At 44.4% G+C, this 276,471-nt stretch overlaps 3 protein-coding genes and 1 long non-coding RNA gene across 8 annotated transcripts in view; 2 read left to right on the top strand and 2 right to left on the bottom strand.

The window, feature by feature from the left end:
• Positions 1–11,614, bottom strand: part of C1H12orf75 (chromosome 1 C12orf75 homolog) — a 68,487-nt gene extending 56,873 nt beyond the window's left edge. For 2 of the 4 annotated variants that reach the window (XM_040408120.1, XM_040408138.1), the window contains exon 1: positions 11,486–11,614. In XM_040408120.1, coding sequence (XP_040264054.1) covers positions 11,486–11,516 — 31 coding nt within the window. In that variant the 5' untranslated portion in view covers positions 11,517–11,614. The other 2 variants (XM_040408115.1, XM_040408129.1) reach the window with 1 other exon arrangement.
• A 21,318-nt stretch (positions 11,615–32,932) lies between these two features.
• Positions 32,933–141,664, top strand: APPL2 (adaptor protein, phosphotyrosine interacting with PH domain and leucine zipper 2). Of its 2 annotated transcripts, none has more exons than XM_040408095.1 (21): positions 32,933–33,060; positions 67,436–67,534; positions 69,127–69,186; positions 69,441–69,512; positions 96,591–96,678; positions 100,549–100,590; positions 100,690–100,748; positions 102,135–102,281; positions 102,368–102,450; positions 102,872–103,030; positions 106,237–106,425; positions 109,180–109,222; positions 110,259–110,315; positions 110,407–110,495; positions 110,605–110,760; positions 110,843–110,898; positions 110,999–111,173; positions 112,149–112,185; positions 114,623–114,763; positions 131,884–131,931; positions 140,769–141,664. In XM_040408095.1, exons 1-21 carry the CDS (start codon positions 33,034–33,036, stop codon positions 140,901–140,903), a joined length of 1,962 nt encoding a protein of 653 aa, XP_040264029.1. In that variant the 5' UTR covers positions 32,933–33,033; the 3' UTR covers positions 140,904–141,664. The 2 variants fall into 2 exon arrangements, with proteins under 2 accessions (XP_040264029.1, XP_040264020.1); XM_040408086.1 differs by lacking the exon at positions 32,933–33,060 and adding an exon at positions 47,351–47,588.
• A 2,930-nt stretch (positions 141,665–144,594) lies between these two features.
• On the top strand, positions 144,595–158,466 carry LOC120979382. Its single transcript, XR_005774277.1, has 3 exons — positions 144,595–145,060; positions 156,586–156,589; positions 158,454–158,466. It is a non-coding gene; the product is annotated as an uncharacterized LOC120979382 (long non-coding RNA).
• Positions 151,360–270,609, bottom strand: WASHC4 (WASH complex subunit 4). The gene is given in 36 exon segments (XM_040408075.1): positions 151,360–151,967; positions 159,945–160,044; positions 160,214–160,410; positions 163,017–163,113; positions 164,259–164,406; positions 164,546–164,632; positions 167,405–167,471; positions 167,687–167,795; positions 167,918–168,052; positions 172,371–172,475; positions 181,850–181,924; positions 183,365–183,519; positions 186,188–186,356; positions 187,149–187,265; positions 189,512–189,617; positions 189,740–189,819; positions 189,914–190,060; positions 203,694–203,801; positions 235,321–235,446; positions 236,251–236,377; positions 238,034–238,194; positions 239,493–239,516; positions 239,519–239,622; positions 239,703–239,789; positions 239,792–239,824; positions 240,214–240,335; positions 242,419–242,445; positions 242,447–242,520; positions 244,526–244,568; positions 244,833–244,915; positions 248,103–248,170; positions 253,648–253,693; positions 254,783–254,848; positions 263,813–263,866; positions 267,329–267,468; positions 270,497–270,609. Coding segments are annotated over 36 exon segments (3,516 nt in total). The 5' UTR covers positions 270,564–270,609; the 3' UTR covers positions 151,360–151,905.
• Positions 270,610–276,471: the final 5,862 nt, after the last annotated feature.

The following is a 276,471-nucleotide window of genomic DNA, read 5'->3' as shown; positions in this document are numbered from 1 at the left end:
TGTCCTGAGGAAGAAAGGTTTTTAACAAGGTTGAGTCCAGTTCTACACCTAGAAATCTTATTCTTCTGGATGGAATAAGAGTGGCTTTCTTTATGTTTATGATCCAACCAAGACTTCTTAGAATTTCTGAAAATCTTTAAGTTGCAGATAGATTTTCTACTTCTGTTCTGCCCAGAATTAGGAAATTGTCGAGGTATGGGATAATTGTTATACCCTCCCGGCGAAGATAGGCCATCATCTCTACCATGATTTTTGTAAAAATTCTGGGTGCCGAGGAGATGCCGAAAGGAAGGGCGACATATTGAAAGTGGTGGATCAAACCGTCCATCCCTTTTAGTGCAAACCGTAAGTACTTCTGAGAGAGATGATGAATAGGGATATGGTAATATGCGTCTTTGAGGTCGATCGACGACAAACTCCCCTTTCTGGATCAGAGGAATTGTGGATGGGATGGTTTCCTGAACTTCCTGTATAGAATGGATATGTTTAAAGGCTTTAAGTTTATTATGGTTCGAAGGGACTGGTCTGGTTTCTTTACTAGAAAGAGGTTGGAATAGAATCCTCTCTCTTCTAGTACTGGGACCTTTTGAATTACGCCTAGATCTAGAAGGTTTTGGACGCCCTGCCATATTTTTGGAAGTTCTGTTCTGGGCAGAGATACAGAATCTTCTTGGGGGGACTGATGTGAATTCTATCTTGTAGCCCTGGGAGATTACGTTTAGAACCCAGGGATTTGAGGTGATTTGTTCTCATGAAGATAAAAAAAAACTATCAGTCTGCTCCCTACTCTGGCGTCATTGTTGCTTATTCTGTCTGTTTTGGGGATTGAGGATGAAGCCTCTCTCTCTTCCCCCTTTAGGGTAGCTCCATCTGCCGGTTTTTCCTTTACCCCTGTAAGATCTTAGCTGGTGTTGAAACTGACGAAAGGGCTTCTTTTTAGTTTCCCTGTCTTCCGGAAACCCTTTCTTTTTATCTAGAGTAGAATTTTATCTAGAGTAGGACCGAAAACAAATTCCCCTGAAAATGGGATAGAGCAGAGTTTGGCTTTGGATGCTTTGTCCCCTGTCCAGGCTTTCATCCATAGTGCCCACCGGGCTGCATTAGAGAGAGCAGCGTCTTTGGCTGAAAAACGGATGGATTCCGCAGAAGCATCTGCTAAGAATGCTGTGGCGGATCGAAGGAATGGGATAGAATACCTGATCTCTTCTCTGGAAGTTTTGTTTTTTAGGTGTTCGTCGAGTTCACCTAGCCATATATACATAGCCCTGGCTACGGATGTTGCTGCAATATTTGTCTTAACTCCGAACATTGCTGACTCCCAGGATCTTTTCAGGAGCCCGTCCGCTTTTCTATCCATTGGATCACCCAACTGAGAGGAGTCCTCGAAAGGTAGAACGGTTTTCTTTACCACCTTGGCTACCTGTATGTCAACCTTAGGGGTCTCATTATATAATTTACATTCCGCTGGGTCAAAGCAGAGTCTATTCCTAAACTCTTTGGGGACCCCTAGCCTCTTCTCTGGATCCGACCACTCCTCCATGATCATTTCCCGTATGTTTTAGTTAATGGGAAAGACAATGGAAGTTTCTGATCTAAGACCCCCAAACATTTAGTCTTGGACAGTACGGGGCTTAGGGGTGTCCTCAATTCCCATTGTGGACCTGACAGCTCTTAGTAATTCCTCCATTTCATCTGAGGAGAAAAAATATTTTTTTATCTTCCTCCATAATTTCCCCTTCTGACATAGGATCCTCATTAGGTATTTGTCTAGATGTGACGGAGGCTTCTTCTACATCCTCGGGATCAGAGGAAGAGATAACGGATAGTTTGCGTTTCTTGGGAGGGTTGGGTTTACTGACGGGAGATGACATAGTGGCCAAAGAGGATTTGATCTCATCCACAATGAAGGTTTTCATTTCTGAAAGAATATCTGGTTGCTCTTCTTTCCAGATTTCTGCCGTGCAGGATCTGCACAGCCCTTTCCTGTAATTTTCGGGGGAGCCTTTTGGAGCACGCACTGCATTTTAAGAGTTTTACTTTAGTTTTAGACTCTTTGCTGCCCTGGAAGTGAGGAAGCAACCAGATATACCGCAATTAGCACCCAAATTTTAAAAATGAAAAATTTGAAATACAACCCCCCCGGAGGGGACTCACGGTACTGATGGCCGAAGGATCAGAGCCTTCCTGGCGGGGAGTAGGTGCTTCAGACATCGCGGTGCTTGCAGGCGAGGGCTGACTGAAACCGCGATTCTTTTGAATCTTACCCCGGCGTCTGACATCATCCAGCTGCGCCCCGGGCTGTCGGCGTGTGCTTGCGCTGCACAAGTCCTCTTGAAAGGTATGTGCGCCGCACGGCCCGCCTCCTAATGCGCCGCACCTACTCCCCCAGCCGGTCACATGCGGCAGTAAAGGAGGACGCCAAGCGCAGCGAGCGAGACACCTCGTGAAGCCGGCACCCCTTCCCAGAAGAAGGAAGGAGGTCCGAAGGTAAGGAAGGACCGCAGGCCTCAGCATAAGCCGAGACGAGGGTCCTTGTTGCTCCATGCTGTCCAGCCTTAGCCCATGCCGCGGGAGGACAGCAGGAGATTCCTGTAAAAGAATAAGGTTACTACCCCCCTGGTAGGAGGGCACTCTTCATATGTTGGCCCCTGTAGGGGCAGGAAAGCACTGAGGAGGTGGAGGGGTGGGGGGAATTTAAACTCTCTATGTGTTCCTGCCCCTACAGAGGTCAAGGGTCAATCTCATTGTGGGCCGTCATGGTGGATGAAATGGAAAAATGTTTTTATTTTTTAGACATCATTTAAAGGGGTTCTGCAGTTTGTTTAAACTGATGATCTATCTTCTGCATCTGATCGGCGGGGGTCTGACACCTGGGATCCCCGCCGATCAGATGTTTGAGAAGGCAGCGGCGATCCAGGAGCGCCGTGGCCTTCTCACTGTTTACCGCCGGCCCAGTGACGTCACGACTAGCATCAATGGCCTGGGCGTGGCTAAGCTCCATTCAAGTGAACAGAGCTTAGCCCCGCCCAGGCCAGTTGATACTAGTCGTGACGTCAGTGGGCCGGCGGTAAACAGTGAGAAGGCCACGGCGCTCCTGGATCACCGCTGCCTTCTCAAACAGCTGATCGGCGGGGGTCCTGGGTGTCGGACCCTCGCCGGTCAGAGGATAGATAATCAGTTTAAACAAACTGCAGAACCCCTTTAACAAAACGTAGACACTGTTTAAAAATAATATTGGTTTCCAAGTTAAAAAATTTAGGGGCCAAATAATTTTTGTGTTTATTAAAATAAATATCAACATTGACTGACCTAAAACCATTTGGCGCTCTGAATACCAATTAGGCTTTGTTCACATCACCGTTCAGCCTTTCCGTTCTCCTGTTCCGTTTAGGAGTAGGAGAATGGAAAGGACGGATTCGGCATATAACTGAGCCGAACAGAGCCCAAGGACCCCATAGACTATAATGGGGTCCGTTTTGTTTCCGCTCAGAGGAAGATTTTTGAAACGGAGACAAAAGTCCTGCATGCACTACTTTTGTCTCCGGTCCAAAATCATCTTCTGAGCGGAAACCTAACGGACCCCATTATAGTCTATGGGGTCCGTAGGATCCGTTCGGCTCAGTTATGTGCAGAATCCATCCTTTCCGTTCTTCTGCTCCTAAATGGAGCAGGAGAACGGAAAGGCTAAACAGTGATGTGAACGAAGCCTTAATAAGATGAGGTTTTCACTTGCTGCATTGAGACTTCAGGTCGACCCATAATACAGAATCATATAGCACATCATATTGTGCCCCACATGGTTGCCAGTTTTGAATCACGGACGGATCCCTTTAAAAAAGTGAAGTTAGCAGACAAGAATAAAAATATTTCTCTGCACACCGCTACATCTTTTGCCACTATGCATGCCCCCTGGAAGGCTTTACACCATATTCTGAGTACGGGACACAGGCATGAACGAGGACAGGACTAAAGCTAAGAAAAAAATCTATTACAAATGCACACTGGACTATTGTAAAACGGAAGCTGTACAGCCTCGAGCAGGACACAATTAACCCCTCAATCTGCAGAGTAATGCATCGTGAATTCAAATAGGGCTGACCAGCAGGAAAAGCAATTTCTCTCCAGTGTTGAAGGAAGCGGACACCAATGTCTCAGCCTGCACGCTAGTAAGACTTGTGTGCGATACAATTTATTCCACTCCATAATTACTCCAGAGAGAAAAAAACATCCAGATGAAGTTTTATTCCCTCCACCAGACTGGGTTTTACAAAACTTCAAAAAGAGAACCTGTTAGGCTCCTTTCACATCCCCGTTTCTCCTTTCCGTTCTCCGGCTCCGTTGAGGAGCAGGAGAACGGAAAGGACGGATTCTGCAGATAACTGAGACCTAACTGAGCGTAACAGAGCCTAAAGACCCCATAGACTATAATGGGGTCCGTTCGGTGTCCTGCTCAAAAATCATGTTCTGAGCGGACATCGAACGGACCCCATTATAGTCTATGGGGTCTTTAGGCTCCGTTACGCTCAGTTAGATCTCAGTTATCTGCAGAATCCGTCCTTTCCGTTCTCCTGATCCTCAACGGAGCCGGAGAACGGAAAGGAGAAACGGGGATGTGAAAGGAGCCTTAGGTAGAACGACTTGTAGGATTAGCTCTGCTGAATGTAACCTTTCACTTAGAGATCTGTTACTTCATTCTGGAGAAAAAGTACTTTTAATCCACATGCAAATCAGAAGATAAAAAGATAGGGGATAACTATTAGATCTGTGGGAGTCCTACCGCTGGGACCCCCACTGATCACAAGAACAGGTACACTGTAGCCCTTGGGTACCCCCTGCTATTTCTAGAACTCCCACAGAGATTGAGCGACAGTTTGCATGTCATTAATTTCTGGGTGCTTCAAGGTGTACAGGGTACCCGTTCTCGTGATCGGTGGTGGTCATCAGTGGTAGGTCTCCCACTGATCTAGTAGTTATGCCTTATCTTGTGAATAGGAGATAACAACTGGAATACCCCCCTACCAAGGGTGGGCCCAAGTCACTTTTCTATCCATGCTACTCCTACTTCCTCTCCTTCTTGACAGGGCCAGACAAGAAGACTATGAAGCAGTCTGTCCCTGCCAAGCAGTGGAAAGGGCTGCACAGAGTCACTAGGGCCCTCCCTCACTACATTTAAAGGGAACCTGTCCCCGGGATTTTGGGTATAGAGGTGAGGACATGGGTTGCTAGATGGCCGCTAGCACATCCGCAATATCCAGTCCCCATAGCTCTGTGTGCTTTTATTGTGTAAAAAAAAACAAAAAACGATTTGATACATATGCAAATTAACATAAAAGAGTCATATCTTACTTGTGTGACCAGAGAAGAGTCATATTTTCAAGCTCTAATTCATCTCAGGTTAATTTGCATATGTATCAAATCAGGTTTTTTACACAATAAAAGCACACAGAGCTATGGGGACTGGGTATTGCGGATGTGCTAGCGGCCATCTACAAACCCATGTCCTCAGCTTTATACACAAAATCCCGGTGACAGGTTCCCTTTAAGGGGGTTCTCCGCTTTTGCCATATTGATGATCTACCTTCAGGTTTTATTATCGAGACCCAGACTTCTACCCATTTTCATAAGCATTAACAATATTTAATTTTAATAATTCATCCAAGGCCTCCTGCACACGACCATTTCCCCCCCCCCCCCCCCCGTTTACGGGCTGTTTTTTGCGTTCCGTATACGGAACCATTCATTTCAATGGTTCAGCAAAAAAACAAACAAAAACGGAATGTACTCCGTATGCATTCCGTTTTTCTGTTCTATTGAAAGATAGAACATGTCCTATTATTGCCTGCAAATCACGTTCCGTGGCTCCATTCAAGTCAATGGGTCCGCAACAAAAACGGAACACATACGGAATGTACTCCGTATGTCTTCCGTATCCATTCTTGCGGAACCATCTATTAAAAAAGGTTATGCCCAGCCCAATTTTTTCTATGTAATTACTGTAAATGCCATACGGAAAAACGGAATAACGGATCCGTGAAAAACGGACCGCAAAACACTGAAAAAGCCATACGGTCGTGTGCAGGAGCCCTAAGCCTTTTTTAAAACCATCTACTATTCCTGCCATTATCACCTCCTGAGGTAGACTGTTCCATAGATTTACAGTACTAATGTGGATGAAGCCTTAAAGGGGTTGTCCTACGAATTGTTTTTTGCAGTTTTCAAACCAGCACCTGGATCTGAAAACTCTTGTAATTGCATGCAATTAAAAATGTAGCTATTCAATAAAATGTATCTGTGTAGCGCCACCTGCTGTTTGTTATTTTTCCTATTTCTTTGTCCGGCTCACTGAGATCGCCGCACATGCTCCTTTTAATCCTTTAATTGCCTCCTGAGCTGTGATAGGCAGAGCTGAGACACGCCTCCTGAGCTGCAGCAGAAAAGACACACCTCCTGAGCTGTGATAGGCAGAGCTGAGACACGCCCCCTTAGCTGCAGCAGAAAGGACACTCCCTTTGAGCTTTCAGCTTGATATAAATCTAGCAGAGCAATGAATGAGGAGATCTCTGGATCCATGTGAGGTACAGGGCTGGTTCTAGCTTTGTTAGAAAGAGATTGTAGTGTAATATCTGTCATTTTTTTTAATTAGTCATGGGGCAACCCCTTTAACGCCTCTGGAAACTAAACTTTTTCTTCTCCAGTCGGAAGCAGGGCTCCCTTGTATTTTACGGGGATTTTACATGGAACAGTTTTTGTTTGTACGGCCCATTTATATAGGTTAATCATGTCCCCCCCTTAAAGGGGTTATCCCACTTTGCGTTTTTATACTTACCTGCTGCCACCGCGCGTTCACTTCCTGGATTCTGGCTGGGGGCGGGCTTCATCTTGATTGAAATCTTCTCCCGGCCGGGCCGCGCGCTGGACTGAACGCGCACGCTGCCGCGCATGCGCAATGTGACTTATTTCTGGCCAGTATAGTACAGAGCCGGCGTGCGCGTTCGCAGCTCTGTACTATTCTGGCCGGGAAGAAGTCACCGTCGCGCATGCGCGGCAGCGTGCGCGTTCAGGACAGCGAGTGGCCCGGCCGGGAGAAAAGAAGAAGTCTTCTGGGCAAGCGCGACCATCGGGATTTTGCGGAAGAGCGGTGGTCGTAACCAGGGGAGACCGAGTCACAACAATAAGGTAAGTGGGGATGAATTTTCTCCTAATCGGTGGGAATTTGTTAATAAAGTATATTTACAAAAATGATCACTGTCAAATCATTAACAGATTTAACAGTGATCATTATGATGGGATAACCCCTTTAAGCTGGATTTACACAGGCGGATTGTCGGGAAAGAAGCGTTACTTCCCAACAGTTGGCCCCTCGTTCAGTGAAGGACTGATACATTTACATAGCTATAGCGATCCCTTGTCCTCATACGGATTCATGGTTTCTGAGCAGCAGATCGCTGTTTAGACCACACAATCTGCTGCCCAGAAACCATGATCGATGGTGTCTGCACAAGCAATAGGATCACCCGATGAAAGAACGTTTCCCTTGATCATCGGGTGATCGGCGACACATTTACATGGACAGATTGTCGGGACCGACTGTTCGCAGGAACGGTCGTTCACGATAATCTGCCCGATTCTCAGGCTGTGTAAGTGCACCTAAAGACATCTCTTCTCAAGACTAAATGTACCGGTAATTCTTTTAATCGTTCCTCATAAGTATGCATTCATACACTGCAGATTTTGTGGCAGACATTTCTGCAACTGAAAATCAGTTGCATTCATTTGAATGGGGTGGGAAATGTATTTCTGCAAGCCCCATTTAGGTGAATGGAAGCGATTTTCCGTTGTGGAAAACTCTGCAACAAAATCCACAGCGTGTGAGTGCACCCTAGCTAATACCATCCATGCCCCTTATCAGTTAAGGTGCTGTTCTTGGAAAAGGAGGGATGCAAAATGTGAACCTACCCTATATGTAGCATGAGGACCTGCACAGAATTACACAAATTTATGTCTGCGTAGTGTCTGTATTACTTGCATAATCTAACAGACTAAGGCTACTTTCACACTGGCGTTTTGGCTTTCAGTTTGTCAGATCCGTTCAGGGCTCTCACAAGCGGTCCAAAACGGTTCTGCCCTAATGCATTCTGAATGGAAAAGGATCCGCAGAGAATGCATCAGTTTGCCTCTGATCAGTCTCCATTCCGCTCTGGTGGCGGACACCAAAACGCTGAACAAAACGGATCCGTTCTGACACACAATGTAAGTCAATGGGGACACAATCTGGCACCATTGACTTTCAGTGGAGTCCATGAGGGATCCATCTTGGCTATGTTACAGATAATACAACCGGATACGTTCATGACAGATGCATGTGGTTGTATTATTGTAACAGATCCACTTTTGCAGATCCATGACGGATCCACCCAAAACACGAGTGTGAAAGTAGCCTAACAATTTGCAGGAAAATTGCACACTATTATAGTTTTTGACTTCAATACCCCCGATAACAGGTCGCACCAATGGTCGCACCAACAGGTCCTAATGGTTTTTCTTTGCCCAATCCCCTGCAAAATAGCACAATTTTTAAAAAATGCTGGCCATTGACTTTTTATAGAAGGTTTGTAATCGGTCCCATTTAAGGGCTATGGGCACCTTTCCTGATCGTAAAGTGATTTATCAACAAATCAAACTTTAATCTGGCCATAAATCAGCCTAGATCAGGGATGACCAACCTGCGACCCTCCGGCTGTTGCAAAACTACAACTCCCAGAATGCTTGGACAGCCTACAACAGTGCATGGTGGGAGTTGTAGTTTTATAACAGCTGGAGGGCCGCAGGTTGGGCATCACTGGACTAGATAATAGTTCAGGAAAGGAGAGAGGGGAGCTGGAGACAGAGGCGCCAAACAAGCCCCGACGGATTTCACTGTAGATTTCTGCAGCTTGCTATGGTCTGTGATACACAGAAGCTGCAGAAGCCAAATAAAGTAAAATTTGGAAAGAAACTCTGTTACAAATATGACTTGCAGCCAGAAATACATGCATTTAGGGTAACTGTCCTGGTATGAACCCTCAATACTCGGGTGCTGGTTATTGCTGAAGTGAAAAGGACATTTCTCATGTGTCAATCCATCTATTAGCTAGCATTGATCTCCCTACTGTTGTGTGAATTTCAATTAGGAGTACACATAGGGAAGAGAGCTTTTACACCATGCCAAGAGTCCAATCCTAACATGGTCTAAAGGTATACTCACATGTTCAGGATCTGCCCTAGGCAAACCAAAGATGTGAATTTCAAAGCGTCAGCGGCAGGAATCCAATCATTACTGGCTCAAATGTGCCTGAAGATTGTAATGCAACAGGGTTTTCCAGATTTTTAAAAGCCGTCTTGTGGTCATTCAATGAAAGTTATTTCTGCTGCATGTGAATAGGGTAGGACGTACCCCACTAAGGCTACTTTCACACTGGCGTTTTGGCTTTCCATTTCTGAGATCCAAGCGGTCCAAAACGGATCAGTTTTGCCCCAATGCATTCTGAATGGATAAGGATCCGCTCTGAATGCATCAGTTTGCCTCCGATCAGTCTCTATTCCGCTCTTGCAGCGTTTTGCTGTCCACTTGACAAAACTGAGCCAAACGGATCAGTCCTGGCACACAATGTAAGTCAATGGGGACTGATCAGTTTTCTCTGACTTGCCTAACTTGTCAGCGAAAATTTAACCCCCCCCCCATGCCAATTTCTTAACCTAATGCCTTTGCCACAACGAAAGCGCTCATTGCCCATGGCCCTTCCGCTGCCCCCTCTTGCCCCTACCTGGTGCTGCCTGAGGCGATCGCCTCACCTAGCCTCATTGGTGTTGCACCCCTGTAACTTGTAATGGATGAGTAAAGAGTAGATTTATCAAATCCTGAACATGTGAACAAAGCACTATATCCAAATACTGCTTGGAAACTAGTTTCGTAAACTCTGCAATCAGGTTACGTAGTTCTGATACAGACCCAGCTACATTTCTTCAAATCGGGATCAATAAGGCATTAGGGTCCATTCACACGTCCGCAATTTCGTTCCACTCATTTTTGGACCCATTCATTTCTATGGGGCAGCACGATGTGCTGCCCGGATCCGGAATTGCGGATCCTCACTTCCGGGTCCGCAATTCCGATCCCGAAAAAAATAGAACATGTCCCATTCTTGTCCGCAATTGCGGACAAGAATAGGCATTTTCTATTAAGTGCCGGCGATGTGCGGTCCGCAAAATGTCACCGATGTCCATGTTTTGCGGATCCACGGATCCGCAAAACACACACGGACGTGTGAATGGACCCTTAGACAGAATATATGGAAAGGTAGTAGAAAAGCAGACTTGATTCTGGTCCTGTGAGATATAACATTATCTTGCCGTTCAGCATTCTATATAACGCACACACGTATCCAGCACTTACACGGATGTATGATGTAAATGAGCAGTAATCAGCGTGTGAGTACCGTGTCTATCCTCATTTGCCATCTTTAAACACGGCCATAAAAGCACTTTGGCTGCACTTTATGGCACATGCCCTGAAGAGGATCACTTATGTGTTCTCTATGAAGAGGTCTGCTTGACGTAATACAAAAGCCCTAGCGCTGATGCAGATATACATACAGATTTTCTGGTGTCCTTAATACAGGTCCTTACAAGCCTCCTGATGATGGCCAAGTACGCTCTTCTTTATTCTACTTTTGGATGATCTCCACTGGTGACCGATGACATCACAAAAATATGAGAAAACCGCATTCCCTCCAAGGACATGGATAGGATACGACTATAACAGGTCTGACTTCAGCATCCCCATCAATCACTACCACATAATAGCTCTCCGGCAAGAAGAGTGTCGCTCCGGATAACCCTCCATACCGCCATCGTGCCCCATCCTAACCCCTTTCCTGCCCAATCCTACATACTGACTTCCAACTCTATCCAATACAGCACAGAAATAATTATACTAGCTGGTTCAGACTGTCCTATGAATCCTGCAAAGGTATTTTCAAGATTTCATGCAAACTCCAGATACAAAGATACAGAGAACAGATGTGCAGTGAACTGGGAATATACAGCATGCCCATCAGGACAACCCATGGTGACATGGCGGCGATCAGTGGGGTCCCACTGGCAGCTTCAGTTTCGGTGGGGAGATCAGATAAGGGAAGCACCACATGGCATCCATCTACTTAGTAAACACCGCCTGCCACCCATTAACCGCTATATATCCTAACAGGTCAAATAAAATGGTAGTCCAATGAGATCAATAGCATCAAATGGTAAATAAAGTCTTCTACAATAGCCAGCATTATAGCCAAATGTCCCATATGCAAAACCTACCTTGCTTGGTACGTTTGTGCAGAATAACGCCCAGTGTGTACAATGGTGGTTTCCTCTCCACCTGGTATTATATGCTCCATACATAAGAGGGCAGACACTATGGCACAGCAGGCAGCATTACTCCCAATGGTCTTACCTCCCGCAGACGACGAGTTGCTGCAGCCCATGCCGGCGGGTACACGGTCAGGCTGCTGTCACGGGGAGAGCCGGGCGCTGGAGGCTTTTACTACAGGGGCGGGCACTGCCGGAGCGGACGAGCAGCGAGTGACGGGAGAGACAGGGAGCAGGACTCTACTGCAGCCCACGTGACTGGCATAACCCCGCCGTCCAATCACAGCCCGGGACTTCAACCTTACTACATTCTAATTGGCCCAGCCCCAAAGGGCGGGAGTCAAAAAGGGAGCAATTCTGCCTCCATGCTTGAAGTGCTCTGCCTGGAAAGTTGGTAGTGTGGTGACAGAGAGACAGTGCGGCTCGTGCTGCGGGAGGAGAAGTCTTTGGCGGTTACAATACATACCGCATGCCCCTCTCCATCCATAGGTAATTAGGATGCGCTGGCCCCGCCCCCCGCTACTCCTCCTGGGTGTGAGCTGAGTAGAGCGCCAGTGTCCCAGGCTGCACGGGCTCTTCATCCCCACACCGCACTCTCCTTATTACTTTACACCTGCCACCTATACACCTCTATTATGTATTTTTTTTTATTTTTGTCTCCCCCCTCCCCATTTTTCCGGGACCTGGAGGATGCAGCAGATCTTTATTGCAGGGATAAGAGAAGGTCGTGAGAAACAGTGGCTGCTCTCTCCCAGTATTGAAGGGGCATTTTTTTATTTTATTTTTGTAGTCCTGCTTTGTAGAATCTTATTAATGTAGAGCATCCAGACAAACCCACCTCTAGAAGAGAGCTGCTGCATTCCACCCATCTGGGCACAGCATCCTTCCAGGCTCGAGGAAAGCTGCATGTATGTGATCGGAGAGTTCACCGTCCATGGCGAGCCTATTTTAACACTGAAGTTATGTGATTGATAGAGCCTGTATGTAACCGGGTAGTCAAAGGTGGCGTTTACTCACCGATCATGCAGCGTTCACACCACGTTGTCCACAAACGCTGCCCGGGCCCTATTGTAGAGCTGCCTTTTCTTCTCTGCACAAAGATAGGACACGTTCTATAACGTGCGGATAGCACCAGGGCCGGACTGGGATACCGGGAAAATTCCTTGGCAGGTGTAGGCGTGTAGCTGACTGCCGCACTGATCACAGAGAGCAGGTCGGGGCAGCACAGGACCGCACAGTGTGCTGTATGACGTGACGTCACACGTCATCAGCGCTGCTGCGTGAGTGGCACATCTGACGTACCTTTAGTTCAGGCAGGAGCAGCTGCAGAGCACAGATGCCATTCTGTTCAATGCTCACTGGCACTGCCTGCCATCCACGATTCCACGCTGCAGCCCCAGGCCGCCCAGTGCTTGAAGAGCCAGTAGAATCAGCACTCAGCCCACTAGGCACAAGGTTAGCACAGATCCCACTGCCCCAGGTACTTACAGGATGACTATATATCTGAGTATAAATTATATATGGACTTAGTTGGAATAACCTAGGCATCATCTGGATATCTCCCTTCTGTTACAAACTCTCTCATCTCTTGGCATCACTGACCTGGCCCTCTCCTGGATCACATCATACCTCACAGACTGGAGGTTTAGCATCTCCCACTCCCGCACCACCTCCTCGTCTCATTCCCTCTCTGTTGGTGTCCCGCAAGTCTCTGTCCTAGGACCCCTGCTCTTCTCTATCTACACTTTTGGCCTGGGACATCACATAGAGTCCCATGGCTTTCAGTATCACTTTTAAGCTGACGACACACAAATCTACCTCTCTGGTCCAGACATCACCACCTTACTATCAAGAATCCCACAATGTCTATCTTCTATATCATCCTTCTTCGCCTTTCACTTTCTAAAACTTAACATGGATAAAACAGAATTCATCATCTTTCCCCCATCTTGCTCAACCCCCCCCAACAGACCTATCTATCGCGATCAATGGCGGCACACTCTCCCCGGTCAACCAATTCCGCTGCCTTGGAGTGACCTTGGATTCTGCCCTCTCCTTCCGACCACACATCCAAGCCCTTTCCACCACCTGCTGCCTCCAACTCAAAAACATCTCCCGCATCTGCGCTTACCTTAAAGAGGACCTTTCACCTGAAAATGCAAGTTAAACTAGATATAGCCTTACTTGCCGGCCCCCGGTGGTGCTTATTCAGTTGTTCATTTTGCACTCGGTGCCCCCCGCAATATTTCCCGCCTTCTATGCTAATGAGCCATTCGGCTCAACTGGGCGGGCCTGCAAAAGTTCTCCCGGGCGTGTCTTTCTTCTCCCTGGCACGGAGCGCATCCAATCAGCGCGCTCCGCTCTTAGCCAGGGAGAAGAAGCTCCAGTTCTCGCGAGATTCGCGAGAACTGGAGCGATTTCATCCATCCTGAGCCGCCGCCTCCAACACTGCTCCAATGCTCGCTGCGGGAATCCAATATGGCGCCGGCTCAGGATGGATGAAATCGCTCCAGTTCTCGCGAGAACTGGAGCTTCTTCTCCCTGGCTAAGAGCGGAGCGCGCTGATTGGATGCGCTCCGTGCCAGGGAGAAGAAAGACACGCCCGGGAGAACTTTTGCAGGCCCGCCCAGTTGAGCCGAATGGCTCATTAGCATAGAAGGCGGGAAATATTGCGGGGGGGCACAGAGTGCAAAATGAACAACTGAATAAGCACCACCGGGGGCCGGCAAGTAAGGCGTGTCTTTCTTCTCCCTGGCACGGAGCGCATCCAATCAGCGCGCTCCGCTCTTAGCCAGGGAGAAGAAGCTCCAGTTCTCGCGAGAACTGGAGCGATTTCATCCATCCTGAGCTGGCGCCATATTGGATTCCCGTAGCGAGCATTGGAGCAGTGTTGGAGGCGGCGGCTCAGGATGGATGAAATCGCTCCAGTTCTCGCAAATCTCACGAGAACTGGAGCTTCTTCTCCCTGGCTAAGAGCGGAGCGCGCCAGGGAGAAGAAAGATACGCCCGGGAGAACTTCTCAGGCCCGCCCACTTGAGCCGAATGGATCATTAGCATAGAAGGCGGGAAATATTGCGGGCCACAACGGCCCGTGTGCACTCCGCATCACGAATGCGGACCCATTCACTTGAATGGGTCCGCAATCACGGAGATGCAGAACAGAGGCACTGATCGGAACCTCTTGGAAGCACTACGGAGTACTTCCGTGGTGTTTCTGTCCGTGCCTCCGCACCCCAAAAAAATAGAACTTGTTCTATTTTTTTTCGGTGCGGACGGATCACGGACCCTTTTTAAGTGGAATGGGTCTTGATCCGTCCCGGCCGCCGCATGGATGTTGCCCATGCATTGGGGACTGCAAATGCACGGAACGGATGCACAACGTTTGTGTGCAAGAGGCCTAAAAAAGTGGTGCAATTTGTAGCAATTTCAATGCAATCTGATGCAACTAGGGTTTCCAAACTTTTTTCTGACTTGCTGAACAAGGGGGTGGGATGGAAGATACTTCATATGAAAGGGGACAGGACTTAAGGAGTCCTGTACATTCACACAATTTCATTTAATAGATAATGGTGTAAGTTACACATTTCTAAATTACTTTGATTTAAAAATCTGCCTTCATCCACCTGAAAAAAAAAGCTGTGAAGTACTGGCCACTAGGGGTCTCACTTCCACCTAAATTCCAGTCCACTGCCTGTTAGGGCAGATCTGTCCCTGGTAACAGAGACAGAGACATTAGGGAAGCCCAAAAAAGACCTGTTCCTTCATAGTTACGACTGTACAAAGAAGCACAGCCATTATGCAAACTTTTTTGAAAACTCAGATAGGCTTTATGTATACAAAATTGTACCACAACTCTGGCATAAAATTCTATCTCAAAGTCAACCAATAGAGTCTATCCCTGCACCGTTTTTATCATTAAGCCCCTATGATAAATCTGGTGCAGGTCTAGATAGCCTGTCTAAGTGTACTTTATCTGCAGCATAGTTGCCACCTGTCCCTGATTTTCAGAGATATTCCCAGCAAATTTGGACTGTCCCAAGCCAGAAATGTGCGGGACTAACAATAACTCCACCTGTAAATGGGCGTCTCTGGATGGAGTCAGGGCATTTCCAGGGGCAGGGTTTTGGATGCCCCAATTTTACCAACCTAAACGTTGGTAAGTATGCTGCAGGCTTAGTAAATTTGCACCTGGGAGTTTAGTGTGCTTGCTACATTGATGTTTGACCATTTGTAGCCACCACTCACATGTCACACAGATGAGTGAAAAACGGAATATAGAGTTGCTAGATGACCATACATTTTTCATATTATTATGGATCTTTTTGTGACTTATTCACAGAAATGCAAACGGTCATGTTATTTTAAGGCTCCATTCACACATCCGTAATTCCATTCCGCATTTTGCGGAACGGAATTGTGGACCCATACATTTCTATGGGGCCGCACGACGTGCAGCCCTGATCCGGAATTGCGGACCCGCACTTCCGGGTCCGCAATTCCGATCCTGAAAAAAATAGAACATGTCCTATTCTTGTCCGCAATAGCGGACAAGAATAGGCATATTCTCTTAGTGCCGGCAATGTGCGGTCCGCAAAATACGGAACGCACATTGCCGCTGTCCGTGTTTTGTGGATCCACAAATCACACACGGATGTGTGAATGGACCCTTAACATGAGTTGTCTTGATACACTGGCGATGATTGTTACAGTTTATAGTAGTCGTCAGTATACTAAAAGAAAATCCTATGATAAATAGTGAGCCCTATAGTTATTTGTCTTATTCAGACTTTGAGGTTCAGAGGTACATTCTCCCTTCTTTCTAACATGAAAATCCTTCTCACAACGTTAGGCATTGACTAAAAACGGAACAAAATTGTAAATGATTCCCTGCTTTCAACAAAAAGAAATACTTCCCTCTCATCCCGCAAGGTTGTAAGGGGTCAGACATCACAGACAGGATCTTTTTGGCCCTGAGTAGTATGAATGACTCCCCATTCTAGACCGATGGAAGGAAGCAGACAGACACAGATCTAAGGCTACATTCACATGAACGTATTTTGTTTCCGTGTCCGTTCCATTCTTTTGGCGGATTTGATGAGGACCCATTCATTTCAACGGGTCTGCAAAAAATGCGGACAGCACACCGTGTGCTGTCTGCATCCGTATGTCCTATTCTCTGTTTTGCGGACCAGAATAGGCATTGTTACAATGAATCTGCAAAAAAAAAAAAACAGATGCAACACAGATGTCACACGGACGTCATCAGTATTTTTTACGGATCCGCATTTTGCGGACCTTAAAATACATACGGTCGTGTGAATATAGCCTTAAAAGGACAGTGGCTTTTACTGATCACACTTGAGGCAACAAGCTTGGCAGTTACAGAGCTCTCACAAGAGACAACTGGCTTAGTTGTTACCATCGCATGTTGGCCAACTAAAATATGATTACAACAGTTTCTCAGTGAGATCACATGCTTAGGGCTCATGCACACAAACTTGTGCCGCCCATGCCGCATATTGCAGTCACCAATTCATTGGCACCGTCCGTGTGGCCGGCGTGGATGGATGCAGACCCATTCAACTTGAATGGGGCCGTGATCCATGTGCACCGCAAAAAAATAGAGCATTTTTTATTTTTTTTGGCAATGCGGAGTAACGGACCAAAATGCTATGGAAGAGCTCTGTAGTGCTTCCATAGCCTTCCGTTGCGTGCCTCCACTCCGTATCTTCCGGATTAATTCAAGTGATATAGAGTGCATACAGTCGGTGCCTGTATATTGCGTACCCGCTGTGTGCAACAGCTTATTTTCCCATCAGGCATCACACCCACATTTTGGGTGATGACCATCTATGGGTCATATACTAACACCAGTGTTTTACATGCCAGTGCCTCTTAGTAAATTTGTTGCATCTTCTGCTGTTCATGCGCAAAAACTGAAATGTACCCCAACCCGCTGCTGGAGCAGTTTTCAGCTATAATGTGAATTGGTACAGGGCAAATCAGTGGTGTGTATAGAATAGAGAGGGCCCCATAGCAAAGATCAAAACTAAACCTCCATTATGGTGTTGGTTTCTTTGACACCTAAGACAGAGTGGTTTATATTTGTTTCCCTTAGGCCTATTGCACACGGCCGTTTTTTTTTCCCGTTTACCGTATACGGAACCATTCATTTCAATGGGTCCGCAAAAAAAACGGAATGTACTCCGTATGCATTCCGTTTCCGTATTTCCGTTTTTCCGTTCCGTTTTAACATAGAACATGTCCTATTATTACCCGCAAATCACAGTCCGTGGCTCCATTCAAGTCAATGGGTCCGCAAAAAAACGGAACACATACGGAAATGCATCCGTATGTCTTCCGTTTCCGTTCCGTTTTTTGCTGAACCATCTATTGAAAATGTTATGCCCAGCCCAATTTTATCTATGTAATTACTGTATACTGTATATGCCATACGGAAAAACGGAACGGAAAAAAGGAACAGAAACGGAAACACAACGGAAACAAAAAACGGAACAACGGATCCGTGAAAAACGGATCGCAAAACACTGAAAAAGCCATACGGTCGTGTGCAATAGGCCTTACATACCCTTTCCATGACCCTTGAGCTAACTCTCTGACTCTGTTAACAGTCCTGCACAGGTCCTGGCCATCGGGTAGCAAAGTTGATGGGATCAATCAAGTCTGGACCATAGGGCAACGTAGCAGCTGCCTCTTTGCTCTTGGGTCAAACGGTATGCTTCAACTGTTGTAGCTAATCTGTTGTTGCTGTATCTGCCAAATGTCTGATGAGCAAAGGGTTTGAAGAGTAAAAAGCAGCCATTTAACATAAGAATTCGTAGAACAATAGCCACATTGTCTCTTGGAGCATTTAAAATGTCTCAATATTCAACTCTGAGATATAGCATGAAAGGGTGTTATTGTGATTTCTGTGTTCCAAGGCACTGACCTTGATGGAGAAGTTACTTGTAAATTCTTGCAATTTTTTTAAATTTAGAATGGAACATTGAAAACTCACAAGGTAAAATATCTGCTACACTTAGGTGTGCAAATAATCTCTCCTCCAGAAGAAAAAAACTGTCTCTTCAATGCCAACTAGTTTTTCCAGGGAACATTGTCAGATTCTCTATGCCACTCTGTGCCACAGCAATAAACAGTAATCACTAAGAGCTCCATCAAAAGCCTTACCCAGCCAAGCAGCGCCCTTCTATGGAATGATCAAGGATAAATTCCCAAATGGGTCAGATATTGACTTACAGGATAATGGTAATTCACACCATGCAGCAATTCTGCCTCAAAGAGTCCTTGACCATAGCAGCACCAACCTGTTTTCACGCCAAACAGGTAGCAAGCCTTCATCCACACACAAGGCTTCCAGATCTCAACACAGAGACATGGCTTCTGAGCCCAGCTGCATATTTAAGGACAGCAAGGTGCTGCCAAAACCCGGACCGGCATTTAAAATTAGGTCCGGTATTTGACCTCACCTGGCTGTAAATTAGCCCAGCAGCACATGCTGGGAGGAAAATACCTGTTTTCCCAGACCAAAACTCTCACTGTGTCACAATACCTTTTCCCAGGAAGCATTGCCTGTAAGAAGGAGATGGCACACAGGTCATTTTGAAGAGAAAGCAGAGCTTGCACGAGTGTCGCTACCTCTTCATACAGCTGATCAGCAAGGGTGCTGGGAGTTGGACTCAGGCATGGGATTCAACCGGTTCCCACCAGTTCTACAGATCTGGTTGTTAAAATTACAGCCGTATCGGAGAACCGTGTTACCGTCCCTATCCGGTGTTCTGGCAGCAGCGGCAGAGCAGCAAGAGATGAGCTCTTCCATTGTGGAAGCGCTCATCTCCCTAAATTCATCAGTATCGCCGTCCTCAGGACAGTAATACAGATTAATGCTGCAGAAAGGGCAAGGGAGAGACGTCTCCCTTCCCTGTTCCCTATACCCTTGTCCCTGCAGCCTATCAGAGGCCGGCACAGGAGGCGAGATTACGTCATCATGGCGCCTGAGCTGGGCAGTGTACAGCGGGACACAGGCCGGAAAAGGCCGGCATTGCATCGCTGTCAGTGTGGAGGTATTAGTGTTTTTTTTTCTGTGGCACAGTGGAGCACTATAGCGGGAAAGGAGCACTGTGGGGGCACTGTCTAGGGGAATTCTATACATAATGGGGGACACTATGGGGGCATCTTAATCTTAAATTGGCACATTATGGTGGGCACTACAGGGGAGGGCAGAACTTAGAAGCACTATGGGGCATCTACTGGGGGCACTAAAAAGGGGCATTTATATTGGCACACTGAGGGCATCTACTGAGGGCACTAAGAGCATTTATTCTGGTAAATTATGGGGGCATCTACTGGGGGCACTAAGAAGGAGCATTTATACTGGTGCATTATGGGGGACACTGGGGGAATCTTATACTGGCACATTATGGGGGCACTATGGAGTTGGGGGGATGAACACTATGGGGGAATGTTATACAGGCACATTATGGGAGCACTATTGGGAAGGGGAAGAAGCACTAAGGAGGCATCTAGTTGGGGCACTATATAGGGGCATTTTATACTGGCACATTATGGGGGACACTATGGGGAAGGGGAGAAGAGCACTATGTGGGTATTTACTGGGGGCATTATATTGGGGTATTTAATACTTGCACACATTATGGGGGCACTATGGGGACATTAGCTTAACTGGGGGCACTAAGAGGGGGAATTTGTTCATACTAGTACACAGAAGGGTGGCATTTTTGTACTAGTGCACATTATTAGGGGGCATTTTTTGTACCGGCACACATTATAAGGGACATTCTTTGTACTCCTGCTCATTTTAAGTGTGCGCCCCCACAGTAATAGTGCTCCCCAAAGTCCCACCAATAGTAATAATTATCTGCCAGAGTGCACTTGGTAGTAATAATGTCCCCACTGTGCCCCAGAAGTAATAATGTTCCCATAGTACCCATAACATAATGGTAATCATGTTCCCCATAGTCCCCCAGTAGTAATTGGGGGACATAATGTTTACACTATTAGTGTCAGGGGCACCATTTGCTGGGTGCAGTTATTTTAGAGCAGTGTGTTCCAATAATTATTGAAGGGCACTATCTGTGGTACTAGTATTATGAGAGGGTTTATCTGTTTCTGCTGGATAGTATTGGGGAGCACAGCAGGCACAGTATTGGGGGCACTATCTGTGTGGTACTAGTATTTTCAGGTGTACAGTTTCTGTAGTATAGCATTGGTGAGCACAGTGGGCACAGTATTGGAAAAGTAGGAACCTAAGATGTCTTTATTTTTTTTTCAAACTGCAGAGATGAGAGATGGGTGAAAATCATCATGGCAGTCTAGTCTGAAAGGAGAAGATGAGGAAAGAGAAGGTCTACAGGAAAAGTCACTGGATGTAAGAGGTATGAGGCGCTGTATTCTCCTGTATGTATGATGACACTGAATATAATGTGTATGCAAATATATCTTTAGTGCTAGGTAAAAAATGTGTATAAAATGTATGTGGAGTAGGTATATATACTGTAGCCTGTGTGTAATAAGTGTAGTCTGTGTAATTTATATACTGTATAGTGTATCGTATATGTGATGTATTTATGTGAGTGTTTTGTATACATGATATATGTGAGTGTAGTGGCTATATAGTCTATCTATGCATACCTCCCAATCGTCCCAGATCTGGCATAACTGCTGTGTGGGGGGCACAATGGAGACTAGGCAGGATTTCGACATGTACAGATAGACATTGGGTGGAGTTAGAGGTGTGGCCTAGTATTTAAAATAATTTGTCACAGCGCGCTTTGCGCACCACTGATAGTTTAGCTCCTTAGTCTTTTTAAAAGTTGGGCGGTATGTGTGTGTGTAGTGTATATATGGTGTTTTTATTTATGTGTGCCATGTATATAGTATATTTGTGTGTATGTATGTTGCATATATACGATATATGTATATGTAAATATGTTGTGATGCCGCATGTCCACCGTTGAGTAAGGAACCTGTTGTTAAAAATCTGAACCCCACCCCTTAATGTATTCCTGCTGAACTGATAATGATGACCTACCCTGAGGGCAGGTCATCAATATTGTACCACTGCACAATCCCTTTAATTGCTGTATTGTAGCGCTTCATGTAACCGGCACCATGTTCACCGATAGTCTGTAGCCGTTCTCCAAACATATTATAAATGTACAAGAGATATCAAGTTAATTTGAAGTTGATCAAATGGCTAACATTTTCTGGGTCCACATGTAGTTGTTAAACCATGGAGGTGACATGTGTGCATTGAAAAGCATTCAATTCAGCAAAGAGAACCGTAAGTAACAAATTTTTAAAGTTTTCTAGAAACACTGAAGATGGTCTGGAGATGACCGGTGGTGGAGACTTCCATGTAGGAAGTGATCCTAGATATCATAAAACAATACAGTTTGATAGGATCTTTTTTAACAATATCAAATATTGCATCCAATATTGCATTGCGCCTGAGATCACACTCTGATCAAAGTTCATGATCTTTGTTAACTTACATTATTTTGAAATAATTGAGGTTGGAGTACAAATGCCACTTTGCTGGAAACTTCAAAAAACACAAATGTTGTTAGAATTTCAGCTCTCCATGTAAGGAAGTATGTCTGGGCATAGTGCACAGTCTGAGTTCTGTGCATGTTTTATCTTGACTGATGATTTATGGTGATACTGAAATGAATAATGATGATATTTTTAGGAAATTGTTAGATCTGCAGTCCGTGCCTGCTACTGTCCCCTGTGAGTACGAACGCTGTGCCACTCACTATGCCATCCGGCATCATCGTCGACAGCATCCTCTCCGTGTTGCTGCCTCCATGCTCGTGCCTAATGCTCCCTTAGGGCGCACACTCTCATCTCCAGCCTCTTAAAGGGAACCTGTCACCGGGATTTTGTGTATAGAGCTGAGGACATGGGTTGCTAGATGGCCGCTAGCACATCCGCAATACCCAGTCCCCATAGCTCTGTGTGCTTTTATTGTGTAAAAAAAAAACGATTTGATACATATGCAAATTAACCTGAGATGAGTCAGAGCTTGAAAATATGACTCTTCTCTGGTCACACAAGTAAGATATGACTCTTTTATGTTAATTTGCATATGTATCAAATCGTTTTTTTTACACAATAAAAGCACACAGAGCTATGGGGACTGGGTATTGCGGATGTGCTAGCGGCGATCTAGCAACCCATGTCCTCAGCTCTATGCACAAAATCCCGGTGACAGGTTCCCTTTAAAGGGAGTCTTTCAGCACATTTTCACAAATAGTACCATCAGTGCCCAACAATATATGTTACCAGCATTGCAAACATACCTGTATGTCACTTGTGATATTTGTATATGTGCAGAAAACAAACTGTACCTGTGATTTTCCTGCATTTCTGGTATGTTTTTTATATCCTGAGCTCCCGGTGTGCTTGTACCAGAGTCACCACCCCTAGTGGGTCAGTTGTCAACTACACCAGGACTGTCCCAGGAGTAAGCGGTATAGAGGTTAAAGTGTGAATACCACGGTTAGTAATTGCTGGTTAGTTGGTACATTGGTCCCACATTCACTGATCCCTAACAGAAATAATTAGAAATTGTTATTCAGTAATCCACCACGCTTTTGTCAGAGACAATATTAGAACTCATTTGCTAGAAAAAGTAAATGGACCCTTTCGAATCACATGGATTTCTGGATTGATTAGTAAGAATATGTGTTCTGATTGTTATAGACAATTATAGTCAAACAGTTGTACCTTTCATGTCTTGTATTGAACAACATGAGTACATGTAAAAAAAATAAAAGTAAGTGAACCTTTGGGTTAATCTCCAAGAGCTAATAGCCAAAATATGTTTTTAATAAAAGAGTTCTCTAGGAATTAGGAAAATAAAAATACTTATATATTACTTTATTATAAATATATCCCCAAATACCTTTAATTAGTTATAATGGCTCGTTTTGTCAGGGAAGCAATCATCAGGAAAAATAAAATGGCCGCCGTCCTATTAGTGCACACAAAACCTGTCCTAATGACACAAGTTACTTCACAACATTGAGGTAAAGAGCTGCCTCATCCTCCTCTCCTACTTGTTAGGAATTATGATCCTGAATACAGCTGATAAGATCTTCAGCTGAATCTCTGTAGGAATGGAGTTCATGAGGAGACATGAAGTACAGAGGACAGACAGGACAGACTGTGGTAATGGAGACTGCATACAAGAGCTGTTGCTCATTACCCACATCCCCACCTCCTCCCTGTACTTCATATCTCCTCATAAACTCCATTCCTACAGAGATTCAGCTAAAGATCTTATCACCTGTATTCAGGATCATAATTCCTGACAAGTAGTAGGAGGAGGAGGATGAGGCAGCTCTTTGGCTCAGTGTTGTGAAGTACTTTGCATTCCTGTATGATTAGGACAGGTTCTGTGTGGACTAATAGGACGGCGGCCATTTTATTTCTCCTAATGATTGCTCCCCAGACAAAACAAGCCATTATAACTAATGAAAGATATTTGGAAATATATGTATATTAAAGTAATATTTAAGTATTTTTATTTTCTTAATTCCCGGAGAACCCCTTTAAGGAAGTGACATTAGAAGTGTGGGTTTTACATGTGCTTTCCCCATTAAATAAAGGCAAACAAAGCCTGGTTACTGGCAAATCTGTTGTCAAGAGTAACTGGTTGGCATGAACCATGCCTCAATGCAAACAACTTTCAGATGACTTCAGTAGAAATTCATGAAGCTGGAAAAAGCTACAAAAGCATTGCTAAAGACTTTGGTGTATATTAATATATAGTTCAACATCTATAGTTATCTACGAACCAAGAAAATTCATCACTGTTGCTACTCTCCCTAAGGCCCCTTTCACACGGGCGAGTATTCCGCGCGGATGCGATGCGTGAGTTGAACGCATTGCACCCGCACTGAATACCGACCCATTCACTTCTATGGGGCTGTTCACATGAGCGGTGATTTTCACGCATCACTTGTGCGTTGCGTGAAAATCGCAGCATGCTCTATATTCTGCGTTTTTCACGCAACGCAGGCCCCATAGAAGTGAATGGGGTTGCGTGAAAATCGCAAGCATCCGCAAGCAAGTGCGGATGCGGTGCGATTTTCACGCACGGTTGCTAGGAGACGATCGGGATAGAGACCCGATCATTATTATTTCACCTTATAACATGGTTATAAGGGAAAATAATAGCATTCTGAATAAGAATGAATAGTAAAATAGCGCTGGAGGGGTTAAAAAAAAATAATAATTATTTAACTCACCTTAGTCCACTTGCTCGCGCAGCCCGGCATCTCCTTCTGTCTCCTTTGCTGAACAGGACCTGTGGTGACGTCACTCCGGTCATCACATGATCCATCACATGATCTTTTACCATCACATGATCATGTGATGGATCATGTGATGACCGGAGTGACGTCACCACAGGTCCTGTTCAGCAAAGGAGACAGAAGGAGATGCCGGGCTGCGCGAGCAAGTGGACTAAGGTGAGTTAAATAATTATATATTTTTTTTTTTAACCCCTCCAGCGCTATTGTACTATGCATTCTGTATTCAGAATGTATTATTTCTCCTTATAACATGGTTATAAGGGGAAATAATAGAAATCTACACAACCCCGATCCCAAGCCCGAACTTCTGTGAAGAAGTTCGGTTTTGGGTACCAAACACGCGCGATTTTTCTCACGCGAGTGCAAAACGCATTACAATCTTTTGCACTCGCGCGGAAAAATCTTAACGCACCCGCACCTTTTCCCGCAACGCCCGTCTGAAAGAGGCCTAAGAGTGGGCATCTGTTAAGATTACCACAAGTGCACAACTGCCAACTGTGAAGTAGGTGAGAAATAAATCCAGGGTAACAGCAAAAGACCTAACAACTGCAAATGTGTCCACTATCAGAAGAACAATGGGCAAGAATGGTGTTCATGTCTTCCTTTTCAAGTTTGCCTGAGACCACTTGGATATGCCACAGTGCTTCTGCTAAAATGTTCAATGGACAGTAAAACAAAAATTTCACTATGTTTAGAGGAAAAACACTGCACACTAACACCTCAACCTAAGGGCTCTTGCACACGACCGTATGTCTTTTTCAGTGTTTTACGGATCCGTTTTCCCGTATGCCATATACATTATACAGTAATTACATAGAAAAAATTGGGCTGGGCATAATATTTTCAATAGATGGTTCCGCAAAAACTGAACGGGTTCGAAAGACATACGGATGCATTTCCGTATGTGTTCCCCTTTTTTTGCGGACCCATTGACTTAAATGGAGCCAAGCACCGTGATTTGCGGATAAGAATAGGACCTGTTCTATCTTTTCACGGTGCGGAAATACTGAAACGGAATGCACACTGAGACACTTCAGTTTTTTTTTGCTGAACCATTGAAATGAATGGTTCAGTATATGTACCGCATACTGAACTCAAAAAACTGCCAGTATACTGAACGCAAAATACTGTTGTGTGCATGAGCCCTAACTGTGAAGCATGGTGGAGGGGGCATCTTGTTTTTGGGCTGCTTTGCTGCCTCAGGGCCGGGACCCCATGTGATCATTGGGGAAATAATTAGTTCTAAGGTGTATCAAAACATTATACAGGAGAATGTAACAGCATATCAGTCTATGACTTCAAGCTGATAAGAAGTTGGGTTATGCAACAACGCGAAATAAAAAAGTCCCAGCAGACACAAGTAAATATACCAAATACTGGTTAAAAAGGAAAGAGATTTTTGTTTTGGAATGGACAACTCAGACTCCTAACCTTAAAGAGTTTCTCCAGGAATAAAAAAAAAAAAATATGAAAATACTTAAATTTTATTTTATAATAAATATATTCACAAATAGCTTTCATTATTTAGAATGGCTTGTTTTGTCTAGGGAGCAATCATTAGGAGAAATAAGATGGCCGCCATCCTATCAGTACACACAAAACCTGTCCTAATCACACAGGATGACAAGTTACTTCACCACAATGAGCCATAGTGCTGCCTCATCCTCCTCATCCTGCTCTGCTCGTCAGGAATCATGATCCTGAATACAGGTGAATCTCTGTGGGCATGGAGATGATGTGGAGACATGAGAGGAGGGTGAGGTGTCGATAATGAGCAGAAGCACTTGTATGCAGTCTCCATTACCACAGACTGTCCTGTCCATCCTCTCTGTACTTCAGGTCTCCTCATGAACTAAATTCCCCAGAGATTCAGCTAAAGTTCTTATCACTGTATTCAGGATCATACTTCCTGACAAACAGAGAGGAGGAGGAGAAGGAGGCAGCTCTTTACCTCAGTTTTGTAAAGTACTTGTCCTCATGTGTAATCAGGACAGGTTTTGTGTGTACTAATAGGACAGCGGCCATTTTGTTTCCCCTGATGATTGCTCCCTAGACAAAACGAGCTATTATAAATAATGAAAGGTATTTGAGAATGTTTATAATAAAGTAATATTTAAGTATTTTCATTTTCTTAATTCCCGAAGGACCCCTTTAACTGTATTGAGATGCTATAGCATGACCTGAAGAGAGCTGTGCACACAAGGCATCCCAGAAACATTGATGAAATAAAACACAATTTGTAGCGAGGAATGGCCAAACATTTTTCCTCAATGTTGTTCAAATCTTTCTTGCAGCTACAGGAAATATTCTGTGAAGGGGATTGTTGCTAAAGAGGGATCTACAGGTTATTACATTCAAAGGTTTACTACTTTTTCTCCCTGCACTATGAATGTTTACTCAATATGCTCATTAAAAGATATAAACAGTATTTGTGTGTTGTTCATATAGTTAGGCCTCTTTCACACGACCGTTTTTCCCCCCCGTTTACGGGCCTTTTTTTGCGTTCCGTATACGGAACCATTGATTTCAATGGTTCCGCAAAAAAAAAAACGGAATGTACTCCGTATGCATTCCGTTTCCGTATTTCCGTTCCGTTAAAAGATAGAACATGTCCTATTATTGCCCGCAAATCACGTTCCGTGGCTCCATTCAAGTCAATGGGTCCGCAAAAAAAACGGAACACATACGGAAATGCATCTGTATATCTTCCGTATCCGTTCCGTTTTTTGCGGAACCATCTATTGAAAATGTTATGCCTAGCCCAATTTTTTCTATGAAATTACTGTATACTGTATATGCCGAACGGAAAAACGGAACGGAAACACAACGGAAACAAAAAACGGAACAATGGATCCGTTTAAAACGGACCGCAAAACACTGAAAAAGCCATACAGTCGTGTGAAAGAGGCCTTAGATTGTGACTCAGATAACATTTCTGTTCAATCATGTGTAAGGGATCGCTCTCTCCCAGGGGGTCGCAATCATAGACTTCTCCTCTGACAACGGGGTTCAAGTCCAAATGGTTTATTTTGACACTTTAGCACCAGCACAAACATAAATCCAAACCAAAATAAACACCTGCCCGTCTAGGAACTAGCTAATACAGAGGTCTTCTCCCTGACTCACCTCTAAAGCGCAGTTTACCCACAGGGTCTCAGCAACCCTTAGCAGATCACCTCACCAAACATAAGTCCAGGGGAGAGATCCAGATTCACTAAGCAGCTCCTGGCTGTGACCACACAAGCCTCCCAGGGTTCCCTCTCTGTAGGCTCTCTTCCTCTCCCCAGACTCATACACAGAGGGTTGATTTATCCCAGCTGGCCAGGAAGCCTGTAATGGACCAGGGGTGTGGACTGGAAGACTCCCACTACCAACCTGTCATCCAGTCCAAAGAAATCCAGCCCATACAACTTTAACCACCTCCGGACCGCCTAACGCAGGATCGCGTTCCGGAGGTGGCAGCCCTGCGCACAGTCACGCATATACGCGTCATCTCGCGAGACGCGAGACTTCCTGTGAACGCGCGCACACAGGCGCGCGCGCTCACAGGAACGGAAGGTAAGAGAGTTGATCTCCAGCCTGCCAGCGGCGATCGTTCGCTGGCAGGCTGGAGATGTGTTTTTTTTAACCCCTAACAGGTATATTAGACGCTGTTTTGATAACAGCGTCTAATATACCTGCTACCTGGTCCTCTGGTGGTCCCCTTTGTTTGGATCGACCACCAGAGGACACAGGTAGCTCAGTAAAGTAGCACCAAGCACCACTACACTACACTACACCCCCCCCCCCCCCGTCACTTATTAACCCCTTATTAGCCCCTGATCACCCCTAATCACCCCTGATCACCCCATATAGACTCCCTGATCACCCCCCTGTCATTGATTACCCCCCTGTCATTGATCAACCCCCTGTAAAGCTCCATTCAGACGTCCGCATGATTTTTACGGATCCACTGATAGATGGATCGGATCCGCAAAACGCATCCGGACGTCTGAATGAAGCCTTACAGGGGCGTGATCAATGACTGTGGTGATCACCCCATATAGACTCCCTGATCACCCCCCTGTCATTGATTACCCCCCTGTCATTGATTACCCCCCTGTAAAGCTCCATTCAGACGTCCGCATGATTTTTACGGATCCACTGATAGATGGATCGGATCCGCAAAACGCATCCGGACGTCTGAATGAAGCCTTACAGGGGCATGATCAATGACTGTGGTGATCACCCAATATAGACTCCCTGATCACCCCCCTGTAAAGCTCCATTCAGATGTCCGCATGATTTTTACGGATGCACTGATACATGGATCGGATCCGCAAAACGCATCCGGTCGTCTGAATGAAGCCTTACAGGGGCATGATCAATGACTGTGGTGATCACCCCCCTGTCATTGATTACCCCCCTGTAAAGCTCCATTCAGATGTCCGCATGATTTTTACGGATGCACTGATAGATGGATCGGATCCGCAAAACGCATCCGGACGTCTGAATGAAGCCTTACAGGGGCATGATCAATGACTGTGGTGATCACCCCATATAGACTCCCTGATCACCCCCCTGTCATTGATTACCCCCCTGTCATTGATTACCCCCCTGTAAAGCTCCATTCAGACGTCCGCATGATTTTTACGGATGCACTGATAGATGGATCGGATCCGCAAAACGCATCCGGACGTCTGAATGAAGCCTTACAGGGGCGTGATCAATGACTGTGGTGATCACCCCATATAGACTCCCTGATCACCCCCCTGTCATTGATTACCCCCCTGTAAAGCTCCATTCAGACGTCCGCATGATTTTTACGGATGCACTGATAGATGGATCGGATCCGCAAAACGCATCCGGACGTCTGAATGAAGCCTTACAGGGGCGTGATCAATGACTGTGGTGATCACCCCATATAGACTCCCTGATCACCCCCCTGTCATTGATTACACCCCTGTCATTGATTACCCCCCTGTAAAGCTCCATTCAGACGTCCGCATGATTTTTACGGATGCACTGATAGATGGATCGGATCCGCAAAACGCATCCGGACGTCTGAATGAAGCCTTACAGGGGCATGATCAATGACTGTGGTGATCACCCCATATAGACTCCCTGATCACCCCCCTGTCATTGATTACCCCCCTGTCATTGATTACCCCCCTGTAAAGCTCCATTCAGATGTCCGCATGATTTTTACGGATGCACTGATAGATGGATCGGATCCGCAAAACGCATCCGGACGTCTGAATGAAGCCTTACACGGGCGTGATCAATGACTGTGGTTATCACCCCATATAGACTCCCTGATCACCCCCCTGTCATTGATCACCCCCCTGTCGATGATCAACCCCCCTGTCATTGATCAACCCCCCTGTCATTGATCAACCCCCCTGTCATTGATCACCCCCCCTGTCATTGATCACCCCTCTGTAAGGCTCCATTCAGATATTTTTTTGGCCCAAGTTAGCGTAATTTTTTTTTTTTTTTCTTACAAAGTCTCATATTCCACTAACTTGTGTCAAAAAATAAAATCTCACATGAACTCACCATACCCCTCACGGAATCCAAATGCGTAAAATTTTTTAGACATTTATATTCCAGACTTCTTCTCACGCTTTAGGGCCCCTAGAATGCCAGGGCAGTATAAATACCCCACATGTGACCCCATTTCGAAAAGAAGACACCCCCAGGTATTCCGTGAGGGGCATATTGAGTCCATGAAAGATTGAAATTTTTGTCCCAAGTTAGCGGAACGGGAGACTTTGTGAGAAAAAAATAAAAAATATCAATTTCCGCTAACTTGTGCCAAAAAAAAAAAATTTCTATGAACTCGCCATGCCCCTCATTGAATACCTTGGGGTGTCTTCTTTCCAAAATGGGGTCACATGTGGGGTATTTATACTGCCCTGGCATTCTAGGGGCCCCAAAGCGTGAGAAGAAGTCTGGTATCCAAATGTCTAAAAATGCCCTCCTAAAAGGAATTTGGGCACCTTTGCGCATCTAGGCTGCAAAAAAGTGTCACACATCTGGTATCGCCGTACTCAGGAGAAGTTGGGGAATGTGTTTTGGGGTGTCATTTTACATATACCCATGCTGGGTGAGATAAATATCTTGGTCAAATGCCAACTTTGTATAAAAAAATGGGAAAAGTTGTCTTTTGCCAAGATATTTCTCTCACCCAGCATGGGTATATGTAAAATGACACCCCAAAACACATTCCCCAACGTCTCCTGAATACGGCGATACCACATGTGTGACACTTTTTTGCAGCCTAGGTGGGCAAAGGGGCCCATATTCCAAAGAGCACCTTTAGGATTTCACAGGTCATTTACCTACTTACCACACATTAGGGCCCCTGGAAAATGCCAGGGCAGTATAACTACCCCACAAGTGACCCCATTTTGGAAAGAAGACACCCCAAGGTATTCCGTGAGGGGCATGGCGAGTTCCTAGAATTTTTTATTTTTTGTCACAAGTTAGTGGAAAATGATGATTTTTTTTTTGATTTTTTTTTTCATACAAAGTCTCATATTCCACTTGTGACAAAAAATAAAAAGTTCCATGAACTCACTATGCCCATCAGCGAATACCTTGGGGTCTCTTCTTTCCAAAATGGGGTCACTTGTGGGGTAGTTATACTGCCCTGGCATTCTAGGGGCCCAAATGTGTGGTAAGGAGTTTGAAATCAAATTCTGTAAAAAATGACCTGTGAAATCCGAAAGGTGCTCTTTTGTATATGGGCCCCTTTGCCCACCTAGGCTGCAAAAAAGTGTCACACATCTGGTATCTCCGTAATCGGGAGAAGTTGGGGAATGTGTTTTGGGGTGTCATTTTACATATACCCATGCTGGGTGAGAGAAATATCTTGGCAAAAGACAACTTTTCCCATTTTTCTATACAAAGTTGGCATTTGACCAAGATATTTATCTCACCCAGCATGGGTATATGTAAAAAGACACCCCAAAACACATTCCTCAACTTCTCCTGAGTACGGAGATACCAGATGTGTGACACTTTTTTGCAGCCTAGGTGGGCAAAGGGGCCCACATTCCAAAGAGCACCTTTCGGATTTCACAGGTCATTTACCTACTTACCACACATTTGGGCCCCTAGAATGCCAGGGCAGTATAACTACCCCACAAGTGACCCCATTTTGGAAAGAAGAGACCCCAAGGTATTCGCTGATGGGCATAGTGAGTTCATAGAACTTTTTATTTTTTGTCACAAGTTAGTGGAATATGAGACTTTGTAAGAAAAAAAAAAATAAAAAAAAAAATCATTTTCCGCTAACTTGTGACAAAAAATAAAAAGTTCTATGAACTCACTATGCCCATCAGCGAATACCTTAGGGTGTGTACTTTCAGAAATGGGGTCATTTGTGGGGTGTTTGTACTGTCTGGGCATTGTAGAACCTCAGGAAACATGACAGGTGCTCAGAAAGTCAGAGCGGCTTCAAAAAGCGGAAATTCACATTTTTGTACCATAGTTTGTAAACGCTATAACTTTTACCCAAACCATTTTTTTTTTACCCAAACATTTTTTTTTTATCAAAGACATGTAGAACAATAAATTTAGAGCAAAATTTCTATATGGATCTCGTTTTTTTTGCAAAATTTTACAACTGAAAGTGAAAAATGTCATTTTTTTGCAAAAAAATCTTTAAATTTCGATTAATAACAAAAAAAGTAAAAATGTCAGCAGCAATGAAATACCACCAAATGAAAGCTCTATTAGTGAGAAGAAAAGGAGGTAAAATTCATTTGGGTGGTAAGTTGCATGACCGAGCAATAAACGGTGAAAGTAGTGTAGGTCAGAAGTGTAAAAAGTGGCCTGGTCTTTCAGGGTGTTTAAGCACTGGGGGCTGAGGTGGTTAAATAAAAAACAGCTCCAGCAACTATGCCTTGCTGAAGCCATACCATTTCTGGATTTCAGTTCTCACCCAGCTAAACTGAAAAAACGGGTGAGATACACATTCCCACCATACCTCTACTATGCACTTTACTGTACACATTACCACACATGTCACAAAAAGCAGTAAGGCTGAGTCTTGAACAATTGATAAATTAGCTATTGAAGTTGTTGTCCAACCAACATGGAAAATTTATTACAGACAGGGAGGTGTGTAAAAAAGTGAAAAAATAAAAATAACAAACCACCAGTCCAAATTCCATCACCGCAGCACTAGTTCCTGCCTTCTTTGGTTCCCTATGATTGGAAGTGATGATGTTCTATTCCCATCTATACTAACACTGCAGCAAGAAAAGCATGTGACCACTGTGCTATGCTGGAACGGCTGAACTTTCAAAAGGTGAGTGATTTTTATAAATTTTTCTTAAATTTTGTGTATACCCTCCTGTCTGTAATTTATTTTTCATCTTGGTTGGACAATCCCATTAAACAGCAAGAAGCCCACATACTGTTCTTACACAAAAGCCTACTACTGTCTTCTTCATCCCTGCTATGGCGCCCCCTGGTGTTCTTTTGATTCCGTTATATAACCTCTAACTCAGGAGTTGAATGCTGTTGAGAAAAATACATTTCTAGGGTGCTGATTCTTATCAGAGAACATAGTTTTTATAGCTCACCTGCTCTGTGGTCCCAGATGCACAGAAGATGTGTGGAAAACATAACTGATAAACTTGGAAGGCAACGAAAAAACTCCAGCATACCATAAAAGACCATAGAGACTTTATTGTGTGTCTTTAGGTAAGGCTACATGCACGCAAACGTTACAAATGGCTTTGTGACTTTTTAGCACCAATTAAAGTCTATGGGGCTATTCAAATAGCCGTTTTTTTAATAGCCAGTGAATATCCTATTTTTGGTCATTTTCACATCTTTAACGGCCGCTTAGACAGGAGTGCACTCATCCTATGGCTGTTAAACATGGGTACGCTAGTTCAATATAGCCTTTTATGGGTCAAAAAAAAAATCACTTACCTCATTCAAAACGCCCATTAAAAATGGAAATACAGCCAGAAAATAAATGCATAAATGGTTGAAAAATGGCCATGAAAAAGTGACAGTGTGTCCGTTTTTAACGTATCTAAGGGTACATTCACATGACCGTAGTGCTTTTCGGATCTGCAAATTGTGGATTCACAAAACACAGATACCGGCCAGTGTGCGTTCCACAATTTGCGAACAGCACATGGCTGCCACTATCATAGAAAATGCCTATTCTTGTCCGCAATTGCGGACAAGAATAGGACATACTCCATGTTTTTTGCGGGGCCGCGGAACGGAGGTACGGATGTGGACAGCACATGGTGTGCTGTCCGCTTCTTTTGTGGCCCCATTGAAATGACTGGATCCGTACCCGTTCCGCAAAATTGCAGAACGGATGCAGACTTATTCATACGGGACAACTCCTTTAACCGCCTCACGTCCGCCCATAGGATATAAACGTCCTATGGGTGGACGTCTATTTCTGACAGCACGTTTTAAAACGTCCTGTCAGAAATAGCAGCTGCACGCTAATCGTGCAGCTGCTGATCGGGTTGCCCGCTGTCAGTGACAGCAGGGCAACCCAGAGATAAGGCAGGGACAGTGCCCAGGTGTCCCTGCCTTCACGATCGCTGCAGACACAGCGCTCACCGAGCGCTGTGTCTGCAGAGCAGGAAGCGCTGTGCGCTTCCTGTTCCGGCCCGGCGGTCATGTGACCGCCGGGACCGGAGAGTGCAGGGGCTGTGTGAGGTCTCTCAGAGACCTCGATCAGCCCTGCTGTGAGGCTGTACAGCGCAGGATTGCTGCTGTACAGCCTCTATAGGGGTGCATTTCCACTGTAACTGGGGCTACTATGTCAGCCCCAGTTACAGGAGAAATCAACAGTGAAAAAAAAAAAAAAAAGTGAAGTAAATGTCCCCCAGAGGTCTTGTATGACCTTATGGGGGACGAAAAGTGTAAAATAAAATAAAAATAAAATAAAGTGTTGAAAAAATAAAATAAAAAAAAAGGTTCACATGTAAAAAAAAAAAAAATCCCAAGTAAGGAATAAAAAAAAAAATAGAAAAAATAAAATAAAATAGACATATTTAGTATTGCCGCGTCCGTAAAAACCAGCTCTATAAAAATATCACATGACCTAACCCCTCGGGTGAACACCGTAAAAAATAAATAAAAAAAACTGTGTCAAAACAAGCAATTTTTGTCACCTTGCATCACAAAAGGTGCAACACCAAGTGATCAAAAACGCGTATGTCCCACAAAATAGTACCAATAAAACCGTCACCTCATCCCGCAAAAAATGAGCCCCTACATAAGAAAATCTCTCAAAAAATAAAAAAACTATAGCTCTCAGAACATGGACACATTAAAACATAATTTTTTGGTTTCAAAAATGCTATTATTGTGTAAAACTTTAATAAATGAGAAAAAGTATACATATTAGGTATCGCCACGTCCGTAACAATCTGCTCTATAAAAATGTCACTTGACTGAACCCCTCAGGTGAACGCTGTAAAAATAAATAAATAGAAACTGTGCTAAAACAACCAATTTTTTGGTCACCTTGCCCCATAAAGTGTTATAATGAATGATCAAAAAATCATATGTACCCAAAAATAGTACTAATAAAACTGGCACCTTATCCCCTAGTTTCCAAAATGGGGTCACTTCTTGGGAGTTTCTACTGTAAGGGTGCATCAGGGGGCTTCAAATGGGACATGGCATCTAAAAACCATGTGGAGTTCCTTTCCTTCTGCGCCCTGCCGTGTGCCCATACAGCAGTTTACGACCACATGTGGGGTGTTTCTGTAAACCGCAGAATCTGGGTAATAAATATTGAGTTTTGTTTGGCTGTTAACCATCGATGTGTTAAAGAAAAAAATTGATTAAAATGGAAAATCTGCCAAAAAAGTGAAATTTAAAAATTTGATCTCCATTTTCCTTTAATTCTTGTGGAACGCCTAAAGGGTTAACAAAGTTTGTAAAATCGGTTTTGAATACCTTGAGGGGTGTAGTTTCTACAATGGGGTCATTTATGGGGGTATCCACTATGTAGGCCCCACAAAGTGACTTCAGACCTGAACTGGTCCTTATAAAGTGGGTTTTGGCAATTTTCTTACAAATTTGAAGAATTGCTTCTAAACTTCTAAGCCTTCTAACGTCCTAAAAAAATAAAATGACATTTCCAAAATGATGCCAACATAAAGTAGACATATGGGAAATGTTAAATAATAACTATTTTATGAGGTATCACTTTCTGTTTTGAAAGCAGAGAAATTGAAATTTAGAAAATTGCGAATTTTTCAAATTTTTGGGTAAATTTGGGATTTTTTCATAAATAAAGGTGAAATATTTTGACTCAAATTTATGACTATCATGAAGTACAATGTGTCACGAGAAAACAATCTCTGAATGACTTGGATAAATAAAGGTGTTCCAAAGTTATTACCACATGAAGTGAGATATGTCAGTTTTGCAAAATTTGGCCTGGTCAGGAAGGGGGCAAAGGGCCCAGATGGGAAGTGGTTAATTTGTTTTGTCACCATTATAGGACATTATGGTTGTAGGGAAGACACATTCAGGGCGGGCAAATAGGCAGGAAGGAAAAAATGATGTACTGAATGTTTATAAAATTAGACTGGAGACTAGAACTGGATGGCAAGAGGTTTGCAGGAGATGGAGACCCAGCTAACGTGTCCAACAAATCAATACAGAAAAGCCCGCTACGGTTTGGTGTATAGTGAGGGCTACCCAGTGTGTCCAGGTGGCTGTCAGCCTTATGTATGTGGGTACATAATGGCTTTCTTATGCATGCATCAGTAGGGCTCCAGTAAGACACACTCTGCAACTGGAAAGAGACACTATTTCCAGAAGGGTCAGATAGGTACTACCAAGCAAGCTACCACTAGGAGCGGCCTAATGGCATGTCGGGTGCCACTACAATAACTCACTGGCTGTACTTCAGTTCAGCAAAAAGTCACGGAAAAGTAGGTCCAGACATCTGCTGTCATGAATACAGTGCACTTTCAAAGGCACACAGCTCAGGAAGCTCATCTGTTGGGCTTAGGGTACGACTCCATGATGTAGCCAAGCCTTGCCCACTCACAGCAGCCACATAATTTTGCGGTAAAAACATACAACCATTGGCTGCCGTGGGTCAACATGGCTTGGCCACATGCAGCTAGCCACACAGTGGGGTCATACCGTTAGTGTATTGAAGCTTAAAGGAAACCTGTCACCGGGATTTTGTGTATAGAGCTGAGGACATGGGTTGCTAAATGGCCGCTAGCACATCCGCAATACCCAGTCCCCAGAGGTCTGTGTGCTTTTATTGTGTAAAAAAACCGATTTGATACATATGCAAATTAACCTGAGATGAGTCCTGTACATGAGATAAGTCAGGGACAGGACTCATCTCAGGTTAATTTGCATATGTATCAAATCGGTTTTTATACACAATAAAAGCACACAGAGCTATGGGGACTGGGTATTGAGGATGTGCTAGCGGCCATCTAGCAACCCATGTCCTCAGCTCTAGACACAAAATCCCGGTGACAGGTTCCCTTTAAAGTGTAAGGCCTCTTTCACACGGGCGTTGCGGGAAAAGGTGCGGGTGCGTTACTGGAACACCCGCGATTTTTCTGCACGAGTGCGAAACATTGTAATGCGTTTTGCACTTGCGTGAGAAAAATCACGCATGTTTGGTACCCAAACCCAAACTTCTTCACAGAAGTTCGGGCTTGGGATCGGTGTTCTGTAGATTGTATTATTTTTCCTTATAACATGGTTATAAGGGAAAATAATAGCATTCTGAATACAGAATGCATAGTAAAACAGCGCTGGAGGGGTTAAAAATAAATAATAATAATAATTTAACTCACCTTAGTCCACTTGATCACGTACCCGGCATCTCCTTCTGGCTTCATCTGATCTCTGTGCAGCAACAGGACCTTTGGTGACGTCATTCCGGTCATCACATAATCCATCACCATGGTAAAAGATCATGTGACGTACCATGTGATGACCGGAGTGACGTCATCAAAGGTCCTTTACCCAGGTCCTAAAGAAAGAATACAGAAGGAGATGCCGGCTGCGCTATCAAGTGGACTAAGGTGAGTTAAAAAAAATATATATTTTTTTTTTAACCCCTCCAGCGATGTTTTACTATGCATTCTGTATTCAGAATGCTATTATTTTCCCTTATAACCATGTTATAAGGGAAAATAATAATGATCGGGTCTCCATCCCGATCGTCTCCTAGCAACCGTGCGTGAAAATCGCACCACATCCGCACTTGCTTGCAGATGCTTGCGATTTTCACGCAACCCCATTCACTTCTATGGGGCCTGCGTTGCGTGAAAAATGCAGAATATAGAGCTTGCTTGCGATTTTCACGCAACCCCATTCAATTCTATGGGGCCTGCGTTGCGTGAAAAACGCAGAATATAGAGCATGCTTGCGATTTTCACGCAACCCCATTCACTTCTATGGGGCCTGCGTTGCGTGAAAAACGCAGAATATAGAGCATGCTGCGATTTTCACGCAACGCACAAGTGATGGATGAAAATCACTGCTCATGTGAACAGCCCCATAGAACTAAATGGGTCTGTATTCAGTGCGGGTGCAATGCGTTCACCTCCCGCATTGCACCCGAGCGGAGTACTCGCCCGTGTGAACTCAGCCTAAGGCCCCTTTCACACGAGCGAGTTTTCCACGCGGATGCGTTGCGGGAGGTGAACGCATTGCATCCGCACGGAATCCTGACCCATTCATTTCTATGGGGCTGTTCACATGAGCGGTGATTTTCACACATCACTTGTGCGTTGCGTGAAAATCGCAGCATGCTCCCTTTTTGTGCGTTTTTCACGTAACGCAAGCCCCATAGAAATGAATGGGGTTGCGTGAAAATCGCAAGCATCCGCAAGCAAGTGCGGATGCGGTGCGATTTTCACGCATGGTTGCTAGGAGACGATCGGGATGGAGACCCGATCATTATTATTTTCCCTTATAACATGGTTATAAGGGAAAATATCAGCATTCTAAATACAGAATGCATAGTAAAACAGCGCTGGAGGGGTTAAAAAAAAAAAAAAAATCATTTAACTCACCTTAATCCACTTGATCGCGTAGCCCGGTTTCACTTCTGTCCCCTTTACTGAATAGGACCTGTGGTGAGCATTAATTATAGGTCAAGGACCTTTGATGACGTCACTCCGGTCATCACATGATCTTTTACCATGGTGAATAACCGCGATCAATTGGACTAAGGTGAGTTAAATGATTTTTTTAGTTTTTTTTAACCCCTCCAGCGCTATTGTACTATGCATTCTGTATTCAGAATGCTATTATTTTCCCTTATAACCATGTTATAAGGGGAAATATACAATCTACAGAACACCGATCCCAAGCCCAAACTTCTGTGAAGAAGTTCGGGTTTGGGTACCAAACATGTGCGATTTTTCTCACGCGAGTGCAAAACGCATTACAATGTTTTGCACTCGCACGGAAAAATCGCGGCTGTTCCCGCAACGCACCCGCACATTTTCCCGCAACGCCCGTGTGAAAGGGGCCTAACTGTCATATTTTATTTTATTTGCTAGTTTATTAGAGCTAGGTTACTTTCACACTTGCGTTGTTGGATTCCGGCAGGCAGTTCTGTCGCCGGAACTGCCTGCCTGATCCGGCATTCTGTATGCAAACCCAAATGCATTGCAATACCGGATCCGTCTCTCTGGTGTAATCCGAAAAAACGGATCCGGTATTTTTTTTTACATTTTTAAAGGTCTGCACAAACCGGAAGACCGGATCCGTTTTTCCGAAACACTCGGGCCGAATCCGGCATTAATGCATTTCAATGGGAAAAAAATGCCGGATCCGGCATTCCGGCAAGTGTTCCGGATTTTTGGCCGGAGAGAAAAATGCAGCATGCTGCGGTATTTTCTCCGGCCAAAAAACGTAAGAGGGACTGAACTGATGCATCCTGATACATACTGAATGGAATGCTCTCTATTCAGAATGCATTAAGATAAAACTGATCAGTTTTTTTCCGGTATTGAGCCCCTAGGACTGAACTCAATACCGGAAAACTTTGACGCAAGTGTGAAAGTACCCTTAGTCTGTTAATGATTGCCGAAAGATCTGTAATTACCTTATAATAACAGCTTTCATTAATGTCCCCTGTCCCTTTCCACTGCTCCCTTAAAAGACCGTTGCTAGGGCTTGTCTGTCTCCGGCTAAGAAGATGGAGGGGCTGTCCCGCATTAACTAGTCTGTATGTTGCGGATCCGCAAAACACGGACAACGGCAATGTGCATTCTGCATTTTGCGGACCGCACTTCGCCGGCACTCTCATAGAAAATGCCTTTTCAATTGCGGACAAGAATAGGACATGTTCTATTTTTTTGCGGAACGGAAGTGCGGATCCGCAAATGCGGACAGCACATTCCGGCCCCATTTAAAATTAATGGGTCCTCACCTGTTCCTCAAAATTGCGGAACGGATGCGGACCCATTTTGTGGACATGTGAATGGACCCTTAGGCTTCAGAGTAAGGAGGCGTGTCTCTCAGTAATCCAATCTGATTGGCTGGCAAAGAGCTGCTGGCTACAGCAAGTGTGTATGGGAAGTGAGGGAAAGCAGTTTTGGCCTCAGAGAACTGACAGAGGAGCCATCTTGAGAAGGTCCTCATATTGTAAATGTTTAGACAGCCGTAACTAAGGGAAAAACTCAAGGAAAACATTGTTATGTGAAGAAACTAAAGATTGCTTTTTTTATGCATAATGCTGCTGCAGCAGTAACATATGGTAAAATAGATTTTTTAAATGAAAACATGACGGTTACACTTTAAACAGCTGCTCATCGGCACATCCTGTGATGTGAAAAAAACGATGAAAAAAATGATTAGTGCACAGCTGTGGTCACGTTTCAAAATGTCCATGCAGAGATATGTGCTGACCACCTGGGCATATATACAGTCAAAGGGTGGTCTTCCAGCAGTTAATGTGTTTGTATGAATGCTTGTGATACTGCCACTGATTACTCGGCGGCACATTTACATGGCCAGATTATCGGGAACGAGAGTTTGCAGGAATGGTCATTCCCGATAATCTGGCCAATTATTGGTAAGTGTAAATTCAACATTTAGGTATAATGGAAAGATTTGTACTAGGGATAAGCAAATAATTTTGTTCATCTGAGTGAATTTACACTTGTGAGGGAGTGACTGCTGTAGACGCTCCCTCTGACAGCAGATTAGCATGGCAGCACATTTTCCGTGGCCTTGATAATGTTGCGCATGCACCACTTCTGCGAGTACCAGCAGATACGTGGATCATATGCTTACAAATCTGCATCAATAACTTTGCATGCGCCACTGAATGAATTTAAGTGGCGTGCGCACAATAGTTGATTCGATTTTGTAAGCATATACTCTGTGCACATACCTCTGACTTTTTTACAGGGACAATATGTGTGGCGCGCAACACAGCAGGTTTTTTCATACAAGGCCATGCCTCTAACTCCGCCCAGATCATAATTACTGCCCCCCTCCCCCTGTCACAACTGCAGCAGTTGGGGTTCAGTTAGGCGAGTGTAAGTTCCTTTTATTTTTTTTACAGCCTGTGGGGCCCCTGGGACAATTTTTTTTCTTGCGCTTTAATATCCATTTAAATATTTGCACATAAATCAACAGATTACAGATATTTTAGTAAGGAGCAATTTAGTATATTTATTAATGCACATTTATGCATTAGTTCTCCAGGTCAAAAAGAGGGATATTTAAGGATCAAAGAGGGGCAGAGGGAATTTGGTCAAAAAGAGGGACTGCCCCCCCAAAAGAGGGACACTTGGGAGCCATGTGTGAATGCTCTAATACTTGCTATAACAGCGCATGCACAAGATTATCAAGGCCATGTGACATATGTGGCCATGTTAATTTGCTGGCATAGTGGGGAATCGTCTGTAGATGGGCAGTCCCTTACGGATAAATTATTTGATTCGCTATCCCCAATTTGTATCTGCTCTGTGTTTTTAAAATGCGCCTGGTTTTGGCTCACTATGGCCGAATGCACACGGCCGTGTTCCGCGGCCGAGAGCGGTCAGTGGTATGCCGGGCTGGATTCCTGTTCAGTGCAGGAGCGCACGGCGTCATTGGTTGCTATGACGCCGTGCGCTTCATGCCGCCTCTACACTACAGTAATACACCGTGTTCCGCGGCCGAGAGCGGTCAGTGGTATGCCGGGCTGGATTCCTGTTCAGTGCAGGAGCGCACGGCGTCATTGGTTGCTATGACGTCGTGCGCTTCATGCCGCCTCTACACTACAGTAATACACCGTGTTCCGCGGCCGAGAGCGGTCAGTGGTATGCCGGGCTGGATTCCTGTTCAGAGCAGGAGCGCACGGCGTCATTGGTTGCTATGACGCCATGCGCTTCATGTCGCCGCTGCACTACAGTAATACACTATACGAGTGTATTACTGTAGTGTAGAGGCGGCATAAAGCGCACGGCGTCATAGCAACCAATGACGCCGTGCGCTCCTGCACTGAACAGGAATCCAGCCCGGCATACCACTGACCGCTCTCGGCCGCGGAACACGGCCGTGTGCATTCGGCCTATCACTGATGGAAATCACTGATCAGACACTGACGGTGAAAGCGGCCTAAATGCTGATAATGAGTTCATATCAGTATATTAGGCTATAAACATATATTACTGATAAGGCCTTATTCATACGACTGTGTGCTGTTTACATTTTATTTGTCTTGACTTCGATGGGTCCATGGTTCGCATTTTGCAGAACGGACATATGGATGCTGAAAGCACATGGATGATCCATGTACTTTGTGCATCCGTATGTCATGGATGATCCATGTACTTTGTGCATCCGTATGTCATGGGTGATCCATGTACTTTGTGCATCCGTATGTCATGGATGATCCATGTACTTTGTGCATCCGTATGTCATGGATGATCCATGTACTTTGTGCATCCGTATGTCATGGATGATCCATGTACTTTGTGCATCCGTATGTCATGGATGATCCATGTACTTTGTGCATCCGTATGTCATGGATGATCCATGTACTTTGTGCATCCGTATGTCATGGATGATCCATGTACTTTGTGCATCCGTATGTCATGGATGATCCATGTACTTTGTGCATCCGTAGTTCATGGATGATCCATGTACTTTGTGCATCCGTATGTCATGGATGATCCATGTACTTTGTGCATCCGTATGTCATGGATGATCCATGTATTTTGTGCATCCGTATGTCATGGATGATCCATGTACTTTGTGCATCCGTATGTCATGGATGATCCATGTATTTTGTGCATCCGTATGTCATGGATGATCCATGTACTTTGTGCATCCGTATGTCATGGATGATCCATGTACTTTGTGCATCCGTATGTCATGGATGATCCATGTACTTTGTGCATCCGTATGTCATGGATGATCCATGTACTTTGTGCATCCGTATGTCATGGATGATCCATGTACTTTGTGCATCCGTATGTCATGGATGATCCATGTACTTTGTGCATCCATATGCCCATTCCACAAAAGGATAGAACATGTCCTATACTTGTCCGCAACATGCAGACCACGTGGGACATGGTGGGGGACATTTAACAATAATGGCGTAATGTACGACAATTTTTTTTCTAACATTACAAATCAAAAGTGCTGATTTCTTTGACCTCATATATCAGGCGCACACCACTTGTAAAATGTGACTTTTTAAAAAAATATAAACTTGATTATTTGCCTATTTCTCTCAATTTGAGACATTTTAATGCCAATAGCACTAAAATGAGACTTTTTTTTTTTTAAACTGAAATGTGCCATTTCTGCCACCCCTGCAAGACCACGCTCGCGACTTTTGAAGAGAGCGTGGCCTGGCAGGATGCTTGCAGCGTTTAGGTGTCCGTCTGATGAAACTAAGCCAAACGGATCCTTTCTGACCCACAATGTAAGTCAATGGAGGACGGATCCGTTTTCTATGACACAATCTGGCACAATAGAAAACGGATCCGTCCTCCATTGACTTTCAATGGTGTTCAAGACGGAACCATTTTGGCTATGTTAACCCCTTAGAGACTTAGGTCAGTTCAGACCTGCGGTTTGCGGCAATCGGGTCCCCATGCGGCTGTAGGGGGGACCCGATGGCATGAAAGGCAGCGCGATGTCTAAGGAAGGCTATTTTAGACATCGCGCTGGATCTCACAGGCCGGAAGCTGTATAAGTAATACACACAGTATTAGGCCTTATGCACACGACCGTTGTTGTGTTCCGTGTCCGTTGTTGCGTTTTCTGTGATTTTCTGCGGACCCATTGACTTTCAATGGGTCCGTTGAAAACTCGGCTAATGCACCGTTTGTCATCCGCGTCCGTGATCCGTGGTTCCAGTCCGTCAAAAAAATATAACCTGTCCTATTTTTTTCACGGAAAACGGTTCGCGGACCCATTCAAGTCAATGGGACCGTGAATAAAACGCGGAGGCACACAAGATTGTCATCCGCGTCCGCTTTTTTCCTATCATTTGCATGGAAAACTTGACTTTTTTAACTCTTCATGTCTGGTGATCCTCCAAAAATAAAGGAAGACACACGGAAACAAAAACAGAAACGGATCACGGAACAACGGAACCCCATTTTGCGGAACGGAACACAACAACGGTCGTGTGCATGAGGCCTTACTCATACAGCCAATGCATTCCATTACAGAAGTTTTGGAATGCATTGTAAAGGATTAGACCCCCAAAAGTTCAAGTCCCAAAGTGGGACAAAAAATAAAATGAAAAAAAAAGTTGAAAAAAGAAAGTTTTCCCCCCAAAAAATGTAAAGTTTCAAGGGAAAATAAACAAAAACGTCATTTTCCCCAAGTAAAGTTAAAAAAAATTGGTAAAAAATAGGGGGAAAAAAAAGTATACATATTAGGTATCGCCGCGTCCGTATCGACCGGCTCTATAAACATATCACATGACCTAAACTGTCAGATGAACACCGTAAAAAATAAAACTGTGCTAAGTAAACAATTTTTTTGTCACCTTACATCACAAAAAGTACAACAGCAAGCGATCAAAAAGGCGTTTGCCCACCAAAATAGTACCAATCTAACCGTCACCTCATCCCGCAAAAAATGAGCCCCTACCTGAGACAATCGCCCAAAAAAAAAAAATAATATGGAGACACTAAAACATCATTTTTTTTGTTTTAAAAAAGCTGTTATTGTGTAAAACTTACATAAATAAAAAAAAAGTATACATATTTGGTATCGCCGCGTTCGTATCGACCGGCTCTATAAAAATATCACATGACCTAACCCCTCAGATGAACACCGTAAAAAATTTAAAATAAAAACTGTGCTAAATAAACCATTTTTTGTCACCTTACATCACAAAAAGTGTAATAGCAAGCGATCAAAAAGTCATATGCACCCCAAAATAGTGCCAATCAAACCGTCATCTCATCCCGCAAAAAATGAGACCCTACCCAAGATAATCGCCCAAAAACTGAAAAAACTATGGCTCTCAGAATATGGAGAAACTAAAACATTATTTTTTTTGCTTTAAAAAAGAAATCATTGTGTAAAACTTACATAAATAAAGAAAAGTATACATATTATGTATTGCTGCATCCGTGACAACCTGGTCTATAAAAATATCACATGATCTAACCTGTCAGATGAATGTTGTAAATAACAAAAAATAAAAACGGTGCCAAAACAGCTATTTCTTGTTATCTTGCCTCACAAAAAGTGTAATGTAGAGCAACCAAAAATCATATGTACCCTAAACTAGTACCAACAATACTGCCACCCTATCCCGTAGTTTCTAAAATGGGGCCACTTTTTTGGAGTTTCTACTCTAGGGGTGGATCAGGGAAGCTTCAAATGGGACATGGTGTAAAAAAAAAACAGTCCAGCAGAATCTGCCTTCCAAAAACCATATGGCATTCCTTTCCTTCTGCGGCCTGCCGTGTGCCCGTACAGATGTTTACGACGACATATGGGGTGTTTCTGTAAACTACAGAATCAGGGCCATAAATATTGAGTTTTGTTTGGCTGTTAACCCTTGCTTTGTTACTGGGAAAAATGGATTAAAATGGAAAATTTGCAAAAAAATAGAAATTCTGAAATTTCATCTCCATTTGCCAATAACTCTTGTTAACGACGTTTGTAAAATCAGTTTTGAATACCTTGAGGGGAGTAGTTTCTTAGATGGGGTCACTTTTATGGAGTTTCTACTCTAGGGGTGCATCAGGGGGGTTTCAAATGGGACATGGTTTAAAAAAAAACAGTCCAGCAAAATCTGCCTTCCAAAAACCGTATGGCATTCCTTTCCTTCTGCGCCCTGCCATGTGCCAGTACAGTAGTTTACGACCACATATGGGGTGTTTCTGTAAACTACAGAATCAGGGCCATAAATATTGAGTTTGGTTTGGCTGTTAACCCTTGCTTTGTAACTGGAAAAAAATATTAAAATGGAAAATCTGCCAAAAAAGTGAAATTTTGAAATTGTATCTCTATTTTCCATTTATTCTTGTGGAACACCTAAAGGGTTAACAAAGTTTGTACAATCAGTTTTGAATACCTTGAGGGGTGTAGTTTCTAGAATGGGGTCATTTTTGGGTAGTTTCTATTATGTAAGCCTCGCAAAGTGACTTCAGACCTGAACTGGTCCCTAAAAATTGGGTTTTTAAAAATTTCTGAAAGATTTTAAACTTCTAAGCCTTGTAACATCCCCAAAAAATTAAATATAATTCCCAAAATGATCCAAACATGAAGTAGACATATGGGGAATGTAAAGTAATAACTATTTTTGGAGGTATTACTATGTATTATAGAAGTAGAGAAATTGAAACTTGCAAATTTGCAATTTTCTACAAATTTTGGGTAAATTTGGTATTGTTTTATAAATAAAAATGATTTTTTTTTACTTCATTTTACCAGTGTCATGAAGTACAATATGTGACGAAAAAACAGTCTCAGAATGGCCTGGATAAGTCAAAGCGTTTTAATGTCAGATTTGCAAAAAATGGCCAAGTCCGTAAGGTGAAATAGGCCCGAGTCCTTAAGGGGTTAAAGATAATACAAAATGGATCCGTGTCTAGATCTCCCAGGACACCCCCCCTAGACTGCGATCTCATATAGTACAACTGGCCCTGCAGTGCCGGTGCTGCTGCGCGATCCACGTGCAGTAAACGCCAATTCTCTCTGCATGTTAGGCACCTCTGTATCTATGCCCGTATATGATCCTGATGACAAAGTCTCTACAGATAGTTTAGAAACGCGTCGAGCAAGGAGGGCCAGTTGTTCTATATGAGATCGCAGTCTATCAGAGGGGGGGTCCTGGGCGATCTAGATACCATAGATTAGCCCATTTGTGGGCAGGGACCCCACACTAATCTGGATGGGGTTAAGGTGCTGGGGTTATACAATACCAGAATCCCAGTCACATCTGGGGTGGTACTACTGTTCTGTGGACCACTGACTGACACTATTGAAATATAGGTCTGCAGCACAAGTGGGGAATGACTGTCAGATTCACCCCAAGTAGCCTTTTTTACTAAGGGGATCGATCATTTTTTTGTTTGATAAAGTTTTGTTATTTTCTACTGAAACAATGTAGCAACACGTGCGCATTAACCCTCTGTGCCCCTGTCTGGACGGTGTGGAGCAGGCTGCAGGCCCATTCTTACCAGACAGCAGATCTGCCGCCTACTAGCGGCCATAGCTACACTCGTCAGTTCAGTACGTGTCGCTGAGCTCCAGAAGGAAGGGCTGTTATTGAACCCAGCTGAATAATTCCGTACCAGCCGTGAGGAGGACAATATGCCGGCAGTGGATAAGCTGCTGTTGGAGGAGGCATTGCTAGACAGCCCCCAGGTAAGAGCGCCTTCCTTCCTGAGGTGGCAGGAGGCCAGTGCACCCGGATATCGGGGCGCTTGTAGCAGGGCATACCTGCGCAGGAGGGCGGGGTCACGTGACCGCCGTGCTTGTGGGGGAGTCGGGGGCGGCTGTGTGCTGTCTCTTGGCCGCTGCTGGGGTGAGGCCTGTCGGGAGGCTTGTGCTGCTCTCCGGCCGGGGATAGCACTGGCCTGCTCTTCAGAGCCATGATTCAGGACTCCCTCCTACCTCCCAAGTGTCCCTCTTCTTGACCTGAGGACCACTAAACTATCTGTATGGACTCTACCTGTATATTAGACCGTAACTTCATTATTTGGTGCAATTTCTACCTTAAAATACCTGTAATCTGATGATTTATGTGCTAATATTTCTATGGATAGTAAAGCGCGTCCCAGGGGCTCCACAGGCTGCAAACCATAAAGGAACTTAGGGTACTTTCACACTGCACTACTCACATTTAGGGGCCACAAAATAGGTCCGCATCCGTTCCGCAATTTTGCGGAACGGGTGCGGACCCATTCATTCTCTATGGGGACGGAATGGATTCGGACAGCACACAGTGTGCTGTCAGCATCCGCATTTGCGGTGCGCGGCCCCAATCTTTGGTCCGCAGCTCCGCAAAAAGATAGAGCATGTCCTATTCTTGTCCGCAGCTTGCGGACAAGAATAGGCATTTCTATGGGGGTGCCGGGCTGGTGTGTTGCGGATCCGCAACACACCACGGACTTGTGAATGCAGCCTTAGGGTACTTTCACACTTGCGTTGTTTGATTTCAGCAGGCAGTTCCTTGCCTGTATGCAAACGCATGTCATTTTTTCTGACTGATCAGGCATTTTTCAGACTGAAATGCATTGCAATACCGGATACGTTTTTTCCGGTGTCATCAGGAAAAACGGATCCGGTATTTTTTTTCTCCTCATTTTTAAAGGTCTGCGCATGCGCGGACCGGATGCACAGATTCGGCATTCCGGTATTTTGAATGCCCGATCCGTCACTAATACATTCCTATAAAAAAATAAATTAAGACAAGTCTTCAGTTTTTTTCGCTGGAGATAAAACCATAGGATGCTACGGTTTTCTCTTTTGCCTGATCAGTCAAAACGACTGAACTGAAGACATCCTGAGGCATCCTGAACGGATAAGGGCTCTTTCACACTTGCGTTCTTGTCTTCCGGCATAGAGTTCCGTCGTCGGGGCTCTATGCCGGAAGAATCCTGATCAGGATTATCCTAATGCATTCTGAATGGAGAGAAATCCGTTCAGGATGCATCAGGATGTCTTCAGTTCCGGAACGGAACGTTTTTTGGCCGGAGAAAATACCGCAGCATGCTGCGCTTTTTGCTCCGGCCAAAAATCCGGAACACTTGCCGCAAGGCCGGATCCGGAATTAATGCCCATTGAAAGGCATTGATCCGGATCCGGCCTTAAGCTATACGTCGTTTCGGCGCATTGCCGGAGCCGACATTTAGCTTTTTCAGAGTGGTTACCATGGCTGCCGGGACGCTAAAGTCCTGGCAGCCATGGTAAAGTGTAGTGGGGAGCGGGGAGCAGTGTACTTACCGTCCGTGCGGCTCCCCGGGCGCTCCAGAGTGACGTCAGGGCGCCCCAAGCGCATGGATCATGTGATCACATGGATCACGTCATCCATGCGCATGGGGCGCTCTGACGTCATTCTGGAGCGCCCCGGGAGCCGCACGGACTGTAAGTATACCGCTCCCCGCTCCTACTATGGCAACCAGGACTTTAATAGCGTCCTGGGTGCCATAGTAACACTGAAAGCATTTGGAAGACGGTTCCGTCTTCAAATGCTTTCAGTACACTTGCGTTTTTCCGGATCCGGCGTGTAATTCCGGCAAGTGGAGTACACGCCGGATCCGGACAACGCAAGTGTGAAAGAGGCCTTACTCTCCATTCAGAATGCATGGGGATATGTCTGATCAGTTCTTTTCCGGTATAGAGCCCCTGTGACGGAACTCAGTGCCGGAAAAGAAAAACGCTAGTGTGAAAGTACCCTTAGGCTGGTTTCACACTTGCGTTGTCCGGATCCGGCGTGTACTCCATTTGCCGGAATTACACGCCGAATCCGGAAAAACGCAAGTGAACTGAAAGCATTTGAAGACGGATCCGTCTTCAAAATGCGTTCAGTGTTACTATGGCACCCAGGACGCTATTAAAGTCCTGGCTGCCATAGTAGTAGTGGGGAGCGGGGGAGCAGTATACTTACAGTCCGTGCGGCTCCCGGGGCGCTCCAGAATGACGTCAGAGCGCCCCATGCGCACGGATGAAGTGTCCATGCGATCACGTCATCCATGCACGTGGGGCGCCCTGACGTCACTCTGGAGCGCCCGGGGAGCCGCACGGACGGTAAGTATACTGCTCCCCCGCTCCCCACTACACTTTACCATGGCTGCCAGGACTTTAGCGTCCCGGCAGCCATGGTAACCATTCAGAAAAAGCTAAACGACGGATCCGGCAATGCGCCGAAACAACGTTTAGCTTAAGGCCGGATCCGGATTAATGCCTTTCAATGGGCATTAATTCCGGATCCGGCCTTGCGGCAAGTGTTCAGGATTTTTGGCCGGAGCAAAAAGCGCAGCATGCTGCGGTATTTTCTCCGGCCAAATAACGTTCCGTTCCGGAACTGAAGACATCCTGATGCATCCTGAACGGATTTCTCTCCATTCAGAATGCATGGGGATAATCCTGATCAGGATTCTTCCGGCATAGAGCCCCGACGACGGAACTCTATGCCGGAAGAAAAGAACGCAAGTGTGAAAGAGCCCTTGCACTCACCTGACCGGTCCCCAGCTGCTGCAGTTGTGACGGGGTCAGTAATTATGCTTTGGGCGGAGTTAGAGGCGTGGCCTAGTATGAATAAAGGGCCGTAATGCGCACCGCACATATTGTCCATCTTTGCAATTTTCAATACTTTCTGTAGTACCCACATAACACTGGGTTTCGGTAAATAATAGCTCTGGTATCTGATGGGTATACCAGTGTCATCTAGTAGGTAATAGAATAAGGCCTCATTCACACAACCGTATTCTCTGATAATTTTTTGCGGATCACAGACAGACCCCTTCATTCCTATAGGTCCTCAAAAAAAAACCTGCCAGCACACGGATGTCATCTGTGTAATGTCCGCAGCGGAGCCGCAATTATAGAACCTGTTTTGTGACTTCATTACAGTGGCTCCTGCACAAATTGCAGGATGCACTCAGATCTTATCTGTATTCTGCGGATCTGCAATTTGTGGACAAAACAGATACAGATGTGCAGCAGGCCTAAAGGGGTTGTCCAAGATCACCATATTGATAATCTATCCTTAGGATAGCTCTATCAGATCAGCTGCCTGGAGGATAGCAGTGCTCGTGTGAGGAGATGTGACAACGCTGTAAGGGCTCATGCACACAAACATATTTTTTCCAGTTTCAGTGCCGTTTTTTGCAGACCGTATGCGGATCCATTCACTTCAATGGGTCCGCATAAAAAAACAGAATTTTCTCCGTGTGCATTCCGTTTCTGTATGTCCGTATTTCCATTCCTCAAAAAAACAGAACAAGTCCTATTATTGTCCGCATCATGGACAACGATAGGACTGTTCTATTAGGGGCCGGCTGTTCCGTTCTACAAAATGCGGAATTTACACGGATGTCATCCATGTTTTGCAGATAGTCTTTCGCATGAGCCCTAATACCCCTGCTACTAATCATGTGGCCGTCTGGAGAGAAGTCAGCATTGAAGTGGCTTCACCGCCTTCATGAGCACCTCAGCCGCATCAAACAGCTGACTGATATTGATAGCCTGTTCCGAGTGATCTTGGACCACCTCAATACAATATGAATAGTTTGGATTCTGACTATGGAGTAGCAGGCCCGGGCTAGCATAGCAACAAGTGTCTCCCTTCTCCGCTTTCACAATTGCACCTGCTCTGCTGAAAATACAATGATCTCATGGAAGCAATCAGAAAAGAACCTTTTAGTTGCTGGATATTAGATTTTGCAAAATAGATCGACTTTAAAGTGTAGATTGGGAGAGGTGACAAGAAACTCCCCATTCCATGAATAAGTACAATGCATTGAGAAAGTCTTCAGACCCTTTCACTTTTTTTACATTTTGTTATGTTGAGGCCTTGTGCTAAAATATAAAAAATAAAATCAAGTTTTTCACCTTCATTCTGCCCTCAATGCCCCAAAAGCTGAATATTAGATACCTTTGCTAATTTATTATAAAGTAAAAACTAAAATCTTGCATTGACGTAAGTATTCAGACAAGTACTAAGTTGAAGCACCTTTGGCAGGGATGACAGTCTTCTTGGGTATGGTGCCATAAGGTTTGCACACCTGGATTTTGGGATTTTCTGGCATTTTTCTCTGCATATCCTCTGATTGGATGGGGACCACCAGCCGTTTTAGAATCTCTCCAGAGATGTTCGATTGGATTCAAGTCAGGGCTCTGGCTGGGCTGCTCCAGGACATTCTTCGAGTTGTTCCTAAGCCACTCCTGTGTTGTTTTGGCTGTTTGCTTAGGGTCATTGGGGGTCATTTATCAAACTAGTATAAAATAGAAGCAATCAGATTCCACCTTTCATTTTGGACAGCTCCTTTGAAAAATTTGAAGCCAGTTCTACTTTACACCAGTTTGATAAATGACCCCATTGTCTTTGGAAGGTGAAACTAAGGCCCAGCCTGAGATCCAGAGCACTCCAGACTTCTTCCACTTAAGTATTATGGAGGCTACTATGCTCTTGGGAAGTTTCAGTGCAGCAGAATTCTTTTGACCCTTCTATGACTCCATACAATCCAGTCTCTGATCTCTACAGGCAGATCTTCCCTCCTCATGGCTTGGTGTTTGCTCTGATATGCATTGTCAGATGTGAGACCTAATATACACAGGGGTGTGTCTTTCCAAATCATGTCCAGTCATCTGCATTTACCACAGGTGGACTCCAACCAAGGTGTAGAAATATCCGAACAAGATGATCTAGATAGAGAAATGGGAGGCCTCTAAATTTCAAGCGTCATGGCAAAGGGTCTGACTGAATACTTATGGCCATGCACAATTTTAGTTTTTTCTTTTTAATAAATTTGCAAACATTTCTAAAATTCTCTTTTCACCCTCTCATTATAGGATAATGAGAGCAGAATGATGGGGGCAAACTTGATTTTTTAAAATTTTAGCACAAGGCTGCAACATAACAAATTTTGAAGAAAGGTGAAAAGGTCTGAAGACTTTCCACATGCACTGTATTATGTAATGCTATAATGAATTGGTGGCTTTTATTGAGTGCCACAGCTCCAAAGGCAATATATGGAAAACCCTTTCTTTTTAAAGTGTAACATCAGTATCTCTGACACCCAGCATGCCTGCTGATCAGCTGTTTGACAAGGCAGCAGCTCTCCTGTGAGCGCCACGGCCTTCTCTCAGTGATGTCACGTGGCCTAGGCACAGCTCAGCTCCATAGAAGTGAACGGGGCTGAGCTGCAATACCCAGCACGGCGACTGTACGGCGCTGTGCTTAGTGAGCACGGAGAAGGCCGCGGTGCTCACAGGAGTGTCGGACTCCCACCGATCAGATACTGATGACCTAACCTGAGGACTAATCGGTAGACATGTTTTTTTGCAGGGAAATGATCTGCAACGGGTGTTTATATGAACATTTGTTCAGACAATCATCGCTCCATGTAAGTGGGCCTGTATGTCTCCTCACAGACAGAAATGGATCATGACAAAACGCAGTACTGACCTGGTTGTCACCAATATTATAGTTTTCTAACGGGTCAGATGGTGGACATGTTTGGACATGTTTACTGTGTTGCCTCTTCCTCTAAGGGTTTGTTCACACGACAGTATGTATTTTGCTGTCCGCAAAAAAAACGGATCTGCATTCCGTATTTTGCGGAACGGAACAGCTGGCCCCCAATAGAACAGTACTAACCTTGTCCGTAATGCGGACAATAATGGGACATGTTCTATTTTTTTGCGGAACAGAAATACTGACATACGGAAACGGAATGCGCACGGAGTACCTTCCGTTTTTATGGCGGACCCATTAAAATAGATGGTTCCGTATACGATCCGCATAAAAAACGTAACGGACATGGAAAGAAAATACATTCGTGTGCCTGAGCCCTAACTGTGCTGATCCCATTAGTGGGTGAAGAAACATGGATTGATGGAGTGACCTGTCTGTATTGGTACTATGGCTAAGGCCTCATGCACATGACCATATTTTGGATCTGCGTCTGCTCCGCATTTTTTTGTGGATCGCACACAGAACCATTAATTTCTATGGGTCCACAATAAAAACGGACAGCACATGGATATTATCCATGAGCAGTCCGCATTCATATATCCGTCCCGCACATTATAGAACATGTCTGATTCTTGTCAATTTTATGGACAAGAATAGACAATTCTATTCATGGGGCTGAGAAAGAAGTGGAAGATATCCATATTTTGCCATCATGCATAGTGCAGAGACAACACAGGAACAACACCTCGTGTCATGGGGTGGGATGCCATTACCATGCCCATTCCTGTCTGGTATTCATGGAGGGAACAGTGACCAGCTCCCGTGGTCAGTTCGATCACCAGATCTCTCTCACATTGAGATCTACCATGATGAATCTCCCATGCAGAGCAGCCTTGGTTGCACAACCACCTTGGCTGAACTACAGGTCCAGGCTGAAAGACCTTGGAATGACAAACCAAGGAGGATACCTAGCATCGATCGGTTTGACCCTTACCATGGCAGAGTGGCAGCCTGTATAGGCGCAAGGTGAGATCCCACCAAGTATTAACGTGACCCTGCCTCAACATATACCCTGATGCAGAACCTAAAATAAAGGGTGCACCACCTTGGTTGTGTGATCTTTAACCAAGCACCACTAGCAGTTTCTACTTCATTTTTAGCTCAATCGCAAGTTTTCCAGGTGTGTTTTTTTTTTCTTTCTAATTTCTTCCACCATTAGGGGTCAATTTGTATAACGTTCATTTTTAGGTAAATCAGAATTGAACACAGCTGTAGTGTGAAGGCTAGTGTGATCACAGATCCAGGACACTTAGGCCTCATGCACACGACCCTATTTTGGATACGCGTCCAATCCGCATTTTTTGCAGATTGCACATGGACCTTTTAATTTCTATGGGTCCACCAAAAAAACAGATGGCACATGGATGTAATCTGTGTGCTGTCTGCATCCATATGTCCATCCCAGAAATTATAGAACATGTCCTATTCTTGTCCATTTTGTAAACAAGAATAGCTATTTCTATTATTGGGACTGAGAAAAATGTGGACTGCACATGGAAGGTATCAATATTTTGCGGGTCCGCAGGTTTCAAAATGGATACGGTCGTGTGCAGGAGACCTTATTAAAAGAACGGTGTTGAGAAGGAATCAGAACACTGGGGCACCATAACCGGTATGTAACAGCAATATATCTATACAGAGGAACTTTTTATTTTATTTTAGTAATTAAAAATGAATAATTTTTACATTTTTTATGTACAAATAGAGTAAATAAATATTTGTTGAGAATACCATTAAATCCGTGTTCAGAACTTCTCAGAAACTATTTCTTTTTAATGTTCTTTTTATTGAAATATAATTGTGAGAAGCAAAAGTAGCAGAAAAGCATGGTACACAATGGCAAAAAGAGAGACTGGGAATACAATAATGACAGTTGCTGGAGCGTAAGCACCAGGAATCACTGTGTTCAGGTTACATAAAACATAACAGAAGTTGGAGGTCATCAGAGTGAACCAGGCTATATGGTGTACCGAGTTGAGTAGAAACTATTTCTAAAGCAGGTTTTTATTATGTTAAAAACATCAGCATGTTTTTCATTATGTATGCTCTGTGTCAGATCAAGGATGTATTCTATGTTTTCTCTTCATTGTTTAACTGTACAATGTTTTTCTATTGCTTTATTTACAAAAGAAAATCTTAAATAAAGATTTGATTAAAAAAAAATAAAAAAAAACATGTTTTGATGACTAATATTCCTGTGATTTTGAATCATGTGATGAAAGTAGTTCTGGCCAAATTGGCAGGACCCCCGAGTGAACTTCTAGCTCTGATTTCTAGAGTTTTCCTTTTGTTTCAGTTTACAAAAAGAAATAAACTTTACTTCTAAGAATACACTGGGAAGACCATACATTCATCATTTTCTATTTTTGTGACTTTTTTGATCCTTCTCTTCTATGTCATTTTAAGGGGTTTTGTCTATGGCCGTGGATATGGAGTAGAAGTCAAATTTGGGTGTAGTCAGTTTGTGGGAATGTTCCAACTCTGGCTTCAAAATAACATGATTAAATATATATTATTAATATTGTATAATTGATTGGGTAAATGCAGAACATTTTGCATCTTTACTTTCATAGGAATTTAGGAAAGTTTAGCATTTTTAATCAAGCCAAAATCCCCAAAACCAGTGATCATATGATCAGATTTGAGGCCATGAAGTAGGATCTATCTAACACAATACTTTTTCTGAGGACAAGTTTATAGACGATTTAAAACTATGTGACAGTGTTTTTGTTCAGGTTCTAGATTATGTTTCTGAACAAATTTTCCACCTCATCACCACGACGGCTACAAGGAGATTGACCCCTGACCTCTGTAGGGGCAGGAACAGAGAGAGGGTTTAAATCCCCCCCTCCCACCACCAACACCAGTGTTTCCTGTCGGTACAAAGGACAGGGGCAGAGAGAGTCTCCCTGTGGGGAGATGAAGATGGATAACTTCCTGACACCTTACCTGGTGTTCCCCCTGCCCTCCTGTGGTCTTTGTACTAACGCTGGGCAGGGGTGAAGGAGGGAGGCCTCGCTCCATTTCTATATGTGAGCCTGCTCCCGGGCCGCGATCTCCCACCAGGCCTCCTTGGCTATCGCCGGGTGCGCGCCTAAGCGCTTCAGAAAAGCGGCAGACGTCACTTCCGGTGGACGGGGGAAGTGACGTCATCCAGGAAGCGTCTCCAGTTCAAATTTCGGCGCCAGCAAGTGCCGAACGTCTCTGTGTACCGGCGTACATCGGAGTCAGCGTGCAGTCATGTCGACTGAACCCCGCTCCCCTGGAGACCCTTCTGTGCCGCCTGCCGTAAGTTCCCCTGTGGGGAAGCGCTTTTTTTGCCCTGTTACTTGTTCTTAGACACTGTACCAGGTTGCTTGTTCCTCCTCCTTCACATCTCTGGCTTGGGGCTTCTGGCTATTTATCTCCATGTATACTTTCATGGCTGATGGGGGTTATTCTTCCCAGGTTTCTAAGGAGGGTCAGAAAACAAGCTAAGTGTGTGTCCTGCCTCAAACGGCTTCCGGACGACTACCGCAAGAGACTATGCAAGGACTGCATCTCTAGCGTTATTGCTGAACAACAGCCTTCCTTCTTTGACGAATTGAGGTCCATGATACATGAGGAAGTAAAAACCTCCTTATCCCAAATTTCCCCCTTACCCAGGGACCCACCTCCACCTAAAAAGCGAAGGGGACCATCTCCTTCTTTATCAGACCCGGAGGTGATAGGGGAAGATGCCTAATCATCTAGAGCCTGGGTGGACGAGGAGGCATCCTCTGATATTGAGACTACAGAATCAGATAGGAAATTTTGTTTTTCGTTGGATGAGATGCCAGACCTTCTAAGGGCTGTCCGGGCCACTATGGGGGTAGAAGAAACCCCAAGAGCCCACTCAGTTCAGGACGAAATGTTTGGGAGACTCCGGGTTAAAAAGACGCGTGTGTTTCCAATCAATGAGAACATACGAGATATGGTGCTCGATGAATGGTCCAACCCAGAGAAGCGGTTGGGGGTGTCCAGGTCCTTTAAGAACCGTCTGTTATTTGACACTAACGAAGGGAAAATTTTCAGCGAAACACCAAAAGTTGACATTCAAGTCGCAAAAGTCAATAAAAAGACTGCCTTGCCCTTTGAAGACACCTCTCAGTTGCGTGACCCCATGGATAGGAAGGCAGATAGTCTTTTAAAAAAATCGTGGGAAGTGGCCATCTCGGTAGCAAGGTGCATGAGGTTGTGGCTAGATGAGCTAGAATCTCACATCAGAGATAATACTCCCAGGGAAGAGATCTTAAGGTCCCTCCCCTTATTGAAGTCCGCCACAGCATTTATGGCAGATGCCTCGGCAGAATCTGTCAGATTTGCTGCGAAAGACGCCAGTCTTTCCAATGCGGCCCGCCACGCCTTGTGGATGAAGAGCTGGTCAGGCGACAACACATCAAAAATGAAATTATGCTCCATCCCGTTCTCAGGGGAGTACGTCTTTGGCCCTGTCTTGGACCGTATCTTAGAAAAGGCTGCGGACAAGAAAAAGGGCTTCCCAGAGGAGAGACCCTATAAAAGGAAATATCCCTTTCGGGCCCCCACTAGCCAGAACAAATCCTTTAGGGATAAAGGGAAGTCAGGACGCTGGAGCTATCCGAAAGGGGGCAGGGGTAGAAGTAACCCCTTTTCCTCCCAAAATAAGTCCTCGGATAAACAATGATGCCAGAGTCGGGGGGAGATTGAAGAATTTTCTGACTCCCTGGGAGTCCATTACCCCGAATCCTTGGGTCCGGGACATCATAAAATTCGGATACCGAATCGAACTTTCTTCATCTCCCCCAAACCGCTTCATTGTTACCAATCCAAACTCCTCCAATGTACGCAAAAAGATTCTGCAAGGAATTCAAAGCCTTCTGGCGATGGATGTGATAGTACGGGTCCCATCAACACAGCTAGGACAGGGGTTCTATTTGAATCTTTTTCTGGTAGAGAAAAAAGAAGGCTCATTCCGTATGATTATAAACTTAAAAGCCCTGAACAAATTTATAATTTATCGGAAATTCAGGATGGAATTCCTAAAGTCCCTGATTCCTTTAATAGGGAGGAATGCCCTGATGTGTTCAGTAGATCTTCAGGACGCTTACTACCACGTCCCAATTCATCCAGAGTGTCAAAAGTTCTTGAGATTTGCCATCCAGGACCACAGGGGGGTAACCCGTCACTTCCAGTTTACGGCCCTTCCCTTTGGGATATCATTTGCGCCCAGAGTCTTCACGAAACTGGTAGTCGAGATGGTGGCCTTCCTGAGACACAAGGGATTGGTGATTATACCATACCTGGACGATTTCCTCCTGATTGGGAATTCAGAGAACAAACTCAGAACAGACTTTTTAACCTTCCTGTCTCTCATCCAAAATCTAGGGTGGTTGGTGAACCAGAAAATATCTAATCTTGTACCTTCCAGCACTATCCAGTTTTTGGGTGTCGTCCTGGATTCTCGGGCTCAACATACCTTTCTTCCACCAGACAAGGTCAAAAACCTCCAATTGAAGGTTCGACTGTTTCAGAACAGGAGGTCTTGTCCCATAAGGGAAGCTATGAGTCTCCTGGGTCTTCTCTCATCCTGCATTCTGTCTGTCCCATGGAGCCAGTCCCACTTCCGATCCCTCCAGTCATGGATCCTCAGAACTTGGAACAAGCAACAGTCCTGCTTGGATCACAAAGTTCTGATACCTCTAGCGGTGAACACCTCCCTAGACTGGTGGAAAAGCACAAGCAATCTGTCCTTGGGAGTTGCCTGGGAGAAGACTCCCTACATTCAAGTGCTTACAGATGCAAGCGAAAAAGGATGGGGAGTGAAAGTGGGAGATCACTTCTTTCAGGGTTCCTGTATTCCAACAACCCGCTCTCAATCTTCCAACTTCAGAGAGCTGGAAGCGGTCTGGAAAGCTCTGAAAGCTGCAGAAATCCTTCTCGTGGGTCGACACGTAAAAATTATTTCAGACAATACGACGACGGTAGCCTACCTCTCTCACCAGGGAGGCACGAGATCGGAGAAACTGATGTCCGTCGCAAGAAAGATCTTCAATTGGGCAGAGTCCCATGTGAGATCCATCTCCACAATTCATTTGAAAGGGATACTGAACGTGGAAGCAGACTATCTCAGTTGCCAGTTAATAGACCATACCGAATGGTCTCTAAATCAGGACGTGTTTCAGGTTCTGGTAGAAAGATGGGGCACTCCACAAGTGGACCTGTTCGCCTCCAAGAAGAACGCAAATGTACCAACATTCTGTTCATTGAACCCACGGGACAATCCTTGGGCGCTGGATGCGCTCACAATTCATTGGGACTGGGATCTCTGTTATGCGTTTCCACCCTTGCCTCTACTTCCCAGGATAATTCAAAAACTCAACCTAGAGGACACGTCTCTAATTCTAATAGCTCCTTATTGGCCGAAAAGGAGCCGGTTCCCTTCCTTAAAAAACCTATCAATAGAGGACCCATGGCCTTTTCCTTCCAGGAGGGACCTGCTTCATCAAGGGCCAATTCTACACCCGAACCCGAGCTTCCTCAAGTTATCAGCTTATATCCTGAGGTCCAGAGGTTGAAGTCACAAGGGCTTTCTGACCAAGTGATATCTATCCTGAAAGCGAGTAGGAAGAAGGTTACCTTCTCGATCTATCTAAAGATTTGCAAGAGATTCTGTTCCTGGATTGTAACCCTGCCCCAAACTTAGAGCCGCCCAATTTTCAGAAAAACTTGGACTTCCTCCAGCAGGGACTTGAAGGTACAAGTCTCTGCCCTAACTTGTTTTTTTGATCAAGATCTAGCCAATCATCGCTGGATCAAAAGATTTATGAAAGCTGCTTCTCGGCTACGCCCCTCTCTAAAATCCAGGATCCCCAACTGGGACCTCAATACGGTGCTCACAGGCCTAACAGTTGCCCCGTTTGAGCCCCTATCTAGTTGTTCCACCAAACATCTATCTCTAAAGACCGCATTCTTGGTGGCCATCACGTCCGCAAGAAGGCTAGGCGAGATTCAAGCTCTATCGATACAAGAACCCTATCTCCGTATCACCGATGATAGAATTATTCTTAAGTTAGATCCAGGGTTTCTGCCTAAAGTAGTATTGGATTTCCACCGTAACCAGGAGATAGTTTTACCTTCCTTTTGCAGTAATCCCTCTAATGATGGGGAATCTAGCTTCCACTCACTAGACGTAAGACGCTCAGTCTTACGGTATCTCGAAGTGTCAAAAGGTTTCCGTAGATCCAAAAACCTATTTGTCTTATTCTCAGGTAAGAATAAGGGTCTAAAAGCCTCCAGGTCCTCCTTAGCACGGTGGATTAAGGATTCAATTTCCATTTCCTATGAGTCCCCTATGGTGTTGGTGGTGGGAGGGGGGGATTTAAACCCTCTCTCTGTTCCTGCCCCTACAGAGGTCAGGGGTCAATCTCCTTGTAGCCGTCGTGGTGATCTCGTGGAAACTGAATTACCTGTATGTCTAATTCCGGCTTTGCTTGTTATGCTTCAAGGAGTTGTCCGGGATTTTAATATTCATGACCTATCTTCAGGATAGGTCATTAATATCAGATCGGCAGGGGTCCGACACCCAGCCCCCCCCCCCCATGATCAGCTGTATGTGCCATAGACAGCAGCGGTGCCATAGTGCCATAGACAGCAGCGGTGAGCAGGAAGAGAGAAGGGAGACTGCACATGCGTACTGTGCACGCCGTCTCCTCATAGAGCTGATCAGTGGGGGTGCCAGGTGTCAGACACCCGCAGATCTGATATTGAGGACCTATCCTGAGCATAGTTCATCAGTATTAAAAGCCTAGTGAACCCCTTTCAGTTTAAAAAATTCCATGTATAGAATGCATAGCAAGGGGGGAACTAACTCTCCTTAGGGAGAGAGCACCTTAATCAGTGTGAGGAGACTTATAGGCCATACATGCTCCTCTGGAATTCTGGGAGGGATGAGCATGTATGGCCTATAAGTCTCCTCACACTGATTGATTAAGGTGCTCTCTCCCTAAGGAGAGTTAGTTCCCCCTTGCTCGGACACAGGCCTCCTACCCAGTTAAGCCAATACTCTCTGCTCTGCACTGATGAGGGGCAATCACCCCGAAACAGCTGTCTGCAGATGAGGTGCTGGCTTATTTAATATCCAAGTCATGTCTCAAGGCTTATTTTAAGAGCTGAATATTGACTTTTAGGATAGCTGCCTTACATCTGGTGGCATTAGAGGCAAAGCTTGTTAAGAGCTCATTAGAATGCATAGTAGTATGTTGCAATTTATAAAAGTTTTTTGTTCAGACATTGTATTCCAATAAGTATATTTTAGATTCAATCTAAGTAACTTGATTATTTACTTGATGATTTTACTACAGTAAATTTGTTATTACTACTGTTATACATGATGAGCCATTATTGTGGAAACTGGAGCTACTGGAGTTGAAATTTTGGTCAACGGACTCCACAGTTATAATTCTATATTTATTAAAGAGTTTTCATATAATACAGAATCACAAACAATCAGAGTCCGAGGCAGGAAACACACATCAATAAAGCAAAACCACATCCTGAGATGATCCGTATTAACAGTGAATGGACAACCCCATTAATATGGGTGCAGCACCATGAGCAGCAAGATCCATGTACAGACAGTTGGTTTTCTTTTGTGTTGTTTTTTTTTTCCTGAGGAAGCCTCAACACAGTCGAGATGTGGGACTGATGGAGATAGCTGAGTATAGCACCGTATACCTCTGTTATTCATTCAGAAGTTCAGCATGTCTGAAGTCTCCCTTAAGACATGTAGAAAGGTTTTCATCTGGTCTTGGGATGTCTCTGGATACACATTGTAATACCTGTTTCTGAGTCAGTGGCAAAATAACACCAGTTTCAAGAAGCTTCTAACAATATGAGGGACTCTTCAGCCTACCTTAGTGGTCACATGTTTTTTCCCAACCATTAGCCCCTTAATGGAAAATATATACGCCATACATGCAGGAGGAATGTATGGAGTGGGCTCACGAGCTGAGCCCGCTCCATACGCAGTGGGTGCCATTTGTGTAATACAGCTGATACCTGGCTGCAATGACCCGGATCAGACTAAACTCCATTCACAGGAATTTAACCCTTCGGAAGCCGCAGTCAATAGCATCCGCAGCATCTTAGAGGCGAGAAGGAGGGGGCTCCCTCTCTCTGTGATCAAAACCTCCTGCAGTAAAATCACAGGATTCTAGTAGGTTGCGATGGAAGGGTCCCAGACCTACCATAGTAAACTGCCTTTTAAGCCCTGCCTACAATCAGTAAAATTCCCATAGACTGCAAATGGTTGCATGTTCAGGTAATGGAACTCAAAATGAAAGTTAAAAAAATGTTTATATAAACCCCTCCCCCCACAAACTTTTTCCCAGTTTTACATAATTAAAATAAACATGATTGATATCGCAGCGTCCGACAATGTTCAAACTGCTAAAATATAAAAATACTTAGCATGTGTGGTGAATGCTGTAATACAGGGGTGTCAAACTCAAATTCATCGGGGGCCGCATCAGCAGTTTGGTCACCCTCAAAGGGCCGGAAAACTTAGTTACTTGGCTTGGCCCTTGGGGATCTCGGACGCCACTTCCACACTTTGGCCGGGGGCTCGGTGGAGCTGATGAGGTGTTTTATCCTAATGAGAAAGATTTCATAATAAGTATTTGGAGAAGGGGCAGAGGGATAGCAGAGCAGGGAGAGGCTGGTGCTGCTACTAGGGGGTCATACCATGGGGGAGTAATAAAGCCCACCATAATGCCCCCCCCCAGTAGTAATAATTCTCCTTATAATGTGACAGTGCAAAAAATACCCCCTTGTAATGCCCCCATTAGAGCTAATGTCCTCATAGTGCCCCCATAATGTGCCAGTATAAAATACCCCTATATAGTGCCCCTAGTAAATGACCCCATAGTGCTCCACACCCTCCTTCCTCCTAGTGCCCCCCATAATGTACCAGTATAAAATGCTCCAGTAGATGCCCTCAGTGTCCCCCATAATTTGCAAGTATAAAATACCCCTTCTTAGTGTCCCCCGTAGATGACCCCATAGTACTCCTCTCCCCCCTTCACCATAGTACCCACCATGTGTCCCAGTAAAATTGTACTGTACAGAGAGCCCATATAAAATACCCCTTCTTTGTGGCCTCAGTAGATGCCCCTATAGTGCCCCCAATCATGTGCCAGTATTAACAGCCCCCCCTGTGCCAGTAATAATAGCCCCCCTATGCCAGTAATAGCAGCCCCCCTGTGCCAGTAATAACAGCCCCCAGTAATAAGAGTCCCTCTGTGCCAGTAATAACAGCCCCCAGTAATAAGAGCCCCTCTGTGTCAGTAATAACAGCCCCCAGTAATAACAGCCCCTCTGTGCCAGTAATAACAGCCCCCAGTAATAACAGCCCCTCTGTGCCAGTAATAACAGCCCCCAGTAATAAGAGCCCCTCTGTGTCAGTAATAACAGCCCCCAGTGATAACAGCCCCTCTGTGCCAGTAATAACAGCCGCCAGTAATAACAGCCCCTCTGTGCTAGTAATAACAGCCCCCAGTAATAAGAGCCCCTCTGTGCCAGTAATAACAGCCCCCAGTAATAAGAGCCCCTCTGTGCCAGTAATAACAGCCCCCAGTAATAAGAGCCCCTCTGTGTCAGTAATAACAGCCCCTAGTAATAACAGCCCCTCTGTGCCAGTAATAACAGCCCCCAGTAATAAGAGCCCCTCTGTGCCAGTAATTAACAGCCCGCAGTAATAAGAGCCCCTCTGTGCCAGTAATAACAGCCCCCAGTAATAAGAGCCCCTCTGTGCCAGTAATAAGAGCCCCTCTGTGCCAGTAATAAGAGCCCCTCTGTGCCAGTAATAACAGCCCCCAGTAATAAGAGCCCCTCTGTGCCAGTAATAACAGCCCCCAGTAATAAGAGCCCCTCTGTGCCAGTAATAACAGCCCCCAGTAATAAGAGCCCCTCTGTGCCAGTAATAAGAGCCCCTCTGTGCCAGTAATAACAGCCAGCCCCTCTGTGCCAGTAATAACAGCCCCCAGTAATAAGAGCCCCTCTGTGCCAGTAATAACAGCCCCCAGCAATAAGAGCCCCTCTGTGTCAGTAATAACAGCCCCCAGTAATAAGAGCCCCTCTGTGCCAGTAATAACAGCCCCCAGTAATAAGAGCCCCTCTGTGCCAGTAATAACAGCCCCCAGCAATAAGAGCCCCTCTGTGTCAGTAATAACAGCCCCCAGTAATAAGAGCCCCTCTGTGCCAGTAATAACAGCCCCCAGTAATAACAGCCCCTCTGTGTCAGTAATAACAGCCCCCAGTAATAACAGCCCCTCTGTGCCAGTAATAGCCCCCAGTAATAAGAGCCCCTCTGTGTCAGTAATAACAGCCCCCAGTAATAACAGCCCCTCTGTGCCAGTAATAACAGCCCCCAGTAATAAGAGCCCCTCTGTGCCAGTAATAACAGCCCCCAGTAATAAGAGCCCCTCTGTGCCAGTAATAAGAGCCCCCAGTAATAAGAGCCCCTCTGTGTCAGTAATAACAGCCCCCCCTTTGCCAGTAATAACAGCCCCCCCTTTGCCAGTAATAACAGCCCCCCCTTTGCCAGTAATAACAGCCCCCCCTTTGCCAGTAATAACAAACAGCCCCCCCTTTGCCAGTAATAACAGCCCCCGCCAGTAAAAGTATTGTACATAATAAAAAAAAACACATACTTACCTCCATGTCAGTGATGCGATGCAGGCTTCTTCTGGCCTGTGTCCCACGCTTTATGGCTCAGGCAGCGCGATGACTTCATCGCGCCGCCTGCGCCGGCCTCTGATAGGCTGCAGGCACTAGGCCGGCAGCCTATCAGAGGAAGGGAAAGGGACACGCCTCTCCCTCCCCTACCGCAGCACAGGCAGGCATCTGTATCGCTGTCCTGAGGACGGCGATACAGATGACTGGAGATGAGCACATCTCCCTGTGCCCAGTCGCCGCCGCCAGCTCGCTTGCTGCGCGGGCCACATGACTAGGTCTGGCGGGCCGGATTCGGTCCGCGGGCCTTGTGTTTGACACTCGTGCCGTAATAGAGCACAAAATAAAAATGGCTGATTGGCCATTTTTTTGGGTCACCTTGACCCCCACCACAAAAAAAACATGAATAAAATGTGATCAGAAGGCCTTTGTACTCTAAAATGAACCATAGAATAAACTGATCATGCCCTTTTTAGCACACAGTGAATACTGCAAAACCTTAACCTGGAATTTAGTTTTTGTTTTTTTTTGTTTCACCCCAAATAAAAAAAAAATCTGTTTTCAATAGAAGGTATGGAGAATTAAATAGTGGCATTAAAAAATACAACTTGTGACGCAAAAAATAATAAATCATTATACGGCTACTGTATGCGAACTGAAAAGTCGGAAAAGTAAAATAAAGTTATGGCTCTTGAAAGGTGGAAACGAAAAACTAAAATTGGCACAGGTCCTAATGTGTTAGAGGGGGTATTTTATCAGAGGCATCCCTTTTCAAAATGTGGCCACTACAGCAATCGGCTGGTTGCCTTGTGTCCTAATTCTGACACCCCAGCAAACAGCTGTTTTTGCTGAAGGAAGGCATTTTGCCAGCCAGGCATTTAGTTTTAGTTTTACATAGCGGACATTAAGATGAATGGTGGTCCATGTAACACACGGACCACTCAAGTTCACCCGAGTGGGAGCAGCTCTTCTTGAGTGACTGTACATTCTGGCTCAGAGAAGGAGGTCTTGATGAAAGGAACTCCCTCCCTCCCTATAACTTCCATGTGCCCTTATCTACCTGACAAAACACATTTAAAGGAATAGGATATGCCATCACTTTATGATCAGTTGAACTTCCACAATAGAACGCTCATTCCCCTCAGCCCTGCAGCCGCCCCCCACTCATCTCCAGGCCTGCATGGCGTTGCGGCCCTGGGTTAGTCTGACGATTTCTGTCCTTGGTAATCCCACGCTGGCTATCACTTATGATACTATTTACAATCACATACTCCTGTATATTGTCCCTTAAGGGTCCTTTTCTCATTTTGAATATGGGCACCACATTTGCCTTGCTCCAGTCTCTCTAAAAATGGATTATGTGTATTGTGCAGGAGATGGCTTTTCTTCAATGTATAAAATGACTAAGGGTTATCACTACCACTCTTCAATATATTCAGATGCCCTTAATGCAACAGATTTGATAAAAAAAAAAAAAATTCTTTTGTCATTGTATTCCTTTTTTGCTATTAAAATGTTAGGCGGGTGAGGAAACATTATGTACATATGACCTATTTTAATGAATAGGTCTGGTCCTGCATCAAAATTGGCCCTCAAGTGTGATATTAACTGCTGGGTTTTATTTTCCCATTTCCACAATTATAAATCACAACACTAAATTTTAACCGTGCAGTAGTTCACCTATATTTGTGCTTCCCTCTTGCAAAGTTCCTTAATATATTTTTTTCATAATCTTTTTTAAATATCCTACTCATAACATTAGTTACATTTGTGCATTTATTTTATAGTGATTTCGAGTTACAGAAATTTTATGTATGCATTAAAGGAGTTCTGCAGTTTTTTTAAACTGATGATCTATCCTCTGGATAGATCATCAGCATCTGATAGGGCGGGGGTCCGACACCCGGGAACCCTGCTGATCAGCTGTTTGAGAAGGCAGCGGCGCTGGCAGTAGCGCCGCGGCCTTCTCACTGTTTACCGCAGGCCCAGTGACGTCATGACTAGTATCAATGGCCTGGGCGGGGCTAAGCTCCATTTAAGTGAACTAGTAGTGACGTCACTGGGCCTGCGGTAAACAGCGAGAAGGCCGCAGTGCTACTGCCAGCGCCGCTGCCTTCTCAAACAGCTGATCAGCAGGGTTTCCGAGTGTCGGACCCCCGCCCTATCAAATGCTGATGATCTATCCAGAGGATAGATCATCAGTTTAAAAAAACTGCAGAACCCCTTTAAATTATTAGAGTCACGATTTTAATTTTGTTTTATGCTTCACCTGTTTCTTTAGACGCGCTCCCTCCTGAGTGTTTTTGAAGAAGATGCTGGAACACTAACAGATTATACAAATCAGCTGCTTCAGACTATGCAGAGAGTTTATGGGGCCCAGGTGAGTCACCCTGAATTCTGCAGGCTGGTTTAAAGTAATTTTACATTGTGTCTTAATCATAAATTTACCGTATACACTGGGAAAGGTCCTGGTGTATCCAGATCCATAAAATGGATGCTGTGCCCTCTAAAAAAAAAAAAAAAAAATATGCAGAGCTATTCCAGGCAGCTAAAGAAACAGAAAATCTGGGTGCCAAAGGGTGCCAAACAGAGGCCAAGAGAACACTGTTATGGTGTCCAATGGTGAATGGGTCCCCATGCATCTATTTAATGGTTGTTGTGGGAGCTTTCCTGGCGCATACAGCAAACATCTATTGAGATGTAGCGTGAAAAGGCCGTTATATTTTTTTCAACCTTACCTGTGAAATAAGAAAACCACAACACACATTAGGTACTCATCAGGAGTGTGACAAACACCAAACAAATATCATATTAATCTCCCTTCATTTAAAATATACCTTTTATTAAATATACATTCAAATATGAAAACCTCTCAAGGAAGTATAATTTTTAATCTTAAACAGTCATATAATACACCACCTATATAGGATTTGGGCAAGTATATCAAGTATAGGGTATATCAAGAGGTGGGACATAAGATGTCCTTCTTTACTCACGGTTTGTTGACACAGGATACCTGTGAAATAAGCTTTAATGTGATGCACTCAGATGAGTATTTTTCCCCCTCCAATTATATGTTTGATTTTGAATGTGACTAATAAAGACAGAGTTTAAACAGTTGGATCCGGATCATGATGGTGGACATTGTTTCTATGGAATGAAGAATGTATGTTACATTACTTTTCTTTCACATTTTAAGCAGAATAAGGGCTCATTCACATTGGTGCTAGGCTTCTGCCAATCATTTCTGGTTTTGCACTCAATTACAGGAAGAGAACAACAAAAGTGACGGAAGTGCCACATCTGTCAAATGAGACAGCAATGGTGCCAATGGACTCCATTGACTAGGTTTCCATTATGGAGTCCGTCATTTACTGGATGAAATAGAACAGCATTATTTATATTTACTGGAAAACTTTTAACCCCTTAATGCATTGTTTGTCTGTGTATTCCTGTGGGAACCTCAGTCTCATAGGAATGAATAGAGAAGTAACTGACTTCTTGTCCTGTGTCAGTTGGAGATCAGAGTGCTGGTCACGTGACAGCTGAGAATAAGAATAGAGGTTATAACTTACAAATATAGTCACTGGTAAGAAGATTACCTTCACTACAGTTTACATCATGGACCTTTCTAACAGGTCAGAGAATGAAGATTTTTGTGGGAGTGCTTCTTTAATTAGTCATTGGTAGGTGGTTTGGTGACTTTTATTACATGCTAAAGCAAGAGAACAAGAAATAGGACACGTCCTGTTTCATATTATGATAATTATTATTTTAATTACAGGTATGCATGGTTAACTAATAGAATGACATTCCAGGAGTGCATTTCTTTCATATCCCAAGTACGGTAGCCATAATAATTGTTTTTCTCTGACGGTAGATACAGTAATTGACCGTGGTGTAAAATAAATGTATTCATTCTTAAAAATGTTGGATGTGTTAACAAAAGTTTTTGTTTTTATCTGTTTGAAGAATGAAATGTGTTTGGCTACCCAACAATTGTCCAGCCAACTTCTTGCATATGAAAAACAGGTATGGTACAGATAAGTAATTAAAATTTTTGCTAATTTTGCTGCAATCCTGTGGTAGTCATTTTGTAATAAAGAATAAAATAATGTGCAGAACTTTGAATACTCCTTTAAATTTACAATGCAAACAGCTATACATAATGATGGGCATGTTCAGTACTTCATTGACCATATACCCACAAGGCAAAGAACCACAGATCAGTATGCAGTATTTCATATCAGTCTTATGATACCATGTTTGTCTGCTTTTATTTCTAGAATTTTGCCCTGGGAAAAGGAGATGAAGAAGCCATATCAACTCTACAATATTTTGCAAATGTGGTAAATGAGGTTAGTGGATTTTTATTATTTTTAAAAGGAATCTGTCACCAGGATCTTGGACTATTATTACTGCAGATAAGGAATTCAGATCACTACTTTTTATTTTCTTACTGCCCCCCATTCCACCACTGTCAGCATATAAAGCTGCTCTGAAATACATTGTCAAGACTGGTGTTCATGCGACGATTTCTACTGATAAATAGAAATGGCAATCTAACAATTGCATTATGTTAGGACCCTGGGGGCCTAAAAAAAGTCAAAAAAAGTAAATGTTTTTAAAATATAAAAAAGCTACAAAAATTAAAATAACCCTCCTTTCCCCATAATAAAAATAGCAAAATCAAAAAAAGAAATATTATAGGCATTGCCACATCCAAAAACGCCCATACTACTAAAATATAAAATATTTATCTCGTACGGCGAACGGCGTAACAGAAAAAAAATAATCTAAATGGCCTGTTCTTTTTTTGTCACTTCACTTCCCAAAACAATTTAATAAAAAGTGATGAAAATGTAATGCATGCTCCACAACAGTAACTAAACATAGAAACATAGAATGTGTCGGCAGATAAGAACCATTTGGCCCATCTAGTCTGCCCAATATATCTGAATCCTATGAATAGTCCCTGGCCCTATCTTATATGAAGGATAGCCTTATGCCTATCCCATGCATGCTTAAACCCCTTCACTGTATTTGCAGCTACCACTTCTGCAGGAAGGCTATTCCATGCATCCACTACTCTCTCAGTAAAGTAATACTTCCTTATATTACTTTTAAACCTTTGCCCCTCTAATTTAAAACTGTGTCCTCTTGTGGTAGTTTTTCTTCTTTTAAATATGCTCTCTTCCTTTACCGAGTTGATTCCCTTTATGTATTTAAAAGTTTCTATCATATCCCCTCTGTCTCTTCTTTCTTCCAAGCTATACATATTAAGGTCCTTTAACCTTTCCTGGTAAGTTTTATCCTGCAATCCATGTACTAGTTTAGTAGCTCTTCTCTGAACTCTCTCTAGAGTATCTATATCCTTCTGGAGATATGGCCTCCAGTACTGCGCACAATACTCCAAGTGAGGTCTCACCAGTGTTCTGTACAGCGGCATAAGCACTTCACTCTTTCTACTGCTTATACCTCTCCCTATACATCCAAGCATTCTGCTGGCATTTCGTGCTGCTCTATTACATTGTCTTCCCACCTTTAAGTCTTCTGAAATAATTACTCCTAAATCCCTTTCCTCAGATACTGAGGTCAGGACTGTGTCAAATATTCTATATTCTGCCCTTGGGTTTTTACGCCCCAGGTGCATTATCTTGCACTTATCCACATTAAATTTCAGTTGCCAGAGTTCTGACCATTCTTCTAGTTTTCCTAAATGCTTTTTCATTTGGCGTTTCCCTCCAGGAACATCAACCCTGTTACATATCTTTGTGTCATCAGCAAAAAGACAAACCTTACCATCGAGGCCTTTTGCAATATCACTTATGAAGATATTAAACAAAATTGGTCCCAGTACAGATCCCTGTGGAACCCCACTGGTAACATGACCTTGTTTTGAATGTTCTCCATTGACTACAACCCTCTGTTGTCTGTCACTCAGCCACTGCCTAATCCACTCAACAATATGGGAGTCCATGCTCAATGACTGCAGTTTATTGATAAGTCTTCTATGTGGGACAGTGTCAAAAGCCTTACTAAAATCTAGATATGCGATGTCTACTGCACCTCCACCGTCTATTATTTTAGTCACCCAGTCAAAAAAATCTATAAGATTTGTTTGACATGATCTCCCTGAAGTAAACCCATGTTGTTTTTCATCTTGCAATCCATGGGATTTTAGATGTTCCACAATCCTATCCTTTAATAGGGTTTCCATTAATTTGCCTACTATTGATGTCAGACTCACTGGTCTATAATTGCTCGATTCCTCCCTACTACCTTTCTTGTGAATGGGCACGACATTTGCCAATTTCCAATCTTCCGGGACGACTCCTGTTACTAATGATTGGTTAAATAAATCTGTTAACGGTTTTGCCAGCTCACCACTAAGCTCTTTTAATAATTTTGGGTGTATCTCATCAGGCCCCTGTGACTTATTTGTCTTCACCTTAGACAGCAAACTTAGAACATCTTCCTCTGTAAAGATACATGCATTAAACTATTTATTAGTCATCCTTTCTAGTGAAGGTCCTTCTCCTTTTTCTTTTGTAAAAACTGAACAGAAGTATTCATTAAGGCAGTCGGCTAGCCCTTTATTCTCTTCTACATACCTTCCGTCCTTTGTTTTTAATTTAGTTATTCCTTGTTTTAATTTCCTTTTTTCATTTATATATCTGAAGAATGTCTTATCCCCTTTTTTCATAGACTGAGCTAGTTTTTCTTCTGCCTGCGCTCTAGAAGTTCTTATAACTTGCTTGGCCTCTCTCTGCCTAATCTTGTAGATTTCCTTATCTTCATTGCTCTGGTTTTTTTTATAATTACAAAATGCTAGCTTTTTATTTTTAATGATTTGGGCCACTTCTGCTGAGTACCACAGTGGTCTCTTCCTTTTTTTGCTTTTACTGACAAGTCTAATGCAATTTTCTGTTGCCTTCAATAATGCACCTTTTAAGTAGTCCCATTTCTCCTGGACTCCATGTAATCCGTTCCAGTCTGATAAGGACTCATTTATGACTAATTTCATTTTTGAAAAGTCTGTTTTTCTAAAGTCTAAAACTTTTGTTTTTGTGTGGTGGGACTCTTTCACGGTTCTTATATTAAACCACACTGACTGGTGATCACTAGATCCCAAGGTTTCGCCTACAATGACATCATATACCGAATCCCCATTTGTGAATACCAAATCCAAAATGGCCTCCCTCCGGGTTGGCTCCTCAACCACTTGTTGTAGAGATAACCCCAGTAGGGAATTTAGAATATCTGTACTCCTGGTAGAACTTGCTATTTTGGTTTTCCAGTTTATATCTGGAAGATTGAAATCTCCCATAATGATAACTTCTCCTTTCATTGTCATTTTAGCTATTTCCTGCAAAAAATGAGCCCTCACACAGCTTTTTAGACATAACTATAAAAAAAGTTATTTGAAACCAGAATATGGCGATGAAAAGAAAACATGAATTTTTCTAAACTTTTTATTTTTTTCAATATTAAAACACAAGAGAAACGAAATAAATGTGGTATTTTTTGTAATCATACTGAAAGAATTAAGGAAAAACAAAACTCTTGCAAAACTTTGGAACTGCGTTTTTTGTTTTTTTTCAATTCCACGCCAATTGGAATTTCCTTCCAGTTCCCAGTACATCGTATGTAATAATAAATGGTGCCATCAGAAAGTATACGGTAAGTTGTTCTGCAAATACCAAGTCCATATGGCTGAGTAAACTGAAAAAGTTATGGCTCTGGGAAGGCAGGGAATAGAAAATACAAAAATGGAAAATTGCTCAGTCCTGAAGGGGTTAAAGGAGAGCTTTACAATGGTGTACAATGTGTACATTGGAAATGTCCTACTGCTAGAGCTGCTGCAACACATCTTATAAGTACAGTGTAGTTACTTCATGCCTTTTCTCGTCAGCAAATAACTTTTTTCCATTACTTCTCAATTGCCTTTCTCCAAAGTTTACTTTGTGGGCAGGATTATTTGCTTCTGAGCTCCTTTGACCTGGTATTCACAGCTTACCTGTTGTTTCAGGTGCCTTTTTTGCAATAGCTATTGTGTATGTACATGTTGAAGCAACAGTATTTCTTGTCATATGAATCTTAATCCTGTATTACACTGCCCAATTTTTCAGCAGATAATCAATAACGAGTGTTTGTATGAACTCTCGTAGGCGATCATCTGGCAGTGTAATACTGCCGTGGATTGCCCAGTGAACGAGCAAACGAGCTCGATCCAAATGTTAAAAAATTATTGTTTGCAGGTCGGCAGATCGTGGTGTCTAATAATTTAAAAGCATTTAATAGCAGCGAACTTCTTCTGCACTAGTGAACTGGCGATTGCCGGCAGGGAACACTTCCCTCCCGACAATCGTCTGCCACATCAAGTTGTGTAATACAGCCTTTAGTCTTAATTTACCTCCTAGTTTCTTTCCCTGTCGGCTTCATCTCTAATTGTAGTTTCAGACGAGCATGTTCACTCCGTGTGGGAGCTGGATTTCCCATTATGCTGCTTATCTGGAGTGGAATTACAGCATCATAACGAATTATGATGTTGTGAATTCCTTCCTGGCCATAAGTCTACTTGACTGTAGTCACATAATGCCATGACTACAGTTCAGTAGACTTTCAGCCAGGTAGGAATTCACTACATCATAAGTTATTATGCGGCTGCAAATCCACTCCAGATGAGCAGTGTCCCTTAATGGGAAATACAGCTCCCACACAGAGCATGTTTTCTGCAGTGAACACGCTCCTTTGAAACTACCCTAATTGTCAGTTTTTGATGAGCTAATGGGGGGAGACAAGCTGTTACACTAGGGGAGATATATCAAGACCATCCTCCTGATGCAGGACCAGAAGCCTCTTAACAAATCAGGCGCATCTCTGCCCTGCCGTGCGCCAGAAAAACTGAAGTCTTCGCCAGCTACAGGCTGGTGTAGACTTCAGCTATAACTTCCGCCACTTACTGGCAAACGTTATAGTAAATGCGGTGGCGGTGCGAAGCCACGTCCCTTTTTTCTCGGCACTTCGGAAAATTGTTGCAAAGATGCCATGCACCATAATGTGCGACTTTCTTCCACCACAATTGTGGCATAAAATGATTGATAAGTGTCCTATATACAGTACACACAGAGAAGAGGACATCTTGCTCCCCCATCTCCATCTTTGTGACACACAGAAGCAACATCCGCACAAATTACATTTTATAAAAGCTATTGACAGGCCTATATGTCACTTGTTATCATTGTTGATAATTGTGTGTTTGCAGCAAATGATTTATAACTAGCAGATGTGAAAATGTGTTTTGCACCTCAGCTGGAGGTGAAAAGTTCTTCTAGTTAGAAGTTTCTGATTTAAATCTATGAGTGAAAAAAATGAACAGTTTTCTTTGTACCACAGCTGGGAATAAATCTTTTCTGTTGCATAAGAAATCAAAGCTAACCACAGATGACCCACAGGTAAAAAAAATATACTGTATACGCCAAAAGTAGAAATATAAAGCCAATACTAGTGAGCGCTTCCATTGTAAATGCGCTCACTAGTATGCATTGGGAGTGGGGAGTGAAGCGCTCACCCTGCCTGGTCTTCTTTCTTGGGGCCATGCACTGTGTATAGCATCAGGACGTAGTGCGCGCACTATGACCCGTCGCTGCACGCAGTCAGATGAAAAAAAGGGATTGCGACTCCTGCAGAGACCCCCAGACCAGGAGCGGCAGAGCAGGAGAGGTAAGTGAAGTTACTTATTTTAAAGACCTGATCTGAGGTCTGATGGGGGTCTGGTATGGAAGTCTGATCTGAGGTATGATGGGAGTCTTAATAGACTTCTCTGAGATTGAGATTGTCTTCGGCTAACAAGGAGAACCAATCACTGCTGAAGGGACACAGCAAATGGTTGAGTGCTTCCGTGTCTTCATTTCAGTGATCACTGGAGATCTCAGGACCCAGATCTCCACTGAGATGGCCACTTTCTGGTTACTGTTGGCCAATGTGTATGTAAGATGATTATATGGTACTTACTAGTATATCCTTGGTTAAAATTTTGCACTATTTTCTATATTTCATAAGGTATGCCCCCCTTGTAGGCCAAGTCTTTTGTGCTGTCCACACAGAGAACTTGCTGATGAAGGGTCATGTGACCAAGAAAATCACCTCCATGTGATGGCTCCTATATTCAGATACACCACATTTGGGAGTTTAGTGCAGGTGTAGTGTGTTTGAATGGAGGAGACACACATGGAGGGGATTTGCCTGGTTACATGACCCTCCGTCAGCAGCCATTTTATTGACAAGACCTCTGTGTGGACAGCACAAAAGACTTGGCAAACAAAGGGGCATAACTTTTGAAATATAGAAAATGGAGCAGAATTTCAACAACAATTATATAGTCACCTTATATACACATTGGTCACAAGTAGCCAGAGAGTGGCCAACCCCTTTAAAGTCTGCAGTGGAAACAGACTAAAAGACAGAAAAGCAAAAATGTAATTATAAGGGCCAGATAATGACTGTTATATCGGCAGCTCATGTTTGTCGCTGCCCCACTACTTTTATTAGGAACGTTATTTATTGAACTACTACTCCTTCCATTTTGCCATCACCACCACTCTCCTCCTCTCCTTGCTAATAGTTATCCCACCCTCCTTTTTCTTCAGTCTTGGCTATGAGGAGCTCCTCCTGGATAGGCCAGCACTGAGGCAGACAAATCTCACAATGTAATCTAGATACTAGCTATAAAAAAAGCTTTAAAGAGGTTGTGCAGCAATTTATATTGATGACCTATCCTCAGGATAAAGCATGGGTAGGATGGTAGACAGAGATGAGGGAGGAGAAATGGGGGGTGCTGCACTGTGATTAGCTTTGTGGGTGAGTATGAGCACTTTCAATTGAATACTATAGTGTATGGGCAACCAGTTTAATGACAGCCACAGGGTAGAGGCATCAGAGTAGTGGTTAGACAGATAGATGAGCCTGGCTGCTGCCTAGGATACATCGGAGAAGGGAGAGTTTAGTGAGGGGGAGACAGATTATTAATGAGTTATAGTAATCCAGACTAGAATGGATCAGGATCACATTGAGAGTTTTAGTTGTTTCCACAGTATGAAAAGGATGAACTAGAGATGTTTTTAAGGTGCAGGTGTGATGAGCGGGCAAGCGATTGGATATAGGAGGTAAAGGAAAGATCACTTTCAAACTTCACATCAAGACAGCGGGTGTGCTGACTAGGCGTTATGGTAGGGCCAAACATTGAGAAGGAGATATCAGGTTTAGGTGGTTTAGGGTACTTTCACACTAGCGTTATTCTTTTCCGGCATTAAAGAGGACCTTTCACCAGAATAAAGTATCTAAACTGACTATACAGACGTGTAGAGCCGCGCCCAGGGATCCCCCTGCACTTACTGTTATCCCCGGGCGCCGCTCCGTTCTCCGGTTATAGCCTCCGGTATGTTCATAGTTAGGCTCCACCCAGGGGAACCTGCCGGCTTCTCTTTCTCCTATGCTGTAGCGCTGGCCAATCGCAGCGCTCAGCTCATAGTCAGGCTATGAGCTGAGCGCTGCGATTGGCCAGCGCTACAGCATAGGAGAAGGAGACCGCGGCAGGTTCCCCTGGGTGGAGCCTAACTATGAACATACCGGAGGCTATAACCGGAGAACGGAGCGGCGCCCGGGGATAACAGTAAGTGCAGGGGGATCCCTGGGCGCCGCTCTACACGTCTGTATAGTCAGTTTAGATACTTTATTCTGGTGAAAGGTCTTCTTTAAGTTCCGTCCTAGGGGGTCAATACCAGAAAAGAACTGATCAGTTATATCCTAATGCATTCTGAATGGAGAGAAATCCGTTCAGGATGCATAAGGATGTCTTCAGTTGAGTCACTGAACGGCGTTTTGGACGGACAAAATAACACAGCATGCTGCGGTATTTTCTCCGTCCCAAATTCCGGAACACATTGAAATTAATTAGTGCCAGATCCGGCATTAAAATTACAGCATTAACGGATCTGCTACTCCGGTCTGCGCATGCGCAGACCTTTTAAAAATGTGAAAAAAATATAAAAGGATCCGTTTGTTCGTATGACAAACGGAGAGGCGGATCCGTTCTTGCAATGCATTTGTGAGACGGATCCGCATCCGGATCCATCTACAAATGCTGTCCGTTTGCATACAGATTGATGGATCCGGCAGGCAGTCCCGGCGACTGAAATGTCTGCCAGAATCCTCTAACCTAAGTGTGAAAGTAGCCTTCTGTGAAAGTAGTTCAGTTTTTGAGAGATTCAGTGTCAGATAGAGAGAGGACATACTGTTAGAGACAGCATACAAACAGTCACTGGTGTTCTGTAGCACAGCAGGGGTGTATGAAGGGTGTAGCTGGGTGACATCAGCATAGTGGTAAAATCTGAAATTCCTGTCAAGGAAAACTCAGTTGGTTTCAGAAACAGTGCATTATGAACATGGTATTGGCATAAACCTGGATTAAAGAAGTGTTTGGTCACTTTAAAGCGGTTCTCTGGAAATTAAGAAAATGAAAAAACTTAAATATTACTTTATTATAAATATATTCTCAAATACCTTTCAATATTTATAATGGCTCGTTTTGTCTGGGGAGCAATCATCAGGGGAAACAAAATGGCCGCTGTCCCATTAGTTCACAGAAAACCTGTCCTGATCACACATGAGGACAAGTTACTTTACAACACATAGGTAAAGAGCTGCCTCATCCTCCTCCTCCTCTCTACTTGTCAGGGATTATGATCCTGAATACAGATGATAAGAACTTTAGCTGAATCTCTGAGTTCATGAGGAGACCTGAAGTACAGAGAGGACGGACATGACAAGCTGTGGTAATGTGTTGCTGTGGTAACGGAGACTGCATACAAGAGCTGCTGCTCATTATCGACACCTCACTTTCCTCTCATGTCTCCACATCATCTCCATTCCCACAGAGATTCACCTGTATTCAGGATCATGATTCCTGACAAGCAGAGCAGAGAGGAGGATGAGGCAGCACTATGGCTCATTGTGATGAAGTAACTTGTCCTCCTGTGTGATTAGGACAGGTTTTATGTGTACTGGTAGGATGGCGGCCAGGCTGGGTCTCCTAGGCAACCTGTTAGTGTATTACTCTGTGTAATACACTAACAGGCAAATAAAGTTTTAAGTAACAAAATAAAAAACTCCCCCTTTCCCCAGATTGTATAATAAAAAATAGAAGAAAAAAAAACACACTTATTAGGTATCGCCACGTCTGTAACGACCAGCTCTATATTTATATCACATGACCCACCACGTCTGATAAACACCATAAAAAAAAAATGCAATTGTTGTCACCTTACATCACAAAAATTGCAACACCAAGCGATCAAAAAGGCGTATGCCCCCCTAAAATAGTACCAATCAAACCGTCACCTCATCCCGCCAAAAATTCGACCCTACCTAAGACAATCAATAAAATAAAAACGCTATGGCTCTCAAACTATGGAGACAAACATTTTTTTTTGTTTCAAAAATGCTATTATTGTGTAAAACTTAAGTAAATAAGAAAAAGTATACATATTAGGCTACTTTCACACCTGCGTTTGGTGCGGATCCGTCTGGTATCTGCACAGACAGATCCGCACCTATAATGCAAACGATTGTATCCGTTCAGAACGGATCCGTTTGCATTACCATGAACAAAAAAAAAACATGTTCATGATAATGCAAACGGATCCGTTCTGACTTACATTGAAAGTCAATGGGAGGCGGATCCGTTTTCAATTGCACCATATTGTGTCAATGAAAACTGATCCGTCCCCATTGACTTACATTGTAAGTCAGGACGGATCCGTTTGGCACCGCATCGTCAGGCGGACATCAAAACGCTGCAAGCAGCGTTTTGGTGTCCGCCTCCAGAGCGGAATGGAGGCTGAACGGAGGCAAACTGATGCATTGTGAACGGATCCTTATCCATTCAGAATGCATTGGGGCTAAACTAATCCGTTTTGGGCTGCTTGTGAGAGCCCTGAAACGGATCTCGCAAGCGGACCCAGAAACACCAGTGTGAAAGTAGCCTTAGGTATCGCCGCATCCGTAACAATCTGCTCTATAAAAAAATGTCACACGACCTAACCCCTCATGTGAACGCTTTAAAAATAAATAAAAACTGTGCAAAAATTACCAATTTTTTGGTCTCCTTGCCCCATAAAGTGTAATAATGAATGATCAAAAATTCATATGTACCCAAAAATGGTACCAATAAAAACATCAACTCTTCCTGCAAAAAACGAGCCCCTGCACAAGACGATCGGCAGAAAAATAAAAAAAAATAAGGCATTCAGAAAATGGAGACACAGAAACATCATTTTTTTTTCAAAAATGCTTTACTATGTAAAACTGAAACAAACAAAAAGAAAGTAGGCATACTTGATATCATTGCCTCTGTAACAACCTGCTCTATAAAAAAGGACATGATCTACCCTGTCAGATGAACGTTGTAAAAAATAAAAACGGTGCAAAAACAGCAATTTTTTGGTTACCTTGCCTCGCAAAAAACATAATATAGAGCAATTAAAAAATCATATGTACCCCAAAATAGTAGCAATAAAACTGGCACCTTATCCCCTAGTTTCCAAAATGGGGTCACTTTTTGGGAGTTTCTACTGTAGGGGTACATCAGGGGGGCTTCAAATGGGACATGGCATTTTAAAACCGGTCCAGCAAAATCTGCCTTCCAAAAACCATATGGCGCTCCTTTTCTTCTGCGCCCTGCCGTGTGCCCTTACATCAGTTTACGACCACATGTGGGGTGTTTCTGTAAACCGCAGAATCAGAGTAATAAATATTGAGTTTTGTTTGGCTGTTAACCCTCGATGTGTTAAAGAAACAATGGATTGAAATAGAAAATCTGCCCAAAAAGTTAAATTTAGAAATTTCATCTCTATTTTCCTTTAATTCTTGTGGAACACCTAAAGGGTTAACAAAGTTTGTAAAATCAACTTTGAGTAACTTAAGGGGTGTAGTTTCTACAATGGGGTCATTTATGGGGGTCCCACTATATAAGCCCCACAAAGTGACTTCAGAACTGAACTAGTCCTTTAAAAAGTGTGTTTTGGAAATTTTCTTAAAAATTTTAAGAATTGCTTCTAAAATTCTAAGCCTTCTAACGTCCTAAAAATAAATGACATTTACAAAATGATGCCAACATAAAGTAGACATATGGGGAATGTTAAGTAATAAATATTTTATGAGATTTTAAAAGCTGAGAAATGTAAATGTTGAAAATTGCGAATTGTTCTGGGGTAGAAGGGGTTAAAAGTCGTAAACATTAAACACAATGCTGCTTACATAACTCCCTTATAGAAAAACACTTTTCCTTCTTTGTTCTCCCAGAGTAGAGCTTTTTAACCTTCATGTCTAAAATATGTTTATGTCTCTTAAAATGTATTCAGACTTACTGGCCCTGTATTGTTTTTTGTCCTTGCAGATGTTCCGTTTTAACCACTACAGGACCGCCGTACGCAGGATTGTGTCTTTGCGGCGGCCCTGTTATTCCGAGTGGACGCGCCGGCGCGTCATCTCGCGAGACGCAAGATTTCCTGTGAACGCGCGCACACACAGGCGCGCGCGTTCACAGGAACTGCAGGTAATCGAGAGGATCTGCAGCCTGCCAGCGGCGATCATTCGCTGGCAGGCTGTAGATCCAATTTTTTTAACCCCTTAAAGGTATATTAGACGCTGTTTTGATAACAGCGTCTAATATACCTGCTACCTGGTCCTCTGGTGGTCCCTTTTGCTTGGATCGACCACCAGAGGACACAGGCAGCTCTGTAATAAGTAGCACCAAACACCACTACACTACACCCCCCCCCCCCCCCCCCCCCCCCTTGTCACTTATTAACCCCTTATTAATGTCACGGCTGAGGATGGGGAAAACCCTCAGCCGTGCGATGACAGAAGATGATGGTCGCTGCTTGGCCAGGAGCACAGAAATAGGGAGCAGGTCACCTCCTAACGCATCCCTAATCTGACCCTGACTCCTAGCTGCATGAGCCGACCTTAAATGTAGGAGGGCTCATGCTCCGGAACCTCGGATCCCTAGTAACCCTCCGCAGATCCCTAATGCTAGGAGCTGGGTAGACAGCCCGTTCCTCCTGGACGCGGAGAAACAGGAGTCTAAAGTGGCCAAGCTACAAAGGGAACAGAAACAGCTAATGGCAATGGCAGGTAAATGTAACTAGTAACGCCACCTACCTGCCACAGACACACAGCCTGGAACCCATGTACAAGTGCTGCTGTCCACAACAATACTAACGGACACAGCACACACCACACATCACACAGGAACCCAGGTTCCGGAGCATGAGCCCTCCTACCTTTAAGGTCGGCTCATGCAGCTAGGAGTCAGGGTCAGATTAGGGATGCGTTAGGAGGTGACCTGCTCCCTAATTCTGTGCTCCTGGCCAAGCAGCGACCATCATCTTCTGCCATCGCACGGCTGAGGGTTTTCCCCATCCTCAGCCGTGACAGTATGACCACAAGGGTGGCTCTCAGTGGCAGATGGTATAAACCAGGAGGGTGCCTCCAGCTTACAAACAAGGCTGGAGTACCTCTCAGACCTCAGGTCTCAACTGAGGCTTTATAGCCTATGTAGCCACGCCCAACTCAGACACACCCAGTGTTCACACAGAAAAAAGGGAATTAACCCTTCTCACACCAGGGAAGGGAAGACCATAACTAAAAGGGAAATACACACACACAATTACCCTGCAGCTGTTACCGCAGGCAACGACATGCGCGGCAACCGTGTCAAGGGAGTCGGCCAGAAGGCCGAGACACTGCCAGCACATGTAACCAATGTTACCATGGTAAAAGATCATGTGATGGATCATGTGATGACCAGAGTGACGTCACCACAGGTCCTGTTCCTGCACACAGCTAAGATAAAGACAGAAGGAGATGCTGGCTGCGCGATCAAGTGGAATAAGGTGAGTTAAATTATTATTATTATTTTTTAACCCCTCCAGCGCTATTTTATTATGCATTCTGTATTCAGAATGCTATTATTTTCCCTTATAACCATGTTATAAGGGAAAATAATACAATCTACAGAACACCGATCCCAAGCCCGAACTTCTGTGAAGAAGTTCGGTTTTGGGTACCAAACATGCGTGATTTTTCTCACAATATTTTGCACTCGCGCGGAAAAATCGCGCGTGTTCCTGCAACGCACCCGCACATTTTCCCGCAACGCCCATGTGAAAGAGGCCAAAGGAGTTGTTCCCGCACCATCGTTAGCAGATGCCAGCTTGTCCTCACAGAGCTCCGTTCACAGAAAAGTTAAAAAGCTATGACTCACGGAATATAGCAGCACAAAAACAAGTTATTTTTTAAATGTTTATTGTTTATAAAGTTTATAAAATATATAAAATTTTTGTTATGCCCCATGTAGCCTGGATGTGTGTTTTGGGTCATTGTCGTTTTGAAATTATGTTCTCACTAAGCACAAATCAGATGAGATGGCATGTCCCTGCAGAATGCTGTGGTAGCCATGCTGGTCAAGTGTGCTTTGAATTTTAAATAAATCACCAGCAGTGTCACCTGCAAAGCACCCCCAAACTTTCTCCATGCTTTACACTGAGAACCACACATTTATAAACCATCGGCTCACCTTTTCTGTGTCTCACAATGACATGACAGATGGAACCAAAAGTCTAAAATGTTGACTCCTCAGGCTAAAATACAGATTTTCACTGGTCTGTTGTTCATTCCTTGTGTTTCTTGGCCCAAGCAGTTGTCTTGTTGTTCCTCAGTAGTGGCTTCTTTGAAACAATTCAAATATATAAGTCTTGCAGTCACCTCTGAACATATTGATGTTGAGATGTGTTTGGTACTTGATCTCTGTAAAGCTTTAATGTACACTGCCTGTCCAAAAAAACAGTCGCCACCAAAAAAAAAAAAAAAGGTCACACCTCCTTTAGCTTTGATTACGGCACGCATTCGCTGTGGCATTGTTTCGATAAGCTTCTGCAATGTCACAAGATTTATTTCCATCCAGTGTTGCAATCATTTTTCACCAAGATCTTGCATTGATAATGGTAGAGTATGACTGCTGCGCAAAGCCTTCTCCAGCACATCCCAAAGATTCTCAATGGAGTTAAGGTCTGGACTCTGTGGTGGCCAATCCATGTGTGAAAATGATGTCTCATGCTCCCTGAACCACTCTTTCAAAATTTGAGCCCGATGAATCCTGGCATTGTCATCTTGGAATATGCCCGTGCCATCAGGGAAGAAAAAAATCCATTGATTGAATAACCTGGTCATTCAGTATGTTCAGATAGTCAGCTGACCTCATTCTTGGAGCACATACTGTTGCTGAACCTAGACCTGACCAACTGCAGCAACCCCAGATCATAGCACTGCCCCCACAAGCTTGTACAGTAGGCACTAGGCATGATGGGTGCATCACTTCATCTGCCTCTCTTCTTAAATCTGGACCTATCAGACCACATGACCTTCTTCCATTGCTCCAGAGTCCAATCTTTATGCTCCCTAGCAAATTGAAGCCTTTTTTTCTGGTTTGCCTCACTGATTAGTGGTTTTCTTACGGCTACACAGCTGTTCAGTCCCAATCCCTTGAGTTCCCTTCGCATTGTGCGTGTGGAAATGCTCTTACTTTAACTATTAAACATACCCCTAAGTTCTACTGTTGTTTTTCTTCGATTTGATTTCACCAAACGTTTATGTGATCGCCAATCACGATCATTAAGGATTTTTTTCCTGCCACATTTCTTCCTTGAATACGATGGGTCCCCACTATCCTTCCAGTTTTTAATAATGCGTTGGACAGTTCTTAACCCAATTTTAGTAGTTTCTGCAATCTCCTTAGATTTTTTCTCTGCTTGATGCATGCTAATGATTTGACCCTTCTCAAACAGACTAACATCTTTTCCACGACCACGAGATGCGTCTTTCGACGTGGTTGTTTAAGAAATGAGAAGCAACTCATTGCACCAGTTGGAGTTAAATAACTTATTGCCAGCTGAAAGATAATCGCCCATGCAGTAATTATTCAATAGGAGGCTCATAACTAATTGCTTAGTTAAATCCAGGTGGCGACTTTTTTTTTTTTGAACAGGCAGTGTATGTAGGCACTAATATGAGGTGTGGTTAATATGATGTTTCCCAGGCTGGTAACTCCAATGCTTATCCCCTGCAGCAGAAGTAACTGTTGATCTTCCTTTCCTGGGGCAGTCCTTATGACAGCCAGTTTCATGATAGCATTTTGATGGCTTTTATGACTGCACTTGAGGATACCTTCAACGTTCTGGAGATTTTCCAGATTGACTGACCTTTTATGTCTTAAAGTAATGATGAACGGTTGTTTCTCTTTACAGAGTTGAGTGGTTCTTACCATAATGAGGATTACAGTAGTAGAAGAGGGCTAAACATTGTATGGAACTGTGTATTACCTCTGCACAACACAACTGATGGTGTCAGACACATTAGAAAGTCCCACATTGGAAATTCCACAAATTAAAGGGAATCTGTCACCAGCTTATTCTGCTAAGTTCTTATCTAGCGCATGCCCAATGAGTCCAGATATTCATGAGCTCATGGTTAAAATCTAAAACATATTCTGGCTGAACCCTCTTTTGTTTACTACTTAAAGGGGTCGTCCTCTTTTTACTATTGATGAACTATCCTTAGGATAGGTCATCAATATCAGATCAGCGGGTTTCCAACTCCCGATCAGCTGTTTGAAGGGAAGGCAGCACTTATGAGTGCTGACTTCTCTGCTCTGTTTTACCTGTTTACCAGCAATTGCAGTGCTGAGCAGGTGTAATTACAAGTATGGCATCCCCATTCTCTTCTATGGGACGGCTCTGTTGTATTCACTTAAGGGTCAATTCAGACGTTAGTAATGTTTAGCGCTCTGCAAAACACAGATACCGGCTGCGAGCGTTCTGCATTTTGTGGACCGCACACGGCCAGCCTTTGATAGCAATGCCTATTCTTTTTGCGAACAAGAATAAGACATGCTCTATCTTTTGGGGTGGGGCGCAGTACGGAACTATGGAAGCGGACAGCACACTGTGTGTTGGACGGCAAGGGTGCTGGGAGTCGGACCCCCATTAATCTGATATTGATGATCGATCCTGAGGATAGGTAGAAATCAAACAGTGGTGGCATCATCTCTCATTAATTCTTCTTTATTAGGACTTCACAGCATACAAAAAAAGCAACGTTTCGGCTGTGCAACAGCCTTTATCAAGCATAAAAACAATGTGACACATATGCATATAAATACTAAAATCACGGTCCACCTACTATTGTCAAAGCCAATCAAGGCTCACTCTAAGCACACCCATGTATCTCACTACCTATCCTTGCATCGATCTCAACCCTCCTTTCATTACCATACTTCAATCAGTCATTACCTGTGCTTTTCTTTCACCTTGTCGACAACATGTTTCTCATTGTGGTCCGCGTCCTCCATTCCGTACTGCGCATGTCTCTGCAATGGTGGCTCTAACCGACGTCAGCTGTCAGCCGAACGCTACAACGCAGAGATCACGCCCACCCAATCGCGCAGTCCCAGAGTCAAGCATCGCGTTGCCCCGGAGATCCCACAGCACCAGTGCACCGGAACCGCGCATGGATCAAAAATGATTCCAGGCCACAATAGAAACCCGCCGTCATCACAGATGCAATCTATATCCATAGCGCAACATAGCGAATATAGATTAGATCAATAAGAGGTGTTGGACAGGCATTAGTTCTGTTGATACAAAAGAACATAGCATATACACTCACCTAAAGAATTATTAGGAACACCATACTAATACGGTGTTGGACGCCCTTTTGCCTTCAGAACTGCCTTAATTCTATGTGGCATTGATTCAACAAGGTGCTGATGGCATTCTTTAGAAATGTTGGCCCATATTGATAGGATAGCATCTTGCAGTTGATGGAGATTTGAGGGATGCACATCCAGGGCACGAAGCTCCCGTTCCACCACACCCCAAAGATGCTCTATTGGGTTGAGATCTGGTGACTGTGGGAGCCATTTTAGTACAGTGAACTCATTGTCATGTTCAAGAAACCAATTTGAAATGATTCGAGCTTTGTGACATGGTGCATTATCCTGCTGGAAGTAGCCATCAGAGGATGAAAGGATGGACATGGTCAGAAACAATGCTCAGGTAGCCCGTGGCATTTAAACTATGCCCAATTGGCACTAAGGGGCCTAAAGTGTGCCCAGAAAACATCCCCCACACCATTACACCACCACCACCAGCCTGCACAGTGGTAACAAGGCATGATGGATACATGTTCTCCATCTGTTTACGCCAAATTCGGACTCTACCACTTGAATGTCTCAACAGAAATCGAGACTCATCAGACCAGGCAACATTTTTCCAGTCTTCAACAGTCCAATTTTGGTGAGCTCGTGCAAATTGTAGCCTCTTTTTCCTATTTGTAGTGGAGATGAGTGGTACCCGGTGGGGTCTTCTGCTGTTGTAGCCCATCCGCCTCAAGGTTGTGCGTGTTGTGGCTTCACAAATGCTTTGCTGCATACCTCGGTTGTAACGAGTGGTTATTTCAGTCAGCGTTGCTCTTCTATCAGCTTGAATCAGTCGGCCCATTCTCCTCTGACCTCTAGCATCAACAAGGCATTTTCGCTCACAGGACTGCCGCATACTGGATGTTTTTCCCTTTTTACACCATTCTTTGTAAATCCTAGAAATGGTTGTGCGTGAAAATCCCAGTAACTGAGCAGATTGTGAAATACTCAGACCAGCCCGTCTGGCACCAACAACCATGCCACGCTCAAAATTGCTCAAATCATCTTTCTTTCCCATTCTGACATTCAGTTTGGAGTTCAGGAGATTGTCTTGACCAGGACCACCCCCCTAAATGCATTGAAGCAACTGCCATGTGATTTGGTTGACTAGATAATTGCATTAATGAGAAATAGAACAGGTGTTCCTAATAATTCTTTAGGTGTGTGTGTGTGTGTGTGTGTGTATGTATATATATATATATATATATATATATATATACATATACAGTACAGACCAAAAGTTTGGACACACCTTCTCATTTAAAGAATTTTGTTATTCAGACATGTATTCCCACCACGGTGCACGCTCCCAAGATCAAATAGTAGAAATAAAAATGCAGGAACAGCACACAACGGTCCGTACTTCTAACCGGAAGATGCAACAGCCCCGCACCAGCCGTGGATCCAGTAAGCCAGAAAATATGTAAAAATCAAACAGCGGTGGCAGCATCTCCCATTAATTCTTCTTTATTGTGTGCTGTTCCTGCATTTTTATTTCTCCCGATCCTGAGGATAGGTCATCAATATAAATAAAGTGGAGAATCCCTTTAATTCCATTTGTGTTGCTTCATCGTTTTCAATAGAAATCTACAATGTTAAAAAAAAAAAAAAAAATACCATGGATTGGAGTGTCCAAAATTTTTGATTAGTATTGTAAAATATAACTTGCTTCTGTTTTTTTCTATCTGTAATGGTGGGTTAACATAGGTTTTTGTGGCAGTTTTTTGAGCCAAAACAAGAAGTACACTGCAATGGGAGCTACTAAAACATAGGAGCACCGGCCCGCTCCGCTGTTCCCCGAGCCATCATGTAATCGGTGCTATGTTCCAACTTGCCTTAGTAACAGTGAGATGAGAGAACCACTTTAAGGCAGTAAATCACCAGCCAGCAGAAGTTGCTGCGTCTGTTTCTGTGCTTGTTTCCAGTAGTCCCTCATCCTCCTCCCCTTTGCATGGACTTCTATTCAAAGTTTTTTTTTTCTTTTATCTTTATACTAATAACCTATCCTCGGGATAGGTCATCAGTATCTGATCGTGGGGGTCCGACACCAGGGACACCCGCTGATTAGCTGTTTGAGAAGGCAGAGGCACTTCTTCTCGCAGCTTACCAAGCACAGCGCCGTACATTGTATAAGGGCTGTGCTTGGTATTGAGCTCAGCCCCATTCACTTCTATAGGACTGAGCTGCTCCTAGGCCATGTGACCAATAATTGTGTCATCACTGGTCTAGAGAAAGCTGCGAGGAGTGTCAGTGCCTTCTCAAACAGCTGATCAAAGGGGGTGCTGGGTGTCAGACCCCCACCGATCAGATACCGATGACCTATCCAGAGGATAGCTTATCAGTTATCAGTATAAAGATTACATAAAAGCTGTGCAGTTCTCAGCCATGTGGAAGCCCATCTTTCAATTTACAAAAATAATACATGCTATTTGTATGTATATATGACGATTTGCTACCAGAAAATCCTATCCAGATTAATGAAATTCGTCATAACTGCAACTTTTATGTGCCATTTTTTGCAATCCACAGACTATAATAGTTCTTGCTAGCATATGACAGGCTTGCGTGTTTGGCTGAGTATTACTTTAAAGAAAGTGGTACGCAGGTCATACTTACAGTACAATGGACAGATGAGACTTTGAGCTGGCATGTCTAGTCAATATTATGCATTAGTAAGTTACATGTATCGTGTGGCGCCCACTTTGCAGTCACATTGTGCAGTGCCACTTGATCAATCTATTCTAATTCACATCTACACTGTGAATTGTACTTAAGGTGAAAATTGCTGTCAAAGAAGGTATTGCCCTTTTTCTGATTTGTTAAAGGGAGTCTTTCACCTAATCTGAGCCTTTTAGACCGCCCAGATCAGGTTATAGACTCCTGTGCCCTCATTACATTGGTACCTTTATTTGTGCTGTCCCTCGCCGAGATCTTCCAAAAAAGACTTTAAAAATGTATGTTAATGAGGTTCGGCAAGTGCCTAGGGGTGGCGTTACTGCAGCAAGTGCCCAGGTCCCTCGGCAATGTGCCCAGAAAAGCACACCTATTTCACCCCTCTGGCCCACCCTCCTTTCCTATTATTACCTCCTCCTCTCTTTCACAAATCTCGCGCCTGCTAGAGGAAAGATGCTGCTGCGCCGACCCGCCCCTTCTTTTGCTTTACTGCAGTCCTCTGCAGCGGCTGGCAGTTGCGTCGCTGGGGGGGGCCAGAGGGGGCCACGCCCCCCTACATAACGCTGTGCCCCCCCAACTAAAATGCCCCCCCCAAGTGAGCCGCCGCAGTCGGGCACAGGGAGATGAGCGCTTCCATTGCGCTCATCTCCATAGTCATCTGCCTGTGCTGCGGGAGGGAGAGGAGTGTCCCTTCCTCTGATAGGCGGCAGGCACTAGGCCAGCAGCCTATCAAAGGCCAGCGCAGGCGGCGCGATGACGTCATCGCGCCGCCTGAGCCATACAGCGCGGGACACAGGCCGGAAGAGGCCTGCATCGCATCGCTGACATGGAGGTAAGTATAAGTTTTTTTGTTTTTTTACAATAGTTTTACAGGCACATTAGGGGGGCTCTTGTTACTGGCACATTGGGGGGGGCTTATTACTAGCACATTGGGGGGGGCTTATTACTGGCACATGATGGCGGGGCTTATTACTGGCACATGATGGGGGGGTTATTACTGGCACATGATGGGGGGCTTATTACTGGCACGTGATGGGGGGCTTATTACTGGCACATGATGGGGGGCTTATTACTGGCACGTGATGCGGGGCTTATTACTGGCATGTGATGGGGGGGCTTATTACTGGCACGTGATGGAGGGCTTATTACTGGCACGTGATGGGGGGCTTATTACTGGCGCGTGATGGGGGGGCTTATTACTGGCACGTGATGGGGGGCTTATTACTGGCACGTGATGGGGGGCTTATTACTGGCACGTGATGGGGGGCTTATTACTGGCACGTGATTGGGGCTTATTACTGGCACGTGATGGGGGGCTTATTACTGGCACATGATGGGGGGGCTTATTACTGGCACGTGATGAGGCTTATTACTGGCACGTGATGGGAGGCTTATTACTGGCACATGATGGGGGGCTCATTACTGGCACGTGATGCGGGGCTGGGCTCTTATTACTGGCACATTGGTGGACTCTTGTTACTGGCATGTTATTGGGGCACTTATTACTGGCACGTTATTGGGGTACTATAGGGGCATCTACTGAGGCCACAAAGAAGGGGTATTTTATATGGGGGTCTCTGTACAGTAGCATTTTATACTGGGACACATTATGGTCGGTACTATGGGGAAGGGGGGAGAGGAGTATTATGGAGTCATCTACGGGGGGGCACTAAGAAGGGGTATTTTATACTTGCAAATTATGGGGGACACTGAGGGCATCTACTGGGGCACGATATATGGGGCATTTTATACTGGTACATTATGGGGGGCACTAGGAGGAAGGGGGGAGAGGAGCACTATGGGGGCATTTACTGGGGGCACTATATAGGGGTATTTTATACTGGCACATTATGGGGGACATTAGCTCAACTGGGGGCATTACAAGGGGGTATTTTTTGCATTGTCACATTATAAGGAGAATTATTTATACTGGGGGGCATTATGGTGGGCTTTATTACTCCCCCATGGTATGACCCCCTAGTAGCAGCACCAGCCTCTCCCTGCTCTGCTATGCCTCTGCCCCTTCTCCAAATCCTTATTATGAAATCTTTCTCATTAGGATAAAACACAACATCAGCTCCGCCGAGCCCCCGGCCAAAGTGTTGAAGTGGTGTCCGAGATCCCCAAGGGCCAAGCCAAGTAATTGTAAGTTTTCATGTGAAATATGTTTGTTATACACATATAGCCTACACTGTGCCACATAATATACAGTATACCTCTACACTGTGCCACACAATGTACAGTATACCTCTACACTGTGCCACACAATGTACAGTATACCTCTACACTGTGCCACACAATGTACAGTATACCTCTACACTGTGTAGTCTGTTCTATAAGCACCCTTGTTCTGTGGCGGCGGACAGAAAATAATCTGGAAGTGCCCCACCCGAGACCAGGCTCTGGATCCGCCACTGGTCTGGACCGCTCACAGGAGTGTACATTTCTTCTAAACTGTAATCCGTATGCTCTGACCTGCAGAAATCAGCGCTCGCTCGGTAACAACTAACAGGCAGTGCCTGTGGGCTGTAGCCTGGCCCTGTCACCGAAGCTAGCTGAGTGGTGTAAGCCTAGGTTAAGGTACTAGTAGAGATGAGTGGCCGCTTAATCCTGATTTAAAGTTAAAGTTACTGCAGGATATGGATTACAGTTTAGAAATGTCAAATGTACACTCCTGTGAGTGGCGGGGAGGGGGATCTGTGGATGACACTGTTATAGGGAGGGGGATCTGTGGATGACCCTATTATAGGGAGGGAGATCTGTGGATGACACTGTTATAGGGATGGGGATCTGTGGATTACACTGTTATAGGGAGGGGGATCTGTGGATGACACTGTTATGGAGGGGGAAATGGGGATGACACATATAGCATAAGATGCTATATACGGTATGTGTCATCCACAGATTCCCCCCCCCATAGCAGTGTCATCCACAGATCCCCCTCCCTATAAAAGTGTCATCCACAGGCAACTAGGACACATTTGTGAGGGAGAGGAGGAGGCAATAATAGGAAAGGAGGGTGGGCTAGAGGGGTGGAATATGTGTGGTTTTCTGGGCACATAGCCGAGGGGACTGGGCACTTGCTGCAGTAACGCCACCCCTGGGCACTTGCCAAACCTCATTAGCATAAGTTTAAAAAGTCTTTTTTGGACGATTTCGGCGAGGGACTGCAAGTGTAAAGAAAAAGACAAAGGTACCGTTACAATCCTGTATAGGTTTGCTACAGAGCCATGTAAGCGCTGTATATGGCCATATGGAGGTGACAGACTCCCTTTAAGGATATTTGGCTTGTGGGTAAAATTTCAGGATGAACGTAAAATGCACTCTAACGTTTACAGGTGAACTTAATGTGACCTTCTCTAATCTTTGAACAGTTGGACACGTGCATTCAAATGTTTCAGTACTTTTTGCACAACTTGCTGTTCTTTAACAAGGCGCTTAATGGCAAAATTCACAGGTGTTTAATCCATGAATCGCCCAATAAATTTCCTGGTTCAGTTAGAATTGGCATTTAAACAGTCCTCCTCATCATGCTGTTCACATTTTGACATCATGACACCAAGATGACACCTAACAATTGATCAACAGTACCTCGCCATTGCGAGGCTTCAAACAGGATGTTCTCAGACGGAAGTGGCCACTGAGCTTAGAGTGTCAGTGTCATCAGCAGGTTACAACAGAGGTACAGAGAGACTGGAATAGTCACAGAAAGGCATAGAAGTGGACGTCCTTTGGCCACATCCCAAACCGATGACCGCTTAATTGTGAACAATGCCCTGTGGAACCGGATGATGAATGCCGCACAACTCCAAGCACAAGGGAGGTGAGAGGCACCCAAATGTTACGTCAGACTATTCAAAACTATTTACATCAGCGTGGTCTGCGTGCTAAACGACCTGCAGGGGTACCTTACCACACCACCAGGCACAGGCGTCATCGCTACACTGGACGAAGGACCAGTGGACCTCAGTGCTGTTCACTGATGAAAGTTGATTCACGCTGAGCAGAAATGATGGCTGCCAACGATGTTGGAGACTTCAAGGAAAGAGCTATGCATCAGCAACTGTTGCTACCAGACAAGTCTTTGGTGGTGGTCGTGTTACAGTGTGGGCAGCTGTGTCTAGTCAATACAGAACTGCCCTACACTTTCTTAATTGATACAGTGACAAGCCCATACTCTCTGTACCCCAGAACCTCAATGACCTGAGGGCACCCCTTCCTGAAGAGTGGGATGCCATACCTCAACAGACAATAAGTTGACTTATGAACAGCCTGAGATGTCGCTGTCAAACTGTAATTGATGCTCAAGGCCACGTGACAGTTATTGAGACATTGACATTTTTGTGGGGGTATACCCATCACTGTTGACTTGTTTCAATACATTGTTTGAGATGAGGAAATCACCATTGCGTGCTTCTACTTAAATGCCCTACTTTCATGATATAATATCACTGTAGCGTGAACTTTTTACGTTTTCTATAAATTTCACCTGAAACCCAAATATCCCTAAATTTTTGTGAGTAGTGTATACACAGTGGCAGGTTTCTCTGCTTACATCCATGCAGCCGAAGGCACAAATTGTGGTTTCCTTTGAGATTGCATGGTCTCCCTTGACAAACCCCAAGTCTCCGCTGGTCAACCTGTTGAAGTAATGGATGCATTTTTTATTTTTTTTTAGATCAGCCCACTGTTAGGCATAATTGGATATATCTTGGTATAGTCTTACTATATTACTAGTGTGGAGTAGTCTAATCTTCTAGCATATTGCCTCTGTAAGGCTCACTTCACACCACTTTTGGAACCTATGGACCCTGCGATATGTGAATACGTTTTCTTCAGTATATAGGAAAGCATAGTTTGCTGCAGTTTCGTATACTATTGGACACTGCAAAAAATGCATACCTAGTGGTGGTGTTCAATAATTTTTATTGAGTTTTAACAAAAGAGAATAGCACAATGGACAAAAGCGCGAAGAGCGCAATTACAGTATCACATAAGGTAACACAATATAGTGCAAAAAATAGGCGTATGCATACCTAGTGGTATTTCAGTTTGTTTTTTTAACATATAGGCAATGTAGTGTACTCTGTAGTATGTGGTGCAGCTTTACATTTATCGCATATGTTGTGAGACTTTCGTAGTTTATGCACTGAACTTTAGTGAGAACATCCCACTGATGTATTTTACCCACAGTGCTATATTATAAAAGTATCTGGAGAGACCTAATTTGTGCTGCTGTAATATTAAATTGAAAGGCTGCAATAGTTCACATGACTGCTGATGGGACATCGTCACTTCTGGTCTGAGGGGTACTCCAGGCAGTGGGGATAGGAGCCTTGGCAGTTGAACTGAAGGTTTTTGTTTTTTTTCGTATGCAGTTTCACAGCATTTATTCTTTTTGGGAGGGTTGGACAGTCAAAGGGTTGTCCCAGTGAAAAGGTTGTCCCAGTGAAAAAACTTTCTGCATTCAAATCTATGGCAGTGCTGATGTTAGCTGAGTATAATTGCTCGGCTATGGATACAAATGCAGCAATTCTAAAGTGTGAGGAGAAGAGTATTAGGATATATTTTTTATTGATTTTATTCTTTGCAGAGATCTTTGTAACAGTGGCAAAACTGCAACAATTTTGCTGAGATTATGAATTCCTAACAGAAAGTGATAAAATAGAAAAAAATCCCATGTGTTAAAGGGAACCTGTCATCTGGATTTTGGGTATAGAGGTGGGTTGCTAGATGGCCGCTAGTACATCCGCAATACCCAGTCCCTATAGCTCTGTGTGCTTTTATTGTACATATGCAAATTAACCTGAGATGAGTCCTGTCCCTGAGATGAGTCAGTAACAGGACTCATTTCAGGTTAATTTGCATATGTATCAAATCGGTTTTTTTACACAATAAAAGCACACAGAGCTATGGGGACTGGGTATTACGGATGTGCTAGCGGCCATCAAGCAACCCATGTCATCAGCTCTAGACACAAAATCCCGGTGACAGGTTCCCTTTAACAAATAACATTAGCCCTGACCAGGCTTTTAGCTTCTAGATGTTCTGGTGGATGCTCATCTCTTGGCTAAAGAAAGGATCAGCATTTTGAATTCCATCTTCCATTGGAAGACATTTATGAGGTCACATTAAAAATAAGAAAAAAACATATGTCTTTCTGGGGACTTCAACATGCAAAGCCATTAATGTAACCTCCAAGCTATAACATTACCACATGGTTTTTCTATACTTAGAAGCTATCACATAGTACTGCGATCTGTATGATCATATATTGTGTCTGAGGATAAAGCAGTAATATGTAGATCAGCTTTCTGAGCAAATCTCAGTGTGGTGAAGCTATAGCACACTGTGTGTATAATACACATATATACAGTAGATATGTAAAATGCAGGATACAGCTCTGTATACAGGGCCCCCTTTACTATAGTGCTGCCCATGTACTCTTAATAAAATAAAAAAGGACTACTTACATCACACACCACTTCAATTTGTCTCTGATCTAGAGCTCAATAAAATATAAAATATAAATTTTATTAATAGCCTGGAAAAGGTTTTGAACTCATGAACACTGCATGCAAAGCATGTGTCTTACCACTGAGCTATAGCTCTAGACACCAAAGGTAGTGATTTTTTTGATGTATGAGATGTAGTATAGCAAAAAACACAGTAAACCTAAGATCTCTTGTGACACTGAGAAGTGAAGAACGTGAGTTATCAGCGTCACACATCATTTAAATTAGCCGGCTCTTATCTAGGGCATAATAAAATATAAACACTTTTTAGAGGCTGAAAGGGGTTTTGAACTCATAAAGCCTGGACATGGAGCAACAGCATTACCACTGAGCTACCAGCTTGCCTTGGATGAGCTTGTGATTTTTGTTCATCTATGTGATGTAGCATACAAAACCACAGTAAAGCTAAAATGTTTTGTGACACTGAGAAGTGAAGGAAGTGAGATATCAGCGTCACACATCATTTAAATTTGCCTTTTATCTAGGGCATAATAAAATGCAAATATTTTTTTGAGGCTGAAAGGGGATTTGAACTCAGAAAGCCCAGACATGGGGCAACAGCATTACCACGGAGCTACCAGCTTTCCTTATATGAGCTTGGGCATTTTGTTTATCTATGTGATGTAGCATTCAAAACCACAGTAAACCTAAAATCCTTTGTTCCCTTCCTTACCACTGAGCTATCAGCTATGCGCTCATAACACTGTAAGGCGTTAGCTTACAGCAATTTAGGCACAGAGCTATAAGCTCAGCAATAGACATACTTTGGTTGTGTGATTTAGCATACAAATACATAGTATATCTATAACCCTGACCTATGAAGAGCATAAGTCAAACTCGGATATGGGTGTCAAGGTCAGGTATCAGGGTCAGGTGTCAGTATCAGGGTCAGGTGTCACATTGGCATTATTTTGATACTTGACTATGATATCTGACCATGTCCTAAAATGAACACTGTAGCATGGAGTTTGTATATTCTCCCTGTGTTTGCGTGGGTTTCCTCCAACACTCCAAAGACATACCTATAGGGAACTTAGATTGTGAGCTCCAATGGGGACAGCTTGATGCTAATGTCTGTAAAGCGCTGCGGAATATAGCAGTGCTATATAAGTGCATAAAAGAAATAATAAAATAAGTGCATAACGGGTAAGGCATTACTATGATAAGTATTGACCGTTTTCCCTGTGCAACAATAATCCTCTTTTTGAATATTATTTAGATTTTGTTCATATTGGACTAAATAATATAAAAAAGCCATTTAACAAACCTTTTGAAATTCTACCCTTTGTCTATATGGCAGCCGAAGCCAAAGGATTATTATATATTAGTGCAGATCTTTCAGATACGGTACTTAGCCTGTATGGTACTTTCAGCAATGACCAGCTGCTTTCATATTGCAGTAAACATTTTTCTTGTTTTTTTTTTTTCAGCTCAATGTCCTTCATACAGAACTAGCAAAGCAGCTGGCAGACAGCATGGTGCTGCCCTTGATACAATTCCGGGAAAAGGACCTCACAGGTAAATAATTAGTATTTCTCATATAAGACCCAATACAAATGCTGATTTTAAGCTCTTGAGACCAAATAGTGTTGCCAATACGAAAGGGCTAATAAAGCAACTAGGAACACTTGGTTTGCTTTTGGTTTTCTCTTTTATGTTAGTCTAAGGTTGTTGTCTGGATTTTTTATTAGTATTTTTCCACTGGTTGTTCCTCTCTTTAGACATTATTTGCATTTGCACACATTGCAGAGTTTGGTGCTTTGATTGGGAGCTTATATGACTCAAGGCATTGGTGCATATTATTAAAATATATTGGTTCTGTCCTTGGATCTCTTGGATCTCCAGCGCTGTTTTAAACATACGGGTGGGTCCAGCGCAAAGTTTTCATGACGACCCTCAACTCATCATCAAAACATTGTATGTCTCCAGGGACGTAGTTAAAGGCTCATAGCCCATGTGCAAGACTTCTGCTTGGCCCCCTTCCCTCAGTGCTTTGTGGTCAGGGGACAGGAAAGCACATAGCCTTCGTGCTGCCTGAGGCAATAATTGAAACAGCAACAACCAACCACCCAGCCCCAGCCCGTGCGCCATGCAAAATTGTTGATCTAACCCCATCACTCCAGCCAGAGGTGTAACTTGACCAGCATGCACTTATACTGGTGTCTTCTTATGCGGCAAAAGGGTCTTTGGGCCCCCTCAGGCTCCCGGGCCTGGTAGCGACTGCTACCTCTGCACCCCCTGTATCTATGCCCCTGTATGTCTCCAAGACACAGTGAAAATTACTATAATCTGATGTGAAGTTCAGCCCTTCAATATGTAAAAAGAACACATGTGGGAAAGCCAAAAGTATGGAAGCACTATGAATTATATGCATTATGATCATTACCAGTAAGGAGTAGCCTGTGACTAAACACATTGAGACAAATTTACTAATACTGTAGTTTTAAACTGCACCAGAGTTATCCCAGTGACTGGTGATGGGCGATATCTTTGGTGCATCTTTAGACTAACTGTCTAGCCTAACTTTATACCCCTTTTAGCTTAGCTTACCTATAACAATGTTGTACATTTTATGGAGCACCTAAGCTACACACAGTTCCCTGCAAAGCCATGGTTACTAGTCAGGCAAGATGCAAAAAGTGTAGAAATTGCAGCACATTTTAAATAGTAAATCTCCCTCACTGTCACTACTGGCTGGGTGATATATAGTAAATTAGCAGAGTGCATTATAAATCAGGTATCTGGCTTCAGTGGCCATGTTGGTTTAGTCTTTACACTAAATGTGGACGCCACCATCTTGGGGGGTATATTACAAGCTCAATCTGTGGCCATATTAAGGAAGACCAGATAGCTCTCTTCTCCGCCATCATTTTCAATTGTATCGTTGTCTAGTTTAAAGTGGTGCCCCTGCAATGGGGGCCCCACTACCAGTGGACCTGGTGCAAAAGCACCACTATCCTATTGTAATAGACGCCCTGCATATCTGCTTGGGTTTCATTGCCACTGGTTCGTTCAGTGAGTCTTATGGTTCTATGGTTCTCTGTACTGTGAGGGGAGGGGGGGTCTCCCAGGGGGGTTCTCCCATATACAGAGAAAACAGGATATCCTGCTCCCCTGTCTCTCTTAGGAACACCCTCATAAGCAACAACAGCATCATGAGTGACATCATACAACAGTAGTAAGCCGTTTAGATGTGAATCCAGAACTGGGGCATGATAGGAAGCTTACTGGAGCCAGAAGCCTCTCTCTGTGTCTCTATGCCTCTCTCTTGTTCTGCAGCTGCTTCCTCTCCTCTTCCCCTTTATAGATGTTTATTGGCAACTGTAACCTGATCTCTCAGTGAAGGAGAAAAGTTATTTTATCAGTGGTTTTGGAGTGAATGAACAGTTTAGAATAAATCTTTTTTATTGGCAATTTTCAGTAATTTGGCAAATTAAGCCATAATTTGCAATATTTCAAAGTCTAACAACATATGCCTATACAATAGGCCTGCTTATAGGACAATAGTATACATAAGTGGTTTGCATATTTGGTAAGGTCTGTAACAAATAGACCATAACATTAAAGGGTAAAGGGGGGGAGGAAAACCAGGGAGGAAAGAAGTGGTTATGAGGTAATCGCTGTCTCAGTCTACCATAGTTTGAGGGACCTGTTCTCACTTAGCTTCCGTTATTTCACTCTTATCCCATCTCAGGTGCGGGAGTCTCTCAGTAATTCAGGGGGAATAGTTGGCATTATGGAGCCATGGACCCCAAGTGAGTAGCCTGGACCTAAGGGGGATAATCGTGGGAGGCACTGAACTTTCATATCTACAAGACTTGTTAACCTCTTGTATAACCTCTGCTATGGTTGGTGAAACGGATTGCTTCCAATAACGTGTAATAATCAGTTTAGAGCTAAGTAAGATGTGTCCTACTATGTTCCTGTAGTCTGGGGGGATGTTATGTATACCCAAGAACAAGAGAGCCAGTTCAGGGCGAGGATCCATAATCTGGGTTAGTATCCCAGAAATCAGGTCAAAAACACTGTGCCAGTAGGGGGTGATTACGGGGCATGTCCATAGAATATGAAGTAAAGAACCTCTAGCCCCGCATTCTCTCCAACAATTGGGGGAGGATGAAGGGTAGATTGTATTCAGTCTCTGTGGAGTAAAGTACCAATGTAGGAGGGTCTTCAGCCCTGCTTCGTAGTGGGTAACACATTTGAAATTCAAAACTAGGAATCTGATAGCTTGAGTCCAATCCTCATCTAGAAAGGTTTTCCCCAGTTCTATTTCCCATTTTTTAATGGGTAAAGATTTGGCAAAAGTGGCTTTATCCCCCAAAACATCATACACATATCGCGTGGTATGTTTTTTAAAAAGGAACGGGAACTGGAATATGTGAATGAACAGTTTAAGGGGTCATGGAGAGGAGCCTGATAACTGGTAAAGAGGTATTTTTCTCGAATATCTAAATCTGAAATTGTCTTATGTTCACTGGTACTATTTATTTATCGAAAGTTGCTTGTATCAAGGCCACTTTCACATGGTCAGTATTTTGTCAGTGTTTTTCATCTGTATTTGTAAGCCAAAACCAGGAGTGGGTCCAAAACACAGAAGTGGCACATATATTTCCATTATATTTTTTCTTTCTGTGAGTTCCACTCCTGTTTTTTTTGGTTTTGACTTATAAATACTGATGGATTCGAAAAAAATGGTCAGTTTTTTTTTTTTTCTTTTATTGCAAGTCAGCCTTATTCAAGTGAATATAGCACTAATACACTTTTTTGCTGACCATGGACTCCTTTAAAACAGATCTATCGCCAGATTTCATACCAAAAACTGCATAAAAATATTAAATATATCTATTGGATGTGACGAGTCTGGTGTACTATCCCTCATGCTTACTCAGGTCATTCCCAAGAAAGGTCAAGATGGAAATACCCCTTTAATATGTGCATTTTATGAGTCTATCAAGATATAGACTCCTGTTACTATCAGGTGGGAAAATTTTCAATAAGGATTATTTAGCCATTCTGACATGGATTTTCCCCCAAAAAAAGTACACTAGCCTCATCAGGTCTAAGAGATCTGTGTAATAATGTATGCTATTTGTATTGTGAAATCTAGTGACAGATCTTCCTTATGACCATTTCTATATTGAATAAAATGTAGCAAGTTCACACATTCTCTTGAGTGCAAAGTTTTCAAAAGGAAGAAAGCAAGTATGTCAATGATAATATCACTCTTATATGACATACAGTACATGAGTGAAAAACTGTGCCATTGCATTGAGTGTTTACTTAAACGTTCATAAAATCTTATTTCTGTATGATCAAGAAGTGTAAAAACAGTTTGTAGTTTTATTACTTAGTGTTTTACATTCTTTTTATTATTTTGTTTTACAGAAGTAAGCACATTAAAAGATCTCTTTCTTCTTGCTAGCAATGGTATGTCTTTTTTTGAATACAAAAATGCTTTCATGAAATTATTTTAATATTGGTCCCATGACATTCACTCATATTCTATACTTCTATTGTTCTGTTTAGAGCATGACCTGTCAATGGCAAAGTACAGCAGACTGCCCAAAAAGAGAGAGAATGAAAAGGTAAGCAGTAAGCTAAAAACTGTACGATGATGATAAATGATATATTAGTCCTAAAGCCTCACTCGCTTTCAAAATGACCCTATGTTATGCATATGCATTGCTTACATAGTAATAAGGTGTAGTTGTCAGAAAATGGTAGATGCTGGAATAGCAATTCACTAAGATATACCGTATTTTTCACTTTATAAGACGAACCTGATGATAAGACGCACCTAGGTTTTTGAGGAGGAAAATAAGAAGAAAAATATTTTGAACCAAAAGGTGTGCTTTTGGTGGGTTTTAAACTAATGGTGGTCTGTAGATGACACTGTTATGGGGGGATCTGTGGCTGATGCATTGTTATGGGGGATCTGTGGCTGATGCATTGTTATGGGGGATCGGTGGATGACGCACTGTTATGGGAGATCTGTGGATCACACACTGATATGGGGATATCTGTGGATGACACACTGTTATGGGGGATGTGTGGATGATGCACTGTTATGGGGGCATGTGTGGATGACACTGTTATGGCGGGATGTGTGGATGACACTGTTATGGCGGGATGTGTGGATAACACACATATAGTATCTTATGTTGGTCCCCCTCATGGCACTATGTGTCACAGTAATTATTAATGTGTCCCCTCATGTCCCTGTGTATAGTGACCCCATTATACCGGGCCCCGCTCGCAGCAGTCTTTATATGTAAAGTTTATTTATTTAATGCTCAAGCAGTGGCTCCCTCTTTGTTAAACTACCCTAATCGTCTGTAGTAGTACTCACTAGCTCACTCAAAGCAGCGTTCAGGCCGGCAGCGTAACATCACTCACTCAGTCATGCTCCTCCCACTGACCGAGTGAGTGACGTTACGCTGCCGGCCTGACCGCTGTTTTGAGTGAGCTAGTGAGTACTACTACAGATGATTAGGGTAGTTTAACAAAGAGGGAGCCACTGCTTGAGCACTAAATAAATAAACTTTACATATAAAGACTGCTGTGAGCGGGGCCCGGTGTACCAGAGTACAGTGACTGCACCGGGCCCCGCCGTGAGTGCAACAGCAGTTGCCGACTCCAGCCCCTCCTCCCACCCCGCTTACTGTAACTGATACATGCAGGCAGCGCTATGCAGCATAGTGGCCGGGGATGTATCCGTGTCAGCCATGTAAAAATTGCACAATTTGCTTTATAAGACGCAAATTGGGGTGCGCCTTATAAAGTGAAAAATACGGTACTTATAAAATATACCGCAATTTGTAATAGCTCACAAGCCTCCTTGTATTCTTGAAAATCCATGCATCACAGAACAACCCTCCCAGGAAAATTACAGATGTGTATGAATTTGCTTTTGACTGAATATCTTTATTATCTAGCATTTTCATATTTTTTAACCATTTTATTTTATAAAGCTAAAAACTGAGATTGCAAAAGAAGTTGCTGGCGCTAGAAGGAAGCAACACCTCTCTTCATTGCAGTACTACTGTGCCTTAAATGCTCTGCAGTACAGGAAGAGGACAGCAATGCTGGATCCTATTCTTGGGTACACACAGGGACAGGTGATGCTTAAGTTCTCAAGCCTTTAACAGACTTATTTTTAATTATGACACAATATTAGCATGTAACATAATTTATTATTTTGCAGATTGATTTTCTGAAAAAAGGATATGAAACGTTTTCCAAAAAAATGGATGGTTTTCTAGCTTCTGTGTCAAGCATGATTCAACGGTAAGCATGTACAAGACTTGGAGAAGTGTAATACTAAACTGGAAAGCTTATGATCTGATGTTTTGTTGGCTAAACACATCTAAGTGATCCCTGGCATAAAAAACAAAGGGTAATTCTGAACCTGTCTTGTAAAAACTTGATACCCTTTATTGAGAAATCTGTAAACAGGTTGCATAGTAAAGCGAGTATACCGACATGTTTCAGACTGGATGTCCTTCCTCCTGGCATAACGTATCATGTACCCAGCAGAACAGAAGGTACTAAGCAAATTCCCACATGTTTCCAAGATGGAGCTGGCAGAATATCAGCTGTCTGGGAAACATTCTAATCTTATCTTGTCTCCTGTATCTGTACCTGTAGTATTATATTACTGGCATTCTGTCCACTATCAACTGCTGAGGACTGCCATCTGTTCTTTTAGAGTACACGGAGAATTGGATGCTGAAGCAGAGGCTATGAGGATTACGCAACAAGAGCTACTTTGTGGTAGTGATGCTGTGTATACACCAGACTATGATGTGTCATCCCCAGTTATCAACCGAAACCTAATCCAAAAGGCTGGCTATCTAAACATGAGAAGGTAAATTATATTAGCTCATATTGTGATTAATATATTGTGAGTTCTGTGATTTTAACCATAAGACACAAGCAACCTGCTAAGCCTGTGCTTAATCCATTCCACGATTGATGGTGGATTGCCTCCATTGTTTGGCTCAGGCTGTGGGCAAAATCATAGTCCAGTGACAGCGAGCTGATATAAGATAAAATGGGATCTGTTTGCATAGATTCCCATTGGATCATAGTATTTATTTATTTTTTTACAAAAGTGCCCAATGATGGAATGTTGCCCAAAGTGTTAGAATGTTAAAGGGAACCTGTCGCCTAAAAAACGCCTCCCAAACCACCAGCATTACCTTAAAGTAGCCAGCAGTATGCTCCTAAAGATCCTTTTCTTCCTCCGGCCAGATGCACCAAAATCTTGAAAAACAAACTTTAATCCCCTGCACACGCTGTGTAACAGCAGAGTTTGAAGTCAAGGGGGCAGTGGCCTCCTCACTTCAAGTCAAGCTAAGCCCACCCCTTACCTGTCCTTCCTTCTTTGTGATTGACATCTCGCTGTGAGGCTGGGATACTGCAAGTCTCGCGCATGCACGGTGCGCTCCTTGTCACTGCGTGATCCCGTCTCCCGCACTCAGCCGGCCGCCTTTTGCCCTCTGCGCATGCGCCGGGCATGCACGCACGATGGAAAAGCCCGGCGCATGCGCAGAGAGAGGAAAGCGGCCAACTGAGTGCGGGGATTGAGCAGTGACAAGGAGCGCACCGCGCATGCGCGAGACTTGCACGATCACAGCCTCACAGCAGGATGTCAATCACAGTGAAGGGAGGACAGGTAAGGGGTGGGCTTAGCTTGACTTGAAGCGAGGAGGCTGCTGCCCCCTTGACTTCAAACTCTGCTGTTACATAAGGCGTGCAGGGGATTAAAGTTAGTTTTTCAAGATTTTGGTGCATCTGGCCGGAGGAAGAAAAGGATCTTTAGGGACATACTGCTGGCTACTTTAAGGTAATGCTGGCGGTTTGGGAGGCGTTTTTTAGGTGACAGGTTCCCTTTAAGAGCTCAGTCGATACATTGTATCCAGCGGCTGCTGACTTTTACCTAGCTGTGGAGCATTGTGGTGTTGCACATAATTATAAGAGCTCAGTTAAATGGCTGCAAGAATTGTATCCAGCAACTGCTGGTTCTTTAAAGGGAACCTGTGATCAACTTTATGCTAACCTCACTGAGGACAGCATAAAATAGTGACAGAAATGCTGATGTCAGCGGTGTGCCCCTTATGAGCTAAAAGTAAGTGGTTGCTGAGAACCAGCCTCATAATCATTGCAGCCCAGGCCTTGAAAAGATTCAAATCTACCTGAGAAGAGTCATGGTTATTCCTAATCTCCTGCTCTCTCACCCATCTGCTGATGATTGGCAGTTCTCTCCTAGAGAGAAAACTAGGTAGAAGACTGTCAGTCATCAGCAGGTGGGCAGGGAGAGCAGGACTTCATGAATAACCAGGACTCTTCTCAGGTGGCTGTGACTCTTTTCCAGGCCCAGTCTGCAATGATTGTGATGTTGGTTCTCGGCAACCACTTACTTTTAACTTATAAATGACAGACCGCTGAAATCAACTCACCTGTCTCTACTTTATTCTGCCGTTAGTATGGACAGCATAAAGGTGATGACAGGTTCCCTTTAAGCAGCCTTAGGCTGGGTTCACACGAGCGTGTCCGGATGCGTCCCGGTGTGTTGCGGCAAAACCGCGCGAGTAGGAATGCAATTGCAGTCAGTTTTGACTGCAATTGCGTTCCGATGTTCAGTTTTTATCGCGCGGGTGCAATGTGTTCTGCACGCGCGTGATAAAAAACCGACACTGGTACCCAGACCCGAACTTCTTCACAGAAGTTCAGGTTTGGGTTAGTTGTAGTGTAGATTGTATTATTTTCCCTTATAACATGGTTATAAGGGAAAATAATAGCATTCTGAATACAGAATGCATAGTACAATAGGGCTGGAGGGGTTTAAAAAAATAAACTCATTAACTCACCTTCTCCTCTTGATCTCGAAGTTCCCGGTCTCTTCTTTACTTGAGTTGTGGGCTAAAGGACCTTTGAGTTGAGTTTACTGATGAGTTGTGGGCTAAAAGACCTTTGGTGACGTCAGATCACATGCTCCAATCACATGGTACATCACCACGGTGATGTACCATGTGATTGGAGCATGTGATCTGACGTCACCAAAGGTCTTTTAGCCCACAACTCATCAGTAAACTCAACTCAAAGGTCCTTTAGCCCACAACTCAAGTAAAGAAGAGACCGGGAACTTCGAGATCAAGAGGAGAAGGTGAGTTAATGAGTTTATTTTTTTAAACCCCTCCAGCCCTATTGTACTATGCATTCTGTATTCAGAATGCTATTATTTTCCCTTATAACCATGTTATAAGGGAAAGTAATACAGTTTATAGACTGTCACCTAGCAACCATGCGTGAAAATCGCACCGCATCCGCACTTGCTTGCGGATGCTTGCGATTTTCACGCAACCCCATTCACTTCTATGGGGCCTGCGCTGCGTGAAAAACGCAGAATATAGAGCATGCTGCGATTTTCACGCAACGCATAAGTGATGCGTGAAAATCATCGCTCATCTGAACAGCCCCATAGAAATGAATGGGTCCAGATTCAGTGCGGGTGCAATGCGTTCACCTACCGCATTGCACCCGCGCGGAAATCTCGCCCGTGTGAACGCAGCCTAACACTATCATGGTATCATAGTGCTGTGACACAGAGCGCAGCATCATATATAAAGTACACAATTTATGGGACCCCTTTGACATAGATAGAGCACTGTGGGCTAAAGATAGAGGCCCGTCTTTGGAAGTCAGCTGATAATTTTATCACTACATCATTGGGCACTTTTGTAAAAAAAAAAAAAGGTTAAGTTTTAATGATTGATTTATGAGAGGATCCCTAGTGGGCCTTTTTCTGGCCAGTTTGACTATTGGGTGCTTTTTTATTGACTATTCCTAGGATCCTGCTCAAGGGATAATATATGTTTTCCATACTATATAAAAAGGAAATAATAAATTAAATATGAAAAAATATCCATTGTTGAATTTTTTGCAGGTGCAACATACAAATTAAAAGCACGGGAGCCATATTTAACACTAAAATTTTCACCTTTATTAATTTTTTTGTACACGACATAAAGTGTATATATTTTTATTTGACATTATTTTTATGCCCTCTAGCAAAACTGGTTTAGTTACCACAACATGGGAGCGACTGTATTTCTTTACACAAGGGGGTAACCTAATGTGCCAGCACCGTGGTGAAGTGGCTGGGGGTCTGATTCAAGACCTAGACAATTGTTCAGTCATGGCAGTGGACTGTGAGGACAGACGATATTGTTTTCAAATCACCTCGCCCAATGGCAAATCGTAAGGAATTCTTTTATTTATCCACTATTGCTGTAATTGTGTGATATGTCCTGTATAATAGACCTTACGTAATTAGCAATAACTGGTAACTATTAAGTGAACATGCGCTGCTCACTTGTGATGTGTACTTATATTATTTTTATCTTTTGTGTACAATTACTTGTAACATTGATTATGGAGGGCTTTCCATTCAGGAGTTGGACATTCTTGGAAGTGAGTATATCACCATGTTTATGACAGACTCCCTAATTATAGTGGAGTGTCACTTACCTTTCAATATACAAAAGTTTTCATAAAATTGCATTTTATCAGGTGCAGCACTGGAGTCTTTGATATTCATGAGCAGAAGCCCCTCCCTCCCACCCCAAATTACAATTTTCTCACTATGCACAGTAATAGGGAGAAAGCTGTCAATTGGCAATGGGCAGGTGGAAAGAGGCTGCATCTCACAAATATTGAAGACGCAAGAGCATGCATACTTCAGTGAGAGGGCGGCAGTACAGATAAACTGAGATTTATCTGGTACAGCATTCCCAACCAATCCTGGCTTTGAAGGTGGCAGAATTGTAGCTATATGTTGTGACACATTTATCAAAGATAAAACATGTAAGTCATAAATTTGTCACATCATATGTCAATAAATTAGCCTAGCTTTGATTTTGAAACTGGCTAAAATGATGCAACTTTTGATAAATGTCGGTCACAGTTATTTTGGAGAATTGTATTTTTGGGTACAGTGAAACCTCTTGAAAAGATCACCTCTGTGTGAAGACAACTCCTGATCACCACCTGGATTAAACGCTCATGGTTGCTTAGTGCTCTTATATCTTATGTTTCTTAGTCCCTCTCTCTGTAAGGACCTCCTCTACAATTTTGAGTGGTCATCTCAATTAGCTTTCATTGTATTTGTTTTGTAGTTCTAAACTACTGTGATGTTGGACTGAAAAGAATACTGCAGATATTGGATGGATAGGGACAATTTTAGCCAAATAAGCCGGTAGAGCAGATGCTACATTATACCATGTAAAATAAAACTGGGTATGTCCACATGACATATCAGAAAATTTGTTTGTCTGGAATTCCTCATATAATTCCAGGTTGCCAGAATGTATAAGCCTCAATGTAAATTTTCACAGCCCGGCATCTGAATCATGAGAGTGCTTTTCTATGGCCCCTATATATATATATATATATATATATATATAAAAAAAAATAAAAAATTTGATAACTTGCGATGACTCCACAAACTTGAGAGTCAGTTTTGGGTGGTTAAAGTTGGATTTGGGAGTGTCTAAAAATGGAGGAGTTGGAAGAGACCGATAGCACAGCCCTGATTTACTAAGGACAGATTTATACAGGGCCAATGAACTTAACAATACATTTGTCTTCACTAAGATAGTGGGATGTTGATGAAGACGGATGTATTATTAAGTTCAGTGTAATGGCAAGTAGGCAGAATGGTATTTTAATTTATTGCTATGTGAAAGAATGTGATTTTGAACTCTGGGAAAGGCCCCCAGCTCTAACTTATTTGGATAATCTCCCATTTGAAAAAATATATAAAACATCAATAGGTACATTTTAAAGGGACACTTTAAGGGACATCAGTTGTTGAATCCCATTTTATCAAACTATATGTGAATATATATATATATATATATTTTTTTTTAACAAAAATAGGTGAATAGTTTTCTGGATATACTGTTTTCAGGTCACTTCATGTATTCTACTTCTTGCCCCGGCTCTTTGTTTGGACATTTAGCACGGTAAACTACCTCGCATGACATCCTTGGTCAGACCATCCCTGCTGCCAGAGGCAGCTCCCCTGTAGTGACTCAATTAGAGAATCACACATTAAATAATTGGTACATTGATCTTCTGTGGGCATCTTTATGTACTCCACTGTCTTAATCTTATCCCAATTCTACACCTACTATTATCATGAGGATTACCCTTCAGATAACATCTTCCCCTCACAGCGCAGTAAACTGACAATGGATTACCTATCAATATAGGAGGTGTTCTCATTTGTGCTGAGGACAGTGTTTTGGATTTAATTTTTAATGGTATAGTACTGCTGAAATGAAAAAGAAAAGCTTAAAAAATATCCCTTTCTGTTAGAAGTGCCCCTTTTAAGTCAGCTTGATGTAATATCAAAGAAGGGAAGACTTTGTCAGTTTATTAGGGTACTTTCACACTTGTGTTTTTCTTTTCCGGCGCTGAGTTCCGTCCTAGGGGCTCTATACCGGAAAAGAACTGATCAGTTTTATCCCTATGCATTCTGAATGGAGAGCAATCCGTGCAGGATGCATCAGGATGTCTTCAGTTCAGTCTTTTTGACTGATCAGGACAGAGATAATACCGCAGCATGCTACGGTTTTATCTCCGGCAAAAAAAACTGAACACTTGCCTTAATGCCGGATCCAGCATTTTTTTCCATAGGAATGTGTTAGTGCCGGCATTCAAAATACCGCAATGCCGCAGACCGGTAAAAATGTGAAAAAAAAATGTAACGGATCCATTTCTCCGGATGACAAACTGAGAGACGGATCCGTTCTTGCAATGCATTTGTAAGACGGATCCGCATCCGGATTAGTCTACAGATGCTTTCCGTTTGCATGCAGATTGCCGGATCCGGCAGGCAGTTCCGGCGATGGAAGTGTGAAAGTACCCACATAATTCACTCTTTTTTCTATTTTCTTGTTTTTATTTTTGAACTGTCAAATAATATTTTTCCTTTGCTGCATTCTCCAGGAGTCTCATTCTCCAAGCAGAAGGAAAACGGGAATATGAAGAGGTAATCATTGTCTACACTTATATACAGTTCCTTTAATATTGTTATGTTTTGAATCAAAGGTCAGGGCGAGCACTCAACACCTGGACCAAAGAAGTGATGAAATTTAAAAATTTGTTAAATCACAATGTAGCGTGAAACACGTGTTACATTGTGATTTAATACATTTTTAAATTTCATCACTTCTTTGGTCCAGGTGTTGAGTGCTCGCCCTGACCTTTGATTCAAACCATATTTACTACTAGAGGAGGGGTGATCCTCTACATTGGGCTAGACGCACCTTATCCAGAACCCCGCCTGAGGTGAGCCACCATCTTTTGAGTTTGTAATATTGTTATGTGCCTAAAAATGATTTATTAGGGAGCAACTTGAGGCTTCCTAATGGAATATTATGATGACTCAAAGGTTGGGGCTACACACAGATTTTCTGTACTTTGGTGAACAAGTAGTAATAAAAGTATGTGTTAATATCTGCAAGTTTAGGATATATGGTGTGGTGTATGTGTTTTATTATCTGGTGTTATATATTATATAAATAAGGTGTTATTACTCAGGGGCCTAGAGTATATGATGGGGTAATATTTTATTCTCTGATGGTCTATGGTAAAATAGGGTTAATAAGGGTTAATCAACACCCGAGGCTCCAGCCGTGTGACCTATATGTGCACATTACTTTCAGGTTCCCTTCCTGCCATGCACTGATCGTACAGAGGGAAAGAGGACTGTACAGCTGTGAGCACATCTAATATATCGTCTCCTGTTGTGGTCACGCAGATCAGTGCCAACACACCACACAGAGCTCTCAGTGATTTGGCTTATTGGGCATATGCCATATGAGCATTGTGCCCAATCATTAAGGAAACAAATGTTGGGGGCTGTCTAGAGCCTTTAGGCATCATTGACTACAAACTACACACACCATTTTTTTCTAGCTTACAATCCAAAAACTACAGTATATGAAAAAAGACAAACGGTGGAAAAAAGAAGTTGCATCCATGTTGTAGCATGGGATAAAATTCTCTTCCTTTTCCATTTTCAGTGGATTTCTGCAATCAACAATATTTCAAGGCAAATCTACCTTTCTGAGAATCCTGAGGTACTTTTCATGAATGAGTTTTATTTCCAAATAGTTAGTGATTTTTTATTTTTTTTGTGTGAAATAAAACAGATATTTTTCCCCCCAATAGGCTGTAGCCATAAGACTTAATCAGACAGCTCAGCAGGCTGTAACTCCTATCACCAGTTTTGACAGAAAACTCGAAAACGTTCCACAAAGGTACTTCATATTTTATCAAATATAATACTTATGTTGGATTTAGATCAAAACCTTATGATGTTATGTTTTTGTCAAATTAAATTCGTATTTATGAATTTAACCTGAACAGCGAAAGCGTCATGCGGACTGTATCCCCCAATGAATCATTGTCTGAGCAAGCCACCAGGGAACCAGAGCTTGAACAGTTAATAGCTCCTGGAACCCCCATACAGTTTGACATTGTCCTACCGGCCACTGAATTCCAGGACCAAAATAGAGGCAGCCGGTATGTTCTACCGATGTTTTGATACTATTATCACTAGTTGTGAACTGAATTTATAAGCCTTTGATTAATATTGTTATTTTAGACGTACGAATCCATTTGGGGAATCTGACGATAAACTTGACAATTCTACAGATGAAGGTAGCAATTTGAAACTCACTATGAATTAATATTTTGTCTTTATGGAGCTATTGTTCAGAATGTTGTTTATTTCTTTCATATCGTATTTTGTGTATTTCAGGTTTACTTTTGCAGCAGGTGTTTGTAGTTCGCTTTTTAGGCTCAATGGCAGTAAAAACGGACCGTACCAACCAGGTTATCTTTGAAGCAATGAGACAGGTCTTGGCTGCGCGAGCCATTCATAATATATTTCGAATGACAGAATCCCACTTGATGGTAACCAGCAAAAGCATAAGGTACATTTTACAACTTTTCTGAACATTGAAATCTACATAAACACAAAAGTGCCACTCTTTCTAGGCAGCACAAGATTAGATATCGCCAGTGCCCCAGGGTCTTCAGTATATTTCATGGCAAGAATAGAGCAGCTGGCAGAGCACTATTCTTCCCAGAAAAATTACCAGAACCCTAATGGAAACCTGAAATACTTTATTATAAGTTTTTTGGGCCTGTCAGGATTTGTCGTATGTATCAAGAACCCAGCAGGCTGTTCCAGCAGTGGAGTCTGCCAGATTCTACAGTTTACCACCAGATCTCCATTGACTATAATGGGGTGTGGCAGTGATACGGTTGCTTTATGATATAAGTGCCAGACAAAAACTGTTGTATTAGGCTTCAGCAAATCGGCCTCTGGATCATAGATCTGAAGTCGATTCAGTCAAATACTTCAATTGTGATGCTGTTTCCATACAGCATCAAAATGTATTGGCTCCGTGGAGCCGAAGTGGGCTTTGGTACCACCCAGTACCAAAGCCTACTTCGGATTGCTATTTTAAATAATTATTAAATTCGCAGATATGAATACAGTAGTAATTCGCTTAAGTCTCGCGTGACTTTGGGCGACATGAACTTTGGCTCCACAGAGCCAATACATTTTAATGCTGTACAGAAACAGCATTAAAATCGAAGTATTTTACCGAATCAATTTCAGATCTATGATCCCAAGGTCAATTCGCTCAAGCCTACATGTCATGCAAATGATATTGTCCAGCCGGCATTTCTGCTGGATCATACATGCCGCAGAAGCGAACGTACCCTAATACAGTTTCCGTAGCCCAAATTCTTTTCTGACTTGTTTTCCTGCACTTGCAAGGCTTTTATGCAATGTGCTGTAAATTTTAAGCTGTATCTTATCAATACTTTGCTCAAAATCTGTGTTCTTTTATGTGTTCTGTAATTGTTAATAGAATTATGCTTATTTTACATTTCAGATTTATAGATCCACAAACACAAGTTATAAGGATAAGTGTAAGTACATTTTTCTCTTTTCAGGGAATGGGAATGTGATGCTTTCATGCCAGCACAATAGAATACATTTTTATTTCAATTTTTTACATTTTTATTTAGATCCTATTATAGTCAGTGTGGTGTATCCGGTGGCATTCATTTCTGTCATTTGATGGAAATACTGCATTATTTCTATTGTTCTGATATACTAATAGTCAAAGAAAACGAGCCTGCGCTGACATAAAACAAATCCAAAGAATATACGAAACACAACCGGTACTTGCCGTTGGTGATATGGTCTGAATCCTGTTCCGATTGATTTCAGTTTCAATTTTGCAAAGAGAAATAGCAGATAGTGCGATCTTCAGCTTCTTATTTCCCAAGCGCGCATCTCTGGCCGGTAGCTCGCGCGCGCAAGGAGAAGCCGCACTGCTATTCACAGGAGAACGGGCCTTCAGTGTGACGTCACACGCTTGTACCTACGGATGCCTCCTGAGTCCACACTTCCAACGCGTTTCGGAATACTCGGATTCCTTCATCAGGCATAAGTGTGATTCTTACTGCTTGAGGTTTTATAGGTGTCTGTCTCCATAGTAACCAGCCCTTTGGAATAGGAAACTAATATCATTCTGACATAAACCTCCCATGATCGCTTTCCATCTCTCCTCTTATCTCCACCACCTACATCAATTTATGCTGTCCCTCACTATATAACATGTTTTATTATAAGGTCAAGAAGTAGGAGTATAATTATAATTGCACAAACCTTTTTATTGAATATCTTACTATCATATATCTACCACAATATTCTTCCTTATTATATATATATGTATTATTACCTCTCCTTCTCTTATACTAATATATATTCACTAAAAAGCAAATAGTTCTATCTCCTGGTTCAGTCACGTAGGTGCGAGACTGTTCAAATTGTAAATCCATTCACTCTCCTTTCTAGACATGAGTTTGATATAATCCCCCCCCCCCCTCTTGTATCTGGTTTTATTTGTTCAATACCCCCAAAAGTAGAACCCCCCACCTAAATGCGCGCTTGGGAAGGAGGAAGCTGAAGATCACGCAATTTCCTAAATAACAATGTGTTTGACGTTTTTTCTTGAAGAGCTACAGGTTTAATATTTAAAATAACCGATCACTTGTCATTTTAATTATTTACAGCCATCTTCAGTTTTACCCATTTTGTTTAAATAGTGTTTACAGAGGTATGTTTATTTCCAATACAATAAATTGAACAGGTGTAGCCATTCTGACTGACTTGGCTGTTTAGTCTGAGAAATCCACTCTTCTCTATAAATGCATACAGGCACATTAAAGGGAAAAATGAGCTTTTATTTGAATAAAAAGTATTTTCAGCACTCTTGGCACTTTGTTTATCCAAATCACCTTGCTGCTGAATCGTACAGTCCTAAACATTAACCCAACTTTACCTAGCAGGTGCTGCTCATACATAGAAGTGGTGACAGGTGTTCTTTAAAGCAGACCTTTCTGCTCTCCTCCTTATACTGACATGTCTGTTTTAGTAAATAATTGTATTTCATCCATAATTCTGGAGCATCCCTTGTTAAAACTCTGTGTTATGTGGGTCCTCTGTTATTCTTCCTAGAAATTAATAAATACATTTGCAACTAGGCAATACTAATCCACCTTGTCAATGGTGTGTCCCCTTACACAGTCTGGCATTGGTACAGTGTGTGACTGTGTAAGAACACTGCTAACACACCGTTTTTAGTCATACATTTCTAGGGAGAATAACAGGGAAATGAAACAACATACAGTTATAAAAAAAAAAAAGATGTTCCAGAATTATTTCATGGGGAATACAATATTTTACTAAAACAGAGATGTTAGGAAAGGTGACAGGTCTTCTTCCTTAAGGGGTTGTCTCACCTGCAACTTGGTAGCATATCGCTAGTATATGCCACCAATGGCAGATAGGTGCGGGTCCCACATCTGGGACCCGCGCCTATCTCTAGAACAAAGCTCCCAAAGAGAACAAGACTGTACTGCACATTTCTAAGGGAGTGCCGAAAATAGGCGAGCAGCGGCTCGGCTATTTCCAGCACTGCCATAGAAGTGAATGGAGCGGTCATCGCACTTGCACGGTGCGCCCTCCATTCATTTCTATGGAACTTCTGAAAACAGCCGACTGCACCGCTTGGCTATTTTTGCGCTCTCATAGTAATTAAGGGATGGCGGCCTCACATGCGTGATGCTCTATCCCGAACTTTGGGTGCTCTGTTCTAGAGGGGTGCTCCATTCTAGATCTTACAGGTGGAACCCACACCCATCTGCCATTGGTGGCATATACTAGCGATATGCCACCAATGTTCTAGGTGAGACAGCCCCTTTATATATTACCATAAAATCCATTCCTGCTAGTCATGGATTATAATTGACTATGGAAATTTTGATATTCATATGACTTTATTTTTTGTTTCACCAGTTTGGTCTTGAAAACATAACACAATTTGCTGCCCATCTAGAGAACAAGCGTTTAGTAGGATTTGTTGTTTGCACTCCTGAAGCATCTGGAGACCAATCCTTGAGTGCCTATGTCCTGGAAAGTAACACGGAGGGTGAAAAGGTCTGTGCATACATTATATTTCCAACATCATAAATGTTATATTAAGTTCTGTTTTACAGCAGTAACACTTTTCTGCCTATCTACTGTATGATGATCCCAACTGCAAAGTGAATTATCATGACACAGGTAAATTGTAAATATACCATATTTTGTGGACTAAAGATGCACTTGCTAAAAATCTTGCTAGAAAACAATAAAGGAGAAAAAAGCTTTGATTAAACTGCAGCTGAAGGACCTTTGATGTCAAGAGTAGGAAGGGCCAAACCAAGAAGACAGTATAAGGCTTGTAAGGGCCAGTTCAGAGTTTTTTGGCTTTGATTTTGGCATGTTTCTGCCTTAAAATCAGCTCCAAAAGTGCCTCAGAACAGCCTCTCGTTCATTTTAGTGGGAAGCAACACTAGCTTTTTTTTCCATGTGGAAAAAAGAAGCAGCATGCCCTATCTTGAGGCAGAGTCCATGCTAAATATCCAACTGAAATGAATGGAAAATATCAAAAATCCGCCCCGTACTTGTCCAGGTGTTTTTTATTTTTTTGTACTTAAGCCACCAACCACAAGCTGAAAATGCAGTTTTATATTAAACACCCATTGGTTAAAAAAAAAAAGTGTCAAAAACTGCGAAAAAAATGCTGAAAAAAAACACTTGCTGATTCTGCGTTTTGCATATTGCAGAGATGTGTGTGTATAATGTGTGTAATGCAGAGCAGTGTGTGTGGTTGTATATTGCCATGACAATACATTTTTGTCTGTATGCTAAACAGCCGCAGAGATATCTGTGTTTTTATACATATGCAGTTAGCTAATTGGAGCACCAGGGGGTGGGACTGAATCCTTTGAGCACTGCCTTGTAACACCCCTTGTGCTCTGTGCATATTATATGTACATGCTAGGACACAGCTCTGCCGTCAGCATGCTGATGCCTAACCCTGTCAATCAATGGGAGGGGGAGTGTGCAGGGCACACGGGGTGTTACAAAGCAGTGCTTAAAGGATTCAGCCCCATCCCTTGGTAATCCAACTTGTTCATTTGCTAATGAATAGAAACACAGATATCTCTGCAGCTGTTTGGCATACAGACAAAATAAAGGTATTGTTTTAATCAACATGATGATACCTATCAGGCAGTATTGTTTAATAGGGTTGATCATTTTAACAGAGCCGCTTTAAAAATTGATGTCCTCAGGATAGGTCATCAATATCAGATTGGTGAGTCTGGTACCTGGCACCCCCACCGATCAGTTGTTTCGGAAAGCTGTCGACACTGGAAACTGTACATAGTGGACGGAAGGCTCCAGTCACTGTGTAGTTTGCGGAACTAGCATACTGCAGCTTTGCTGCCATTTTCTTGAATGGGAGCTGAGCTGCAGCTACTACGCAGCGTTCAGAACCTTGTGCAACAGCGGCTGCCCGAAACAGTAGGTCTTTGGGGTTCGGGGTCTTGGACTCCTATGGAATTGATATTGATGACTTATCCTAAAGATAGACCATTAATATATAAGTATCGGAAAAAAAAAACCTTTAAAGGCTATGGACATCCTTGTGAGCAGTCTTTTTTTTAAATTATTGCATTCTACTTATGTTGGGCTAAAGATAAAATATTCAGCCACTGTTTTGATATAAATGTTTGTTTGAATTTAGTTTACATGAGTGTTTATGAGCTGTTAGGAAAGTAAAGATAAGGGCTACAGATAGATATATCAGATTTCTGATAAATTAAATGAGAAGGAGAAGCAACAGTTTGCAGATTCAGTGAAACTGAAAGCTATAGGGGAAAGACTTAGGCCCCTTTCACACGGGCGAGTATTCCGCGTGGGTGCAATGCGTGAGGTGAACACATAGCACCCGCACTGAATCCTGACCCATTCATTTCTATGGGGCTGTGCACACGAGCGGTGATTTTCACGCATCACTTGTGCGTTGCGTGAAAATCGCAGCATGCTCCTCTTTGTGCGTTTTTCACGTAACACAGGCCCCATACAAATGAATTGGGTTGCGTGAAAATCGCAAGCATCCGCAAGCAAGTGCGGATGCGGTGCGATTTTCATGCACGGTTGCTAGGTGACGATCGGGATGGGGACCCGATCATTATTATTTCCCCTTATAACATGGTTATAAGGGAAAATAATAGCATTCTGAATACAGAATGCATAGTACAATAGGGCTGGAGGGGTTAAAAAAAAAAAAATTCAACTCTCCTTAATCCATTTGTTCACGCAGCCGGCATCTCTTCTGTCTTCATCTGTGCTGTGAGAAATAGGACCTTTGACATCACTGCGTTCATCACATGGTCCATCACGTGATCCATCACCATGGTGATGAATCATGTGATGAGCGTAGTGACTTCATCAAAGGTCCTATTGCTCACAGCACAGATGAAGACAGAAGAGATGCCGGCTGCGTGAACAAATGGATTAAGGTGAGTTTAATTATATATATATATTTTTTTTTTTTAACCCTCCAGCCTTATTGTACTATGCATTCTGTATTCAGAATGCTATTATTTTCCCTTATAACCATGTTATAAGGGAAAATAATACAATCTACAGAACACCGATCCCAAGCCTGAACTTCTGTGCAGAAGTTCGGGTTTGGGTACCAAACATGCGCGATATTTCTCACACGAGTGCAAAACGCATTACAATGTTTTGCACTCGCGCAGAAAAATTGCGCATTTTCCCGCAACGCACCCGCCGCTTATCCGGGCCAAAAATATGACGCCCGTGTGAAAGAGGCCTTAATGTTTTTTTTTTAAGAAAGACCAATTGAAAAACTGATTTTTAGGCCAAAATACGTAGATTGCAATAATAAAAATGACCTCCAATGGTGTCTGTAGCCTTTAATATGGATAAGGAATTTTTTTATAGATTTTCATAACACAGATTGGTTCACAAGCACCCTAGTTTGCGGTTTTGGAGGTGTCACTGTGTAGATTTAGATCTTAAAGGGGTTGTCTGTGAATAAACAACATTTCAGTGATGCCTGTAGCCTGCTTCCACCATGAAAAAAATTATACTTACCTGCTCCCCACTCATCCGATCCTGCACACTGGTTGTCGCATGTCCATCTTCCACATGGCATTTTTTTACTTCCTCCCTGGCATGGATATGGTGGCCTGCTCCGCTGCAGCCAACCACTTTCTTCCGCAGTGACATTTCTCTGGTGGGTATATGACTGCTGAAGCCAGTCATTAGCTTCAGCAGAGCCGGTGACCATACTGATGCCAGGTAGAAAGTAAGCAAGCCGCAGACCAGAAGATGGACACATGGGAGCCTGAGCACAGGACTGGAGGGGCAGGGAGCAGGTAACTATGATTCTTTCCATAGTGGAGGCAGGCATCACTGCAAAGTATTTATTCCCAGAAAACTCCTTTAAAAAAGGAATACGTATTTAGGTTTTTATGTTCCTATAAGTCCCACCTACAATGTATTTGCAAAGTCTTCAGACCCTTTCACTTTTTTCATATTTTATGTTGCAGTCTTTTGCTTAAAAAAAAAAAAAAAAAAAAGTTTTCGCCATTAATCTGCACTCCATACCCCATAATGAGAAAGTAAATTTAAAAAAAAAAAAATTTATTAAAAAGGAAAAAAGAACACCCCTGCCTATATAAGCTCTCACAGCTGAAAATGCATTTCAGAGCAAAAACCAATCCATAAGGAGGAAAGAACTGCCTGTAGAGCTCGGAGACAGGATTGTGTGGAAGCACAGATATAGAGAAGGGTACAAAATATTTTTACTGCACTGGAAGTTCCCAAGAGCACAGTGGCCTCCAGAATTCTTAAATGGAAGAAATTTACAACAACCAGGACTCTTCCTAGAGCTGGCCACTCCAGTAAACGAAGTGTTTGGGCGAGAAGGACCTCGGTAAGAGGAGTAACCAAGAACCCAATGGTCACTGTGGCTGAGCTCCAAAGATCATTTGTGCAGATGGGAGAAACTTCCTGAAGGTCAACCATCACTGTAGCATTCCATCAATCTGGGCTTTATGGCAGAGTGGCCAGAAAGAAGCTTCTCCTCAAGTTAAAGACAACCTGAAGTTGCAAAAAAATAAATAAAGCACTCAGACTATGAGAAACAAGATTCTCTATTCAGATGAAACCAAGGTTGAACTTTTTAGCCTCAATTCTAGGTGTCAATCACCTGCCTAATACAATCCCTGCAGTGAAGCATGGTTGTCGCAGCATCATGCTGTGGGGTTGTTTTTCAGTGGCTGGACAGGGAGACTGGTAAGGCTTAAAGGGAACCTGTCACCTCTACTATGCTACCCTCACGGAGCGTTTGTAAATGTTCATTGTGTTACCCTAAACATATAAATTACACTTTTTATTTCATTTGCAGACTAATTCAATAAGTATTATGCATTTTTGTACTTCCCGCCTTTTATGCAAATTAACATAAGTGAGTCATATCTTACTTGTGTGACCAGAGGTTAATTTGAATATGTATCAAATCGTTTTTTTTACACAATAAAAGCACACAGAGCTATGGGGACTGGGTATTGCAGATGTGCTAGCGGCCATCCAGCAACCCATGTCCTCAGCTCCATACCCAAAATCCAGGTGATAGGTTCCCTTTAAGGGAGAGCTGAATGGAGTACAGAGGTATTCTTAATGAAAACCTGATCGAGACTGGGCCGAAGGCTCACCTTCTAACCAGACAATGACCCTAAGCACACAGCCAAGACAACACAAGAGTGGCTTACGGACAACTCTGTGAATGTCCTTGAGTGTCCCAGCCAGAGCCCTGACTTGAACCCAATCTAATATCTCTGGAGAGAGCTAAAAGTGGTTTTTCACCGACTGTCCCCATCAGCCTTACAGAACTTGAAAGGATCTGCAGAGAAGAATGTCTGAAAGTCCCAAAATCCAGGTGTGCAAACCTTGTGGCATCATACCCAAGAAGACTGGAGGCTGTAATCACTGCCTAAGGTCCTTCAGCTAAGTACTGAGTAAATGAATACTTAAAATGCAATATTTTAGTTTTTCCTTTTCAATAAATTAGCAAATATTCTTAACATTCAGTTTTCACTTTGTCATTATGGGGTATTGAGTACAGAATGATGGGGAAAAAATTGAATTTTTATTTTGGCACAATTATTGCAGCTTAACAAAATATAAAAAAAAGTGAAAGGGTCTGAAGACTTTCCAAATGCCTTGTATGGGTGAATATATGAGGTCAGCACTTGGAGACAGAATTTTGAGTGTATATCAGAAAATGCAAGCTCTACAAATACTGTGTTAGGGCTCTTTCACACTTGCGTTGTCCGGATCCGGCGTGTACTCCACTTGCTGGAATTACACGCCGGATCCGGAAAAACGCAAGTGTACTGAAAGCATTTGAAGACGGAACTGTCTTCCAAATGCGTTCAGTGTTACTATGGCACCCAGGACGCTATTAAAGTCCTGGTTGCCATAGTAGGAGCGGGGAGCGGGGGAGCGGTATACTTACAGTCCGTGCGGCTCCCGGGGCGCTCCAGAATGACGTCAGAGCGCCCCATGCGCATGGATGACGTGATCCATGTGATCACATGATCCATGCGCTTGGAGCGCCCTGACGTCACTCTGGAGCGCCCGGGGAGCCGCACGGACGGTAGGTATACTGCTCCCCCGCTCCCCGCTACACTTTACCATGGCTGTCAGGACTTTAGCGTCTTGGCAGCCATGGTAACCATTCAGAAAAAGCTAAATGTCGGCTCCGGCAATGCGCCGAAACGACGTTTAGCTTAAGGCCGGATCCGGATCAATGCCTTTCAATGGGCATTAATTCCGGATCCGGCCTTGCGGCAAGTGTTCCGGATTTTTGGCCGGAGCAAAAAGCGCAGCATGCTGCGGTATTTTCTCCGGCCAAAAAACGTTCCGTTCCGGAACTGAAGACATCCTGATGCATCCTGAACGGATTTCTCTCCATTCAGAATGCATTAGGATAATCCTGATCAGGATTCTTCCGGCATAGAGCCCCGACGACGGAACTCTATGCGGGAAGACAAGAACGCAAGTGTGAAAGAGCCCTTAGTTTAATTTATCTAAACCTATAGGACACCTGTAAGAGAAGACAAGCATGGCTGGCCTGGCAGAGCTGCTTTGAATAGTAGTATGGTTATTATGTTTCTTATGTCATTTGATTAATATTTGAATGTATCATATTTAAGGATCTAGTATTATGGGCTCTGATATAATGTTCAGGAGTATTTGGTTGTCTAGCTCACCTCCCCATAAGCATGCATACTCTTTTCAGGATGAGTAGTATAGAAAACAAATGCGGAGTGCAACTTATGTATCGATACAATACCATAGCAAGCAGAACAAAGGGATATATGAAAGATGTGCACACCCAAGATATAGGCAATATATGAAAAACTTTATTATACTTATGCAAGAAAAGACAACACACACTTTAAAAAACATTTAAGAACCCGGAGGTAAAAACTTAAGTCACAAAAATGATGTATTCATATATTAATGCTCTTCACATGATCCCCTTATCTTTCAGCATGTTCAATTCAGTGGTAGTGGTAGAGAATCCCCTGACAGGATCAGGCTTTTGGGAACCCAGTGTCTGACTGTATGGAGGTCCTGATACACATTAGGGTCTTTGCAGATCCTGTTGATTTTTGTGGATCTGTTGTCATTGATCAAATTTGTGTACGCAGCATTAGAATTGTATTCAGTACATCTACTAAACAGGTTAATCAAACATTATCTGAATAATAGCAATATGCCGGGCACTGCATTCCAGTTTTGTTAAAGGAGTTCTTCCACAAATGACATCTATCCACACTATTGGTAAAGATTGTGCGATTGCTAGGGGCACCAGCCCTAGGGCCCCCACCAGTCACTAAAACAGATATGCTGAGTGACCCTTCCTCTTCATTGCAGGGAGGGAGAATTTTAGTGTAAAGCATTCATTTGGCCACTCCGTTCATAGTATAGTACAGTATACTGGAATGGCTGAGATATACAGCACTCAGCTGTTTCCATCAGATGATAAATGTTATTTCTGGGGACAAAACCTTAAAGAGGACCTGTCACCTCTTCTGACATCCCTGTTTTAGTAACTACTTGCATTCTCCATGCAATAAAATTCTGGAGCATCTTTTCATATAAGCTTGAGAGTAAAAAGGGAGAGTGAGCACTCACAACATCTGTATCATATGGAATACGTTTTACTAGGACCTGATTGGTCAGATAGGGTTAAACACTAATACATTAAACACTGGTGCATTCTTAATAAAATACAATTGACATAAAATATATAAAATTGTTGCAATATGGTACCAAATATAATTTCCACTTGCTGTGGTCGGGGTAGAAAGTTCGTGACCACACTCTGTAACACTTATAGCAAAAATGTCAGTAGCTGTGGATAGAGTGGGTAGAAGCGTCTTTAAAAGTTCCTCATGTAATGCACTTCTAAGCGGACTCCTTATGTAATAATTCCTATTAGGAGAATTCACTCCTATTAAGACAGTGAGGGCAATGTTCCAGGCTTGTAATTACCAGTTCCTACCTGGTTCCTTAGTGATATGTCCCGCTGTGTGGCGTCTCCTCGAGGCGAGCGGTGCCGGCCGTCCGAGTATCTTCCGCCGCAAGTATCAGGCGGGTGACGTCACAGTATCGCGGGATCCTGGTCAGCGGTCTACGCTGAAAACTGTGTCTGTATTAACTTTGCCAGGAAATTCATTCATGCATGGCCATGCAATCCATAGGGGGGTCCGGTGTATTCGGTGGGCGCTTTTTCTCCTCTGTTTACCAGACGCGTTTCGGGGCGTCTACACCCCTTCCTCAGTGGGACCACTGAGGAAGGGGTGTAGACGCCCCGAAACGCGTCTGGTAAACAGAGGAGAAAAAGCGCCCACCGAATACACCGGACCCCCCTATGGATTGCATGGCCATGCATGAATGAATTTCCTGGCAAAGTTAATACAGACACAGTTTTCAGCGTAGACCGCTGACCAGGATCCCGCGATACTGTGACGTCACCCGCCTGATACTTGCGGCGGAAGATACTCGGACGGCCGGCACCGCTCGCCTCGAGGAGACGCCACACAGCGGGACATATCACTAAGGAACCAGGTAGGAACTGGTAATTACAAGCCTGGAACATTGCCCTCACTGTCTTAATAGGAGTGAATTCTCCTAATAGGAATTATTACATAAGGAGTCCGCTTAGAAGTGCATTACATGAGGAACTTTTAAAGACGCTTCTACCCACTCTATCCACAGCTACTGACATTTTTGCTATAAGTGTTACAGAGTGTGGTCACGAACTTTCTACCCCGACCACAGCAAGTGGAAATTATATTTGGTACCATATTGCAACAATTTTATATATTTTATGTCAATTGTATTTTATTAAGAATGCACCAGTGTTTAATGTATTAGTGTTTAACCCTATCTGACCAATCAGGTCCTAGTAAAACGTATTCCATATGATACAGATGTTGTGAGTGCTCACTCTCCCTTTTTACTCTCAAGCTTTTACTATTATTGGGATCGGGCACCCAATTTAGAGTCAGCAGCACCCATCATAGCTATTAGGTGTGAGCCACCCACCCACATATATACACTTATCTTTTCATATAACTCTATGCTGTCTTGGTCCTCAGTTATTGCTCCTAGAAGTTTATTTATGAAACTGCAACTGGGCAATAACAGTTAGGCACTTCTAGCAGCAGTAACTGAGGAACAGAACAGCATAGAAAAGATGCTGCAGAATCAATACTGCATGAGGAATAAAATGTAATAAAACAGTCCTGTAAGGAGTGGTGACAGGTCCTCTTTAAATGAAGAATAAGAACAGGGAACTTTCAAATGGACACATAAAACTTATCCATAGAAAACTATAAATATTGTCTAGTCTGATGAATACCGCTTTGTTCTGTATCACCCTAAGGCCTCATGTACACGGCCTCGCCCGTATTGCCGCCTGCAAACAGTGGGTCTGCATTATATGGGCCCTGGTCGTGTGCACACCGCATCATGGATGCGGACCCATTCACTTGAACAGGTCCGCAATCCTGAAGGTGCAGTGCGGAATGGAGGCACGGGTTTCTCTCCGTGCCTCCGCACCACAAAAAAATGGAACTTTTTCTATTTTTTTTGCAGAAATTGTATATGCAAAAATATATATATCGTTTAATATAAAACAAAGAATAAAAAAATCAATACAATTGCAAAACAAATTATGAAGTTACAAAATATTACCCAAAATGTACCACACAGTGGTGTTAACACACCCCTATCTGATCAGCACAGTGTGACTTAGTGATTTATGATGACCAGTGTCATACTTTTAACAAACAGACTCATATACCAAGAGAAACTTAGGATCTTCTGTTTATCAAACAGGCTATAGCAATAAAACACGGATATACAGGAAAATAACTGTTATTCAGCTCGGCAATCAGACTATGGAAAATAACTTTCCAAGGGTTGTAGTCCTCTTTTCAAATAATGTCAGATCTTCCATTAACAATATGCATCTTTGCTAAGAGAATAATCAGCGCCTCGCCTAACCAGTGACGTCTCTAGCTTTCAAATTTTGGGGGGGGAACACTGGGGGCCAGGACAAAAGTAGGGGGGTGCAGCTATAACAACGATACATTTACACAAGTATGTTTAGAAATGCTGCGATACTTTACCCAATACCTAAAACCGCAACAGGGAAGAAAAGTCCTGCTGTCTGTGGTTTAAAAAACAACAACAATCACTCAGATTTCAACATGTCCTAGTTGCCTGTGGATGACACTTTTATAGGGAGGGGGATCTGTGGATGACACTGCTATGGGGGAAATCTGTGGATGACACATACCGTATATAGCATCCTATGCTATATGTGTCATCCACAGATCCACCCCATAGCAGTGTCATCCCCATTTCCCCCTCCATAACACTGTCATCCACAGATCCCCCTCCCTATAACAGTGTCATCCACAGATCCCCCTCCCTATAACAGTGTCATCCACAGATCCCCCTACCTATAACAGTGTCATCCACAGATCCCCCTCCCTATAACAGTGTCATCCACAGATCCCCCTCCTTATAACAGTGTCATCCACAGATCCCCCTCCTTATAACAGTGTCATCCACAGATCCCCCTCCTTATAACAGTGTCATCCACAGATCCCCCTCCCTATAACAGTGTCATCCACAGATCCCCCTCCCTATAACAGTGTCATCCACAGATCCCCCTCCCTATAACAGTGTTATCCACAGATCCCCCTCCCTATAACAGTGTCATCCACAGATCCCCCTCCCCGCCGCTCACAGGAGTGTACATTTGACATTTCTAAACTGTAATCCATATCCTGCAGTAACTTTAACTTTAAATCAGGATTCAGCGGCCGCTCATCTCTGCTAGTACCTTAACCTTACACCACTTGGCTAGCTTCGGTAACAGGGCCAGGCTACAGCCTACAGGCACTGCCTGTTAGTTGTTACCGAGCGAGTGCTGATTTCTGCAGGTCAGAGGATACGGATTACAGTTTAGAAGAAATGTAGACTCCTGTGAGCGGTCCAGTGGCGGATCCAGAGACTGGTCTCGGGAGGGGCACTTCCAGATTATTTTCTGTCTGCCACCACAGAACAAGGGTGCTTATAGAACAGATTCCACAGTGTAGAGGTATACTGTATATTGTGTGGCACAGTGTAGAGGTATACTGTATATTGTGTGGTACAGTGTAGAGGTATACTGTATATTGTGTGGCACAGTGTAGAGGTATACTGTATATTGTGGGGCACAGTGTAGAGGTATACTGTATATTGTGGGGCACAGTGTAGAGGTATACTGTATATTGTGGGGCACAGTGTAGAGGTATACTGTACATTGTGGGGCACAGTGTAGAGGTATACTGTATATTGTGTGGCACAGTGTAGCGGTATACTGTATATTGTGTGGCAGTGTATGGTATATGTGTATAACAAACATATTTCACATGAAAACTTACAATTACTTGGCTTGACCCTTGGGGATCTCGGAGAGCCACTTCCACACTTTGGCCGGGGGGTTGGTGGAGCTGATGTTGTGTTTATCCTAATAAGAAAGATTTCATAATAAGGATTTGGAGAAGGGGCAGAGGGATAGCAGAGCAGGGAGAGGCTGGTGCTGCTACTAGGGGGTCATACTCCATAGTACTCCTCTCCCCCTTCCCCATAGTACCCACCATAATGTGTCCCAGTATAAAATGCTACTGTACAGAGCCCCCCATATAAAATACCCCTTCTTTGTGGCCTCAATAGATGCCCCTATAGTGCCCACCAATAACGTGCCAGTAATAAGTGCCCCCAATAACGTGCCAGTAATAAGTGCCCCCAATAACGTGCCAGTAACAAGAGCCCCCAATGTGCCAGTAACGAGCCCCCCCAATGTGCCAGTAACAAGAGCCCCCCCAATGTGCCAGTAACAAGAGCCCCCCCAATGTGCCAGTAACAAGAGCCCCCCCAATGTGCCAGTAACAAGAGCCCCCCCAATGTGCCAGTAACAAGAGCCCCCCCAATGTGCCAGTAACAAGAGCCGCCCCAATGTGCCAGTAACAAGAGCCCCCTCAATGTGCCAGTAACAAGAGCCCCCCATCATGTGCCAGTAACCAGAGCCCCCCATCATGTGCCAGTAACAAGAGCCCCCCATCATGTGCCAGTAACAAGAGCCCCCCATCATGTGCCAGTAACAAGAGCCCCCTATCATGTGCCAGTAACAAGAGCCCCCCATCATGTGCCAGTAACAAGAGCCCCCCATCATGTGCCAGTAATAAGCCCCCCCCATCATGTGCCAGTAATAAGCCCCCATCATGTGCCAGTAATAAGCCCCCATCATGTGCCAGTAACAAGAGCCCCCCATCATGTGCCAGTAACAAGAGCCCCCCATCATGTGCCAGTAACAAGAGCCCCCCCCCAATGTGCCAGTAACAAGAGCCCCCCCCAATGTGCCGGTAACAAGAGCCCCCCATCATGTGCCAGTAACCAGAGCCCCCCATCATGTGCCAGTAACAAGAGCCCCCCATCATGTGCCAGTAATAAGCCCCCCATCATGTGCCAGTAATAAGCCCCCATCATGTGCCAGTAACAAGAGCCCCCCATCATGTGCCAGTAACAAGAGCCCCCCATCATGTGCCAGTAACAAGAGCCCCCCCCCAATGTGCCAGTAACAAGAGCCCCCCCCCAATGTGCCAGTAACAAGAGCCCCCCCCCCCCAATGTGCCGGTAACAAGAGCCCCCCATCATGTGCCAGTAACCAGAGCCCCCCATCATGTGCCAGTAACAAGAGCCCCCCATCATGTGCCAGTAACAAGAGCCCCCCATCATGTGCCAGTAACAAGAGCCCCCCATCATGTGCCAGTAACAAGAGCTCCCCATCATGTGCCAGTAACAAGAGCCCCCCATCATGTGCCAGTAACAAAAGCCCCCCATCATGTGCCAGTAACAAGAGCCCCCCATCATGTGCCAGTAACAAGAGCCCCCCATCATGTGCCAGTAACAAGAGCCCCCCATCATGTGCCAGTAACAAGAGCCCCCCATCATGTGCCAGTAACAAGAGCCCCCCATCATGTGCCAGTAATAAGCCCCCCCCATCATGTGCCAGTAATAAGCCCCCATCATGTGCCAGTAATAAGCCCCCATCATGTGCCAGTAACAAGAGCCCTCCATCATGTGCCAGTAACAAGAGCCCCCCATCATGTGCCAGTAACAAGAGCCCCCATCATGTGCCAGTAACAAGAGCCCCCCATCATGTGCCAGTAACAAGAGCCCCCCATCATGTGCCAGTAACAAGAGCCCCCCATCATTTGCCAGTAACAAGAGCCCCCTTCCTATGCCAGTAAAAAGAGCCCCCCATCATGTGCCAGTAACAAGAGCCCCCCATCATGTGCCAGTAACAAGAGCCCCCCATCATGTGCCAGTAACAAGAGCCCCCCATCATGTGCCAGTAACAAGAGCCCCCCATCATGTGCCAGTAATAAGCCCCCATCATGTGCCAGTAACAAGAGCCCCCCATCATGTGCCAGTAACAAGAGCCCCCCATCATGTGCCAGTAACAAGAGCCCCCCATCATGTGCCAGTAATAAGCCCCCCATCATGTGCCAGTAATAAGCCCCCCATCATGTGCCAGTAATAAGCCCCCCATCATGTGCCAGTAACAAGAGCCCCCCTTAATGTGCCAGTAATAAGCCCCCCATCATGTGCCAGTAATAAGCCCCCCATCATGTGCCAGTAATAAGCCCCCCATCATATGCCAGTAAAAAGAGCCCCCCCATCATATGCCAGTAAAAAGAGCCCCTCATCATGTGTCAGTAAAAAGAGCCCCCCATCATGTGCCAGTAACAAGAGCCCCCCATCATGTGCCAGTAATAAGCCCCCCATCATGTGCCAGTAATAAGCCCCCCATCATGTGCCAGTAATAAGCCCCCCATCATGTGCCAGTAATAAGCCCCCCATCATGTGCCAGTAACAAGAGCCCCCCATCATATGCCAGTAAAAAGAGCCCCCCCATCATATGCCAGTAAAAAGAGCCCCTCATCATGTGCCAGTAAAAAGAGCCCCCCATCATGTGCCAGTAACAAGAGCCCCCATCATGTGCCAGTAACAAGAGCCCCCCATCATTTGCCAGTAATAAGCCCCCATCATGTGCCAGTAACAAGAGCCCCCCATCATGTGCCAATAATAAGCCCCCCATCATGTGCCAGTAACAAGAGCCCCCCCATCATGTGCCAGTAATAAGCCCCCCGTCATGTGCCAGTAATAAGCCCCCCATCATGTGCCAGTAATAAGCCCCCTATCATGTGCCAGTAATAAGCCCTCATCATGTGCCAGTAATAAGCCCTCATCATGTGCCAGTAATAGGCCCCCCATCATGTGCCAGTAATAAGCCCCCCATCATGTGCCAGTAATAAGCCCCCCCAATGTGTCAGTAACAAGAGCCCCCCTAATGTGCCTGTAAAACTATTGTAAAAAAAACCACTTATACTTACCTCTATGTCAGCAATGCGATGCAGGCCTCTTCCGGCCTGTGTCCCGCGCTGTATGGCTCAGGCGGCGCGATGACGTCATCACGCCACCTGCGCCGGCCTCTGATAGGCTGCAGGCACTAGGCCGGCAGCCTATCAGAGGAAGGGGCACGCCTCTCCCTCCCCTGCCGTAGCACAGGCAGATGACTATGGAGATGAGCGTAATGGAAGCGCTCATCTCCCTGCTGTGCCCGGCTGCAGCCGCTCAGTTTGGGGGGCACAGCGTGATGTAGGGGGGGCCATGGCACAGTATGGGAACTCTTGGCTATATACCAAGAGAAATATCTTATTAATATCACGAGTAGTAAACAGAAATATACGTTACCGGGTCAAAGGTAGACAAAGTTCAGATGGGACCAGTTCTCAAGAACTTTCCTAGTAATCCAAAAAATAATCCAAGTTTCTTCTGGTAAAGTTTTCTTTTGATTGAATGAATGGATGGATCAATGGATCTATGGCTCTATGGATCTCCCTTAATGCTCTGTACACGAGTAATTATTCCCCCCCTTATCTAAGAATCATCCCCTTTAGATTAGGGATTCCCAATCAGGTAAGGTGGGTGTATTCGCATGCTAATAATACAATGATGTCATGTTAACTCCTAATATGGCATAGAACAAATAATGAAATAATATAATATTGTCCATCTGCCTCCAGATGGCACTGTGGTACTGCAGATGAACATCACAAATTTTAAGCATTTAAAACTAAATATCTAATAATAAGTTCACATGACCTCCTTAACCTTTTTAATATACATTATTGAGGAAGGTCTTTTCCTGACATTTTTAATTACCTATATCCTGGACTTGTTGGAGTTGGCTGTCTTCTCCTATCTTTTTGAAATCTAGGTTGACTTGATGAAAATTTTATATAACGGCTTTGATGCTTGGCATCGGAACTTGTACATTTCACTTATCTACATCCATGAATAACTATTGTTTTGAAATAACATTTACTCTTCTCAGAAATCAAATTAACATCAACTTGCTTCAATTTTTCTGTACCTTCCCCAATACCTTCTAAATGATAAATACATGGTATAACATATATATAAATCGATACATTGTTACACATAGATAACACATTATATGAATTATTGATTAAAATATGTTGTAAACTAAATATACCATACAGATATATATATATATATATATATATAATATAATTATGAATATATAAATTGAACCTCATACAGCAGGTGTGCCTCAAGGATATGAATTCTTATCACGTCATGGCTTATCCATGAAACAACCTTGTTCCCTTCAGACAGACATGTCTGAGGAGGCTGGTATACTCCCCATAGATAAACCCATATCCTTAGCAATAACTTTTAAATACAATGTCCGTTTATGTTCACAATTATTTTTATATAAACTGAACTTGCCATGAACTCATCTTGGCCTTCTCAGCCACATAATAGAACTTGGGTTCAGGCTGATTTTATTCTTAAAGGCAATGAGATGAGCATTCATTTTGGTTATAATGTCATTAGATAATATTGTAGACAAGTTATCTACACACAGAGAAAATCCAGCACTGGTGGGCATCCTGTTAAGATTGGTCCAAGAGAACAAATGGATGTTCTACAGTGCATCTGGTAAAATGTTCTATAGATAGATGATGTGTGAAAAATGTGGACCTTTTTGGCACAAATACCCAAACATATGTTTGGAGGAAAGATGTTGTGCATTTTCATACGTATACAATATGTGCTCTTAGAGCGATCTTAACAGAATGCCCACCAGTGCTGGATGTTCTCCATGTGTAGATAATCATGAATTGATGTACACCCAGGTCTTTTGCAATGCTTTCGTGCATCTCTATAACACATTTTCTGAAAGTTGCATCATGATGCACGATAACCAATCTTTCTTGAGAAGAACAGATTTGTCACTAACTAGGCTTTTTGTGCCTTATTTAATGGGAAAAATACCTGTGAACCCACATTTCCAATCTTATAACCTTAGTTGAAAGACGTTTTGCCTAGTTAGGTCTTGGAAAAGTCACAAAGAGGTTCACTTACATTTTCTCCTTGCACTGTGGATGTTTAGTGTGCTCACAGACGGTATGAACAATACAAATATTTGTGTTTGTCTAGAATTGTGATTGTAAGAATCAAAACACATTTTATTAGTATAGTAATCAATGCAGAACCAGGTAATTCAAAATTATAATTTTTTTCTTGCAACTGTATGTTTTGTAGTTTGCATGGTCCCAACCTCCTAGAACACGTGTCATGCCCTGCTCAGACTATGTACGGAGGTCTGCCAGATTAGCAGCACGTGTCTAGTCATTTGTTTTGTTTTGGAGTCGTGCTAGATCCGCCTCCCTTCAGGTGCACTGGGTGGGGTCGTTGGTTTAAATTACTCCCCTCCCAGTGTTCCGTGCGGGTTATAGCTTCTGTCAGGCTGTGGAAGCAAGGAGTGAAGGATTGGCTTTTCCTGCTCAGATAAGATAAGTTGGTTTCTGATTTCTTTGGTTTGCTGTCTAGGCTGTTTGAGTGTCGTCTGTCCCCTCCTGGTTCTGAGGGAGCAGGCTGCCCCTTTTCCCCTTTCACCATCTCAGGGATTCTAGGGTATTCTCAGCCCAGGCATGAGGACACATTATTCCCACCTTTAGGGTCTGAATGTGGGCAAAGCAGAATAGGGAGAGCTGTTAGGGATTTGCTAGGAGGTGACCTTATCCCCAGCTTCTCGCCTAGAAAACTTGTTTGTTTTGTTATCTGTGTATCTTATATCCTGTCCGCCGTGACAACACGTTTGAGATGGGTTTACACTATTGTGCCAGCATGGGACAGCATATTTTCTGAACATTCTATACATGCTGTAGACTAAAGCATACATTGCCTTTTTTTGTATCTCTTTACATAAATTTCTGCAGTAAACTTCTTTGAAGTACTGACAGAAAAATAGGCATGTGAATCTCATTTCCTATACATCTAAGATGAACCATGAATTCTAATGAAGTAGAGTATACATGCTGAGCATCATTTTGCAATTGGTCCGAAATAAAATAAAACTATTCTTCAACCTTTTTTGAATCATTACCTTTTATTCCAAAGTTTCAATTTTATCTAGTCAAACCCATTGTAGTGCTGTGACAACCCTTAATTTCTTCTTTCCACAGATATGTGTTGCCATCAGCCTGGGAAAAGAAATTGCTGCTGCGGAGAAGGCAAGTGTTGTCCCTACCCCATAGTTTATGAAATGTTTGAGGCATAATATCCACATTCATCCATCACCATTAATGTTCTACCCTTCTAGGGGTTGCATTTTAGGCAAGTGGCTGAGCTAGTACAGTTGATTTACTTATTATATATCACCGCTCAAAAGACAAATTTAACATCCATCAAGAATCTTTGTCTGAAACTTTTTATATCACGGTGCAGGAAGACAAGACAGAAAAAAACAGGATTCATTTTATGCTTAATTTGTATATAATCTGTTTTTATTAAAGCTTTTCAAGAAATAAAAGCTTCATCCAAGCTCAACAGTCATTATGCACACGATACAACTCAATATATCAACATCACCACACTACACTACATACGCGCAAGTGATTACATGTTACAACTAAAGCAAGATTAATATTTTAGAAAGGCAAAAGATATTGAGGGCTGTAAGAAAGGGCTAATCCAGAAATGAGAACTGAAGGAGCTTTCCTCTTTAGATAGAGAGGAGGAGTAAAGGAAAGAAAGGATGGAAACAAAGAGGGAGGAAAAGAAGGGGAAAAACACATACAAAACAAACCCAATCTAGACATCATACTTAGATGATGCCTTAAAGGGACACCGACAGGCCCAATAAGCATAATTAGCTATATATATGCATGCACAGGTCTTCTAATGTGTATTAAAAACATATAAGTATAACCCCTGTCCACCTTATAAATACAGCAAACTCATGTTTTATAACCTGATGTAATCGCTTTTATTTCTGCCCAAGGGGCGGCGTTTCAGCTTCACTTCTGCCCAGCCAGCCGCATCCCAACCGCCGTTTTGAAGCGCCGCCCAGCTCATCAATATTCACTTCGCTGGGCGGCTTCTGCTGTCCCCGACGTTCCGACATCCTGCGCATGCCCAATAGAAAGCTATGGGCATCGGACTCACTTTCAGCTTCTGCGTGAGGGTGCCGGGCGCATGCGCAGAAGCTGAAAGTGAGTCCGATGCCCATAGCTTTCTATTGGGCATGCGCAGGATCTCGGAACGTCAAACTGACTACACAGAGTTCTCTTTTGACATTCCATCAATGAGAGACCCAAATTCCGATAAGGCTATGAAAGCCATCTATGGGGTTTCATAAATCCAAAAAGAGAGAAGACTGGTCATGCACATCAGCAACAAGTTCCTCCATTCCTTTTATGCTTATTTTGACCTGATTTATTTATTGGTCAGTTTATTGGAATTCATGTGTTAAATGACAATAGGCATTGACAATAATAATGTGTTTTCTCAGAATCTCCATTGAGTAAGATTGCTGAATAAATATTTCCATCTGAAGGGTGGGAACTCATACTTTGCCTAGTTTAATAAAATGGCATACATGTTTCGTATTTCAAGGGTGGAACATCTAGAGAGTCTGATTGCTTAAAGCTGAATTTATGTTCATGAGTGGTAGCAAGAATCATGATGGGAATATACAGTGCCTTAAAAAAGTATTCACCCCTCTTGACTTTTTTCTCGTTTTGTTACATTGTTCAATGTTTTGTTAATATGAATTGTATGTGATGGATCAGAACACAATAGTCTAAGTTGGTGACGTTAAATGAGAAAAATATATAAATAAAACTATTGTTTAGAAATAGAAAACAGAAAATTGGCATGTGCATATATATTCACCCCCTTTGTTAGGAAGCCCATAAAAAGCTCTGGTGCAACCAATTACCTTCAGAAGTCACATAATTAGTGAAATGATGTCCACCTGTGTGCAATCTAAGTGTTACATGATCTGTCATTACATATACACACCTTTTTTGAAAGGCCCCAGAGGTTGCAACACTTTAAGCAAATGGCATCCCTAACCAAACACTGCCATGAAGACAAAGGAACTCTCCAAACAAGTAAGGGACAATGTTGTTGAGAAGTACAAGTCAGGGTTAGGTTATAAAAAATATCCAAATCTTTGATGATCCCCAGGAGCACCATCAAATCTATCATACCCAAATGGAAAGAACATGGCACAACAGCAAACCTGCCAAGAGAAGGCCGCCCACCAAAATTCACGGACCGGGCAAGGAGGGCATTAATCAGAGAGACAGCACAGAGACCTCAGGTAACCCTGGAGGAGCTGCAGAGTTCCACAGCAGAGACTGAAGTATCTGTACATAAGACGACAATAAGCCGTACGCTCCATAGAGTTGGGCTTTATGGCAGAGTGGCCAGAAGAAAGCTGTTACTTTCAGCTAAAAACAAAAAGACACGTTGTGAGTTTGCGAAAAGTCATGTGGGAGACTCCCAAAATGTATGGAGGAAGGTGCTCTGGTCTGATTAGACTAAAATTGAACTTTTCGGCCATCAAAGAAAATGCTATGTCTGGAGCAAACCCAACACATCACATCACCCAAAGAACACCATCCCCACAATGAAACATGGTGGTGGCAACACCTGTGGGGATGTTTTCCAGCAGCCGGGACTGGGAAACTGGTCACAGATGAGGGAAAGATGGATGGTGCTAAATACAGGGATATTTTTGATCAAAACCTGTCCCACTCTGTGCGTGATTTGAGGCTAGGACAGAGGTTCACCTTCCAGCAGGACAATGACCCCAAACACACTGCTAAAGCAACACTTGAGTAGTTTAAGGGGAAACATGTAAATGTGTTGGAATGGCCTAGTCAAAGCCCGGATCTCAATCCAATAGAAAATCTTAAAGATTGTTGTTCACAAGCGCAAACCATCCAACTTGAAGGAGCTGGAGCAGTTTTGCAAGAAGGATTGCGCAAAAATGCTAGTGGTAAGATGTGGCAAACTCATAGAGACTAATCCAAAGCGACTTGGGGCTGTGATTGCCACAAAAGGTGGCTCTACAAAGTATTGATTTTAGGGGGGGTGAATAGTTATCCACATTGACCTTTTCTGTTATTTTGTCCTATTTTTTTTTTTGCTTCACAATAAAAAAAAAAAACAAACAGCTTCAAAGTTGTCGCCATGTTCTGTAAATAAATTGATGCAAATCCTCAAACAACCCATGTTAATTCCAGGTTGTGAGGCACCAAAATAGGAAAAAGGTAAAGGGGGTGAACACTTTTGCAAGGCACTGTATAGTAAAGGTGTAGCAGGAATTCATCTATTGTAATTTATATATGAGTTTTCTGTTATGTTGTAGTGTTGACATTGATAAACCATTTAAGAAGGATTCACGACGACACACATTCAGTATTTTTAAAATTCAGGGACTTTCAACTGAAGGCCTGTTAAGATATAAATGATCATTTGGCAGCCTATTTAAGTAAACAGGACTCAAGGCCCCTTTACACTGGCTAACGCTTGTTAGTGGTTATCTTCTGTTGTAAAGGTGCTGACATTTACCTGATGAGGGAGTGAAACACTCGTTCATTAGGTAATATGATCGTTTGTGCAGTCACCAAAATCATCATTTGCAGGTAGCAGATCTTGTTGTCTAAGCACAATCTGCTGCTGGCAAACAATGATTCTGTATGGGGACAAGTGATAGCATTAGTGATGTATCAGGCGCTTGCCTTCCCTACAATCGCCTGCTAAATTGTTCAGTGTAAAGTGGTCTTTAGCTGCAGTAGCAGGCACAGTCACTTCCATGTGTACAGCACTATGCCTAGATGAACAATGAAGGGCCCTCCGTGTCATCCTAGAGCACTGCCACTCCTTTGTTCTGATGAACAGTGGGGAGCTTGACTGTCAGGCCCTTTACTATCATACATTGGTCCGAGTCTTATGAATGCCTTATTTACTGACAAAAATCTACAAAACCCAATGAAATGGTTTCTCAGCTGCATCACTTTCGGGACTGCAACAGGTTCACCGCTGCTATCAACTTTTCCATTGCACTGTAAATCCCGCATGGTAGATTGACATGTGGCGGATTGATTCAGTTTACACTGAGTTTTCTTTGCAGTGTGGATGGAGATTTCTGAAATCTCATCCCTTTCGATGATACTGTAAATACTGTATATTTTCTGCAAAAATATTCCGTTGTGGAGAATCTGCAGTATTTATGCCATGCGTGGCCATACCCTTAGGCTGTGGCTGCTTTGAGAATATCTCTCATTAATATATAAGCAAAAGAAGTAAATAGGCGGCACTCGCCACTGTACGATAAATAGAGTTTTTTAATTCTTCCAAAGGCATAAAAATGCAAGGTCGGGGCAAGACAGCTCACACACAGAGTAAAAGAGTAGCGACGGCCGTTTCGCGCTACGCACTCTTCTTCAGGCCACTATCGTCCTCACGCACATACATGCCTCATTTATACGTCACTGCTTGGGGTTGCCATGGAAATAACAAATGCAACCCCTTACTGACATACATAACTAACAATACCACATACATCAATAGATAAACATTATATGCATTACAGAAATACACTTAAATCATTTTTATCATTTAACCCTAAAGGGCCCATGGCTCTTGAACGCATAATCCACATTGCTTCTTTCTGTAGTAGGAGGCGGTCTCTATCGCCCCCCTGTGGCGGATTCAAAACTCACTCAATACCTGCAAAACTTAGGGATCTTGAGTCCCCACCGTGTTCACCTCTTATATGCTCAATTAATCTAGGACATCCTTTTCCTTTATTGAGTTAATGTGTTCTCTGAACCTCTCATACATGCATCTTATTGTTTTTCCAATATAGAAGCGCCCACACTGACATGTCACTAAGGCCTCTTTCACACGGCCGTTTTTTTTTCCCGTTTACTGGCCGTTTTTTGCGGTCCGTATACGGTCCGTATACGGAACCATTGATTTCAATGGGTCCGCAAAAAAAACGGAATGTGTTCCGTATGCATTCCGTTTCCGTTTTTCCGTTCCGTTTTAACATAGAACATGTCCTATATTTGGCCGCAAATCACGTTCCGTGGCTCCATTAAAGTCTATGGGTCCGCAAAAAAACGGAATGCATACGGAAGTGCATCCGTATGTCTTCCGTATCCGTTCCGTTTTTTGCGGATCCATCTATTGAAAATGTTATGCCCAGCCCAATTTTTCCTATGAAATTACTGTATACTGTATTTGCCATACGGAAAAACGGAACGGAAAAACGGAACGGAAACGGAAACACAACGGAAACAAAAAACGGAACAACGGATCCGTTTAAAACGGACCGCAAAACACTGAAAAAGCCATACGGTCGTGTGCAATAGGCCTAAGTATACTACAAATGTACTTCTGCATATTATGAAACTGGTCACCTTATGATAAACACCTCCAAAACGGAGGGACTTTGCAAGTTGTACTTACAAAAGGAACAATTACCACATCTAAAATTGCCTTTAGGTCTCTTATCCTGCAACCAATTACTATTTCTTTTTTATACATAGCGACTCCTCACTAATCTGTCCTTAAGGCTCCATTCACACGTCCACAAGTGTTGTCTGCACCTGTTCCGCAATTGTGCTGACCCATTCATTCTCTATGGGGACTGAATGGATGTGGAGAGCACACTATGTGCTGTCCGCATTTCCGGAGTGCGGCCCCGATCTTCCGGTCCGCAGCTCCGGGAAAAAAAATAGAGCATGTCCTATTCTTGTCCGCAATTGCAAAAAAGAATAGGCATTTCTGTGGGAGTGCCAGCTGGGTGTATTGCGGATCCGCAATGCACTACGGACGTGTGAATGGACCCTTTATAGTGTCACTCCTCCTGAATGTAATTAGAGGTTTATTCTTGACACAATCTAACAAACTGACATCATTTCTCAGAATGTCCCAATTGTTATAAATTGCCCTCCGTATCGTGTCTGCCATGGGGCTGTATTTAAATGAAAATGTGAATATTTTTTGATCATTCTTTTTATTTTTTCCATTTCTTTTACCCCTTAACAATTCACATTGGGAGAACTTTCCCGCTTTTTCTATAGCTGCTTCCAACATTTTCTCAGGGTAACCCCTATCAAGGAGACGTCTCTTTAAATCCAGGGCCTGTACTCTATATCTTTCCTCAGTGCTATTGATCCTCTTTAGGCTACATACACACGACCGTATGTGTTTTGCGATCCGCAAAAAAACGGATGACATCCATTTTTTTGGGCGGATCCATTGTAACAATGCCTAAAACGGACAATAATAGGACATGTTCTATTTTTTTTGCAGGACATACTGATGCGGACAGCACACTGTATTCTGTCCACATTTTTTATAGACTCATTGAAATGAATGGGTCCTCATCCTATCCGCAATAAAAACGGAACGGACACGGAACAAACAACGTTTGTGTGCATGTAGCCTTAATCTGATGAATTGTTCATAAGGGACTGACTCTTTCACATTTTAAGGATGAAAGCTGGACACCGTTCCGTGTGCACTCTGCATCACGGATGCGGACCCATTCACTTGAATGGGTCTGCAAATCCGGAGATGCGGAACGGAAGCATGGAACGGAACCCCACGGAAGCACTACGGAGTGCTTCTGTGGGGTTCCGTAAAAAGATAGAACATGTCCTATCTTTTTGCGGAACGGAGGGATGCGGACCCATTCAAGTTGAATGGGTCTGGATCCGTCCCGGAGGCCTCACGACCGTTCTCTGTGCATTGGGGATCGCAAATTGCGGCCCCAATACACTGAATGAAACACATACGTTCGTGTGAATGGAGCCTTAAGGACAGATTAGTGAGGAGTTGCTATGTATAAAAAAGGAATAGTAATTGGTTGCAGGATAAGAGACCTAAAGGCAATTTTAGATGTGGTAATTGTTACTTTTGTAAGTACAACTTGCAAAGTAAGGCCATTCAGTTTTGGAGGAGTTTATCATAAGGTGACTGTGGCGAAAGCCACTTCGCCACGGTGTTTTGGAAGGGGCTGTTTGCCCGCCTCCTGCCCCAGGATTATGGCCCATACTAACTTTGAAGGAGCAGACAGACCGGCCCCACAGCTTAAATCTGCGGAACTGTTTTGGGCAGGAAAGCCATGCTTGCGGCTGGTCAAATGTGACTTCCATGGAATTCGGGAACCCCTGCTCGGATCTGGGTGATTTTTGGATATGTTGTTCACCCAGATCAGAGCTATCCATGGATGTATACATTATGGGGATATGTGGGGTTTTGGGGTGTTTTCTGTGTTTGGGGGAAAAATGTGTGTTTTCTGTCTGTGAGTGATTAAGCTAGCCCATTACGTTTGGTAATTGTATTTTGTTGATTGCGTCTCAGACAATGCCAGTGTGTTAGTTAATTGCGTCTCAGACAATGCTCATTGTATTTTGTTGATTACTTTACAGACAGAGGGAAGGGGATTTTGTGTACAATTGCTGGGAGGGTTTCAATACTGTAAATGCATGTGATTGGCTAAAATATAAACTGTCACAGTCTTTTACAAGGGCCCCAGGGGGAGTGTCCCTTGCTAGGAGACCTGCATAAAAGGCTGGAAAATAACCCATTAAAGTGTTCTGCTTGACCTCAAAACGAAGTGTCGTCTCGTTATTGGGGGAATTGGATTGTATGCTGATTTCCAGGAGTGTAAGCAGATTGTATGCTTTTCCTGTTCAGCTGTTTCCAGTGTTCGTGTGTTTCCTGTTCCGGAGTTGAAGGATTCGTGTAGTTTGCAGTTCGGCAGACTGGTGTTGCAGTAGCTGCCTGTGCATTGGAAAGGGGAATATCGCCTAAACGGTTTTTAACCTCTTGTGTGCAAAATGGTCCGTTACAGTGACCAGTTTCATAATATGCAGAAGTACATTTGTAGTATACTTAGTGACATGTCAGTGTGGGCGCTTCTATATTGGAAAAACAATAAGATGCATGTATGAGAGGTTCAGAGAACATATTAACTCAATAAAGCCAGGCAAAGGATGTCCTAGAATCAGATTAATTGAGCATATAAGAGGTGAACACGGTGGGGACCCAAGATCCCTAAGTTTTGCAGGTATTGAGTTAGTTTTGAATCCGCCACAGGGGGGTGATAGACACCGCCTCCTACTACAGAAAGAAGCAATGTGAATTATGCGTTCAAGAGCCATGGGCCCTTTAGGCTGGGTTCACACTTGAGCGTATTTGATATGCGCGTTTAACGCGTGTTTTTGTGCGCATTTTTGTCCATAGTCAACGCGCGGATTACACGCTTTTGTGTGATTGACAGCAGTGTCCTATGGCCGCAAACGCGCGACAAAACGCCCCAAAGAAGCTCAAGAACTTTTTTGAGCGTAGGGCGTTTTTCAGCTCGTTAAAACGCGCTGTAAAACGCTCAAGTGCGAACCAGGGCCATAGGGAAGCATTGGTTTTCATGTGTTGAGCGTTTTACAGCTCGTGTGAACCCAGCCATAGGGTTAAATGATAAAAATGATTTAAGTGTATTTATGTAATGCATATAATGTTTATCTATTGATGTATGTGGTATTGTTAGTTATATATGTCAGTACGGGGTTGTGTTTGTGAATTCCATAGCAACCCCACGCAGTGACGTATAAATGAGGCACGTATGTGCGTGAGGACGATAGTGGCCTGAAGAAGAGTACATAGTGCGAAACGGCCGTCGCTACTCTTTTACGTGTGAGGCATCTTGCATTTTTATGCCTTTGGAAGAAATAAAGGACTCTATTTTTCGTACAGTGGTGAGTGCCGCCTATTCACTTCTTTTGCTTATATATGAATAAGAGATATATTCTCAAGGCAGCCACAGCCTAAGGGTATGACCACGCATGGCATACGGTAAATACTGCAGATTCTCCACAACGGAATGTTTTTTGCAGAACATATACAGTATTTACAGTATCATCGAAAGGGATGAGATTTCAGAAATCTCCATCCATATTGTTTGGGACGAGAGCTGTGCCGCCTATACTTTGTCTATTGAATACAATATCTCTTATTAATGCTGTATCATTTTACTTTGCAGGATCCAGAAGCACTGGCACAACTCATGTCATCAGTTCCACTATCAAATGACGGCAAGTTTGTTCTTTTGACTGTGCAGTCACAGGATGATCCGGATAGTGTGTCATGCACTGAAGGAGTGGAATCTGAAGCATGACATAACTCTCCATTTGTTTGCAAATTTGCAAGTACTTTGCATGATAGGCCTGATTGGTGAAACGTTCTTGAACATGCATTCAAAAAGTCTTCAGATCCTTTCACGTTATTATGTTGCAACCTTGTGTTAAAATAATAAAAAAAATAATAATCAAGTTTTTCCCCACCAATCTGTACTCAATACCCCATAATGAGAAAGTGGAAACAAAATGTTAGAAATCTTTGCTAATATATTTAAAAGGAAAAACTTAAGTATTGTATTGTCATAAGTATTCAGACCCTTTACTAATACACTTGAAATTTAGCTCTGGAGGCCTCCCATTTCACTTGTTCATCTTAGAGATGTTTACACACCTAGAAAGGACTCCACCTGTGTTAAATTCAGTTGATTGGGCATGATTTGGAGAGACTCTCTATTTAAGGTTCACAGCAAAAACCAAGCCATGAGGAGAGAACTGCTTGTAGAGCCCAGAGACATGATCTTGGGGAGGCACAGACTTGGAGAAGGGACCAAAAAAAATTCTGCTGCACTGAAAGTTCCCAAGAGCACAATTGCCTCCATAGCTCTTAAATGGAAGAAGTTTGAAACAACCAGGATTTTTCTTAGAGCTGGCCACCACATCAAACTAAGTAATCGAGGGGAAAGGGACTTAGTAAGAGATGTGACCAAGAAACAAATGCTCACTCTGAGCTCCAGAGATCCTGCATGCAGATGGGAGAAACTTCTAGAAGTGCAACAATCACTGCACTAGGCTTTTTGCAGAAGGGCCACAAAAAAGCCTCTCCTCGGTAAAAGACACATGAAAGTTTGCAAAGCACCTAAATGACGGACTGCGAGATTCTCTGGTCTGCTGAAACCAAGATTGAGGTTTGGGCCTCAATTCTAAGCGTTGTTTGGAGGATACCATCCCTACAGTAAAGCATGGTGGTGGTGGCAGCATTATGCTGTGGGGTTGTTTGTCAGTGGCTGGTACAGGGAGATTAGTCAGGATTGAGGGAAAGCTGAATGGAGCAAAGTACAGAGATATTTTTAATGAAAACCTGCTCCAGAGTGTCTTAGACCTCATGCTAGACTGAAGGTTTACCTTGCAACAAGACAATGACCCTTAGCACACAGCCAAGACAAAAAAAAAAGAGTGGCTTAGGGTATTTTCACACTAGCGTTTTTCTTTTCCGGCGCTGAGTTCTGTCCTAGGGGCTCAAATCCGGAAAAGAACTGATCAGTTTTATCCCCATGCATTCTGAATGGAGAGCAATCCGTTCAGGATGCATCAGGTTGTCTTCAGTTCAGTCTTTTTTTTACTGATCAGGCTTTTCAGAAAACCGTAGCATGTTGTATTTTTACCTCCGTGTGTGTAGTAGAATGGAGAACCGCACTAAATTCAATGGATTCTGGTGCCAATCAAGGGCTGAGAACAGCCAATGTACATATAGCGAAAATTGAGGCACACAGATTTTAAGTGTTGCAATCAAACTTTTTATTTTTTTAAGTTTTGCAGTAGTTTCATCCAGTTGCCCAATATTTATCCTCAGTGTACAGAGTATCTCGACCAGAAGTTTCGGTCATTTCAGACCTTCATCAGTGGTCACATTTTTTATCTGTAACAATATATAGTACAAAATAAGTTGGGATGAAAAAACTGAATTTTTTTTTAAAAAAGGAAATTTTTTGTTATATACATATATGTGATAATCCAATTCATGGCTGGGTACATAGGTAAATTGACACATGATAGAATAACCACAGACGTCATGGAGAGGAATTAAATCATGCAGAGTTGATGAGAGTCAGGATATATAGAACAGAAAGTTCACAGAGGTATTTCTATAGGAATGCTATTATTTTCCATTATAACCATGTTATAAGGGAAAATAATACAATATACAGAACACCAAACCCGGCGATTTTTCTCACGCGGGTGCAAAACGTAAAAATAGCGCATTTTCCCGCAACGCACCCGCATCTTATCCGGGCAAAAAACATGACGCCCGTGTGAAAGAGGCCTTTCTGTTCTATATATCCTGACTCTCATCAACTCTGCATGATTTAATTCCTCTCCATGACATCTGTGGTTATTCTATCATGTGTCAATTTACCTATGTACCCAGCAATGAATTGGATTATCACATATATGTATATAACAAAAAATTTCCTTTTTAAAAAAAAAATCTGTTTTTTCATCCCAACTTATTTTGTACTATATATTGTTACAGATAAAAAAAAAATGTGACTGCTGATGAAGGTCTGAAATTACCGAAACGTCTGGTCGAGATACTCTGTACACTGAGGATAAATATTGGGCAACTGGATGAAACTACTGCAAAACTAAAAAAAATAAAAAGTTTGATTGCAACACTTAAAATCTGTGTGCCTCAATTTTCGCTATATGTATTTTTACCTCCGGCCAAAAATCCTAAAAAACTTTGACTGAACGCCAGATCCAGCATTTTTCCCATTGACTTGCATTAATGCTGGATCCGGCGGCGTGTGTTCCGTCAAACCGGATCTGTTTTTCCAATGCATTTTTTTTCATTGTGACCAGAATCCTGATCAGAATTCAAATGTAATCCATTTTCACACGTTTTTCTGGATCCGGCGGGCAGTTTCGGCAACGGAATTGCCCGCCGGATTCAAACAACGCTAGTGTGAAAGTACCCTTAGGAATGACCAAAAAAATCCCCTAACCCAGGTGTGCAAACCTTTTAGCATCATACCCAAGAAGACTGGAGACTGTAATCAGTGTCAAAGGTGCTTCAACTACTGAGTACTTATAATGCAAGATTGTAGTTTTCCCTTTTCAATGTATTAGTAAAGATTTTGAACATTCTGTTTTCACTTTCACATTATGGGGTACTGAGTGCAAAATGATGAGGAAAGCCGCGAAAAACTTGAAAGGGTTTGAAGACTTTCCGAATGCACTGTAGTTGTATAGGTGGTTGTTTTCATACAATTTAATAATGTGCACTTATGATTAATATCAGACTGTACTAGAAATGGTATTCATTTACAGAAAGTTTACTGCAGTAATATTCTAAAAATCTGGCTTCTTCAACCAAGATCATAGTTCGCAGTAAACTCTAAATCTGTGCTTTATAAACTGTAAGAGTCACAAACAAAAAGTCAGTTTTGACAGAAGTGATCATGTGAGTTTATTTGGCATAGAATACAACCAATGATAAAGTCCTGGCACCACTTTGTTCTTGTTGTAAGGGTGCACTCAAAAAGGATTAAGAAACCCTGCTCGAGATTATTACTGATTTTTAGAAACCCAAACACTATATCCAGAATCAGATCAAGTGGGTTTTCCAGGACTTTGCAGGTCTCAAAAGACTACTTAATTACACAGAACACACCGGTAGGAGAAAAGTATGTAATATACTTACCCTTTTGAAGTTGCATGGATCAGCCTTCTGGGAAACCAATCATGTGATGCTCCTTCTGGCATCACGTTCTTTACCAGGTTTCCAGCCTGGGCTGCAGACAGGATGTCGCATTCACTGTGGACTGGGGCCAGAACTGTTAGGGCCCTTTCAAACGAGCGGATGCCGTGCGTGGAATCCGCTGCTTGAAAGAGAGCAGAGACACGGAGCAGTAACATGATTGATAATGCTCCGTGCCGCTCTGTGATATTTTTAGTACAAAATCACAGTGAGATAAAGTTTTCACTGTGATTTTGTAGTAAAAAGATCACAGAGAGGCACAAAGCATTATCAATCATGTTACTGCTCCGTGTCTCTGCTGTCCGGAGCGGGGCTTGGCTCTCTTTCACACAGCGGATTACCCCCACGGCATCCGCTCATGTGAAAGAGCCCTTATTCTTCCTAGTGCATGCAAAGATGAGGTCAATTCAGGATTTCATGCATGTGCCAGGGAGAGGAGGCTGATCCATGCAACTTCACAACAGAAAGTATATTGCAAACTTTCTCCTTCAGATGTTTTCTGCGTAATTAAGGTAGCTTTGTGGAACCCCGCTGGGTCCCACTCACATCCTACAAGACTGAACTTTGCATACTGTGAAGGAAAAGGTTTAGATCTCAAAATCCTCAGCCTTTTGCTGACCATCTAATGTGTATGGTGGTCCCCCGACACTCTCCTGAAGGCTGATGTCTAAGGAAGTAAGGATTAGGCACGTTTGATATCAGCTGCCCAATCCTTTGGTTCTCAGGAGATGAGCCTTTCTTTTCTCTCCCCATTCATTACATATGCATTGATACAATACAGTCGAGGATGCCGAAGGAACATTTGGCAGACAACTACAGTATTTTATTTGCATGGCCAACTTTATGCATGCACTACTAAGTTGGACAGCAGGACCAAAATACTGTGTTGATATAAGTAATTCATATATAATTGATATAAGTAAATTCATTCGGTGTGCATAATACATGGCTGATATTCAGTGTAGGATATCTGCTATCAAATATTAGTTTGTTGGAGGATAATCAAGACTAAATATTTCTGACTAGGACTGAAAAATACAAAAGGAAAAAAAAATGAAATTACAACTCAAAGTAGTCGCTCTGTTACTTTTTACATCATGCAAATGACTATCATGAGCCGCCCATACCAACATGTTGAGATTAGTATATTTCTGCAACCTCAAATTCTTGCACTATTTCTCCATATTGGAGATAGTTGAGAGTCCCTCCCTAAAAGTGGCCATAGCCACGAGATGGAAATCAGTTGTCTATAAGTACTTTTGACAAATGACATTACAAATATATATGTGCATGTAAAGATACGGAAACACTCCTGTGGGTTTTCTTTTATAACGTCCAGCAATCTTTTGAAGAATTAAATGTGACACAAAAGAACCCGGAATGAGAACACATGGGGAAAAAACAGCTTAAGCGCTCATTCAGACGTGGGCTTATTTTAGCTTCCGTATTAGGGCCGCAGTTCCTGGCCAACTGCCAGTTAACAACCTAAAGACCGCAGATGCTAAAATCCGCCTACATTCGTGGCCAGACTTTACTGGTAAGGATATTAAATATAAGAAAAAGAACTGGATCGCACATCCTCAATGCTATGCTTTTATCTAACTGCTTCTCAGTGCAATATATCGTATACCTACCCCTATGCTACATACTGTACATGAGGCATTAGTATACAATTTGATCAAAAAGCATAGGCCCACTCACCGCAACAAGGTTGCCTCCTTGAATGGGACCCTAACCTAAATTTGGTGCAGCGCTGCACGGCGACCACCAACGCAACAGCACCGCCCCAGCAGGCAGCAGGACCCAGAAGCCAAACAGTGCCCCCGCTGTCTGGCAAAGCCACCGTGGCACTGGGCCTCACCAACCCATCAGGACAGCACCAAAGCGAAAAATGGCCGCCGTGCAGTACTGCACCATGTGAACAGGTGTGGAACTCACCTTATCTCACACTCTCAGGAACTCCAACTGAGAGGTAGGAATTTAGGTCCCTTTCACACGAGCGAGTTTTCCGCGCGGGTGCAATGCGTGACGTGAACGCATAGCACCCGCACTGAATCCTGACCCATTCATTACAATGGGTCTGTGTACATGAGCGTTGTTTTTCACGCATCAATTCTGCGTTGCGTGAAAATCGCAGCATGTTCTATATTCTGCGTTTTTCACGCAGCCCTGGCACCATAGAAGTGAATGGGGCTGCGTGAAAAACGCATTGCATCCGCAAGCAAGTGCGGGTGCGATACGTTTTTCACTGATGGTTGCTAAGAGATGTTGTTTGTAAACATTCAGTTTATCACGCGCGTGAAAAACGCATCAAAACGCATTGCACCCGCACGGAAAAAACTGAACAACTAAACGCAACCGCAGACAAAACTGACTGAACTTGCTTGCAAAATAGTGCGAGTTTCACTGAACACACTCTGAACGCATCCGGCCCCAATCCGCAACGCCCGTGTGAAACCAGCCTTATACCCTTATGCAGACTCCTGCTAATTAAAAGCACCTGGGCCGAATGGGGAGGAGTACTGATACCACTGGGCAAAAGAACATAGATTATACAAAAGGTATTAAATATAAGAAAAATAACGGGATCGCACATCCTCAATGCTATGCTTTTATCTAACTGCTTCTCAGCATAATTAACATAGCTTCTCAGCGCAATATAGCGTATACCTACCTCTATGCTACATACTGTACATGAGGCATTAGTATACAATTTGATCAAAAAGCATAGGCCCACTCACCGGGACAAGGTTGCCTCTTTGAATAGGACCCTAACCTAAATTTGGCGCAGCGCTGCACGGCAAATTCCTACCTCTCAGTTGGAGTTCCTGAGAGTGTGTGGGAGGGTGAGTTTCACACCTGTTCACATGGTGCAGTACTGCACGGCGATCATTTTTGCTTTGGTGCTGTCCTGATGGGTTGGTGAGGCCCAGTGCCAAGGTGACTTTGCCAGACAGCGGGGGCGCTGTTTGGCTACTGGGTCCTGCTGGGGCGGTGCTGTGGCATTGGTGGTCGCCGTGCAGTGCTGCGTCAAATTTAGGTTAGGGTCCCATTCAAAGAGGCAAGCTTGTCGCGGTGAGTGGGCCTATGCTTTTTGATCAAATTGTATACTAATGCCTCATGTACAGTATGTAGCATAGGGGTAGGTATACGATATATACACGATAAAAGCATAGCATTGAGGATGTGCGATCCAGTTCTTTTTCTTATATTTTACATTTACTGGTAAGGATGTTTGATGTTTAATTATCTACCAATTACTATAAATTCTATAAAGCGTAAGTAAATCCATAAATTCAGGAAAAACATGACCTTGTGCATAGACATTGTTGCCATATAAAGTCCTAAAAAGAAACATTACAGGAACAAAGTGCATTAAAGAAAACATAAGGCACATGTGAAGCTTAAAGAATGCAGCTGCACTTTCACATACGCCTATTTCAGATGTAGATAACAGCAGCTACATTTAATAAGGAACTAAATTGCACTTGTTCCATTTTCATGCTTTACACAAAGCTGCACTACTTCACCCTTCTTGGTAGGGTTTGTGAGACACATACCAGTAAGGCCTTACTAAAAGAGCTGCATGTTAGCATCTATATTGTGAACTCCCAGAACCCCCACAGTTCACTTGCAGGGTGCCTTTTCCTGGTGGAGAGTTGGTCCCAAATGCTAGATCGTGCTTCATTCTAGGCTATAGCCGTTTTCTCACACACAGATGCAGATAAAAGATGCAGTTTTTTTTAAATAAAAGTCAGAAGTAGATCCAGCAAGAATCAGGAGTACAAGTCCTTCCTTTATAGTCACCAATCCTTTGAATCCATTTGTAGTTTTGACTCAATAGACGGCATCAACATCTGTGTCTGACACCACCCTGTGGGAGATACTGAAACAGAAGAAAATTCTATGACAATCCTGCCTATTGCTTTCCCTTTGAATTTACAAGTTCTCTTACCTTCATTGACATTAACTAAATATCTGTTACTGTCAATTGCACTGTAGGTGTGGATAATTTTTCCAGAGGGACCAAATAAATGAACCCAGTGACCATGGGTTTCTTTTCCAATGTTTTATAAGCATTCCATCATTTGTGAATGTCTGCAGGTTATTGTATATATTCCTGACATATACTGTCCTGTGACGGAAAATAACGAGCACGCAGTCGTGTGAAGACAGATAGGAAAAATTTCTAATAAGGCAACAGAAGTTGTTTCTAAACTCTATAATCACTGATATCCTACAGGGTTGGACTTAAAGGGGTTATCCAAGACTATTAAATGTCCCCCATATGCCCGGGCCCCTCACAATGAATATACTTACCCGACTCCCCACGCCGCCGCTACTTCTCCCCGTGCGCTGATTAAAATATCCGGTGTCGGGGGGGGCGGAGCAGCCAATGGCAGGCAGGGAATGATGCTAGGGAGGCTAGTCCCCGCCGGCCATTGGCTGTTCCCCCCGACACCGGATGTTTTCATCTGCGCACGGGGAGAAGCAGCAGCGGCGGAGCGGGGAGCCAGGTAAGTATATTCATTGTGAGGGGCCCGGGCATATGGGGGACATTTAATAGTCTTGGATAACCCCTTTAAATTAAGAATTGTTATGACTGGAAATTTCTTTAGTACTGCAGTCTCTTAATGTTATGTCCTATATTCTGTATGTTTTATCTCTATATATGTTCTATATTTTATTTCTATTTTTTTCATAACATTCCTGTACATGTTTGCAATTTCCATCTACTATGCATATTTCTTTCTAAAGACTGGACAAAGTCTATGCAAAAGTTTTCTAGCACTAATGTTTACAGATAACACTACTTCTAGTAGTTTGTACAAATTTGAGTAGTAATCACTAGCAAAATGTTTCCTATCTCAATCAGCGAGGTGATTGGGGAGTGTTTTATTTCTGCCCTAAAATATTAATACATTTGATTGTTAGTATATATCCATGACCAATAAAGAATGTAATCTATTTTATATCATTGTTTCATGTGATCATTATATCGCTGTTTAAATCTTAATGAGAACCTGTCAACAGAATGGCCCTATTGAGCTAATCCCATGTGCATACTGGTCACACTGCCATGGTTCCTAAGCTGGTTTTCTTGAAGTTCCTAATCAGTGTATTTAAAAATTTTTTTACCTGATGTCATGAATATTGTCTTAGTGGAGTCACTGGGGCGTGTCCATCACTGAGCTGAGTCCCTGAATACACCTTGGGATACAGGCATGCGCAGGGAGGCATCCACAAGCGCAGTAAACGCTTGAAGCCAAGGCCTATACACCTTGGCTTTAAGCACTCACTGCGCTTGCCTGGATTCCAGCCACTGAAGTATTGCTTCTGACATGCAGAATGGAATGGGGCGGGTGGGATTGCCGGCGGTATTCAGTGACCAACATGCCCTAGTGACCCCACTAAGACAATTTTCATGACACCAGTTAAATTTTTCACACAAATACACTGATTATAAACTTCAAGAATATCAACTTAGGCACTATTTCAGAGTGACCAGTGTGCACGTGTGATTAGCTCAATAAGATAAGTCTACTGACAGGTTCCCTTTAAAGGGGTCTTCCAGTCTGTAGATATTGATGACTTCTCCTGTGGATATGTTTTCAATAATAGATCGCTGGGGGTCTGACACCTAGCACCCCCAATGATCAGTTGTTTTTGGCCAGAAGTAGAAGGCTCCATCCACTGTGTACAGGTGGTGCCAGCTTCTTGCAGAACTCAAGTGAATGGGAGCTCAGCTGCATTAAGCAGGCACAGCCACTACACAGTGAAGGGAATTTATTGCTCAAAGTTTCATCCACAGTGTTGTTTCAAGAGCTGGAAACTGCCAAAAACGGATGATAATGTAGTTGCCAGATGTCAGACCCCCACTGGTCTGATATTAATGACATAGCCTCGGGATAGATCATTAATATCTAAAGACCAGAAAACCCCTTTAAGATAAAGCACTTGTAGTTAATGGAGTTATCCGGTTGTAACACATTTGTACAACAGAATCCTTTGTTAAAGGAAATCTGTCACCATGATTCTGGACTATTATCTGCAGTATCACCATTTTTTTTAAATGGTCTCTACAGAGAATCTACCCCTGAAACATCAGGCAGTCAGCTGTAGTTACTGTTACAAGAATCCCTCTTCAGCGAAAGGTCCACTACTTTCCTCTGAACAAATGTAGTAGCATTGAGAACAAAGGCCTACCTGTGGACCTCAGAATAGGAGTGTGGGGGTAAACATTACGTATTTCAGGTTTTTTTGCAGACCCATTTATTTCAATGGGTCTGCAAAAAAAAAAAAAACGGAAGTTACTTCATGTGCATTCCATTTCCGTATGTCCGTTCTGCAAAAAAATAGAACGTCCTATTATTGTCCGTATAACGGACAAGGATAGGACTGTTCTATTAGGGGCTAGCTGTTCCGTTCTGCACACGGACGTCATCCATATTTTTGCGGATCCGTGTTTTGCGGACCGCAAAATACATACAGCCGTGTGCATGAACCCTTAAAGGGGTTGTGCAATGCAGCAATACCAATTACCAAACCTCAAGATAAGTCATCAATATCAGATCGGCATGGGACTGATGCCGATCGGATATCGTGTAGGCGCTGCATCGTAGTACAATGATAGCTTCTTCTCCTGTTTTCTAGAATATGAGCAGAAGCTGTAATTATACTGCACTGCTGCTAAGACAGAAATGGCGCGCAGGTACACAATGAAGAGGACGCAGCCTCTTCAAACAGAGGATAGGCGGGGGTGCCAGGTGTCAGACCCCCGCCAATCTGATATTGATGACCTATCCTGAAGATAGGTCATCAAAGTCATAGCACTGCACAACCCCTTTAAAGTAGAAGGATAAGGAAGGGCTTTCAACTTCTTAGCTTTCTGTCCCTACAAGGTGATGGACGTGCACATCTTTGGTGTTTCTGTCACGGACATTTATTTTTATTTTTTTTCAATTTCATAACCAATGCCAATTAAATAGGAGGGTGGAGGCAAGAAGACACCTGACAGGCTGAAGTGTTGTGTATATATATATATATTTTATACATTTTTACATCTGAAGATATGACATTTACAATACACATTTGATGTACAAAAAGTGTGCATTTACACATATACACGCTCACATCCTTCTCATATAAATTTGCAAGCTCTTTTATTTTCATATACAATAGGAAATAAATGTTCATGTCCTGTATATTCATCACAGTCATGTTTAAGTCTTGCTGTAGTAAACCCCTGGCTACTTGCTAAAAACCACGGGATCCTGAGAGGCTATCCTGTTAGATCTATAATCCATCATGTTAAATCACACAAAATGTATTATGTTCATTTACATTTAATGGCTTTTAGCTCCTCATCAGCAGCTGTCACCATGTGAGACATCCAGATGTGCTTCTTTTCCATGTATCTACTGCCATGGTTCTAACAATATATTTGGGACCCGCTGTAACCACGTGATGTGTGTTGTCAGTGTACAGTCTCCTCAGTTTTCCATTGTGAGCAATGGTCTATCCAAGCTGAAAGATGAGACATTTAGGAACTTGCTGGTACATCACTTCATGACGGAGTCCGCAGCAGAATTGACTGACAGGTCGTTGCTTACTTTAGAAGTTTCTTTACATAAGCAAACAAATAAACATTATTAGTCATTTTACAAGCCATCACATACAAGACAAGCATAACTGATTACAACACACAGGACTAACATTAATGGGAACCTGTCATCAACATTATGCTGCCCTCACTCAGCGCAAATAATATAACAAAGACAGGTGCACTCTGCGGTTTTACTAACCCTCGTACTGGTGTAAAATTGAGAGATTAGCCAACATATCTTGCTTGGAAAAAGGAGACTTTTGTATTACTTACCAGTAAAGTCTCTTTCTCGCTCTTCCTTGGGGGACACAGGAAACCATGGGTATAGCTCTGCTCCCTAGGAGGCGTGACACTAAGTGAAAGCTGTAAGCCCCTCCTCCATCAGCTATACCCTTCAGCCTGGAGAGAGAGACTACCAGTTGCGTGTCCAAGTAGTGAAGATAACCACCAACCGGAAAAAAAGGAACTGTCAAGCCCCAACGGGGGCAACCAAGCCGGAACCACAACTGTAAACCCAAATGAAGGGCGGGTGCTGTGTCCCCCAAGGAAGAGCGAGAAAGAGACTTTACTGGTAAGTAATACAAAAGTCTCCTTTTCTCGCCCATATTCCTTGGGGGACACAGGAAACCATGGGACGTTCCAGAGCAGTCCCAGAAGGGAGGGACCAGAACAAATTAGACCAACACCGGAGGCATCAATCAACTGCCGCCTGCAACACCAGACGGCCTAAAGCAGCGTCAGCCGACGCATGAGTATGCACCCTGTAGAACTTGGTGAAGGTGTGCAAGGAGGACCAAGTGGCCGCCTTGCAAATCTGCTCCGTAGAAGCCCGATTCCTCTGAGCCCAGGAAGCCCCGACCGCTCTAGTGGAGTGAGCGGTAACACCGAGGGGCGGAACCTTGCCCTTGGCGAGGTAAGCCTCAGTAACAGCCATCTTGACAAAACGGGCGATAGCAACTTTGGATGCCGCCATCCCTCTGCGCGACCCCTCCGGAACCACAAAGAGCGAGTCAGTACGCCTGAAAGAGCTGGTTACCTCCAGGTAAACCTTGAGCGCCCTGACAACGTCCAGGCGATGAAGCTCCCTCTCCCGGGGGTGGGAAGGGGAAGGACACAAAGAGGGGAGAACGATGTCCTCGTTCAGATGAAAGGCGGAGACCACCTTAGGAAGGAAGGAAGGGACCGGACGAAGGACCACCTTGTCCTGGTGGAACACTAGGAAAGGTTCCAGACAGGAGAGTGCAGCCAATTCGGACACCCTCCGAAGAGAGGTGACGGCCACAAGGAAAATAACCTTGCAGGACAAAAGTCGCAAGGAAACCGTCCGCAGAGGCTCGAAAGGAGAAGCCTGGAGCGCTGAGAGAACCAGGTTCAGGTCCCAGGGCGGTACCGGAGGGCGGTACGGGGGAACCGCGTGAGCCACGCCCTGAAGGAAGGTCTTGACAGGACCAAGGGGGGCCAGTGGGCGCTGAAACAAAATGGACAGCGCAGACACCTGACCCTTCAAAGAACTAAGACCCAGACCCTGGGCGAGTCCGCCCTGCAGGAAGGACAAAACAGTGGGGAGAAAAAAGCGGAGCGGAGGAATCCCCAGGTCGGCACAGAACCCCAAATAGGTCCTCCAGGTCCTATAATAGATCCTAGAAGAGGACGGCTTGCGGGCACGGATCATGGTGCGGACGACGTCCGCAGAAAAACCCCTACGTGTCAAGACGGTGGTCTCAACAACCACGCCGTCAAACGTAGGGACCTTAAACGCGGGTGGAAGATCGGTCCCTGAGAGAGAAGATCTTCCCTGGCGGGCAGCGGCCAGGGCGCGTCTGCCAGGAGCAGCATGAGGTCGGCATACCAAGACCGGCGGGGCCAGTCCGGAGCGACCAGAATCACCGAGACGCCCTCCGCCGCGATCTTCCGAAGGACCTTGGGCAGGAGTGGGATGGGAGGGAATATGTACGGACGCGCGAAGCCTCGCCAAGGACGAACGAGGGCGTCGGCTCCGCAAGCTCCCGGATCCCTGGCCCTGGACAGATAGGCGGGGACCTTGTGATTGAACTTGGAGGCCATGAGGTCCACGTCTGGCATGCCCCAACGAAGGCAAATGGCCTCGAATACCTCCGGGTGAAGAGACCACTCGCCGGGGTCGACAGTGGTGCGACTGAGGAAGTCCGCCGCCCAATTGTCCACCCCTGGAATAAAAATTGCCGATAGAGCCGGGACGTGGGTTTCCGCCCAACGGAGAATGCTGGTGACCTCCCGCATCGCTGCAGCGCTGCGAGTGCCCCCCTGGTGGTTTATGTATGCCACGGCCGTGGCGTTGTCCGATTGCACACGAACTGGATGACCCTTCAGCAGATGAGTCCAGTGTCGCAGAGACAGAAGGGCCGCTCTCAGCTCCAGGACATTGATCGAGAGTTTGGACTCCGATGGAGACCAAATGCCCTGGACGGATCGGGGAGGAAACACGCCTCCCCAGCCCAAGAGACTGGCATCGGTTGTAACCACCAACCAGTTGAGCGGCAGAAAAGACCTGCCCAGAAGAGGGGACTGTAACCACCAGCGGAGAGATGACCGCACCGGAGGCGATAGATGGAAGGGATGATCCAGAGACTGCGGCGATTTGTCCCAGGAGGAGAGGATCGCCCGTTGGAGAGGGCGGGAGTGAAACTGCGCAAATGGGATCGCCTCGAAGCAGGCAACCATCTGCCCCAAGACCCGCATGCAGAAGCGGAAGGACGGTCGACGGTGGAGAAGGAGACCCCGAATCGCCCGGCGGAGGGTCAATCGTTTTTCCGAGGGAAGACGTACCTCCGCCGCTCCCGTGTCTAAAAGCATTCCCAGGAAGACCAGTTGTCTGGAGGGGGGAAGGGAGGACTTGGGGAAGTTGATGACCCAACCGAACCTCGCCAGAGTCTCTAGAGTGAGATCCACGCTGGCAACCGCTTGAGAAAGGGACGGAGCCTTGATGAGGATATCGTCCAAGTACGGTAGCAGAAAAACACCCCTGGAACGGAGTAAGGCCAAAACCGGGGCCAGGACCTTGGTGAACACCCGGGGGGCTGTTGCCAGCCCAAAGGGAAGGGCGACAAATTGGAAGTGGAGGTCCCCCACGGCGAATCGGAGGAAGCGATGGTGACACCGGGCTACCGGAACATGGAGGTAGGCATCCTGTATATCGATGGAAGACATGAAGTCTCCCCGCTCCAGGGAAGCCACCGCGGAACGGAGGGACTCCATCCGAAACCGTCGAAGGAGGAGAAAACGGTTGAGCTTTTTGAGGTCCAAAATGGGCCGCACCGAACCTCCCTTCTTGGGAACTACAAAGAGGTTCGAATAGAACCCTTGGAACCTTTCCTCTAGAGGAACGGGGGTAATCACCCCTCTGTCCAGTAAGGCTTGAACGGCCGCGGAGAACGCAGCCGCGCTTTTCGGGTCCCGCGGCGGGCGGGAGCGAAAGAACCGATCTGGAGGGAAGGACGCGAATTCGATTTTGTATCCGGAGGACACAATTTCGAGAGCCCAGGCGTCGGAGACGTGAGCCAACCAGACGTCCCTGAAAAGGAGGAGCCGGCCCCCCACCCGGGTGGGTGGGGGCGCGCCTTCAGGCAGAGGACTGCTTTGCTGCGGGTGTGCGGGCAGCCTGCGGCCTGCGCCAGGAGGGCTGCGCCCGAAAAAACGGCTTCCTACGCTTATCCTGGGGAGGGGCCGAAGCGGCAGCTGCGGGGGGAGCCCCAGAGTTCCTGCGGGAGGACCGAAAACGAGACGCACCGGGGCGTCCGCGGGGGGCGCCCCTGGCTTGGGGTTGAGGAAGATGGGTGCTTTTGCCACCCGTGGCCTCCGAAATAAGCTCGTCTAGGCGGACCCCGAAAAGGCGGGAACCCGCAAACGGTAGCCCCGACAAGGAACGTTTGGAGGCAGCGTCCGCTTTCCAAACCTTCAGCCAGAGCTCCCTCCTGACGGAAACCGCCAGGGCGGAGGAGCGTGCAATAAGGGCTCCCGCATCAAGGGAGGCCTCACAAACAAAATTCCCGGCCCGAATAATAAGCTGGGCCAAGGAACGTAGGTCCTGGATGGGGACGTCCGAGTCCAACTCCTGTTCCAGCTGCGCACCCCAAGCAGAGATTGCTTTACCTGCCCAAGCAGAGGCAAAAACCGGTCTGAGGGCAGAACCGGAGGCAGCAAAAATGCCCTTGGAAAGGGTCTCCATGCGACGGTCCTCCGCTGACTGAAGAGAGGACCCGTCGGGAACAGGGATGGCCGTGTTCTTTGACAAACGGGCCACAGGGGGGTCCACCTTGGGTGGGGACGACCAGGTGGCCACGACATCGGCCGGAAAAGGATAGCAAATGTCCAGCTTCTTGGGGTTGACAAAACGGGCGTCCGGGCGAGCCCAAGCCTTAGACACCACGGAGGAGAAATCAGAGTGGATTGGAAAAACTTTTGAGGCCTGCCTGGGTCTGATAAAGGAGACGCTAGCTGCGTCAGAGCTAGGGGGGTCATCTTGCACCTTAAAGGTGTCACGAATATCAGAGATGAGCTGACCCATCGCTGAGGCTAGCTTGGACGGCAGGGCCGAGTCCATTTCCAAATCTGAAACCGCCAATTCACCTTCAGAGAGCGAATCCTTTGGAGAGGAGAGGCTCGTCTGAGTGCGCACGCGTGGCGGGGAGAGGGAGGCATCCGAGGAGGAGGCTCGCTCTACTCTAAAACGCTTCTGAGAGTGCCTAGCTCGGGAAGGGTCACTAAGAGAGGGTGAACCCGCCGCAGCGGCAGAAGCGATGGACCCGGAGGGCGCGACAGTAAGAATGGCGTCCTGCGGGGTAGGCGGCCTGTCTATTAGGCGGCCCACGACCTGAGTGAGGCTTTCCACGGCCTGGGACAGGGATCTAGCCCAGTCAGGCGGGTCAGAGGAAGCAGGGAGCGACACAGCGGGCGACTGAGGCTGCGGTGGAGCTCGGCATGCAGGACAGTGCGGATCAGACTGCCCCCAGGGAAAGGCTTCCCTACAAGCGGTACAGGCATGGTACCAAGGCTTGGCAGCTGCAGAAGGGTCTGACATGGTGGAAGAAAAGTTGCACTTAAAGTGGGAGACCCCAGGTGAAAAAACGGGGATCACACCCAAGCAACAGTACTGGTGGCACGGATGGGGTTAACAGTCCTACCAGACCCAGATGATGCAAGCGGCAGACAGCAAGGGCAGCAGACTGAAGGGAGGCTGTGGAGGAGAGGCGGCAGGCACAGAGGTAATAGCTTCAGGATCGGACGGCAGAGAGAGAGAGAGCTCCACGCAGCACCTGAGATGTGGAGCCCGACGAACCAGGAAGTAGCGGAGCGCATGTAGAAAGCTCCGCCCCCCCCCTTGCCGCGCTGAAGGAGAAGCAGAGCCGCACGCGCGCGCGGCAAAATGATTTAACCCCCTAGGTAGATGAAGTGCCGGCCATGAAAAGGTGCCGTTCAAGTAAGCGGCCCTCGCCTGAATCTCCTCATACAGCCGTCCCCCTGACTGCCCTGCCGTTGAAGATGGTAGCCACCCCCCTAAGAACCAGCTTGTCCTGGGTCTGCAACACCAGAACGAAGTCCCCCCCCAAATGATGGCCGGTAAAGTTGCCGGCCCCGATATGCCCATGGGGGAGGGGAGGGAAGGGGGGGGGGTAGATGGCACGAGAGATGTAGCAGCGGTGGGAGGGAGGGAAGGGGAGGCTGGAGCAGGCACTCTCACCATACGCTGTCTTCGCCCTCAATCCATCCAGCAGGGTCGCCCCTTCAGCCACTGGCACCGCAGTGGCAGGAAGCCGGGGGAGGGACTTGGCGTGCGGGCGACCCTTGAGCTGGCGGGACGCAGGGGAGCGAGGCTGCCCTGGTCCACCTTGTCTTCTGTGGGGGAGGCGGCAGTGCGGTATTACCGGCACTGGCGCGACTCAACCCCGGGAGAAAACAGAGGGGTCTAGTGCGCCTCTGTTGTCCCTGTAAGTAGAAAAAAACCGAATTAAAAACAACAAATAACGCAAAAATAAAAAATTATAGGAAAACAACCCTGCCTAAGCAGGGAGTGTCTTGCCTCCTTGGACACTAAGCAAAAACTGGTAGTCTCTCTCTCCAGGCTGAAGGGTATAGCTGATGGAGGAGGGGCTTACAGCTTTCACTTAGTGTCACGCCTCCTAGGGAACAGAGCTATACCCATGGTTTCCTGTGTCCCCCAAGGAATATGGGCGAGAAACATATCCGAGCCCGAGCACCGCGCCAAGGTTTCTCAAGTAGCTCGGGACCTAACGGTAAACCTACCTGTGCCGTATAGGCAATACCAGGAGCCAGTGGGCAAATTACAGGAGCGCAAGGTCCAACTCACATCAATCTCCCAGTAACCTCCAGCATGAGACCTCATTCAGCGCAGCATAAAATGGTGACAGAAATGATGATTTCAGCGGTGTGCCACTCATGAGCTTAAAGTAAGTGGTTGCCAAGAACCAGCATCATAGTAATGGCCACACAGGCCTTGAAAAGAGTCAGATCTACCTGAGAATAGTCACCGATATTCATAAGCCCCTGCTCTCCCCACCCATTTGCTGAAGATTCTCCTTACTTTTCTCCATAGAAGAGAACTGTCAATCAGCAGCAGATGGGTGGAGAGAGCAGGAGATTAGGAATAACTGACTCTTCTCAGGTAGTAGATTTGACTCTTTTCAAGGCCTGGGCTACAACGATTATGATGCTGGTTCTCGGCAACCACTTACTTTTAGCTCATGAGTGACACACCGCTCAAATCAGCACATCTGCCACTACGTTCTGCATGGCGTGAGGGCAGCATAAAATTGATAAGCAGTTCCCTTTTAAAGGAGTTTTCAGGGAGTTTTACACTGATTACCTATCCTCTGGATAGAAACATAGAATGTGTCTGCAGATAAGAACCATTTGGCCCATCTAGTCTGCCCAATATACTGAATACTATGGATAGCCCCTGGCCCTATCTTATATGAAGGATGGCCTTATGCCTATCCCATGCATGCTTAAACTCCTCCACTGTATTTGCAGCTACCACTTCTGCAGGAAGGCTATTCCATGCATCCACTACTCTCTCAGTAAAGTAATACTTCCTGATATTACTTTTAAACCTTTGCCCCTCTAATTTAAAACTATGTCCTCTTGTAGCAGTTTTTCTTCTTTTAAATATTCTCTCCTCTTTTACCTTGTTGATTCCCTTTATGTATTTAAAAGTTTCTATCATATCCCCTCTGTCTCGTCTTTCTTCCAAGCTATACATGTTAAGGTCCTTTAATCTTTCCTGGTAAGTTTTATCCTGCAATCCATGTACCAGTTTAGTAGCTCTTCTCTGAACTCTCTCCAAAGTATCAATATCCTTCTGGAGATATGGTCTCCAGTACTGCGCACAATACTCCAAATGAGGTCTCACTAGTGCTCTGTAGAGCGGCATGAGCACCTCCCTCTTTCTACTAGTAATTCCTCTCCCTATCCACCCAAGCATTCTGCTAGCATTTCCTGCTGCTCTATGACATTGTCTGCCTACCTTTAAGTCTTCTGAAATAATGGATAGGTCGCCAGTATCTGATAAGCTGTTTGAGAAGGCAGAGGCACTCACAGTGGTGCCGTGTCCTTCTCTCAGCTTTCCCAGGGCCATGTGATGTCACATTCATTGGTCACATGGCCTAGGCGCAGCTTAGCCCTATTAAATTGAATGGGGCAGATTGCGATACCAAGTATAGCCGCTATACGATGTTAGGTGCTGTGCTTGGTAAGCTGCGAGAAGGCAGCGGTGCCCACAGGAGCTCCTGTGCCTTCTCAAACAGCTGATCAGTGTCAGGCTCCCAACGATCAGATGCTGATGACCTATCCAGAAGATTAGGTAATGAGAAGGGGTTGTCCAGCCTTTCTGAAGTAATGGCCTATCCTGCATTCAATGCGGAGAAAAGGGGAATAGGCTGAATTATTGACTGTGGCAACAAAGGAATGGACCTACTAGATATGTTCTTGTGTTATACAGACCTTCCTTTTCCTTCTTTTCCAGGTTTTCTTCTGCTGCAGTTTTGTCTGCCCTAAAGAAGATTCTTGCACTGCTCAGCGAGAAGTAAAGGAATTCAAATTCCTATAGAGGAAGAGAAAATACAATTAGGTCTCATTATTTGCACAAAGAGAAATTACCAGAACAAGCAGCCCAAGTAAGGGCTCATGCACACAGCTATGATGTAGGTCAGTTTTGTACAGAGCTGTAACAGGGCTACCATAGAGGTCCATGGGAAAATATGCTTCTTCACCTGCAGATAGATGTCTAGTCTCTTCTGTGTAAGGTTCATTGTCTGAAGCAGCTTCTCATCCTGATTATTAGACTGCACGTTCTGCTGCTTTGAGACTGCTCTTTTCTCCTTCATATACTTTTCTCTTACAGACTGGAACCAGTGCAATGAGTCAAATTCTTGGTACTGGTCCAATAGCTTGAGGATATAGGCAACACCTGTAAGTAACAACGCATAAAGGATCAACTGAGGACTAGCCTAAAGGTAAAGGGTATTTCTGGAAGTAAAATATCTGATCGGTTCAACTCCTGGCACCGCCAGCAATCAGCTGTTTGAAGGGGCTGTAGTGCTCCAGTGAGAGCTGCAGCCTCTTCCTAAGCCAGTAACAGCACGTTCATCGGTCACATGGCATATATGCATTACCATGCCATTCAAGTGAATGGGCCTGGACTGCAATACCAAGCACACCCGCTATTCAGTGTATAGTGCTGTGCTTGGTGTGCTGGGAGGAGGCTGCAAAACTCACTGGAGTGCCACGGCCTCTTTAAACAGCTAAAACCGTGGCACTGATCAGATATTGTTTACCTGTCCTGAGAATAGGCCATCAATATTGTACTCCAAGAAAAACTTTAACTACTTCAAGACCAGGCCATTAACCCCCTTCCTGACCAGACACATTTAGCGTTTTTTTTTTTTTTAAATACATACAATCCTTGAAAGCTACTACTTTTTTTCCCAGCCGTTTATGTAAATAATTTTTATGCCTTTATTGGTGATACACAGAGCTTTATTTTAATGTCATTTTTTAAAATGATGTTCCGTTTCCATACCGATCATTTTGATGTATGGGTTATGAAGGCTGGGGGCGGGGCTAGAAGCTGCGTTGCAGCATTTTTTAAATTATTATTTTCTTTTTAATTTTACACTTTGCAACCACTAAGGTCTTACAAAATTTTTGTGTGACATTTAACATTACATTTAAAAAAAATTATTGCTGATTTTTGGTATCCCCAATTCCATGGGGAAAACACAGCCCCTACAGATGTTGTACAGGGTTCTATAGCCTCACTGCAGAGCTGATCTGTGCTTACTCCAGGCCGTAGACGATCATATTACCACTGGGAACGCTTCCTGATCTCTATACACTGTAATCTCTGCAAAACCATCCCTGCCTTCTTTATGAGGAGCCCTAAGGTCACTCTTCATAGATTTTTTTTAAAGCGTCCGTGCAAAGATATGTGCCGACCTCCCGGACATATATATTCAGCATGTGGTTGACAAAGGATTAAAGGTGTGTCTTAAAAAGAGAAGCTAGAGCAAGCTGACTTCCGCTATTCTAGCTTCTCTGAACCCTGGCAATCTGCTCCTGATGAAGGGGACCCTTACAGAGGCCCCGAAACACGTTGAGCTGTACTCTCCCCCCACCCTGGCTTTGCAATAAAAGGAAAGACAAAGGATAAGACTCCTGAGTGTGTTTTGATCCGAATCTAACATCTCTACGGGCGACCCAGGCGCAGGAGGTGTGGTGTGGGTGTCTTGAGTTTTATCCCACATTACCCTCCTGGGTGAAGTAAGTCACCATTAATATATATATATTATATATATTTCCTTATATATTTTTATAATTTTTTTAATCCATTTGTTTATCCTACTATTTTTATTTGTGGTCATATGTGATCTATACGATACCATTTACCATTTATTTTACTCTAAACACGTGGCATCATCTACTGTGTGGGCACACACTCTTAAAAAGTGTGTCAACAACTTAGGGTCCGTAATTTTGACTAAAGGGATCCAACTTTAAACTTTACCCATCCAAGGGTCTTTGGCGCCGTACACCTGGTCTTTTTTTCAGCGTTTCTACGCATAACCATTTACCTCCGAATCTCCTACCCAGTGCCATCAGGGTTAGGTGTTGACCAGTGGCAGCCAGCCCTCCTACATCCACTAGATATCCATTCACCAGCCGAGACCGTGGCGCTGATCAGATATTGTTTACCTGTCCTGAGAATAGGCCATCAATATTGTACTCCAAGAAAAACTTTAACTACTTCAAGACCAGGCCATTAACCCCCTTCCTGACCAGACACATTTAGCGTTTTTTTTTTGTTTTTTTAATACATACATCCTTGAAAGCCACTACTTTTTTTCCCAGCTGTTTATGTAAATAATTTTTATGCCTTTATTGGTGATACACAGAGCTTTATTTTAATGTCATTTTTTAAAATGATGTTCCGTTTCCATACCGATCATTTTGATGTATGGGTTATGAAGGCTGGGGGCGGGGCTAGAAGCTGCGTTGCAGCATTTTTTAAATTATTATTTTCTTTTTAATTTTACACTTTGCAACCACTAAGGTCTTACAAAACCTTTGTGTGACATTTTGACTAAAGGGATCCAACTTTAAACTTTACCCATCCAAGGGTCTTTGGCGCCGTACACCTGGTCTTTTTTTCAGCGTTTCTACGCATAACCATTTACCTCCGAATCTCCTACCCTGTGCCATCAGGGTTAGGTGTTGACCAGTGGCAGCCAGCCCTCCTACATCCACTAGATATCCATTCACCTCTGCTCTCCTTTGGCGCCCTGCAATAGTTTTTCTCAGACCCTCGAATAGAAGGTCTGGTGATTAACCCTCTTTTTTTCTCCTTCCGCTCTGGCTATAGGGGAAGCCAGGTAGGGCTATACATTTCCTTTGCAGCAAACTGCAGAGCAGCTAATATTCTGGTGCACCAATAGAAAACTCAAGCAAAGGAGGGGCTCGACATGTACATTTAAAGCAGTTCCATCAGAAAAATTTGACATAGGTACAGTAACTTACCCATTGCAAACCCATCATCTGTAAAAGCAGCACCAACTTTATTTTTCTTGTTTAACTTCTCCTTGCAGTTGATAGAATGCTCAACAAAGTTGAGTGTCTAGGGGAAAAAAGAAAAATCTGGTTAGAAAGTGTGCAGTCCTCCAAATGCATTTTACAGAAATTGCTCTATTTAATTCTTCTGTCTCACGTTGCAGACCTCCCTCTCTACAATGCTATAAGGACAAGGGGTGTTCAATGTTGACAACACGTTTTAACAGTAGGTGTGATGCAATGATATACAGTATTAACAAATATAATATCTAATTTACTATCCTAATTATGAATTGTTCCAGCTGGGATGACTGAATTAAAATTATATATATATATATATATATATATATATATATATATAGAATTTATAGTGCAGTATATGTAGTGTAGATCCAGCAAAAGTAAATCTAAAGCTTTAAAGTGTACCTCCAGTTATAAATAAGTTTTCAGAAATTAAAAGTACAGCTGAATATAAGAAACTTGGCAATATATCTTATTAAAGGAGTATGCTTTCTCATGGGCTTCTCATTGTCTTTCCTTCATTCAGCCTCTTATCTCTAATAGCTTCTTTCTCCAGCCTCACACACAGAAGTCTATCGAGAGAGGTGGAAGGATAAGGAGGCTGCAGTGATTTATTACCTCACTCTGAACAGTGGTAGAGCCTTATCCTACCAGATCTAGTAGAGTCAAAATTGCTAAGTGTAGCAAAGCTAAGAAACTTCAGTTTGTGTATTTCTCATCCAGCAGTCTCCTCCACCCTCTTCTCTCCATAGTCGTCAATGTCAAAAACAGAAAAGAAAAAAGCAGATAAAACTATTTTTCTCTAATTAGATATATTACAAAGTTTCTTATATTCACCTGTACTATTAATTTATGGGAAGTTGTTTTACAACTTAAGGTAACGCTTTAAATAATAAACAAAAAAAAAAGCAGAAAGGGGCTTGGTAAATTTGTACACAGTGGAAAGGGTAGATATCAACTATCCGTGCATAAAGGCAACAATACTTTTGAGAAATAGATGTGCAAAAAGGCAACAACTACTTGTTTCTCAAGAGGTAGGGAAACAGAGTGAAATAGAAAAAGAGGTAGATAAACGGAAGTAAAGAAAGACAGAGCAAGAGAGAGATAGAAGGGATATAGATATATAGAGAGACAGATAACATAAACTGAAACAGATATAGGAATTGTAAATCAAGCAGAGCTGTAACACACCAAAGGTGGGACGATGATGTAAAAGTTCCGGAGGTGAATATTCTTTATACTGCGAAATTCAGGAGCAAATACATCCACCAACATTTTGAAGTATTCAGTGCCTTCTGCTGAATTTCTTGTTAGGTCACTAAGCACGAAATCTAGCTGTCTGGAAAAAGAACATTCCTTTTTATTTCACTTCAGCCCTCAGATCAATAATAGTAATACAGTACTCAATGTAAGCCGCAAACGTAATGGCAAGGTGCGAGTTTAAGTTATATAACAAAGTGCTAATATGAAAAAATCACCTTGCAGCCTTCTGGGTTTCTTCAGACAAACCCTCCTCTTTCACCAGTTCTTCAAAATTGACTATGTCTTCTAAATCTGGTACAAATCTAGTGAAAAAAATAGAGAATAGATGCACACAAAAAACAAAAAAAATAAAAATAAAACAAAAGTACGTACATTACATAGGGAGAGATTTCAATGGCCGTTGTTTTACGCCAGTCTTTGAAATCTCTTGCACCGCCGGAGAATGCAACTAATTTATGATGAGGTGCATGCCTGGTCATAAATTAGGCATATACTCTGGCTGACTGTGTACCAGAATGAAATCCACGGCAGCTTGACATCTCTATCTATGAAGTCTTTAAGCTCTATATAAAGAAAATATGGACAGAGTTGTCGTCTGCCAGTTAAAACCAGAAAGGAACACATTTTTTTGTTTTTATTTTCTCAGTTTTATTTTCTGATTGTAGATTATTTTTTTCTTCTGTATCCTGAATATGATTTTGGGGGCTGCCATCTTACCCAAGCTATTGTCAACAGCATTTAGCAGCCACCATTAGCCATAGACACAATGTACAGGAGGGCACTACTAAAGGAGAGTTTTCTAGGCATGCTCTGTGACCTATGCAGACATCAGGAGGGAGTAGAGAAGCTGTGAGATCTACTATAGTCAATTGTGGATCCTGTGTTAACTATATATACACACACACACACACAACACATTCGGAAAGTCTTCAGACCCTTTCACTTTTTTCACATTTTGTAATGGTGCCCTTGCTAACATTGAAAAAAACTTGGACATTTTTGCTAATTTATTAAAAAGGAAAAACAAAAATTTCACATAAGTACATAAGTCAGACCCTTTGCTATTACACTTGAAATTTTGCTAAGGGGGCCTCCCATCTCTTAATCATTCAGTTGATAGAAGAGTTGGACACAATACTGTGTATATAAGGTCTCACAGATGACAAAGCATCTCAGGGCAAAAACTAAGCGTGAGGAGAGAAGAAGTGCCTGTAGAGCTCAGAGACTGGATTGTGTAAAGACAATGATCTGGAGAAGGATACAAAAAATTTCTGCTGCTCTGAAAGTTCTCAAGTGCTCAGTGGCCTCCTAAATTCTTAAATGAAAGAATTTTGGAACAACCAGGACTATTCCTAGAGCTGGCCGCCCCACCAAACTAAGTAATTGGGGTAGAAGGGCCTTTGTAAGAGGTAATCAATGGCCACTCTAGCTGAGCGCCAAAGATTTTGTGTGCAGAAGGGAGAAACCTCTAGAAGGCCAACTATTACTGCAGCATTCCACCAATCTGGGCTTTATGGCAAAGTACAGAGAAAGAAGCCTCTTCTCAGTAAATGACACATGAAAGCCCGTCTGGAGTTTGCAAAAAATAAAAATAAAAAAAAAATCACCTGTAGACTGTGAGAAGGTTTGTTGGTCTCATGTAACCAAATTTTAACTTTTTGGCCTAAATTTTAAGTGTCATGTGTGGAGGAAACAGACACCGTTTATCACCTGCCCAATACCATCCCTACAGTGAAGCATGGTGGTGGTGGCAGCATCATGCTGTGGGGCTGTTGTTCATATCGGCTGGGACAGGGAGACTGGTCAGGGTTGATGGAAAGCTGAATGGAGCAAAGTACAGAGTTATTCTTAATGAAAATCTGCACCAGAGTGCTCTGGACCTCGAACTGGGCAGAAAGTTCACCTTCCAACAAGGCAATGGCACTAAGCACAGCCAAGACAACACAGGAGTGGCTTAGGGAGAACTCTGTAAGTATCCTTGCATGGCCCAGACAGAGTGCTGACTTGAACCCAAACACCTCTGAAGAGACCTGAAAATGGCTGTCCACCGACGGTCCCCATCCAACATGAAACAGCTTGAGAGGATCTACAGAGAAGAATGGCATAAAATCCCCAAATCCAGGTGTACAAACCTTGTGGTATCATACCCAAGAAGACTAGAGGCTGTAATTACCGCCAAAGTATTGAACAAAAGGCCTGAATGCTTAGGGTATGTTCACATCTACGCTACGAAATCCAGCAGGCTGTTAAAGCAGATTTCTCAAGCATTGCCAGACACTGCTGTTCACTGCTGGGCTTTGTGAATGCATTGTAGATTATGTCAATCTAATCCTTCCTATAATGAAAAGGAGATGACTGCTGAAAAATGATCTGTACATACCAGGAAGTGGTGCTTATTATTAGGCTTAGTGGACACTGGGAAAACGGCAGGATTTAAAAAAAAATATATATAAATAAATAGTGATATGGAAAATGAAACATAACATCACTGATGACACTCCCTTTAAATTACACCCATGTCCTTTCTGTTGGGGCTGTAGGAGCAATTGACTGGGCAGAGTCCCGGAAGTCAGTGTCCTACTAGGACAAAGACAGTACAAAGGTCAAAAGTAGGCTTCGTATCCTCGGGGACTTCTGACAGTCTCATTTACATGTGTGGATCTTTTTTTATGTCCTACAATGAGTATAATGTAAAGAGAAAGCAAAATTTTGCAACTTATTTTTATTGCTCCAAGCAACTCTTCAAAAATTCCCCATCAAAAACAGCCTACCATTTTGTGACTACAGCTATTCTGCAGAACTTTAGGGGAGATTTATCATCTTCCTGCGCCTGATTTCTGGTGTAAAAAAGTCAGAAACCTCAACGCCACTGCAACAAAATATTGTTTTTATGTGGTGTTTCTATGGCAAGGGTGTGGAGAGGGCATAGCCAGATACACAGGTCTGTATAGAAGCTGCAGTAATTGTTGTGACTGTTTCAGAGCAAGACAATTTCAGGTTGCTTCAGCTTTCATCTTAGATGCACTTTAACAATAAGAAAATGGTTGCAAAGGTATACAAGAATTTGAAGATACCTGATTGCATTACTGCAGCAGTGAAGGCCACCAGACCGGATCATCCTCACGTAGCCCATCGCATTCCCTGCAAAGAAAAGTACTGCTCAGCATCAAGTAGTCATAAAAAAGCAAGATACAAGGAAAATCTGTTACCGCCATTCACAGACGAGAACTCACTATGCATTACTCAATTTTTTTTTATTACTTTAAGAACATTCTAAACATTAGGTTAACAACCAGCATAAAAAGATATATATAAGTCTATTATTTCATTGTTTTTTGCTAAAACATTATAATCACCAATCTGGCTGATGAGTTGCCTGAACTGGTCCAGGTAGCTCTGTCCTTCGGGAGTGAGGCCAAGTTTACGGATTCCACGATTAAACTTTTCTGCCCTCTCAAAAGGACACTATAAAAAAGAAAATTAGCTGCAAATAAGAAAAAAATATGCTACAAAATCGAGTATCTTCAGAGCATGGCAGTAAAACACATAACCTGCCACTGGGTCTCAAATGGGATGTGTGAATTTACCTTCTGATCAGTTTGGTCCTTAACTTCTCTGAAATAGCGAATATCCTTGATCAATCTGGACTTTATGTGCTCATCATACATAAACTGGCTAAATATATAAAACTTCTTACGCAGAAACTGGTATGTGAAATTTACCTAAAATGAAAAACAACAAGCTGGTAACTTCAACAGAACATAGGTATAACTAAAATACCAAGGTATGCAAAGCCTGGGGGGGCAGTGCATGCCACAGGGATTGTCTGGTGCACTGCCCCCTTAGGCCATAGACCCAGTATAACAGAATGTATACATTTAGCATGAAATGCTCCTGTAAAGGTCTTTGGATAGCACAGTGCCCTTACAAACCTGGAGAGCAGATGCGTGGTGGCATACCACTCAAGAAGCACTAGTCGCCGTGGTCGAATGAGCAGCGACTCTAGGAGGAGAAGCCTTGTCTTTGGCAAGATAGGCTTCAGAAATCAGTTATGTACTCGCTCAATCTGCTTTATTCCAGGAAGGCGAGAACGGATGATAATAAAGCAAGGTTTATCACGAACTACCACTCCAGATGGCATGAAATGAGAGCCTGTTTGGAAAAGTATTGGCCGGTTCTTTTGACAGATCCAATCGTAGCGAAATATGCTTCTTCAAGTCCTTCTTTGGTCACAAGGAGATCCAAGAATCTGAGAGACTATCTGGTGAAAAGCTTTTACATGACACCGATTCCTCCGATCTTTCCTGGTATTGGCAGGCCCAAGTGGGGGTTTGTACCTTGTGGTAAATGTATTGCCTGTGCCAATATGGTAAGAGCCATAGATTTTTCAGACACCACTAGTGAGAAGACCTTTTTAATTACCCACCGGTTAACATGTTCCAGCACGGCGGTGGTGTATTATGCGACATGCCCTTGTCTAAAAGTATATGTAGGGCTCACTAAAAGAGAGCTGAAGATCAGGGTGCGTGAACATGTCCGTGATATTGTATCTGCCAGAGATGAAACAGATGAGTCCAAGTTGAAACCAGTCGCTAGGCATTTTAAATTCCATCACTGCTGTGATTCGACTGGGTTAAAGGTTCGATCTATTGATTGCGTGTTGAAGAACATGCATGGTGGGGATATTACAAGGAGATTGGCTCAGTTAGAATGCAAATGGATTTGGAAGTTTAATACGCTACGTTCTAATGGTCTAAATAAATCATCTGGTTTTTCATCATTTTTATCGCCGTTCTTCGAGTCTGCACACTCATTGTTTTAGATTCATATTTTTTTTATCATTTTTATTTTATCATTTATTATTTTTGGTATGTATCATGTGGGATCACTTATTTTTGTGCTGTCTATATAATTTTTATATATTCATATATTTATTATTTTTTTATTTATTTTTTTGTTTATTATTGATATATTTTTTATTTGTATTTTTTGTTTTCATTATTCTGTTATTCTACTTGCTCTGAATGTTTTGTGGTCACCCGGCATAGATCCCCACATGTATGTGGTAAGGATAGGGGGAGGGAGGAGGAGGGAAGCGGGAGATAAAGTATAAAATAAAAAGTAGTATAAAAGGAAAGAACCTATTTATTAAATATATTTTTATTCATTTTTTTTATTTTTTCCTTTTATTAGGGTACTTCAACAGTTTGTTTTTATGTATTCATTAATCATGTCAATTATTTTCACAGGTCATTCATACACATCATTTAATACACATGATTTGTTTATCACATTCACTCACTTTTTTTATATATTTTTTATATATATATTTACACTCATGTTTTGTTCATTTTCTATGTTGCTCACAATGTTCTTATCTTTTCACACACACATTTTTTCACATTCGCCATTATTTCTACTTTTATTTTTAATTTTTTATTAGTAATTTTATTTTTTTTCTCAATTTTCACTTTTTATGCATCACTGTCACTTGGATTTAATCACGTTTATTTATTGTGATGTTTGTGCTCTATAACACATACATATATATATATATATATATTATATATATATTTATTTAATTAGGATCATGACATTTTATCCATTCCATCTAGCTAGGATATGTCTTATTACAATCGGGCCCGCGCATGCGCTATATTGCGTTGTGTCCCATCGGCATTTCCGCGATCTAAGTATCGCAGCTTTGCCGGGGATATCACGTGACTACGGGCGGTCATGTGACCGCCGCATCATCGAGGAGATTGCGCTATGCTCTGCATTTCCCTGTTTCCCTTAGGCAGGGTTCACACTTGAGCGTTTTACAGCACGTTCAAACGCGCTGTAAAACGCTCAACACATGAAAACCAATGCTTCCCTATGGCCCTGGTTCTCACTTGAGCGTTTTACAGCGCGTTTGAACGCGCTGAAAAACGCCCTACGCTCAAACAAGTTCTTGAGCTTCTTTGGGGTGTTTTGACTCGCGTTTGTGGCCATAGGACACTGCAGTCAATCACACAAATTTACTATTGCAAAAAACGCGCATAAAAACGCCCGACAAAAACTCGCATATCAAATACGCTCAGGTCTGAACCCAGCCTTATACTCCTTGATCCTCTCCCTCCCCCCTTGCATTCCATTTCAGCACCATATGTCCAGATGCCACTTATTTCTTAATTATGGTGTGGGGCTCATGATTAACTGGTCATTGCATTTAAAGTGTGTCCCTCGGAGATGACGTCACCCCCAGACGAAGGTCTGCCAAAGCACGCGTCTGGGCTGGCGCCATCCCAGAGGAGACACATAATGGGTAAATAGACTCTGTTCGTTGTATGTATGAGATACTTATATGCACTTGTGTCAAATTATATTTATATTTTATGCGGTCTGGTAATTTTTATTGGCATTCAGAAATCAGCTGAATCAGGCTGCCAAACCTTTACATGGACCGTCAGAAAGGACGAACAAGGAGACCGTGTGGTGGAAGGGGACCGTTAAAGACAAGTAAACCATGAGAGCCCGGACAAAATCCAGATGATGGAGAGAGGGTTGCTGAAGATGCGATGGAGAAGGGCAAAAGAAAGGAAGGACATTGGCTTTATTAATATGAAAGGGGAGACTTTAGGGAGATAGGACTGTATCAGGCAGAGAACTACCTTATTCTGAAGTACCAAGAAGGTACCCTCAGAATACCAGCAGCCGCTGCACACAAGGTAATAGGCTGTAATGGAGGGGGGCTGTGGTGAACCTAGTGACCCCATGGCTGGAGGGTGACAGGGGAGCTAGGATGCCCTGTCCCACATTGCCTTTTTGGGGGAGGAAAGAACAGTAAGGGAAAACAACATGGATACAGGAAGGCAAGGTAAACCGTTTTCCACTTGAAAAGAAAGGCAAAAAAAAAAAAAAGAACAAAAAAGCAGAAGAGCCCATTAAAGTAGGGAGGTCTGCAGTCTACGGACACTAAGCTAAAATGGGTTAGCTCTTTCCAGGAAGGACAGGATAAACTGGCAAGAGCAAACTTTTTTTTTTTTTGGCTTAGTGTCTGCCTCCTAGCGGTACCAGCTATATCTACATATGTGTCCAACAATCACGTGAGCGAGAAATCATATACATATTATTAGGAACCAAATAAACTCCTCAATTATGTGAGCTAATAAGTTAGTAAGGGGAAATAAATAGTGCACCCAGACTACAGTCACTCTTCATCCTTCACTGTAACACATTGGGGGAGACATACTAGGACTGGCCTTACAAACAGCACTCTTAGTATAAAGTTTGTAGCACCAAAAATACAAATCTACAGCAGCTAGGCATAGATTTGAACGGTTATTTACGCCAGTTTTTGGCCAGGCCCCCTCTGCTAGGCTCCACCCAATTTTCTCTCACCACTTTTGAAAAGTGGCGAGAGAAGTAGGAAGCTGAAAATTATGGTAAGCCATAATTTGTGACTTTTGCCAAAATAGTGGTGTAAAATGATAAATGTTCCCCCCATGTTTCCAGGAAACTATTGTAGGTACATGCCCTTCCATCTGTGGCCATATTATGGCTGATGGAAGATGTAAATTCCAGAATAAGGAAGTGTGGCTTCCCAAGCAGAAAAAAACAATGACATTCATGTTTTTATAACATTTCTGAAGATATTCCCATTTTTTTCAATGTCCGTCACACGACCGTTTTCAAAACAATGACAGTCTATGGGTGTATTCACATTTTTCTTTAATGGACCATGTAAACCGACCGGCAAAAATTAGGATTTTCTTTTTTATCCATTTTCACAGCCAACTGCACCCATAAAAGTCAAGGGGGTCATTTTTCACAAAGGTCTCCAAGAAAAAATGGCAGTGAAAAATAAAAATTTTATAGTTTTTAACCATTTTTTCTTCACTGTCATGCCTTCACACACAGCAGAAATGTCTGACATTCACGTCACATTGCATCTTGTAATCAGGAGCAGATTTCTTTCTGTTGGTTATTTTCAATAATTTACCTCAAAATCTTGAAGGACAATAATACAGAATGACAATTGATTATAAAAATGCCTACCGTTGTACTCATAATCCCAGTGCCATGGGTTCGAATAGAGTTAGCGATGTGACGGATGTTGATGGTGTTCAAGTGCTTATTGTTACTGGTCCGCTCTACAAATATCTGCAGAGAAAAAAGGAACAGGAAGAAATATTAATTACTGGGTTAGTAGACGTGTTTTATACTTGTATGTTCATCTTTGAACATTTGAACATTAATTTTAAAGCTGAAACAAAGAAAAGTCTACATAAGGTCACACAGTAGATTTTTCGCTTGAAGAATCCACAGGAGAAATCGTAGACTTGTGGATGTGCGATCCAATTCTCTTTTTCTTTAATCATGTATGATTATTCTGTCCAGGACCAGCACTCCTCCCATTCGGTACAGGTGCTTTTAATTAGCAGTAGCCGGAATATAAGTGTGAGTCTCTGAGAGCAGGTAACAATGTGAGCTTTGACAACTGTTCACACAGTGCGGTGCTGGGTGGAGGCCGTTGTTGCTGTGGCGCTGCGCTGGTGGGACCCAGTGCTAGGGTGGCATTGCCAGACAGCAGGGGTGCTGTTTGGCGGCTGAATCCCACCGCCTGCTGGTGCAGGGTTGTGGCGCCGGCGGTTGCCAGGCAGTGCCATGCCAAATTTAGAGTAGGTCCCACTCTAAGGGGCAACCTTGACGCGGTGAGTGGGCTTATGCCTTTTGATCAAAATGTACACTAATGCCTCTTATATAGCATGCAGTATAGGCGGCCGTACACTAAATATTGCACTGAGAAGCGATGTTAATTTTGCGAAGCAGTTATAGATCAAAGCAAAGCTTGTGGATGTGCGATCCAATTCTCTTTTTCTTTTCTTTTTCAAATCGTAGACTGACCCTCAGATTTCTGCTATGAATTTGCATTAACAAGTGCCACAGATATACAGGCAGATTATTCCTATTCAAAGTGGCATGTCACTAATGCAAATTCCAAATCGACAGAAAAAAAAAAAAAAAACTCGGCCGCAACTGTGACAATGTAGTTTCCTACTAGAAAGAAGGGGGTGCAGGTATCTCGTCATTTTCGTGTGCTGAAATCAAAGTAAAATTTCCACTACATGAATGTACCCTAAAAGTTAATTTAAAGGGTTGTCCGAGATTTTAATATTGATGACCTATCCTCAGGATAGGTAATCAGCATCTGATCGGTAGTAGCCCGACAGCCGCGAACCCCCTGCCGATCAGCTGCTTGAGAAGGCCGCGGCGCTCCTGTGAGCACCTCGGCCTTCTCACAGCTTACCAAGCACTAGGGTTGTTGCGATACCAAAATTTTGATTCGATTTAGATACTATAAAAAAGTATAGCGATACTCGATACCGTTCAATACCACGCAAAAAATCACGCAGTTTTAATTTAATTTTTTTTCTGTTCAGGCGTTCACCGCATAGGAGATTTTTTAAAATATTTTGATAGTTTGTACTTTTCGGACATGGCGATATGTTTATTTATTTATTGTTTATATATTTTATATGTAAAATTAGGAAAGGGGGCGATTTATATTTGGTGTTTTTATTTTTTTACTTTTTATTTAATAACTATTAGCCCCCTTAGGGACTAGAACCAATTTTTTTTTAATACTGGGGAAGGGGCGCCACCAATGATAATTAACCTTTAATACAGGAGGCGGGTGTCAGCAGCAGAATCACATAGCTGGGAGTTGCGATCAGCTGCAGGTAACCCCTTAGGTGCCGCACCTAAGGGGTTAACTGCCGCTGATCATGGCTATGTGATTCTGCTGCCGGCACCTGTATTAGTATTCAAGGGATTCTGTCACCTCGTTTTCGGTTATAGAGCTGCGGACATGCACGGCTAGATCGCCGCTAGCATGTCCGCAATAACGAGATTTTTGTATAACTTACCAGTAAAATCTCTTTCTCGCTCTTTCCTTGGGGGACACAGAAGACCTTGGGTATAGCTCATCTCCCTAGGAGGCGTGACACTAAGTGAAGACTGTTAAGCCCCTCCTCCACAGCTATACCCTCAGCCTGGAGAGAGAGCCTGCCAGTTGCGTGTCCAAGTAGTGAGAAAAGGCAAAGTCCAAAAAATTGGAACCAACAAGCCAACTACCCTAAGGGTAAAACAAACTCGGAAACAGTCAGAGAAGAACAAAGAATGGGTGGGTGCTGTGTCCCCCAAGGAAAGAGCGAGAAAGAGATTTTACTGGTAAGTTATACAAAAATCTCGTTTTCTCGCCCAATTTCCTTGGGGGACACAGAAGACCTTGGGACGTTCAAAAGCAGTCCAAAGGGGGAGGGACCACAGCACCAAGGCGAAGCACCCGAAGGCATCAAAAAAAACCGCCGCCTGCAGACCAGGCGGCCCAAGGCAGCATACGCCGAAGCCCGCGTATGCACCCTGTAGAACTCGGTAAGGTGTGCAAGGAAGACCAGTGACCGCCTTGCACAAATGGATGGCCGAAGCCTAAAGCCTCCGGCCCAGGAAAAAACCGACGGCCCTGGCCAAATGAATGGTGACACCAAAAGCAGGACCCTGCCCTTGGTGCGGCAACCACAACAAGAGCCACTCTGAGAAAGCGGAAGAAAGTCACCCTGGAGGCCGTCAACCCTTTGCTCGGACCTCCTGGAAACATAAGAGACCGAACGTCGACAAGAGTCGGAGATCTCCAAGTAAAAACTGCAAGGCCCAAACAACGTCCAAATCGGTGAAGTGTCCGTTCCCGAGGGGGGGGAAGGGGAGGACGACTGCCTCAATGAAATGAAGGACAAATACCACCTTCAGAAGGAAGGAAGAGACGGAATGGAGAACAGTCCTGTCCTGGGGGAAGACAGAAGGCTCGGAACAAGAAGGGCCGCCACTCAGGCACCCGTCAGAGACACGATGGCTACAGAAACCCAACCGTACAGGACAGAAGGAGTAGAGAGAACTTCTGTAACTGCTCCAAGGAAAAATTGGAGCGCCAAGAGCCCAGTATGTAGTTCCCAGGACGGTACCGGAGGGCAGTACAAAGGAACCCAAGAGCCGCTCCATGGAAGAAGTTCCTGACAGGCCCAGAGGGACGGGGAACGCTGAAAGAGGAAGGACAGGAATGACACTTGATACTTCAAGCAACAGAGTCCCAGCCCCAGGTCCAGGCCGGACTGGAGAAAGACAGAACCATGGAGAAAGGCAGAGTGGGGGAACGCCCAGCTTCCCACAGAACCCCAGGTAAAGCCCTAAGTCCTACCACAGATCCTGGACGAAAACTCGGCTAGAAGCGAACACTAGCGAGCCCACTAGAGTCGCCTGGGCAAGCGGGTGAAAACCCAATGATCAGGCGCGGACCAGTAACACGGGTAGAACAGTCGGTAGAACTGGTCCCGTCGGCCCCCGAGCAAGGTTGTCCCGTATCCCCCCAGAGTGGGGAAGCAGAAGGACAAACGGACAGGAACCGAAGGGTCCGCCCAGCAACCGCCAGGACAAGACAGGCTAAAGCCGAAGCCAATGTAGCCACCACAGGAAGACAGACTACAGTTCCGGTGTGGGAGATCAAAAGACAATCCTGACCAAATGGTAGTCCTCCCAAGTTACCGAGAAGGTGAATCCAAAGCCGAAACATTGCCTAGAATGGAAAAAAACGCAATCTGCACCCAGCGGGAGGACAGAAAGCGGTAGACCCGGTAACTAGGCACACAGCTAGTACAGCCAGTGTGGACAAGGGAGACTGAAAAGGAACACCATAACCATCCAAATGAACAAACATGCTCTCCCCAGAGGGAAGGGCAGTGAAGGAACAGCCTCTGAAGCGTGGCCGGAACAGACGCCACATCGGAATGATCTGTACCGAGTGGGAGTCAAACAGAGCCGGCGAGAAAAGGCAGGCGAGACAGAGGCCGGTATAACACCCTCCAACCAAAAAAGGGGGAGTGGGCAACAGAGAGGCCATAGGACAGCTCAAAAGCAGAACACCGCTACACAGAGACGCCCGGTTCACCGCCACGCAGAAGGCGAATACCCTGAAGAACCCAAGGTGGAGGTCCCCCGGACCTGTATAAGCGAGCACCCAAGAGAAGTTGGGTGACCTTCCCAAGAAGAGCGGCCCGAACCTGGTAGCAGATCAGACTGAAGCACCGAGGGCGCCAATCCGGAAAGAATCATACCACACTGCACCAGAATGATCTCCTTAGAGAATAGTGCAAGGCTTGCGGCAATCATCGTATCGCAAGAGAAAAAGAATGTCGCAGGAGGAAGGAGGCTACGTACGAGTAGCCCCGTAAGCAGTGAGAAGGCCAACCCACCTACAGGACGAGAAGGCATACACGGCCCAAACAACGCACAAGAACGTCCGCTCACTGCAAAAATATAACACCGCGAAGAGGGCCAGCCACAGAGTGCCACAGTATCTACGGGAGTGCAAACTGAAAGGAGTTATGCACAAGACTAATATGGAATGAGATGGAACGCAAACTGACCGCCCCGAAAGGGAGGAAATGTACCTGGCAAACTGCAGTGGGCAAGAATGCAAAGGCCTGCCCCAAAAAGGGGGAGATGCCCAAGGCCGTACCTACGTCAGAGAAGTAGGGCATACCATACTTCGCCCAGAAAGGCGCCATGCACATGGCCACACAGTATCCAGCGGAAACGCAGGAGGTCCACCTAGGGAAAAGGGGGACATGCATAGGGCTATCCTAGCATTAAGTGAGTGTGCAACAATTCACCCAACACCGAAATTTCGTGAGAGTGTAACTACTCCGCCAATGAAGGGGAACATGTGCAAGTCCAGTACAGCACATACAAGGACAGCCTTGAATCTTGTGAGCGTGCAAAATTCCACCCATGGAATGAGGGGTGGTCACGCACAAGGCCAGCACCGTATCCAAGGGGAGCGCAAGCGTTCCGCCCATGTTAGAGGCCATGCTCAAGGCCAGCAACGTATCTGGTGAGCGTAGTATGCCGCCCAGAAAAGGAGGGGGGGGGGAATCATGCACAAGGCCAGCATCGCATTCAGGGAGAATGCGAGCAGTCGGTGAGAATGTGTGTATGCCACCTGAAGGAGGCATGCCCATGGCCGGCAGCGAATCCAGTGAGAGTGCGTACACCGCCCACAGAAGGGGAGTCATGATGTGGCCGACGGTGGATCCAGAGAGAGTGCATGTATAGGGGTCATGCACATGGCCAACAATGTACAGGCGAGAGAACAACCACCGACCGAGGGAGTGTATGTATGCCGCCACCCGGGAAGGAGGCATGCCCAAGGCCGGTAGTGAATCCAATGAGAGTACATCATATCGCCTATGGAAGGTGGTCATGCACATGGCTGGCAGTGAATCCAGTGAGAGTGCCGAATGCCGTCCACAGAAGGGAGTCATGCCTATGGCAGGCAGCGAATCCAGAGAGAGTGCAGCGTTCCGCCTAAGGAAGGGGGTCGTGCACATGGCCAGCACCGTATCCGGTGAAAGTGCAGTATTCCGCCTAAAAAAGGGGGGTCACGCACATGATCGGCAACGAATCCAGTGAGAGTGTAGCGTTCCGCCTATGGAAGGGGGGCACGCACATGGCCGGCAGCTAATCCAGTGAGAGTGCAGAGTTCCGCCTAAGGAAGGGGGTCGTGCACATGGCCAGCACCGTATCCGGTGAAAGTGCAGTATTCCGCCTGAAAAAGGGGGTCATGCACATGATCGGCAACGAATCCAGTGAGAGTGTAGCGTTCCGCCTATGGAAGGGGGGCACGCACATGGCCAGCAGCGAACCCAGTGAGAGTGCCGTGTTCCACCTATGTAAGGGGGTCGTGCACATGGCCAGCATTGTATCCGGAGAAACTGCAGTAGGCCGCCAAAGAAAGTCATGCACAAGGCCAACCCGCAGTTAGGGAGAGTGCAGTATCCCGCCCAGGAGGGGGGTCCTGCACATGGCAGGCACCATAACTGGAGAGGGTGACGAATGTTGCCTACAGAAAAAGCATGCACCTTGACCAGCGCCGTAGCGCGGAGAGGGCAAAAAAACCCCCAGAAGGGGAAAAAAAGAACCTGGCAGCGCCGCAGCCGGGGAGCGCGACACCATGCCGCCTATGGAAGGGGGCATGTATACAGGCAGCACTCTGAGATGAGGCTGCAGCGTCCTGCGCAGCCCACAAGTCATATATATAATAAATTTTTTTTTTTTTTTTTTTTTTTTTTTTTTAAACACACAGCCTCACTGAGGCAGATGCCACCTACAGGGCACAGATCCACCCATACAGGCCCATCCTCTGTGGGCGGGGGAACCTCCAGGCGGGAAAAATTCGCGCCTGGAGAAGTTCCAGCCCCCTCCAACAGAGGCCTGAATTTTTGCGGCCTAGTAGGCCGTGAAGCTGGGGCCTAAATTTTTAGCGGCGCCCGGCGAACCGGGGCCGCACAGTATTTAAAGTAGCGGCCGGGCCTACGGAGCGGCACATACCGGCCGCGGGTGCCCACCCCGCGGGCCGGAAGAGCCGGGGCCTAAATTTTTAGCGGCGCCCGGCTGACCGGGGCCGCAAGTACTTAAAGTACCAGCCGGGCCTACGGAGCGGCACATACCGGCCGCGGGTGCCCACCCCGCGAGCCGGGGACCCGGATAGAGCGGGATCGTCTTGAAGTGGAACACAAGACTTCGGCGCCCGGCCGACCGGAAGGTTCCGACGGTCGGCCGGGGCTGTTGAAGCGCTCCTTTGCAGGCCGCGGTGCCCACCCAGGTGTCCGGAAGTCAGGACCCTGCACCCGGCAGCCATTTTACCCCTGGAGCGGGCCCCTGGCCTAGAACAGCGCTCCATATGATTTCACCCCTGCCGGCAGCTACAACCACCTTTCCCCTGGACCGGTGCCCGTGAGAGCAGGGAGGGTCAGTGGCAGCAAGGCGCGGGCCCTCTGGCCCTGAAGTAGTGGCCGGTAAGAGGGAGGGGGACCCTGAGACCGGGTCTGTGAGGGTGGGACGCCTGCATGACCCCTCCGTCAGGGGCAGCTAGGTGCGGACCTCCGCAGCTCCCTAGGCATTCCTCTTGTAGGAACAAGGGTGCCAATGTCCTGGAGGCCAGGAGAGAGGGAGCAGATGTCGCCCTGCGGCAGCCCAGGGCCAGCCTAGGTCTAGCAGGGACAGAAGGGTCCATAGGCCCAGGTAAGGGTCAGGCACGCAGGAGACCGAGGGGGGGGGGGGGGGGGGGGGACGTAGGGCTGGAGAAGCCAATCTCTCACCATAGCCGTCTTCACCCTCGGTCTGTTCCAGCAGGGTCGCCCCTTCAGCTACTGGCACCGTAGTGGCAGGACGCCGGGGGAGGGACTTGGCGTGCGGGCGACCCTTGCGCTGGCGGGATGCAGGGGAGCTGGGCTGCCCTGGTCCACCTTGCCTTCTGTGGGGGAGGCAGCAGTGCGGGTGACCGGCACTGGCGCAGCTCAACCCCGGGAGAACAGAGAGGTCTAGTGCGTCTCTGTTATCCCTGATGATCTGGAACAAAAAGAAAATAAAACAAAGTAAAAATCTAAAATTGAAACAAGGAGAAACCAGCCCTGCAGAGCAGGGAGTGTCTTGCCTCCTTGGACACTAAGCAAAAACTGGCAGTCTCTCTCTCCAGGCTGAGGGTATAGCTGTGGAGGAGGGGCTTAACAGTTTTCACTTAGTGTCACGCCTCCTAGGGAGATGAGCTATACCCAAGGTCTTCTGTGTCCCCCAAGGAAATTGGGCGAGAAATACCGGTCCTATAGGGCTGTGTCCTTTTCTTTTGTTTAAAAAATGATTTTAGAGATATGTAAATGAGCCTTGTAAGGTGCCCAGCCACGCCCCCCTGTGAAGGAGCCCAGCACCGCCTATGTCCTCCGAATCTCCTCCTTTCGTCACAGTTAGATTGCCGTAATCTCGCGATGCGCAGTTCCTTCCCTGAGGCTGATGACAGCACAGGAAAGGAACACTATACCGGCACTGCACATGCGCGAGCTCGCGGCAATCTGTGACGAAAGGAGGAGATTCGGAGGACATAGGCGGTGCTGGGCTCCTTTACAGGGGGGCGTGGCTGGGCACCAGGAAGGTTCGTACAGCCCCTTGGGCACCTTACAAGGCTCATTTACATATCCCTAAAATAATTTTTTAAACAAAATAAAAAGGACACAGCCCTATAGGACCGGTATATTTCGGACATGCTAGCGGCGATCAAGTCGTGCATGTCCGCATCTCTATAACCGAAAACGAGGTGACAGAATCCCTTTAAATGTTAACTTTCATTGGTGACGCAGTGCGCCCGCCCCTCCTCCGCCCCTCTCCTTATTGGCAGCGGCGGCGGCACAGGGGGGGAGGGAGAGAGTGACTTCTTCTCCCCTGTGCTGCTGAGAACACGGTGCGCGCTGACAGCAGCGCGATCCGCGTTCTCTGATGCTAGCCTAGTATAAAAAAAAATGGCAAATCCCGGTATCTTATCGACACCGGGACAAAAGTATTGATTGGGTATCGATATTTTGATACCCGCAACAACCCTACCAAGCACAGCATCATATACTGTATAGTGGCTGTGCTTGGCATCACACTCGGCACCATTCACTTCTATGGTGTTGAGCTGTACCTAGGCCGCGTGATCGATGAACGTGTCGTTACTGGCCAATGGAAAGCTGAGAGAAGGCTGATTTGCTCACAGGAGCGCTGGTGCCTTATCAAACAGTTGATCAGTGGGGGTCCCGGGTGTCAGACCCCAATGATCAGATACAGGTCATCAGTATTAAAATCTTGGAAAACCCCTTTAACTTCATAAATGCAATGCATTACTTCTCTTACATATTGTATTATGGCTCAGACCTGCAGTCACAATTGTACTGTTTTCTACGGGAAGCAGTCGAGAAATTTATTGTCAGACAAAAGCCGTACAGCTTAGCCGAGCCCCTTATAATATGATTGAATAGTTCTTATATCAGAATGCTGCATTTGGCGTAAAGACTATACTTTTAAAAACTTCCACTTAATCACCAAAGAATGCTGGGCGATTTCAGTTCTGAAACTGACAGAATTGTGAAAGCAGATCTGGAAAATAATACAGGCCATAGTATAAGATCAATACAAACTTATGCACCTTTTTATATGGATTAATTATTTTCAATTAAATCAACTGTCCAACGGTGTTTGAAGGAGGACACACACATATAGAGCAATGTTACAAGAATGATCTCTTGTTAAAGGGTAGTCCCATCGCTAGGATATACCACCAATGTCAGATAGGTGCGGTTCCTAGAACGGGCCCGTCAAATTCAAGGGAGAACACCCTCCATTCATTGCTATGGGAGTTCTAAAGATGGCCAAGCACTGGCTCAGCTATTTCTAGCAGTGCCTTAGAGTTGAATGGAGATGGCAATATCCTTTTAAGTACAATGCAATACTCTCCATGAGTGTTGGAAACTTTACTTCTATGAAAAGTAACAAATGTACTTTACTAAACCTATAGTGAAAATAAAAGAAAGTACTTGAATTGTACATGGTGAAAGTCAACAGTGGTGTAAACAGTAGAAGATGCACTATTAGGAGGTGGAAAGAAAATCTCATACCTGATTATTGAGGTTGTACAGGTAGCGGGATACAAACACATGAATGTTCCTCATGATCTCCAAAACATCCAAACCCTACAATATGAAGGAACAGTGTTTATTTTAGAAACAGCACAAACTCCATGCAGATTCAAACCCAGGACCCCACAACTTCAAGGCAACAGTGCTACCTGCTGAGCTACTATGCTGCACTTTTCAGTATCCAGTTAAAAGAGGTATCCAGGATTTACTTCTGACATAGTGATAACCTATCCTTAGGAGAGGTCATCAATATCAGATTTGTAGGGACTGACTCATGATCTTCGGCACCAGAACAAGGCAGCGAAATGACAACTGCAGCGCTGCTCCCTTTCACTTGAAAGTAACCAAGCATGGCCACTACACAGCAAAGAGAGTTGTGTAACTGTGCCTGGTCCCGGCAACTAACTTGTGAAGCTGCTGGGAGTCAGAAACCCACCGACCTGATACTAATGACCTATCCTAACGATACGTCACCAATAGGTAAGTCCTGGAAAACACATTTAATGGGGTTATCCAGGATTCTACTACTGATGGATAGGCCATATCTGATCAATAGGGGTCTAGCACCCTGCAAATCAGCAGTTTTAGGGTAGCTCTGGTGCTGGAAATACATAGCTTGGTCTGTTGTGTAGTGGATGGAGTTAGTTTCTTCAGCACTTCTCCCATTCACTTAACCTAAAACATCTGATCAGCAGAGGTGCAGGGTTTTTGGACCCCTGCTGATCAGATATTGATGGCCTATTCTGGGGATAGGCTATCAATAGTAAAATCCTGGGCAACTACTTTGAAAGGGTTGTTCACCTATTTTCTGTAGACCTCCCCAGCATAGCTAGACCCGTACTTCCCTAATCCCCGCAGATGGGTTTCCACAGCAGGTCTCGGTTCTCCCGACGTCAACATCCAGTTTGACGCAGGTCACATGGCAGTTGAAGCCCATGACAGGCCCCAGCAGTGACATGTCACTTTTGTGCAATTTGTTCTGGATCCTCCAAAATGCGTTATATGTAATTTTATGTATTTTAATTTTAACTAATTTTTTCAGCCAGCGCCCTTGTATCCTGGTTCTGTTTTCTGCCCGTGATTTCACAAACCAGATGTGGATGCGGGGAGACCAGAGACCTGCTGCACCAGAGCATTGTAGCCAGAACCCATCAGCGGGGATCAGGTAAGTATGATTCCAACAGTGTGCCCAGCCACACTGGTAGGTTTGCAGAAAAGGTCCCCAGGGGTGAACAACCCCTTTAATGGTTATATCCATAATAAGATAAGATTATTATTTGACTGCCCAAACCATCTATTTAAAAGAGGGACATAAACATTTGAGCTGCAGAAGGAATTTGGGAACATCTGGAATCTTGTTGGTTAAAATGCAGAAAGACAACCACAGTATACTACAATGGAGAAAATGTGTTGAAGCTGCAATGTGCATCTCTGAAAACGTAGAGGACAGAGTGTGTCTAGAGGTGAGTTTCACATGCATAAATGCACACTTACCTGCTCTAACGTCTGGCTTGGTAAATGAGGTTCAGTCATCGTTAAGCCATAACGTTGGGTGGCCAAATTCCGCATCTCGCTATATGTAGCCCAGTCATGGAGAGCTACAGTTGTCAAATTATAGAAAGTTTTATCCAGATAGTGTGTCACATAGACTGCAGAACAAAAGGGCAAGTCAAGTTATCTGTTATACTACATGAAAACAGGCAATGTGCACAAAACAAGAATACAGTACATTTAGAGTATGTCCACATGGAACTGAAACGCTGCAGATTTCCCTACTTAGATTTTTGCGAGGCCAATCTGCAGCATTTCACAGTAGCGGCAAAGTGGACGAGCGTTTTAGAAATCTCATTCAAACTCTGCATAAAAAAATCTGCAGAGTACATAGACCTGTGTGTGGATTTTAAATCTCTAGCATTTACAACAACCACCTTGCTGTCTGTACTATATACCGCCATATACTGTAAATGTCTTATGTGTTTACCTACAGCTAGCACAAGGGATAAAATCTATAGCATAATCAGTCTATACATAGTCTCCGACATGAAAAACACCACCGGATGTAGGCTTTTCACACAACCTAATTAATCAGTATGGTTAAGGCTACTTTCACACTAGCGTTCGGGGCTCCGCTTGTGAGCTCCGTTTGAAGGCTCTCACAAGCGGCCCCGAACGGATCCGTACTGCCCCAATGCATTCTGAGTGGATGCGGATCCGCTTAGAATGCATCAGTTTGGCACCGTTTGTCCTCCGCTCCGCTCAGCAGACGGACACCCGAACGCTGCTTGCAGCGTTTTCGTGTCCGCCTGGCCGTGCGGAGCCAAACGGATCCGTCCAGACTTACAATGCAAGTCAATGGGGACGGATCCGTTTGACATTGACACAATATGGTGCAATTTCAAACGGATCCGTCCCCCATTGACTTTCAATGTAAAGTCAGGATTATACCATCAGATCGGAGTTTTCTCCAATCCGATGGTATATTTTAACTTGAAGCGTCCCCATCACCATGGGAACGCCTCTATGTTAGAATATACCATCGGATTTGAGTTACATCGTGAAACTCAAATCCGACAGTATATTCTAACACAGAGGCGTTCCCATGGTGATGGGGACGCTTCAAGTTAGAATATACTGAGAACTGTGCACATGACTGCCCCCTGCTGCCTGGCAGGTGCTGCCAGGCAGCAGGGGGCAGACCCCCCCCCCCCCTCCTGTATTTAACTTATTGGTGGCCAGTGCGGCCCCCCCTCCCTCCCCAGTATTAATTGTAACCAGTGCGGCCCCCCTCCCTCTATATTCATCGGTGGCCAGTGGGGATATTAAATATGAGCAGTGCGGTCTCCCCCTCCCTCCCTCCCCAGTATTAAATATGAGCAGTGCGGTCTCCCCCTCCCTCCCTCCCCAGTATTAAATATGAGCAGTGCGGTCTCCCCCTCCCTCCCTCCCCAGTATTAAATATGAGCAGTGCGGCCTCCCCCTCCCTCTATTCATTGGTGGCCAGTGCGGATTCAAAGTATTGTGATCAGTGCGGCCTCCCATCTCTCCCCCCCCCCCCCCCCCCCCATCATTGGTGGCAGCGGAGAGTACCGATCGGAGTCCCAGTTTAAATCGCTGGGGCTCCGATCGGTTACCATGGCAGCCAAGACGCTATTGCAGTCTTGGCTGCCATGGTTACTTAGCAACAAATAGCAGCATTATACTTACCTGAAGAGCTGCGATCTATGTGACCGGCCGGGAGCTCCTCCTACTGGTAAGTGACAGGTCTATAGGCAATGCGCCGCACAGACCTGTCACTTTACCAGTAGGAGGAGCTCCCGGCCGGTCACATAGATCGCAGCTCTTCAGGTAAGTATAATGATTCTATTTGTTGCTAAGTAACCATGGCAGCCAAGACTGCAATAGCGTCTTGGCTGCCATGGTAACCGATCGGAGCCCCAGCGATTTAAACTGGGACTCCGATCGGTACTCTCCGCTGCCACCAATGATGGGGGGGGGGGAGAGAGTAGAGGCCGCACTGATCACAATACTTTGAATCCGCACTGGCCACCAATGAATAGAGGGAGGGGGAGGCCGCACTGCTCATATTTAATACTGGGGAGGGAGGGAGGGAGGGGGAGACCGCACTGCTCATATTTAATACTGGGGAGGGAGGGAGGGGGAGACCGCACTGCTCATATTTAATACTGGGGAGGGAGGGAGGGGGAGACCGCACTGCTCATATATAATACTGGGGAGGGAGGGAGGGGGAGACCGCACTGCTCATATTTAATACTGGGGAGGGAGGGAGGGGGAGACCGCACTGCTCATATTTAATACTGGGGAGGGAGGGAGGGGGAGACCGCACTGCTATTTAATATCCGCACTGGCCACCGATGAATATAGAGGGAGGGGGGCCGCACTGGTTACAATTAATACTGGGGAGGGAGGGGGGGCCGCACTGGCCACCAATAAGTTAAATACAGGAGGGGGGGGGGGGGGTCTGCCCCCTGCTGCCTGGCAGCACCTGCCAGGCAGCAGGGGGCAGTCATGTGCACAGTTCTCAGTATATTCTAACTTGAAGCGTCCCCATCACCATGGGAACGCTTCTGTGTTTAGAATATACTGTCGGATCTGAGTTTTCCGAAGTGAAAAATCAGATCTGAAATAAACTGTTATGCAAACGGATCCGTTCTGAACGGATGCAAGCGTTTGCATTATAGGAGCGGATCCGTCTGATGAAACATCAGACGGACCCGCTCGAACGCTAGTGTGAAAGTAGCCTAAGATGTATCAGTAGACCATTGTTGTTTATTTCATAAGCTTTTACTCAACATTTACCTTTGATATCAATAAATCGGTCAAAGAAGCGGATGGGTGCCAGAGAAAAGAAATGTGCCAAGTCCTTCACACCAGTTTTAAATGGATTTCTTTCATCCAACTGAAGGTGAGTGTGAACAGACAGACGGAGGTCCTTCTCAATTTCTTTACACAGCTTGTCTAACAGGTGCTAAAGATGTAAAACAAGAAATAAAAAATGGTAAGTAAAAGCTATAACCCCTTAAAAGAAACCTGCCAGTTGTTAAAAGTTATCCCCCATCCTGTGGCTAGGGGATAACTATTAGAATCGTGAGGGTCCACCATCGATCACGAGAACGAGTACCCTGTACCCCTCAGAGCGCCCCAAAATAAGCAAAGCAGCAGGTCAGTCATGCAATCTGCTGCTCTATTCATCTGTATAGGAGTATGCAAATACATTACCTGGAGTCATGTGGGTGGAGCAGAAGCCTTGCATAATTGGGGAGTCCGCTCTGTAAGCATGCCCACTCCTCGATGATTGCCTTGGATTTCAGAGCCACTACTGCTCACATCAGTAGCAAGAGGGATTCCAATCCACAGGGAACAGGCGTGCTTACAGAGCAGACGCCATGACATGGCAAGGTTTCTGCACCAAACCCATAACTCCAGGCATTGGGTTTGCATACATCACACGATAGGAGCAGTTTGCCAGATTTTGTGTCGCACACAAACTAGTGCAATATTAATATCTTGGACACATTTGCAACGGTAAACTAACTTTTGCTGTGAAAAACGGACTACAGTCTGTGCATGCGTATTTTGGGTCCATGCACATGACCGTATTTTTGGTCCGCATCTGAAGTGCATTTTTTACAGACCAGATGTGGACCCATTTATTTCAAAAGATATGGACATGTACGTCCGTTCCGTGGTCCCACTGAAAAAAAAAATTACAGACAATAATAGGCACAAGAAATTGCTGTAGAGAATATACAGTACATACCTCCGTTAAAACTTCCATAATTTCCTTGTCATAGCACTTCAATAACATATCATGAGACTCCAAGTGTCTAGCATGCATCATTGCAGGAACGCAGCTCCACAATGCACTGAACATATACTGATTGAAAGCAGAAAAGTGGAAATACATTACTGTTCAGGCAATTCTATACAAGAAGGAAGGAGAACAGTGAAGGGGGGCTTTTTTTTTAATCTTTTATAATATGTCCAGTCTTTCATCTATCTGGGGGCAGTATAAACTGGTGACAGAGACCCTGATTGAAACACAGGGTCAAAATTTTTTTTTGCACAGTTTCATAAAATCCCTACTGAGCAGCATGGGCAGAGTGCTGGAATCCACTGAATACAGTGCACAAGTGCTGTGGGGTCCTTGTATTCATGAGCTCTCGGCTCTCCTGCCACTTTCTTAGCTGCTGATTGGCAGCCTTCCCCCTATATGCAGTATAGGAAGAAAGCTGTCAATCATCCAGACAGAAGGCGTAACTGCAGCTCAGGAATGCCGGTTTTCTTAGCAGGAAGTTTAAAAAAAATACTGGGCTAAAAAAAATAAAAAAGTTACCCAGCGTTCAATCAGGGTCTCAGATGCCCAACAGTAGGGCAGCATAAAACTGGTGACAGATTCCTGACACAGAAGGGATCTGTAGCAAACACACGGATTTCTCATTCAGATGAATGGTGTAGTCACAAACTTCTACAACAAATCTACCATGTGTGTATATGCCCTAAAGGGAAATACACATTGCAATTAGGCTTCAGCAATCTACTGCAGATCTGGCCACCAATGATAGCCCTTGTAATTTTAGAGCTACCCATAGACTTTACCGTAATAATTGAAAGGGCATCTGTCAGCAGATTTGTACCTATGAAACTGACTGACCTGTTACATGTGCACTTGGCAGCTGAAGGCACCTGTGTTGGTCCCATGTTCATATGTGCCCGCATTGCTGAGAAAAATTAAAGGCTATGTACACCTTTGGAGGCATACTCATTTTGGGCTAAATATAATTTTTTCAATTGGTCTTTATTAAAAATATTGAGCCGTTCTGTCACAAAGGGTTAAAGTGTAACTGTCTTTTTTTTTTTTTTGTAATGTATAGGGGCAGTGATACTGACCATTTTTGTAATATACTTTAATTACTGAAATCATACATTTCTATTAGAAAAATAGATGTAAAGTGGCCCATTTTGAGCCTTAGCATGTTACATAACGGTGGAGACTTGCTAACACATTACAAAAATACACATCACTTTAACAGTTTTTCTAGCTGTGTGAATTGTACTTTTTAGGGTACTTTCACACTTGCGGCAGAGAAATCCGGTAAGCAGTTCCATCGCCGGAACTGCCTGCCGGATCCGTCAAAACGTATGCAAACTGATGGCATTTGTCAGATCCTGTGTCATCTGGAAAAACGGATCTGGCATTTATTTATTTTTCACATTTTTTGCAGTCTGAGCATGCGCAGAACGCAATGCCGGATCCGTTTTGCCGGAACACTCGGCATTAATGCATTTCAATGGGAAATAAATAGTTCCAGAATTTTGGACGGAGATAAAACCGCAGGCAAAAAGACTGAACTGAAGACATCCTGATGCATCCTGAACGGATTACTCTCCATTCAGAATGCATGGGGATAAAACTGATCAGTTCTTTTCCGGTATAGAGCCACTAGGACGGAATACAATGCCGGAAAAGAATAACACTAGTGTGAAAGTACCCTTACTTTTATTTTGTTTTAATACAGAAAAAAAGAAAACTTTGAAAAATAAAGTAATTTTATATTTCATCGCCATATTCTGACCCGTCTACGGACCTTTGCAGGGGCTAATTTTTGCGGGACAATCTAGATTTTATTGATACCATTTTGGAGTGTGTGACTTTTGGTCACATTTTATAACTTTTTTTTTGTAAGGGAAGTGATGAAAAAATGGCGAATCTGCCATTTTAGTTTGTTTTCCCGTTAAGCCAATTCACTTTTGTGGGATGAATATTTTTACATTTTGTTGACATTTTGGGACGTGAAGATGTCCATGATCTTTATGTTTTTTATTTTTTTATCCTGGTAAAATGAGGTGGGAGAGGTTACTCCCCTAGGCGGCTAGAATATGCGATCTTCAGATTGCTTTCATCTTGGACTGTAGTTCAATAGAACTACAATCTAAGCTCCATTTGCTGTTCCCCTATGGAGTCCTGCCACCTGCAGGCCTCCATAGGAACTACAGCTCTTACACAATGTGCATTTACAACAGTGTGTTAGGTGAGTTCTCATCAAATGAAGAATATGATGACACTCTAATATGACATCTCTATGCACAGTTCTAGTAACACTACCGTAAGCAGTTACTCACATGTAACCTGGACGCATCTACTGCATTTTCATACACATCATCTAAATAAATGGGGAACACTGCTCTATGCCAGTAGAGGAAACAGCAGTCACACTGTGCTCGGACTCTAGGAAAAGGAAGCACAAATATGCAGTTCAAAGATTTGCCATCTGTCACTTCAGTACTGTTAATGCCAAGTCTTTTTGGCTGCGCGACATCTACAGTATGTGTCTAAGCAATGGGATATACCGTTCTCTCAGTTCACTTATGAGATCCAGCTTCTTCATAACCAGCTGAAGTGGTAAAAGTTCCTCATCCTTAAAGGTTTTCTGTGACACAAAACCAGTAAAACAGATTTATTATGCCTCTTGAATTTCCAGGAGGCCTCTTTCTAGGAGTGAATCGACTACTACTGATTCTTACCATCTGTGTGCCCACACTCAGCGCTAGGGCAATGACGAGCCTCCTCTGCCTTGTGCTAGGACCATTCAAGGTGTTCTCAGCTAAGACCAGGGCAGAGAGGACATCCAGACGCTGCTCGCTGTATTTCTTGTCGGAAATGACTCTCTTCTGCATTAATAAAACAGAAAAAAGGTGAGAATGGGAAGTAAGCACACCATTTAGTTATTAATGGCTATAGAAATCTTTATGGCCATTTTTATTTTATTACAAGTATTTTGTGCTAACAAAATTTTTATTATTATTATTTTTTTAATTAAAAACACTAAACTGTTTTTGTTCTGCAGCCTGTATCTATTTTTATTATATACCAGGCTGCAGACTGACGTTCACAGTGAAGAACGGCAGGTGGCTGACTCATGGCTTATCTCCAGTAGCACCTATGATCTCCTGAACTAAGCTCAATTATGATCAAAGCATAATTGAGGAGCATTCAGTCCAACTGATGGATTTCACAGATCCAGCCTGAAGCTGTTTAATAAAAAAAAAAAATTAAAAAACGAGATTTTTGTATAACTTACCAGTAAAATCTCTTTCTCGCTCTTTCCTTGGGGGACACAGAAGACCTTGGGTATAGCTCATCTCCATAGGAGGCGTGACACTAAGTGAAGACTGTTAAGCCCCTCCTCCACAGCTATACCCTCAGCCTGGAGAGAGAGACTGCCAGTTGCGTGTCCAAGCAGTGAGAAAAGGCAAAGTCCAACAAGGAACCAACAAGCCAACTACCCAACGGGTAACACAAACTTGGAAACCGTGTAGAGAAAAACAATGAATGGGTGGGTGCTGTGTCCCCCAAGGAAAGAGCGAGAAAGAGATTTTACTGGTAAGTTATACAAAAATCTCGTTTTCTCGCCCAGTTTCCTTGGGGGACACAGAAGACCTTGGGACGTTCAAAAGCAGTCCAAAAGGGGAGGGACCACAGCTCCAAGGCGAAGCACCCGAAGGCATCAAGGAACCGCCGCCTGCAGACCCAGGCGGACCAAGGCAGCATACGCCGAAGCCAGAGTATGCACCCTGTAGAACTCTGTAAAGCGTGCAAGGAAGACCTGTGGCCGCCTTGCTCAAATGCATAGCCGAAGCCCAATGCCTCCGGCCCAGGAGGCACCGACCGCCTGGTGAAATGAACGGTGACAGCAAAGGCAGAATCCTGCCCTCGGTGCGGTAACCTCAGTAATAGCCAATCTGATAAAGCGGAGGAAAACCACCCTGGAGTCCGTCAACTCTAAGCGCGGACCTCCAGGAAACCCAAGAGACCGAACGTCGACAAGAGTCGGAGATCTCCAAGTAAAACCGGCAAGGCCCAAACAACGTCCAAATCGGTGAAGTGTTAAAGCGAAAGGCAACACCACCTTCAGAAGGAAGGAACGGGATGTAGAAACAGCCCTGTCCTGGGAAAAGACAGAAGGCTCAGAACAAAAAGGGGCCATTCAGGCACCCGTCAGAGACACGACTGATACGGAAACACAACCGTACAGGACAGGCGGGGTAGAGAGAACTTCTGTAACGGCTCCAAGGAAAAGATTGGAGCGCCGAGAGCTCAGTATGTAGTTCCCAGGGCGGTACCGAAGGACAGTACAGAGGAACCAAAGAGCCATTTCGAGTAAGAAGGTCTTGACAGGCCCAGAGGGCCGGGGAACGCTGGAAGAGGAAGAACAGCGCTGACACTTGACACCTCAAGTAAAGGAGTCCCAGGTCCAGGCCGGACTGGAAAAAAAGACAGAACCATGGGGAGAGAAAAAGTCAGAGTGGGGAATGCACAGCTTCCCACAGAACTCCAGACAAAAAAACCATAAGTCTTACGACAGATCCTGGACGAAATACAGCCAGGAGCGGACAGTAGCGAACCCGCTGGAGTCGCCTGGCAAGCGGGCGAAAACTCAATGTGATCAGGCGCAGACCAGTAACACGGGCAGAAGTCGACAAAACTGGTCCCGTCGGCCCCCGAGCAACGTTGTCCCGTATCCACCCGAGTGGGGGAGCAGAAGGACAGACGGAACGGAACCAAAGGGTCCGCCCAGTATCCGCCAGATGCCAGGACAAGACAGGCTAAAGTCCATGCTGATGTAGCCATGTTCTACAGTCCCGGTGTGGGAGATTAAAGGACAATCTGGACCGAAAGGTAGTCCCCCCAAGTTACCGAGAAGGTAAGTCTACAGCAGGACCATTGTCTTAGAATGGACCACGCAATCTGCACTCAGCGGGAGGACAGAACGCGGTAGACTCGGTAAATAGGCACAGCTAATACAGCCAATGTGAACAAGGGAGACAGTACGAGGCCAAAAGGAACACCGGAACCATCCACATGAACAACCATGCTCTCCCCAGAGGGGAGGACAGTGAAGGAACAACCTCTGAAGTCTGGCGGGACAGAAGCCACATCGGAGTGATCTGTACCGAGCGGGAGCCAAACAGAGCCGGCGAGATAAGGTAGTCGAGACAGAGGCCGGCATAACCCCTCTCCAACCGAACGGAGGAGTGGGCAACAGGGAAGCCATAGGACAGCTCAAAAGCAGAACCCTGCTACACTGTGAGATGCCCGGTTCACCGCCTCGCAGAAGGCGAATACCCTGAATAACCCAAGGTGGAGGTCCTCCGACCTGGGTAATCGAGCACCCAAGCGAATTTGGGTGACCTTCCCGAGAAAAGCGGCCCGCACCTGGTAGCAGATCAGACTGAAGCGTAGAGGCGCCAAGAGGAAGGACTCATACCACACTACATCCGAAGAGGAGGAAATTGCAGCAGGCAAGGGAACCGCAGTCCTGCCAGAGCCAACGAAGAATTCGAGGGGCGCTCCAGACAACAGCACTCTCGACCATGTGACCACTAGCGCAGGGAAGCAATACCGCGGAAGGACGAATGGGCACGCATCTAGGAACCACGAACACTCCCTGGGATGAAGGGCCAACTAAATGAATGAGTACCACCCAGCTCCGTGCAGCAGAGAGCAAGTAGAGCCCGTCCGGGTCAGGTGGACAGAATGAACTCCTTAGAGACGAGTGCAAGGCTTGCGGCAAGCATCGTATCTCAAGAAAACAAAAGTATGCCGCAGGAAGCAGATGAGGCATACGTACGAGCAGCCCGTAAGCAGTGAGAAGGCCAACCCACCTACAGGAGGAGAAGGCATACACGGCCCAAACAACGCACAAGAACGTCCGCTCACTGCAAAAAAGGTTAATTCAGCGAAAAAGGGGGCTCGCCACAGAGTGCCACAGCATGTACGTAATTGCAAAGTGCAACCTGCAAGGGAGTTATGCACAAGCCTAGTATAGCATGCGATGGAACGCAAGCAGTCCACCCCGAAAGGGGGGAAATTGTATCTGGCAAACTGCAGTCGGCAAGAGTGCAAAGGCCGGTCCCAAAAGGGAGTGATGCCTAAGGCCGTACCTACTTCAGAGAAGCAGGACATACCCTATAATCCAGCAGGAACGCAGGAGGTCCACCTAGTGAAAGGGAAACATGCACAGGGTTATCCTAGCATTAAGTGAGTGTGCAATAATACACCCAACACTGACTTAGCGAGAGTGCAACTACTCTGCCAATGAAGGGGGACATGTACAAGTCCAGCACAGCCATACAAGGACAGCCGTGAATCTCATGAGCGTGCCAAATTCTGCCCATGGAATGTGGGGTGGTCACGCACAAGGCCAGCACCGTATCCAATGGGAGTGCAAGCGTTCCACCCATGTTAGAGGGCCATGCTCATGGCCAGCAAGGTATCCGGTGAGAGTGTAGCATGCCGCCCAGAAAAAAAGGGGGGGTAATGCACATGGCCAGCATCTCATCCAGGGAGAGTGCGTGCACCCGCCATGTGTGGGAGTCATACACATGGCCAGCAACGTACTGGTGAGAGACAAACACAGTCAGTGAGAATGTGTGTATGTCACCTGAGGAAGGAAGGCATGCCCATGGCAGGCAGCGAATCCAGCGAGAGTGCGTACACCGCCCACGGAAGAGGGGTCATGCATATGGCCGACAGCGGATCCAGCGAGAGTGCAAGCACCCCGCCATGTATGGGGTACATGCACATGGCCAGTAACGTACCTGCGAGAAAACAACCACAGACAGAGGGATGTATGTATGCTGCCTGAGTCATGCCTATGGCCGGCAGCGAAACCAGTGAGAGTGCAGCATAGTAACATAGTACATAAGTACATCATAGCCCATCAGAGAGAGTGCAGCATAGTAATATAGTACATAAGTACATCATAGCCCATCAGAGAGAGTGCAGCGTTCCGCCTATGGAAGGGGGTCGTGCACATAGCCAGTACCGTATCCGGTGAGAGTGCAGTATTCCGCCAAAAAAGGGGGGTCATGCACATGATCGGCAACTAATCCAGTGAGAGCGCTGCGTTCCGCCCATGGAAGGGGGTCACGCACATGGCCGGCAGTGAATCCAGTGAGAGTGCAGCGTTCCGCCTAGAGAAGGGGGTCGTGCACATGGCCGGCAGCAAATCCATAGAGAGTGCAGCATTCCGCTTAAGGAAGGGGGTCGTGCACATGGCCAGCACCGTATCCGGTGAAGGTGCAGTATTCCGCCTAAAAGGGGGTCATGCACATGGCCAGCCGGCAGCCAGGGAGAGTGCAGTATCCCGCCTAGGAGGGGGGGATGCACATGGCAGGCACCATAACTGGAGAGATGATGAATGCTGCCTACGGAAGGGCCGCATGCACTTGGCCAGCGCCGTATCCTGGAAGAGGGCAGGAAAACCGCCTAAAAGGGGAAATGCCCTAGCAGCGACGCAGGTTGGGAGCGCAACACTATGCCGCCTGTGGAAAGAGGGCATGCAGACATGCAGCACTACTGATGAGGCTGCAGCGTCCTGCGCAGTCCAAAAGAAATCTGTTATTATTATATATATATATATATATATATATATATATGTATTTATTATTATTTCTTTTTTTTTTTTTTTTTATTTATTTTATTTTTTTTTTAAAACACAGCCTCTCTGAGGCTAAAGGGGGCCACCATATAGGGGCACAGTAGTCAGGAAAAGAAAAAAGGGGGGCCAGCCATATAGGCCCATTGGGATCCGGCCTGTACCCAAAGGGTTAACATGGATCCGGCCTGGAGGGCGGCGCTGCGATCCCCTGGGGGCGGAGGAACCTCCCGGCGGGAAGAATTCGCGCCTGGAGAAGTTCCCGCCCCCTCCACCAGAGGCCGGAATTTTGCGGCCTAGTAGGCCGTGAAGCCGGGGTCTAAATTTTGCGGCGCCCGGTATGTACCGCCGGGACCTGAGGCGGAGCGGCGCATCAAACCGGCCGCGGGTGCCCACCCCGCGGGCCGGTCGGAATTGCGGCCCAGCAGGCCGCGAAGGCTGGGCCAAAATTTGCGGAGCCCCACCGACCGGCACCGACGGTCGGCCGGGGCCTGCTGGGCCTAGAAGTCAAGCCCAAAGCCGGCCGCGGGAGCCCACCCCGCCGGCCGGAAGAGTCAGGGGCCCAGAATGGCGGCTTGCCGGCCGCGGGAGCCCACCCCGCCGGCCGGAAGAGTCAGGGGCCCAGAATGGCGGCTTGCCGGCCGCGGGAGCCCACCCCGCCGGCCGGAAGAGTCAGGGGCTCGGAATGGCGGCTTGCCGGCCGCGGGAGCCCACCCCGCCGGCCGGAAAAGTCAGGGACCCGAAATGGCGGCCTAGCAGGCCGCGGAGCCTGGGCTAAGATTTTTGCGGCGCCCGGCCGCACCGGAATACCAATGTCGGCCGGAGGCGTCAGGAGCCTCAGGCCTGGAGCAACACTCCGGTAGGAGATGTAGGGGGGGACCCAGAGACCGGGTGCCTGTGGTGATAGAGAAATAAACTATGTTGCCGCTTCTGTAGCTGGCTGTGGAGACAGCCACTGGCTTCATATCTATGGGAGCCAGGCAGGGGGGGGGGGGGGGGAGAAGGAGATTGCCGCTCTGCGGCACCCCAGGGCCCAGCATAGATCCAGCAGGGGACTAGAGGCCCAGTATGGGGGTAAGGCACGCAGGAGACCAGGGTGGGGGGGTGGGGGACGTAGGGCTGGAGAAGCCTCTCTCTTACCACAGCCGTCTTCACCCTCGGTCCATTCCAGCAGGGTCGCCCCTTCAGCTACTGGCACCGTAGTGGCAGGACGCTGGAAGAGGGACTTGGCGTGCGGGCGACCCTTGCGCTGGCGGGATGTAGGGGAGCTGGGCTGCCCTGATCCACCTTGTCTTCTGTGGGGGAGGCAGCAGTGCGGGTGACCGGCACTGGCGCAGCTCAACCCCGGGAGAACAGAGAGGTCTAGTGCGTCTCTGTTATCCCTGATGATCTGGAACAAAAAGAAAAGAAAAAAGTAAAAATCTAAAATTTAAACAAGGAGAAACCAGCCCTGCAGAGCAGGGAGTGTCTTGCCTCCTTGGACACTAAGCAAAAAACTGGCAGTCTCTCTCTCCAGGCTGAGGGTATAGCTGTGGAGGAGGGGCTTAACAGTCTTCACTTAGTGTCACGCCTCCTATGGAGATGAGCTATACCCAAGGTCTTCTGTGTCCCCCAAGGAAACTGGGCGAGAAATATATTTTGTCCAAAATATTTGCATTAAAACATTTCATTCAAAAGGCGTCCATAACCTTTAAGAAAATACAAAAAACCTTCCAAACCTAAGAAAGATTCAGCAGTGGTCAAAGTGCACAGACCAGATGTGCACTTCCATTTCTTAGTACAGAAACCACTTTAAAAAACAATATTAGATTGGGAGACTCACAGAGTAAGGGTCCATTCACACGTCCGTGGAACGGGTCTGCATCCGTTCTGCAATATCCGGAACGGGTGCGGACTCATTCATTCTCAAAGGGGCAGGAATGGATGTGGAGAGCACACTAAGTGCTCTCCGCATCCGCATTTCCGGAGTGCCCCCCGATCTTCGGGTCCGCAGCTCCGGAAAAAAATAGAACATGTCCTATTCTTTTCCGGAATTGCACACAAGAATAGGCAGTTCTATGGGGGTGCTGGCCGGGTGTATTGCTGATCCGCAATACACTATGGACGTGTGAATGGACCCTAAAGCTGGCAGCATCCGTGAATATACAATCTGACCACCGCTGCAGTATGCGCTGGTGCTATAATAATTCTTTATTACCAACTACATTTCCAAGCTCATGTAAAAAATGGATTTTTTGTACTCACCGTAAAATCCTTTTCTCGTAGTAGGCATTGGGGGACACAGCACCATGGGTATATGCCCAGCTGCCACTAGGAGGCTGACACTAGAAACAAAAAAGTGTTGGCTCCGCCCAGGTGGGCTATACCCCTCTGCAAGAGCCGAGATACACCAGTCGGTACAAAAGCAGTAGGAACGCCATACACCTGAACAAACAGAAAACTGAACGCCAACAAGTCTTCAACTGGGGAAACCCAACGACCACAAATCGCCGGGACCACAACAAGAAGAAACTCAGTAAGAAAATGGGAGGGATCTGTGTCCCCCAATGCCTACTACGAGAAAAGGATTTTACGGTGAGTACAAAAAATCCATTTTTCTCGTGCATGGCATTGGGGGACACAGCACCATGGGACGTCCCAAAGCAGTCCCTGAGGGAGGGAAGAAGAACGCCATGTCGCCAATCTAAAGCACAGCTGCTTGCAGAACCTTGCGCCCCAGGCTAGCGTCAGCGGAAGCCAGAGAATGAATGTGATAAAACTTAGAGAAAGTGTGAACTGACGCCCAGGTGGCGGCCCGGCAGACCTGGGAAGCAGATGCCTGATGACGCACCGCCCAGGAAGCCCCAACTGCCCTAGTCGAATGAGCGGTCAACCTGGAAGGGGGAGCACGGCCCTTTGCGATATAGGCCTCCTTGACAGCCGACCGAACCCAGCGAGAGATGGTAGCCTTGGAGGCAGGCAAACCCCTACGAGGACCCGCCGGGACCACGAAAAGGGAATCCGAACGACGGAAAGGTTCCGTGAGGCGAAGGTACAGGCGAAGGGCCCGAACAACGTCAAGGCAATGGAGGGATTTCTCCCTAGGGTGAGAAGGATTAGGGCAGAAAGAGGGAAGGACGATCTCTTCATTGATATGAAACGAGGAGACCACCTTTGGAAGAAAAGAGGGAACGGGACGCAACACCACCTTGTCCTGATGGAAAACCAGGAAAGGCGAACGGCAAGAAAGCGCCGCCAGTTCGGAAACCCGGCGGATGGAGGTGACTGCCACTAAGAAGGCCACCTTGAACGAGACAAACGACAGAGAGATCTCTGCCAAAGGCTCGAAGGGAGAAGACTGAAGGGCGCCAAGGACGAGATTCAGGTCCCACGGCTCCACTGGAAAACGAAAGGGGGGGGCTCGGCGAGCGACACCCTGTAGGAAAGTCCTAACCTGAGCCCGCGAGGCCACAGGACGTTGGAAAAGGACTGAGAGGGCCGAAATCTGTCCTCTGAGAGAAGCTAGGCGAAGACCCTTCTCAAAACCGGCCTGAAGGAAGGCCAGAACGTTAGGGACGGAGAAATGAAGAGGGCGGAAGCGCCCAGACTCGCACCAGGCAAAATACGCTCTCCAGGTCCGGTAGTAAATACGGGCTGACTGGGGTTTGCGAGCGTGAAGCATCGTCTGAATGACAGAATCCGAGAGGCCACGGGACTTCAAGACCGCGGTCTCAACGGCCACGCCGTCAAACGAAGCTGAAGTAAATTCGGGTGGTACAGAGGACCCTGAGAAAGGAGATCGTGGCGCAGAGGAAGTCGCCACGGAGCGTCGGCGAGCAGAAACACTAGATCTGCGTACCACGCCCTGCGGGGCCAATCCGGAGCCACCAGGATTGCCGAAACCCGGGCTGCCTTGAGACGCTTGAGCACTCGGGGCAGGAGGGGAATGGGGGGGAACAGGTACAGAAGGTTGAACTGAGACCAAGGCAGAACTAGGGCGTCTACCGCGAAAGCCTGAGGGTCTCTGGACCGCGCGACATAGCGCGGAATCCTGTGGTTGAGACGTGACGCGAAAAGATCCACGTCCGGAGTTCACCATCGGTGACAAAGTTGGAGGAACACCTCTGGGTGAAGAGACCATTCGCCCGGGTCGACTAGCTGACGACTGAGGAAGTCTGCCGCCCAATTGTCGACCCCGGGAATGTGCACCGCGGAAAGGACGGGAACGTGGAGTTCCGCCCAGCGCAGGATATGGGAGGCTTCCTGCAAGGCCATCACGCTCCTGGTGCCCCCTTGGTGGTTCAGATAAGCCACGGCGGTGGAATTGTCTGTTTGAACCCGGACCGGGAGACCGCGAAGACGTGGGGTCCAGTGAGACAGTGCCAGGAAAATTGCCCTGAGCTCGAGTACATTTATCTGCAGGGAGGACTCCTGAGCAGACCAAAGACCCTGGACTGTGAGAGAGTCGAGGACAGCTCCCCAACCCAAGAGGCTGGCGTCCGTCGTGACCACCCGCCAACTGGGGGGAAGAAAGGAACGGCCCAGGGACACCGTCCGAGGAAGAAGCCACCAGGAGAGGTCCTGGCGAAGCTGGAGAGGGAGACGAACCAGGCGATCGAGACCTGCCTGGGACTTGTCCCACCTGGATAGAAGAAACAACTGAAGGTCCCGGGAGTGGAATTGGGAATAGGGAATGGCTTCGAAGGAAGCCACCATCCTCCCCAGGACGCGCATACACGTCCTGATAGTCAGGGTGGACGGGCCGCGGAGAAGCGTCACCCCCGCCTGAAGGGAGGCAATCTTTTCTGGGGGGAGAAACACCCGCCCGAGGCGAGTGTCGAAAATCATGCCCAGGAAGGGCATCCTCTGGCATGGGACGAGGGAGGACTTGGAGTGGTTGACGAGCCACCCGAACTGGGAAAGAGCTGAGAGGGTGATGTGCAGGCTGGACAGGTTGTCCTCCAACGACGGGGCCCGAATCAGAAGATCGTCTAGGTAAGGTATCAAGGCGACCCCCCTGGCACGAAGAAGGGCCATGAGAGGCGCCAACACCTTGGTGAAGACCCTCGGAGCAGAGGCCAGGCCGAAGGGCAGGGCTACGAATTGGAAATGAAGAGAACCTACCGCGAAGCGAAGGAACCTTTGGTGGGAGAGGGCAATGGGGACGTGGAGATAGGCGTCCTGAATGTCTATGGACGACAGGAACTCGTCCGACTCCAAGGAGGCGATCACCGACCGGAGGGATTCCATACGAAAGTGACGGACCCGGACAAAGCGGAACAGCGCCTTCAGGTCCAGGATAGGACGGAGCGAACCGTCCTTTTTGGGAACCGTGAACAGATTCGAATAGAACCCCCGAAAGCGTTCTGACTCTGGAACCGGAACGATGACCCCTAGAGAGCGAAGGGAACGAATGGCCTGAAAAAAATCTTCTGCCCCGGAGGGGGACCTGGGGGGCGACGTCAGGAAGAACCGTCCCGGCGGAAGATCGGAAAATTCGATCCTGTATCCGGAGGAGACTACCTCCAGAACCCAAGCGTCTTCTACACTTGCTTGCCAGACGTCCTGAAAGGCGAGCAGACGCCCTCCCACCTTGACGGAGTCATGCGGAAGGAGGTTTAGTGGACTGGGGGCGAGCAGGTTTGGGCTTGGCATGCCAGGAGGGCTTGGTCTTAAAGGAAGGCCTGGAGGCCTTCTTGTCAGATCGGGCAGGGGGGGCCCGAAAGGACCGAAAGGACTGCGCCCGAGAGGACGACCCAGGAAAGCGACGGCGGCGAGGCTGATTCTGGGGAAGAAGAGAGCTCTTACCGCCAGTGGCCTCCGAGATGAGCTCCTCCAAACGCTTCCCAAAGAGCTTCCCGCCGAGAAAGGGAAGGGAAATCAGAGCCTTCTTGGAGGCGGCATCTGCCGCCCAAGAACGAAGCCAGATGGTGCGGCGGATGGCCACAGAGTTAGCGGCCGCACGGCCGGATCGGCGGGCCGATTCCATAGAGGCATCGCAAAGAAATTTGGACGCCTGATAAATTTGAGAGGCAAGCACTGCCAGTTCCCCTTGATCAGAGTCTGGGGGTAAAGCGCGAACAAGCTGTTTTGCCCAGATAGCGCAGGCCTTAGCCACCCAGGAGGCGGCAAACGCAGGACGGATGGCAGCACCCGCTGCGATGAAAACAGACTTGGCCAAAGAGTCGACCCGTTTGTCAGCGGGATCCGACAAGGAAGCCGCGTCAGCCAGGGGAAGGGTAGTAGCCTTCGCCAGGCGAGCAACCTGAGGGTCTACCTGAGGAGGAACCGTCCAAGTATTGACAGATTCCTCAGAAAAAGGATAGGGGACGTCAGAGGCCTTGGTAAGATGAAGGCACCGATCAGGATGACGCCACTCTTTAGCCAGAAGTGCGTCCAGATCCTCGTGATTCGGGAAGACCACAGTGGAACGCCTAGTCCGGCGGAAGGACACCGACTCCAGGGAGGAGGAGGAGGGTACGTCCTGCACATGGAGCGCGTCACGGACGGCTTTGATGAGGTCCTGAATGGCCGCAGACATCGCCGAGCACCGCTCTGATTCAGAATCAGAAGCGGAGGAGTCCCCAGGAACGGCGGAAGCGGCTGAAGAAGAAATTTCGCCCGACTCAGACCTAACCGGGGAGTGATCCGGGGTAGCTGAGGAAGAATGGGACCCAGCCGAGGCTGTGCGAGGTCGCTTGCCGGACCTCGTACCAGAGCGGGAACGGACATCCCCGGCGGGGGGGTCCCTGCCCGAGGCGGCCGCAATCTGAGCGGGCAGACGGTCCAAGGACTGCGCTAGGGATTGGGAGAGGCTGGCAAGGTTACCTATGGCCTGGGACAGGGTAGCAGCCCATTCCGGAAGGACCGACAAAGAGGGGGCCGCAGGGGCGGACTGGGTGGGCCTGGGGGGAAGGCACTGCACGCAGAGAGAGGAAGACTGACCGCATGGGAACTTCCTATTACATACGGAACAGGCGTAATGAGTGGAAATAGCGGCAGGGGGAGTGGGGGCCCGACCAGAAGAAGACATGAGGGCGATGGAGGAGCCTGCAAAGCAAAAAAGAGTCAGCCAGAGGCTGCCTACCAGACCCAAGGTGCTGTGTCCCACAGAAGCACGTCCAGAGAGCCGAGGCGCAGGAGAAGCAAGATGCGACAGCTGCAGGCAGGACAGGAACCGGTAGTCAAGAAAGACACGCCCCCCCCAGCAGCCCGCGCTGGTGCTGGATTGGTTGGAAAAAACGCGGCTCCCAGGGCACCGCCCACAAAGGGGAGGGAGGAGAAAAAAGCCCGGGAAGGCAGAAGGCGGAGACGAAGCTCCGCCCCACGTGACCTGCGGCCTAGGCTGGAGAAAAGCCGGGGCCTCGAGTAGAAAAATGCTGCCGGAAACGGACGCCCGCGATCGCGGTAACGCCCGGAGGCAGCAGCAGAAGCGGGGACGCAGCACAGATTCTCTGGGAGTGCGGGGGCCCCGAAGGCCAGGAGTTAGCCGGAAGAAACCCGCAGGTACGGGAAGGAGCCGAAAGAATCGGCCGTCTTAAAGGGCCAGGCCCTAGAAACGAGGGTGCCCCAAGGAAGTTTTCCTCCGCAAAAAGAATGCCCAGGCAAGCGTGCAGTGCCCCCAAGAGCCATCAGCCTCCCTAAACTAAAAAGGGGGCCAGGACAAGAGGTGGTTGTGGTGGGTGGAGGGGGTGGGGGTGGGGTACCGCCATACTCACCTTCCGACGTTTTCAGGCGCAGCAATAGCCACCCCCTCGGCGGACTCAACACGGGAGCCGTGGGTCCGCCGGAATTCCGCTGCAGAAGCAGATAGTGGGGACTGGGTGGCTGCCGGGTACCTGAGTACGCGCCCGCAGGGGGGCAACTAAAGTGGAACACGATGGAGCCACCCCTGCGTCCTGAAGAAACCTGTACAAAAAAGGAGAAAAAAATAGAATAAAATAAAAAATAAAATTAGCAGGATGACCTGCAAAACAGGTCATGTCTGCCTCCTACGGACACTAGAACTAGACTGGTGTATCTCGGCTCTTGCAGAGGGGTATAGCCCACCTGGGCGGAGCCAACACTTTTTTGTTTCTAGTGTCAGCCTCCTAGTGGCAGCTGGGCATATACCCATGGTGCTGTGTCCCCCAATGCCATGCACGAGAAATCCTGTCGTTAACTGCATCAGTCACCACATACAAAATTTTTATTATTAATGCCCTAGAGGTCATGAAGATTAGAAACAGTGTTATCTACTATTATCTTTTTGTGTTGTGTTGGCTGCTTTTTAGCGCTGTTAAAAAGGGCACACATATGACTGCAGTCTAGTCTAAGGTCTGTTTCACACGAGCGAGTCCATTACGGGAATCACGCTCCGTGTGTGTGTGTGATCCTCCGCTCTGGACTTGCAGGAGCGCACGGCATTATCATGATTTATAATGCTATGTGTCTCTGCATGACCTTGTTTCCACAGAATCATAGCGACATAAAGCTGTCAGTATGATTCTGTAGAAATAAGGTCAAGCAGAGACACATAGCATTATAAACCATGATAATGCCGTGCGCTCCTGCAAGTCCACAGAGGAGGATCACACTCACACATGGAGCGTGATTCCCGTAATGGACTCGCTCGTGTAAAACAGCCCTAAAAGGAGACACAGGTAGCTTGAAATTCCTCAGAGGCCCAGGCTTTGGCCTTCTCTCCCATACTTTACACTGGCGCTCATTCTTCAGATTGACTGTGTATAGGCACAAGTCAACCATAAACTCACCAGTAGGTTAGTGCATTGGCAGCTGATCTTTTACAGACTATAACTATAAAATACAAGCACCTAAACAACAAATGAGAAGACACACAAAGGAGCTTCAATGATGAAGAGTCTAAGGATCGTAAAACATCTTACCTTTGCAACAGCGATGGCAGCAAGTGCTTGATACTGAAGGTGTTGGGCGATGTGACAAACAGAATCCGCAACAATCGTACTTCTTCTATGGAAAGTGTGCTCTATAGCCTGGAAGCAAACAGACGTGTTACTCGCAGTACCGGAAATGAAAGTAAAAAAATATTAAAAACAGTAAAATAACCATAAAACACATAAGACGAGGATAACATGGTCCAACTATGCTACAAGCTAACCTGGGCTCAACTAAAGTCACTATGGGTAATCAAACAACGCAAAATCTGTAACGATATCGTAACTGCACCTTTATCATGACTTAATGCAATGACCTGATGACCATGGTCCACTATATAAGGCACAAAGCTGCTGGTACAGGTAGATGTTAGTACATTCATGAAAACAGTGACCGGGCATAGAGACTATACTGCAGTCCTACAGCTGGTACCAGCAGGCCCCCTGCCATCCCAACCCATGGAACAAATGTTACACATGGATCGCAGCCCCTGGTCCGATCACTATTATCATATTTGCATATTGCAAGTGGCATGGACAGAATATGGCAGCAATAATTAGAATTCCTTTCCACACAGTTGCACATGTACTTCTCATGAGATCAGATGTTAGAATGGGGTCATTCCATGTCAAGTGGACCAACTTAAAAATCCGATCCTCTCCAAATTGAATACAATTTTGCACAGATGTTCCCTGGGGTCCTAAATGAAATCTTACAATTTCTTTCATCTGGGCCTCTGTTGGTTCCAGAGTTTCAGGCAGCTGATGATGGACCAGCTGTAATGGGCTGAATAACCCAAGGCACAGTATCTTAAGTAGTTAAGTTGGAGGCTGAAATTTCAAATTTTAAAAAAAAAAAACTTTTTATTGAAATATAACAAGCGAAGATTGGCATGTTACATACATTATACTGATAAATTACAAGCTCAGTCACAGATTTACATACAGGACTGGTGGTGAGTCACATATAGATCACTTCAGATTACACTATCATTTCACAGACGGTCTCTCTGCCATCCATCTGAGAGCAACTGCCTTCCTAGCCATGAAGAGTCTCTCTCAGAAAGATACAGTTATGATGTGTTAGCGCCTCGTCATCAATTACTCCCAGGAGGCACTTTTTAGGACACAGCTCCAGGTCTCCTGGAATCATAGAGGATAGTACTGACACTACCTCTCTCCAGTAGTTCTGAACATAGGTACATTCCCATATCAGATGCCAAAAGCCCACACCTGGTTGTGCACACCTGTGGCACCCGCTATGCGTCAACCTGCCCATCTTATATAGCCTGACCGGAGTGAGGTAGCTCCTGTAAAGTATAAATAACTGAATAAGTCTATTGTTAAGGGAGGGTGATAACTCATTCCATTCTTCTGTAGTGAGGTTTGTGATGCACTCCCTCCATCTAGTCTTCGCCAGCAGAGAGCTTGAGCTCATTTTGATATTCAAGAGGTGTGTATATAAGGCCGATATCATGCCACTAGGGCCCTGGCTTTTCAAAATGCCGATGAGAGGGTATTTTGAAATGGATTTCTTCAAGGATCTCAGTTGTGATTGAAGTGTGTGTCGCAGCTGCAAGTATCTAAAAAAGTGAGGGAGCACCACACCCACCTTCGTTTGAAGCTGAGTAAAGGAGAACAGAAGCCCATTCTCATAGAGGTCTTTCAGCGTGAGTACGCCATACCCTTGCCAAATACCCTTCCACTCACACTGCATCAGCATAGGAAGTGTTGGATTATCCCATAGTGTCATCTCATCCGGAAGGTCAGCATACTGTTAGAGCTTTGCAGCCTTCCAGACCTGATGTGCTAACTTATGGATAGGCAGTGGATGCCCAGAGATTACTGTTAGGTCTTCCAATACAGGCCACAAACTAAATAGCTGCAGATAATATTTTAGGTAGTACTCTGAGTTAGGGAGCTCTACACGTGAAACCCACGGTGCCAAGTACCTCAAATGCCCGGCTAAAAAGTACAGGTGTAAATCTGGAAGGGCTTCCCCTCCCTGTTGCCAGCTCCTTTGCAGGGTCCCCAGTGCCAGTTTCCTTCTCTCTTTCCCCCACACAAAAGGAGGCCATTAAAGAGTGTAGTCGACTAAAAAGGTTTCTGGGGACTGGGGTACACGCGTGTTCAAGTAGATACAAGACTTTAGGCAGTAGTATCATTTTGATCAAATTTAGCCTCCCATGACAGACAACGGTAAGGTTTTCCAGGACCTAAATTTGTCTACAAAATGAGCCTCTAAGGGAATTATGTTTCGGTCAAGAGAGAGGCATGGGTCCCTTGTAATGATGACCCCCAAGTATTTGAATTGATCAACTACCATGAGGTAGTGGAATACAGAAGGCCACCCTGCAGACCACAAGGGCATAAGGGCCGACTTGGTCCAGTTAATACGGAGACCTGAGTAGAAACCAAAGTGCTCAATAATGTCTATTACCCTCGGAAACGATGATTCTACCTCATCCATATAAACAATTAGGTCATCTGCATAGAGACCAATCCTCTCTACCCTATTACCCAAGGAGACCCCTTTAATCAGCGGGTCCCGCCGGACTCTAAGTGCCAGATGTTCTATTGCTACCGCAAATAATAGGGGAGATAATGGGCACCCCTGCCTAGTTCCCCTGTTCAATGGAAATGTCAGAGATAAAGACCCATTAACTAAAATATTAGCAGTAGGTTTAGCATATATTACAGAAATCCACCGTATAAATACAGGGCCAAAGCTTTCTAAAGCTTGCAATAAATAGGGCCGCTCAACTGAGTCAAACGCTTTGGCCGTATCTAAGGCTGCTAGAGCCCATCTTTTATTCCCTGCGTAGCCTATTTGCGTGACAACCTGCGCTCTCTGTATGTTGCTGGAAGTGGAACGGCCTGGGATGAAGCCCGACTGGTTTTCATGTATTATGGAAGTTATTACCATATTTAACCTGTTGTGCATTTTCATAAGTGTACAATGTATCTGATGATACTATATTCAATATGGATGATCATTGCCTTTAATAACATGTGATCAGCATGAACCTGAAAAAAACCAAGATGGGTTCATAGCAAGTTCAATGTGTTAAAAGTGAATATATAGAGAAGACTATACTTTTATTATTGTTTAGAGACATGGATTTATCTACACAGGTTTCTCTAAACTTGTCTGTCTGAAGAACAATGGGTGTTTCATGGCTAAACCATGATCTGATAAGAGACGTCCATAAAACACATCTGGTGTGGAACAGATATCTATTCATATATTCGCATATAGATATATTCCTGTGTGCATTTATTTAGCGTTTGAACTTATTAATGATTCATATATACTATGTGATATTGATGTATTATAACCAAATATTATTAATGTATCTTTATATGTCTATATCTCACTGAGAGGGTATATTCTAGGGGATATAAAATGTGTTTAAGTGGAAATTTCTTAAATAGGGTTTATTTTAGAGGAGCTGATGTTATTTCAAACATCATTACTCAATAGCTGAAGACAGTTAAGGTATACAAACCAGAAAAACCATCATTACTCCTATCTGCCCCATAAATTCAGGGATTAGGAAAACTTCTGATACCGCCAGTCAGTCTGAGCAAAGTGTCAGAAAGAGCCCCTCCTAATTGATTTAAGGTGTGAAAGGGCAAAGTTTAAGTAGTAATAAAACAAGCAATATAATATGTTAATTCTTAAAATATTCAAAATTGTTATATGATACAACAGTGCCATCAAGTGGTAGATGGGCAGAAGTTTCCTAGGAATGTCAATTAGTGACATCATCCCCATGTTTAACATACGTCACACCCACCTTATCTAATTGGTAATCCCTATTCCAAGAGGGGATGGGCATAGATAAGGATGGGGGATATCTGATCCAGTTTTTGGGAGAGAAAAAACACACTTCTTCACAGACACTTCACAAACTTCACAAAAGGAAAAACTTCACAAGGACTTCTTCACAACGGAACTCTTTACAAAGATTTATTCATCAGCATCACTTCACACGTCAGGAACATACCATAGGACGGGACATATCTGAACCTTGGAAAGATGAGTCCATTCTAAAAGCTCTTTATCCCAAAGCCAGGGGTAATGTATAATCTATTTCATTTGCAGTAATTATAAATCGCTCCAATTGGCATATAGTTGAGACCCCATTATTAGTGGGTCAATATTGTTAAAACAATAATTTTATGGGAAATTTTAATGAACGTGCACATCATTATAATTCCTGTAATATTGATATCAGAGTGAAATCTCTGATCGGATATTATTATCCGTAGTTAGGCCAACGGGCGTATTTATAAGGTGTCTCTTACTGCCATATTCTTTGATTGAGCATAAGGGATTTTCCACAGATTCATTTCTATTGTTTTGTTGTTATTGTTACATTATAATATTTTAATAATCGGTAATAATTTGATAATAATTTGAATAACATTGTATTGTACTTGGTGTACTAAATTAAGTGAGCATCATCTTGTGGTCAATTTTGATATTATCCTTATATTCATTTGTATGCCATTTTTACTGCATGTATTTATTTGTAATAAATTATATTTTATATAATTAATTGCACCCTGTTTCATTATCTGCACAAATTAACTTTAGATCTCATCAATAAAAGAACTAGCGTTTATATGTCCGCCAATAATTTTTTTTTAATTTTTAATTTTTCATATTTCATAAAAATATGAAATCATAATTTTTATGATTTCATATCTTATATGAAATAAATACCCGACATATTTTGGAGGTCCCACCGAGATTGATTGAGATATTTCTATAACCAATTTGTGCAATTAGTGAAAATATTACTTAATCCTCATTGGCAAGTCAAATTGTTGTTGTTATTGATTATTGATCAAAATCATGAGTGTAACAGGCAGCGACCCAGGTAATGGCCAGGTTTTAGCAGATAGTCCATCTGACCCAGTAAAGACAATCCCTAAGGTTATCAAGTATATTTATTCCCGTTTGAAGTTAGATAAAAATATAGATGAATGGACTAATGAGCTATTGGAAAGAGCCTATGAAGAACGTGGGGATATATGGAAGTTAGGTGGCATGGTTGATAGATACCTGACATATATGGATTTGGCAACTGATAATACCAAAAGGGACCAACACCTCTTATGTGCATTGCCACCTGTTTTGTATGCATTGTTGGCGGTCAGTACCCTTTCCGAAGATAGGTATGAGTCTATAATGGCTACAAAAAAATATGTATCCAAGATAGAATCAGAACTACAATCCGCAGAAGCGAAGATCAAAGACTTAGAGTACAACCTTAGTCACAGCCATGATGCATACCAAAAGGCAAAAAGTGATTTAGAGGATTTATATCTCCAATATTCCAAAATGAAACAGACAGATGGATCAGCTCATAATATAGTCAATGCTGAAAGGGATCCATCTAACGCTGTGGGATATCCTGATCCTCCATGTCTTACTCCCCACTATCCAGACATGCCACCACATGTTCCCCTGAGAAGAGATGTTAGGGTTAAATCACCTGTGCCGTATAAGTCTCATGAAAGTTGTGAAAGGGCATGTGAATTTGACAGTGGTGTAGGTAAGCATGTGACTTATTCCTTGCCACAGGATCACAGGCGACCAACATATGCTGAGGTGGTTTCTAGGAATAAAAATTCCCAATATTCAGATAAGGATCAGAGCTCCTCCAGCATAATTAAGTTTTTGAATACTACAGTATCCAAATTTTCTAAGAAAGGTTCTTCTCAGATAGCCAATCACTTGGAACTGTATGAATCCACTATGGATTCTTTAAAATTATACTCTGATGCTGACAGGATCAGATTCCTTCCATGGGCATTTGATGATAAGTATCGTCATTACTTTACCTCATTTGGGGAGAGAGGCATTCAAGATTGGCCAAGTGTTTTGCATGAGGTTAAGTTGGAATTCGGACCATACCGAACCACCACCGCTGCAAAACGGGACATATATAGCCTTACGTGTAGACCCAATCAGAGTCCCCGTGAATTCCTCTCTGTCCTCAAAAATGCCTATGGGTTGGCATATAGATCCCCAAAATGGGAATCTGAAGAATTCAAACAGTTATTCTATGACGCTATGCCAACCCAGATCAAATTTAACTTAGCCAGAGATCTGGATATTGATGCCCCCTTGGATTGGTTGGTGACTGCTGCCACCACGCTGTATAATATCAGTGAGTGCCATGCAACAGAGGAGAGAAGGTTTAAAAAATCCCCAGAGCAAAAGGTAGCTGAAACTAAGGTAAACCCTAGCTTGGGATTTGAAAGCCAGCCACGAAGGTTCCCTCAGTCTACAGGACCTGCTCAACAAGCCCAGCAACAACAGGTAGGACCGCCCAAACAGACCAAACCCCAAAATACTAATGGATCAGAGGGGAATAATTCAGGTAATGGGAGGTCTAACTACCGTCCCTATTACAATAGAGGCCCCCAGGGGTACGGGCCCTATAACTATAGGAATTACCAGGGTTACAGGCGCTGGGATAATAGACCCAGACAACAGAGGGAAGATAGGCAGGAATCCTCAAATTCACCCAGGAGTAGGTCACCTACCGATAACCAGGGTGCTCAGCAAAACCAAAATGTGCCCAGACCAAACAGGTTTGATCAGCTGGCAGAACAAGTGGCCCAGTTGAGTGACATTGTGAGAAAGTTGGTATCTCCAGGAAAACAGCCTGAGCCTTTTTTAGGGGCAACTCCAGGTCCCAGCTCAACATCATAAAGCAAATTGGGCCGGGTCAGAACCCAGGCCACTGTAAGGATATTAAGTTGATTGTGGTAGAATCTGATGTGATTCATAATTCAATATTTCCTTGCAGTACCTCTGACCCTGAAATTAGGGCCAGGGGGGAAATGTCTAATATGTCATTTGTCTTGCAGTCTAATGATGTCAATTCATACGACCAGATGTCTGTTCCAGTGTGTAATCCCATCGTTCCAGCATCTAGCCGTGAGCCAGCTGTGACTTGTGGTGTCACACAGCTTGTCCCAAAGAGGGGGGCTGACGCTGCTCCTCCAGCTTGTCCTGAGAGACTCAGGAATGCAGAGGTCACGGAGCTGCAGAGAGGTCAACCTCTCAGACAGCAGATGGGTAAACATCCTAACTTTCTCTGTGATTTGTTCCAGGTGGATGGCAGATACTTTATGGATATATATCTCCAAAATGAACTTATCGGACCAATCAAAGGATTAATAGACACTGGATCACAAGCCACCATTCTATCTATCAGTTATTTCCAAAAGATTTTGAATTTAACATCAAAGAAGCCACGATTAAGGTCATTTGATGGATCTTTGATAAGTGTAGGTGGAGATGCCTTACAGGTAAAAGGAACATCCTGGTTGACATTTAAGATTGGCAAGAAAACAATTAGACATCCCACATTGATTGTGGATCTTCCATATGATCGGATGATCATAGGAATCGATTTATTAAAAAGATTGAGTCCCATAATTGATTTCATTAATGAAGCAGTATGGACTCAGGTGAAGGCACCCATTGCCTATGAATACTCTTGCAACACACAAGCACAACGCAGTTGTCATGTGATTGAAGAGAAACCTAGCTCTATTGAAGTGCATTTCAGGAACAATCAAACACCGGAGGTCACAATCCTGAAGAATGGTAAACCCGAGGAAGATGTCAATGGTGCCGCTCACATCATTACCATCCAGAGGGACGAAATCAAAAAGGTAACTCTGGATGATGATATTTTAACCATTTCTCTTGAAAGGGGGAATCACGAAGTCGCGGACCTGACAAGGCACATTCAATCGATGGTACGGATTAAAAAGGTCAATGACAATTTATTGATTCCCGTACAGGTAAACAATATAGCCCGGGTGAAATTTGCCAAGTTGGATTTGAAATCCGAAGCAAGTTACATAAGCCTAGGACTCTTGAAACAGATCACCAATCCTAAAATGATTAAAAGTTTCTCTCCACAGGATCAATGGGTTCATGATCTGGATGGAGATTCCCAAAGTCATAATGTGTTTGCAAGATGCGTTTTGTCTATCTCCATAGGAAACAAAACTACGGAGCACGTTTTCATCGTGATAAATGAACCACGGTATCAAATGTATATAGGTAATGACCTTCTGCACCGATTTGCCGTACAGATTGACCTGGTGAATAACACCTTATGGTCCAGATTGCCGGGAAACCCAGAGGGATTCCAGGATATAGAACAAGCCTTACGATGGGGACAACAGATGCCCTATGCCGTAAGTATCATGGTTGCTGAGAAAGTTGAAATTCCTGAAGGATGCAAACCATTTCTTCTACCCATTAAAATAAAGAAGGGACAGAAGCTGAAGAACACAGACGCGTTGATCTGTTTATCAAACAGAATACAGCAACTCGGCCTAAAGGTAAAGCCTACTCCCCTGATCAATATCCATCAGGATCCGTTACATATGGTAATTCATAACATGGTTTCCCATAGCATATCCCTACAAAAGGACACCGTAATTGGTTTAGCTATGGATTCGGAATACTACACATTTGGATTCCAAAATGATGTTATTGGAATAATTCCTGATGAATACCTGACAGAGGAACAAACAGTGGAACAACATTTTTCCTCAACCCCTGAGGGGTTATTTAACATCCACTCTGTTTATCCTTTCAGCTCTGAAGAAGGTACATGCCACATCGAAGAATCATCATTGGTTTTCAACCATGAGGTCGATGAAAAAGAGTATGAATCGTACCAGCAAGGAAAGGATAAGGTATGCTACACCCAGAACGATTTAACTAGTGAGCTTGAAGAAGCTTACGAGTTAAGTCAGCCTGAGATTTTCCCAGAATTTCAGGAGCGGGTGGAAGAACAAATCTCCATGGCTGACGCATGCTCCGATGAGTCGAAGCGTCAACGGCTAAAGGAGCTCTTCGCAGAGTTCCAGGAGATGTTCGCAAAGGATTCTTATGACTGTGGGGAAACAGACCTACACGTTACAAGAATCCAGACAGATCCCGATGCACCCCCTGTTTTTGTCAAACAATACCGACTTCCGCTGGCGGCTTACGAGTCACTATCGGAAATCGTCAAAAACTTGGAGGAGAAAGGTATCATCCGTCCAGTACACAGTTCATTCAATCATCCGATACTTGGAGTCCTCAAACCTAATGGTCAATTTCGTCTCTGCTCGGACCTAAGACAGTTGAACAAACGTGTTTATATGTCCGGATGGCCCGTGCCATATATTGACCAGTGTTTGGCACAAATACAAGGATCCAAAATCTTCACTGCCCTTGACTGTGCACAAGGATATTGGACGATTAAGATAGATGAAAGGGATCAGTACAAACTGGCCTTTACATTTGGCAAACGACAGTATGCATGGACCCGACTGCCCTTCGGGTACATAAATGCAGGCCATGAATTTGCAGTGTTCATGCATAAGGCAATGCCAGATGCCACTGAACGAGGTACTTTATCCTATGTGGATGACATCCTGATAAAAAGTACAACTTTTGAGGAACATATTCAGGAGTTGAGGCATGTACTAACCCAGCTGAGGAAAGCAGGTGTAAAACTTTCTTTGCAAAAGGCTCAATGGTGCCGGAACAAGGTTAATTTCCTAGGTCATGAAGTCACTGCGGATGGAATTAACCCACAGAAAAAGAAGGTGGAAGCAGTGACTAATACAAAATCGCCTACAAATCTCAAAGAGTTGAGATCATTCCTGGGCATGATGAACTATTCACGTAAGTTCATAGATAATTATGCCGAAATTACAAAACCTCTTTTACAGTTGCTAAAGAAAGGAGTAAAATGGGAATGGAGTGAGCGTCATGAGCAAGCTGTAACCGAGCTCAAGGCCAAACTTATCCAGGCTCCATGCCTTGCTTATCCAGAAGGGGGAAAACCTTTCTTCGTGGAAACAGGTTTCACTGATAAAAGCATAAGTGCAGTTCTTTTCCAAAAACAGGAAAACCGAAACAAGATCATCGCCTATGCCAGCAAGTCCTTGTCACCGGTTGAGGTAAAATTCAATGATTGTGAGAAAGCATTGTTGTCAACTGTGTGGGCTTTGCAATATTTTAGGAGTTTCATCCAAGGCGAAAGGATCATTGTGGAGACCGCACATCAGCCACTGCAATACTTGCAGAGTGATCGTATAAGAGATGGAAACTTGTCAAACAGCAGGATAACCGCCTGGACAATGTCCTTAATGGGATGGCCATTGGAAATCAGGTACAAACAAAATAATAAGAACCCAGTTGCTCAAGGATTAGCAGAACTCCATGACTGTACCCATACGGAACGTAAAGGTGAGTCAACGGAAAATGATTTCCTGGATGAACAATCATCATCACCATATAAATCTTATGAAGAGGAATATTGCAAATCGTTACCATATGTGTACGTAGACGGCTGCTCCTTCCATGTCGATGAAGGATCCGAACGTACATTGGTTGCAGGTATTGGAGTCGTATGGAATAATACATTCCTGGATGTATCCGTTGGATACAAGATTGGTTCCAAAAGCAGCCAAGTTGCAGAACTTACTGCTGTGTACAAAGCCGTACAAATGGCTATCGAATATGATGTTAAGGAATTTGTAATCATCACAGATTCTGACTATATTCGTAACAGCTTTGTGGAGTACTTTCCCGGATGGAAAAGGTCAGACTGGATGAGAAGTAATAACAAGCCAGTGAAGCATGGTAAGATGTTTTGTAAAATTGATGAGATGGTTACCGCCCACAGTCTTACTATTTATTGGAAGAAGGTAAGAGGTCATTCAAAATATCCAGGCATGGATAAAGAGGGGAATGACCTAGCGGATTCCCTGGCCAAGCAAGCAACCATTGATGGAGAAGTCTTTGACGTTGATGACCTCATGGGAACTATCCAAGTGGATGCTATGACAAGGAGTCAGGCCCAAAAGGGAGCTGAAGCCAATGTGGCGCAGTGGAGCCAAAATTCCCCTAGTGAGGATCTCATTGCAAGCCAAAAGGGGGATCCAATTATTGGTCTCTTTTATAAGCACATTGAGGATCCACATAACTATCCATTAACCACGGAAGACTGTGTGGGTAAGGAGGAGTTACGAATTTTGATGAAAGGTAAGTCCCAATTCTCATTACAGGATGAACTGCTGATAAGAACCTCTAAGAATGGTATCACGCAATGGATAGTACCTGCAGCATACCGAGGTCTGATGTTACAACATGCACATGATGCCCCAACAGCTGGTCATCGAGGTGAGAAAATAACGTACGAGTTACTACGGGACTACGCTTACTGGCCACATATGCTGCAAGATGTGCGAACATATTGTCAGGGATGTCTAATCTGCCCTCAATTCCAGCCACAAGGACCCACTCATCGGGCACCATTGATGAAAAGGGGGATGTCCATGCCATGGTCAGACATCCAAATTGACTTCATTGGACCAGTAACAACCTCATCAAGAGGCAACAAGTATATGTTAACCGTAACTTGTCTGTTCACCAAATGGGTGGAATGTTTGCCGTGCAAAACATGCAGTTCAAGCGCATGTGCATCTCTACTCATTAACCATGTATTTTCTAGATTTGGTCTTCCCCAGCGCATCGAATCCGATCGTGGAAGTCACTTCACCAGTGAGGTGATGACAAAGATGTGGGAAATCCTGGGGGTAAAGAGGAAGCTACATATAGCTTATCGACCAGCCTCTAGTGGTGGAGTAGAACGTTACAACCAGTCCATTGTGAACATCCTGAAAAAGTTTGTCAATGAATCTGGTAAGGACTGGGATGTCAAGTTGCCTTTGGTGCTTATGGCCATCAGAGCCACCCCAAGCGCAGCAACTAAACTTTCTCCCTTCGAGATGATCACGGGAAGGAAGATGGTGTTACCCCAGCATTTACTTTACAGGACAACAGACCATAACTTGATCAATGCTACAACGTCGCATCAGTATGTGGAAAATTTACGCAAGCACCTTCAACATGCTTTTGCGTTCGCCCAGAAAAATATAGAGAAAGCCGCAGTGAGTGCTAAGACATACTATGATCTGAAGACTACACAGAAGGAGTATCAAATTTCCGATCGGGTATATCTCTATAACTTCGCTCGGGATCAAGTGAAGGAGAGAAAATTCCTACCTTCCTGGAAAGGTCCCTATGTCATCATTGACAAATTATCTCCAGTGGTCTACAAGATCAAAATCCCTAAGGGGGATGAGTTTATTGAAAAATGGGTGCACATTAATCAGCTACGTGTTTGTCATCATAGTGCACGACTTCGAGAGATTGAAGGAGTTGGATGAAAAGAGGTGAAAAGACTTTATGGTTCCAGCTAAAGACGGAAATGAGGATTGGTATCGTATGAACGGAAAAACGTTATCTGTTATTCTACATCTTTAACGCATGCTAACCCATCCTGATATATGTTTCCTCTGTAACAAAATGTCTCCTAACTCACCTCTGAGACCAGAACTTACTATGTCCAAGAAAAGAACTTATGCCAATCAGAGGTATATGGTATTAGTAACTCTTTTCTTGCAGGATAAAATAAAAAAAATGTATATACTCATATGTGTCATATAATATTTTATAGGCGTAAGATGTCATCAAAGATGATTGCCATTATCTACGTCGTCCTGATCTTGGGGAAGGAATTCCATGCTGAGCCGATTGCTGTGCCAGGTCCTTCGTCGGGGATCATGCTACAAGATACAGCGGGGTTCATCTTGACGAACAAGAGGATATTATCCCAGAAGGTCTACATCAGCCTGGATCCACGCATTTTCGTCGAAAGGCAATTCAACGTGTCCGAAATCCAGTCGCCGGAAATCCAAGCTTGGTACCAGATGCACATCGGATATTCCCAAGAACGGATTACACAGATCCTGAAGCAAGCAAGGAAAACCTTGACCAGAGAACAGTTTTCTACAGACCAAAGCGATTCATATTTTTGCAATCGTAGCCGCCATAATCTTTGGCGTAGTGGGCACTGTTATTAATACCGGTATGACAGTTGCCGATTCCATCTCCATCAAGATATTGGAACTTGAAATTGGTTCATTGAAAAGGAACCTATTAAACATTCACGTGGAGATGGAGAATCAAAACAAACCTTTATCGAACTTATATCCTGTTTTGCAGGATCTATGGGATGGTTGAGTTTGTTGACCATCCAAGTCATGCGTTAGATAAGGTTCTCCAGAAGAACTTTAGTCAAGCTCTGGTTAGAACATTATAAGCCAAGTCTGCGCATCGAAGAAGATATATGAAAAGCCCTTTTTAGCATTCCAAATACATTCACATTTTATGGAACATTTTGGAATGAAGGGGGACTTGTTGTGCATTTTCATAAGTGTACAATGTATCTGATGATACTATATTCAATATGGATGATCATTGCCTTTAATAACATGTGATCAGCATGAACCTGAAAAAAACCAAGATGGGTTCATAGCAAGTTCAATGTGTTAAAAGTGAATATATAGAGAAGACTATACTTTTATTATTGTTTAGAGACATGGATTTATCTACACAGGTTTCTCTAAACTTGTCTGTCTGAAGAACAATGGGTGTTTCATGGCTAAACCATGATCTGATAAGAGACGTCCATAAAACACATCTGGTGTGGAACAGATATCTATTCATATATTCGCATATAGATATATTCCTGTGTGCATTTATTTAGCGTTTGAACTTATTAATGATTCATATATACTATGTGATATTGATGTATTATAACCAAATATTATTAATGTATCTTTATATGTCTATATCTCACTGAGAGGGTATATTCTAGGGGATATAAAATGTGTTTAAGTGGAAATTTCTTAAATAGGGTTTATTTTAGAGGAGCTGATGTTATTTCAAACATCATTACTCAATAGCTGAAGACAGTTAAGGTATACAAACCAGAAAAACTATCATTACTCCTATCTGCCCCATAAATTCAGGGATTAGGAAAACTTCTGATACCGCCAGTCAGTCTGAGCAAAGTGTCAGAAAGAGCCCCTCCTAATTGATTTAAGGTGTGAAAGGGCAAAGTTTAAGTAGTAATAAAACAAGCAATATAATATGTTAATTCTTAAAATATTCAAAATTGTTATATGATACAACAGTGCCATCAAGTGGTAGATGGGCAGAAGTTTCCTAGGAATGTCAATTAGTGACATCATCCCCATGTTTAACATACGTCACACCCACCTTATCTAATTGGTAATCCCTATTCCAAGAGGGGATGGGCATAGATAAGGATGGGGGATATCTGATCCAGTTTTTGGGAGAGAAAAAACACACTTCTTCACAGACACTTCACAAACTTCACAAAAGGAAAAACTTCACAAGGACTTCTTCACAACGGAACTCTTTACAAAGATTTATTCATCAGCATCACTTCACACGTCAGGAACATACCATAGGACGGGACATATCTGAACCTTGGAAAGCTGAGTCCATTCTAAAAGCTCTTTATCCCAAAGCCAGGGGTAATGTATAATCTATTTCATTTGCAGTAATTATAAATCGCTCCAATTGGCATATAGTTGAGACCCCATTATTAGTGGGTCAATATTGTTAAAACAATAATTTTATGGGAAATTTTAATGAACGTGCACATCATTATAATTCCTGTAATATTGATATCAGAGTGAAATCTCTGATCGGATATTATTATCCGTAGTTAGGCCAACGGGCGTATTTATAAGGTGTCTCTTACTGCCATATTCTTTGATTGAGCATAAGGGATTTTCACAGATTCATTTCTATTGTTTTGTTGTTATTGTTACATTATAATATTTTAATAATCGGTAATAATTTGATAATAATTTGAATAACATTGTATTGTACTTGGTGTACTAAATTAAGTGAGCATCATCTTGTGGTCAATTTTGATATTATCCTTATATTCATTTGTATGCCATTTTTACTGCATGTATTTATTTGTAATAAATTATATTTTATATAATTAATTGCACCCTGTTTCATTATCTGCACAAATTAACTTTAGATCTCATCAATAAAAGAACTGGCGTTTATATGTCCGCCAATAATTTTTTTTTAATTTTTAATTTTTCATATTTCATAAAAATATGAAATCATAATTTTTATGATTTCATATCTTATATGAAATAAATACCCGACAAACCTGTCCGCTAAAATTTTTGTTAGTATTTTATAATCCAAATTTAATAAGGATATGGGGCGATACGACCCACACTCCAAAGGGGGTTTATCCGGTTTTAACAGTATAACAATAGAGGCGTCATATAATGAATCAGGGAGGAAACCACTCTCCAGGGATTTAGAATACACTCTAAGCAGCTGAGGAGCAAGTATGTCTATGTATTTCGAATAGACCTCCAGCGGGATCCCATCCGGACCTGGGGATTTGCCTGAGGCTAGCCATTTGACAGCCTCCTCAATCTCTTTAAGTGTAATTTCCTCATCCAGGAGCTCCCTATCTGGGACTGCCAATTGGGGATGTGTCACCTCCTGCATATACTCCCTCAATTCAGCGTCAGTATAGAAAAGCGATTTCCCGCCACTCTCAGGCGAGCCGGAAAGGCCATGAAGTACTGGATGTTACAGTCACGTAGACGTTTCTTAATGCTGACAAAGGTCGCTCTCTTCTTCTGTAGATCTACCGAAAAATCTGGATATAGGGATATATTTGCAGATCCCAAGGTTATGGTTTGCTTTATTCTGGCTTGTGCAAGTATGAGATCCCTGTTCCACATCTGTAATCCTGTCTGGCAGTATTCTCGTGTTGTCCTCCAGCTCAGAGACCCTCTCCTCAGTGAGCCTGGTCCTCTCTCTTAGCTGCTGCTCATCATGGCGCAGAAGTCCCAAATCAACCCTCACCTCCTCTATCTTACCAGTAAGGGATGATTGGCAGCCTGCAATCGCCGCCATCAGCCGCTCATGCGATGACTGCAGGGTGACTTCTGGCACTTCTTCAGACTGCTGCGCCGCCTGCCCTCTGGTCTGCGGTGCACGTGCAGGAGAGGAAGGAGCAGCGCCATGTTGAGCCTCTTGCCTGGCGTATTCCTTGAGGCGTTCCGCTACAGCTTGGGCTTTACTGGTGCTTTACTGGGGCTCATGGGGCGGTCCTGCTGCCACAGGGTATGTCGAGGCACTATCCAGGGGTGTCAGGTAATACTATAATAGCTAGGATAGCTCAGGATAATCAGCGGGAGTCGGAGCAGCGCTCAAACGTGTCCGGCCATGTCGGCAGTTGGCCACGCCCCTGAAATTTTGCAGGTTAGTAAAACTACGTAGTCTAAGTCTCCTTGCAGTGTGGTGCCTTAAAGAGGATATTTCATGGGTCCAAAGCATATGAACTAAGTAGCAGGCTACATAGAGCGGCACCCAGGGATCTAAGTGCACTTTATTATTCCTGGGCACCGCTCCGTTCGGCCGCTGTGTCCCTCCCTGGCTCTGAGCTCTGCGCTGCGATTGGACAGCGCTGCTGTCAGGGAGAAGGTGAGACACTGGCGTCTCCTCCTACTTGCTCTAAATGTTGAGAAATTACCGGGGGCCACCGCGGACGAACGGAGCTGCACCCAGGAATAATAGTAAGTGCACTTAGATCCCTGGGCGCCGCTCTATGTAGCCTGCTACTTAGTTTATATTCTTTGGACCCATGAAAGGTCCTCTTTAACCCCTTAAGGACACGGCCATATTTGACCTTAAGGCTTAATGCAAAACTAAATATTTATTTCCCTGATTCTGTAGTTTACAGAAACACCCCATATGTGGTTGTAAACTGCTGTATGGCCACACAGCAGGGCACAGAAGGAAGGAATGCCATAAGTTTTTTGGAAGGTAGATTTTGCTGGACTGTTTTTTTGACACCATGTCCCATTTGAAGCCCCCCTGATGCACCCCTAGAGTAGAAACTCCAAAAATATGACCCTATTTTGGAAACTACGGGATAGGGTGGCAGTTTTGTTGGTACTATTTTAGGGTACATATGATTTTTGGTTGCTCTATATTACACTTTTTGTGAATCAAGGTAACAAGAAATAGCTGTTTTGGCCGTTTTTATTTTTTGTTATTTACAACATTCATCTGACAGGTTAGATCATGTGGTATTTTTATCGAGCAGGTTGTCACGGACGCGACAATACCAAATAAAAGATTCTTTAGTGTCTCCACATTCTGAAAGCCATAGTTTTATTTATTTTTTGGGTGACTGTCTTGTGTAGGGGCTAATTTTTTTCGGGATGAGATGACGGTTTGATTGGCACTACTTTGGGGTGCGTATGACTTTTTGATTGCTTGCTATTACACTTTTTGTGATGTAAGGTGGCAAAAAAAAATACAGTATTTACCTGAGGGGTTAGGTCATGTGATATTTTTATAGAGCAGGTTATTACGGACGCGGCGATACCCAATAGGTCTGCCTTTTTTTATTTATGTAAGTTTTACACAATGATTTCATTTTTTAAACAAAAGTTCATGTTTTAGTGTCTCCATAGTCTGAAAGCCATAGTTTTTTCAGTTTTTGGGCGATTATCTTGGGTAGGGTATAAATTTTGCGGGATGAGATGACGGTTTGATTGGCACTATTTTGGGGTGCGTATGACTTTTTGATCGCTTACTATTACACTTTTTGTGATGTAAGGTGACAAAAATGGCTTCAAGAATCGGGGGCTGAAACGCACAGTAGCCCCGATGGAGAGGGAGCTCCCTCCCCTGTTAACCCCTTCCATTATAGCGGTCACTACGGACCGCGGCATGGAAGGGGTTAACGGCTGACATCACAGCACAGATGTCAGCCGTTTCAGGCAGTGTGTCAGCAATGTACTCTGCTTACTAACCGCTCTGCCATCCTGGAAATGAGAGGGGGCGGGCGGGATGATCGGAACTGCCTGCTCCCGGTGACCGCATGTGTTTCAGAGCGGCTCGCAGTGCAGGCACAGGTAAGGACTTACCTCTGCATCGCCGGGGAATAAAGATGGCAGATCACATGTGTTCGTCGGCGAACACTGCGAACTGGCCATCACTGGTCACAGGAACCCCCTCTGCATTGTTACAGAGTGCCTGCTGAATGATTTCAGCAGGCACTCTGTTCCGATCACCGCCCGCCGGTGATCAGAAATACACATAACGTACCGGTACGTCATGTGTCCTTAAGTACCAGGGCATCATGACGTACCGGTACGTCATGTGTCCCCAAGAGGTTAAGAAGGCTTGACTCAATTTTTACATGCCAACAAAATATGCCCAAAAAATTGACAAATGACCGTTAAGGGCCTACTTTGACTGCGACTGCTCCTAACATGCATGTCCGATCAGGCTGTAATTTTTCCAGGAGTTCTGGCCCATGCGATATATCTTAAAGGTCACATACACAAGCTTTCCAACCAACTTGAAGACAAGCTATGATAAGACAAAGAAATTACATTTAATATTTTTGCAAATTTTTGCTACTATTGCGGTGGAAATATCTCAAATGTGTAATTTTTTATCTTTTTTTTATTAATCTCATCTAAAAGAGCATGTTTTTTTGCCACAAAAGTCACCCTGTTTTATCTTTGACCCGGCCTTATGTTGGCCAGAACTAAGCTCACAAGAATGTACCTATTTTGCATGTGTGCATGAACTTCACTACAAGGAGACATTTTTGGTGGCCTCCTGTCTGACAGTCTGGTGAGCCAGAAACATAAGATTATGTAGTGTTGCTCACCTTGTTATCCTAATAGAACTTTTAGATATATTTCCATACACATATTCTAATTAATTGTGGGTTGCCATTTTAAATTGGATTTAATTGGTTCCCACCTATGGCCTATATTGCTTCAATGTACTTGAATAAATGACCTACAAGCTACACAATTGCAATCCTTGCTGTTCCTAAACCCAAGCAAGAAAAATGCTGTCTGAGGACATAAAGCAGAATGTACTGGATTTTTATGAAAATTATGAATTTTCTAGAGTATGTCCAGGCAGAAAGGATTGCGTGTATGTGAAGATAAATGGTGAAAAGCTACTGAAGCAGAAAAGGTTCATCTTGTGTAGCTTGAAGGAATCGGGACAAGCATGGGCCTGAAATTGGTTTCTCCAAATTCTGTGAGTTTCGGCCAAAATGGTGTGTTACTGTTGGCTTATCAGGAACTCATTCAGTCTGTCTGCACAATCCTTCAAAATGTTAAACTTAGGCCTCTTTCACACGGGCGTCATGGATTTGGGCGGGATAAGAAGCGGGTGCGTCGTGGGAAAATGCGCGATTTTTCTGCACGAGTGCAAAACATTTTAAGGTGTTTTGCACGGGCGTGAGAAAAATCGGCATGTTTGGTACCCAAACCCGAACTTCTTCACAGAAGTTCGGGTTAGGTGTTGTGTAGATTGTATTATTTTGTATAACATGGTTATAAGGGAAAATAATAGCATTCTTAATACAAAATGCTTAGTAAAATAGGGCTGGAGGGGTTAAAAAAAATAAAATAAAAAAATTTAACTCCCCTTAATCCACTTGTTCGCGCAGCCCGACTTCTCTTCTTTCTTCAGGACCTGGGTAAAGGACCTTTGATGACATCACTGCGCTCATCATATGATCCATTACATGATCCATCACCATGGTGATGGATCATGTGACTGACCATGTGATGAGCGCAGTGACGTTACCACAGGTCCTTTTCCTCCTGCACAGCAAAGAAGAAGAAAGAAGAGAAGCCAGGCTGCGCGAATAAGTGGATTAAGGAGAGTTACAGAATGCTTAGTAAAATAAAATTATTTATTAAGAATACTATTATTTTCCCTTATAAGCCGATTGGTATATTGCTCACACAACCAGGGTAATTAATGGTCAATCACTGATTTGTGATAGGTACCCAATAGAATCAATTCATTAATTAACAATTAGGTGGGTGACCTTGTTAAAACGTAACTTTTAATAAATAATTACACCAAGATAAGCCCATTCAATAAATCTCAATTACTAAAAATACATGCATGCATAAATTAATCACGCATACGCAGAAGAAGACAAAAAATGAATAAGAGTATTTAGGTATACTGAGAGGAGGGTATGATGTAATAGGGTATTTGAAAGGTTAGAGGGACACAGGTACTGGGTCTCTTCCCATATAAATCCCTGCAACTTGCTCCACACCCCACCTCTCTCCTAGTCGTCCCTATATAACGGCGATGACTGCCCAGCTTCGTCAGGGAGACCAAAGACCAAGAATACACACATACCAAATCCACAATACGTTCCGACGCGTTTCAATGGCCAGCGGCCAAATCATCAGGGGACTGGTATATTTAAAGGTAATAACCAAGAGTAACCAAATACTCAATACAGCCCTAGAACCTACTGGGCTAGTAAATCAGCAATTGTAACCAAATACACAATAAAGCCCTAGTAAACCATGGGCTATTAAATCAACAATTGGGAGATAAAATGTCAGCGGTGATCAATCACTGCATCAATACTTAGCTCTCCATGTGCTGATGTCCATGGCTCAAGCTTGCTTCACATCCTGCGTGCGGCATGGACACCCACCTAATTGTTAATTATTAAAAAAACGATTGGGCATCTGAAGGACGCAGTAGCCATTTTAAAGCATATTCACTATTTTAGTGATGGATCTGCTGCTCAGTACAAAAACTTAACATTTCAATTAATCTATGCAGCCATAATAAGGACTTTTGCATCACCGCTGAGTGGAACTTTTTTGGCACAAGCCATGGAAAATCACCTTGTGATGGAACTGCAGGAACTGTAAAACGTTTTGGCTGTTAGGGCCAGTTTACAACGTCCAGTCAATAAACAAATTTTGACACCAAAAGATCTGTATGACTTCTGCGGAAAAAGTGTTCCTGGTATTACATTTTTCTTTGTCCCAAAGGAAGATGTTGATGCAAACAGACCTATTCAAGAAGAAAGGTTTAGTAAGGGTCATACTGTGCTGGGACAAGGGAGCACCATCAGTTCAAACCCATTGATACAACTAATATATGTGTTAGCAAAATTCGAATGATGAAACCTCATTTATTGCAAGTGTCTGGAACCTGAATGTCTATCTGTCCTCAAAGTATCCCATATTTCACCTGGTCAGTACGTAGCTTGTACCTATGATAACTCCTGGTTGATTGGCAATATATGTGGAGTTTCAATTGAGGAGCATGATGGTTTGATAAATTTCTTGCATCCCCATGGTCATTTTACTGGCCTTTCTGCAGAGACACTGCTGGGTCCCAGAAGAGCATGTCATTGCTTCCCTTGATGCACCCACATCATCATCTGGCAGGCGATATGTCTTCTCACAAGATGTTTTGGTGAACATTGACCGGAAATTCAAAACTTTGTGGAATTTGAGAAAGATTGGAAGAGAAGTCTTGTGACATCTGTATTTTTAGCATTTTAGTATGCATGTTTTATTTTTACTTTCTTGTTTTTCTTCAATAAAACTTGGACACCCATGGCTGGTATCTTGTCTGGTTGTTGGAAATTGCTCCTTGGCAATGGCAATAATTCTGTTGAACTGGCAGTAGCTGAGTCGTCCAGTGCAGAATGATGATAAATGTGCCAATTTAAAATGGCAGCCCACATTAATTAGAATATGTGTATGGAAATATAGCTAAAGTTCTATTAGGATAACAACCTCAGCAGCACTACATAATCATATGTTTCTTGGCTCACCAGACTGTCAGACGGAGGCCACCGAACATGTCTCCTTGTAGTGAAGTTCCATGCACACATGCAAAATAGGTACATTCTTGTGAGCTTAGTTCTTGGCCGGGTCAAAGGCCGGGTCGAAGATAAAACAGGATGACTTTTATGGCAAAAAACATACTCTTTTAGATAAGATTAAAAAAAAATATTAAAAATTCCACACAAGATATTTCCACCCCAATAGAAGCAAAAATTGGCAAAAATCGAATCACATCTTGTCTTCAAGTTGGTTGGAAAGCTTGTGTATGTGACCTTAAGATATATCGAATGGGCCATTAACTCCTGGCAAAATTACAGCCTGATCGGACATCCATGTCAGGAGCAGTGGGCAGTCGAAGTAGGTCTTAGTCAATTTTTTTTGGCCTATTTTGATGGCATGTAAAAATTGAGTCAAGACATCTTAAGGCACCACACTTAGCAAGGAGACTTAGACTAAGTAGGTTTACTAACCTGCAAAATGTCAGCCTCCTAGCTAAACTACATAAGATACTGTGCCTTGACAAAGTTGCCACTTTGGGTTATGCAGCAAGCAGCGCATTACAGCTGGTCCATCATCAGCTGCCTGAAACTCTGGAACCAACAGATGCCCAGATGAAAAAAAATTTAAGATTTCATTTAGGACCCTAGGGAACATCTGTGCAAAATGTTATTCAATTTGGAGAGGGTCGAATTTTTAGGTTGGTATTAGGGATACTGTGCCACCAATGTCTAATACTGGGGTTGGGGTGGGGGAAGGGGCCGCAGTGCGCCACCAATGAAGATAACACTCTCATTCATTCATAAACAGGAGGCGGGAGCTGGCTGCAGAATCACATAGCCCGGCTCCCGAATTCTAGGTGCGGCACTTGAGGGGTTAACTACCGCAGATCGCAGCTACTTGTCATAGAGGTCGGGAGCCGCCTCTGTTGAAATGAATGAGAGTTATCTTCATTGGTGGCGCAGTGGCCATAGCCCTGCCCCTCCTCTTGTCCCCTCTCCTCTCATTGGTGGCAGCGGCAGCAGGCCGCACAGGGGGAGGGAGACACTGCTTTCTTCTCCCTGTGCTGCTGACGGAACCCGGAAAGCGCTGAGAGAGGCGCGATCCTTGTTCCCCATACGTTATCGGAATAACAGCAAAATATCGGAGCGCCACCAATTATGATATTATTATAATTATTATTATTATTATTATTATTATTATTATTAAAGCGCCATTTATTCCATAGCGCTGTACATGAAAAGGGGTATACTACATAATATAGACAATTACACTAAATATAAACAAGACGAGTTACAAACTGGTACAGAAGGAGAGATGTCCCTGCCCCATGAGGGCTTTACAATCTACAGTCGTGGCCAAAGTTTTGAGAATGACACAAATATTAGTTTTCACAAAAGTTTGCTGCAAAACTGCTTTTAGATCTTTGTTTCAGTTGTTTCTGTGAGTAGTGAAATATAATTACACACACTTCATTCCGTTTCAAAGGCTTTTATCGACAATTACATGACATTTATGCAAAGAGTCAGTATTTGCAGTGTTGGCCCTTCTTTTTCAGGACCCTCTGCAATTCGACTGGGCAATCAACTTCTGGGCCAATTCCTGACTGATAGCAACCCATTCTTTCATAATCACTTCTTGGAGTTTGTCAGAATTAGTGGGTTTTTATTTGTCCACTCGCCTCTTGAGGATTGACCACAAGTTCTCAATGGGATTAAGATCTGGGGAGTTTCCAGGCCATGGACCCAAAATGTCAAAGTTTTGGTCCCCCGAGCCACTTAGTTATCACTTTTGCCTTATGGCACGGTGCTCCATCGTGCCTGAAAATGCATTGTTCTTCACCAAAACTGTTGTTGGATTGTTGGAAGAAGTTGGAGGGTGTTTTGGTACCATTCTTTATTCATGGCTGTGTTTTTGGGCAAAATTGTGAGTGAGCCCACTCCCTTGGATGAGAAGCAACCCACACATGAATGGTCTCAGGATGCTTTACTGTTGGCATGACACAGGACTGATGGTAGCACTCACCTTTGCTTCTCTGGACAAGCCTTTTTTCAGATGCCCCAAACAATCGGAAAGAGGCTTCATCGGAGAATATGACTTTGCCCCAGTCTTCAGCAGTCCATTCACCAAACTTTCTGCAGAAGATCAATCTGTCCCTGATGTTTTTTTTGAGAGAGAAGTGGCTTCTTGCTGCCCTTCTTGACACCAGGCCATCTTCCAAAAGTCTTCGCCTCACTGTGCGTGCAGATGCGCTCACACCTGCTGCTGCAATTCCTGAGCAAGCTCTGCACTGGTGGCACTGCGAACCCGCAGCTGAATCCTCTTTAGGAGACGATCCTGGCGCTTGCTGGACTTTCTTGGATGCCCTGAAGCCTTCTTAACAAGAATTGAACCTCTTTCCTTGAAGTTCTTGATGATCCTATAAATTGTTGATTGAGGTGAAATCTTAGTAGCCACAATATCCTTGCTGTGGAAGCCATTTTTATGCAACACAATGATGGCTGCACGCGTCTCTTTGCAGGTCACCATGGTTAACAATGGAAAGAACAATGATTTCAAGCATCACCCTCCTTTTAACCACTTAAGGACCACAGGTTTTACCCCCCCTAAAGGACCAGGCCCTTTTTTACAAATCGGCACTACACTACTTTCACCGTTTATTGCTCGGTCATGCAACTTACCACCCAAATGAATTTTACCTCATATCTTCTCCTAATAGAGCTTTCATTTGGTGGTATTTCATTGCTACTGACATTTTACTTTTTTTGTTATTAATCGAAATTTAACCGATTTTTTTGCAAAAAAATGACTTTTTCACTTTCAGTTGTAAATTTTGCAAAAAAACGAGATCCATATAGAAATTTTGCTCTAAATTTATAGTTCTACATGTCTTTGATAAAAAAAAAATGTTTGGGTAAAAAAAAAAATGGTTTGGGTAAAAGTATATAGCGTTTACAAACTATGGTACAAAAAATGTGAATTTCCGCTTTTTGAAGCAGCTCTGACTTTCTGAGCACCTGTCATGTTTCCTGAGGTTCTACTATGGCCATACAGTACAAACACCCCACAAATGACCCCATTCGGAAAGTACACACCCTAAGGTATTCGCTGATGGGCATAGTGAGTTCATAGAACTTTTTATTTTTTGTCACAAGTTAGCGGAAAATGATGTTTTTTTTTTCTTTTTTTTTTCTTACAAAGTACTCATATTCCACTAACTTGTGACAAAAAATAAAAACTTCTATAATCTCACTATGCCCATCACGAAATACCTTGGGTCTCTTCTTTCCAAAATGGGGTCACTTGTGGGGTAGTTATACTGCCCTGGCATTCTAGGGGCCCAAATGTGTGGTAAGGAGTATTGAAAATCAAATTTCTGTAAAAAATGACCAGTGAAATCGAAAGGTGTCTCTTTGGAATGTGGGCCCCTTTGCCCACTAGGCTGCAAAAAAGTGTCACACATCTGTATCTCCGTACTCAGGAGAAGTTGAGGAATGTGTTTTGGGGTGTCATTTTACATATACCCATGCTGGGTGAGATAAATATCTTGGTCAAATGCCAACTTTGTATAAAAAAATGGGAAAAGTTGTCTTTTGCCAAGATATTTCTCTCACCCAGCATGGGTATATGTAAAATGACACCCGAAACACATTCCCCACCTTCTCCTGAGTACGGCAATACCAGATGTGTGACACTTTTTTGCAGCCTAGGTGGGCAAAGGGGCCCATATTCCAAAGAGCACCTTTCGGATTTCACAGGTCATTTTTTACAGAATTTGATTTCAAACTCCTTACCACACATTTGGGCCCCTAGAATGCCAGGGCAGTATAACTACCCCACAAGTGACCCCATTTTGGAAAGAAGAGACCCCAAGGTATTCGCTGATGGGCATAGTGAGTTCATGGAAGTTTTTATTTTTTGTCACAAGTTAGTGGAATATGAGACTTTGTATGAAAAAAAAAAAAAAAAAAAAAATCTGCATTTTCCACTAACTTGTGACAAAAAATAAAAAATTCTAGGAACTCGCCATGCCCCTCACGGATTACCTTGGGGTGTCTTCTTTCCAAAATGGGGTCACTTGTGGGGTAGTTATACTGCCCTGGCATTTTCCAGGGGCCCTAATGTGTGGTAAGTAGGTAAATGACCTGTGAAATCCTAAAGGTGCTCTTTGGAATATGGGCCCCTTTGCCCACCTAGGCTGCAAAAAAGTGTCACACATGTGCTATCGCCGTATTCAGGAGAAGTTGGGGAATGTGTTTTGGGGTGTCATTTTACATATACCCTTGCTGGGTGAGAGAAATATCTTGGCAAAAGACAACTTTTCCCATTTTTTTATACAAAGTTGGCATTTGACCAAGATATTTCTCTCACCCAGCATGGGTATATGTAAAATGACACCCCAAAACACATTCCCCAACTTCTCCTGAGTACGGCGATACCAGATGTGTGACACTTTTTTGCAGCCTAGATGCGCAAAGGTGCCCAAATTCCTTTTAGGAGGGCATTTTTAGACATTTGGATACCAGACTTCTTCTCACGCTTTGGGGCCCCTAGAATGCCAGGGCAGTATAAATACCCCACATGTGACCCCATTTTGGAAAGAAGACACCCCAAGGTATTCAATGAGGGGGCATGGCGAGTTCATAGAAAAAAAAAATTTTTGTCCCAAGTTAGCGGAAATTGATATTTTTAATTTTTTTCTCACAAAGTCTCCCGTTCCGCTAACTTGGGACAAAAATTTCAATCTTTCATGGACTCAATATGCCCCTCACGGAATACCTGGGGGTGTCTTCTTTCCGAAATGGGGTCACATGTGGGGTATTTATACTGCCCTGGCATTCTAGGGGCCCTAAAGCGTGAGAAGAAGTCTGGAATATAAATGTCTAAAAAATTTTACGCATTTGGTTTCCGTGAGGGGTATGGTGAGTTCATGTGAGATTTTATTTTTTGACACAAGTTAGTGGAATATGAGACTTTGTAAGAAAAAAATAATAATAATTCCGCTAACTTGGGCCAAAAAAATGTCTGAATGGAGCCTTACAGAGGGGTGATCAATGACAGGGGGGTGATCAATGACAGGGGGGTTGATCAATGACAGGGGGGTGATCAATGACAGGGGGGTGATCAGGGAGTCTATATGGGGTGATAACCACAGTCATTGATCATGCCCCTGTAAGGCTTCATTCAGACGTCCGGATGCGTTTTGCGGATCCGATCCATCTATCAGTGCATCCGTAAAAATCATGCGGACATCTGAATGGAGCTTTACAGGGGGGTAATCAATGACAGGGGGGTGATCAGGGAGTCTATATGGGGTGATCACCACAGTCATTGATCATGCCCCTGTAAGACTTCATTCAGACGTCCGGATGCGTTTTGCGGATCCGATCCATCTATCAGTGGATCCGTAAAAATCATGCGGACGTCTGAATGGAGCTTTACAGGGGGGTAATCAATGACAGGGGGGTGATCAGGGAGTCTATATGGGGTGATCACCACAGTCATTGATCACGCCCCTGTAAGGCTTCATTCAGACGTCCGGATGCGTTTTGCGGATCCGATCCATCTATCAGTGGATCCGTAAAAATCATGCGGACGTCTGAATGGAGCTTTACAGGGGGGTAATCAATGACAGGGGGGTAATCAATGACAGGGGGGTGATCAGGGAGTCTATATGGGGTGATCACCACAGTCATTGATCACGCCCCTGTAAGGCTTCATTCAGACGTCCGGATGCGTTTTGCGGATCCGATCCATCTATCAGTGGATCCGTAAAAATCATGCGGACGTCTGAATGGAGCTTTACAGGGGGGTAATCAATGACAGGGGGGTAATCAATGACATGGGGGTGATCAGGGAGTCTATATGGGGTGATCAGGGGCTAATAAGTGACGGGGGGGTGTAGTGTAGTGTAGTGGTGCTTGGTGCTACTTTACTGAGCTACCTGTGTCCTCTGGTGGTCGATCCAAACAAAGGGGACCACCAGAGGACCAGGTAGCAGGTATATTAGACGCTGTTATCAAAACAGCGTCTAATATACCTGTTAGGGGTTAAAAAAAACACATCTCCAGCCTGCCAGCGAACGATCGCCGTTGGCAGGCTGGAGATCAACTCTCTTACCTTCCGTTCCTGTGAGCGCGCGCGCCTGTGTGCGCGCGTTCACAGGAAATCTCGGCTCACGCGAGATGACGCCTATTGGCGTTAGCGTAGCCTGGGGGAGCCGCCGCAATGACGCCTTTCGGCGTTAGCGTGGCGGCAAGCGGTTAACATGTCAAGTTTGCCATTTTAACCCAATCAGCCTGACATAATGATCTCCAGCCTTGTGCTCGTCAACATTCTCACCTAAGTTAACAAGACGATTACTGAAATGATCTCAGCAGGTCCTTTAATGACAGCAATGAAATGCAGTGGAAAGGTTTTTTTGGGATTAAGTTAATTTTCATGGCAAAGAAGGACTATGCAATTCATCTGATCACTCTTCATAACATTCTGGAGTATATGCAAATTGCTATTATAAAAACCTAAGCAACAATTTTTCCAATTTCCAATATTTATGTAATTCTCAAAACTTTTGGCCACGACTGTACATAATAATTAACCTTTAATACAGGAGGCGGGTGCCAGCAGCAGATCAGCGGCAGTTAACCCCTCAGGTGCCACACCTGAGGGGTTAACTGCCGCTGATCGCAGCTCCGTGTCAGAGGCAGGGTGTCGGCTATGCGATTCTGCTGCCGGCACCCGCCTCCTGTATTAAAGGTTAAAGAGGACCTTTCATGGGTCTAAACATTGTAAACTATCAGGATATGTAGAGCGGCGCCCAGTGATCCCACTGCACTTACTATTATTCCTAGGCTCCGCTCCATTTGCCCGCTGTGGCCCCCGGTATATTCTCCGGCTCTGTATGCTAATTGCTAGCATCGGAGCAATGGGGAGGAGACTGCCCTTTTTCTCAATGGGCGTTCCTTCTCCCTGGCTGTAGCGCTGCCCAATCGCAGCGGAGAGCATCACAGCCAGGGAGAAGGAACGCCCATTGAGAAAAAGGGCAGTCTCCTCCCCATTGGTCTGATGCTAGCAATTAGCATACAAAGCGGGAGAATATAATGGAGGCCACAGCGGGCGTACGGAGCAGCGCCCAGGAATAATAGTAAGTGCAGTGAGATCCCTGGGCGACGCTCTACATATCCTGATAGTTAGTTTACAATGTTTGGACCCATGAAAGGACCTCTACTATCAATGGTGGCGCAGTGCGCCCTCCCCTCCTCCGCCCCTCTCTCTTCTTATTGGCAGCAGCGGCGGCACAGGGGGGAAGGGAGAGAGTGACTCCTTCTCCCCTGTGCTGCTGAGGGAACAGGAGCGCGCTGAGAGCAGTGTGCTCCGTGTTCTCTGATGCTGGACTGTGCAGTAGGGCAGCCTAGTATCGATAAATGTCAAATCCCGGTATTGTATCGATACCGGGACAAAAGTACTGGGTATTACAGCCATGCACCCAGCAGTAACCAACAATAACCATTTATAATTTCCATCACAGCAGAGAGCTAGACACAAAGGGTGGCACGCTCTCTTTATGGACAGATTAGGCATGTCCATGTGGAGCACAGAGAACCTACTGATGTAACGGAGCAACAAAGAATGCAACATTTCCTCTTTGGTAGCACTACAAGGTAACGGAGCACTGATGCCAGGATCTCTGAAGATAGCAGCTTATTGATGTGGATCCTGATCAGTTTATTCTCCGGGAAACCTTCAATTAAAAAGTGAGTATCCAAAATGGACACCCTTATCACCCATATGTTTCTGTTCTTTTCCATATTTCTTGTCCACCACAGTGAGGTAGTCGCAAATGCTCAGTTTAAAATCTTTAACGGCCAACAGCCATATCTTGTGTTAAAAGATGTGGCAGAGCTATGTACAATAGAACACGTCCCCCCGAGAAAGAACACGCCCCCCCCCCCCCCCGAGAAAAAACACGCCTCCCCCCCCCCCCGAGAAAAAACACGCCTCCCCCCCCCCCCCCCCCGAGAAAAAACACGCCTCGCCCCCCCCCCCCCCGAGAAAAAACACGCCTCCCCCCCCCCCCCCCCCGAGAAAAAACACACCTCCCTCCCCCCCCCCCCGAGAAAAAACACACCTCCCCCCCCCCCGAGAAAAAACACGCCTCCCCCCCCCCCGAGAAAAAACACGCACCCCCGAGAAAGAACACGCACCCCCGAGAAAGAACACGCACCCCTGAGATGCCAGCCTGCAATAAATCTAGCAGAATTGGAGCAATGAATGGGGAGATCTCTGGATTCCTGCGAGGTTCAGGGCTGTTTCTTGCTTTGTTAGAAAGAGATTGTTATGTACAGTCGTGGCCAAAAGTTTTGAGAATTACATAAATATTGGAAATTGGAAAAGTTGCTGCTTAAGTTTTTATAATAGCAATTTGCATATACTCCAGAATGTTATGAAGAGTGTTCAGATGAATTGCATAGTCCTTCTTTGCCATGAAAATTAACTTAATCCCAAAAAAAAACCTTTCCACTGCATTTCATTGCTGTCATTAAACGACCTGCTGAGATCATTTCAGTAATCGTCTTGTTAACTCAGGTGAGAATGTTGACGAGCACAAGGCTGGAGATCATTATGTCAGGCTGATTGGGTTAAAATGGCAGACTTGACATGTTAAAAGGAGGGTGATGCTTGAAATCATTGTTCTTCCATTGTTAACCATGGTGACCTGCAAAGAAACGCATGCAGCCATCATTGCGTTGCATAAAAATGGCTTCACAGGCAAGGATATTGTGGCTACTAAGATTGCACCTGAATCAACAATTTATAGGATCATCAAGAACTTCAAGGAAAGAGGTTCAATTCTTGTTAAGAAGGCTTCAGGGCATCCAAGAAAGTCCAGCAAGCGCCAGGATCGTCTCCTAAAGAGGATTCAGCTGCGGGATCGGAGTGCCACCAGTGCAGAGCTTGCTCAGGAATTGCAGCAGGCAGGTGTGAGTGCATCTGCACGCACAGTGAGGCAAAGACTTTTGGAAGATGGCCTGGTGTCAAGAAGGGCAGCAAAGAAGCCACTTCTCTCCAAAAAAAAACATCAGGGACAGATTGATCTTCTGCAGAAAGTATGGTGAATGGACTGCTGAGGACTGGGGCAAAGTCATATTCTCTGATGAAGCCTCTTTCCGATTGTTTGGGGCATCTGGAAAAAGGCTTGTCCGGAGAAGCAAAGGTGAGCGCTACCATCAGTCCTGTGTCATGCCAACAGTAAAGCATCCTGAGACCATTCATGTGTGGGGTTGCTTCTCATCCAAGGGAGTGGGCTCACTCACAATTTTGCCCAAAAACACAGCCATGAATAAAGAATGGTACCAAAACACCCTCCAACAGCAACTTATTACAACAATCCAACAGTTTGGTGAAGAAAAATGCATTTTCCAGCACGATGGAGCACCGTGCCATAAGGCAAAAGTGATAACTAAGTGGCTCGGGGACCAAAACTTTGACATTTTGGGTCCATGGCCTGGAAACTCCCCAGATCTTAATACCATTGAGAACTTGTGGTCAATCCTCAAGAGGCGGGTGGACAAACAAAAACCCACTAATTCTGACAAACTCCAAGAAGTGATTATGAAAGAATGGGTTGCTATCAGTCAGGAATTGGCCCAGAAGTTGATTGAGAGCATGCCCAGTCGAATTGCAGAGGTCCTGAAAAAGAAGGGCCAACACTGCAAATACTGACTCTTTGCATAAATGTCATGTAATTGTCGATAAAAGCCTTTGAAACGTATGAAGTGCGTGTAATTATATTTCACTACATCACAGAAACAGCTGAAACAAAGATCTAAAAGCAGTTTAGCAGCAAACTTTGTGAAAACTAATATTTTTGTCATTCTCAAAACTTTTGGCCACGACTGTACTATATGACTTATTTTTTTACATTAGCCAAGGGATAATCCCTTTAATGGACATAAAACTACTAAATTAATAAAAAATATATAAGCTTTACCTTGAGAAGCTCTACCAGTCTGCACAATGCTTTCACTGATGTCTTTGTCATAGGTTTCTGCATAGACATATACAGGTTCATGGTCGTTTTGATGATGTTGCTAAGGCCACAGGCATAAAGAAACCCCTGCAATAAAACACAGGCAGGCATCCAAATAAGGAACAGATGGAGGTTAAAATACAGATGAAGTTCTAAATCACAAATAATATGAAAGGAAGGGAATGTTCACGATCTATGTGGAATAACATCCATTGTATGTGGTAAAACATCATTCATCAGGTTATGCCCATCACTGAAGCTTTCACAAGCTTCCAGATAATTGATGATGAACATAATACTTTGAGGAAAAGCTAAGACAAAGCAGAAGCAGAACAGATCATTTATATGCATCAAGTCAAATGTTGCATTAAAAGATTCCTATCTTTTAAACCCCTTAGGCCACTGTTACACAGTATTTAGCATCAGTTGTAAGCCTAAAGCCTCATGCACACAACCATAATTTTGGTCCATGTCCGATTCGCATTCATTTCTGTGCGTCCACAGAAAAAAATAAAATAAAAAAAAGTCATCCATGTGCTGTCCGCATCCATATGTCCATCAAGCTAACTATAGAACACGTCCTCTTCTTCTCTGTTTAGCAGACAAGAATAACAATTTCTAAAAGTGGGACTTAGAAAAATGTGGATTGCACATGTAAGGTATCCATATTTTGCTAATCCACGGTTTGCAGACCGCACAACAGATACGGTCGTGTGCAGGAGGCCTAAACCGGGAGCGGGTGCCAAAACATGGTAGACACATAATTCTCTCCATCATACCTTTCTCTATAGGTTCCACTCCTAGTTTTGGCTTACATATACGGATGCAAAATAATGACCAAATATTGACCGTGTGAAAGTGTTTATTTTGCAGTACATAAGTAGCAAATACCTGTACAAATATGTTACATCTGTTGGTCAGATCGTCTGCAAACTTTTCAGTTTTTTGCTCTTTTGACAATATGGAATCCATTTTCATCATCCAGGAACATACAATAACATAGTATGACTGGACGTCTCTAAAGAGAAACAGACATTTATGAATTAGTATTAAAGGGGTTCTCCGGGCATTTTCTCTAAGGGAGAGCTCACATCACCACTGCATTTTCTGTTCTTCTAATCCGTCAGAGGACTTTTTTTCAATAAAAAATAAATAAATATGGACCTCAGGCAGAAATGGCTAAAACAGATGCCAAATGTGCATAACTGATGCACAAGATTTGTTTTTTTACAGGATCCGTCTTTTTCATTTCTGATCTTCTGACGGATCACAAGAACAGAAAATGAAATGGTGATGTGAACTCTGCCTAATTACTTTCACAATTGCGACAGAGTGATCCGGCAAGCAGTACCGTCACCAGTAATCTGCATGCAAACGGACAGATGCGGATCCGTCTCACGAATGCATTGCTGGAACGGATCCGTCTGTCCGTTTATCATACAGACAAACGGATCAGTTTCTTTTTTTTTCCACATTTTTAAAGGTCTGTGCATGCGCATACCGGAAGGACGGATCCAGCATTGCAGCATTTTTAATGCCAGATCCGGCACTAATACATTTCAATGTAAATTACTGCCGGATCCAAAATGTAAAACCGTAGCATGCTGCGGTATTATCTCCATCCTGAAAAGTCAAAAAGACTGAGCTGAAGACATCCTGATGCATCCTGAACGGATTTCTCTCCATTCAGAATGCATTGGGATCTTTTCCGGATTTGAGCCCCTAGGACGGAACTCAGCGTCGGAAAAGAAAAACGCTAGTGTGAAAGTACCCTTAGAAGTTACCTTTTCCTGTTCAGCTGACTAGAATGCAGGTTAACAGGAAAAGAACAATCACAGAATAAGGGCTCATGCACACAACCATTGGCTGTTTTGAGGACCTGTTTGTGTGCATTCTGTATTTCATGGAACGGAACAGCCGGTCCCAAATAGAACTGTCCTATCTTGGTCCGGACAATAATAGGACGTGTTCTATTTTTTGTGGAACGGCCATGAGTCATTTCCGTTCTGTGGAACGGGCACAGAAAAAAATATGTTTGTGTGCATGAGCCCTAAATCAGTACATCCTACATAGTGAAATGAAAACACAGGTGCACAGTCACAATTAAAGTCAAAAGCATAACTACATTCCTCCAACTAATTATACATGATCTATATACAGTACAAGCCAATACCTCATCTAATATACTACCAGTATTTCTTGGCACATATTTTTGATCAGAAAGTATCTGCGCCCATCCACCAGCAGCAAGGTGACCTCGATACAGATGGGTACCTAACTCTATATCATTCCTGGGCATCTAATTTCAAGAAGAGCTGAACCCATAAAAATACTGCCTGCTACCCTTATTACCTCTCAGGGTGCCAGCAAGCCTTCCATGTGGTATAAAATCGCACATCACATGGTACAAGCTACTAGCAAAAGATTCTAGTTTATTCAAACTAAGGGGAGGCCCAAGTCTGAACAGCATCACAGTCCGAATATAAAAATGACTGTATTCAGCATATACCATCTATCACTATCTTTAAGTAGTTCTTCAATACAAAACGAAGAACTGGATACATTGAAACACTGATACAAAGGAGCATAGGACAAGGACTACTACTACTAGCGGCTCCAGAAATGACTTGTATAAGTGAACCATTGACTTTCTGGAGTTTTCAAGCAGACCTACTTGGTTAGAGACTGAGCCTTGGTTTGAAGGTAGCTTTCCCTCTGACTCTTAATGGAATGTATACTCTTTCGGTCTATTAACTTGGCAGCAGCCGGAACCTTTTGGATTAGAAAATTGTCGGCATACCAAATTACATTGGCTGTTAATGTGATTGCTGGTACCTAGAACACAGAGAAAAGACCATAATGAGTCCACAGGTTGTAGTGTGCTAACAGAATCCAGGAATAAAGGTGAGGGGTTAGAAATCCTCTCATTGGAAGGAACAATGCTGATAGTACAGCTATTAAAGCTACTTACTGGTGTATTTATTGAGGTTCACTACTGGTGGAACCTTACAGTCCTAGACTAAAATCTGACTATACATTGGAAATCATACCTGGTGCACTCTGCTGGAATTATGGTACATCCATTCCAGAGATCTGGTTCCCCAACATTTTTCATCCACATATGCAGAAATCTTAATTTTTTTTCAGCTAGTTAAGACCAGATATCCAATTCTTCTAATCTGTTTTTTTTTATCACAGATTTATTTATTCTGTTTTCTGAACATGATTATAGAGGCTGCCATCTTGCCTGAGCATTTAGAGATATGCTTTACGGCAGCTACATGGGCCTTAGGCACAATGGTCAGGAAGGGACTTCATTGAGTTTTCTAGTCATGCTCTTGACCTGTGCAGAGGTCAGGAGGGAGAAGATAAGCTTTGATTAGGCACAATGGTCAGGAAGGGACTTCATTGACTACTATGGATGAGCTTTCTAGTCATGCTCTTGACCTGTGTAGAGGTCAGGAGGGAGAAGATAAGCTTTGACAATTACCCATTCTGAATGATGTATCCTGGGTCATCTATATGTAGGCGATAAACCTGCCATTGCAAAAAAATATATATACAGACCAAGAAGTAGCGCCTATTATTAGGCTTAAAGTGGCCATACACATGAGGTAGAAGTTGGTTCACAGTTCAACAACCATCTGTTGAACGACCATTTCTCAGACATAACCTCACACATTTTAGTCAACCATTGGCCGCTACTACTGTTCAGACGCCCATACACATTCAATGAAACCAGACGATGGACGAAAGATCCTTCTGGGACGTTCTTTAAAGAAAAGATCTTTCGTCCACGAACTATATTTATTTGCAAGAAAGATCTTTCCTCTGACTAGAGTAAGTAAATATTAAACTTGCCCATTTCTTTCAAACGATAATGGTCTGTCATCAGTCGGCTAAACCCGATTATTCGTGTTAAATTTCACCGGGCGAACGTTCGTTTTGGTGAAATCGACTAATAGACTAATGTATATGGCTACCTTTAGTGACCAGTGCAAAAACTGCAGTGTTTTAGGATTCTTTTTAATATAGATAGTGACATGGAAAATTACCTATAACACCACACAAAACTATTACTTAACCCCCCCCCACCCACCTAAGTAAATATGATGCAGTAACTGAGAGTGTACCTTCTTACACACATCTAAGGAGAGATTTTATAAAATTTCTTGTCCACTGTGCGAAAGATGTGGAAGTAAAGGACAAACAGTCCACACAGTCCCACATATCTCTCCCGCTGATCAATTTCAGAGGCTTCTCCTAGAAATGACAGAACACACATCAGTGAATGTTCACACAAGAGGCTGACAAACTGTATGAATGCTAAAAAATGGACGGACCAAGTTTTGATTCTACATTCGAAAATATTGCTCGAATATTATGTGCAAAATCTTCAGCAAAAGTCCCGTTCTTTGAGACACTTACACGCCATTTGTGGAGTCAAACTGCTGTTCAACACAAGCTGGAAATCAGAAGGAAATATGTTAACTGCCCAGCGATGAAATATTCAATTCACAAAATATTCACTTAGACCACCCCAACGAGAATGAGGACCGAGAATGGAGCGGCGATCAGGCATACATTCTGCCATACACTCGAAACTCTATGGGACTGTTCAGCTATCTCCGGCAGTTCAACAGACTCTGAATACAGTGGTAATGCACATGCTTGACTGTTGCTCCGTTCAAACAGCGGGACATGGGACCTCCGTTCTCGTGATCAATAGGGGTCCTAGCAGTCAGACCCCCACCAATCTAACAGTTAACTCCAATCCAGTGGATAGTAGAGAACTTGTTATCAGAATACCCATAATATCTACATCACATAGCTCCGGGTTTTCTTGTCACAGTACCTGGAACAGCATGCCGTCAAGTAACTGGCTTTCAAGTTTTAAAAGCAGCTTTTCAAAGGGTTTTAGTTTGTCTTCTTGAATCCCAAACTTTCCTGGGTTATGATGCACCGACTTTAATAACCTTCAGGATAAATGGATGCATTTAATAAAGAGTTGTGCTAATGGAATAAAATCAGCATCTTACATAAATCAAAGTTAAAAAAATAGTGACAGACTTCTGCATAATGTGTAAGATGCCTAAAACAATTCTAAATGAATATACATTAAAGAGGTTCTGCTAAAGTACTATTCACTCTAAGGGTCCATTCACACGTCCGCAATTCTGTTCCGCATTTTGCAGAACGGAATTACGGACCCATTCATTTCTATGGGGCCACACTATGTGCTGTCCGGATACGGAAATGCGGATCTGCACTTCCGGGTCCACAATTCCGTTCCCGAAAAAAATAGAACATGCCCTATTCTTGTCCGCAATTGCGGACAAGATTAGGCATTTTCTAATAGCGTGCCGGCGCTGTGCGGTCCGCAAAATGCGGATCGCACAATGCCGGTGTCCGTGTTTTGCAGATCCGCGGATCCACAAAACACATACGGATGTGTGAATGGACCCTAAAATGTATTTTCATCAAGTACTCTAGCTCCCATTCCTCCTTGGATAGTTTTTTTCAAATTGGCAGTTTTCTCTTATCCCCCATGCTTGAATCTTACTTCCTGGTTTGTCATGCGTCTTCTGTCCCATCATACCTTAGGGCAGTGAGATGTGTCCTGACATCAGAAGGACATGTGACACTAACCATTCATTTTCTACTTCCACATATTCAAAATGCTCTGTGTAACTGGATTCATACCAGACACAACTTGCGCTAATGTCCATCATTTGTTTAAGACAAATCATCCTTATGTTTATCTATTAGTCTATTATCTATTTATCTGCCTGTCTGTATCCATCCATAACTGACACTGCGCATAGAGGAGTGGTTATTTCGGGGAAGGAAAAGAAGCGCTGTGAGCATGTGCGTCCTGTATTACAAGGCTTCACTATAGGACGTAACCAACAGCAACTGAAATGGAAACTGATTTACCACAGGGCACAATGGTGGGCTAATAACTTTAGAATAAGGCTGTTTTTATAAATAGTGGTATTTGGGGGATGTGATATAACAGCATATGTGTTGCGCAGGATATATTTAGTCCAGTGAGGAGCCGTTACAAAACCAGCTAGACAGCCTTTCCAGTGTAGGATGAGCTAATGACTAAGGCTACTTTCACACTGGCGTTTCGTTTGTGAGATCCGTTCAGGGCTCTCACAAGCGGTCCAAAACGGATCAGTTTTGCCCTAATGCATTCTGAATGGAAAAGGATCCGCTCAGAATGCATCGGTTTGCCTCCGTTCCGCCTCCATTCCGCTTTGTAGGCGGACACCAAAACACTGCTTGCAGCATTTTGCTGTCCGCCTGACGAAGCGGAGCCAAACGGATCCGTCCTGCCACATAATGTAAGTCAATGGGGACGGTACCGTTTTCTCTGACACAATAGAAAATTAATCCGTCCCCCATTGACTTTAAGGCTGGGTTCACACTTGAGCGTTTTACAGCGCGTTTTTCAGCGCTGTAAAACGCTCAACACATGAAAACCAATGCTTCCCTATGGCCCTGGTTCTCACTTGAGCGTTTTACAGCGCTGAAAAACGCGCTGTAAAACGCCCTACGCTCAAACAAGTACTTGAGCTTCTTTGGGGCGTTTTGACGCGCGTTTGTGGCCATAGGACATTGCAGTCAATCACACAAACGCGCGTCAAACGCGCGTTTACTATTGCAAAAAACGCTCGTCAAAAACGCGCGTTAAACGCGCATATCAAAGACGCTCAGGTCTGAACCCAGCCTTAATGGTGTTCATGAAGGATCCGTCATGGCTACAGAAAACATAAATACACCGGATCAGTTCATGACGGATGCATGCAGTTGTATTATTGTAATGGAAGTGTTTTTGCAGATCCATGACAGATCCGCATAAAACGCTAATGTGAAAGTAGCCTTAAAAGGTTTATGAAGACAGACTTTCTGGTTCTGAAAAAGGCGATAGTCTGCACTGTAAATATCTTTTTTCACGAACCTGGAAACAAGTCAACTAGTTTTAACGGACTTGTCCAAGAATTTACAGACGGTTGGCAATTTTCTCTAGGATACATCCCTGAAACACCACACCTTTTATACATCGTCAGTGATCCTTCAGATGGCGTGGTTTTCAATGATTTCATCCAAGGTTAACAGAACAGTAAGCAGCTCACCCAGGTGCTCATACATTGTCTACAGAGCGGGAACACAGATATTAGTAAAGGCCCACAAACGTTAAACCGTAAAAAAGAAATACATATTAACCCCTGCAACTCAATAAACAACATTAGTTAGATGGTACCCAAAAAACCCAATCATAAAGACTACTGAATAGAAAAAATATATTAAAAGCACTGGCACAAATACATATAGCACAAAGCAATGTTATTTGTAGGGCTGTTACAGCCAGTGCTTAGAATATATTTTTCTATTCAATAAATATATTGCTTTTTCTTGCAGTTGAGGAGTAGTTTTTATGATTGGGTCTTTTTTGGTTGACATATTTATGAGTACCCCGTCCTGTGGTTTAATACATAGGTGTCTATGTTATATAGGCACTGGCCTTTGATTTGCAATATTAGAGCGAGGAATGTGTTTAAAAGGTTATTCCCATCTTGGCCTTTCATGGTTGGTGCCCTGCGGTTTCTGTTGCATTGAACAGAGCCATGCAAACAGCGCAGCAAGTTACAGTGTTTCTGTAACTCCCCTGTTTGTGATGCTCCTATTCACTGTTATGAGAGGTACAGAAACAGTGGAGCGTCAGCTTTTTGGCTAGTTTCCGTACTCCACCCACTGCAGTAACCAGATCCTCCCACGAAAATTGGACGGAGTAGTTAGAAGCTACTAAGATGTGGGGTGTCAGATATTGATGGCCTATCGTGAGGATAGGCTGTAAATATATAAACTCCAGGAATACCAGAAGAGAAAAGGTGCTCACCTATTCAACGTGTACTATTCCAGCGCCAAGGCTCCTGTCGGACGGGATGTCACACTGCTGGTCAGTCAGCACTGGAACAGTGCGGCAGTGCATAGGCGAGTGCCTTTATTCTTTACGGTAAGCACTTTCCTAGCCATAACTAAAAGTTGGTTTTGGGGTCTGACAACTAATGCCTTAATAATATGGTGTTGGCAAGAGCCCTAAAAGGCCAAAAACGTACTGGTATGGCGCACTGACTGCATGGGCACGTTCACTGTGCCCGCACAAGCAGCAGCAGGATCACAGCTGCATCACACAGCCAAGCTCCTGCTTCAATGACCAGGATTAGAGAAGACTCAGATTCTGACTGGAAAAATACAACATATCCTACAAAAGCATACCCTTACAGCTACGCTGCAGAAAAATAAAAAAGTTTTGATTGGTAGAACAGGACAATAAAAAGTAGGGATTGGCCGATTATCGGAAGTACCGATATTATCGGCCGATATTCAGGATATTTTACATTATCAGTATCGGCATCTAACCTTGCCGATATACCGATAATGCGTGTAAAGCGAATACTAGTGCACTGGTATGCATCGGGTGCAGGGAGTAGTGAAGAAGCGCAGCAAGCACTTCCGATACTCACCCTCCCTGGTCTTCTTTGATGGGGCCCGCGCTGCACTGTCCTGAACCCGTACAGTGTCAGGACGTAGTGTGAACACTATGACCTGACGCTGCACGCTGTCAGGTGACAGTGCAGTGCGGACGGGAGAACACAGGGGAGCGAGATGCCGTACCCGGAGATGAAGAGGAACTGCGGCGCAGGAGAGGTGGGGAGTTTTTTATTTTATTAATCTGAGGTCTGATAGGGGTTAATAAAGGTCTGATCTGAGGTCTGATAGGGGTTAATAAAGTCAGTGAGGAGGGGGGGGTGGAAATTTGCATTTGGCACTAGTATATTATAAATGTAAATTATAAATTGACTACCAACTAAGGGCTTTATTAATTTATAATTTACATGTATAATATACTAGTGCCAAATGTAAATTTCCACCACCTCAGTGACTACCAACTAATATAATATATATTATGAGATATAAAATATTAGTATAAATTATCGGCTATCAGCCTGAAAGTTCACAGATTATCGGTATCAGCTCTAAAAAAAAAAAATCTATATCCCTAATAAAAAGCAGAAAAAAAAATGCTTGGTCCTTAAAGCCCAAACAGGTCTGGACATGAAGGGGTTAAACCTTAAACTACAGACAAGTATCTCACCAGGAAATGAACACCAGAAGTCTCCATGATCTTGGATTCATTCCTGTAAAATAATAATGGTAATGAGTCATTAGATCGTTTCTTTTTTTAAAGGGAATGTGAATGCAATAGGCCACTTTCAGATTTTCCATGTGCATTCCATATAAAAAAAAATATCTAAAAAGTATGTGTGTCCATGGGATTAAGAATACCATTCTGATATGCAGATTGTAGACTGTGCCCGGCACATAGCGGGACTGAAGCAGGTTTTCCTCTTTTCAATGCAAATGGTGAAATCCGCATGTAAAAAAAATAAAGTGAATTTTACCTGTTGCTAGTATACAGGGCAGCCAACTGATGTACAACATTCATCACCACCTCATAGCACCTAGTAACAAAACAGGCCAGCTCCTGGACAGAAAACAGATAATTTACATGAAGGAGTAAGAGAGGAAAACACATTTTCAACTCCACTTTACACAATGTTAATTTATGTGATATTGCATGCAAAGAGAGTAGAACTCAACAGGACATGAAGTAACCAGATCCTTGGAAAGGTAGAGAAACACCCTTCAGGGTCCATCAACACGTCCGTAGTGTATTGCGGATCCGCAATACACCCGGCCGTCACCCCCACAGAACTGCCTATTCTTGTTCACAATTCTTTTCTGGAGCCGCGGACCGGAAGATCGGGGGAGCGCTCCGGAAATGCGGATAGCACACTGTGTGCTGTCCGCATCCATTCCTGCCCCGTAGAGAATGAATGTGTCCGCACCCGTTCCGATGCGGACCCATTCTACGGACATGTGAATGGACCCTTAAGGCCCCTTTCACACGAGCGAGTATTCCGCGCGGGTGCAATACGTGATGCGAACACATTGCGCCCGCACGGAATCCGGACACATTCATTTCAATGGGTCTGTGTACATGAGCGTTTGTTTTCACCCAACGCTGGCCCCATAGAAGTGAACGGGGCTGCATGAAAATCGCATAGCATCCGCAAGCAAGTGCGGATGCTATGCAATTTTCACTGATGGTTGCTATGAGATGTTGTTTGTAACAGTAACAGTTTTTTATCACACACGTGCAAAACACATTAAAATCACATTGTACCCGCGCGGTAAAAACTGAACGCGATCGCAGACAAAACTGAATAAACTTGCTTGCGAAATCGCAGTTTTTACTGAACACATCCGGACCTCATCCGCTCATGCTCGTCTGCAAGGGGCCTAAACAGTCTAAAACAAGCCAACTGAAAATCTAATATCAAGAGGGACTTTTGGAAGTTAGCCTGGAAACACACCAGCCAACCAGGGAGTGGATATACAAAATATATAAATCTTTCCTTCCCTTATAATCCAAACACAAAAGATGGAATAACCATTTAAATAAATTTTACTATATACCAGGGATGGCCAACCGGCGGCTCTCCAGCTGTTGTAAAACTACAACTCCCACCATGCCCTGCCGTAGGCTGATAGCTGTAGGCAGTCTGGGCATGCTGGGAGTTGAAGTATTATAACAGCTGGAGAGCCTCAGGTTGACCATCCCTGCTATATACAGTAGTGAATAACAATAATGTTGTGATATACCTTCATTATTCCTGCTAAAAGTGTATGAATGAATTGCCGGCAGTGGGCAATGAAGGTCCAGATGGGTGTTATCAGTTGGGGGTTTGTCCCTGTCCCTGTCTGACATGGGCTGCACTGACTGAATGGTGTCAGACTGGGCAAGGACACATCCCCAACTCGTTACACCTATCAATACCTTTATCGCAGACTGCTAGCAATTCATTCATAAACGTCTAACAGGAATAATAAAGGAATAGCACAACAGTTTTCACTGCTTAAATCTTCTCTTTTTTTTCCTTGTATGACATTGCTCAATGTGTGCACTGTGTGTAAAATAGAGGCATTCGCGCTGCCTCTACTTGTCTGATCATGTAACGTGTTCTTGGATGCTGGTGTTGTCACTGTCGTCAATCAGCTGTTTGAAGAGGAGGCAGCCCTATCGTCTCGGACTTGTAATTAAAGTACGCCACCTTTCCTCAGGACACGTCGTGTAGAGTAGTGAAGAGGACTCCTCTTCAAAAAGCTGATCTGCAGGGGTGCCGATCCCCCTCTGATCAGATATTGATGACCTATCCTGTGGTGCTAAATGAAGATAGTTCATGGGTTTTAATCATTTCGGCAGATGTGTAATGCAAATTTTTTTTTTATTATATATTTTTTTTTTAAGTGATTGTATACCAAGGGGGTCATTTATTAACCTGAAATACATCTATATATTATATCTGTGACTTTTCCTGGCTCACGCCAGGTCTAAAAAAATATAAAAAAAAGTGGGCGTGGCGTGGGCAGGCATGTAGGCCTGTCTCATTCATCATTTTCTATGCCTGGTTTAGGCGTAGAAAATGGTCTAAATGTAAGCCAGCTAGGAAGATGGATTACATTTAGAAGCGGCACTGGATGCATTGAAGTTATGTGGAGTTTCAATCCACCGCCAGAGAAGGGGCTTTATTAAGCCGTCTAAAACCCCTAAGGGTTTGTTTGATGTACTTTGTGACTGGCTGCAACATTTTGTGACATTTGTCAGTGTCGCACATCATAAATTCACCTTAAAAGTGATCTATCTTTCGAAGCAGACTAAGGGTACTTTCACACTTGCGGCAGGACGGATCCGACATGCTGTTCACCATGTCAGATCCGTCCTGCCGCTATTTCGCCGCTCCGTCCCCATTGACTATAATGGGGACGGGGGCAGAGCTCCGGCGCTGCACGGCGGTGCACGGCGAAAGCCGCCGGACTAAAAAGTCTGACATGCAGGACTTTTTAGTCCGGCGGCTTTCGCCGTGCACTGCCGTGCTGCGCCGTAGCTCCGCCCCCGTCCCCATTATAGTCATAAGTGGTTCCCGAGAACCAACATCACAATCATGGCAGACTGGGCCTGGAAAAGAGTCACGACCACCTGAGAAGAGTCCTGGTTATTTATGAATTCCTGCTCTCCCACACACCTGCTGGTGACTGACAGTCTTCTACCTAGTTTTCTCCCTTTCTCTCTAGGAGAGAACTGCCAATCATCAGCAGACGGGTGAGAGAGCAGGAGATTAGGAATAACCATGACTCTTCTCAGGTAGATTTGACTCTTTTCAAGGCCTGGGCTGCAATGATTATGATGTTGCACACCACTGAAATCAGCATTTCTGTCACTATTTTATGCTGCCCTCAGTGATGTCAGCATAAAGTTGATGACAGTTTCCCTTTAACGCCACAATACTAGAGTACCAGCCTTCATAAATGTCCCCCTTAATACATAAAAATGTACAGTCCACCATGATAAACGCAAATAAAGGGTTTATTTTAGGGTAGAATGAAAAAAATACTAAAAAAGGGTGAAAAAGTGTAGTTTTACTATTTATTTCAATTTATAAGCCTAAAATTCTACCCAAAAAAGTATCAATGTGTGAAAAATGATATGAAAAGAAACGTGAATTATTCCCCAAAAATGCAAAAAGAATCACGTTGCTATCCCAACAAATAAATAAAATAAAAGTTACAGCCGTTAAACTGAGGTGTGCAAAAAACAGCTAAAAGTTTACCTGTAGGAATGAGACAAACCTTCCCATTTGTATTTGGGAATCGCCCTCCACAATACTTGATTCTGGAGCTGTAAAGGAATCAGAAATATGACAGCATTTACTATTCAATAATAAAGCACATTGTTCTCTTCTGCCCTCACAACCATTAAAAACAAATTGCATGGTATATATACTGGAGCATGCAGAAACAGTTTTTCTTCATTAGTTAAAGTGTAACCATCAATCTTTTTTTATTTGTGTAATGTATAGGGGCAATGATGTTAACCATTTTTGTTATGCAGCGCTCCTCTGTCTTCTGTTACATAACAGTGGAGACTTGCTAACACTGACTGTGTTATGTAAACAGAAGACAGAGGAGCGTTGCTAAGGCTCAAAATGGGCCACTTTACAGCTATTTTTCTAATAGAAATGTATGATTTCAGTAATTAAAAGTATAATTACAAAAATTGTCAGCATCACTGCCTTTACACATTACAAAAATAAAATAAGAATGACAGTTACACTTTAACTTTTTCTTTTCCTTATTTATATGGGGATCGGGTAGGCCTAAACTGAAACATGCCGCACTCCAGAGACCCAAAATGCTGGCTGGACCTCCCTTGTCTGATTTATTACTAAGTGGGTTTTTAATTTCCCCTTACCCAATTGTCAGCACCTTTTAGCCTTATTTTTGTGTCCTGTACTAGAACCCGGCGACTACAGGCCCCATCATCTCCTACTGATTATTGGGCTGGCTGAGCAAGTCTGGTCCCATACTAAAGTAGTTTCCCATTTCTCTGCACATACAGCCAAAACACTCGGGCTCTCTCATCTAGTTAAGGTATAGGATATCTCTAGAACTGCACACTGTTAATCCAGTATCTAACTCTGGTGGCTTCCTTAAGACAGTTAGGGACTTGAAAAGATTCCTGTAGCTCACGAAGATGTTTTTAGATGTTTGAAGTTTCATCACCCTTTCCTTTCTCACTTCCCCCACTACCCATTTAGAGACATTTCCTCTTATCCTCTGATAGGAATAGCTCTCAGGGTTCGAATGGATTGGTATCATTCATATACACCCGCCTGCTGTCTGCTTAACTGATAAAAAGCCTAGAATTTCTGAGTCTAAATGGAGGAACCTGATTCCTACTCTCTCCCGAGAAGATTGGCAAACAGCACAACAATCTCAGTTAACCGCATCTCTAGACGCTGATAAGATCCAATATGTATTATCCACCGGTGTCCAACAGATCCCTGTGCACCTATTTCATATAAGTAGAAGTCTATCTACTGATTTCCAAAGATGTGCTGCTGTGTAAGCTGACTTTGACCATCCTATGTGGCTATGCCTTCATACTTAGTCCTTTTAGAAAGAGGTAATAAAACTGTTGACAGATGTCTTGGGAAGACAGGCTCCTCAAAATCCTGAGGTTTATCTTCTTGGTATTATACTGGAAGATACATGGTCTCATTATGAATGGAATTTCCTTCAAGGCACTATAATTATTGCTAGGAAAGCCATTGTCATGAGGTGGATGGTTCAGAGGCCTCCTTCCTTCTCTCTATGGAGGAGTGAATAATATACTTCCAATATGACAGTAGTTTATAAAAACTATGAGCACCCTGACAAATTTCAGTGGGTGTGGGGTCCTTGGTGTGCCTCGCCTCTGACCCTCTTTAACATACAGCGATTTAATGGCGAATGTTTTAATTCCTTAACGCATATGCTGCCTTTGTATCTGTATTGCCACAGTCTGTATATTTGGTGATTGCTGAGCCTACGAATTTCCATTAAGTAATGGATTTCTGAAACTCCATTTTCTATATTATGGTTATGTGTTTTTTTTAATAAGAGTTAATTATATGTTGCAGTTTCTGTTTTCAATAAACCGCCATACAGGACTGATTTATTTAACCACCTCAGCCCCCATAGCTTAAACACCCTGAAAGACCAGGCCACTTTTTACACTTCTGACCTACACTACTTTCACCGTTTATTGCTCGGTCATGCAACTTACCACCCAAATGAATTTTACCTCCTTTTCTTCTAACTAATAGAGCTTTCATTTGGTGGTATTTCATTGCTGCTATCATTTTTACTTTTTTGTTATTAATCGAAATTTAACAATTTTTTTGCAAAAAAATGTCATTTTTCACTTTCAGTTGTAAAATTTTGCAAAAAAAACGACATCCATATATAAATTTTGCTCTAAATTTATTGTTCTACATGTCTTTGATAAAAAAAAAATGTTTGGGTAAAAAAAAAATGGTTTGGGTAAAAGTTAGAGCGTTTACAATCTATGGTACAAAAATGTGAATTTCCGCTTTTTGAAGCAGCTCTGACTTTCTGAGCACCTGTCATGTTTCCTGAGGTTCTACAATGCCCAGACAGTACAAACACCCCACAAATGACCCCATTTCGGAAAGTAGACACCCTAAGGTATTCGCTGATGGGCATAGTGAGTTCATAGAACTTTTTATTTTTTGTCACAAGTTAGCGGAAAATGATGATTTTTTTAATTTTATTTTTTCTTACAAAGTCTCATATTCCACTAACTTGTGACAAAAAATAAAAACTTCCATGAACTCACTATGCCCATCAGCGAATACCTTGGGGTGTCTTCTTTCCAAAATGGGGTCACTTGTGGGGTAGTTATACTGCCCTGGCATTCTAGGGGCCCAAATGTGTGGTAAGGAGTTTGAAATCAAATTCTGTAAAAAATGGCCGGTGAAATCCAAAAGGTTCTCTTTGGAATGTGGGCCCCTTTGCCCACCTAGGCTGCAAAAAAGTGTCACACATCTGGTATCTCCGTATTCAGGAGAAGTTGGGGAATGTGTTTTGGGGTGTCATTTTACATATACCCATGCTGGGTGAGAGAAATATCTTGGTCAAATGCCAACTTTGTATAAAAAAAATGGGAAAAGTTGTCTTTTGCCAAGATATTTCTGTCACCCAGCATGGGTATATGTAAAATGACACCCCAAAACACATTCCCCAACTTCTCCTGAGTACGGAGATACCACATGTGTGACACTTTTTTGCAGCCTAGGTGGGCAAAGGGGCCCATATTCCAAAGAGCACCTTTCGGATTTCACCGGTCATTTTTTACACATTTTGATTTCAAACTTCTTACCACACATTTGGGCCCCTAGAATGCCAGGGCAGTATAACTACCCACAAGTGACCCCATTTTGGAAAGAAGACACCCCAAGGTATTTTGTGATGGGCATAGTGAGTTCATGGAAGTTTTATTTTTTGTCACAAGTTAGTGGAATATGAGACTTTCTGAGCACCTGTCATGTTTCCTGAGGTTCTACAATGCCCAGACAGTACAAACACCCCACAAATGACCCCATTTCGGAAAGTAGACACCCTAAGGTATTCGCTGATGGGCATAGTGAGTTCATAGAACTTTTTATTTTTTGTCACAAGTTAGCGGAAAATGATGTTTTTTCTTATTTTATTTTTTCTTACAAAGTCTCATATTCCACTAACTTGTGACAAAAAATAAAAACTTCCATGAACTCACTATGCCCATCAGCGAATACATTGGGGTGTCTTCTTTCCAAAATGGGGTCACTTGTGGGGTAGTTATACTGCCCTGGCATTTTCCAGGGGCCCTAATGTGTGGTAAGTAGGTAAATGACCTGTGAAATCCTAAAGGTGCTCTTTGGAATGTGGGCCCCTTTGCCCACCTAGGCTGCAAAAAAGTGTCACACATGTGGTATCGCCGTATTCAGGAGAAGTTGGGCAATGTGTTTTGGGGTGTCTTTTTACATATACTCATGCTGGGTGAGAGAAATATCTCGGCAAAAGACAACTTTTCCCATTTTTTTATACAAAGTTGGCATTTGACCAAGATATTTATCTCACCCAGCATGGGTATATGTAAATTGACACCCCAAAACACATTGCCCAACTTCTCCTGAGTACGGCGATACCACATGTGACACTTTTTTGCAGCCTAGATGCGCAAAGGGGCCCACATTCATTTTATGAGGGCATTTTTAGACATTTGGATCCCAGATCCTAGAATGCCAGGGCAGTATAAATACCCCACATGTGACCCCATTTTGGAAAGAAGACACCCCAAGGTATTCAATGAGGGGCATGGCAAGTTCATAGAAATTTTTTTTTTTTGGCACAAATTAGCAGAAATTGATATTTTTTATTTTTTTCTCACAAAGTCTCCCTTTCCGCTAACTTGGGACAAAAATTTCAATCTTTCATGGACTCAATATGCCCCTCACGGAATACCTTGGGGTGTCTTCTTTCCGAAATGGGGTCACATGTGGGGTATTTATACTGCCCTGGCATTCTAGGGGCCCTAAAGCGTGAGAAGAAGTCTGGAATATAAATGTCTAAAAAATTTTACGCATTTGGATTCCGTGAGGGGTATGGTGAGTTCATGTGAGATTTTATTTTTTGACACAAGTTAGTGGAATATGAGACTTTGTAAAAAAAAAATATATATATTTCCGCTAACTTGGGCCAAAAAAAATGTCTGAATGGAGCCTTACAGGGGGGTGATCAATGACATGGGGGTGATCAGAGAGTCTATATGGTGTGATCACCCCCCTGTCATTGATCACCCCCCTATAAGGCTCCATTCAGACGTCCGTATGCGTTTTGCGGATCCGATCCATCTATCAGTGGATCCGTAAAAATCATGCGGACGTCTGAATGGAGCTTTACAGGGGTGTGATCAATGACAGAGGGGTAATCAATGACAGGGGGTGATCAGGGAGTCTATATGGGGTGATCCCCACAGTTATTGATCACGCCCCTGTAAGGCTCCATTCAGACGTCCGGATGCGTTTTGCGGATTCGATCCATCTATCAGTGGATCCGTAAAAATCATGCGGACGTCTGAATGGAGCTTTACAGGGGGGTAATCAATGACAGGGGGGTGATCAGGGAGTCTATATGGGGTGATCAGGGGCTAATAAGGGGTTAATAAGTGACGGGGGGGGGGGTGTAGTGTAGTGTGGTGCTACATATTGCTGAGCTATCTGTGTCCTCTGGTGGTCGATCCAAACAAAAGGGACCACCAGAGGACCAGGTAGCAGGTATATTAGACGCTGTTATCAAAACAGCGTCTAATATACCTGTTAGGGGTTAAAAAAATCACATCTCCAGCCTGCCAGCGAACGATCGCCGCTGGCAGGCTCGAGATCCACTCGCTTACCTTCCGATCCTGTGAACGCGCGCGCCTGTGTGCGCGCGTTCACAGGAAATCTCGCGTCTCGCTAGAGGACGAGCCGGCGCGTCCAGGCGGAATCAATCAACCACCTCCAGGACGCGTCGCTGCGTACGGCGGTTCGGAGGTGGTTAAGGAGCGTCAGTATCCTACCCAAGCTGAAAAGGCCAGCGATTCTTCACAGAGATGGTGGCATGGTTCTCATTCATGGTTGGGGGCTTCAAGTGAACACATACGGGTGGCATATGCTAGAGATAGCTTATTCATGTTACGGTTATGCCACTACTTCAATGATTCTCAAGGACATCTACATTCTCCAAATACACCTGACATCCAGAAGAAGAGCTTTTTTAAGCATGGCTTACCTCCTTCCCCATAGAATAAAAGTCCATTATAGAATTTTGTTTCTGCCTGTTACAGAAGGAATAAAATATGAATAAAATGCTGACTTCTAAAAAAAAAGACCAACCTACAACATGACAATAATATCCTAAATTATGGATACTTAAGTGGATACTCCTATACAATCTTTGGCCATAAAAGTACCCAAGACTGACACAGTAGTGCTGACCACTGCTTCTGAAATGGTGAGCGGTGGGGCACAGCTGCAGAGGGAAATTTCTCTCTTGTTTAGTAATATAATTCATTTAATTATATAATGGACCTTAAGAAACAAATTAGAGTTTAATTTGCCAATATTACTTTTGGCAATGGTGGAGAGTCACCGGGCATTAATTTGATCTGGCTCATGTAGCCCTAGTAAAAACTGTTTCAGAAGCCCTTCTATAGAGGCAAATCTATTGCGCTACCTCAAACAATAAATGGTAAAATGCCTTCACTCCAGCGCCACCCCTCCAATCCTCCCGCCAGTGTAGCCAAGACATCAAGTTTTTGGCTGCAGTGATGATGTTCCATGTGTCCTCAGAGGTATGCAACACAAGACTGCTGAGGACACTAACTGGCTGCTGCGGTGACTTGCAGTATGAGGACATGCCACCCCTGCAGTCATGCAAACAAAGCATGGCCAGGACCATTGGCGCGGTGGTGCTGGAACAGTGAATTAACTTTATTTATTTTTTTTATATCTTTCCAAGACTTATCATTTACTTAACTCGGATCCCTTTAAATACATCTTTAGTGGATGAGACTTGGAACTTCCTATATAGTTATGCCATTATTTAGCAGTATGCCCCGAGTTCTTAAACAACCAATGCATTTCATGATACATTGTTATGTGTACAGTCTAAGAGTTTTAGTGCTGTCTGTGCAGTCACTGTCAGTGGACGACTGTCTGGCTGTTTCATTTTTAAAAACAAGCTTGGAGTTTATATAAGTTTATATGAGTTTATATGATTCCACAGCTTTCATTCACACCCCCGTGTCAGGAAGATCAAGTTACTGCAGCCTCAATGGAAGGAGAAAAAATGTTTTTTTTTGGCAGAACACAAAGCATTTTTGTCCAATGAAAACAGGATGCGTCATTGCAGAGAAATGACTTACCTCATACTTTAGTTTCTTAATTTCACAGCACAAAGCGGCGTACACAGTTATGACTTTATTTAAAACCTAAAGGGTAAACCACACAAACAAATGAGGGAAAAAATGAAATATATATATATATATATATATATATATATATATATATACACACACACACACAGTTGCAAGAAAAAGAATGTGAACCCTTTGGAATGATATGGATTTCTGCACAAATTGGTCATAAAATGTGATCTGATCTTCATCTAAGTCACAACAATAGACAATCACAGTCTGCTTAAACTAATAACACACAAAGAATTAAATGTTATCATGTTTTTATTGAACACGCCATGTAAACATTCACAGTGCAGGTGGAAAAAGTATGTGAACCCTATGATTTAATAACTGGTTGAACCTCCTTTGGCAGCAATAACTTCAACCAAGTTGAGATCTGTAGTTGCAGATCAGACGTGCACAACGGTCAGGAGTAATTCTTGATCATTCCTCTTTACAGAGCAGTTTCAGTTCAGCAATATTCTTGGGATGTCTGGTGTGAATCGCTTTCTTGAGGTCATGCCACAGCATATCAATCGGGTTGAGGTCAGGACTCTGACTGGGCCACTCCAGAAGGCGTATTTTCTTCTGTTTAAGCCATTCTGTTGCTGATTTACTTCTATGCTTTGGGTCGTTGTCCTGTTGCAACACCCATCTTCTGTTGAGCTTCAGCTGGTGGACAGATGACCTTAAAGGATAACTGTCACATTTAAAAAAAAAAAATCAATATTGGATTTTGGTGATTAATATTACCTTGTTTGCCATGTTTTAAGTTTTGGCTCTTTAGTAAATAACTTCTAAAAACCACATTTCTGTCCCTATTATATGTTATTCTTACCTAAAATTAAAATCAGGTTGCTATGACTCATCCGTCTTCCAATTGTGCTCATTCGTCTTCCAATTGGCACTGTTTGGGGGAAGGGGGGGGGGATCTGTGGATGGCACTGTTTAGAGGAGGTGGGGATCTGTGGATGGCACTGTTTAGAGGAGGGGGATCTGTGAATGGCACTGTTTAGAGGAGGGGGGGGATCTGTGGATGGCACTGTTTAGAGGAGGGGGGGATCTGTGGATGGCACTGTTTAGGGGGGGAATCTGTGGATGGCACTGTTTAGGGGAGGGGGGGGGATCTGTGGATGGCACTGTTTAGGGGAGGGGGGGATCTGTGGATGGCACTGTTTAGAGGAGGGGGGGATCTGTGGATGGCACTGTTTAGAGGAGGGGGGGATCTGTGGATGGCACTGTTTAGAGGAGGGGGGGATCTGTGGATGGCACTGTTTAGAGGAGGGGGGGATCTGTGGATGGCAGTGTTTAGAGGAGGGGGGGGATCTGTGGATGGCACTGTTTAGAGGAGGGGGGATCTGTGGATGGCACTGTTTAGAGGAGGGGGGGATCTGTGGATGGCACTGTTTAGAGGAGGGGGGGATCTGTGGATGGCACTGTTTATGGGAGGGGGGGGGATCTGTGGATGGCACTGTTTAGGGGAGGGGGGGATCTGTGGATGGCACTGTTTAGGGGAGGGGGGGATCTGTGGATGGCACTGTTTAGGGGAGGGGGGGATCTGTGGATGGCACTGTTTAGGGGAGGGGGGGGGATCTGTGGATGACACGGTTTAGGGAAGGGGGATCTGTGGATGGCACTGTTTAGGGAAGGGGGATCTGTGGATGGCACTGTTTAGGGAAGGGGGATCTGTGGATGGCATTGTTTAGGGGGGGAATCTGTGGATGGCACTGTTTAGGGGGGGAATCTGTGGATGGCACTGTTTAGGGGGGGGGGCGAGATCTGTGGAAAATCTGTTTTAATTTTTGGTCGCAATATTTTGACCCCTATAACTTTTTTTTAATTATGTGAACGGAGCTGTATGGGACTCTTTTTTTGCGGTGCAATCTGATCTTTTCACCATTCAGGGGTGTGTATGACTTTTTAATCACCTTTTATTTAATTTTTTATGAAGAAATTAAGTGTCCAAAAATGGAGAAACGTCATTTTTATGTTTACCTTATGGGGAATATTTTTTTATATTTTTATAGTACGGGTGTTTTCGAACATTGCGACACCCATGATGTTTTTTTGTTTGTTGTTTTTTTCATTTTTGCAAAATGGGGGGTGATTTGAACTGTATACTTTTTTTTTTCAACCAATAGCTTTGGAATATAAAAGAAAATCACATATTTCCTATGGAGCCTATTACAGGCTATGGCTCCATAGGAAATACTATGCAGCAGCCTGGGTTTCATTTATAGAGACCATTACCATTAGTTTTCTGTGTCCAAGCTAAATTGAGGCTCCACAATCCAGCCACTTCCTAAAGTGTATGTGATAGAAGGAGGAGGAGGGTGTGTTTAAGTGTGGAGAGCAATCATTGGTTGAGGTGCAGAAGCTAGTGCACGAGGAGCTCAATGCATTGTGGGTAGTGAGGGCAGGCGGGATTAGCCTCAGGGCTGTGGGCAGTGGCAGAATCTTAACAGAATAGTGAAATTGCAGTTTTATGCAGACTGGTTGCTAATAGCTGAATCTTCTGAAATATGGGGTAAGTAAGTATAATAGTTAGTGATTCTGGAATATCATGGTAATAGTAACTACATATATGAAAATTGGGTCCAAATGTGACAGTTATCCTTTAAGTTTTAGTTTAATCCTGCAACATGTCTTGATAAACTTGGGAATTCATTTTTCCTTCGATAATAGCAATCCGTCCAGGCCCTGACGCAGCAAAGCAGCCCCAAACCATGATGCCCCCACCACCATACTTCACAGTTTTGATGTTGGTGTGCTGTGCCTCTTTTTTTCCACACATAGTGTTGTGTGTTTCTTCCAAACAACTCAACTTTGGTTTCATCTGTCCACAGAATATTTTGCCAGACTTTAAACGTGCAGCAATGTTTTTTTTGGACAGCAGTGGCTTCCTCTGTGATATCCTCCCATGAAATCCATTCTTGTTTAGTGTTTTACGTATCCTAGATTCGCTAACAGGGATGTTAGCATATGTCAGATACTTTTGTAAGTCTTTAGCTGACACTCTAGGATTCTTCTTCACCTCATTGAGCAGTCTGAGCTGTGCTCTTGCAGTCTTTACAGGACGGCCACTCCTAGGGAGAGTAGCAGCAGTGCTGAACTTTCTCCATTTATAGACAATTTGTCTTACCGTGGACTGATGAACTTCAAGGCTTTTGGAGATACTTTTATAACCCTTTCCAGCTTTATGCAAGTCAACCATTCTTAATCGTCGGTCTTCTGAGAGCTCTATTGTGCGAGGCATCATTCACATCAGGCAATGCTTCTTGTGAAAAGCAAACCCAGAACTGGTGTGTGTTTTTTATAGGGCAGGGCAGCTGTAACTAACACCTCCAATCTCATCTCATTGATTGGACTCCAGCTGGCTGACACCTCACTCCAATTAGCACTTGGAGATGTCATTAGTCTAGGGCAGTGGTGGGCAACCTTTTTTTTCAACTGAGCCAAATATCGCCAAAACCACGATTGAAATTTCTTTGGAGAGCCACATTTTTAAAACCTAAAATATTGCGTCAACAGTACCAGTGAGGACTATTAGGGCTCATGCACACGACCGTGTGCCCGCCGTTGCCATATTGCAGGTCGCATACGGCGGGTCCGCAATACACGGGCACTGGCCGTGTGCAGCCCGCATCAAGGACCCATTCACTTCAATGGGTCCAGGATCCGGAATATGAGTGCTACAGAGTGCTTCAGTGGTGCTTCTGGCTGTGCCTCCGCAGCGCAAAAAAGTAGCGCATGCACTACTTTTTCGCGGTGCGGAGGCACAGCCAGAAGCACCACGGAAGCACACTGTAGCACTCATATCCCCGATCCTGGTCCCATTGAAGTGAATGGGTCCATGATGCGGGCTGCACACGGCCGTGTGCAGCCTGCATCATAGACCCATTCACTTCAGCATGCGCTACTTTTTTGCGGTGCGGGCAGTCGGATGCGGATCGCGAACCCCATTCAAGTGAATGGGTCCGCGATCCTCATGCAGCTGCCCCATGGTCTGTGTCCGTGCATTGCGGACGGACCGCTATTTGCGGTCCAGAGCACAGGCACGGCGCCCTTACATTCGTGGGCATGAGCCCAGAGTGTGTTTTTACATACTTTTATATGTACTTTCTTTTATTTGGATCTTGATTATTATTTCATTTTAGCTTTATCATTTTTTACTTTTATTAAACTTGTCTGCAGATGTGGATGTAATGTGGATGACGCACCTATGGGGGATATCTGTGGATGACGCACCTATGGGGGATATCTGTGGATGACGCACCTATGGGGGATATCTGTGGATGACGCACCTATGGGGGATATCTGTGGATGACGCACCTATGGGGGATATCTGTGGATGACGCACCTATGGGGGATATCTGTGGATGACGCACCTATGGGGGATATCTGTGGATGACGCACCTATGGGGGATATCTGTGGATGACGCACCTATGGGGGATATCTGTGGATGACGCACCTATGGGGGATATCTGTGGATGACGCACCTATGGGGGATATCTGTGGATGACGCATATATAGCATAAGATGCTATATAAGTGCCCTCCACAGATATCCCCCATAAGTGCCCTCCACAGATATCCCCCATAAGTCCCCTCCAGTAAGTAAAGTAATGTATTAGTGGGGGGAAGGGAGGAGGCAGGGACACTTGCGGCGCGGCCGGTGCAGTGCCTGGCGCTGTGCACACACCGGGGGCAGCTCCTACCTTTCTGCTGCAGGACATTTCGCTCCTCCTGGACCTGAGCGGCGGCCTCTTCACCACTCCTCACATGGCCGGTGTTCTGCAGAAAGTCCGCCGCTGTGCGCAGCGTGACATCTCACCCTCCGTCATGCGCCTCCTGCCCCGCCTGCCTGCTTCATTCATAAAGTGGAAGGAGCAGACAGACGGGGCAGGAGGCGCATGACGGACATTTTGCAAGCTTGAGCGGCGCGCTATGGCTGTGCGGCCGCCCACCCGCCCGCACCAAAGAGCCACATTCAAGGATAAAAATAGCCGCATGTGGCTCACGAGCCGCGGCTTGCCGACCACTGGTCTAGGGGTTCACATACTTTTTCCACCTGCACTGTGAATGTTTACATGGTGTGTTCAATAAAAACATGGTAACATTTAATTCTTTGCGTGTTATTAGTTTAAGCAGACTGTGATTGTCTATTGTTGTAACTTAGATAAAGATCAGATCACATTTTATGACCAATTTGTGCAGAAATCCATACAACATATATTCACACACACACATACACTGGAATATAAAATGAAACTACAGTATATGTTATGATTGTTTTCATAAGTATACCAGAATACCCCTTTAAAACAAGTCAAAATGAGGCTCAGTCGTGTGTGTGGCCTCCACGTGCCTGTATGACCTCCCTACAACGCCTGTGCATGCTCCTGATGAGGTGGCGGACGGTCTCCTGAGGGATCTCCTCCCAGACCTGGACTAAAACATCTGCCAACTCCTGGACAGTCTGTGGTGCAACGTGACGTTGGTGGATAGAGCAAGACATGATGTCCCAGATATGCTCAATTGGATTCAGGTCTGGGGAAGGGGCGGGCCAGTCCATAGCATCAATGCCTTCGTCTTGCAGGAACTGCTGACACACTCCAGCCACATGAGGTCTAGCATTGTCTTGCATTAGGAGGAACCCAGGGCCAACCGCACCAGCATATGGTCTCACAAGGGGTCTGAGGATCTCATCTCGGTACCTAATGGCAGTCAGGCTACCTCTGGCGAGCACATGGAGGGCTGTGCGGCCCTCCAAAGAAATGCCACCCCACACCATTACTGACCCAATGCCAAACCGGTCATGCTGGAGGATGTTGCAGGCAGCAGAGTGTTCTCCACGGCGTCTCCAGACTCTGTCACGTCTGTCACGTGTGCTCAGTGTGAAACTGCTTTCATCTGTGAAGAGCACAGGGCGCCAGTGGCGAATTTGCCAATCATGGTGTTCTCTGGCAAATGCCAAACGTCCTGCACGGTGTTGGGCTGTAAGCACAACCCCCACCTGTGGACGTCAGGCCCTCATATCACCCTCATGGAGTCTGTTTCTGACCGTTTGAGCAGACACATGCACATTTGTGGCCTGCTGGAGGTCATTTTGCAGGGCTCTGGCAGTGCTCCTCCTGTTCCTCCTTGCACAAAGGCGGAGGTAGCGGTCCTGCTGCTGGGTTGTTGCCCTCCTACGGCCTCCTCCACGTCTCCTGATGTACTGGCCTGTCTCCTGGTAGCGCCTCCATGCTCTGGACACTACGCTGACAGACACAGCAAACCTTCTTTCCACAGCTCGCATTGATGTGCCATCCTGGATAAGCTGCACTACCTGAGCCACTTGTGTGGGTTGTAGACTCCGTCTCATGCTACCACTAGAGTGAAAGCACTGCCAGCATTCAAAAGTGACCAAAACATCAGCCAGGAAGCATAGGAACTGAGAAGTAATCTGTGGTCACCACCTGCAGAACCACTCCTTTATTGGGGGTGTCTTGCTAATTGCCTATAATTTCCACCTGTTGTCTATCCCATTTGCACAACAGCATGTGAAATTGATTGTCACTCAGTGTTGCTTCCTAAGTGGACAAATTGATTTCACAGAAGTGTGATTGACTTGGAGTTACATTGTGTTGTTTAAGTGTTCCCTTTATTTTTTTGAGCAGTGTACAAACAAGTCTTTTAGAGCAACAGGGGCGTCGCCGTTACACCTAGAGGCTCTGCTCTCTCTGCTACTGATGCGCTCTCTGTACTTTGACTGACAGGGCCAGGTGCGATGATGTTTTCACTGCCTGGTCCTGCCAATCAAAGTGCAGGGGGAGCAGCAGTTGCATAGAAGGAACAACCTCTGTGAGTAAAGGTGACGCCCCTGTTGCTCCTAGAAGCTCATTTGCATATATTAAAACTTAATTGTTTACAGCAATGCGGACACATATGAACATGGGACCAACACAGATGCCTTCAGCTGCCAAGTGCACATGTAATAGGTCAGTCAGCTTCATAGGTGCAAATCTGCTGATAGAAGCCCTTTAAATCGAGATGAAAGCTTTCCGTCATCCCAGAAAAACATTACCATATACTGTTTTCTCAGACCATAAAATCCAGATTTTAACAAGATAAAAATCTTGGCCAAAAGTCTCTGCATCTTATAGTCCTAAATGAGGAGGTGCAGCAGCTACTGTATAGTAGCTAGAGATGTTAGCCAGGTCTTGTTTTAAAGCTAAAAATCTAAGTTGGTAGAACTGACTCCAGTGGCTGCCGTTAATAGCTAACTGGTGTGGGTGCCAGTTGTGAGACTGATCTGATACTGATGATCTATACTAAGGGTAGGTCATCAATATCATTAGCCCACAAAATCTCTTTAAGGCCTCTTGCACACCTATGTATTTTGTGGTCCATTTTCCACGGCAGGAGGAATCCCAAAAGGAGCGAAAACGCTGTGATCACAATGCAGGCATAGGATGGCGGCGGCAGGAAGGGTTCTGGGGCAGGAGGGAACTTTTCCCATCCGTGGCCTCAGAAATAAGCTCCTCCAAACATTTCCCCAAAAGCCTACCACCCAGGAAGGGGAGAGATATGAGTAGAATCTGGGGTTAAAGACCGAACAAGCTGTTTGGCACATACCACACAGGCATTTGCCATCCATGACGCAGCAAAGGCGGGACGGATAGCGGAACCTGCTGCCACGAACGGACTCCTGAGCCGAGGAGGAGGGGTGTTCCTGCACGTGGAGAGCATCCCTAACTGCCCTGATAAGATCCTGCATGGCTGCAGACAGGGCTGTGCTCTGCTCCGATCCGGAATCAGAGTCAGAGGTGTCCCCCTAGGCGGCGGAAGGTGCGGCAGGGGAGGTTCGTCGCCAGCCTCAGACGTGTCCTGGGAGTGACCCGAGGATGCCGAGGAGGAGCGGGACATGGTTGTGACAACCAGACGTCATTTGCGGGACATGGTGTCTGAACGTGAGCGTGCCCCATCCGCGGAGAAGTCCCTGGGAGGGGCAGAGGCGTTGCAATTTGGGCAGGCAAGCGTTCCAGCGACTCAACCATGGATTGGGAGAGTCGGGCAAGGTTCCCTATGGCTTGGGACAGGGAAGAAGTCCATTCAGGAGGAACCGACACAGAAGGGGTGGTCAGGGCGACCAGAGAGGGTCTGGGGGCAAGGCACTGCGCACAAACAGGTTCAGGCTGACCGCATGGCAACTTTTTATATGGGCAAACGTATAATACGTGACGACCCCAAGGGGGGTTGGGGATGGGAGTCTTCTCTGGAAGAGGACATGAGGGCTAAGTGGGAGCCTGAAAAAGAAAAGCAGCCAGCCAGAGGCTGTCCTACCGGTGCCCAGGTACTGTGTCCCCAAAGAGGTGCTGCAGCAGCCACAGAAGAGTGCAGGAAGGCTACAGGAGAGATCTGGAGTGCGTCCCTCAGGAGTGCTGGCAAGATAGAGGCCCATTATTCTGGCCAATTATCAAGAACGGGTGTTCCTGTGAATGCCTGTTCCCGATAATTGGTCCAAAAATTGTTCAGCCCAAACATCATCTTCTGTGCATGTTATCAATATACCCCCAGAGTCACTGACCAAACACCAGTGACTGTGTGAAAGTAGCCTAATAGTGATTTAGAATTATTACTAGAGAGGAAAATCTAATATATTTCTGACAAATGGAAAATACATTTTTACTCTCGGACTGCCATCATAAACCATTGTTTTTAAAGGTGTTTTTCGGGTTTGTGCCATATCTTGTTAATATGCTGCTCTTTATGGCAGGAGGCAGTGCAGTGATCAGCGGGAGGGGTTGGGCTGCCTTGTGGGACCCATAAGGCACTGCGACTGGAAGTGACATCATAGAAGGAGAACGCAGCAATGTAAACAGCGGCAGGGACCAGAGGATGGAAAAAAGGTCAGGAAGCTATCAGGGGAACCTTAAAGCTACGAGGATAGGTGATTGATCATGTAATTTAGAAAGACTGTGAACCCGCATAATCCTTTGAATTAGTTATTACCTTATTTTCTGTTTTGATGAATTCCAGAAGAGAAGACTGTTCATAGGGCACAAGCTGAAAGAAGGAAGAAACTGTGTTAGCTTAAAGTTGGTAAAGTCAAAGAAGGACAAATTTTAAAAAAATATACAAATAATCTAACAAAATCAAACACACAATAAAACACTCTCCACAGTTCTGCCCAGAGTTCTTGTACACGTAAATCACCCTTAGATAAGAGAATCTCTTAAAGGGTCCAGGGTTTTTTAAGTGATGGCCATAAAAACAGAAAAATCGGCACCGCACACCTCTAAGTTTATGATTATATAGTGAGCTCAGAGCATACCGGGAGAGTCCTCAAAGTCCACATGACTGCATCCGCAAAACGCAGATCAGCGAAAACAGTGTTACACGAATGGGTCTGTGTATCGGATAGGGATACAAAATACTGTCGTGTGCATGGTGAGGCCTAAAGAAGCAATAACCAAGGTACTGGGTGGACTTATCTTCACCTCAGCTGGATCTGTTTCACTGCGATGATGGAAGACCGCGCTGGACATACACAGCGCTAGCATAATTGTAGCGGTGGAAGCGCGAGACTACAGCGCAGATCCCATTGAAGTTAACAGCTGATTTGTGGGGGTACAGGGTGTCAGATCCCCACCGAACAGCTACAGATGGCCTACACTGAGGATAAGCCATCCCTTAATAAGCTCTAGACAATCCCTGTATAAGTGAGCAGTCAAACGATCAGTGTCCTGTCACGTATCACCTCATGCCCCTGGCCTCAACCTTTCTGAAAAGCCTGTTGATAGAAAGGCTTTCCTAATTAATACCTACATTTATCAGTAGGCGATGGACACATGTACATTGAAAACTATACAAAAATAATGCAAAAAATAAAGAGAATAAAAAAAGTACTATGAAATCCTGATATCTACATAATAACCCTTTAGGTATTTATAAAGGACGAGATTAGCGATGACTGTGCACTTCTGACTGAATGTTCCACCTTATCTCCCGGGTTCATATTTCGAGGGGATATCCTCTGCAGCAGGTTAGGACTGCAGTAAGGCGCAGCGCCCCCTGGAGATTTTTCTTACTTACTCATAAGGTGGTATTGCAGCTGCGTTTGGTTGACAGCACTGCTGTGCAGAAATATCATTCCAATGATACGTCATAAAGCCAGGACTAGAAGATGAAGAACCTCAGACACAGACTACTGGAAGTTCATAGGACTTTGGTCTCCATTCACCACTATGCTACACAACTGTGCTAGTCATGCTAAAGTTACAGTCAACTAGAAGGTGCCCTCAGGCTTCTTCTTCTGGTGTAATAGTCTGCAGCAGGCACCTTCTACAACCTCAGCAAAAGTATGTAGGACGAGCCTAGCTTCTTTATGTCACATTGCTTTAAGTCCTTTGTTGGGGGAGTTCTTAGAAAATAATGTAATCAGATTTGCAAAAACCAGTTTTTCCAGCACAGTCATGTGTGTGGTTATGGAAGGAGAAATAGAGAACAGACTTAGTCTACTTTCACACTGGCGTTTTGGCTTTCAGTCTGCGAGATCCATTCAGGGCTCTAACAAGCGGTCCAAAACGGATCAGTTTTGCCCTAATACATTCTGAATAGAAAAAGATCCGCTCAGAATACATCAGTTTGTCTCCGATCAGTCTCCATTCTGCTTCTGAGGCGGACACCAGAACACTGCTTGCAGCGTTTTGGTGTCCGTCTGACGAAACTGAGCTAAACGGATCCGTTCTGACACACAATGTAAGTCAATGGGGACGGATCCGTTTTCACTGACACAATCTGGCACAATAGAAAACGGATCCGTCCCCCATTGAGTTTCAATAGTGTTCAAGACGGATCCGTCTTGGCTATGTTAAAGATAATACAAACGGATCCGTTCTGAACGGATGCATGCGGTTGTATTATCTGAACGGATCCGTCCATGACAGAGACGCACAAAACGCGAGTGTAAAAGAAGCCTAAGAAATGCACAGATGGCCTAATGGTAAAACTGTTGTGTTCATGCAACTCAACAGAGGACAATCCTACCCGTTCTTCATAGTTAGCCTATCCGCATCACATCTGACAGATGAGCACCATCTATCTCCAGAACTGGGAATCCCGACCTCCCATCCCACCTGCTGAGGCAACTAATGGCCCCCACATCCAGAGAATGGGGAGAAGGCCACCCATGTGTGACGCTCTCCATTACCTTCTGTGGTGGTCACGGAGACAGCATACTTGCTCAGCTAGAGAAGGGAATACAGTGCCGACACCTCCATTCATCACCTGAATGAATGTGGCAGCCAACAGTCGACTCAAGGCTTGAATGGAGTCAGGGGACCCTTGTTCTGGAGGGTACACAGAATATGCCACAAAGGTCTAAGGCTGCTTTCACACTAGCGTTAATATTTTCCAGTATTGAGATCAGTCATAGGGTCTCAATAACGGGGAAAAACGCTTCCGATTTGTCCCCACTCATTGTCAATGGGGACAAAACATAACTGAACAGAACAGAATGCTCCAAAATGCATTCCGTTCCATTCTCATATCGGAGAGCAAACCGCAGCATGCTACGGTTTGCTTTCCGTCCTGGGATGCAGAGCAAAACTGATCCGTCCCCCATTGACTTTCAGTGGCGTTAATGACGGATCCGTCTTGGCAATGTTAAATATAATACAACCGGATCCGTTCATAACGGATGCAGACGGTTGTATCATCAGTAACGGAAGAGTTTTTGCTGAACCCTGACAGATCCAGCAAAACCGCTAGTGTGAAAGTAGCCTAAGGTGGGATAACCCCTATAATTTACGCACACCGCTGCAGTACCATGTGCGGTGGCCCATAAGGAGCTGACATAACCCACATTTTGGTATAGCGCCTGTTTACAGACCTTGAGGGAGTTCCCTGCTTTTTTTAATTTGCAGCCTGGAATACCTGTGCAGAAATCTATAGTCACCTGCTCCCCATGCTCCTTTTCGGGCTCCCTGCACTGGTCTTCCCTTCCAGCTCCATCTGTCACCTTATAGCCAGATCATGTGCACCACGGCAGCCAATGACTGACTTCAGCGGTGACATGTTCCCAAGATGCACATTACTGCTGGGTCACATGGCGCTAGGGGACACATTACCACTGAGGCCAATCATTGGCTGCAGCAATGCACATGCCCCTGACAGACAGAGACCAGAAGACTAGTGAAGAGAGGCAGGCAGCTAGAACGCAGTGGTGAGAAGCAGGCAAGCACAGATTTCTCCACTGGTCAGACTGGGGTGCATGTTAAAAGACAATTGGGTAACCCATTTAGCCTACAATTAGACTGGATCACTCAGTAGAAAATCAGTGCTTTGTGAATTCCAGAACGGAACTTGATGTCAAACCGATCACCATAACATTTAGTTTACTCTAAATACTAATTTCCCTCATTAAGATGACATTTTAGTTATTTTCTACAAATATACTGTCTTAGTTAGATAACGGTATCCATCACACATAGGGGAGAAACACCATGAACTGATCAGTCACCAGACCTTTAGTGCTACCGGATCCAGGCTGAAGTCCCACACGTCCCCGATAGAATCATCCAGTGCGTTCTCTATTCTTCTAAGCTGTGATGTGTATTCCTCCAGGAACTTCCCGTAGTTTTTCAGTTGCACCTCTGCATGAATTTCTATCAATAAAAATGGTCACAGATGAGGCCCATTCAATGGAAAGGCAGACACAACTCCTATTATTCCCCCTGTCACCCGATCCTGAGAATACCTACTGACAATGGTGACAAGATGCTTCCTACTGAGGGAATACAGACTGGATAAGAGAGAACTGCAGGAAAAGGGATCACTGTTAGAGCGATGGCGATCTGACGGCTGGGACCCCCAATCACCATGAGAATGGAGGTCCGGTGTCTGCTTCCACAATCCCAGTTAGTATCACGTGACTGGCAACGGGCTCTTTTTCTGCAGTTGTGCGACATAATGTCAGAGGGAGACCCCACACCCAGCCAGACGATCACGTGATCCCAGGCAGGATTGGAGGATACGGTTCCCGGGATCGGCAGAGCAACGGACAAGTATGTAATGCTCAAACTGTGTTCTCTACATAAGTTAGCAGTACTGTTCGCATCCGTTGCTCTGTTACGTGGCCCCGCAAAAAAAATATAACATGTCCTATTCTTGTCCGTTTTGCGGAGAAGAATAGGCATTTCTACAATGGGCCGCCTGTTCCGTTCCGCAAATTGCAGAACACAATTCCGTGTTTTGGGGATCCGCAATTTGCGGACCGCAAAAAAACGGAACGGTCGTGTGCATGAGGCCTTAGGTACAGTTCCAGAGAACCCCTTTAAACACTGATGGCCCTCCGGGACACCTGCCAAACAGCAAAATAAAGGGCCGCTGCACCTGCCCCATTGTTTGCACAAGCACAGTGGTTCATCGGTACCAGCAACTTAAAGAGGGCATGAATGAATTTATATTCCACACTAAATTACACTTCTGGAGCATCTATTCTTATGACTCAATTATTCCTGTTAGAAGTTGCCAGTTGGGGGGTGTCCCAATCCAACAGGACGGTCTTCAATCAGTGCTGCCAGTGGTAGACTGCGCTCCCAACACCCAGCCGGCAAGTCATTCATAAACTTCTAACAGGATCAGGAGTTCATGAATCATGAACTTCTAGCTGGAATAACAGAGGAACAGCACAACACAGAGCCATAAGAAAAGAAGCTCCAGAATGGTCATACAATTATTTACTATGACAGACGTGTCAGGAGCATACATGGACAACAGCAAACAGATTCCACCCTAAAAAAGGCAGGAGAATACAGCGGTCATATGTGAAAAACATCGCCCTCATGAAAGTCACATGAGGAGGTCATTGAAAGAACACGTGACTCAATTGTCTTGTACCAAAACTGCTGATCTGAACGGTAAATTAGGATATGAGCAAGGAAATGGCTTGTCGGCACAGAGGACCGTTACGCTGGATGGAGAAATACTTCCTGCTGTCAGGTTCTGCAGAAAGTCTTCAGCCTAAGGATACATGCACACAAACGTGTCCGTTCCGTTTCTTTTGCGGATAGGATGCGGACCCATTCAACGGGTCCGCAAAAAATGCAGACAGCACGTCGTGTGCTGTCCGCAGCAGTATGTCCGTTCCACAGTATGTCTAGGCTGCGCGCAACCTCTAGGCTGCGCACAACCGCGCAACCGCTAGGCTGCACGCAACCACGCAACCGCTAGGCTGCGCACAACCGCTAGGCTGCGCATTATATGAAGAAGCACAGCGTATTATATGATCCGCTGTTAAAATAAACTGTTTCAAAAGGATCCTTGAATGCAGATATTAACGTACCCTTAAAGGGAAACGAGCAGTGTATAATGTGATGGAACAATGAATCCAGCCAGTAAAGGACACAATATGGATAATAAAAATACATTAGTGTCTTGTGTTAACTTTCTCTACATGATAAATGCCACTTAGGCTACATGCACATGACCGTATGTGTTTTGCGGTCGGAAAATTGCGGATCTGCAAAAAAAACGGATGACATCCGTATGCCATCAGGTTTTTTTTTGCGGATCCATTGTAACAATGCCTAAAACGGACAAGAATAGGACATGTTATATTTTTTTGCGGGGCTACGGAACGACATATGGACGCGGATAGCACACGGTGTGCTCTCTGCATTTTTTGCGGACCCATTGAAATGAATGGGTCTGCATCCTATCCGCAAAAAAAAACGGAACGGACATGGAACCAAAATACGTTCGTGTGCATGAGGCCTTACTGAAGTGACACAACCCTTGTGTCACTTCAGCAAATAGCATTTATCATGTAGATAAGTTAATACCAGGCACTTACTAATGTATTGTGATTGTCCATATTGCCTCCTTTACTGGCTTCATACGTTTTTCCATCACATTATACACTTCTCGTTTCCATGGTTACAGACCACCCTGCAATCCATCAGTGGTGCCCGTGCTTGCCTACGTGTGGTGCCAAGGTCCCACGCACCAGAGAGGTCGGCACTATAGTGTGAAAGAACAACCACCTCTGCTGGATAGCAGGGTGGTCTGTAACCATGGATACAATCAGTGTATAATGTGATGGAAAATTTAATCCAGCCAGCAAAGGAAGCAATATGGACAATCACAATACATTAGTAAGTGCCTTGTATTAACTTTCTCTACATGATAAATGCCATTTGCTGAAGAGAGCCAGCTCCTTTAAGGGAATCTCATGCAATGCTTCCTTTTAGGTGGCTGCACAGCACAAAGCGGTTCCTTTGAGGGGCTCGCGGAAATGCCCACCCTCTCCATTCAGCATGACTGCTATTCACAGGCTCAGAAACACCCACTCCCAGCCCGTTTCATGTGATTTCCATTCAATCGAAACCATGCAACTTTTTTGTTTTCTGTGCAGAAGTCAATGGAGGTATTGGGCAGAAGTATGCACGTCTATTCACTTTTGTAGTGAGTGACAGCTCTGGGGGATGGAAGAAATAAACTGCAGCTTTGCAATGCATTCAATGCTATTGACACAGAAGCCATCACCCAGCCCCATTATTACACAGGGCACACTGGCGGACCTGTGTGCTGTCACTAGCACCAGCAAATGACAAGGACCCGAGGAGGAGCAGTCAGAGCCCATGAACATAAGTGCCAGGCAGGGTACATGTCACCAGTGCCCCCCATACTTACTCTGAGAACCGTCATCAAAGCGATCAAACTCCCAGTCCGGGGAAACGGTTTCGGTAGTCGCCGCCATCACTGCACAGCAACCGAGGGGATGACCACTGACCCCGCCCGCCTCCTTCCCCGTGACATTCGCTGCACGTGACTTCCTGCCGCGTCACGCCCCCTAGCGGCGAAGGTGGGGGATGCGCACATAGCTGAGGTGGCGCCCTTGCTGCCATCTTTTTTTCTGGCAGACTGAGTATAGCCCCAAGCCCAAGTTTTGCACATCTGCCCTATACACATATGTTCACACGACCTATGACATATGGGTATGTTCACACGAAGGAGTTAGAATACATGGTGGGCAGTTTTTCAGCTTCCTTTTCATTTCAATGGGAGAATCAGCGCGGAATGGATTCTGTGCCAAGATGGAGCATGCTGCTTCTTTTTTCCAAGCGTGAAAAAAAAAAAGCAAGTTCTGCTTCTCATTGAAATGAATAGAGGATTTTGGTGCGAATTCTGCATGGGAAAAAAAAGCACCAAAAAAAAGTTTTGTCCACACGGTGAAGAAAATCCCCCGCACGGTGGGTTCTGAGAGGATTTTCTCCACAAGGCAAGGGGTTCGCAGGGTAACTGCGCCAACAATCGACCGGAATAACCAGTAAATCAAATTTTGGGATATTTATGAGAAAGAATTATGGCAACTGTGAAGGGGCTGATAAAAAAAATACAAAAAAACAACAATCCACAAAGATGTGGTTTACAGCTCCTAATCTGATGGGTTACTATGGACTACTCCTTTGCTTTTCCTTTTCCAGTACATCCTTTTTTGAATTGTCTGCCCCCCAGAAACTACTCCCAACATGCCCTGATAGCTGTAGGCTGTCCGAGCATGCTGGGAGTTGTGGTTTTGGAACAGTTAGAGGGCCGCAGGTTGAGCATGACTGGTCTAGACCAGGGATCAGCAACCTCTGGCACTCCAGCTGAAACTACAACTCCCAGAATCCTCTTTTCACTTCTATGGGAATTACAAGAACAGCTAAACATGCTGGGAGTTATAGTTTCACCGTAGCTGAGTGCCAGAGGTTGCTGATCTTTGATCTAGATAAATACTACAATGAAAATCGTCTTTTCCAGCTGTTCACTTTTCCTTCCCATTCCAAGGGGTGCACATGTTGATCTCCCAGTTGACCCCAAAACAAGAACAACAGTCACACTCCATTTATATTCAGCAGTCAGATTTGGGAAGTAAGGATGAACGAGTAGACAATAAAATACGCACTTTATTCCATATCCATTAAAATCCAGAGTACGTTAGTCTGTGAGTCCGCTTGCGTTTCTGGTGCGTCAAAGCAGTGCTGGACCAGAAATGTGTAAGGGGACTCACAGACTTCTCCGGTACTTTGGAATTGCATGAATATATAATAAAGTGATTTTTAGCTTCTACCCAAACTAGAGTAAGTGGTGTGTAGTGTAAATGACGCAGAGTTCGGTTATGTCATTTTTATCTTCATACTCAGTCCTCTCAATGCATTTTACGCTGGTTTATGGGATAACAGCGTCAGCATCACTTACACTATACACCTCTTACTCAGTAGATTCAGCTCCCCATTCACAAAGGGGTAATCCCACGAAAACTATTACTATGAAATGTGTTGTGATTTTTCATAAGTGTATAAAACATCTATCTAAATATCCTAGTTAGGCCTCATGCACATGACCATTCCGTTTTTTGCGGTCCACCTTCCGCAATTTACGTAACAGGCGGCCCATTGTAAAAATGCCTATTCTTGTCCACAAAACGGACAAGAATAGGACATGTTATATTTTTTTTGCGGGGCTATGGAACGGAGCAACGGATGCGGACAGTACCTCTTCTGTCTGAGAGGTACTGTGAATATGCTGGTATTTGTGTTGGTGCTATCTAGTGACGAATTTTGGGTACTGCATATCACTGTGTATGTTTGCATTTTATTGTGTTTCACATTGATTAATCTTTGATTGTATTTTTAATTATTGTATAATAAATCATTTATATTTTTGCATAGATACTTTTACCTTGTATTACTGATTGCACAATATAATAAAATAACCGATCAAACTCTTTGAGGTGTTATATATGTCCACCTCGAGGATCAACTGACTTTGAAGTTTTTTCTTTGATCCTTTCTTTTATATAAAGCTATTTGCTTTATATCCCGACAAATGAATAGGGCGTTTTAAATATATTATATATACAGTACAGACCAAAAGTTTGGACACACCTTCTCATTCAAAGAGTTTTCTTTATTTTCATGACTATGAAGGCATCAAAACTATGAATTAACACATGTGGAATTATTTACATAACAAACAAGTGTGAAACAACTGAAAATATGTCATATTCTAGGTTCTTCAAAGTAGCCACCTTTTGCTATGATTACTGCTTTGCACACTCTTGGCATTCTCTTGATGAGCTTCAAGAGGTAGTCCCCGCTGCCTCTATACCGCCATGACCAACTTAACTCGCACCTACTGTGTCCTTCACCCATACCATATAGATTGTAAGCCCTCACGGGCAGGGCCCTCTCTCCTTCTGTACCAGTTTGTAACTTGTCTTGTTTATGATTAGTGCAATTGTCTGTATTATGTATGTGCACCGCTCATCATATGTACAGCGCTATGGAATGAATGGTGCTTTAATAATAAATAATAATAATAATAATACTGTATATATATGTTATATAAATGCAATAAAAAATAGTGTGTGTTTTTTAGCCCCTAATGACAAGCACCATACATGTACGATGTTCAAGGTCTCTTTAAGGATGAGCGGGCGCTATAGCCGACAGGTGCCTGTTGTATTACACAGCAGACACTAAGAGGCAATGTCGTTGGTCAGCGATAACGCAGATCACATACATATAACCCCTCAGATGCTGTGGTTAATTGTGACCATGGCAACTGAGAGGGCTTTTTTCTGGAGTGCTGCCCTCCTGGGGCCCAAACATTTCCTCTGCACAGCGATCGAGGGAGCCATTCGGTTGCTATGGAAGCCTCAGGCCTCTGAAGGATCCGAGGCCTGCCACAGCAATGCAGCGCTGCCACAGAAACACAATAGTAATTCATTGCAGTCTATGGGAGTGGCTACCACTAGTGTATATAGTATTTGACGGTTATCATGTATATATTTTTTTTTATCATTTTTTTTTTCATTTTCATAAATGAATAATTTCTTACAGTAATATAAAAGCACAGTGAATATACTACAGAGATTTCAAATGTGTAGAAATGACAAAAACCTCCTCATATGCAAATAGGAAATAGAAGGGGAAACGCGAAGGGACAAAAAAAGGGGGGGGGGGAAGGGGGAGGGGGGGAGGGGAAGGGGACCATGAAAGAAAAGGGAGGCAAAGGACGGGATGAAGGGAGCAATTGATAGTATCATAAAAATACCAAACATACAGTATCACTAGACAAGAATGTAATCAAAAGTACCCTACAGATACATTGACCATAAATAGAAACCCGTCAGACTTGACAAGTAACACTGCATACATCATATCAAGTACTCCCATCCAAGGGCCATAAGAGCAAGGAAAATACACTAAGCACATTCTAAGCAATTGAACCAAGTTAACAATTGAACCAAGTTAACAATCAGGTACAGCATTGGGAGACCATATTAAAGAACCTATTTAGATGTGTATTCAGCGATAATACCTATCTCGGTATCATATAGTTTTCTGGAAATCATTGTGTTGGACTATGGTTGACTAGGGGGGGATGTCGATAGACCTTCCAAGGTTCCCATAACTTAGTAAATTTTTCATGGGATCTGTTTGACCAGCTTACTAATTCCTCCATTAAGTGTATTTGATCAACTTTTGTGTGCCATTGGTCTATTGTAGGGGACAAGGGACTGAGCCATTGCAGTGGGATTAAAAGTCTCGCCGCCTGGATCAGTAAAGTGGCCAGATCTTTGGAAGAGGGGTACCATTTACCAACTGGTAGCCACAGAAGTATAGATTGGGGAGAGAAGTTCCAGTCAGAATGACACACCTTATTAATTTCCCTTCCAATTAAGTCCCTGACGTATCTGGGGACAATGCCAAAAGATGTGACCTAAGGAACCTGTGTGGGCCGAACATCTCCAGCACACATCTGACTGAGAGAGACCCATTAAAAATAGTTTCTGCGGGTCATTGTACCACCTTGTTACTGTCTTATATGAATGCTCCTGGATTTTTGCACATCTCGAGAATCCATGTGAATTACGGTGGATATGTACAATTTCCTGAGCAGAAATAGATATGTTAAGGTCTTTTTCCCAGGATCTGATATAGGAGGGGACTACTGCATCGATAGGGGTGATCAGGGCCTTATATAAGGTAGATATGCAACATTTCGGGCAGGAGTCTAATATAGTTAACCTTTTAAACCACGTGGGATCAGTCTGGATCCTAGTGTTAGACAGTAAGGCCTTGAGGGAGCTCTGAAGCTCCTGATTTGCTATGAAATTGCTAACAGGAATGGCTTTGGAGCAAAAGGTTGGAATATTATCAGCTGAACCAACCTCTTGCAGCAAGGAAGAGATCGAAACATCTTTCAAACCTTTCCAAAAATGGGGTATCTCGTGGGAGTGTTTATTTAAAAAATAAGGTATTAACTTTGCAGGTAGGGTCTTGAGGGGGGGGGGAGAAAAGTCCCACTGATGTGTGTAAGGACCTTATGGTCTGGTATACACCTCTTGTGAGGTTTTGTGGAATAGAAGAGGTAGTACTCAGCCCCCACAAACCCGCAACTTGAGCATCCAGCAGTAGATCTGTCTCAATATCCGACCCTAATATCTTATATTTAGATATGCATAACTGCAACCACCTTTTAAGTTGGATCGCATTATAATATTGCTCCACATCCGGTAGGCCAAAACCACAGTGAGCTCTACTCCTTGCGAGTTTGAGGAAAGAAATCCTAGGTTTCTTGCCTCTCCAAAGGAAAGTCATAAGGATTCGTCTTAACATTTTGAAGAAAGACTTTGGGAGAAATATAGGCACCATTTGTAAGAGGTACGTAATTTTGGGCATAATATAAGTTTGTAAGAGGTTCTTTCTACCTATCCAGCACAGCCACGGTAAAGCAAGAGAACTCAATTGCTCCTGAATCTTTTTCACAAAAGCAGGATAATTTAGTTTATAAAGGAGGGAGGGGTTATTGGGGAGAGTTATTCCTAAATATGGAAGAGAGGTAGAATTCCACCTAAAGGGAAATATGTCTTTCAATAAGTGGACCGTGTGGGCCGAGAGGTTGAACCCTATTGTCTCCAACTTAGTGTAGTTGATTTTAAAGTTGGACAGCTTGCCAAATTCAGAGAAGATGTCCAATACATGAGGGAAGGCTATTGTGGGATTAGTAATCAAGAGCATAATGTCGTCTGCAAATGCAGCACATTTATGTTCCGTATTACCAATTTTTAGACCCCTTATACGAGAGTCAACTCTGAATGCTTGTAGCAGAGTCTCCATTACAAGTATAAAGAGAGAGGATGACAGGGGGCAGCCCTGTCGTGTCCCATTCGTGATAGGAAAGGGCTCCGTCAGTGTGTCATTAACTCTCACTCTTGCTCCTGGGGAATCCAAATCTATGTAAAGTTCTCTGCATAAATAGCCAATTTACCCTATCGAAGGCCTTCTCAGCATCTGTACTGAGAAGGACTAATGGAGAAGACCTCTTCTGAACCCAGAAAGCTGCATTTATCAATCTACACGATTGGGAACTACCCTCTTGACCCAACACGAAACCCGCCTGCTCTGGGTGGACTATTTTTGGTATAAGGGGGGCTATTCTAGAAGCAAGGAGTTTGGCCCATATCTTGACGTCGATGTTTAACAAAGAAATGGGGCGGTAATTACCATACTCTGTGCTGTCCTTCCCCTCTTTATGTATAATGGTAATAGTGGCCTCCAAAGTCTGTTTTGGTAAGGGATTTCCATCTAAAAGTGCCTGACACCACTTAGTCA

Source organism: Bufo bufo, chromosome 1, assembly GCF_905171765.1.
Source record: "Bufo bufo chromosome 1, aBufBuf1.1, whole genome shotgun sequence".
In the NCBI taxonomy this organism is placed as follows: domain Eukaryota; kingdom Metazoa; phylum Chordata; class Amphibia; order Anura; family Bufonidae; genus Bufo; species Bufo bufo.
This window is presented reverse-complemented; position numbering and strand designations above follow the sequence as displayed.

Excerpts from the sequence above, each read along its gene's own strand:
- APPL2 (XM_040408086.1), top strand. The coding sequence starts at position 47,535 with ATGCCGGCAGTGGATAAGCTGCTGTTGGAGGAGGCATTGCTAGACAGC. Across the intron at positions 67,535-69,126 it reads AGAGAGTTTATGGGGCCCAG|AATGAAATGTGTTTGGCTAC; the intron begins GTGAGTCACCCT and ends ATCTGTTTGAAG. Across the intron at positions 100,591-100,689 it reads CTTTCTTCTTGCTAGCAATG|AGCATGACCTGTCAATGGCA; the intron begins GTATGTCTTTTT and ends TGTTCTGTTTAG.